This window comes from Candoia aspera, chromosome 1, assembly GCF_035149785.1.
Source record: "Candoia aspera isolate rCanAsp1 chromosome 1, rCanAsp1.hap2, whole genome shotgun sequence".
In the NCBI taxonomy this organism is placed as follows: Eukaryota; Metazoa; Chordata; class Lepidosauria; order Squamata; family Boidae; genus Candoia; species Candoia aspera.
In genome coordinates, this window is record NC_086153.1 from 48,082,599 (window position 1) to 48,370,956 (window position 288,358).

Genomic DNA, 288,358 nt, shown 5'->3' on the forward strand with positions numbered 1-288,358 from the left:
CTTGAGCACATCCAGCCAGGAAAAGCCACAATCTCTCTTAGCAATCGGTTTCATTGTCAAACTGTGTTCCTTAACTTAAATCCATCATTCCATGTTCTGAACTCTGGGATGATAGAGAATAGATCTTGGCATTCTTCTGTTACATACTTTCTAGAATAAAGAGCTATCATATGCCAATTTGCTCATCTTTTTTCATGACTAAATATACCCAGTTTTTTTCCCCCATTTTTCCTCATAAGATTTATTGTCTAGTCCCCTGATCATCCTCACGGTCTCCTTTGCTTGTTTTTGTGAATCCATGTAATGTGTGGTGCCCAGAACAGGTCTTGGTGGAGTCTAACAATGCAAAATGTAGTGGAACAATTATTTTCCATGATTTGGAAACTTTTTCCCTTTCTTTTTATTGGACTTCGAAGTCATCTGACTTCAAAAAGACTTTGAATTGCTTTCAATATCTTAAATAAATAAGTAAATTAAAATAAATTAAATAATTTCATTATTTAAACAAACATAATCTCCTGGACAAAACTACATAAATAACATCCTGGGGGAAAAAAAAACAGGGTGTAATGATTGCCTATTCCAATAAAAGGAGTCTCATCAGTAGTTACTAGAGAAAACTAATTTATTGAATGAATAGTATGCAAAGTACGAAGAAAGCTGAGAATGAGCAAAAGCGCGCCAATTACAAACTTAAAAAGGCAGGCACGCAACTGCAGATATGACATGTGAAACGTTACGAGGAACCATAAACATCGGAACGGGAACATGACACAGGGGCTCCACAAACACCCAAACCCAGGCCTGGGGACAGAGCCAGATCTTAACAGACTTCTGGAACACCTGAAGAGGGGAGCTGTACGTACGTATCTCCAAGCGGATGCTGTTCCAGAGGGTAGGAACAGTGACAGAGAAGTCATGCTTCCTCAGTCCTGTAAGATAACAACATTTAATTGAAGGGACCTGGAGCACACTCATTCTGCCCGATCATGCTGGACAGGCAGAAACAAGTGGAGACAGGTGGTCCCTCAAATATCCAGCCCTATGCAACAAAGGGCTTTACAGTTGACAACTAACACCCTGAATTGCACCCAGAAGCCAACTGCTAACCAATACAGCTCACAAAACAGTGATGATGCATGGCATAATGAGAACAGCCCATTACTGCCTGCTCTGCTGCATTTTGGATCAGCTATAGCTTCTAATTGTTCTTCAAGAGCAGCCCCATGTACAGCACATAGTACTAGCCCAATCATGAAGTGACTAGGGCATGAATGACCATCTGAAGGGCCTCCTGGTCAGGGAAAGGGTCAACTGGTACATAAAGTGAACCTGTGCAATAGTTTTATAGGTCTATTGATGCAGTCAACACTGCCAACTCATATAAAATTGTGATCAACTACAGTTCCAAGATCCTTTTCACGTACATTATCATCAAGCCAGGCATCTCACTCTGCATTTGATTTTTTTCTTCATAAGTGAAGAATTCTGCACTTATCTCTACTAGATTTCAGTCTGTTATTTTCAGCACTCTTATTTTACAGGACAATGTTTTTTTTTCATTTTTGTCTTTTAGTGTGTATAAGCTTTCCTAAACAATTTTGTGTCATTTGCAGATCTGAGGAACATTTCTTCCATCTCCACTTCTTTATCCAAGCCGTTAATTATAAATAGATAGATAGATAGATTATAATAGTTAAACATAATACAAAGTAAACTTAAAAAAAGAAAAGAGGATAAAAAGGAGTAAAAAGTGCAAGAAAAAAGAAAGAGAAAAGAATATAACAAAGAAAAAGAAATATATAAAGAAGTGACTTCCAACCTTCGTCACAAGTGTAATCAAATTTAGTGACTCTTCACCCCTTCTAAGGTTACAAACATTTATCTCTTCATCCCCTATCCCATCTATTAGGTAAAGGTAAAGGTTTCCCTTGACGTAAAGTCCAGTCGAATCCGACTCTAGGGGGCGGTGCTCATCTCCGTTTCTAAGCCTTGGAGCCGGCGTTGTCATAGACACTTCCGGGTCATGTGGCCAGCATGACGACTCGGAACGCCGTTACCTTCCCGCCGAAGCGGTACCTATTGACCTACTCACATTTGCATGTTTTCGAACTGCTAGGTGAGCAGGAGCTGGGACGAGCAACGGGAGCTCACCCCGCCGCGCGGTTTCGAACCGCCGACCTTCCGATCGACAGCTCAGCGGTTTAACCCGCAGCGCCACCGCGTCCCTTATCCCATCTATTAGCTATAAACAAATCCAGAAAACATCGTATTTTCAGTCCTGGTGTAAACAGAAAGTCTATAAAAGGTTTTTATTTATTTTATTTATTTATTAATCAAATTTATACACCACCCATCTCACTGTATACTGTAAGTGACTCTGGGCAGCTTACAAATAAAAGGTCATAAAAACTGTTATAAAAATATACAAAGTTAAAAGAGAGAAGCTAAAAGGTGGAGAGAGCATCCTCAAGCCACCAACCACACCCAGGGCTGCCTACCACTCTTGGATCCCCATGCTAATTGGCTGAGCCAGGTCTTAGGTTGCCAGAAAGTAACAACGTAAAGGGTTGCCAGAAGTAACAACATAACTTGTTTTAATCTTGATCAAATAAACCATTATATTCCTTCCTTTTACTTCTAACAGTCTTAATCTTCAGTTAATTCAAATATTGTCGTAGGTTTTGATTTCTCTTCATTTCTTCTTTGTCCCATCACACAGAGTTCTTCAAGGCTTTAACAAGCCTCTTTTGTAACTCTAATAGGAAACAATTATCCAGGTCACTCTCTTGGTTTGTCATGTGTATTCCCTTTTAAATTTTAAAACCTCAGCCAGGGTTTTGTTTTGTTTTTTGTAAATCCAGTGAAACAACCTCTTCTAAGTCATTCTCTTGGCCTGACAATTTCTAAATCCACTTTTGATACCATCTCTATCTTGTCAGGTAAAATTTGTTCTACATCTGTCATTTCTTCACTCACATCTTTTGGACATAATCTATCCATAGAAGCAGACATCATTATTGACATTGTTGATACTGTGGCCATTTTCTGATTCCATTCTTCAAAAGTGTCCTTCAGTATTTTCATTGTTATAACATTTTGCAACATTTTACAGGCTTGTAAATCTTTCTTCTACCTAAAAACTCTAGTCCCCTCTAATGTCCAGTTTTTGAAATCATGGAATTGCTTATCTTTATTTTGTCTTGTAAAAATCAAGACAGGATCTATTTCCCACAAGAAGCTGTTTGTTCTTTATAATGATTCCAAAATTTTATTGTTAAAGTTTCAATATTCCAATTTTATCTGGACCATTAGTTCATTTATAACTTTCTAAGATCAAAATCTTATTTAGCTTTTTGCTGTTTATTTCAGATTCTTTAAATTCTTAGGCTTATGATTAAAATGTTCTTTCATTCAGGATTGAAGGCAGACTCACCTGGCATTTTAAAAATTGTTGTTCTGAAGGCCTCTAACAGCTTAGAAGGGGTTAATGAAAATGATTAGAAAGTGAGGTTTGCGAAGTTAGTCTCCTTTAAAAGTCTCCACCACAGTTGTGAGCAAAATGGTTAATCTCGTCATCTCCCAATGCTCTACCTGCAGAAAACCACTGTCCTGCAGTCTCCTCAGGAGGAGGAGCCATCCAGAGCATATGTGAATGATTTCCCATCCTCTCCTTAGCCAGAGAGGTTCCAAGGAACTGTTCTACTCACAGATTCCTTGGTCTTTGCCGTGGTCGTCAACTTCACTTTCACAGAGCTGTCTTCAGTTTGCCATACCTCCCTTGGAAGTTGATACTTCACTTCAGTTTGATGAAGAACTGCTGATGAGCTGTCTATGAGTATTGTTGCATCCACATAATAGACACACCAACCAATCCCTGCATAACAAGCCAGGTATTCCAAATGCCCTGGAGTACATGCTGAAATTCAGAAAAAGTATGCTCAAAATGTTCTAAAGAAGGTACCCAATCCAAAGAAAAAAGTAATGATTTCTTATGAACATATGTAAAGATGTTCAAAAAGTAGAACATTTAGTGGTAGAATTTCACAAATTCTTGTTCAGTGTGTTGCCAAGAGAATCCACACGTGGACATTTTTTACACGAACCTGGTCAGGCAGGTTAAATTGAAGACACTTTCACATGGTCCCCAAGCTTTCAGAATCATTCCTGCACCATGCTATAAGTGTCCTCAGCACCACCAAATATCTCTCATGAGTTGACCAGCATTTTCCCACCTAAGGAGTATGGTGGTGCAGTGTTTCAAATTTGCTTCCAGAAAGATGCTTCAGGAAGTAGAAGTGGAGGTGAAGTAGGAATGCCTCTTAACTGGAAAGAGCCCATCCACATATCTAGCCTGGAGAAGTGTTCTCACATTCATTTCTTCAGCTGAAGCTTCAGCTGAAGCTCAGTTGCAAAAGGGTAAAAGAAGCAGAATGACTGATATAGCACCAATCCTAGACTGATGCAAAAGTCATGGGCTGGCCTCTGAGACAAATTTATCTAGTGCACTTTATAACCAAACAGAAATACTAGCTTGTCTAGATTTTGTCCAAACCTCAACTTCCTAACTTATACTGGCTAATTTAAAGGTATATTATTTTATACTTAATGGGTTTTAATGTCAGAATCCAAAAAAACAAAATGAAACAGAGTGACACGTTCCGAGATCTTGGTTGTTTCAAAGCTATACCTTTTTCTAAGAAAAACTCACCAGTTTCCCTCTTGAATACTGCTTCTTCCATACACAGAGACACAGTGAAACAGCTTCTGGCTTAGGACCCTCTTTATTCACTCCAGTTCAAAACTTGTCTCTTCCTATAGTTTGCATCATTTTCAAAGGTCTTTTTCTACAGCTTCTCGACAGCCCTACATCCACTAATTCCTGGTGTGCCTCCATAGACAGTGGCAGGTCGTCTTTAGTCGGTTTCAGATGCCACATACATGTTTGAATTTCAACAGTGGTATGCTTATGAAGTCAGAGGACAGTATTCTTTTATTAACTGCTGATAATATTTCCTTTGTCTCCGATGTTCCTTTCCCGAGTTAAAAAAAAAAAAGCACCTGGGATAAGATAACAGCAATTAGAATCCATTTTCTTTTCATTTAACTTGGTACCCTATATAATTTCCCCCTTCCCTATTTAGTCTTTCTAAGTAGCTTGAGATTAGAAGGGCTACAGTGACCTGTGACACATCTACAAAATACCCAGGAGTAATTCTTGGTGTTAACCTTCAATAAACGGATGGATTATATTACAAATAATAAGATGGCTAAATATAGGCACAGCCTATGAATTAAACATGGCCCCAACTTTGCATGATGCTAATTTATTCTGGCACATCTTGATCATTGTGATGCAGCTGTGTCCTTCCCACTGTTTTTTTTAATTGTCCAGTAGCTGTCCTTTATAAACTAGTTGTTGCCTGCCGCACACTGTACATCTTTGTTAACCCTTTTGCAACTTGCATGAGCCATTTCATAGGGTTACCCGTCCATTTCAACCACTGAAAATAACCAGGACAGGCTAGAAACTGTTCACAATCATGGCACTTGACTATGGTGGTCATCTAAGATGAGTCAAGGCTGCTCTATTAACAGTCCAGTTGGTGGACTATATTTACACAGAAAGAACATTGAGAATACTTCTCTGACTGACTGCAGAAGTGACACAGAACTCCAGTCCTGGTTTCAGCTGCCAGTTTTAACATAAAATGTGATGAATATTGCATCAGCTCATAGTCCATCTGATTCTGATGGACTTTGGTTCTGATGAAGCCATTCAGATTCACAGTGGCTCTCCAAGAAGTCAGGAATGGATGAGAAAAGCCATTTTCAGTCTTTCTACTTTAAACCATTTTAACTGGGAAAGTCAAGAGCTGATGCTGGGAGTCTCACACCCTACCCCAAGCTATGACCACTTCTCATAAATGGTACATATTTACTGACAGGTGAATTGCTTTTAAAAAAATAAAATAAAAGTAACATGGCAACAAACCCAACAGCTTCACTATTGCCAGTTTTTCACTCATGTCAAAAAGATATCAGAGCAACTGCCAGTGTCAGATTCTCAGATGAGTGTATCCCAAGTAGCAAGGCATCAGAAGAATTAAGGTCTCATTGCAATATCAGCATTTGAAAAAAAGATCAGTGAAAAAATAAAAAGCAACATTCCAGGTAGTTATGATCCATGCCATGAAGCCTGAACACCCATTTAAAACAGATAAGGCATGGTTTATATAAACATTCCTAGTTAACAGCCTGTTTTTTTTACTAACTAAAATTGCTGAAGATAGTATAAAGCCCTACACCATGACAGCTTGTTTATGAGACATGTTTTCAAGATTCCAAATGTATCCCCCATCCCCAAAATGCTGCTGCTATTGATTCAGGGTAGAAATCTAATGTTCAATTAAACCAACCGAGCAAAACAAAGTTGTATTAAATGATGCCCTCCTCTGGGCTTGGCAGCTAATTTGTTATGTATTGTGTGTCAACTTTTGCTCAGCTTAGTTGCTGTTGAAGATATTGGTCTACTGGGTTACATAAGGCAAATATCTATGTTGGGATTATGGAATAGTATTACTATCATACCGCATCAATCATAATATCCTGCTGGTTCAGATTACATTCCAAATCAACAAACCTCAAGGCTTTACTTGACTTCACACATGCATGACATTGGTGAATAGTGATATTTCACATGGAGGAGTGCATTGTCACAGTTCTCAGGCAAAACTTTTAATTTAATTTAATTTAATTTAATTTAATTTAATTTACATGCTGCACCAATCAAAAGACGCTGGGCAATTCACACTTAGAAAAATTTAGCCATGTCAGTTAAAATCATAGTAAAATCAAGCTTTTAAACAACTGGCAGAGAAACAGTAGCTCCAATGTTGTCCCTTGTTCTTCAAATGCTTGGTGAGAGAGCATTGTCTTATTGAACATACAAATCATTAAAACACAGGGAGCCAGTCTAACCTTGGGGGAAAGGGAAAGATTTCCATAGGCCTGGGGCAACCACTGATAAGACCTGTTTACAAACTCCCATCCCCTTCACTGCTCATGGGGAGTGATCTTCAGTATAGGATGGGCAGCATATGGGGGAGATGATCCCATAGGTAACTAGGAACCAAGCCATAACGGGCTTCATAGTTAATAACCAGCATCTTGAATTGCAGCTCACTGCAGCTCCTACAGTTGTTATTCTGCTGTAATGGATCTTATCTCCCTACCTTTAGCAGGCAGCTACATTTTCCATTAGGTGTAACTTCACAGTTGTCTTGAAGGGAAGCCCCAAGTAGTCCAAACACAAGATGACAAGGGCATGAGTTACCATTGCCAGAACCTTCTGTTCCAGAAAAAAACTTCAAATGATGTACCAGCGCAAGCTGGGGAAATGTCCATGCCTTCTACCTACTGTTCTAGCCGGAACCACAAGTCCAGGAGAACCCCTAGACTATGTAACTGTTCCTTCAGGGAAATGCAACCTTGTCTAGAGCCTGAGTTGGAACTAACATGGAAACAGAGGGCTTCTGTATAAACAGCAATCCTTTCTTGATGGAATTCAACCTGAGCCTGTTTCTTCCCATGCAGTCTGTCACAGCTACTAGTCATGGTCATGATTTATACTGCATCTCCTGCTGAGTCCAGAGTGGGGACATACAACTGGGTATCATCAGCAAATAGATGATATTGTGCCTTGAACCAATTCATGACCTCTCACAGCAATTTCGTGTAGAAATGGACAGAGTATGGTCACCTTGGTCCTGCTGGATCTTTCAGCAGCATTTGATACTATTTACCATAATAGCCTTCTAACTTGCTTGTGAAGATTAGGGGTCGGGGCACTGTTCTGTAGTGGTTTCAATTCTTCCTGAGCAGGGAGTCCCAGCTGGTGGTGATGGGGAAGGAAAAGTTGAGCCCTTGGCCACTCTATTGTGGAGGTCCCCCAGTACTCAGAACTCTTTCCCATTTAAAAAAAGGTATCTATATGAAATTGCTGTGAGAGGTCATGAATTGAGGGACATGTCTTCTCAGATTATGTTCCAACTACTTTGAAGCAAAAGCTGAGGAAGTGTATGTGAGTCAGACCATAAAATTCTGAGCTAAATCCAGCTCTACCATCAAAATACAGAGTTTGAAGTTTGTATGGATCACCAGTCTGGCAATATGGTCAAGCAGCTCAGACATCAGGGTGGGCAGTACATAGCATTATCCCCAGCAGTATCCCCTGCTTGTGGCTGGAGCCAAATTTCCACCAAACTGTAGAAAAGATCAGGGTTCCTCAACCTCAGCAACTCTAAGCTGGGTGGACTTCAACCCCCAGAGCAAAGCTGGCTGGGGAATTCTTGGAGTTGAAGTCCACCCAGCTTAGAGTTGCCGAGGTTGAGGAAGCCTGGAATAACTGATCTGGTCACCATCAAGCTCTCCAGGAGGATTTCCATCACCTCCCTTTCCTAGCCTTGAAGTTACAGCTGCTGGACACCTAAAATCTGGCTGGAGAGATCTTGGGCAGGGCAACCCTCCCTCTCTCAGCCAGATCTCAGAAATACATGCAGATTTTTGCTCCTCCCCAATTAAATCATGGAAGAGAAAAGTCTTAGTACAAATGGACCTGACATTAATAAAAGCAGCCTGAAGCCAAGGCTCCCAGTGATCCAGCATTTGGGATCACAGGAAAAGACCATCCACCATCCTGTCACCCTGGGGGTGGGGATGGTCCTGCTCTTCCCCTCTTTCCTCCCTCTACCACAGTCCTATTGGCAGGAGAGCAATGAGAAGGCACCATAGAGCCACATGTGTGTTAGAGAGCTAGATGTGCTAGTCCAGTTGTAGGTCATACAGTTTAATATAAAGTGCTAAATAGCTAACTGTTGAGTAATCAAGTGACCTTCATACATGGCTGAATTGTTAGCCCCCCTTTTCCCCCTATCAGCTAAGATTTCTTTTTAGAAGGGAAGTTTGCCACTTAAAAAAAAAATCAATTTGGAGGACTGTTAACATGCTGCCTAAATCTTTTTGGCTAAAATGGGGGCAATACATTGTTCTTTAATGTTCGCTTCATATTTATTTAGTCAATCTGAAGATTTCTACCAAGCTTCCCATTTTATTAAAAATAAAACAGAGAATGAACCCTAAGGTTTTTGAAATAATGAGTGCCATCAATTGTATATTTAATGGATAAAGGAAATTACCAGAGATTACTTGTTAAAGTAGCTCCAATGTCCTTAAAAAAAAATTCTTTAACTGAAGAAAACTTTTCTGACCTCTGGAGAGAATGCTTGCTTCTAGCTACATGTAGAAAGAGATTTCCTTCTTTCTCTGTTGTGTTAAGAATCTTTTCTTCCTATAAAGGAGGCACCACCAGTGGTTCATAACTGTCATGAAAGCCTGAGAGCTGTTTGAGGTTAAGCTACTCAGCAATTCAACTTTTACTACAGAAACTTTGAAATTCAAAAAATGAAAAAAATAATGTAAGTTTTTGAAGGACATGTGTTGCTGTAGGTGATCCTCTTAATTAAAAGTGATTGCCTGCTAGGAAATCATGCTTTTAAAAGTTTCATGAATTTATTAGAACCCTGAAGCTCTTTGTATGCACAGGACATTACATGCCGTTTATGCAATTTTTTGTTTCAGATCGGTTAAAAGCCTCACCAACACTCCCTGAGTAGGAACAGCATTGCTGGCATTTGTATGTATTTTGCCTAACTGAATTATGTGAAAATGCATACTAATGAAGCTTTACCAGTGGTATTTTCAGAGAACATACAACTAATTTCTTCTAAATTAGAGGAACACTTCTCCTGCCCCTTCTCTCTTTAGTAGGGAATTAACATGTCTGATAGAGAGAATTCTGCAGAATATATCTATAATGGATTAAATGCACACACACTTACCCATGCAAACACCCATACTAATGTGTGCATCTATTTAAACAACAAATAAAGCATACTCTACTAGGCAATGAGGACCATGTGTGTTTACGCAGATCTAAGGCTATTTATGGTAGTGGGACGCGGTGGCGCTGCGGGTTAAACCGCTGAGCTGTCGATCGGAAGGTCGGCGGTTCGAAACCGCGCGGCGGGGTGAGCTCCCGTTGCTCGTCCCAGCTTCTGCACACCAAGCAGTTCGAAAACATGCAAATGTGAGTAGATTAATTGGTACCGCTTCGGCGGGAAGGTAACGGCGTTCCGTGAGTCATGCTGGCCACATGACCCGGAAGTGTCCTATGGACAACGCCGGCTCCAAGGCTTTGAAACGGAGATGAGCACCGCCCCCTAGAGTCGGACACGACTGGACTTTACGTCAAGGGAAACCTTTACCTTTTAAGGCCCATATAAATAAGCGGAACTTAGTCTTAAATAAGTATACAGGGGTTTGCACAATATTACGTACATTTACATGAACCTCATTGAAGTGAACCCCATCATCTCCTATTTAGATAAATGGACTGGGTTGGTGCATGTATAGTGTAGGTGTAGGTACTATGTGATTGAAAATATATTACCTCTTTAAGGAAACTGTTGGGATGGATGAGAAAGATACCATGCAAGCCTCCAGATGCTGATTCCAGCCCACTGAGTTCAATTGTTATTGTAAAGGCATTATTGTATCTGTATAAAACTGGTTGTAGATCTTTATGGTTATTGTTTTAAAGCAAGGAGTAAAATAGAGCTGTTCTTAACTTTGGTTCCAAATTCAAATAACCAAGTAAAGGGGTGTTGTCTGATATGGAAGAGTGTTGGGACTTAGTGGGACTGGAGGGAAAATGCCCCTGCTGATTGGAGAGTTAACAGAAGGCTGGGTTGAAGGGGTTGGGTAGGAATGAAGTGAAATTGCTGGGACCTGTGGCTGGGGGATTTTCCCCTTGGTAACAGTTTCTTGAACTCAGGACCAGCCACTGTGGGAAACAAACTAGGGCTACCGAAAAGAGTGACAATAATATTTTGGTTCAATGTATGGTGTGAATCCAGAAAACAGCTTAATGAACTAACTAACTAATTAATTCAGGTTAAGCATGTTTCCAGATCACAGCCGGGGTGGACAGCCATGACTGGCAATCTCATTCAGTGTAAGGCACTGAATTCTTGAGTTGTTTAGAATTGCATGAGACAGCCCAGGTGTAAAATTCTGACTTTTCTGAGTAAAGAGTTGAAAAGCAAATTGAATGCAGATTCCTGGAAAAGAAACTGAAGAACTGCCCATTAAATTTAGGCCTCTTTCTTTTTGCATGTAATTAAAAAATAGAAATATAAAACTACTGCATGCAGGTATTTCACCACGAGAATATATTTCAGTGGGAATTTGAACATGAATGGCTTTAGGGGAGGAGGAGGAAGAGAAACAGCAGCAGCTTGGACTCGGATATACTGAAGAAGAGATACATTAAGGTCTTCATGCTGGGAACATGCTGAGTTTGAAATCCTTCGAGGCCCAAAATCCACTTGTAATACATTAGCATAACAAGAATAAGCCTCTACATTCAGATATAAAGATAAATAGATGGGTATGTCTTTTTAAATATCAGGTCATAGATACAGGATAAACTTCTTTGCTTTTCTATTTTAATGCTTGGTGCTTGTATTGTAAGAGCAGTGTGACGTATCAAGGAGATGAGCACAGAAAGGTGTCTTGCCCAATAGACGTTATCCACAGAGATACAGAACCAACTTGTACAGACCTAAAAGACAGCTTGAGTCAACAGTCCTTGTGCTACTGATTTAATTTGACTTTTAGCATAATCCATATCCACATAGCCATTTCAGGATTTGGTGGCAATAGGAAAATTCAGACTAAGGCAATGCTTTAGCAAAACTGATACTGCAGGGAATGTTGACATACCTATGATCTCACAACCAGCCACAACTGGTTCAGATGCAGAAACTGTCAGATATGTGAAAATCGGGCTTAAAAGGCAGTAAATAGATTCCGGTAGGTTTCAAAATGTTTTGTGGTCCTATCTTTGAACCATCAGAACCCACTAGGCCTGTCCTTAAGCCACCAGGATTCTAGCCCTGATCCAGCATAATTCCCTGAGCCATGGTTGACTCCACATCTGTTGGTTTCAGTGTGCTTTAGTCTCATGTCCTGGTCCAGCTGTAGGACCTGTCCTTTTCCTAGCAGACATAAGCCCCCAAAGCAGCAGCAAGGCTGTCCCTCTCTTATCTCATTGGCCCTTCAACCATCATTTTCAATTCTGCAGTGTCCTGGGAAATGCTATGATGGCACTTGGGGACATTGTGAGGATTTTAAAATGGGCAATAGCTTCCAAACCCTGTTATCAACAGCACAGGCATATATGGTAGTATAATGGTATGTGGGAAAGGCCTTGGGAGATGGGGCAAAGAGATGCTGCCAAGGGAGTGGTCAGATGAGAGACAGCATAGCCCACAGCTGGATAGTGGGTGGGGCAAGAGGCTCAGAAAAGACCCTCCCTAGTTTCTCAGGCTGTAAAGAAGACAGCGGGAGATCTGTACTTTCAGACTTGGAAATGTAGCTTCCCATAAAGTAGAATTAGTTTATCTGGTTGTATTTCCTGTCTGGTCTACCTGGTAAGGCTGACAGGTAGGTAGGGGCAAGGGGCAAAGCAGGCATTACAGTGCAACTCTGGATCTTTACATCTTGCATATGACATTGGGATGCAAATATGAAAGGGCAGACCTTGCAGCATTATGTGATGCCACATGTTCTGTCATTCTGATGGTTAGGAATGGATGCCTATAACCAACAGGGACTGAAACTGATGGTTAATTAAAAGTGTATAAAATGGCAAGAGTTGTAAAAAAAATACTTAAGCAAATGTCTATTAATTATATAGGCTTTAGAATTTAGTGGGTCCCCACAACAACAGAAAAGCAGAAGGTAGCAGCTGTCCACAAATCACACACACGCAAATACCCAACGAAGCCAAAATCTGTACTCAGGTCTCTTACATCTAAGTCTAGCTGGCAAGAGTCCTCAAGCTACATTTGAAAAGTGAGGGCTTTTCCACCCTGTAGTTTTCTGATGCTTGTCTCCTGCCTTCCACCTGTGTAAACCAACTGGAAATGGGAAATTAAGAAATTCCTTCTGGATTTTAACCCCTTCCTCCACTTTGGCCACAGTGATGGTTGGGTGAACTGCCTTGAACCGCCCAGAGTCCCTCTTTTGGGGGAGATGGGCAGTGACAAAATTTGATAAATAAAAACATGAATAACACAGCCCCCAATTGGTGGACTCCCCTGCTTCTTTTCCCCTCCCAGCCACACCAGAAAATCAAGAAGCAATTGCTTGTTCTTCTGTGGATACGTCTTTTGAGGACATGTAGGGGAAAAAATGACAACAGTTTTGCAGTTTTACAGTTTTTCCTGTCACTTGGGCTAGAAGGGAAAAGTTGGCGGAATTCTTCTCAATTTGATCCATTAAGAAAAAAGAAGAAGCAAAGAAATCGCCCTTCCACTACTGAAGCTGTTAAAAAAACAAACAAAAAAGAAGGTCCAGCCTTTCATGGCAGGCAGCCCAACAGACCTGTGCAAAATGGCCATCAGAGGCAGAGACCAACTGGAACAGAAACATTTATATAAGATGGGACGAAGCATAGTAGGTGGATGAGCTGACTGCCCTCTTTTCACCAAAAGCCCTAATTTTTATCTGGATCCAGAAAACCTGGGTGGAGGTCACTGAAGATGATGTCATCCATTCCAGCTCTCCAGAAACACAGGCGGCCTGTCCTTGTCCTAGGGCAAGCAGGAAGTGCAGATCTGCCTGAAGTGGTAGAATTATTAAGCAAGTACCATTTCTCAACAAAGCTAGAGGAGCCCAAAGATAATAAGTACCCAGCACAAACACAATGTTAAAGGAAACCTTGAAATCAAAACAAAGATTCACTTCTAGTAAAAAGGAAGTTAATTGAGATTATTTAACCTCTTTATGTTTCATTTTCTTTCCTTTGTTGTCGTGTTTGCACCTTAACTCGCTACTGTCTAATAGCTTTCAAGGAGAGTCAAAGCCACCTCAACAATAGGATCCCTGGCAATATTACTTGTTCAAATGCTCTCAAGCTGTTTTGTCTGGTTTATCAAATGCCATGACCATCTTTTGAGACGAAGGCAATGTCTCCTAGCTTGCATTATGCAGTGACGGTTATTTCTATTTTTTTTCAGTATCAGTATTGAAAAGTGACACGAAAGAAAGACAGACAGAAAAAAAGAAACCACAGAATGCACACTGCATATTAATAGGCTGGCAAGTTTTTTTATTCTTGAGGTATAAAATAATACACCCAAACAAACTATTTTTGGGAAGCACAAAATAAGTTTCTTTTATTTTGGTGGAAGGCAGAATCATTAATTAGTTAACAGAGAGCCAGTTTGGTGCCGTGGTTAAGGCATCAGGCTGGAAACTGAAAGACCATGAGTTCTAGTCCTGCCTTAGGCACGAATCCAGCCAGGTGACTTTGGGCCAGTCAATCTCTCTCAGCCCTAAGAGGCAGGCAATGGCAAACCACATCCAAAAATATTGCCAAGAAAACTGCAGGGACAAGTCCAGACAGTCACCAGGAGTCAACACTGGCTTGAAGGCACAGAATTTTTATTTTTTTTAAAATAATTACTATCTCATCTTCACACAAGAACTCTTTAAGCAGTGCTTCCTCCTATTTTGCCCCACAACAAACCTGGGAGATAGATTGTGCTGAGAGACTGGCCAAAATCACCCCATGAATTTCCATGGCTGAGGAAACTAGAACCTTGGTCTCCCCAGCCCTAACCTTACCACTCTGGTATAAAATCACTTTTGTGTATGCTTTAACATGTATTTAATTATTAATGTGGAATTGGCTCATAGAAAACCAGTTCATGTACTTCTTGGTCACCTTCTCAAGATTTACCAACCCTAATCTTAACTCTAACCTTAAATTTAACCCTAACCCAGCTTTAGTCCATTGATCTAAACAATCCCAGAACTTAACTGAAATTTCTGAACAAAAAAATTGACTTCTCACTTTCTGCACCTCTGATCTCTCTTAAGCCAGATATACGATGCTGAGAACATCTTTGGAGATGGTCCCAGCCAATATTTTTTCCTATATTTGTGTCAAAAATGAACACTAACTGGAACACTTACATGATTTAAATGCAAACACTTCTCCTCTTCCTCCCTCACCGCCACCACCACTACTATATCGTGATAATCTCCATTTTACTTCATGTATGAGCTAATAGTTTTGTTCTACAATTCAAAGGTTCCTTTTTTTCCTTTCCTGAAGCAGGCATGGGGAAGGTGAAAGAAGGAGCAAAAAATACTGCCCAAATCATTCAGGTCTGGGGAAGACAAGAAAATTATCAGTAACATTGATCTTATTGGGAGCAACAGTGGACCTTCCTCCCTTGCTGCCTCTCTGCCTCTATCTATTGCTTGCAAGCACTGGTAATAAAAGCAGAAGATCCCCTTCTTCCAAATTAATGTTTAGAGAATGAAGAGACTTCAAAGCAGAAATTTATTCCAAAGAGGTAATTAATTGGGAGGCAATAAAAATAATGCAACATTTGAAAATGTTCATTCATTCATTCAATGCTTTAAAAACAGCAGCAAAGTTATAGTGGTCAACAACTCAGACCTGTCTACCATATTCCGAAGAGTCATAATGAAAGCCATGAGTATGTATCTAATTGCAAATAAGACTCTGCTGATCTTAATGAAAGCTGGCACAGAGCTAAACATGACCATGGCCTCAGTGCCGCCATCACTGAAAATGGCAGCTGAGTTTCCCTTCTTCTCCAACGCAGCATGCAGTTATGTAAATGCATAGCATACTGTTATTGTGCTGTGCGTTTCTCTGCCATTTCTCAACCAGCAGCTAAAAATGTATTAAAGGAGCAGAAAAATGCCTGTCTTATTGATGTCCTATTATTTGTTTCAGTAACTACAGCAAGTTGCCAAAGGAAGGAGAAGTTAAAATAGTTCCCATGTTTTTTCATAGTAACCTTTTTCTTAGTGTCCAGTTGAGCTTTTTCAAGTAAGAGCAACAAAAAATACCAAGTATATTGACTATGGGTTCAAGTCCATCGGCATATACATGCCTGAAAGCACTGATGACACCCAAGCGTTTTTGAAGAGTTCAAACTTCCTCTCAAAGCAAGCAGGGAATGGTCTCCAAAGGACAACCACATGTTATCACTTATCACCTACAGTCTTATAGCCTATGGTCTCCAAGGCCTTAAGTGCTCTTCCTTCCCCAGCAAGCATGTTTAGAGAAACCGGATACCAACTGTGAATGAGGAAGTCAATTCAGTCTTTCCATTGCCCATCATCTCCCAAAGGTAGATGTAGTCTCTGACATAGCAGCCAGTCAGAAAGCTGGAGATTCTTCACTTATTGTTTATAATTTATCTATTCCTACAATTTGTCTATTCTTTATTTTAATATGTAGATACTGCTTTACCCTGTAGCATAAAGTATCAGAGTGGTTTACCGTACATTAAAACAATTACAAGGATAAAACAATAAGCTAAAATCCACAACATTAAAAATAGTATGGCTGACAGCCTTTTTAGGGTAGCTTACAATCAGGTAGACTGAGAAATCAAAGAAATGCTTAGGTAAACTCCCTTCACCCCAAAAAGGCAGAAATTACATGAGACTCCTTCCCATACCAGGAGTCCAGCTGATCCTTATGGGAAGACAGTTCTACACAATTGGCTTCACAATGAAAATTGTTCCCATCCTCTATACTGCTACTCTGTGAATATCACAGACCTTGGGGCAATCGGCAAAACATCCTCTCAAAATGCAAGGACCCGATTGGCCAAAAAAGAAGCAGAGAGTTTCAAAGATACAGCAAGTTATCCATAGCAAGTATATAAATCAGACTTCCCCAACATGGAGATGGAAGTTGAAGTCTCAGAACATCTAGAAGTATCATTGTTGGGCATATGGCAGAAACCAGAAAGCTGCACCACCTGTCATTAGGATTACTTTAAGTAGAGATGGTTACTATACAGTGCACCACATTCAATTTTTGGAAGATTCAGTATTGACCCACATCATCTCCATTTCAAGACTATGTCTTAGACTCTAACTTGGTGGAGCCTCCGAGCTTTAGAAGCAATGTTGCAACCTTTTCCACACTAAGAGGCATTAACTGCTTTTTACGAAGGTCTTCTGAAATTTCTTTTAAGCGGGGAATGGCATGCCTCTATAATCAACATGGTGAGAACATTGTGATAAGGAGCCAAAGATGTCCTATATGAATCCTGATTTTATAGAAGTGCTCCCACAGCTGGCTCCCTTTAGTTGAATTGACTGAACTAAGTGGATGATTACTGTTTCATACAATACTGGTTGGATGATGTTGTTTATAAAATAAATGAAGCAAACAGCAAATGTTGGTATTCCTTTATATATCAGTAAGACTGGGAAGAAGCTCTATAACATTCAGTGGAAAAGATATGCAAAACTTCAGAAAATCCAAAGGGAACATATCCTTTTTACAGAATGAAGGATTGCAGGTTAAAATCTGTTGCTGAAAACACAAGAAGTCTGAATATATATAAAACTCAGTTGGAATTTGGAAGATAAAGCCTACCATAATAGACAGCTGTATTTCTGTGCCTGGCTATACTGACATGTTCTGGGATTCTTAAAATCAAGCTCCTGGAACGCCTATTAAAGGCTCCTCCAATAATGCAGGAAGTAGCCAGTAGATGTCAGTACGTGATAATGAAAAACAGAATACATGAAACTTGGCCAAAATAAGTTTCATTTTCAGTTGTACCCAGCTGCTACCCATAACCATACTTTGTCATGTTTGCTCAGTGGCTCCTCAAAATGTTCCTTTCCTATATGAAATAGATGCTAAAGCTTCATCAACAGGAAAAGGACATGCTGACAATAGTGCAAGATTAGCTGGTGATGCTCACTGGTTTTTCAGAAGAAATTGCCAAAGGTATGACTTCATCCTGTACTTCCTGGTTTCTCACACAAAAAAATTGGTTCTAATTAAAAACTGTTTTTAAGAAAGACATTGCAGTTGAAGTGCCTGAGCAAACTGTGTTTCAGAGGCATCCTGAAATGTCCCTTTCTGAAGCACTACTTCAGAGTGGTTCAGCATGTATGATGTCTGTGAGAGAATATATAATGCAGATATGAGCTTTCAGGTTAGCAATCCTGGCTTGGGTTGTTGTGGCTGTAGCAAGTTCTCTGCTCTGTTTTAAGAGTTAAATGCCCTGTCTGTGTACTCTGACTTAATGAAAGTTTATCAAACCAGATACTATTCCAAAGCCTCCTTCCTACCATCTTACCAAGTTTTCTTTCCCATTTTCCTACTCCCTCCTAAAACTCTTGATACTTTTATGGCTGCTTCCCCAACTTGGACACACTCATTATATGAATTCAACTATGGGATTCCTTCCTAATGCACATCATTGCTGGAGGATTGGAAATGTTATTCTAGATCAAGACTCACTGAAAATGAAATTTAAGATCATCTGTCCTTCCTATCCGCTAATAGCAAAATCTATCTTTTGAGTGTGGACCCTCAGATAGGAAGTTAGTATCGGGACTCAGGGAAATTCAATGGTTTCAAAAGTATCAAACAACTTCAGGGGTAAAAACAGCTAAGCAATAAAAGACCACTTCATCTAGTAAAGACTGAGCACACTACAGACTTAGCAGCCACAAGTTTATGACCAATAAGGGGAAGTGTGATGGTTAGCTGGTTCAAATCCTGAACATTCTGTAAAAGTGGTTTGCTAAACCTGCATTGCTTGTATACATTAGACTACAACACCTATCATTCCTAACTAGCAGTGCAATGCACTGTGTCATGTGCGCCGTTTCAATGTATTTGATGCATCGTAACGTTTCGCATGTCATTAATTGGATGCGTGTTGCATTTGTCTAGGGAGGATGGGAACGATTATATTTTGGCTTTGCTTTGGAATGTGTTTGTGTTATCTACTGCGCTCAAGGTTACTTTCCCAGGCTAGCAACTCTGACGATTGCTAGCACCTGTGCCGGGCGGGGCTGTTATGAGGGAGGCGGGATACGTTTGAAGCAAGGGTTTAAGTTTGTATTTGGCGCGCTTTTGCTCATTCTCAGCTTTCTCTGTATTTGCTTTTAGTACTCTAATAAATCAGATTTCATTTAGCATCCTCTTGTGAGTCTGAGTATTTGGGGCTGGGGCAATCATTACATAAAGCTGAGAATCTCAGTTCCTAACTCCGCTGGCCCCTGTCCAAGGAAGACAAGCGTCTAACTTGTGAGGGAGAGAGCCCGCGATGACCGAGCCCGAAATCGTGATGATGGAGGAAGGGGAACCGGACTCGACCGTGAGGCCGTCCGGCCGACCGTCCCAAGGAGGGGAGCTGTCCGCCATCAGAGAGGAGGCGAGCTCCGGGTCGGAGAGCGAAGCCGGGGGGCTGAAAACGGCCCCGGAGACCACCGTGAATTCTCCGGGTGAGCTGCTCACCTGGGATGAGACCCGAGGAGATGCCACAGCAGCGGGGGGCCCATCCTGGAGGCAGAGATACCCTTTATCCCCCAACGTGGTGCAGGTGCAGCCAACGGAGGGCTCACCCACTCCGGATCGAATCAGAGTGCTGGAGTCGAAAATGGATTCGTTGGAGGCTATTCTGAAACAGCTGAGCTTGGATGTAACCTCGATGCGAGAGATCCGGGAAGAATCCAGCCAGAGGCATTCAACCCCTTCCTCCCAGGGGCTGACCCCGGAACGGCGACGGGTGGTGCGGAGGCGCGAAGGGGACCAGTCGGTCCAGATGGAAATCGCAGCAGCGCCCGGGCGATCGCCCCGGGGCCCCGTGCCGCTCCGAGTCAGGGAAGCACCAGCCGCTGCAGCCCCGGTGGTGGGGCGCAGCCCGGCGGGAGGCGGTATGCGAGACTTCCCTGTCAAGTTTGATGGGGACCCGACCAAACTCTCGTTCTTCCTGACTAATGCGAAAGCTTATATGGAAGAATGGGGGGGGGGGTTTTCCAATCGGAGAAGGCAAGAATCATCACCATTGCCACCAAACTGAAGGGGAGGGCGGCAGACTGGTATGTCCAGATGTGCCAGTCAGAAGCGCCTGAACTGGAAAATCTCGAGGAGTTCCTCTGGGCGTTGAAGCAACACTTCGAGGACCCCTTAGCAAAGGAAAGAGCAAAGCGAGCCCTGAAGGAACTCAAGCAGGGGTTCCGATCAGTGGCCGATTATGCTTTGGAGTTTAAAGCGCTAGCTGGGAAGGTGGATGACTGGTCCCAAGCAACCATTATCGAGCTCTTCAAAGATGGCTTGAATACCGAGGTGCTGCGCTGGTCCCTGGGGAGGGACGACCCATACACGCTGTATGAGTGGATCCTGCTAGCAGGAAGGGCTGAACATGCCCAAGAGGTCTTTGCCCAGCGGAAGACCGTCAAGTCGGGGCGGGAGATGAAGCCCAGCCGCACATCGACCACCGGGGGAAAACCGGGACAGCGACCCTGGGACGAGGAGCGTGAGAAGCGGTATGCCAAAGGATTGTGCCTGAGATGCGGTAAGGAGGGGCATCGAGTGGCAGCATGCCCGAAGGCAAAGGTGGAGGAACGGCCCGGAAAACCGCCGGCGAAGTCCCCTGCGTTGCCGAGGAAACAGAAAGCTGCGGTGGCTGAGACCGAGGGAGACGATGTGATGTTCTACGAAATTGAAGGGGAGACCGAAATCCCGCAACCGGCGGGAAACGCCAGCCACCTGCTCTAAAGGGCGCCGCTGGGCAGGTGGTAGAAGACGGGCGCGAGCCTCCAGCGGTGAGTGGCACTTACCGCATACTCATGGTGAAATTGAAATTGGGTTCACAAGTCAAGACGGTGGAAGTATGGGCCATGATTGATTCGGGGTGTTCCCGGTGTCTGATGCACCCCGACGTGGTGGCGGCTTTGGAGCTCCCCACTTTCCCCCTACAAAGACCCATCGCATTTACTCAATTGGATGGGTCCATGGCAGGGGGCAAACCGGTCACCCACTTTACAGGGCGGGTAGCCTTGCAACTGGGCAGCCACCAGGAAGGGTTGTCTTTTGTCGTGGCTCCCGTAGGGGGCCCATTGGTGGTGTTGGGGGTACCATGGTTGGTGCAGCAAAACCCCCAAATAAACTGGGTCTACCGGACCATCACATTTAGGGATGGGTTTTATCAAGCGGCAGAGGGGAAGGGTGCCCCAGAGGAGATGGTGGGGGTTGCGGCAGCTGCGACTCCGCCTTACCCGGCCTCTCCTCTGGAGGGCTTGCCGGCCGAGTACAGGATGTTTGCTGATGTATTCGGTGAAAAGGAAGCTGACCAGTTGCCCCCCCATCGAAAGACGGACTGTGCCATAGAACTGCTGCCCAACACTCAATTGCCTAAACCAAAAATTTATTCCATGACGCAAAAGGAACTGACTTTGTTGAGGGAATTTGTGGACAAAAATTTGGCGCGCGGATTCATTGAGCCGGCGAATTCACCCGTGGGGGCGCCGGTTCTTTTCCGCCCAAAAAAGGATGGGACATTGAGACTTTGTACGGATTTCCGCGGATTAAATGCCGTCTCAATTTCCAACAAATATCCCTTGCCATTGATAAAGGACATGTTGTCACATCTGGCCAAAGGCAAGATTTTCTCTAAACTGGATTTAAGAGAAGCCTACTATCGTGTACGAATCAAGGAGGGTGATGAGTGGAAAACTGCATTCAATTGCCCGTTGGGAGCCTTCCAGTATAAGGTGTTGCCATTTGGGTTGGCTGGGGCCCCTGGGGTATTTATGCAATTAATCAATGAAGTTTTGCATGAACATCTGTTTAAAGGTGTACTGGTGTATTTGGATGATGTATTGATTTATACGGAAACCATGAAAGAGCATGTAGCTCTGGTAAAGAAAGTCTTGTGTAAACTCAGATCTGCTGAATTGTATGCAAAGCTATCCAAATGTGCCTTTCATCAGACCCAAATTGACTACTTGGGGTATAGGATTTCTGATAAAGGTATAGAAATGGACCCTGCCAAGGTACAGGCTATCATAGACTGGGAGAGTCCCCGTACCCGCAGGCAACTTCAAAGTTTCTTGGGGTTCAGCAACTATTACAGATTATTCATAAGGGGGTTCGCTGAGATTGCCTTGCCCCTAACGGACCTGCTTCGAACGAAAGGGGTGGGAGATACTAGGCGAGTCAAGAATCCCGGAGCGTTGTTGAGGTGGACGCCTGCTTGTCAGACGGCGTTTGAGCGGCTGAAAGCAGCTTTCGTCAAAGAGCCCATTTTACAACACCCTGATCCTTCAAAGCCTTTTGTTGTACAGGCTGATGCCTCCGATTATTCTATTGGCGCATTGTTGATGCAAAAAGACGAGGCAGGATGCCTCAAGCCCTGTGCGTATTTATCCCGCAAGTTCTCCGAAACTGAGAGGCGTTGGCATGTTTGGGAAAAGGAGGCATTTGCAGTGAAAGCTGCATTAGAGGCTTGGCGGCATCTGTTGGAGGGGGCTAATCACCCCTTTGAGGTATGGACTGATCATAAAAACTTGGAGGCACTTAGTACCCCTCGAAAACTGAGCCCTAAACAGGTTCGTTGGGCTCAATTTTTCAATCGATTCAATTTTCAGTTCAAATTTATTCCAGGGAAAAAGAACTTCTTGGCTGATGCCTTGTCAAGGCAACCTCAAGACTCTGGGGCGGCGCCAGATGTGGTGAGCACCCTATGGTCGGCGCCCCAATTGGGCATGCAAGCTGTGACGCGTAGCCAAACGCGCGCGCAACAACCGCCCACCACAAGCGCTGCTCAGCCAAGCTCTTTGTCAATTCCCTCCCAATTGCAACAAAAGTTTTTAAAAGAATTAAAAACGGATACTTGGTTGCTTGCAAATAAAGACAATGTTACTTTTGACAGAGGCTTCGCTTGGAAGTCCGACCGCCTCTACGTTCCTGAAAGCCTCCGAAAAGACGTGTTAACACGCTCACACGATGACAAACTCGCGGGTCACTTCGGGTTTGTAAAAACCTTGCACCTCGTTCGGAGGCAATTCTGGTGGCCCACATTACGTAAAGATGTCAAAGACTACATTGCTTCCTGCACTGTTTGTGCAATGTCCAAACGCAAGGTGGGCAAGCCCCAGGGGCTGTTGCAGCCGGTAGCAGCCCCCTCTTCCCCTTGGGAAGAAATCTCCATGGATTTTATTGTAGAGCTACCACCCAGCCAACGCAAAACAGTCATTTGGGTGGTCAAAGATTATTTCTCCAAACAAGCCCACTTTATTCCCTGCGTGTCCATTCCGTCAGCGCGTCAATTAGCCCGCCTATTCCTTGTACACGTGTACAGGCTACACGGATGTCCCTCCCGCTTGATTTCAGACAGAGGTACACAATTTACCTCTCAGTTTTGGCGGGCGTTTCTCAAGCTGTTAGGCACGAAGCAAGCCCTCTCCACGGCTTGGCATCCTCAAACGGACGGGGCCACTGAGGCGGTTAACTCCACTCTAGAGCAGTACCTGCGCGCTTTTGTGAATTATCAGCAGGACAATTGGGTAGACCTTCTACCGTTTGCTGAAGTGGCTTACAACAATGCCGTGCATCAAAGCACTGGACAGACCCCGTTTCGGGTGGCTCTGGGTAAAGACTTTGTCCCTATCACTGATCTCCCACAACCTCCTGCAGGTGCGGTCACTACAGATGATTGGTCAACACAACTGGCTGACTCTTGGCCAATGATTCAAAATGCATTGGCTGATGCTCAAGCGGATTATAAATTGTATGCTGATCGGAAGCGGGCCCCCCAACCTGCATTCCAAGTTGGGGACTCAGTGTACCTTTCTACCAAGTTTATCAAGTCATCACAACCTTCCAAGAAACTTGCACCTAAGTTTGTGGGTCCTTTCCCGATTGTAGCTCAGATCAACCCTGTGACTTTTAAACTTGATTTGCCTCATAACCTGAAACGCTTACACCCTGTTTTTCATTGCAGCTTACTCAAACCGACTATTCCTTCTGATCGCTGGCATCGGCAACCTCCACCTCCCACCCCCATCATGATTGATGGTCAGCAACACTTTGAAGTTAAAGAAATTTTGGACTCTAGACGCCTACGCAATATTTTGCAATATTTAGTTCGTTGGAAGCATTTCCCTCATCCTGAGTGGGTCGCTGCATCAGATGTGGCTTCCCCGGTTCTAGTGGCCCGTTTCCACTCCGCTTATCCCTCGAAACCAGGTCCCTAGGGGTATTTTTGGAGGGCGGTATGTCATGTGCGCCGTTTCAATGTATTTGATGCATCGTAACGTTTCGCATGTCATTAATTGGATGCGTGTTGCATTTGTCTAGGGAGGATGGGAACGATTATATTTTGGCTTTGCTTTGGAATGTGTTTGTGTTATCTACTGCGCTCAAGGTTACTTTCCCAGGCTAGCAACTCTGACGATTGCTAGCACCTGTGCCGGGCGGGGCTGTTATGAGGGAGGCGGGATACGTTTGAAGCAAGGGTTTAAGTTTGTATTTGGCGCGCTTTTGCTCATTCTCAGCTTTCTCTGTATTTGCTTTTAGTACTCTAATAAATCAGATTTCATTTAGCATCCTCTTGTGAGTCTGAGTATTTGGGGCTGGGGCAATCATTACACACTGAAATGATGAGAGAAGTAGCTTAACACTTCTGAAGAGAATCAGATTTGAGAAGACAGGTATAGGAAAAAATTTAAAATTAGTCACTTTAATAATCTTAGTAACATATGAGGGACCTATCCATTTAAATACACACACACAGACACACACAGACACACATATACATACACACACACACACACAAATAAATAAATAAATGGATAGGGTTAGAGATATAGATGGATAGAGAAATTATTTATAGATAGATATAGATATATATGGATAGATCCCTCATATGTTACTAAGATTATTAAAGTGACTAACTTCAATTTTTTTCCTATACCTGTCTTCACAAATCTGATTCTCTTCAGACGTGTTAAGCTACTCCTTTCTTACACACACACACACACACACACACACACTAGTTTTTTTCACTTTGAGCAACCTGATAAACTAATGAAAGGAGCATGAATGAAATAAAATTGCAATAAAAGATACAGTATTAAACTACAATGGTTAGGTTAAAAGTATCAGCGAATCTAGCTTTTACTGAAGTGCATTTCTCAAAGATCTTTTACAATAAACTGCCAAATGGATCATAGAATGAATTAATCCAGAGCTTTCATTCGAGACACCAATGACCAGGCTCAAATTATATTTTGGACATATTAGGTGAAGATCAGCTTCCTTGTAAAGTCCATTATTCTGGGAAAGCTGAAAGAAAAGAGAATGGCCAGCAGCAAGGTGGGTGGACTCAGATACAGCAGTATTGGGTGCACCTATTGGATGACCTAAAGGACCAGATTAAGGACAGATCATCCTGGAGGAAAATCTATCTATGTGGTTGCTAAGAGTCAACACTGACTTGATGGCACAAAATCAATTAGTCAATCAATCTTAATTGCATAATTCCACTGTTCTGACTTGAATGTCCCCCAAAATTCCATTTTGGAAACTGAACTCATTGGTAAGCATGTGGAAAGATGACTTAACTTTTGCTAGGAATCCTGAATGACATATTTATGACAAAGCTTTGAGACATCTGCATCTGTTTGTATATTGTCCTCGATGAGCTTTCAGCTAAGCAGAGCACATTTCATGGCACAGAGCCCACAGCTGAACTTCCAAAGCCACCTCTGTACAGAAGCATCCTGGAGGAAAGCAGGTCAATGAACACAAAAGAACAAGCATCTGAGTGTGCCATTTCAGTCCACTGGAAAGATGTTGACATTATTTCACTTGACCCAGAGGAAATACTGTAATTGTGACCGATTTCCAATACAGAAGATGAACGAAGTGTTGCATTATGGATTTAAACCACTGTGGATGAGAAAGTGCAGGGAGGGAGAGGAGAGCTTGATTAAAAGGAAAGGAGAAAAAAGTGGGAGACCACACATATATTTTTGAGAGAGAAAGAGAAATGCAATTGGGGGTAGGAATGCAGCCAATCCCTAAATCATAGGTGCCACCCAGTGACCTCTTTTGGAGGTTGAATTTATATAGTTAAGACTGTATTCCAAATAATAGTTCCTCCTTAGCATGGAACCACTGAAAAGAATTAAACTGGAAAAGTGCTGAATAATATGGTGGAAATGAAGGAGGGTGAGATCACAAAGGAAACAGCTGAACGGTTTTCTCAGTCTGGTATCCTTCAGCTCTGTTGGGACAGCAGCTCCTAGAATCCCATCCGTAGTCTTTCCAGCACAGTTGAAGGCACCAGACTGGAGATGCCCAATAGCAAGTAAACAACAACCAAAAATTCGAAATTGGATGGAAGTCCTTCCTGAGAAGCCTGTCTCACTTACCCTTGTTGCCTTCCACCACAGTGTGAACATTTCCAACAGCCTACAGACATTTGATTTGCCAGCAGATTAGATTTTAAAATGTTTAGCTTATAATCCTTTGGGTTTGATTTAAATTTACATTCCCTGAAGCTTTATTTTTTAATTGAAACTCTGATTTGTATTTTCATATTCTGAATCATTTATTTTTATAAGCACTTAATGGAAAGATAAGAAGCACATGTTTAAAGTTCAATGTGAACTCGTTACATGATGCTGTCCCACTAAATCATCATCATCTACCTCCTTCTTTGTACCATGATTCTTAACCGTCTCAACAACCATCTGGAAGAGGCTGGGTTAGTGAAAGTTGTGCTAGAAATCTGTGCTTCTCTACCTTGTTGCTCCACTGCATTAGCTTTGCGCAAAATGTTTACAGTTTGAAATGTTCCGAGTTCAAAAATCCATTTTTTATGTTCTAAAGTCAGAACAAAATACCCTGTGTTCCAAAGTTTTGTCCCAAGCTCAGAATGATACACTCTGTACTTTTCTCAAGTTTAGAAAAAAAATAAGGACATTCCTTCCATACTGTTTTGAGCGTTCTAATATCCTGTGACTAGTTTGTTGTTGTTTTTTTAGATTCCTCCAAGCCATGGAGACACACTATCCAGTATAACAGCAAACACAGTTTCCATTCCGTTATCATTTGCTGGAGGGGTGATGGGATGAAAAAGTGTTAGTTTAAAACATATTAAGAGACTGTGAACAATTTGGGGCAAAGAAAAAGATAGCTTCCTACCTGGTAGGTGAGGTTACTACTGTATTCAAACTCCTTGCCATAAAGACATTGGAATTCATGGTTTGTAATATAATGTAGTTGGTCTGTGAGCTCTGTTTTTGAGCTTTGTGTGTATGTGTGTCAGGCAGATTGCCAAATGTAAAAGAATGCATTGAGCAATGTCTGGCATTACAGATATCTGTATGCTAAAAATATTACTGTTGGATTTTCAGACTGCAAATGCAAAAATTAAGTTGTGTTGTTTTTTGAGCTGGGCAGATGGAGAAGTGTCTTTTTGTCATTACGTTGTCTGTGGTGGGTTGAAGTGAACCAATTGCTGTGGCTTGCTTCTTTGCTAGGCTTTTGCAGCTGTTAGGGCAGGCTAGATTACTTTTGTTTGTTATGAGAATGTTTAAAAAAATAAATAAAATCTCCTCAGTCAGTTCTTCTGTTGGCTGGGTTTAGCTACCATTCTGGATGTACTAGGACCTTATCTACTTTTGCAGCCCTGGCATGAAACAGAAGGAAACAAGGGGGTTGTTTCAACTTCCCCTGTGCCATTCAAGACGTTCTGTGGGAACAGAGGAAACCTGAAATGTTCAGATGGAGTCTAACAAGTATGGCTGTTTTGTTCTGAGCATAGAACAAAACAGGCAGATGACACATATACAGTGACATCATCACACCAAGGCCATGACTGATGTACTTACACCAGACATTGTGACACAAGTACATCATTGTGACACAAGTACATCAGGCCTTTGAGTGATGACATCATCACACACATCATAATTTGGCTTCTCCTCGTCTTCTCTGTGGACTCCTGTACCCTATGGTACACTGTTGGTTGTTAATACTGTGTGCTTATGGACACAGTACTGGTTACGACAATAAAACCAATAAGAAAACAGTTGGTAAAAATCAGCAATTCTAATACCTTACACAGTCCAGCTGAATTTGATTTTGCTAACCCAAGGATAAATCTGAAGAAATTTTTTTTCCTAACAGTTATTTTCCAGATGAAACAGCTGTCTATTTTTCCACCACATTTAATAAATACGGTATCTCCAGCAGCTCTTACCAGCACATCCCTATGTCACATGCCTCCTTCTTCTCAAAGCAGGAAATGACCTCTGTTCCTCAGCAGGAATCTGCTCATGCCATTCTGCTTCCCTTTCCACAGGGAGACCCAGCAGAGTTATAAGAATTCCATTTAAGTGAAGAAAGCAGCTCCTGTTTAATTCCTGTTTTTTTTTCCTTTCATCACAGATAGATGTGAGTTTTTCTCATGGGATGTGGTTCTAGTTGTGGGCTATAGTTACAGTAATTTTAAGACCTTTTCTTCAGTTAGTCCAAATGTCTTTGAAAGCTTCTTGCTCCTCAGATACTCATCACCTACTGTGAAAAGCGACTATTTGGCTGTCAGGTCTATTAGAAACCATCCTAGAAATCTTTATTCTGACCTATTAAACTCAATTGCAAAAATTAGAAACAGACCTGGGAGTGAGGGTAGTAAAGAATAGACTGTCTAGATCTTCCCTTCTACTGCCTAGGACAGGATTCCTCAACCAGGATTCCATGGAACCCCGGGTTCCGTGAGAGGTCACTAGGGGTTCCCTGGGAGATCACAATTTATTTAAAAAATTATTTGAAATTCAGGCAACTTCACATTAAAGAAGTTAAGTTTCACTGTTAATGCATATATACAGGCCTACACATGAAACGAATATAATAATTTTGTAACTTCTGACCTATATTTGAGCCTGAATGTGCAGGGGTTCCCCAAGGCCTGAAAAATATTTCAAGGGTTCCTCCAGGGTCAAAAAATTGAGAAAGGCTGGTCTAGGATTTGAGGTTGTAAAATCTAAGATAGGCAACCAAACTTGCAAAGAATTGTTTCCCCTGTGGAATGGCTCCTGGGGAAGGAGAAATCAAAAGGCTATCAAGACGATCATAAACATGGAACTCAGGAGCTTCAACCTGCAATCTCTGCAAGAAAAGGCACTCATGCTGTCTGTTTCCTGTCATTACCACCAGCTAGATGACTTCATGTGCAAACCAAGCAACTCTGAATCATATTGAAAAGGAATAGGAAAGAAGTTTTGTATGCTGCATGATTCTGGACTCCAAGATGCCTTGTGCAGTCTTTATATCAGCTCCAGTTTGGAGAAAGGCCTGGGCAAAATAGCCTAAAGCAGCATCCCTTTCATTTACTTTTGTTTACTGTTTTGCATTGGGCCCAGTGAGAAAGAGGAGGGCAACTGCAGACTGGTGCTGTTTCTCCTTTTTCTTATCACTGTTCATTCATCTGGACAGGCCCAGTGGACAAGCAGTGGTCCAGAAAGAGACTGCAGCCAATGAGTACTAGGGATTGGCACTAGGTCCCTGATGGAGCTTGCTTAATAATGCCAATTCTTGCTACCACCCCAGCCTTGATGGGGAGATGCTATAACAGCTGGAATGACTTTTCTTCATATTGACAAAAGCTGGGATCCATAAATATGATGTATGCTGCAAGTGAGAATGAATAATGCAAGGATTCAGAAGTTATGATTACTTTTACAATGGTTCTGGTCTCTACTTCTGTAAGAACAGTTAGAGTTCAAAACATACCCATCATGATTTACTATTTAAAAAAAAATCAAGACATTTACACCCTTTCTTTCTGAGGCACAAATGTTGCTCAGGGCATCCTTCAGTGTTTCAAAATTATAGATCTGTAAAAAGAACCATAGAAAACAATCGACCAAGAATATGAGGTCAACAGTTTAAACAAACAACAAAAGCTTGCTAAAAGAAAATGATTTGTCAGGAGGTAAAGGAGTCAGCTGCACTCTGTAGGATGAGCCATCCATAATCAAGGCATTGCCTCTCTCCCTGATCTCAGTTAAATCCAGATTTCACACAGGGTTAGGTCAAAATAAGGTAACTATTAGAAGACAAGAGACAGTCTACAGCTCTCTAATGCACAGCCACAATTTTTGAAAAGCAAAATAAATATATGATAGGGGTAGAATATGACATTTGCCAAGGATGGATACAGATATAGTCAGTTGGAGTTCATGGGTTCTAAACAAGTGATGAACAGTATGATTCCACCTGACAAAATGATCTCTCTTGAATAACAGGGAAGTCATTCTCTTCCTGTCCTTAAAGGAGTTTCTTTATTTTTCTTCTGAAGTTTGAATTTCCATGTCAAAAGTGTGTTTGCTTAATTCATTTGGCTGGATAAAGAATGAAGAATCATCATCTCATGATCAAGAGGAAGAGAAACACTCTTGCCGTTCTGATATTATCTGAAAGTGTTATTGTTTCTGCTTCAAATAATGGGATTCTGGTAGGACAGCTATAAATCTTCAAAGCTTTGCATTGTCTTATGCTCAGATAAAGATCCTTGTTGCTGAATGTGTCATAAAAATGCATAAAAATTTCATTTGCCTGGCCAACCAACATACTTCAAGTGAAATAGGCAGAACTCCAGCCAATCTTCTCTCTTCCTTTAAAAGGACTTAGGCTTTGAGCGGTAAGATTACTCATACCATAGGAACTACTGTTGATTGAAAGCAAGAGTCATTATTTGGTTCAAGAATCATTTCCCTTTTCAGCAAATGGGAAAGGTGTTGAGTGCACTCCAGCTGAAAGGCTAGCTCACACAAAGAAGTGTCTTGTGCTGTTGAAATCAATCAGGAAAAATGATGGTACAGTAAAATTAGAATTAAGTTCTCAGTTATTTGCCCCACCCAGTACTGGATTCTTGTATTGTTCTGAAGACCTCCTAAACTGCCTCAAGAAAACTATTTTGCTCAAGAGCACCATTCTACCCCATGATGAAAGTTATAAATCAATGTTCACCTAGTGGATTCATTCTCCACTTCACCTCCTTCAAACTGAGTCTTCTTTACTGCAGGTTTTGTTTTTTGTTTTTTGTTTTTTTTGTTTTTGTTTTTGTTTTTGTTTTGTTTTGTTTTGTTTTGCAATGGGAGGTTCTCCTCCAAGGGCCCTTGGTGCATTTTGTTTCAACAAAGAAGACAAACTTCCCTGGTATGGTGAAAAACTCTTCCAACAGCAATTTGACTTCTGTCTGCATTACCATTTTTTCAGCACGTTTTTCAACATCTTTTTATTTGATCAGGCTTATTTAATTATGATCAGACTTGGTGAGATGCATTTGGTTGAAATGCATACTTTTGCACTTGGTTGAGATGCATACTTTTATTGTTTTTGAATGTGATGAATGTGATATTGTGGTTTCATTGTTGCTTTTTAAAAATTGTGCAAAGGCATTGGCTTTAGGATCCACAGCCATGAAGGGTGATTTTTAAATGGTTTTTAAAGTAAATGTGAACAAATTATGTTATTTAGCTTTAAAATAAATGGTAAGCCAGGCTGCAATTTTTTGAAATCGAGTGCTTCTTATTTGAGCACCAAACGAGGGATGGCACTAATTTTGTAACACAGTCCATCTGGGCTTTTTTATGTACATAAAGGCCTCTCCAGTACAGCATTTGGTGCAATTTTGTAAGATTTCAATATTCCCAAGGTTTGGGAATATTTTGAAAAACATTTTCATTTGGGGAAATACAGGAGCATCTATAACATTGCCAGCAAATGCTGCTTGGCTAATGCTAAATAATTATATTTGTTGTGAAAAAGCATTTCCTTTATCTGTCCTGGGTTTCTCATTATTCTGCATTACTGAATGACCCTACATTAGCTATATTGAGAGAGGGAAAAAAAGCTTTACTTTTTCCCACAACATAAATAATGCCATTTACTATCAAGTCCCTTATGTACATTTTTTGCCCTATTAAATCCCTAAAAATGGTAAGCTTTGCTCCAGCCTCTCAATTGTTTTGGTTGCAAAGAATCTTGAGCAATTTCCAGATTATTCCCCCCACCCAAAAAGCCACATATCATTGCCACCAGTGGAAACATTCTTTGAAATGCAAATCCCAGCTTTGGAAAGTTAATTTTCCAAAGGCTTCCCCATGGAAAGCGACAGGGTGGAGAGGAGAACAGGGAGGAGATGATATTAATTGCATCCTGTATCCCTTTAAATCAACATCTTTTTCCCCAACCAAACATTTTTATCACATCATGTGATACTACCCAGATTCTCATAATTTAGAACTGTGCTCTATACAGCTGCATTTTAATATTTAGGAAATCTTTTAAAACCATCTCAAATGTTTGAGAGGTTTTCTTATTTCAGAAAAATTAGGAGCTTGACCTTTCAGAAGCAGATATTTGCAACGACTTGACGGTGGCAAAGAACATGACTCTGTTGTCAATGGTACCAGGTGAGATAGCTGTCATTGACCAGGACAGGCAGTAACCAAGTTCTGGAGCAGATAAACAAGGACTAGCACAATGATGGCTACTGTGGTTTATAAAGCCTGATGATCTGTCTCTAGACTAGAACAAACTCACATATTCATTGTTCAGACTGAGGCATTAAGCTTAGAGCAGTTGCTCTATAGATCCAGTTAAGACCTTGTTGGTTCGTCAGATAACCAAGTCTGGTCATAGTACTGTTGATGGACAACATCAAAGTGCTTCTGTTGCCATATTCTAGATTGGGCCCCCAGGCACCTCACTCCATGTGCAATCAAATCCTTTCCTATGTCATCACCTAGCAACATCTCACAAAAACAATGTAAGCATGTTTTCTCATCATTTCACCCATGAGCCCAGAGACGCTTTATTTCCTCTTTCAACCTATGTTCCATCACATGGTTAAAAATCGGACTCCAGACAAGCAACTATGCAAGAACTCCACCCTTAGAAACTCCTTGGAGCTTCAAGCTGTAAGAAAGACACAGCCTGGCAGCAGACAAGCCGAGGAGCCTGCTCCCATCGAGATCTACTCATTGCTGTTAATACCTCTCCAGCTTCTGACAAATTCAGATGCTACTTATTGAAATTCTTCTCCTCCCATCTTAGTGGAATCCAGCTCAGCTGCTGTCAAATCTGCCAACAGTCACAGCAATGCTACTGTGATAAAATTGGTCCAGTTCTCTCCCAATCTTACATTCCTGGGGAAGGACAGAACTCATTAAATAATTATCAGCTGTGACAAGAAAGTAGCCAGCCAAACACTTGCTGCTAATCTAGGCATGACAGCAGGACTATACCTTTCAAAACGGTAATTAGCTAGATGAACAACAACATAAGTAGCAGACAATGACATGGAAAGGACTGTCCCTAAAGAACAGATTCATTATACGCAGGGTTTAGAGTTTGCATGACTTGTGAACGGCATTTTGCATTACACAGTGGCACTCTATCTTTTTTCTCTGCTGCTCTCCCTGCTCTGGGTAAGCAAAGGAAGAAAGGAAGTGTATGTATTACGTACCTAAAGGTGAGGCTGAACATCAGAAGAAGTAATTCTACTTTGGCACAGGTGTGGTGGGAGAAGGAGCCATCATCTATCATTAGAACGTGTACCCCATCATTCAAAGCACTGGACTGTTAACTCCCCCCCTCAGTAATGATTACAGCAACAAAGGGCTAAAGCAAATACACCCCCCTATGTGAACTGGCAAAAATCCATAAATGAAACTATGCTGAAATCCCAGCAGAAATATCACCTTAATCATTCATCTTTCATTTTGCAGGAAATGAATATCAATATTATAGGATCCCTTCTGCCCAAAAGGGATGTCCTCAGGAGATGGTAAAAAAAGTCAAGATGGCAACTGTGACAGAGTGATCAACCAAAGGAAATGAGATGGGCCTCTACAAGGGAGAAAACTTTTTCTGTGCTGGTATCTCCTTTGTGAGAGCCAGTTTGGTAGTATTGGTAGTATTGATTAAAACATCAGGCTCACCAGGAGACTGTGAGTTCTAGTCCTGCCTTAGGCATGAAACCAGCTGAGTGACCTTGGGCCAAACATTCTCTCTCAGTTCTAGGGTAAAGGCAATGGCAAAACACTTCCGAAATGTTGCCAGGAAAAGTGCAGGGACTAGTCCAGGCAGTCACCAGGGGTCTCAGGGGGTCTCAACAACAATCAACACTAGCTTGAAGGCACAAAAATAGATTTATGTATTTATTTATTATTCAAATTTTGTTACCGCCCATCTCCCTCAAAGAGGGACTCTGGGCGGATCCCCTTTATGGAATTCCCTCCCCAGGGAGGTTCAACTGGCATCCACAATAGCATCATTTTGACCCTGGATTACCTATTTTCCCAGGCTTTTTACTGTATTTTAATTTATATTGTTTTAGGTTTTGAATGACCACCATATGTAAGACATATGGCACCCTAGTGTAGTGTTTTTCAAACTCAGCAACTTTAAGATGTGTGGACTTTAGCTCCCAGAATTCCCCAGCCAGCGTAAAGTTGCCGAGTTTGAAAAACATGCCCTAGTGTATACAGTGTTTTCATTTTGTATTTTGATGTTATTGCATTTGTTTTTACTCAGATTATATTTTATACATGTGTATTTTATTGTAAACTGCCCAGGGAGCTTCTGCTATTGAGTGGTTTAACTTTTTTAATAAATAAAATAAAATAAATCGATGTACATTAAAAGGGGCAGGGCTTCAGTCATGCAGTTGAGGCCACCACCCTGACTTTTTTGACTCCTCCCCTGAGAACAGTCTTGGTCACCAATCACGTTTTCATGACTTCAAGTGAGAATTGAGCAACTGTCTCAAACTGCAAAGGTGACATATAGTGTTACTCTGGTGAAAAAATTAAAATCAGCAGGATTTCTTCTGGGACAGTCTACAGAAAACATATGTCTTAAAGAAATGTTAGAGTAAATGTAAGAAAGAAGAAAATGTAAATTCAGAAGGAAATTAGATTTTCATCAAGAAATTGTTGGCCTGGGTGATGTATTCCCTTCTTTTCTCCCTTTTTATTATGTTGTTATAAATCTTGATGCATTTTATTGTTTCAATACAGTGGTATTTATACAATATTAATTTAAGATAGTTGACATTCTATTATTTAGATAACTTAGAGGGTTGAAAATAGAGAAGAGAAAAAAAGTATTTTATCAATATTAGTTATAATTCAATGTATTCCTTTTATCCCCTCTTGGTCAACACATACTCACATGTTGAAGCCCTGTGCTCAATTTTCCATCTCTTGGCAAGCTTTTAGTTCCAAAATGCTGCTTTTCCACCTTACATTGTCCAATTTTGTCTTTTACAAAGTATTGTATACCTGAGCAGTTATTTAGCAACACTAGCACCTAGTGAGAAAATGATGTGGGATGGGAATGTGAAAGACATACATTTTCACTGATCTTTGATTTCATTGAATTGCTATTATGAAAGTCTACATCATCTGCTGATTCTAAAAATCTTCATCTGAGAAGAAGCCAATAAATAATTTCATTATTTATTGATTGATTTGCAAACATATGTATGTCACCTATTCTCACAATTTTAAGCACTTGCAATAAACCCAATAAAACATCTATAAATACCTATAAAACCACATCCATTAAAACAATAAATTGTAAAAACCATTGCTAGACTCAATCTGATCACCCTCCTGGAGAGGACTGTTGTCACCATTTTGCAAAATGCCATCAGGGTAGAAGTACATCTGACTTTGAGAGGCAAGCTGTACCAGAAAGCGGTTTACTACTGCTGAGAGATTATTCTCTGGGTCCCTGTTGTGATGGGTACCCAGAGCCTTCTCTCCCTTCTGTAGGGTGGGCAGATTCTACAGAAAGAAGAAGAATAACTATTTTAAAATAGAGTGTTAGGGTTTAAACACAGTGGCTTTATAACAAAGTACCTGGGCTTACACATCACCTTGAATTATAATGTAATTTGCTGACCTTTGGCTTAATAAATTGTATAAAATATCCACTATGTTTTATATCCTGCTGGTGATGATTCAGTGGTTAAGGCAAAACCAGCTAACTGTAGTATGGTTTCAAGCTCAGTGAAGCCAGGTTACATTAAACTATTCAATTTGTAGGCTAAACATAGTACTCTGTTTCTACGGGATGCCGTGTTAAATGAAATCCTAATTCAATGTTTATCCTATGTAGAAATCAAATTAACCACAGAAAGCAGAGCTTTTTAATGGCAGGCAGTCTTGAACTTTTGCAGCTTTTTGTTGGGTTCCTTTTTGGAACCAACAGAAAATAAATAGCAGCAGCAGCAGCATTATGCTGTTGTAGTTGATAACCATTATGGCTGCATTAAGTTTTTTAATGTTAATTATAATGTAAATGTTTTATTGCGGAATTATTTGTTTGTATGTTGATTGGGAATCAGTATTTGAAAAGTGATCTGGTAATCCTGCAAGCAAATACTGAAATCATCATCATCATCATCACAGTATCATGAGAAAATTATCTCATAGTAAAGCCTACAGCTTGAATCATGAGATGTGGACTTATTTAAACACTCCAAGGAAGGCCTCTTCCCCACCCCCACTTCAACCTGTTCATGAAATAAAAATTAAATGGTGCATTTAAATATTTGTCTACCAGGAAGCAGAGATAGGATTCATGTGAAGTGTTTCAATGAATCCAAACAAAGATGGATTAGCCAGTATGAGGGCCAAAAGAAGTATCCAGTTTATCACATGGTCTGGTTATTTATCACATGATTATTGGAAGGTAATATTTGGTAGGGGGATATAGATCTCCACAGGCATGCATGTTACAGCACAGCCAGTGTTCTGTTGGCACACGGGTCATGCCATCCTTGCAAATTGTGAGTCTGTGGCTGCACTGCTCTGGTTCCAAAATTGCTTCTTAGTTGCCAGCCTACTGAGGTGCCTCCGGCTTCAGCCTCATCCTTTGTTTGCTTGCCTATTCAAATTCTTATCCCACCCCACTTTTGGCAGATGATTCCATTATTTCTGCCTTATATTGGTCTAGCCTCCCTCCTGCCTCACTTTTCATTAACCTAAGCAGAGATAGCCAGGAGTAAACTGAAGCAGCTGGTTACAGATTCCCACTATCAGACTGTGCAACAGCTGCTTTGCAGAAGGGCCACACTGAAAACTGCCTACTGCAGATCTGCTCTTGTTCTAAATGCCAACCCGACAGAGAAGAGGAGACTGAAACAAATTCTTCATTTTTACCTATGCAATCACTGGGTTAGCTAGGTGAAAGGAAAGGGGTGGGGAAGGAAGGAAAATTGGAATTGTATATAATCTGTCTTCTTGGATGCTATGCCTGTACCAAATCAGGCTTTGCAGGTACATTCTTGGCACTGGAACACATTATTATCTATTTGTGCACCAGCATTTATTGGCTCCCTTTCATTGTTCAGTCTGAAAATGATTTCTGGATTTTCAGTAGAAATTAATATCCACTGGTTAGTTATTTTTGGCAACACGTTGTTTGACAGTATTTAATAAAAATGACAAACAGGGGAACCAGATTCCAGTCTGTGAACATTTACACTCAAATAACTTCATTCAGATGAGGGTAATTTGAGAGCAAAAGCAACCAGGCTCAGAGCATCATTGTCATTTTTTAAAAAAATGCTTTTGTAAAGCTCTCCTTTTTCATCCCTTAAGAATTACATCCATGACACTGACACATCCTTATGTTCCAGATTGCCTAATAAACAATTAAACAAAGCTTAAAAGTCATAAATATCCAATCAAGCCTAATTTTAAAACAATAAATAAAATCAGTGGACTGCATCCAGATTTAGCTGTGCTTCCAACAAACTCAGTGTGGCTCATATTCCTGACTAATATCTCCCATTTATTGCAATGGTCTAAGCAAGACTAAGTTTTGATTTAACCCAGTATATTTTAGAAATACAACATTAATGTAAAGGCCTTTTTCTATATAGACATTTCCAATCAGTGAATAAATCACCACAGATTCTCTTAAAAGTTAGCTTTCCTATAATCTATACGGGGAGAATACTCAATACAGAAAGTTAAAATAAAAGAATGCTTTCTTCAGTATTTCCTTTCATCACTTCCATTTCAGGCCACTGCTGATCATTTGTATGGTGTGGAGATTCCATTAAAATGATGAAGTCAGTGGCTCTTTTCTCCTGGAATTATTCAGTGACTAAGGAACTGTTTAGTCTTCTTTTAATCCTCAAGGGCTCAAACAAGTTATTATCACCTAGAAATGATCAGGTTCACTCCCTGGTTTTAAGTCCCAAATGCTTCCAAAGGAGATTCTACACAATATAATTGAAAGTTACATAATGGGCCTATAAAGAGTCAAGCACAAAAATTGTGGACCAACTAGCAGATCATCTGTTGCAGAGAATTAAATAGCAGGAATGTTAGGGAGGGACAAGATTTTTTCCTATTTTTTGCTCAGATTATTATGGTTCAAATTTTATACTATAAACACCACAGGCACATATCCTAATCTAATCTCAATTTGCCATTCAATAGTGCAGTGTTTCTCAACCTTGGCAACTTTAAGATGTGTGGACTTCAACTCCCAGCATTCCCCAGCCAGCACATCTTTAAGTTGCCAAGGTTGAGCATTGCTGCGATAGTGGCTACTGCTGTCACATTTCCACCTAAACCAGGTGAGTATCCTCTGGAACTAGAGGCCAAGTTAACATTCCTTGGGGCACCAAAAGTCATAAAAGATGGGGCAATGGCACAAAATCATCCATATAGGAAAGTTCAGGATTTTCCATTTTTCCTTGGATAGGAATCTTCCCTCCCTCCCTCCCTCCCTTCCGTCTTCAGTAAACATACTGCACTAATGAACAACAAAGTAGTAACAAAACCACCAACCAAAATAAAAATAATAGGAATATAGTATAACTACACAGATCTAACAGGGATGGTGTGCTCCAGGCTCCTTCTATTAAACTCTATCATATTGTTGGATCCAGGAGTTGTGCCTTCTCTTGCAGCCTCTCCTCTCTGGAGCAGCCTCCCCTCAGAGATTTGGATGGCTGTGCTCTCTTGGCCTTATATAAGGCCCTCAGAACCTGGCTGTTCCCTCAGGTATTTGGGTCAGGATGTCAAACGAGCTTGGTTGGTTGGTTGGTTTTATTACTGATTTTATGGTGAAATAGGATTTTTTTTTTATTCTGGACTTGAGTTATGTGGACTATTGGTTGCTCAATGTTATTGTGGTTTAGTTTTAGCTTCTTGTACAACACCCAGGGTCATTAGTATGAGATGGGCAGCCACAGAAATTGTATGTATGTATGTATGTATGTATGTATGTATGTATGTATGTATGTATAAATGTCTTTTGCAGGCTATGCTGGATTAATCCCTTAAGAAATACTTCAGTCATTTCTGAAAGGAACAGGAGGAGCAGGAGGAAACCATTGAGCAGAAATACTGTCTGGGGGTGAAGGGTTAGTCTAACATGAGGCATCAAAGATATTAATTGGTAACTTTCCTGAAATTTGTACTGTTTGTACATAAATTATACAATCTGGTTTAAAGTATAGTAGGCAGTTGAATAATAATAATGACTGAATCAGATCATCTGCCATTTGGATTTTATTTTTATTTATACTATTGTTTATTTGTAATTGTATTTTTATATATCGTATTTTATATATTGTAACTATATTGTATATTTATTGTTTTATTGATAACTTTGTTGTAAACCACCCAGAGTCCTTCTGGTGGGAGGAGATGGGTGGTGACAAATTTGATAAATAAATAAATAATTATTGTCAGGCTGTTACTGTTTGTTTGATTGTGTGGCAGGACCAACTTATTTAAAACAAACATACGTTTATTCCAGCCTTCAGGGTCCATTTGGATAGGCAGAACTACGAACCCCATAATCCCCAGATGGCTCGGCCAAGAGTCTTAGCTGCACTGGTGTGCACTCTTCTGTTGAAATAATACTTTGGGGGGGGGGAAGATTCTGTAGTTGCACGCACACTCTCCTAAGTCCATATGCAGCATCCTATGCCATGGAGCCTGGGGCCTCTTGTCCCAGTTTCCCATTAGTCATCTTCAAGGCAGAGAAATTTGGAAACTAAACTAAGGCTGCTGAGCTTCGCTCAGGGTGACACTGATAAATATTCAAGCCACTGTCTTTCAAATGTTATTGTGATTCACCTTCCCCTCCTTCCTTCCCCAGCTTCAGTCATCTTGCTGGCTCTGAATTTTTTACTTTTGTCTCAGACCTCAGCTGCCTTCAGTTTACTGCAGATGACTGTTATTGTCTTTCTCTTTTATCTGCTTCACTGTGTCTCATTTTCCTAAAGTACCTGGCACCCATTTTTCCGTAACATTGTTCCTTTGTTTCAGGAAAAGCATAATTTCAGGAGACAGCAGAAATAACAGTTCAGAAGGCCAGGAGGTGACATCCTCTCTCACCTGATCTTTATTCATATCTGGTTTTAATTGCATTCTTTTTTATTTTCCATTTCTCAAGCACCTTGCAACTCCCTTCCTCCCTGACAGGAAGATGCATTTTGTTTCTCATAAAATTGCTTTCCTATGGCATTTCTATTCTTCAGAAATGTAAGGCCCTCTTGGCCTCTGGTGGCTCTGTCCTGCTCATTGAACTGTTGGCCTTCATGTAGCTTATTCCTGTTACAACTTGACATTCTTCTCTTTCTTCAGCTGCATTCCCCTTACATCATAATGGACTTTAAAAAATGTTCCATGGCCATTGAGTTCAGAATGAATATTATCTGGGTATATGTTTAACACTACAGCTATGTTTTTTCCCTCCCTTTCTCACTGATGCATCTTTATCAAAGTGATTTTTCTCTGGTTCACTAATAATGCAGCCTGTCTGTCATGTTCACTGTTTCAATGTGCCTGGTACATCGTAACACTTCACATGTCATTTGCTAACCACGTATTTGATTTGTAACACTTCACGTGTCAGTTATTTGATTTGTAACACTTCACGTGTCAGTTGTTAATTGTGTGGTTGATTTGCAGGAAAGGGAGGCTGCCTTAGCCCGGACTGTTATCTCTTGGTTGAGGGAATGGAATTTGTTTGGGTTTTCTCAAATGCTCAAGGTTGCTTTCCCAGGACTGGTGAAGACAGTTACTGGCACCTGGGAGGGGGGGCGGTTAGAACGGCTGGGTGGGGGGAGGTCTTACGTTTTGAGCCGAGGGTTCTTAATTTGTATTTGGCGCGCTTTTGCTCATTCTCAGCTTTCTCTGTACTTGCATACTAATCCTTCAATAAACTGAATTTCCTAGAGCCCACTTGTGAGTCTGGCTTTGTTAGGTTAGGCAACCATTACATAAAGCTGAGAATCTTAGACCCTTACCGCTAACCTCTGTCCAGAGCAATCTGTGAGGAACTAGAGTTAGCGATGACTGAGCCCACTCCGTACTCGGGGGAGAGCAAGTACTCAGATGCTGGGGAGCCAGATTCCACGGCTAGAGGAGGTGGGAGAGAACCCACTCCAGAATCGGAGGATCTGTCGGGGGTGTCGAGTCCCAGTCCTGCGATCCAAAAGACTGTGAAGTCCAAGGTGGTGAAGAAGGCAGACGAGGCGCCGACCGAGCAGGTGATGTGGGATGAGGAGCAGGGACCTCTACCAGGGACGTCGAGGACATCTTGGAAGCTGAGGTACCCGCTGTCCCTGACTGTGACTGTGGCCGGTGAAAGAGGGTCGGAGGACTCTGCAACCCCTGTGAAGGCACAAGGGTGGGACGCCAGGTTGCAATCCCTAGAGGCAATGGTGCTGAAAATATCGTTGGCTTTGTGGGACTCAGTCAGGGAGAGAAGGGAGCACCATTCCCGCCAGTCGTCCCCCTCTCCTCCCTCCTCCCCGGGGGCGAGGATGAAAGGTCGGAGGAGACATCGGGCGGGTTCACCATCCAGCAGCCCCAGACGATCGTCCCCATCACCCCCACGGCGTTCGGACGACCGAGGAAGGAAAATGGAAAGGGGGGAGAAGAGACATCCCAAAGTCAGGATTTCGGATTCCCCCCCCCTCAGACGAAAAGTCAATGGGTGCCAAGCGAAAGACTGGGCAGAAGGAGAAGAAGAAGAGCCCGCTGGGCGCTAGATACCGGGAGTTTACGGTTAAGTTTGATGGGGACCCCACGAAGTTGTCGTTTTTCCTGACAAATGCAAAGAGCTATATGGAGGAGTTTGGGGCGCTGTTTTCTTCAGAGAGGGCTAAGGTAAATGCGGTGGCCACCAAGCTAGAAGGCAGGGCAGCTGATTGGTTTGTGCAATTGACTGAGATGGAGGCCCTAGAATTGACCGATTTCGAGGAGTTCTTGTGGGCGCTCAGGTTACATTTTGCTGACCCGTTGGCAAAAGAAAAAGCCAAAGTGACCCTGAGGGAGTTAATCCAGGGATCAAGGTCGGTGGCAGACTACGCCTTAGAGTTCCAAGCTTTAGCTGCCAAGGTGGATGATTGGTCGCAGACAACCCTGATAGAAATGTTCAAGGATGGTCTGCGACCCGAATTGTTGAGGTGGTCTTTGGGGAGGGCAGACCCAACCACTCTATATGATTGGATACAGCTAGCAGGGAATGTGGAGCAGGCCCACGCGAAGTTTGCGCAAAGCAAGAGGGGTCCCAAGCAAATGGCCATGATGAGAGCTGCCAAACCCATGGGCACCGCGGCCAGAGCAGGAAGAACGGCGTGGCAGGAGGAAAGGGAAAGCCGCTACGTGAAAGGGCAGTGCCTTCGATGTGGGAAGGAGGGCCACCGAGCGGCGGCATGCCCAAAAGGGAGGCCTGAGGAGCGCCAGGGGAGATCGTCGGGGAAGTCACCCACCTTCCCCAGAAAGATGAAGGCAGCTGTAGCTGAGGGCAAAGAAGAAGGAGTCCCGTATTTCGGAGAGGAGGGGGAGCCCGAACTGCTCCAGCCGGCGGGAAATGCCAGCCACCTGCTCTAAAGGGCGCCACTGGGCAGGTGGAAGAGGGAGGGCGCGACTACCCCTCGGTGAGTGGAAACTTTCCTACGTTGGCAGTGAAAGTTAAGCTGGGCTCCCGCACCCGAACTGTTGAAGCATGGGCGTTGGTCGATTCGGGGTGTTCCTGCTGCTTGATGCACCCGGATGTGGTGGATGCATTGGAATTACCCACGTTCCCCCTAAAACACCCTATGATTTTTACCCAGCTGGATGGTTCTACAGCGGGGGGGGGGGGGGGAAGCCAGTCACCCATTTTACAGATTTGGTGGCATTGCAGATGGGTAGCCACAGGGAAAGGCTGCCGTTTATTGTGGCACCGGTGGGAGGGCCGTTGGTTATTCTGGCCAGTCTCACTGGCACTGTTGAAAATTATACATTCTCCAACACTCCAATACTTCTGAGAGCAACTATAAAAAAAATTTATGAGAACTATCGTTTCCATAACTTTCCAATACTTAATGAAGAAGAGTTTCTGATATGCCAAGGTCTGTTTCATTGACCTGCTTCATAAAGGGGTACTGACCTATCTTATACTAACTTAAACAGCTGGTCCATCTAGCTTGGTGTTCTCTATGCCAGTTTTCTTCACCTTATTGCACTCCAGATATACTGTGATTTTAGCTCCCAGAATACTCAGATGATAGTCAATGATCAAGAATTCTAAAAGCCAGTTGTTAACCATCTGTAGGCATGAAGTTGACGAGAATGGTCTAAATGACTGGAAGGAGAAAGAAGCTGGTACTAAATTAAAAGCAAAGAGATACAGTGCTATACTAGAAAAATACAATTGTCCTACCACAATTGTAAGACAAAACTGTGAACTGAAAATGCTCTGCTGAAGTGATAAATGGAACTGACCTTCTAGCTCTATATTTGATCAGACTTGGAGCAACTGATTTAGCATCTAATCACCAGATGAGAACAATTCAAAAAGTTGGTTCTATGTTTGAAATCTTATCTGGTTTAAATCAATGCATCTCAAGGACTGTCACGCTCATTAACTTGTCAAGGCTCTTAAAATAATATCCTGAACCCCCTTTTCATGCTTCTTTAGATCAAGGGCAATTAACTTCTTTAGCCGCAAGGTCACCAGGTGGTGAGCTGCAGGGAGCACATACATGTAAATGCACACACAATTTGCATACACATAAACAGGCAGATACCTTATTGACTAGAGAAAGGCAGATCCCACTCCTGCTGCATGCTGTTTAGAATACTAGGAAGCATACAATAATCTTGATGATGCATTCTCTCTTGAGTAAGATGAAACTAAAGATAAAATGGTTATTTCTGATAGTAAGGAAACTTTTAACTTCTGTATGCAGTGGGGGACAATATTTGATCTAATTCTACTTTTAGTGGCAATAGAATATCTACTGGGGCTTTAGGAAAAAAGTTTACGCACACTGCACGTATGAGGTCCTGGAGTTCTAAGGACACTAGCACTTGAGACTTGGTAGTATAGAACTACCTACAGCTGAGCCTGTAGAACTGCATGTGTTCCTCAGTTTTGCTTTTCATGAATATGATAGGTATGCATTGCTCAAGCTTCAAATATTCCTCTTAATTGCTGCACTGAGAAGGAGATAGGAAGTTCAACCTTTAGCTCAACATTAACTTTCTAGGGATCCTTTACTAATCTGTGGCTCTCTCACATCATCCCATCTGTATTGTGGAGAAATTTCTGTGGACCATCTGCTTTGCAAGACTGTTTAATACAAGGATTATTGATACAAAGCAAGTAGAATACTATCAATACATTGAAGTATACTTTTGTGTGTGTGTGCCTTCAAGTCACATTTTTGACCCCTGGCAACTGCTTGGACTAGTCCCTGCAGTTCTCTTGGTAAGGTTTTTTTGGAAGTGGTTGGCCATTGCCTCCTTCCTAGGGCTGAGAGTGACTGGCTCAAGGTCACCCAGCTGGCCTCATGCCTAAGGCACCACTAGAACTCACAGCCTTTCAGGTTCTAGCCTGATGCTTAACCACTACACCAAACTGGCTCTCAGAGTACCATTTTTGTTGTTTATTCATTTAGTCGCTTCTGACTCTTCATGACCTCATGGATCAGCCCACGCCAGAGCTTCCTGTTGGTATTCAACACCCCCAGCTCCCCCAGGGACAAGTCTGTCACCTCTAGAATATCATCCATCCACCTTGCCCTTGGTCGCCCCTCTTCCTTTTGCCCTCCACTCTCCCTAGCATCAGCATCTTCTCCAGGGTGTCCTGTCTTCTCATTATGTGGCCAAAGTACTTCAGTTTTGCCTTTAATATCATTCCCTCAAGTGAGCAGTCTGGTTTTATTTCCTGAAGGATGGACTGGTTTGATCTTCTTGCAGTCCAAGGCACTCTCAGAATTTTCCGCCAACACCACAGTTCAAAAGCATCTATCTTCCTTCTCTCAGCCTTCCTTATGGTCCAGCTCTCGCAGCCATATGTTACTACGGGGAACACCATTGCTTTAACTATGCGGACCTTTGTTGTCAGTGTGATGTCTCTGCTCTTAATTATTTTATTGAGATTTGTCATTGCTCTTCTCCCAAGGATTAAGCATCTTCTGATTTCCTGACTGCAGTCAGCATCTGCAGTAATCTTGGCACCTAGAAATACAAAGTCTTTCACTGCCTCTACATTTTCTCCCTCTATTTGCCAGTTATCAATCAAGCTGGTTGCCATAATCTTGGTTTTTTTGAGGTTTAGCTGCAAGCCAGCTTTTGCACTTTCTTCTTTCACCTTCATCACAAGGCTCCTCAGTTCCTCTTCGCTTTCAGCCATCAAAGTGGCATCATCTGCATATCTGAGATTGTTAATGTTTCTTCCAGCGATTTTAACTCCAGCCTTGGATTTCTCAAGCCCAGCATGTCGCATGATGTGTTCTGCATACAAGTTGAATACAATTGTGTATAATTTCACTTAAGCCCTGCTCCAAGTCTGTGATTGTCTTGCAAGCATGTTAACATTGTGTTTACACAGAATATGGGTGCTGTGCATAAGTATATGGTGGCTGGAAAATCTGTCTCATTTGTGAACCCATGGAGTGCTTCTCAGTGAAACTATCTCTGTACTTTCTGTAATCAGAAAGCATTGTGCAAATGTTTGGTCTTTAATGGAGTTTCACTAGAAAGAAAAATGGCACAGGAAGTTAAGGGGAAACATGAAGAATTTCAAATGGAGGTGTGTGTGGTTGGAACACCTCTTTAAATTCCATGAATAAATAGGGCAATAGCACAATAAAAACTGGAAATACTTATGAATTACCCCTCTCTACAAAGCGATTGTACTCTTTCTTCCTTCCTTTCCTCAAATTTAACACAATGGATAGGAAAGTTTCTGAGTTCTGTTTTAAAGTCAAAATGCTGAGTGAATGAGCAAAAGAATCAGTGAATGTTGTACAGAGCATGTGAATATTGCAGAGAGCCAGAGGAGTATTTCCAAAAGTAAGAAAATAACAAATTAACTTGGCTTTGGTCAAGGCATTCAGTCAGACAACTCCCCTAATGACAGTAGCTGTATCTATACTGTGTCCTCCATTTTATATGTCTTTATTTTAGCTAAGAACATGTGGAGGATAGTGGCATCAGCTTTCTATTATGTGAAATTCGATGGGAAAGATGGAAGAATGTATAAGGTCAAGAAGATGAGAAGTCTCTTTAACCACCAATTCTTTAGACAAAAAGAACTAAGCTTTTATGGCTTTTATTTATGTATCATACAAAGCCACAATGTTGCTGAAGTCAAAAACAGCATGGAAATAACGCAAAGATGAACAAAACAAATGGTGACTTAACAGCTGCCCCTTTTGGAAGACAACTCAGTAAAGTGCTAAATACCCCTAGTGTGGTTGCTTTCAATAATCAACAGCTTATTTTTCTAATGGGGCTGTCCTTGACAGAGACAAAGAACTGTGTGTAAGGAATGACATATTAACCATGACCTACTCATTAGTATCCATTCAAATCTTTTCTAACAACTGTATGTACGGCTAAGCAAAATCTCCTTAGAGTATTACACAATTCAATTCTATATTCATCTCTTTTCTACATTTTTTTTTAAATGAAGATATCCTTTCAGTTGTACAGCATATGGAAATGTATAATACAGGTATAATGAGTGCACCTTTTTTTCCTTCCATGACATCCATGGCATTCCACTCCAAAACATAATATTGCAACAACTCTTAGAATTTAATGCGCACAGTTTAAAGCCAAGAAAGAATACCTTTCTTTTACCAGATGACCAAAGAATGTGATGCAGTCTACCAAATGAATATGTTATTGGTTTCCTAAGCCAAGGGTATGATCCAAGGGAAATTAAGCACTATTAGACTTCATTGATTCCAACGTACAATTAACATTGTATTTACTTCAATGAATGTGACTTAAAGGGTACTGGTGAGTTTGATCTAGATGTCACCTGGCAATATAATACTTCCTGTTATATAAAGAAATTAAATAATTATTCAATTGTTAATAACTGATCAATTATTCATTCCTTAAAGCTAAAAACCAGAAATACTGGACTAAAGGTCTCCAAATATGCAAGAGGTCAGAGAAAACTGGCTCTAATTCCAAAGTCCTTCTGCCTAGTTCGGGTTATTTTCCTTAAATCCATTTCATCTACAAGATAAATTTGCCCTGATATACTGTACATATGGAACATTCAAATCTATTCAACTGCAAGATGTACTTGCCTTTTGACAAGCCAAATCAACCCAGAGAGTCTACAATACTAGATTTCTGAAATCTATCCTTAAATATATCTGATATTAGGTCAAATCTTACATCTCAGCTGAGTTGCCAGCTCAGTTGTGAAGATCTGGAGATGTACTCCATATGCTTTTATTTACTTAATCCCTAGTAGGTCTGGTAGGGCAAGATGGATTTAATACAGCACAATTGAGAATCTGCTACTTCTGATAAAAGGCAATTATGAACTTCCAGCCATCTAAGTGCTGAATGTCATTTTCACACTTAACAGCTGCCCTTGCCTTTTCTTATCACTGTTTTCCTATTCTGCTGCTGAAGCCACATCTGTGTTGCTGTCATTCCTTGTCTTTGCAAATTTCCTGGAAGACTGATAGATTTAAAATGCATTCAGAAGTGCTGATACATTGAAAAGACCTTGCAAGCTTTATTTACAGCTTACTCAGGGGCACTAAATTGTATATCTGTGTGTCTATATCACACACAAACATATTTATTTCAAAAACCAAACAGGTACTGCGTCTGAACTTACACATAATTATAAGTATGGAGGATCAAGGCTGGGACCAAACAACAAGTTGCTTTTTAGAAACTGATTTAGCAATCTGTCAAGCAGCACAGTTTTTACACTTCTGTATGAAAAAGTTGTTTAATCATTCAAATTGTTTTGATGCTCAACTGTTTCCAGTGATATTAACCTTCAATCAAGTTTTACCGGTTTTATTAGGTTACAATGTTCAAAACGAGCCTACTTGAAGATCCATCTTGTGTGCTAGCTGCAGCCATTCCTGGATTGGGAGGCTCTGCTCACAGTCACTCATGCCTTAGTTACCTCCTGGTTAGACTACTGCAATGTGTTCTACCTGGAACTGCCCTTGAAGAGCATCCAGAAGCTGCAACTGGTCCAGAATGCAACAATACGTGCAGTTCTGGGTGCATGCTCATGTAATATCATTATTTTGTGAGCTGTACTAGCTCCCAGTAGGCTTCCAAGTGCAATTCAAAATGCTGGTTGTCACCTATAAAGCCCTGCATAGCAAAGGCCCAGGTTACTTGCAGGACTGCCTGTCTGCAATGATTTCCACCCATTTAATCAGATCCAGCAGGGTGGGAATCCTTTCGTCAAACATTATCAGTTGTTTAGGTTCAGTAGGTGTACTTTTGTGGCACCTGCCCTGTAACAGCCACCTCCCCATTGATTCAGATGGTCCCAACTCTATTAGCCTTCCATAAGACTTGGAAAACCTGGTAATTCCCCCAGGCATTTGGGGTCAGGATTTAAGGAGACTCTAGTATGTATACTTTACATACTACACTTGTGTTATGGGCAAATTTTGCTTGGAGCCTTGATCACACTGTATCGTACTGAGCTCATTTTATTTTACTCTATTTTATGGCTTTCATGTATTCTTAGCTACCCAGGGTCACTAGGTTGACATGGACAGCTGTTTGATTTTATAAAATAAATAAAATAAATTCTAACTTATGACACAGTAAGTGAATGGATGACATCCAATTCAAAATTATGCTAAAAAGCAAATCTAGATAGTTCACACTGGCATGAAAGTCTGTTGTGAGAATTTACCTGATTTCAATTTTCAATCTGCAAATCAAAAATGGAAAGTATTCAATGTCCTTGCATACTAAATAGTATGATTTTTAATGTTTTAAACCCTATGTACTTGGGATGCATAATTCATTTTTAAATATACAGAAGCCTCCTCTCAGGGGTGAACTTTGCATCCTGTGTTTCATAGCTGCCAAGACCATTTCTCCTAACTTCCAAAGCTCTACTGCTAATTTATTCCCTTCTTCCTATTAGCTAAAATTCTTGAGCCTTTAACCCAGCGTCTTCTTCAGCATCATCTCTCCACTATTCATTTGTCAAAATGCTGCTGTAAAGTTTGGACTGTCTAACAAACAAGATCCTATATATTGTTCCCTCGGTGTTGAAGAATGAGACACTCTGAATTTCAGGCCTGCTTCTGAATTCTTATACCTCCTATACAGTATGTGAGGGCACAGCAAGATTGCACCAAGTTGGGGGACTGCATGTTTGGTTGTACAAGGGGGCATGGTGCTTTTCTATGCAAGTAAAATCCAATTCTGTTAGAGAAATATATTAGAAAACGATACAGCACACAATCCCACCTTCACTACCATCACAGCACTATCTTTCTTAACTTGATACCCTTCAGAGATGTTAAGACTTCAACTCCAGCGTGCCTAGCCAACATGCTGAATGGGATTTATAGGAACTGAAGTCCAACCCATCTGGAATGCCTCATATTAGGGAAGAAATTTTGGAATGGCACTGCTGGAAAGCAAGACGGGTTATATATTAAATAATCTCACAATATGTTGAATTTAAATGGAATGTAGAACAGTTAAATGGAACATAAAAATGATAATGTTGAAGATTCTTTGTTACATCTATATCAAAGACATGATGTTCAAATCTCTTCATCTGTTGCATTCTCCGTGTTTTAAAAGCAATTTCTGCCTGTTAATTGTAGCCATGGCTAACTCATCAGACTAATGCCTTGGGAAATCTGACACGAGTAATATCATTAGTAGTATTTAAGTTGACTTAATAACATTAATGGAAATACTAAACATTACCAGAAAAGTAAATGATCCACTATATTCTGTTATGAATGAAGTGTTAGATTATTCTACTGTTCTACTAATGCAGCTTGACAAATCTAATTGGTTTCAGAAAAGCATTACTGACTGAGATGACAAGGAAGGAGGGAGGCTGCTATCATATTCCATATTCGAGAGATCCACACTATACAGGAAGCTGCAGATTTATGCCTTAAAATGATTGCCAGTCCTATTCTAAGCAGGGATCACCTATTTGCTAAGTTCACACATACCTTTCAAAAATGTTTTTTGAACAAACCATAGGTTGGATCCACATATGCTAAATTGTGATTTCAACCATGATTAAGCCATAATGGGCCCTGTTTGCAGTAACACAAAGCCACAACCATTCATTCATTCATTCATTCATTCATTCATTCATTCATTCATTCATTCATTCATTCAGTTTTAGCCTGCCACAGTGACTCTACTCGCTATGGAGTTACAGTTATTTGTAATAAAGCATTCACAGTATCCACAGTATCAATCAATAAAATGGTCCAAGGCTATAATCACAAAATCACATCAAAAATATAAATTCTAACAAGAACAGAAAAAACAGGAAAGCAAAAGTCCTCATGAACAGTTGTTGTTTTAATAATTTCCCTAAGCCTTATACGGTAGGGGCTACTTCAATTTCATAGGATAAAGTGTTCCAAAGTATTGATGCTGCAACAGAGAAATAATGCCTGAGTTGTCAGCCCCATACCTCCTGAAAGCGGGGATTTGCTAAGAGGGTAGGTCAAAAGCGTGGGCAGGCAAAGTCCTCGAAATACTTAGCACCAAGTCACACAGACCTTTAAATCAGCACTTTAAATTGCACATGCTATGCTAGGTACACACATTGTGCTATATAACCACCAAATAAATTCCATAATGGTGTGATGAATGTACTAAGGCATAGTGATCTGGTTTACACATCATGCTAGGCCATTCACACATCAGACTAAGTCAAAAACAAGCAGACCACAGCATTATGTGTGAACCAGGTCAACTTTTTGGTGTATCCCAGGCTTTCAAAACTTTACTCAGAAAGTCCACCCTGAAGTCAGTGGGGGCATATAATTTTATTATTGCCACTGAAAAGCACAGCAGTGGATTTAAGTCCATCAAACTCAGCATAAGCCCACATGGTTACTTCCTTCATTTAAGAGATTTTAAGACGGGGTAAACACTAATAAGACTCTGCTTCCCACCTCTCCTTTAAGCCTCTTAGCTATAAACTCTGACCACAAATAGTATAAATAAAAACTGTCAGAACTTCACTTTTGGTCTAAGTATGGTGGGAATTACAAGTAGGAGTGCTTTCCTAAACCCCCCGTTTGGCTACTATGGAAACGGAGTATCAGATCAGCTGGGAGTGATTCAGGATTGCTCTTCTTCTACAGATAATTATCAGGTTGCCTAAATTATTAGTCACAAAGCTAAATCTGGTTTGCATATCACTTGACTTCCAAGCTGAGTCATGAAACTCAGGATCAGCCCTTCAGGTCTCTGGAAAGGATTCCCATTGAGGGAGTGGGGACTTCTTGATTTGCTTTTAAAAAGACCTGAAATCACTGGATCATGATGGTGTCCAACTGAGTGTTTTTAAATACCACCTATATGAAATTGTTGTCCTGGCAAAATATGTAACTTACCACTCAAATCAGACTCAGGGACAGAGGACTGGAAGGTAACCAGTGTGACCCTAATTTTTGAAAAGACTTAAGGGAGATCCAGGAAATTATAGGGAATTTGCTTCCAGGCAAATTGGTAGAAATGGTGACCAAGGACATACTAACTAGGTACATAGAGGAATGAACCTTGCTGAAAGAAAATCAGCACAGACTTCCCAAAGGTAAATCCTGCCTCACTAGTCTTTCTTATATTTTTGTGAACATCAACAGGCATGCAGATGGAAGTACCCCTTGGATTTCAAAAAGCCTCTGTCATCATCAAAAGCTCTTGAGTAAACTTAAAGGCTATGGGATCAGAGGATCTGTCTTTTTATAGTGTGTTTGCTAGCAGGTTAAAAAAGCAGAAAGCAGTGAGTAAGAATAAACTGGTAACTTTCTTGATGCAGAAAAACAAGAAATGGTGTCCCACAAGGACCAGTGTTTTTTAGCATCTTGACTTAGAGATATGCAGGTAAGCTGCCCAGGTTTGTGGAAGACACTAAACTATTCAAAACAAAACGGTGAAGAGCTGCAGAGGAATCTTTTTAAAAGCAAATGGTATTCAGTTTAAGTAAGTGCAAAGTGATACACACTGGGACCAGCAACCCTAAGTTCACATGCATGTCAATGGGGTCTGAGCTTTCCCTAACTTATCAGGAAAAAGATCTTGGGATCATGCAAACAGCTCAATGAAGATGTCAACTCAGTGGGCAGCAGCCATGTAACATTAGGAAAGAGATTGAAGATAAAGTGCCAGAACTGTAATGTTCTTCTGAGATTTCTGCATCTGGAGTACTATGTACAGTTTTGGTCACTACGGTTGAAAAAAGATTTATTAGCACTGGAAAAATGCAGAAGAGGATACCCAAAAGGATTGGGGGCTCAAATATATGGAAGGTATTTGAGCCCCCAATCCTTTTGGGTATCCTCTTCTGCATTTTTCCAGTGCTAATAAATCTTTTTTCAACCGTAGTGACCAAAACCGTACATAGTACTCCAGATGAAGAAAGAAGAAAAGGCTAGGATGTTTGGGACTGTTGAACTTGGAAAAAAGGCAACTGTGGGAGAATATGAGTGGGATTCCAAAAATCATGCATGGTATGGAGAAAGTGAATAGGAGAGGTTTTTCTCTTCTCTCAAAATACATGGTCCAGGGCCATTGAATGAAACTGACTGGCAGGGGATTTAAAATAGACAAAAGAAAGCACTTCTTCATATAGCATTCATGGAGGACAGGTCTTGAAGGTTCAGTGTTAATTCTGAGTTGTGGGAGGCGTGCCTTCAAATACTAGTTGTAGAGGAACCACAATGGGAGAAGGTATGGCTCTATCTCATGCTTCCAAGCACCCCAGATGCAACTGGTTGACTACTTTAAGAATCAAAAGGCTAGCCCAGTCTCTCTCACCCTTGGCAACTTGAAGATGTGTGGACTTCCCCAGCTGGCTGGGGAATTCTGGGAGTTTAAGTCCTCATGTCTTCAAGTTGTCAAGGTTGAGAGACACTGGGCGAGACTAAGATGGGCCTTGGCCTGATCCAGCAGGGTGATTCTTATGAAAGTAAATACACAGAATTCTGATATGAAAGCTGAAGCTATAAAACGAAGAAATACACAAATGCAAATATAATTTTATTTATTTATTTATCAAATTTGTCACCGCCCATCTCCTCCGACTGGAGGGATAATCATGCTGAAGACCCACTGAAACCCATTAGTCTTATGTTAAGTCCTCTTTACCAATTCCAGTGATTTTGGGAAGGCAGTCTGCGTATTTTAATTCTCCTCAAACAGCTTTCTGTATACTCTGGGGGAGAAATATATATATGAACAATTTCATTCATGGCTGCACTTATATATCACATTAAGCTACAGTTTGTTATAATCATGGTTTGTTGGCTAAACCAAAGTCAAACCAAGTGACATCCCTGTAGTTTAATGCAAGGTGTTAACTAGGCTCAAATTATTTGCTTTTAATCCAATCCTATGCATACTTACTTAGATGTAAGCCCTACAGTGTTCAGTGGGGTTTATTCCCAGATTAGTATGTATAGGATTACCAGCTTCAGTTTAATATTAGTGTGTGATCCCATGGTCGAAGTGAGTTTATCAATGAGACAGATTTTTTTCTTCTCTCAGTGAATGGTTATTACCCACAGACTTGTGGATTTATGTGTAAAATAAATGTGTACGTCCTGAACTTTCATCCTCACCTAATTGTCCTCAATTGCTTGGAAGGGTGCTTATTTGAGCTCTAACAATTCCTGTAATAGAATTAGCAATAGCTATTCCCAAATTAGTAAACGAACAGGGTACAAACTTGCTGTGTATAGCAAACTTCCATGAACAAATCCATTATACAGCTTCTTTCTGAGTATCATATACATGTGAAATTATCCATGAATGTGAACAGAGGCTGCCTAGTCATTTGTATGGGTATAAACTGAAACTCAAACAGTATTATGTGACCCTAGCAACACTTGAAATGAGCAGTATACAGTAGATGCTAACAACAATGCTAATTAGCATACAAAGACCACATTTATATTCTTTGTCTTATTGTTCCAGTCATCTTTAGATGGCTGGTTTTATCCACATGAACTGCCAATGGTTTTATGAGTGGATTCTACAGTTAGAAGGGACATTAATTGTTTAATTAACTTTCAATAATTAATTAAACTTAATTAAACTCTATTAATTATTTGGCCATAAAATACCTACATTTCATCAACTGTAATCTCCCTTTGAGGGAAGCTTGTTATACTCTTTTTAAACATCGCACGAATAACTATTTTATCACTATCCCATTTTTCAATGTATTCTTTCCAGTTCTGGATCAAAACCCATTATTACTACCGCCACCAATCGCCTGCCCAGAATGTTTGTATTTCTACCGTAGGTAGGCCCAGACTCCTAGGCACCAAGAGTTCGCACACAGCGCAAAGCCGCGTGATTGGGGTTTGGCTCAATTCACGGCGCAAAAGCCCAGCCATTGTGTATGACTTAACAAATCAGTGGGAAGCAAAGGAGATGTTAGGGCGATATAGAAACCTGACTTGGGCTCCTGCAATCGCGCCGTCGAAACTTTGCTTCCGAGGGGGCTGGCTGGGGCCGGTCTAACCGGCACCCATTGCCTCTAGGACCCAGCGGGCTCCGGCGCCCTTTTTCCAGAGAGCCGGCGGCTGCCGCCGTTCATGCCCATGTATGTGCCGCGGTGGCTGGCTGGCTGGGGCCGGGCGCTGCGGGTGCGGGCGCTCCATTAATAGCCCCGGGACGCGCCACCATCCCGGCGCGGCACTGGCAAGGGCAGCGGCGCCCCTGCAGTCATGCGCTCGGCAGCCCCTTCCCCGTTAGAGGGGCTCGAGAAGTTCCAGAGCCGCGGGAAGGGCCGGGGCCTGCGGGCGCTGCGCCGTTTCGTCATCGGGGAGCTGCTCTTCTCTTGCCCGGCCTTCACTTGCGTGCTGACCGTCAACGAGAGGGGCAACCACTGCGAATGCTGCTTTGCCAGGTACCGCTCAGAGGCAGATGGGCTGCCGGACGCCCTGCGACAAAGGAGGCCGAGACCGAGCGAAGAGCTCCGAGCTGCCCCCGGGGCCCCAGCACGTTGCAGTTGGCCCCTCGCTTCCGGGTGGCTCCCGAGAGATGGGGCGGGAGGGGGGAGCCCAAGAGGCCTTCCTAGAACTTGCGCCTCTCGCGCTTGAAAACTCTCCTCCCCCCACGCCAAGCCCGGATGTTGGCAGTGGGCTGTGGCTAAGTGCCGCCAGCCTACTCTTCCCTCGAGCTCGTGCGCCTGCTGCGCTTTCAGAAAGATAGAAGCTCAACAGGTTGCTTGAGCTCTATCTGTGGGACATTTATGGTGCCCGCCCTGCATTGATGGCAGTCGCGCAGCTGTTTGGCACGCAGAAGCTCTGCTGGGGGCTGTAGAAATGCCGTTCTTGGTCGGCAGGGGAGGCACAGGTGCCCTGAACAGGTTCAGACTCACCTTCTGTAGTTGTTTCTATTATCCCGCAGCTGAATTGTGGCTTAAAAAGGGACCCAGGATGTAAATTCATTCGCCACCGGTTTGCTGTATTCTTCCTTCAGCCCATGCCATAAAGAGCATTCCATGTTGTCAAGTAGAACATATAAGTGGGTTCAGGATGGTTAAGATTTGACTTGATATTGTGCTTCAAGTTCGTGTCAACTTTTAGCAACCCCATAAATAGACCTTGTCCAGGATGATCTGTCCCCAACTTCAGGAATTCCCCTGGTTTACCCATCACCACTGTAATAGGGTCCATCCACTTTGCTGCCAGTCATCTTTTCTTCCACCTTTCCCAGTATTATGAACTTCTCAAGAGAACCAAGTCTTTGCATTATGTGTCCAAAATATAATTTAAGTCTGGTCATTTGTGCCTTGGGTGAGAATGCTGGATTGGTTTGTTCCGTGATTCATTTGTTTGTTTTTTGGCTGACCACAAAGGCTCTCCGCAGTCTTCTCCAACCCCAAAGTTCAGAAGCTTCGGTACTACTTCTGTCCTTCTTCTTCAAAGTCCAACTTTCAGTTCCATGCAGTGTCACAGGAAGAAACCATTGCGTGCACGATTGTGATCTCTGTAGGTATAGACATGTTACAGCATCTGAATAACTTTTCCAAGGCCTTCATTGCTACCTTACCAAGTGCTAGTCCTGGTGTATTTCTTAACTGCTGCTTCCTTTACTGTTTATGGTTGATCCTAAAAGACAGAATCTATCTACCACTTCTATATCTTCATTGTCAGTTCTAAGACTGATTGCTCTACCTGTTGTTATTAGTTTGGTTTTCTTTATATTTAATCTTAGTCCCATTTTTTCACTGTGTTCCTTGACTTTCATTAGTAGACCTTCAAGATCATCTGCATTTTCAGCTATCAGTGAGGTATATTTTAAACAGGCTCATCAGCTTTGATTCTCCAACCTCTTTTTGTGATTTACTTCAGTCCCAGACTGGCCAATTGTAAAAACTAGTACATTTCCGCATACAAAGTCTGCATTTATTTGATAGGGTGGGCACAAAGCAGTGCGCTGCTTGAGGACACAATGACAGTTCTCCTTAGTTCATAGATGGCAGCTGAATCTTATTTCAATGTGATTAAAGTGACAATAGCTTCTGCTGCATTTGAGAAGAGTAGACAAGTTTAGGGGGCTTACAGGTGGCTAGGTGGCACACACAGCATTGTCATAATTGTTGCCCACCCATCCACCTCTGCCATCTGAAGCAATGTTTATTTGTTTATTTTTGTAGCTTTGTATTCTGGTTTTGCTCTCCAAACTCCAAGCTGCTAACATCAGATATTAAAAACATAAAGTGATGATAACAATAATATCATGAAAATATAGTGCAATAATACAGGCTCAGAAATAACATCACATAAATAAAGGCTTAAAAAACAATCCCATGCAACACTCTTTGGCTCTAAATGCTCTTGCAAACAGCCACATCTCAGTTGTGGTGCAAAATTATAGGAATATTTGGGATTTAAAGATCTCAGGGACAGCATGTTCCACAGGGAGGGTGTAGTTATAGAAAAAGCCAGCTTCAAGGTCCCTTCCTCCCATAACCTGCTGAGGAGGGGGAACTGAGAAGACTGCTTCATAAGTTGATTGAACAAAGTGGGTAGATTTATTTCCAACCTTCAAATACTTGTTCGGAGCATCCATAGCATCTCATGTTTAGTTCAGGATGGAAATGTATAGCTGGGAGTCATTTACATATTAATGACAATTCACAAGAGTTTACCTCTCTCCTCCGTAATTAAATCATGGAGGACTTCAGTCTTACTGTATATGATTTTATTGCATAAGCTTTGGTCTAACTTTGCCCAATGGTAGAGCTAGCTCTGATATTACAAGACTAATCTAGGCTGAATTTTGAACTATAGAATACCTCATTATAGAAATTCACCATCAGTTAGCATTTCAGTCTTTTAGGGATAAAAATAGAGAAACTGAATAAATAAGGAGCAACGAAAAATACAAATGGTACCAACAGAAAATCTCTCTCTTTAACAGTGTGGTGCCTGCTCTTTTGTGCTCTTCTCTGTACACACTTTGATAATGATTTAGAAGAAGTACATTATACCTATGAGCATAGCACCTGTATTCCAGGCTTTAGGCGTGAATTGTTTCATCTTTTTTGGTCTTGCACAGAAACCGGGAAAAAAAAAGTAGGGCTGCTTTAATGAATAGCAGAGTGGTACTGTGCTCAGGACTGGCATGCCCATAAAAGAAATGTAGGCATTTGCTTACGATGGGTAGGGGTGGCATGGAGCAGCCTCTGTGTGTAGTTGTTTGCAGTAACATAAACTACTGGGGCCTTGATCTGAGGATGTGCAAGTTCTGCTCCACATCCTTTGGATCCATCAATGTTCCTGCAGAACTTTCTAAATCGGAACGATTTCTAGTACAATCCTAGAAGCATGCTCACTTAGGAGCAGGTCTCGTCCTGATAGGAACTTAACTTGAGTCCTAAGAGATGGGATTGTTGTTTATTCGTTTAGTCGCTTCCGACTCTTCGTGACTTCATGGACCAGCCCACGCCAGAGCTTCCTGTCAGTCGTCAACACCCCCAGCTCCCCCAGGGACGAGTCTGTCACCTCTAGAATATCATCAATCCATCTTGCCCTTGGTCGGCCCCTCTTCCTTTTGCCCTCCACTCTCCCTAGCATCAGCATCTTCTCCAGGGTATCCTGTCTTCTCATTATGTGGCCAAAGTATTTCAGTTTTGCCTTTAATATCGTTCCCTCAAGTGAGCAGTCTGGCTTTATTTCCTGGAGTATGGACTGCTTTGATCTTCTTGCAGTCCAAGGCACTCTCAGAATTTTCCTCCAGCACCACAGTTCAAAAGCATCTATCTTCCTTCTCTCAGCCTTCCTTATGGTCCAGCTCTCATAGCCATATGTTACTACGGGGAACACCATTGCTTTAACTATGCGGACCTTTGTTGTCAGTGTGATGTCTCTGCTCTTAACTATTTTATCGAGATTTGTCATTGCTCTTCTCCTAAGGATAAGAGATGGGATATCTTTTATATTTTCCTGCTGCCTCGTTTTCCCAATTATTTACATAGCCTCACTACTAATAAAGATAGGGGACATCAGCTCCGCATGATGGAATATACATTATGTATGTATTTATTATTTAATTTCTATAGTGCCCATCTTAGCAAGTGACTCTGGGCAGTTATATATTAGGGCTAATATATCATTAATGATATAAATTAACAGAAATAATATAAATATTTTAATATATGTTACTATAAATTATAATGAGATTAACCAATAAAAATAAACAGTGATAATAAAATTATATATACAATTTTCTCTAGTTGTCTCTGCCTGTCCAGTATGGTCCAGCTCCAGGTCCCATCAATTAAAGAATGTCATCTTGAGAGACCCAGGAAGTGTACCTATTCTGTTGCAATTCCTACTCTCTGGAGTTATCTGCCCCCAGAGATTTGTGTGTCCCCACCCTTTTTTCACTCAGGAAATTATTGAAGACCTGGTTGTCACCTGGTTGGAGACAGGGTGACTATGGAGCCCCTTTTTGTTTTTGTTTATGTTTTAGCTTTGTTTTATTTTGTTTAGTTTTAGTTTTTGGTTTTTGCTCTTCTAGTCTGTTGTGTTCTTTTTACATGTTGGTTTTTTAGTTGTAAGCCACCCAGAGTCATTTGGAAGTTGGGTGGCCTATAAACTAATAAATAAACTAATAAATAAACTAATGATTAAAATGAACTAACATTTTAAAAAAAATATCCAGGTAGTATTAAAATACAACTACCCTTTAACATATTATTAAATCTAGACCACACAGAAACATGCTTGTGCATCTTCTCATCTTTTCAAAACAAAGACATTTCATTAATCAACAAAGAACATTTGGAGTGTTATTTTCTTCCTACCTTTGTCAAAACCCAGGATCAGAGCTCTTCATAAAATATTAAATTCCACATTTTGGGAACGTAATTCAGAGATTCTACAGCCTAGTGAGGCTCATGGAGTTACTCCTGGGTGGGATGGTCCATTCTTCCTGAAGGAACACAAACTACACTTGTTGGAAGTGCAAACTTATGTCCTTATTAGAGGAAGAGATAAGAGGGGAGAGTTCCTGCAATGGAACACACAAGGGAAGGTGAGAAATTCCTGGAAAGACAAATGAAACTGCTTATGAGGGGCAGAGAAGTGAATACCAGAGAGCATCAGGAGAAACCAAGATGGGAGCAAATGACCCAGAGAAGCAAGAGGATCAAGAAGCAGTCAGTGGTGATGGAGCTCAGCAACCAGTATCAGACTGTCTGTCAGACTCAAGTGATTGCTGAATCGTCTGATTGTGTTTGTCTGCCATGATGAGTCGATGTGTGTCAAGAACAAGTTGGGAGGGGGGAATTGCAAGGAGTGTGAATCTTGTCTGTTTGGGCTAGAAGGGGGGAAAGTCAAGGTCGCACTGCCAGAGACATCTGTGCCTGGTATGGCTGACCATTAGAATTAGGTGGGAAAGAAATAGGAGGGGGGAGGGGGGTACTGGAAAATTTTAATTAGTTTAGGCGGGAAGCTTACAATCGCAGCTTTTCTTCTGTTCTGTACACTTGTTTCCAATAAATCTGAATTCTGCATAATTCAACTGTGCATGAGTCAGGTCATTATTGGAACTAATGTTGTCAGTTCTCACACTGTCATTCTTAAAGACAATCTACAGGCACCTGAGCAACCTTGCCAACCTTAACTTCATGGAATGGGACAGAAGACACTTGATACGATAGAATTCTTTGACCCTGGGAATGAAATGACATTTCCAAAATATTGAAGAACAAGAATAGATGGACATTTTTATAGTATCAAAGAAGTGATTAGTATCTTATTGATGAAACGAAAACTCAGAAAGAAGATCGAAGACGATAGGGAGACCCTGCCTTAACGTATATATGAGAACCAATATACACATACCAGTTTCCAAGAGTCTGTAACCTAGTGCCAATTTATTTATTCCTACTTACAACAGTAATGTAGGGCCGGATAGTTATTCATTTAAAAAGAACTACTGGTCAATGTATTATGCTGTACTATGATTACTTTGTTTTATTGTGAGCCACACAGGGTTATTATATAAAAGATGGGCAGCCGTGTAAGTCGTTCAAAACAAAGAAACATGCAAATCTATTGTTTATTATAATTAACGTGGTAGGAAATTTTACGGTGAGAAAAAGCTTGTAACCTAACCCCTTGCTCATTGCAACAAACCTGCTCTGAATCTGTTATATTTATTTATTTATTTATATAATTGCCTTATTGGCTGTCTCAGTTGCAACTGTGACTGGAGAAGTTCAGTCAAAGATAGGCCTGTGGAGGGCTTTAGAAGTGACAACCATCTCTTTGAATTGACTGGTAGCAGTGCAACTTCCGAAGTATAGAGTACATGGGGTAAAATTAGGGATGCCCTTATTTACCTGTGTCATTGCATTTTGGAGCAGCTGTAGCTTTCAAGTGGTCTTCAAGGGCAGCTCTACATAGAGCACCTAGGAATAGTCCAGACAGGATATAACTAAGGCATGGGTGTGAGATGAGCCTCCTGGAAAGGGTGCAGTTGGCATATCAGAAAAATCTGTGCAAAGGCTCCACTGGCCATGCCACTTGTTCATTGAGCATAAGCCAAGAGTTTGGGAAGACCCTTAAATAACATACTGTACAAGATTTGTTTGGGGAAGTGCAACCCGATCTCCAAATCTTGTTTTTTTTGGTTGTGATGCTTGAGCCCTCAAGGATTAAAAAAAAAACTAAGAACCATTTTGGGGAAGAAGAGGTGCATTGTGATGGTGGGGGAGAGGAATCCAGGCTAAAATAAATCTAGGTTTTGGTGTACAGGTCTGTGTGGGGATAATTTTGAATATGCAGATGACACAAAACTAGTGGGAGTAGCTAATGTTTTAGAAGAAAAATAGAAGGTTCAGAAAAATCTAGATGGGCTTGAACAAACAAGATAACAGGGAAAAATGTGAAGTCCTGTATCTGGAGGGAGAAGGGAAAAAAAGAAAAAAAGAAAGTCACAAATACAGGATTTTTGTGACTTTCACAAAGTCTAACTTGGCTATAGTATCTGTGGAAAGGATCAGGGTATTCTAGTACATCAGAAGTTCATGAGCCCAAGTTATAATGCATCTACCAAAAAATGTGCATGCTATTTGGGGTGGATTAACAGGAGCATAGAGAACAGATCAAGGGGAATCCAGATCCCACACTACTCTGCCTTGGTCAAGGTCTACTTAGAATACTGTGTCTGGTTTTAGACACCATGGTTTTAAAAGGACATCAACACACTGGAAGTTCAGACAACATCTACCAATATGGTGACGGGACTGGGAAACAAAATCCTTTGAGGAACTGGATACGTTTAGCCTGCAGAAGAGAAGATGGAGGGGAGGTACTATAGTTCTCAGATACCTTTGTATAGAATCTCAAACTGTGATCAAGTATTGCTTTTAAGCCATGGAAAGCAGTCTCACAGCAATATCTTAATTATGATACTACGTTAACTGTGAAGAGAAGGATGTTAGTTCTGGAGTATGTGTAGCTAAGATCATTGGGAAATCCGTGCTTTTGCACTAAGAGGCCATTTGTTGCACTGCAGATATTTTACATAGCATATAAATATACTGCAATGCAGTGTGCTTTGCAACCAAGTGTAAGAACATCCGTCTGGTGTGGAAGTGTTCTGCTGAGGGAGACCTTGCTTATAAAGATGGCATCAGGATTTATCATTTCTAGGGGGAAAAAAAGGCTGAAAAGGGATTGTGGATTGCATTTTTTTTGCCCAGACTTCAATATTAAAAAAAAAAAAGATACAGAAAGTGACCTTTTGGACTTTATAACAAACTAAATTAATAAAGGTGAACTGAGTTTGTAAGAGAAGTGGCATCATTTTTATTAAAATCAGTAACTAGATAATTGGACTCAGGATTTCTTGCTTTCATTGATCTTGCCCTCCCTCTGAAAAACAGGTGCATACTTTGAGGAAATTTCTAGATTTCTCAAAGTCCCTTACTACTTGCTGGGATTTGTAGTACAAAATAATTGAAGAACCCCAAGTTGCCTATCTCTGCTTAGTACTTTCAAGCAGTTCTGCGTGAGGCAAAATTGAAAACCTGTTAGGTGGGGATGAGGATGAAAAAGGAAAGGATATAGTTGCTAGTGTATATAGCACCTATATACACTAGCATCTGTCAATTACAATTAGCTGTGAGATCCAAAAGTGATAGTTATATTCAAATATCAGTAGCAGACAATAAGGGACAGCTGTGGCTTTTTGAAGGCATCTATCTAACCATTGCCAATAGGACTTTTCTTATGAATGAAGAAACAGTGGCCCTACCTTACTGATGAAGAGTTGCTATGGAGGGTGATGCAGTCTCTGGATTGTGACATGGCAAAGCAATCCAACTTGTTTTTTTGTGGGTCTGATTTTAAAAAAAAATGCTTTGGCTTTGCTGGACCTCACTGCTTCCCATATCTTCTGTGCATCATTTAAGTCCAAAGAAATGATCATGAGAACAGAGCTGGGTATCATGGAGCAAAATCATAAGATTTGGCAATGTTATGCTTAGGTGGTGAGACCAGAAAGCAATTCTTGAAAAGCAGTTAGAAATAAATGAAGACCTATAGCAGAAGTAGACAGTGTTTAGAGGCTGGTGACCTGTTTAAAAATTCAAAAGCCCATAGGCACTTTTACAGAATGGATCTAAGAAAAATGTCAAGTAGGCAAAGAACCTAGTAGCCATCAAGAGAAATGTCTGCAGGCAGAGTGGTGCCCATGGGCCCAGAGCTGCCTACCCTGGTCTAGAGAATAAAGCTCATCTTGGCATAGTTTTTTATAATAATGATAATTGTTATAGCTATGAGGCCGCCTTTGTCCTTATAGCTCCCAAGGGGCTATTCATTAATCACATCAATTTTTTTTGCATGCTGCAGTGCTAAAGGCTATTATTGTCATAAGGGAAGCATGACAATTTTATGTTTACCTCTGTTTAGGAAAGAAGGATTGTCCCGGTGTGGAAAATGCAAACAGGCTTTTTACTGCAATGTAGAGTGCCAGGTGAGTATCCCAATAAATATGGATTTTTTCCCCCTAATACTGTGTTTCTGAACATCTTTAAATCCATCTTTCAGTTACTAATTTCCAGGCACTGTAGTTTGTAGAGGGAAACAGGGACTGAGGACTCCAGTGTAGCACAGAGAAGGGCTGCAGGGGGAAGCAAGGGAATGCTGTCGGAGCTAAGTCATGGCCTGACCCATTCTAGGAATTTGGAAATTGCCATAATGAGTCACTGAGGATCAGGTGCGCTGGATCACAGGACTGCTGAGCCATTAGATTAGTTGACTGCTACATGGCCCTAATTGCTTCAAAAGCTTCTGCCTACTTTTAGGGAACCAGATGGTTTAACATTATTTCACTAAGCCGATGAGGAAGCTTGTGCCTATCTGAGCAATCAGAAATAAAGACTGGATTTAGCTTGGGGGGTGAGTGGGTGGGGAGAATCTGTTTGCAAATGTACTTCATTGCTGCTAATAATAATATTATATGTTTAGAAACCAACTGTGCCTCGCTAGGTAGTTATATACTTATATTACATGGGCAAAGGAAGTTACAAGTAGGCTAATTTAGAACATTTATTACCGCTCTGAAGGCTTTAATGCACAAAAACAAAGGTTTTTAAGCTTATGTTAAGAGTGTTTTTCAGTTTAGAGAGTTCCTACATATTGTTGTATGCGGATTTACACTGCCACATAGAAGATGGATGCTTATGTTCCAGATTTAAACTATTATGTGGAGCCATATTGGCATTAATTGATATTGGTAAGAGGTTATATATTAGGAAGGTGAGGTCGGTCTAAGAAATCGTTGTATGAAAATGGAAATTGAATGGGGCAAAATTATTTAATAATAGCCTGTTTACCCTAGAAAGATTGTTATATAAATTGATACTTTTGTTACCTTTGTTATTGATACACTAAGATGCCTCATCGCTACTTCTTATAGATGAATTAGAATCTGTATGCCTTTCTTCCTCTTGGACTAGCAGAGAATGAGAAAGAGAACAAAACTTTGCTATTCTTCATTTTGGGCTAGCACAATAGGATGTACAGAAGCAAAACTGACAGTAGAATATTTAAGAATAGAAATAAAATGATATAAATACCGTAACAATACAGTGTTGAGCTATAGAGCAACCACTCAGAAAGCTAAAGTATATTAATTACAGAGCAATTAATTTAAAGATACTGGGTACAGGTGTTACTGTGCAAATGCTTGGACGAATATATTATCTGTCTGTCTGTCTGTCTATTGTCTGAAATTAGACCATGTGGAGATCAGGAGACAGTATTATGTCTAAGGAACCACCACCAAGATGCCTTACCTCTGGTTACCACATTCCCAGACAACAATTTCAATTCTCTTTTTACCATTTCCTTTTTCTACTTTCCATTCTTTATACCATCTAATACAACTGTCAAGGGAGAGTGATACCATTCTTGCTGGAGTTTGAATGGGTAGCTTACAAAAGGCTTTTAAAATTAGTCCAAGGCCACATTAAATTAGACTTGCAGACTCCCTTCCTCTCCTTTAAAAGAACATTTTAAATCTTACCTTTTGATGATATTTGCCACTACAGGAAGCCCAATTCCCCCCTCCCCCTATAAATAATAAGCGAAATCTAACTGGCTATGCTAGACTGAGTCAGAATTAGGGATACATTTTATAGTTTATTGTATGAATAGACAGTGAATCCGAACTGAACTCTGAAAAGCTTCAAAGTTGACAAATACTGAGAATAATTTGTTATCCTTACCAGAATTGCTATTTGTACTTTAGTGAAAAGATATTTTTTTGTTTGTTTAATTACCAAAACTTTGAAGTAATTCTTTTTGGAGTTGTCTGTTTTTCAGTACTGCAGATAAGCTGACTTACTTTTGTGTTATCTGCATACCTCTTATTTATTTTACTATCTGGAAGCCTTCTGTGTATCTGTTTACTGAAACTGTCATTTACTGCAAATGACAAGTAGTGCTGCATTTATACCCTCTGAAAAAGTAATTCTGCTCTCATTGGTGGGTCTGAAACAGGGTTGTATGGATTGACCCAAGACACACTAGCAATCTGGAAGATTAAATCTATTTTGACCATCCATATTTTTCCTGTGCTTGGTGGTAGCTACAGTATATGCTCATTTATATCATGAATCACACTATAGGACATGAGGAAATCACCGAGATGTTTTTCTTGATGGCTTTATAGTATGGGGAACGGAATATAATTTCACAGTGGTTTACTGTGGTTGCTTCTATACATGCATGTATTTATATCTGGCTTCATTTTATATCTGGGAGGTGTTCAGCTGCTTTAGTGTTTGCATAGTTCTTGTTCCAAATAGTCAGAAATATACATTGTGGTTCATTTTGAGCTACTGTTGGTCTGTTCATCCTCCCATCCATTTGGGGGGGGGGGAGAGGAAAAATAGGAGAATTGTGTCCTCCTATGACTTTTCAATAGATTACTTTTTGTATATGTATTGTCACTTGGATTACAAGTCAGCTTGTAATTATTCTGAATACATTAGGTAGCTCTGGGGAACCTAGGTGAATCTTCAACAGCAATGTGAATGATTAATCACCCTGCTTCTGGTGTAGCGCCCTGACGTGTCCCACAAAGCCTGTAAAGCTGTTGTAAGAAAACCATTTTCCAAGAAGAAAGATTCCTCCACCAGGATCTTTGGACACTTGAGTTGAAGGGAGATTAAGATTTATATGAATCCTTAAGATGTGCAATCATATAGTAATTTCATAATGGCTTTCCTCCAGATATAATGGACATTGTACTGCTTTATTTATTATGATTTCAAAAATCTTGATTGTCTATATTTTGTGTTTAATTTATGTTTATTCCATATGAGCACGATGGATAATTATGAAGCAAAACATTGTGCTTTCCTTGTATCTGAGTCAGAGTGGAAACAGAGAAGGCATCTATTTAACTATTTTTTTAAAAAGCACTGTAAAATAGGCAATTTTTCCTGTTTTGGAGGATTAGCATCCATTTTATCCCCAGTTGTAAAAGTGGAAGAAATTGAGCCCAGTGGTTCAGCCCTGCCAAGTCGGATGGTATCTTGATGTCACTTGTCTTGTCCCTTACAATCCCAAGGAAAATGCCCCCAAATTAAATTGGTCCCCAGCTGCAAGGTGTTCCATTTCTAGTTTATATAGCTGTTTTAAATTAAAGGCATTAAATTAAATTAGGCCAAAAGGACCTTCATGTCTTGCATCTCCTCCTTCAGGACAGTGGCACTCCATTGGGAGGCAGCACTGGAATCAGCCAAAGACCTCAATGAGTAACCAGCAACAGTATCTCTCTTGGGTTCAGCTTCAGCCTGTTTCTTCCCATCCAGGCCCTAACTGCCTCCAGACACCACCCCCAACTTTGACTGTATCACCAATGTGACCTGGATTGGTGATGTTCACAGTGGGCAGTATGTGTAAGTGGTATGTGGGGATGACCTTGGGAGACAGGAGGAAGAGCCACAGACTAGATAACCATCACACAAAAGTTTTCTCAGCCCACAGAAGCAAAAGGGGCATGGGAAGTGTCTCAGAAGGGACTCTCCTTAGTTTTCTGGAAAGTAAAAGTAAAGGAGGGGAGAAATGCTTTCCGTCTTGCAAGATTCTGTTACTGTAACCTTACAATAAATTGTTAGTACTCATGGGTGGTGCTGCTTGCCTGGACTACCTCGAAGTGCTGACAGTATGTGAGTTTGCAGTATTGCTGAGACTAAAATGCTGACAACTTAGAGTAGTTAGTCACCCTTCTTACCAGATGTGGTCAGGAGGGAGAAGGAAGTATATGCATTAAGATGGAAAGGCTCTATGGCACAGGTCTCTTGTAGAAATAGACTCTCTAGACGTGATAGAATGTGTCTCCGAAGGGGAGATGATGTGATAGACTGCAGTAGCACAGCAGGTTCTCAGGAAGGAGGGAACACCTTCCAAGGAGGTGGGCGAGACAAGAGACAACGCAGTCCTGAGTTGGATCATGGGAAGAGGAAGAGATTTAGGATAGCCACTCCCTGGAATATCCCAGGGTAGATCCATTAGGTTAAAGCAGCCTTTCTCGACCATTTGACCCTGGAGGAACCCTTGAAATATTTTTCAGGCCTCAGGGAACCCCTGCACATTCAGGCTGAAATATAGGCCAGAAGTTACAAAGTTATATTTGTTTCATGTGTAGGCCTGTATGTATGTATGTGTATGTATGTATGTATGTATGTATATGTATATTATATTATTGTACAGTAATATATTATATTGTGGTTAATTGTTTTTTTTTTACTGTAAACTGCCCAGAGTCCCTCCTTGAGAGGGAGATTGGTGGTGATAAATTTGACAAATAAATAAATAAATAAAATACGCATTAACAGTGTTCTTAAATTAAAAATTAAAAAATGAAACTTACCTCTTTAATGTGAAGTTGCCTGAATTTGAAATAAATTTTTAAATAAATTGTGATCTCCCAGGGAACCTCTAGTGACCTCTCATGGGGTTCTATGGAACCCTGATTGAGAAACCCTGGGTTAGAGTAATGCAGGTTTAGTCTGGCAAGATTTTGTCTATATGGTGTAAGCAAATAAAGAACTGAACTTTGGCTGGATTGCTTCTATGTCATTCTTGGGCTGAGCCTGACATTAAAATAGTATAAAAATGCTGGACTGTTTAGAGCACCATACTGGGTTATTCCAGGACAAAAATCGTATGGCAGGAGTGGAAGAAATATAGTTCAGGAAAGAAAGTATATGTTACAGAAGTTAAGGCATTCATAGGCATGGACTTTGGAAGATCAGGTAGTCACTGAGGTGACAGGGAGTGAGAGCTTGTATGATAATTTTTCTCTGAAGGCATATATGAAAGCTTAGGGCAGGGCCTCTCATGGAGATAAATACTGGCCTTGCAGAGATAGAGATCCATGCCAGGATCTGAATCCTGACTAAAAAGGGTCCATATAATCTGCTTCCATTAGGGTCCTCTGTAGTTGCCTCCACATCATTGCCTCCACAACCTTTTCTAGAAAGGGGATGTTGGAGATAGGATAATCATCACTTAATTAATTTGATTGTGGTGCCACCCAACTCCAGAACGGGTAGCTCACAATGTAAAAACAAAATACAAATACCATAAAATACGTAATACAATAAGGGAAATAACAGAATGGCAGTCCAGACACTAACATCAGCACAGATACAACAGATATCAAAAACTTTTTACAAGGGGAGGTCCCTCAAATTACTGGTCCCCAAAAGCTGGACCAGGGGAAGGCCTCTTAAGAAGGGGATGAACTGCAACTTTTTTTTCAAGGCCACAGGAAGCCCTGTCTCCCAAAGTGAGCCATTGACCACCTTCAGCCATGCTCTTTCCTGTCCTGCATAAGAGCCAAGACAGGCATGGCACTAGCAATTCACCACCATGGACTGAAGGATCAGGACTTTGGTGAATCTGAGGAACTTTATCAACAAAATGCTGTTCAGCCACAATTGGCAAGGGAGGTCTGCCAGTGACTCTCTTCCCAGTAGGGAGTTCATCGCCTCAGCCTGCCAAAACAATAAGGGAATTGAAATACAGGTCATGTGAATGCTTTTGACATTTTCAGTTAACTATCACGTAGAACCAAATATGTCATATTCTCCATTGTAGGTTGGCATAAATTACAGGAATGTTGTTCTTTATGATGGTTGTTAGAATGAGTTTTTTAAAAAAAAATTCTCTCCCCTTCTTTTTGTGTATCTGTTTCAGTTTTTGGTTTTATCTCTAGCCTTGATACCCCTGAGTAACCTAAAATGCATAGGAGACTTGGAGAGGAGATACTGTCTTTTAGCCACGTTTTAGCTTTGGAGAACGTGGCTTTTTGGGATAACATCCCATAATGTTCTGTTCAGTACATCCTTAGCAGATGGGAGTCATTCTGAACAGCACAGCAGAGACAATTCATATTTCCCCTTCCATTTTAAAAGGCAGATGTCCTTTCCAGAAGTTTTCTGATTGTACTCCTTAAATCAGAGAGAAATGTTGGCTGCCCTGTTTTTTCCCCTCTTGAATCTAGAGTATTGTTAATGCAGCGCTAGAGAGTTGGCTAGAACAACGCTGCCTGCTATCAATCAAATGGCTTAGAGGAATGGTGGAAAAGAATGTTAAATGTGATCCTGCTGTGATCACTAAAAAGATCTCTGTCAGAATGTTTCCGTGCCAGGTATTATGCAGACATTGCTCCCGTATTCCTGCAATGTTCCTGCCTTTTATCTTGTTTTGCACAATTCAGCCATATCTTGTCCCTTTAACCACCTTACTCGTTCATATAACTCAGTTGGATTCAGCCTGAGGAAAAAATTCAATTAACTATGCTTAAAGAATAAAGGGGTCAGAAGGGGATGTTGGAAGGACATATTGGCATTGTCAGTTTTGCATCTGTCTTAACTGGGCATTTTCTATGTGTATGTGTGCTAGGAAGAGGAGGCTGCTGGTTAAATGTTTGAACATTATTTTCTACCTCATAAAAGTTGGCAACTCCTTCTCAACAGTGTGTTCTCTCCCATGTACAAACACACATATACATATTCAGCAGCTTTGAGTAGTTTTTTTAGCTTTAATTTCTTATGACTGCTTCTCTGGCAAATATAACTGGAGATCACTGGGAAATAGTTTCTGGAGAATAGGATTTTGGAAGATCACCCAAGATTTGCCTCAGTTCTTTGTTGTGTAATTTGTAGCAAACACATATACAGTATTGCATACAACCAGTGATGGTGATCATAACTTAGTTTCTGTTCATGGCAACGGAAGAAATGGATTAATTTGGTCAATACCATTGCCCACCCTAACCTAGCTGACAAGTTATTTCAATTGTCTTACTGAATGTAGACATTGCATTTTTTTAAGTATTACAAATCTTGCCAATGCATATGAATTATATGTCAGAATAGAGCTCTTTATCTCTACCTTTAAGCTTAATTTTTTCCAGTGCTGTCCTTTCATTGTAAGGAAAACAGATTTCATACATTTTCAAATCATATGTTTAATTTTCTAGAAACAGGATTGGCCATTGCACAAATTGGAGTGTTCTGCCATGTGTGTGTTTGGACAGAACTGGAATCCCTCCGAGACAGTCAGACTCACGGCAAGGATTCTTGCCAAACAGGTGAGCTGGTCTGAAATAATTGTTTTGCCTTCCTTTCTTTGTTGAAATGAATAAGTAAGAAGAAAAGAAGTCTGTCAATAACAGGTCTCTGGAACATTTATTTCCTAACTTCTTGACTGTAACTACTGATAGTTGTTTGCTGTGAACAACACATTACTTAAGAATGTTTTAAAATGTTGCATCTTGAAATAATCTGTGCCCTTCCTATGTGCCAAGCTGCCCCCTGTTGCCCCGTTATATGATTCCATAAAACATGAATCCGGGTTTGAGAATGCCTGCTTTAGGTCTTGAAGTTGAAATTTTGAGCCTGTTGTGGCCAGTTTCTCTACAAATCTAGTTGCTTGGAAGCTGGTGTTCTTTCTGAATCACTTAAAATACATGAGTTACTGAGAAACCTGTTCCCCAGGTAAAGATTACTATTTTCACTGGGAAATTTGGTCTCTGAAATGACCCCTGTGGCAACCTGTCGTTGCCAGCTGAGGCAGCACAGCTTGGTTTAAAACAGAACATAGAGAAGATTTAAGAAAATAAAATAAAAGGTAGATAGGAAGTACAGTCTTATTAGATCACTAAAAGTAATGGTCCAGCAGATGAATGAGTTTAATTCTAGAAGGAAAGGTACCTGCTTTATTTTTGAAAGAGAAGCAACAGGAAATAAACCCATAAACCTTTATACTAACTGTTTGCTAGATGATGTTTGCTTCTACATCCATAATATAATATTTTATATAACATTGAGATTCTCCTTTTCTTTATAGTTCAGACATTCAGTAAAACCTGCTGAATATTATACTTCCATTGATGGGTCACATCCTAAATCAAGGTGACTTAACAAAGATGAAACAATTGGAATGTATCTAGAGTAGACCCACTGACACCAGTGGGGTGTAAATTAGCTAACACAAGCTTAATGTGTCTTAATTGGAGTGGATCTGTTGCCATAGGGGTGGCCCAGTTTGGCTCTAGCCCACTGAAATTGGATCAAAAGCAAACAGTGCAGAAAAGCTTAATCTAATGTGAATAAAATATTATAGTATGTCAACATGTTCCTTGAATAGGTACCTGCTTCCCTGGTCTCCAGAAAACTGTAAGAATGGCCAAATCTTAGTCTGTTTCACCAAGCTGGGGTGGCAACTTAGTAGAAGATCGTGAGACAGTGCACAGAGAATAGAAATACCCCGCAGGCATCAAAATACCTGGACAGTCCTTCCTATGCAGTGCTTGGTTCGGTGAGAAGTGTGTCTCAGAATTTGTTTGCAGGGAGAATTTGCTTGCTTGCAAGTTTCTAAGACACCATATTGTACTGTTATTGTGCTTCTCCAGTTTGCCCTTCTTCTCAATTAAAAGAAAAATTAAATCTCCTATACCATGGCCTTTGAAGAAAATCTGTGTGTTTGAGAATTGCTTATCTGGCAAGAGCGATCCAGGTACTGTATAGAGAAAAGATGCTGAAGGCCGGCTGACAGGGTAGTCTGGCTGATTCCCCCTTCCCCTGCTTCTTTCTGTTCTCTTTCTCCCTTTTTCTTTTCTAAATTAAAGCACAGTCTAGTGGTGATCCACAAACAATTAGATGTTTAATGATGAAAAGTCATTGGAATAAATTTGGGCTTTTATAGCTTGCAGGGAAGTGGGAGGGAGCTCTACATGGAATATGAAAACTAAATATGCAAACTCAAGTCTCGAAACCTCAGCTGTTGGGCCACCTGCAAACTCGCATTTAATGGCCAAGATTACAAAGGAGTGGCCTTAGGCCAATGCGAAGCGTTGCTTTTGAACTCTGTCAACATTGAGATTATTCACTTTCCTCAAAGCAAAGTCTGCCTTCTGACTGCTTGCTACTGTTAGCTGCTTTCTGCAAATTTGCAACTAAAACAAGGGAGAGATTTTGAAACTGCTCATTCAATATGTACGTGTGCAAATGTCAGTACGAGCTCTGTGTCTCTTGGTGGTTCATGTGTTGTAGGAGGTCACAACAGGTAAACTTGAAAAACTGTTCCTCCCCTCCTCTGAAGTCTTTACAGGGCCAGATGATTGTTACAAGTAGCAACTGCAAATAGCCAAAGACATATTTTGGAGGTTTTTCAACAAGTCCTTTTCTCTCCCTCCTCCCTCTTTTCTTGCACCATTACCAGAAAACACACCCAGAAAGGACTGAGTCAGAGAAACTGCTTTCTATAAAAGAATTTGAATCCCGTAAGTAGAATTAAAGGAAACAATCTGTTGATTGTTGATAAGTTTTTCAGAAAAAAAGCTTTCTAATTTTTCAACAGATATACTCACTTTGTGTCTGTCATGGGTTGGATGGAGATGAAGAGCAGGGAATAATTGAATTCTAGTTCCATCCTCTTCTTGCCAATCTTTGCAAGAGGCTCCCTCCAGGCCCTACTGCCTTAGAATGGGGCACTGTGGGAAAAGGGCAACATTTGAAATATTGGGCAGAAGCATCTTCTGGACATGGAGCAGAAAATGATGGTATAAGTTGTGGCATTTGTGGGATTGGGTCCCCTCTTGCCCACTTTGAGGATGGCCATGCACTCAACCTCCCCTTCCACTTAGCAAGATTTCCTGATCCTTGGAGCATTTTAAAGCATCGCTGTGGGCTGAGGGGAGGATGCGGAGAAGGAAAGTCAGCTTCTCCTGACTCTCATCTACAGATGGGTATCTGGATCTGGTCCAATAGTTGGAGTAATCCAACAAGCAAAACTATATTGCTGATCGCTTTGATTTTGGCTTAGCATTAAATATAAAAACATCCGTTATAGATTGTTAACCACTGTTTAGAGTAAGCCCAAACCAACTGGAGCTTTTTAAACAAACTATAGTTAAACCATGACTTACTGGGATGGCTTGAACATAGCCTATGAATATAGTAGGAGCAGAATGGCAGAGGTCCCCCCCCCCCCAGATGATTCTGTTGTCTGTTTTAACTTTGGGAAAGATAATTAAAATTCCAGCTTATTAATTATGTCATTTCTGTTTGTCAAACAATGTTCCTGGCAGCAAGGGTAACTGCGGATACTACTGTTGTAAAATTTTAAACAGCCAGCTTTGTCACCAGGGGGCATAAAGTCAGAGATGGTGCAGTTTTTGATAGTGACAGTGACTCTGGGGCCAATTGTTGGCCCCTCTGGTATTTATTTGTATATCTATCATTGCCACTCAGACCTGACATGTCCTTCATGATTTCCACTTTCTGAATGTCCCTAAAGTAAACTAAGGAAGTAGACCGCTGCTAACTCTGTGTGTTTGTGTGGTGGTGTTGTTGGAGAAAAATCAGTCAGGGAACTTCTGAATGTATTTGTGTCCCATTTACGACTTACATTTCCCCTCCCTTCTCACTTGGCCTTGCAGGGACAAGATGAGGTTTGTTTTCTGTAGTACTTCAATCACAAACATTTTATTATGGGCTTGCAAAGCCAGGTCAAGGGTGCATGGACATGTTCAGTAGCATACAATGGGCAAGACCCTGAAACAAAGAAAATAGGGTGCATTTATTGTCAAGCAACAAGGACCTAGAAATGTGTGAAACCATGATTCATTACAAAGAAACTCAAAAACAAAAATTAACACACCATACTGTCCTTGTCAAATGCAAAACCACAACTTTCCACTAGTTCAATTTGTCTGACCAACTTCCTCTTGAACCCTTCTGAGTGCAATTCAAGGTTCTGGTGATGACCTATAAAGTCCTCCATGGCATGGGACTGGGTTAGTTGAGGGACTGCCTCTGCCCAGTTACAGTTACCCATCCCATTAGGTCTGGCAGGAGGGGCATGACATGTTAATTTCAGGTCTTGTCATCCGGGGGCGGCCAGGAAGAGAGGCATTTCTGTCGTGGCACTTGCCCTGTGGAACATCATCCTGCTGGAGATCAGATTGACCGCAATCTACTGGCCTTTCGTAAGGCCTGAAAGATGAGACTGTGCCACCAGGATTGGGGATCTGGACGTGCAGTAGAGCCTATACAGTGGTTGTGTTGAGTGTAGATCGTTTTTTAGACTTTGGCTGCAGATTCTGTTACTTTGTCTTTTAGAAGGTTTTATATGCTTTTTAAATGTTTTAAGATTGCACTTTGTTCTGTTGTAGTATTAATTGTTGTAAGCCACCCAGTCTCATGCATTTGAGATGGGTGGCTATATAGATTGAAATAATAAATACATAAATACATAACCACTAATACAGAGTTGAAGCTATTATGTGCTTGCTAATTAATGGCTGCTATACTTAAACCTCTGGCAATGCTCAGAAGCCCTATGCTAAAACACTGGTATTCAATTTGCATCTTCCACAGTTGTGTATGAGCGACAGAGAGAGAGAACACCCCCAGCCCCCCACATTGCCCCATGGCAGAGATAGAAATAGAGCGACTGTTAAGAGGACAAAGCAAGCTGGAAGAGTTGGCACAGGACTAGAGTGTGTTCTATTTTTGTTAGTGTTTACAATAGAGGAATCGGTCGCTAAACTGTTTATTTTATTTATTTATTTATACATTTATTCACCGCCCATCTCCCTCTCATGGGGGGACAAACTGTTGCCTGGTCTGGAGAATATGAAGTCCCACTCAGGGGTTCTAAGAGAGGGAGCTGCCTGGGCAGAGAGGGCTGTGAATTTAGCTCAGAGATGCAAAAGCATCTCAGGGGAACAGCTCATCCCTCAAACTCTTGCCTGTAGTCCTTAGAGCCCCTTGAAAAGTTGCTAATATAGTATAATTTTCAGTGCAATAGAAACGATTATCTCTCATTGAAGTGTTAAACAAATGGGAAGCAATCCTGTAATTAAATTACTACTAGTGTCACATATTACATTTATTTGCCACCATTAAGCTTAGATCCAGCTTTATCAAATGTAGCTTTACGCTTGGTCTTGTCTCTGGTGTGTCACCTAAAGGCCAAGGTTCCCTCCATCCCCTCCCACTTTGTCCGGGTGCCTTTGCTATTGCATGGCTTGTGCTGAACTCCCAGTGATTTATGGAACATGTGTATTTGGAGGCCCCCTGTGCATAGCCTGCAGGTGTGCAATTGCACAGCAGGCTTCCCCCAGGAGAGGTTGCGCTGAAGTGCAGGAAAGCTCTGAGGGCAGGGCTAAGAATGTGGCCGTACCCGTCCCTGCCCTGGGTCTTCCTTCACCAACTGAATGTCTGAATGGGCCCAAACAAAGCTTAAACCTGCCTTCCACCCAGTAGAAGCACTTTCAGTTTTGTATTAAATATAGGTGTCCCAGTGGAAAAAGGGAACCGTGCAAATACTTTAAATGTTTCTCAAGCATATGATAACATAATCTTGGCTTAACAAGTACTTATTTTTGTTTATTTATTAATCTAATTTATATGGCTGTCCATCTCATGAAAAGTGACTCTGGGCGGCATACAACAGTCCGATAAAACAGTAGATATATAAATGTAATAGTTCAAAATGAAATGTTTTCACTTCTAGCTTTAACCATTTAGTCATTTAGAATTATTTTAATAGGTGTCTTCTCAGATGGCACCTATCAGGCTGCTTTCTTCTTTAATCAGATTAAAAAAAATAGCAACAGGTTATCAGGGATATAACTTATTGTACGATTGAAGACATTTTTGACACGTGCTTTTCAATTACCTTCAGGTCTTGAATTTTAAAATCTGAGCAATGTTAAAATCTGTTTTCCTTCAGAATTATCTTGCCTTTGGTGAAACATGATTATTCAGCTAGAATTACCATGTCATTGGTATCAATTGTTAATTTTTGTTCATAATTGATGGTTGAGAGCCAGTTTGGTTAAGTCACCAGGCTAGAGACCATGAGGTCTAGTCCCGCCTTAGGCACAAAGCCAGCTGGGTGTCCTTGGACCAGTCACTCTCTCTCAGCCCTAGGAAGAAAAGCAATGGTAAACCATTTCTGAAATCTTGCCAGAAAGACTTGTCCAGGCAGTCGCCAGGAGTCAAGACTGATTCAAAGGTGCATGCACACACACACACACAAACATACACAGAGTTAAGAATGTTCTAGTTCTTAAATTTTTGCTGATACTATTCATGTTCAGTAATACCGGATAGGGGAAAGATCAGAGGAATGTGGTCTACTGCAGTTCAAGTAGATGTCCTTTCCATAAAAAACATAATATCTTGAGGTTGAGTTCACTGTTGAGAACAAGTAAAGTGGTCCTTGTGGTGTAAAAAATGTATTTTCCTTCATAGATCTTGATAAGCTTGACAATGAAAAGAAGGAGCTAATTCAGAATGACATCTCTGCTCTTCACCACTTTTATTCGAAGCACATAGAATACCCTGACAATGCAGCTCTGGTGGTTCTTTTTGGACAGGTAAAGTGGTTAAAGAAATTAGGGTTATGGACTTGCAGTTTTACGCTGAACCAGTGGTGCAGGAAGTAAGATTGCACAGGTGCAAAACTATGTTGTATTTTTTGCAGTGGCCTCTTGGCAGTTCTTCTGTGTGGACCGTGATTCCACTAATTCCTCAACACTGCATTTTGACTATGGAAGACACCTTTTTTTTACAGATTGCTTGCTCATGTATTGTATATATAAAATATGTGGGCATATTGATTCAAATTTCTTCTTTTGGAAGCATGCTATTGTTTTTGAAAACCACATCAGTTTCACATGTTATGTTTTGAGGAATTCTGCTGGGGAACTTTGGGATAAAATGCAACATACTTAGATGGCATCAAGTGAGGAGTTTGGCTAAATTTCTTTCCCAAAACAAATACAATACAATTTTGTTATTTCTTAAGCATTTTAAAGCAGGAATAACTTTCATGTTTTTCTGGACGGTTACCATTCCGATTCTATTTCTTTAGATTTAAATCAGATTTTTAAAAACTTCCTTCCAGCCTTCCAGCTTTTATGATACTTGTACGATCTGCTCTGGCCCAGCTAGGCTACCCAGTTCTTATTTTTTCAGACAAAATTAGATTATAAATAAACTTTGCATAAGCTCCCTTATGTAATCTTGGTAGTCCAACAGCAAGACTTAATTAAGAATAAGCAGTGTTGTAATCAGATTAATCAGCATGGTAGAGATGAATGGGGTCATCTCCATGCAGAGCTAAGTAAGCCAGTGATTTTTATTTCTAAGATCTGAAGTGTTTCTGTTCCTCTTTTCCTTCTGTCAGGTTAACTGTAATGGCTTCACAATTGAAGATGAAGAACTTTCACACTTGGGATCAGCAATATTTCCCAAGTAAGTTTTTGAGAAGTAGTACTATATTCTTTTTCCCATTTTACTAACGTATTTCCAATAGCAAATGTTCAAAAATCTCTAGTTTGTTTACAGATTTGGGCCATTGGTTCCCATTCCAACTTGTACCTCACACACTGTTTCCATCTACTTCATGTTCAGCCCAAGCACCTGATTTACCAGGTAGCATTTCTGCTGCTGGATTAGGGATTATTGCTGAACAGAATAAATTGGATTAGATTGGGTTGGGTAAAGTAAGGTAATTTACTGATCTAACTTATTACTGTCTACTTCTACTGGCAAAGGCTCCTTGGAGACCTTCACCTGGGAGATGTGAAGACAGGCAGATTGAATCTCTATATCAGGCTGGAAAATGAGCATGTTTGAAATGCTGGAGAAAATGTTAGCCTTCCTTAATTCTCCAGATATTTTGGATCCAGATGGTTTAGGTGACACTCATCAGCCCAAGGCAGAATGGCCAAAGGTCAGGAATGAGAACTCAGAGAGACTCAGTTTGCAAAAAACTGATACAAAGAATAAAGGGTTGAATGGTCTAATATGGTATATGACAACTTGTTATGGTAGTGGTTACTTACACAGAGAGAAAGCTGTGATGTAAAGACATAACATCTAATTTCTTTGGGCCTCTGAGAACCAACTCTTTAAACTTGCTAATAGATGCAAGAGAAGCATCAAACACTTCAAAGGCAAAACACATGTTTTGCATGCATAGGGATTCACTGAGGTCTCTGGCCTCTCTAGTTAAATTCCTCACCATTACTAAGAAGGCTTTTATATATTAGATTTGTGAGACCCACTGTAAATTAAGGTAGGTGATTCTGCCCTATAATATGACTGTTGAGAGACAGTTTTTTAATATTTATATGGTTGGGAGGTAATGGAGTTGACACATATGAACAGGAAAAGTAACTACACATAGGAAAGTGCATATGAATCTCGTTGAAAATGAAGTTGGTGAAATGTCAAGAAGAAACAGAGAAATAAGAGTTCCAGCTGGCCAACTGACCCATGGAGAAAATGCAATGTGACTTCCCTTTTATTTGTGTAGCTTATAGGGTATAGTGTTAAAGTCCATCAGAAATAGGCTAGATACTCTTGGACTACCTGTTGGTGCTTGGGACATATCTCAATTTTTAGCAGTTTGGAAGAAGGAATAGCAGGACATAGCAGACCATGTAAGGAGACTACAAATTAATGACTTGGCAAAAGGAACCTTGAAGGTGATCGTGTGCACCAAGGCTGGTATTGGTCTGTATGTTTTGAACCACTAAAATGGAAGACATCATCATTACCCTTTGGGAGTTGGAATATGGAGCATGTGGTTCAGTTCTGACTTAGACATTTAGCTACAGAATATGTTGCCATAAAATAATCACTTGTGTAATATATTAACGCCTGGATACTGTAGATGTGGTCAGTTGGGATGGGTAATATACTTGGGTAATATACTATATAACGCTTGTGTAATATATTAACACTTGGATACAGTCAGTTGGGATGGGTAGATACACCAAATGTAGAAAAGCATACAAATTCAGATTGCTTCCCAACCAAAACCAGGCACTGAAATTACTTTATTACAGTGGCTTCAGTGAGAAAGTTAAACACATGCTGAACTCCGCTTCATTAAAATAACTGATTTTTAAGGCATTTAACTACATTGTGTACTACATGTTCTGAAACAACCACTTGTGGCAACAAATTCTATAAACTGAGCAAATTGTTATCTCCGTTTCACACTGTGCTAACCTTTTCCAGTGTTAGAAATATATCTTACACCTTTGCATAAATCAGAGTATTGCTTGCTTCCTAACAATAATCTTCTGTTTTTCTCAGTGTGGCACTTATGAACCACAGTTGTTGCCCCAATGTGATTGTTACCTACAAAGGGACAGTGGCTGAAGTCAGAGCAGTTCAAGAGATTGAAGCAGGAGACGAGGTAACTGAATATACAATTCTTATGTGCTCATATGGGATGCATAAGGAATACTTCACACAGTGAAGGGCAAATGTTTTGTGCATGCAGGATTGCTGAAGTATGTATTGTCAAATTTATGGTGCCCCCCTCCCTCTACCTGTACCCCACTAACCTGGTTTCCAGCTGGAAGATAGTGACTCTAAATTTTGAGAAGCAAGAGTTTGTCTTTGGGGATTTGATCAACTGTGATTCTTTTCAGTGTGCTGCCCAAGATGGCAACCCCAGTTCTTTCTCCTCCTCCTCCTCAGTTCTTTCCCTGAATCTTAAATAAAAAATCAAAGCCAGTTTGGTCTAGCGGTTAAGGCAATGGGCTAGAAACCAGGAGGTTATGAGTTCTAGTCCCACCTTAGGCATGAAGCCGGCTGGGTGACCTTGGGCCAGTCACTCTCTCTCTCAGCCCAACTCACCTCACAGGGTTGGTGTTGTGGGGAAAAGAGGAGGAGGAAAGAGTATTAGGTATGTTTGCTGCCTTGAGTTATTTATAAAAATAATAAAGGCGGGATAGGAAATAAATAAATTGATAGATAGATAGATAGATAGATAGATAGATAGATAGATAGATAGATAGATAAATGTACTTTTTGTCTCCAATCTTCAATATGATTGGATGGCAACTGCTTAGAGTGGGACATTTTGGCTAAATGCAATTTAACCAAAAAGAGAAAGAAGACATTGTGGAGTTTCATTAGCAAAGAATGTGTGACTAAGGAGACTAAGTTGCACTCTAGCACCCTAATATGCTTGCAGAATTTTATTGCTGCAAAAACACTGCTGTATGTTAGTTCAGGCACCTATATGTAGAGACTGAGAAAAGTAACAGGATAAATAGACAAATAAGCACTTTCTCATGGTGAAGAACAAGGGTTTTAGGCATGTTAAGTTCTCACTTCCCCACATATTCATCCTCATCTGAGTTTGCCATGGCAATGGTGGTAGAACCTCTTTACTGCATTCCTGATCGCTATGGGGTTATTCAGGAAAACCATGATCTCTTTGGTTGCCTGACTTCATCATTTATATCTGTTTTGGACACAAAGTGCCATAGAGCAAACGCTTTAACAAACTGGGAAAACAGGTCAAATGGAGAGAATGTTAATTGAATTTCTGGAAAAAAGATTCTTGAGTAGAGTAGAACTGTCACTCATTAATCTTTGGTGGTATGGCCTATGCCTCCACCTTCTGGTTCAATTGGTTATTGCATGAGAAATCTGTCAAAAAATTCCCACTGTGTGCAGGGAAGGGAGCACGCATGTTTAAATTGGCTTTCATGTTTTGTGCCTGGAGAAAAACAATTGAGATGCACTAGCTATAGAATAAAAACAAGCAACTGTTAACTAACATCAAGTTGCCATAGGCATGTTGTGAGAAAATGAAGGACACAATGAAGAGCAGGCAGAGTGAACAATTTGCATCTCCTGTGGAGCAGTTAGATAGTTGGTTTTCCTTCTTGGTTTTATAACATTTTATTTTAGGTGAGAGATTCAAAATGGGAATAAGATCATTTTAATTTTGTTTTCCTTATGTGTGAATATATTTTTGATTATGAATTTTTAGAAAAAAAATAGGTACTTTATAACTGATTATGATGATGATGGAAATAACTATAAGCATCAGACCTTGACATCCTATTTTATATTTGGAAGGAACTGAAAAAAAAGGGGGTTGGTATTGAGGGCTAAATCAGGATGTACGGCCATGGTATCCTTTTGGGTCGGCTCAGGGAGTTGGGGGTGGGCAGCATAGTTTTACGCTGGTTCACCTCCTTCCTCCAGGGCCTGTCCCAATTGGTGGTGATAGGAGATGAGAGATCCGACCCTCGACCCCTCTTGTGTGAGGTGCTGCAGGGTTCAGTTCTCTCCCCTATCCTATTTAACATCTACATGAAACCGCTGGGTGAGATCATCCATCACCACGGGATGAGGTATCATCAAGATGCTGATGATACTCAATTATATATCTCTATCCCAGGAGAGTTAAGTGATGCAGTACCTGCCCTTCCTCAGTGCCTGGGGGCTGTGGGGGTCTGGATGGGGAACAACAGCTTCATCTGAACCCTGGTAAGACGGAGTGGCTGTGGGTTGAGGGCTCCTCGGTTTCCAGGAAGTTATCATATTTAGTTCTGGATGGGGTTGCACTGCCCCATTCAGACATGGTGCGTAATCTGGGGGTCCTTCTGGATTCATGACTCCTGCTGGAAGAGCAGGTGGCAGTCATGGCCAGAAGGGCCTTTGTGCAACTTTGTGTTGTGCACCAGTTATGCCCTTTCCTGGATCGAGATGCCCTCCAAACAGTCACTCATGCGCTCCCATATAGACTATTGCAATGCACTGTACATGGGGCTACCCTTGAAGAGTATCCGGAAGCTTCAGCTGGTCCAGAATGCAGCCACGAGGGCAATTAATGGTGCCTGAGGCACATGTGACATCACTGCTGCACAAGCTGCACTGGGTGTCAGTTTGCTTCCGGGTCCAATTCAAGGTGTTGGTTATGACCTTTAAAGCCCTACATGGCGTGGGGCCAGGTTACCTGAGGGACTGTCTCATCCTCATAACATCGACCTTTCCCACCTGATCATGCAGAGAGGGCATGCTATGGACCCCATCGGTAGGGAATTCCACCTGGTGGGGTCCAGGAGGTGGGCCTTCTCTGCAGTGGCCCCCGCCCTCTGGAACATTCTGCCCCTGGAGGTGAGGCAGGCCCCTTTGCTACCAGCCTTCCAGAAGACTTTGAAGACCTGGTTCTGCCACCTTGCCTGGGGTGGGAAAGGCAATAGTTCTTCCTGGGGGTGGCTGGCACCATAGAGTCCTCCCTAATGAATGAGATCTTCACTGCTTGGATTTTATATCTGTTTTATTCTCTATTTATATTGGTCATTTTTATTGTAATTTATATCTTTTATGGTTTTAATTGCTGATTTTATTGTAAACTGCCCAGAGTCCCCATTTTTGGAGGAGATAGAAATTGATTGATTAATAAATAAATAAATGCCATAGAATCAATGGGCAAGTTCTCGTGCATGAAACCTATTTCTTCCGCTTGTGCAGATAGATTAAAAAGCCAAGCTTTGATAACTTAGTGTGGCATCTATACCTGGGGTTATGTTTATTAAGCAAAACAAACCAGGATTCACAATCCAGTAACAAACTCTGGTTAGGCATTGTGATTTTCTTGGGTCTACTAAGTCTTCTTTTTGTTTATTTACTTATTTGCATGAAGGGAGGAGCAAATGAATTGCATACATTGGAATGCAGCTCACTATGCCGTGTAGTTTTCAAAAATAATTGCCATTTGAGGTTCATATGCATGGATCAGTATATATGTATGTAGAAGATGGGCTGTATTAAGATCTGTGTGCTGTTAGAAAATTATCATTTTTCCTTCCCCAGATTTTTACCAGTTACATTGACTTATTATATCCAACAGAAGATAGGAATGATCGATTAAGAGATTCCTATTTCTTTACCTGTGATTGTAGGGAATGCTTTACTAAAGAAAAGGTAAGCCGGTTTAACCATTTAATCACATGTTTTATTACTTAGATTGGTAAACTGACTGGGATCACACCACTATACTTCCTATATATAGCATTTTTATAGTGTCTGCAGTACTTGAGACCCCCAAAACAGACTTAGGGTATTTGAGGTCAGCTAGAGCTAAGGAGAGATTGGAACCCAGGTTCAGTTTTCATTTCACATTTCCTGCCTGCCTCCCTTCCTATTGTAGCTTAGCTACAGCATTTATTTCTATTACCGTGCAATGCCCTTTTCCAAAAGCATTCCATTGTTCAGGACAGGTGGGTGAAATGGCCAGAAGGTAGAGTCATAGAGCCCCCCCCAAACTGTGTAGGGATTTATGGATTAAAACCGAAAGCTACTCTCTAACTTCCTCAGCAACCATCTCCTTATAGATGAAATTGTAGCCTTCCAACCAAGACAGAACCTCATTTTGAAATTTAATGTTAAAGTTGTACTTAATTTTAACTCACTTCTTTGTCAGTTTTCTCTAATTTTGGGCCCTCCAGATCTCCTCATGACTAGTTAGCCCACGGTTGCTGAATTTGATAGAAATTAGCCAACATATCCAGAAGGAGCCAAGTTTTAAGATGCCTTAAGCATTATGATCAGTTTTTAGTTACCGCCAGTTTGTCTGTGGATCTGTTTTTTGTCTTTGGAATAGCCTTTGTAACTTTCTTTACTCTTCCCTCAGGACAAAGATAAATTGGAAATCTGTAAACTGAATGAGCCTCTGTCAGCGGAGGCTGTGCGAGATATGATCAGATATGCCAGAAATGTGATTGAGGAATTCAGGAGGGCCAAACATTACAAATATATCCTTTGGTGTTATATTTCTTGTGTCCATTTCTGCAAAGCTGAATTTTCAATTCAGTTTAGCAGTCCCATTTGTTGAGGCATGTCCAAAAATGAATTTCCACAAACATGGGTTACAGTTCTCAAATCTTTTTTTTTTCTTTTTCATTATTGAAGAAAAGAAATCTTTAATTTTTAAATTTTTAAAAAGAATATTTGACATAGTCATCATATGGTCCAAGCTCAGGGATTTACCACTCCATTGCATTAGAGAATCTTTTTCTAACTCATGAAATGAGGAAGTACTTCAATCAATAGTACCTTTGTCTTCTCAACATTAACTTTCAGGTACTTTGTCTACATCTAGTCTGTTATGATACATCACTGGTTTTGAACTAGGAACTCTTAAGAATTTCATTTGAACTGCATTGTTAAGCCATCCTAATTCCTGGACTAATGTACAGATTAGAAATCAGTTGTCCTTCTTTGAATGTTATAATATAGTTCTCAGCATAAAAAGGTATATGAATTTTTATTTATACATGCATGCATGCCTGCTGGTATCATAAACTGAACATTTAAGATAATATATGAAGTGTATTGTAAATATAAATACTGTAGATATAGTGAAAATAAATATCAAAATGTTCATACAGTTAAAAAAGATTTACAGATTGGTTTGGAAAGAGGATGGAACAGTCACATGAACAAACTCACATAAAACTGAGATGGATTGGAAATAGGTTGACATTTCCATCCATCTTTACTGAAGACATCCTCTGTCTCCCTAGGATGGAAATGAGAGAGAGAAAATATTTGGTATCATCAAAATCCTACTGTCAATCTACAATCAGCCTCACATTGTTTTGTGTAGATTTTAAACAACACGAAAAGATGATCTGAAATTGTGCAGCACCTCAAAGACCAAAATGTCGTGAGAATTAAGCCATCATCAGCACAATTCCTCTCAACCCTCAGGGAAGATTCTCCCTAACAGCCTGCATATTTACAATTAGTATCTCTTTAAATTCTAGTCCCTAAGAACAAAGAGCAAGACAGGGTAGAAATGCATCCTTGTGGTTTCAGCTGAGGAGGTAATGATGGGATATAATGCTCAGTAGCATAACCTGGGAAATGTAGCTTGATAGTTCTCATTCGTTATGTGCCTTGACTCTTGGCTTACCCCCAGGTGAACTGCTGGAGGTTTGTGAGCTCAGTCTGGACAAGATGGGTTCTGTATTTGCAGAGAGTAATGTTTACATGTTGCATATGATGTATCAGGCCATGGGAGTTTGTCTGTACATGCAAGACTGGGAGGGTGCTTTGCGCTACGGGCAGAAGATTATTAAGCCATACAGGTACCTCACTTTTCCTCTCGTGATTTATATAATATAATAAGTTGAAATATCTATAAAGGAATATACCTAACTAAACACACCTTTGGCTTCCATTTCAATGAACAAAGAAACAAATATCATCTGTAAATATATTGGTGTGCGTGCCAATATCAAATTATCTAAGACAACATAAGCCTGTTTATGGTGATGATCAGCTGTCTTGAGGTAACAACTTTTAATTACTTTACACATTTAGGAAGTTATACTGACATTTGGTTAAAGATGTATAACAGAAAGAAGAAACCTCTCTGGAAGATTAGATGAAAAGCTCTAGAGAAACATCGAGTAATGCAACTGGAAAGAGAAGCTCTGGATCTTGACTATCTAAACAAATCCAGTATGACTGAAATTTTATAAAGAACTTTATCCCCAGGGCCCATCAAGTGGTAGGCTCTCTGAGATCGATAATAAGCTTTTCTTGGATCTCTGGCCTCTTCTATCATTAGATATCTCAAGTTTTGTTGTTGTTCCTGTTCTCCTCTTCCTAGATATCATGAGCCAATCTGCCCAGTGTCTATGACTGTTTGGGGTTCTGACCTCTTGCTTTCAATGCCTTAGGAGTCATAGTATCAAGAACATTAATGGATCTATTTTGATGTCACGGAATATGAAGCAGATTTGACCCAGAAAACAGAATGCTAGGATAGATAGATGTTTTGACCTTAAGCACCATACAAGTTACTGATCTGGGAGATTTTCCTACACAATGCTGTTACATCCTTCATGAGGAGGACAATAACTCAGTCATACGGATGCTTTGCATGCAAAAGGTCATAGCTTCATTTGCCAGCATTTCCAGTTAGGGCTGGAAAAATTGCTGTGTGAACTGGATTGTTGCTGTAGTATCAGGACAGATCTGTAGGGACCAATGGTCTAGCTTCATATAAGGCGGCTTCCTACGCTCCCCACGTTTTCCTCCCCAATATGCCTGCTCATCCCTCTCTGCCTCCAGCAATGCTACTGCAAATGGTTGGTTTTCTATTTTGCCATATTATATTATTATATAATGGCGATTAGGAACCAACAAAGTTGAGCAGAGTTTTAGAAGAAGAGGGAGGCAGGTTCTTGCAGCCGGCTTCTGGCAGCTCTGCAGGAAGCACTTCAGCAGGCTCCTCTAGCTAAAGAGGCATTTGGTTTGGAAAGAGATTTGATCGGCCTGAGATTTTAAAGAGCCACTGAGGTGTGGGCACTTCTGTATGACACAGATAGGCAATCCGATTGCCTCCAGGTGCTTTGGAATATAGCTATCATAGTCTGCAGCCATCATGAACAAAAGGAAAGGATTGTGGGAGTCCTGGTCCAAAATCTAGAGGACCAGCTCATCTTCCATGTGGGAAGAACCAGTCTTTCTTTGAAATGGCAGACTTATAGTGCTTCTTTATACTTTGAGGTATTTTAGTGTTAAGGCTATAAACAAGATTGCTCTAAAAAGGCTACATTTCGTAGCCCGTTGGCAGAGAAGCACCACCACTAGCATTGTAAGCCTCAGGATTGTGTATATTGGTGCATGAGCCAGGAATCAGTAGGTTCCTCGATAAATTATCTTAGAGCATAATTTTCCCTCTAGCTGGGAGTACAGCTCTTTCCCTTTGCATCTGATGCCAGTATGAAGTCATAGATCAGCTGGCGGGGAGTGGCGATAGGGAAAGCACAACAGCACACTCTTCCCCTGAGGCTGAAATCAGATTTATCACCCCTGATCCTTGCCTAGTTTTTATGGGCTCAGAGCCTAATTTCCTAAGCTGGTTTAGGCTGGCTAAAAAATCACCATGGTCTGGTGTGCTAATACTTTAGCTCTTGGACTGCCTCCTCCCTGAATGGCTGTCTAAATGCATGTAAAAAATCATGATCTCTTGATTGAGCATCAGTTGACCAAAGTCCCTTCCATGAGAATACTGTGAAACATCCACTGTCTCTAAAGCAAAGGGAAATTCTGCCCTCATGGTCAAGTTAAGCTAAGGCAGAGCTGTTGTAGATACATCTTGGGTAACTAAAGTTCAAGCTCTTTTACAAGCAAATGTGTGTTTATATTTTGCAGTAAGCACTATCCTCCTTATTCCCTCAATGTGGCATCCATGTGGCTAAAACTGGGAAGACTTTACATGGGCTTGGAAAACAGACCAGCTGGTGTAAAGGCTCTCAAGAAGGTATACTTACTTTCTTTGCAGAATAGCAGTGTTAGTTTAAATTGAATCCTCATGTCATACATAGAAATGTTTTACGTAGGAATATCTGTTCTTTCCGAAGTGCTTTTGCACTAGAATGTTCTTTGCTGTGCATTCCTACTTGGAAGTAAGCCTCAATGGGATTTCCTCTCTGCTAAATATATATAGGATCGTACATGAAACTTCTGCACACTACTGAAAGAATTATCCTCCCCTATCAAAATAATTAATTTTAGAACTCAGAATTCTGTTCAAGTGTATTTCTCACAATTGCTCCAAATCTTCAATTAAGGTGGTGGAAAGAGAGAGTTGAGTTTAATTCATGCGTATGGGTTTTCCAAAAGATCCCTCACTGAAAAGTTGTTCTGAGTTTTTGTGGTTTTGTGTACAGTCAGGAGCTGTTCAGAAACTGAATGTTCTTGGCTGTGGTCAAAGCTGACATATGGCACCAAGCAGATTGCATTTCAGTAGCTAGTTTGAATGTTAGTGCATATGGTAGTCAAAATATTTTTTTCTCTGTGGCTTCACAAAAACCTGGGTGTTGGGAGGAAGGGTGTGCGAGCAATAGATGTGGAGACACAGATTGTGCTTCCTTTTTCTCATTTTGGGGGACAAAGCATTCTGTGGGGGACAATTGCTGGGGATGCCTTCTGAGTACTAGTGGATCAGCATCCAGACAGCGATGATAAATGCTCTCTAGAAACTAGAGCAAAGATGAAAAGAAAGCTGGATTTCTAAGGTGGTTCAGTATTCTAGGCTTAATGGAAGCAACTACCACAGAAAGAAGCTGACATAAATTATACATCAGTCTTAATTTTCCATTTGGTCTTAATTCAAGAGGACAATTTAGCTAAAACAAATCGATGATTCATGTAGGATAAAGGCTTTTTACTACTTGATTCTGGGTAGTTCGCACGATTCCATCAAAATTGAGTCATGGCTGATTTTGTTAATTTGCTTAGAACTGATTTCACTTTTGTGAATATTCTTGTATTCTCTGCCATGTTAGTTAATTCTGCGATCATTCCATATAAGATACATCTGTTGAACAGCACCCATATTCATTCAGAACCTTGGGAAAGGTGCTTTATGACAAACTGTCAGTTGTATCCTATCCTTGTTTCATTTTTATTATTAATGATTTCCAATGATGTGGAATTACATCAAAAAGATTTTTAAAATGTTGTACATCATATTGTAGTTGGCTGTGTTCTTCCAGTTGAAAACACCTTTAGAGAAGCATCTATAATACAAATTGCATTATTATTATTATTAAAATTTCCAGCACCTTGAATTGCACCTGGAAGCAGACTGGCAACCAGTGCAGCTTGTGAAGCAGAGGCGTTGACCATACTGAGGTGGGCCTGTCACTGCCTGCGCCATTGCACTCTGGACCAGTTGAAGCTTCTGGGTGGTCTTCGAGGGCAGCCTCATGTAGAGCACAATCTACATATATAATGACAGCAATCTGATCCTATTCAGTTTTGGGGGCTTATTAATTGCACAGAGCAACTTGAAGAGTCAGGGTGAATTAGTAATCCTTTTGAAACTGCTTGCAAAACTGTTAACTTAGATCTTTGCCTACAGAAACCTTTTCACTGATTGATTCATTCTAGAAAAAAGAAATCTTGAGAAAACTGCCCCAATTTATAAGTACAAATACTGCTGTACAACTTGATTTGCTGGTCAGCATTTATAGGAATTAAAAGTGCCATTTTTTTGTCTATAATGTTTGAATACGTTGGTCGTTCCCTCCTAATCGTGGCACAATTGATGACAAGAGTCTCAGCACAGATTAAAGCAGAGATACTTAGACGGTCACTTAAGTTATAGAGGAAGTATCACTCACTCCCATTGCCTACCCAAACTCCATCTTGTAATATAGTTTTCTAATATAAACAGGCCCAAATGTGGCTCAAAACAGCCCTGGGCAAAAGTCCTCTTCTGTTAAGTTTGCAACAGAAAAGTAGACATAATGTCATTTAACTTTTTGCTTGTCTGTGCCTTTCAAAAGAGCTCAGAGATCTCTTAGGATCAAAGGTGCTGTGTATAAAATACGGTTTGATACTTACAATCAAATGGACTGTTTTCAATGGGGTACATTTAAGAGACAAAAACCAGTCAGAGGTTTCTGACTCTTTGGAATCCCTGATGAGCACATTTCATAAACCAAGGCTGTCTGAATCAATTGTATTTTTCCCCCTTTTGCAGGCAATTGCTATCATGGAGATAGCGCATGGGAAAGATCATCCATACGTTATAGAGATCAAAAAGGAATTAGAGGCCCACTGAGTCTTTGAATCTATGTAATCCTTCAACCTTTCTTTAAAAGCCTTGCTATGGAAACTTCAGGAGTGCTTTGAAAATTGACGTGGAATGAAAGCTGTTCTGTAAAATAATTGGAATGACAAACATGTGGTGCATTTGGGCCTTGCCTCTTCCATTCTCTGAGGTTTATGTGAAATATCGTGAGCCTTGCTAAATTAATTCTGAATGCCTTTTCCTCCGTAAGAAAATGCCATGGTTTTACACAGCTAATGCCTTTGATTGATCATGTGCAAAAATGACCAGTTCTTTTCTCAACTAATTTTAATGTATTATGTATCTTATGCAAAACAACTAATTAAATTTGGACAACACTGCTTGACCCTGCTTGCTTGTTTGCCTCATTATTGTGATTTCGGTTTATAAAAAATTATTCTAGGTACCATTTTTGTAACTTTTAAATATAATTACACACCTTGCATCTCAAAAGTTAAAGTTCAGGAATATTATGTATACAATTTGATTGTTGCATATATTATGTCTAATTATCATATTCTGATTATACTTACCCAAGTTTGTGCTAATAATACATTTAGGGATAATGAAAACTTCATATAATTTTCTAAGCATCATAAATGGATGTATAACTTAACCTGCTTGATACCATATGGAAAAATGGAGGGTTGTTGATTATGTTCCTTCATAGGTAGGTGCTTTTTCATCTAGAAATGCATGTACTGTATTTTGTGGTTAAAAAAAAAGCATTAGCTGATACAAATCTACATGTATTTTAAGAAGCATACCTTTGTCAAGTGCCTTCTGCTCATTTGGCCATAAAGATACCAAATAAAATTCAATGCAGCTTGTCCACACAAAAGTTAAATCTTAAGAATGATCCTTTTCTGCCATGAACAGCAGCATTCAGTGCTTTGATGCAGCATGGGAAAGCTGCACATGGACTTTATTCAGCATAATTTTGCCTCTTCCAATTACAGCAATACATTCTCTTGAAACTTCAGAGATAAGGCTGATTGGTTAAACACTAAAAGTACATTCAGAGTAACTCTATGGCATATGTTTAATCGGGAACAAACTTGAGTGAATTGTAATTTCCAAACAGATGGGCTATTTCTTCATACTTGATGCTTTCTTATAGCACCACTTTAAACAAATGCTGATTATTGGGTTATGTTATGTTTCAACAACAGATGAAAAGCTTTTCTCAAATCTCATTGCAGCAAGTGGATGGACAGCATTAAAACTAAAACTGCCAAGACAATTAACAATACTAGTCCCAAATGGAACTCTCTTTGTTGAGTTGCTTGTAGTCACACACTGGCTTATTTGAGTGACAGAAATTATCAAGAGACCTTAAATTACCATGACTGAGCTTGAAAAAGTTAATCAGGGTCAGACCCAGCTTGTTCTTACTCAGGAGATGACCAAGAAGTCCCAGAACTGGAAACTACACTGGGAAGTCCAAAAATGGTTCTAGAACATTTTGGATTATCTTGAAGAAGATAATCATTATTCCTTTTGTATTGTTGCCGAAAATCTGCATGGTTGTAACAAGAAGTCAAGCCTGACTCAAGGGTGTTTCTATCATTTTAATAATGAATTAGCACCACAGAGGACATATTAGATAGTGTCTACATAACGTTCAAAAGTGCCTAAATAGTGGAGCATTTTCCCTTTTTAAAATTTTTAATCATAAGTTGTGAGACCAGAAGCTAGGACACCAGAGGGTATCTAGTGCCCATGGTATGTTTATATTTGTGATGAATTTAGGTGTGAAGGTCCTCCTATCTTGATTTGAAACAAGATAATTATTGCCACTTATATTCTTTTCTTTCTCTTGAAAGTGATGCATCTCACCGCTCCACCAGCCCACCATTTTCAGCAGTGTCTGTGGGTATGCGTAGTTATTCTATGGTGTCATTTCCATAATGCCTTCTCCCACTCCTTATTTGGAAATTGCTAACTACTCCCTTGCCATTTTAAAACTCTGCTTAGAAGGATTAGAAACAGCATACTGATTCATCTTTGAATAAGGTATATGAATCAAGATGCCTTTTCATTTTGTAATGTTGTGTATGCTTGTGTGTATGTTAAAAATAAAGTCTTATATCTTTGGACTTGATTGACTGCTATTCTTTGGAAGTAGTTATTTCCTACTTTGCTGAAACTCAGTGAATTTTCTGATCTCTCTGGATGCTAGTTCTCTGGAGAAGGTATGGGGACATCTGGCAAATAAGTCTCTCTAACCTTCCCTCTCTCCATACATACATACATGCATGCTGCCCTTTAAAATGGTTTTCCCTGGTTGACCTACATCATGGAAGGTTATAGCACATACCAGGATCTGGGAAAAGGTTGGCAGTACTTCCCAAGCAGTTGCAGACAAGTCATTGACACTGTTTTGCAGAGGGTTTATCTGCAGGTCATTTAAAATAAAGACAAGTTTAACAGGTGGAGATTTATAACCTTGGAGGATCATACTAAAAAGCAGGGCATTCAGCTACTTAACAAACTTAACTAGACAGATTTAACTGTCTTTTCTCATACAGCACACATCCTTGTGATTACACAGAGCAGTCTAACTGTAAGCTAATCCAAGTCTGATTCATGAGCCTGATTTTACAGTAGATATCTTTTAAGTTGTTTCAGAAGAACTGAAGAACTGTGTGTGTGTGTTCGTGTGTATACACATACATACACACACAAAACTAGTAGTTATAAATCTTCACATAACATTACACAAGCATGACAACATAATAAAAAACTAATTTAGTGTCACTAAAATACCAAAATCAATTAAGACATACGCAATAGCATACTGTCCAAAATCATCAGTAGAACAATTCAATTTAACTTTTAAAATTTACATATTATCTGCTTAAAGATCAGATTTACAGTATTGCTCAGACTGTGTTCAGCTTCTCCCACCACACTTGCAGCTGAAATAAATGTTTTAAAACCCTTCTCAAATATGTTAAACAGCATCCCCCCAGAGATTCAGATGGCTCCAACCCTGTTAGTTTTTCCACAAAGCATTGTGGCTGTTTTCCCATTGTGGGTCAGGGAGCAAATTAGCTCTGCTACTATTGATGGTAAGTGGGATTAACAGTTTATCCTTAGGCAGCATGGGGTTACGTTTGGTGAGTTTGTTTTAATCTTGTAAACTGCCCAGAGTCACTTATATGAGGTCCTTGGAGCTCCCTGAGCTTGGCTATTTGCTTGCAGACATTTCATTACCCCTCACACTCACTCGCAGTGATGATGTTACCTGCTGTATTTGGGTAATGAAATGTCTGTAAGCAAACAGCCAAGCTCAGAGAGCACCAGGGATTCCACACTTCAACCCTGAGCTACAGATATTCTCTTCTATTGGAATCACTTGTGTGAGATGGTCGGCTATATAAATCATAGATGATAGATAGATAGATAGATAGATAGATAGATAGATAGATAGATAGATAGATAGATAGATAGATGATAGATCGTAGAGGATTTTTCTTAGTGAGCCACCAGTTGTACGAATTGTGCCACAGAAAAGCTACAAAGTAGTCACACCCAATATTTTCAAATCAATACACTGATTGTTAGAAAGTTCAGAAAAAGTTTTATTGCATAATAGGAAGGCTAAGCATAATCTTTTACAAAATAAAGCTTCAATCAACATTTTCTTACATTGCAAATATTTACAAAAAGGCGTGTAAGGTGTAAAAAACATATTGCAATTATATGCAGAAGAAAATTTTATAAAAACCAAACGAAAGAGGAAAAAGTGCAAAATACTGTCAAAAGTCAATTGCTTCTATACAAAAGAAACCAACAAGCACAAGCTTATGTACTGATACAAGTATAAAATGGCATGCATAGATTTTTTTAAGGCTTTCAGTGGTACAAAACTGGGAGATGGGCTATGGCAGCCATAGTGAATTAATGAAATTACTGAACTTAATGGTTTAAAAAATGTATATATAAGAAATAATTTTTTTTTCAACAATGGCTCTGGACTTAAGTTCACAATTCAGTTCTCAATTGATGCATAAAAATACTGCAGTAAACCAGAATAAGAACAATCCAGTGATGCAAAATGTATTTAGTGTGTTAATTTCTGTAACACAAACCAGATATGATTATATTTGGTATAATTTAGGAACATCTGCATACATAGCCTGTTTGTGAAATATCCACTTAAGATACTCCTTTTTATATATAAAGAGAAAGTTCCCATTGGGAGTGATCTCAGCAGGCTATTAATTATTGTTGCTTTGCATCTTCTAGTGTAACTAATGCCTTTTAGGACTGAATAGCAGCGCACACACACACAATTCAGAAAAACAATGGCAGTGATGAATTAATTTCTAGATCCTATGCTGGCAAAGAAGAGATTCTGAATCTACTGCTGGAATGGAAGTTTACATGTAGTTTTTACTTTTCCCAAAAACAAATATTCCAGAATGGCATTCAAGGCAGCTTGCGAGCCTCTGTAATGTGCTTATAAAACAGACAAATCAGGACAAATGAAAGCCATTTGAAACATATGGATAAAGCAGGAGGAGTCTAACACACACAGCACAGAAATGTATTTTTAAAAGGTAATAGTCAACCAACCAACGTAATTACTCAGCGCTACCTTTAGTGCAGCAGGGCACTTTCCAACTGCTGCATGATTGCCCAGCGTTCAGCAGCTCCTCTCACCTTATTACTAAGCAATGGCCAAGGAGACACGCCACCTATCAGACGTAGTGCTTCTAGGACAGAGGTCTGAGCTAACTTTTAGCGGCTGGGAACCCCTCTCAACATTTTTTAGGAGTTTGAGTTTTCTTGTCTTCTTTTGGAAGGGTTTTTTTTTTTTTTTTAAAAGCCTTTCATACAATTTGCACTACTTTCCAAAATGTGAAATTTTGCCACCAATTTTCAACAGTGCTGGTTTTGCAGGGGGGGCAGCATAAACAAAGGGCTATTGGCATCTCTGGAGCTGCAAGTTGTCCATCTTTGTCCTGTGATGTCAAGCCTAAAGCTGAAACTCAGTGTGGTTCTTTCTGTGGTTTATTAACTGTACAGTGTAAAATTTCAATTTACTTGGGTTTTTCACTAAATAAAAATGACTTCAAACATACTAATGACTATGGGGTCTGTTGGTATATTGTTTTCTGCAAGAAATTTTAGCTGCAGAGAAGTTACTATGGTAACAAATCACTTTGGCAGGGTGAGAAGGTCAGACTTAATTGTCCTCAGGTTGGGGTGTGAAAAGGATGACCATGTAAGCTAAAGCTGCTGATTGCCTGGAGGAATTTGCCTGGACTTGCAGCAAGAAGTTTCAGTTTCATTTTTGCAGCCTCCCTTCCAGCAGCAGTTCTTTCTGTTCAGCAGCTTGTTCTGCTCAGAGCATCTGTGTGTGTGTATAAGCTTGTAAATACGTTTATGTAAAAAAACTTTTTGAGCCTATCCAGCTCTGGATATGGAACCTGTTTATGTTTTATGCTTTTTATAAATACACTTATTTTTATAGAAATGCCCGGTATGTGTTTTTTCTGATCTCTCGGGCCAAACGCTTTCCAGCATTCTGAACAGGGTCATCCTTTACAAGCTAGAAACATGGTTGGTAACTCTTTGACAGAACTTCCAATATTAAATTGTCTTGTCAATGAAATCTTTCTCAGCTGAAAACATGTTTTGGATTACAGGAGGTTTTGTCTCATTTTGCTGAAGAAATAGTGTGTGTTGTTATAAAAAAAAAATTGAATTAACTGAATTAGAGACTGACACAATTTTACACACCCTCTACAAGCTTAACAAAGATGACAAAGCTGTAATGATGTGAGCTAAAACATTTCCCTTACTATGGAACATGATTATAACCTAATTACTTAACAGAATTAATGTCAATTTCATTTGTATTTTACACAGCCAACACTAAAAAGCTGAAAGAATTCAGTGCAAGATCATAGCACCTACAAATTTAAAATGATGATTTGAGGACATGGTTTAGAAATTTGTTTCTTTTCACACTTCAGTACTACAATGGAACTTATGAATAGGCATTCTAAAAAGTATCTACACCAACGTAAGAATGGGTCTGGTGTTAAATAATCTGAAAATGTAATTCACAATGGAGTGCAGATGAGGGAGCCCCTTCCACCACTGTCTAAGCAAAATGCACTGTAACTCTAATTTTTAAAAAATTGAAAACATTTCTAGACACATCATTGTGGTAGCCTTTGTTCTGCTCCAAGATGTAGGCTTTACCCCACAAATTTCTGAAGCATTCTGGGCAGTGTAAATATAGTAGTGATTTAAAAGTAGCTTGACTATCATTTGATGCCAAGCACACAGCCATAATGAACTGCACTTATATGGAGGAATCCCAGTCTTGAAAATTGAGAAGAGTGAGCCTCTTCTATCCTGGAGTTGTAAAATCTTGACACCTCAGTAGAAAATGCTCACTCTCAGGAAGTTCTCCACAATATGACAGTTGGTAGAGGCTTTTCAGAAATAAGGGTTTTAAGCCTGAGTAGGCAATGCAGCCTTCAGCAAACGATCATTAGCTTGTCGTGGTGCTGGAGCTTGAGCACCTCAATGATGCCATGAGCTAAACCGTGAAGGGCCACCCAAGACGGGAAGTCATGACAGAGAGGTCAGACTAAATGCGATCCCTGGGGGAGGTAATGGCAACCCACCCCAGTATTCTTGCCGTGAAAACTAAATGGATCAGTACAACCAGAGATATGTCAGTATACCATCGGAAGATGAGACCCCCAGGTCGGAAGATGGTCAAAATGCTACTGGAGAGGAACAGAGGATGAGTTCAACTAGCCCCAGACGTGATGATGCAGCTAGCTCAAAGCCAAAAGGACGGCTAGCAGCCGATGGTGCTGGTGGTGAACGGCGAATCCGATGTTCTAAGGATCAACACGCCATTGGAACCTGGAATGTACGATCTATGAGCGAGGGCAAATTGGATGTGGTTATTGGTGAGATGTCAAGATTAAAGATAGACATTTTGGGCGTCAGTGAACTGAAATGGACTGGAATGGGCCACTTCACATCAAATAACCACCAGATCTACTACTGTGGACAAGAGGACCACAGAAGAAATGGAGTAGCCTTCATAATTAATAGTAAAGTGGCTAAAGCAGTGCTTGGATACAATCTCAAAAACGATAAAATGATCTCAATTTGAATTCAGGGCAAGCCATCTAACATCACAGTGATCCAAATATACGCCCCAACCACAGATGCTGAAGAAGCTGAAGTAGAGCAGTTCTATGAGGATCTGCAGCACCTACTGGACAACACGCCTAAAAGAGATGTTGTTTTCATCACGGGAGACTGGAATGCTAAGGTGGGCAGTCAAACGACACCTGGAATTACAGGTAAGCATGGCCTGGGAGAACAAAACGAAGCAGGACATAGGCTGATAGAATTTTGCCAAGACAACTCACTCTGCATAACAAACACTCTCTTCCAACAACCTAAGAGATGGCTTTATACATGGACTTCCCCAGATGGACAACACCGAAATCAGATTGACTACATCCTTTGCAGCCAAAGGTGGCGGACATCTATACAGTCGGTAAAAACAAGACCTGGAGCTGACTGTAGTTCAGATCACGAACTTCTTCTTGCACAATTTAGGATCAGACTAAAGAGATTAGGGAAGACCCACAGATCAGCTAGATATGAGCTCACTAATATTCCTAAGGAATATGCAGTGGAGGTGAAGAATCGATTTAAGGGACTGGACTTAGTAGATAGGGTCCCGGAAGAACTCTGGACAGAAGTTCGCAACGTTGTTCAGGAGGCGGCAACAAAATACATCCCAAAGAAAGAGAAAACCAAGAAGGCAAAATGGCTGTCTGCTGAGACACTAGAAGTAGCTGTCATGTTCACTGTTCCAATGTTCCTGGTACATCGTAACGTTTCGCATGTCATTTGCCTGATACGTGTTTGATCTCGGGAGGGAGGAGGATTCCTCTTCAGGGAGTTGTTATCTCTTGGCTGCTGGGTTGGAATGTATTTGGGTTATCTCATGTGTTCAAGGTTGCTTTCCCAGGATATGTGGAAAACGGTGAACAGCACCTGGGAGGGGGGTGGTTGCTATGGCTGGGCGGGGGGAGGGATTACGTTTGGAGCCGAGGGTTTTTAGTTTGTATTTGGCGCGCTTTTCGTCATTCTCAGCTTTCTCTGTATTTGCATACTATTCTTTCAATAAATCAGATATCATTAAGTACCTGCTTGTGAGTCTGAGTATATCAGGATAGGCAATCATTACAGTAGCCCAAGAAAGAAGGAAAGCAAAAAGCAACAGCGATAGGGGGAGATATTCCCAATTAAATGCAAAATTCCAGAGGTTAGCCAGAAGAGATAAGGAATTATTTTTAAACAAGCAATGCGCGGAAGTGGAAGATGACAATAGAATAGGAAGGGCAAGAGACCTCTTCCAGAAAATTAGAAACATTGGAGGTAAATTCCAGGCAAAAATGGGCATGATCAAAAACAAAGATGGCAAGGACCTAACAGAAGAAGAAGAGATCAAGAAAAGGTGGCAAGAATATACAGAAGACCTGTATAGGAAGGATAACAATATCGGGGATAGCTTTGATGGTGTGGTCAGTGAGCTAGAGCCAGACATCCTGAAGAGTGAGGTTGAATGGGCCTTAAGAAGCATTGCTAATAACAAGGCAGCAGGAGATGACGGCATCCCAGTTGAACTGTTCAAAATCTTGCGAGATGATGCTGTCAAGGTAATGCATGCTATATGCCAGCAAATTTGGAAAACACAAGAATGGCCATCAGATTGGAAAAAATCAACTTATATCCCCATACCAAAAGAGGGAAACACTAAAGAATGTTCAAACTATCGAACAGTGGCACTCATTTCACATGCCAGTAAGGTAATGCTCAAGATCCTGCAAAGTAGACTTCAGCAATTCATGGAGCGAGAATTGCCAGATGTACAAGCTGGGTTTAGAAAAGGCAGAGGAACTAGGGACCAAATTGCCAATATCCGCTGGATAATGGAAAAAGCCAGGGAGTTTCAGAAAAACGTCTATTTCTGTTTTATTGACTATTCTAAAGCCTTTGACTGTGTGGACCATAACAAATTGTGGCAAGTTCTTAGTGGTATGGGGATACCAAGTCATCTTGTATGCCTCCTGAAGAATCTGTATAACGACCAAGTAGCAACAGTAAGAACAGACCACGGAACAACGGACTGGTTTAAGATTGGGAAAGGAGTACGGCAGGGCTGTATCCTCTCACCCTACCTATTCAACTTGTACGCAGAACACATCATGAGACATGCTGGGCTTGAGGAATCCAAGGCTGGGGTTAAAATTGCTGGAAGAAACATTAACAATCTCAGATATGCAGATGATACCACTCTGATGGCTGAAAGCGAAGAGGAACTGAGGAGCCTTATGATGAAGGTGAAAGAAGAAAGTGCAAAAAAACCAAGATTATGGCAACCGTCTTGATTGATAACTGGCAAATAGAGGGAGAAAATGTAGAAGCAGTGAAAGACTTCGTATTTCTAGGTGTGAAGATTACTGCAGATGCTGACTGCAGTCAGGAAATCAGAAGGCACTTAATCCTTGGGAGAAAAGCAATGATAAATCTCGATAAAATAGTTAAGAGCAGAGACATCACACTGACAACAAAGGTCCGCATAGTTAAAGCAATGGTGTTCCCCGTAGTAACATATGGCTGCGAGAGCTGGACCATAAGGAAGGCTGAGAGAAGGAAGATCGATGCTTTTGAACTGTGGTGCTGGAGGAAAATTCTGAGAGTGCCTTGGACTGCAAGAAGATCAAACCAGTCCATCCTCCAGGAAATAAAGCCAGACTGCTCACTTGAGGGAATGATATTAAAGGCAAAACTGAAATACTTTGGCCACATAATGAGAAGACAGAACACCCTGGAGAAGATGCTGATGCTAGGGAGAGTGGAAGGCAAAAGGAAGAGGGGCCGACCAAGGGCAAGGTGGATGGATGGTATTCTAGAGGTGACGGACTTGTCCCTGGGGGAGCTGGGGGTGTTGACGACCGACAGGAAGCTCTGGCGTGGGCTGGCCCATGAAGTCACGAAGAGTCGGAAGCGACTAAACGAATAAACGACAACAGGCAATGCCGCAGGCATGGATCATACAATGCTTACTAAAGCTCTAGTAAAGAAATAATATGCACAATGAGAGTAATCTTGGGAAATCACTGAAATCTTGCAAGATTTCATTAATTTAGCATAAAACCTTAGCAATCTTGCATGAGTTCTCATCAAGAACTCAAGAGATCCCACTGAAGTCTCACAAGAACTTGACAATTATTTACCGGTGTCTGTGCCACTGTGCAAGATTATGCAATAGCACACAGCTATGCAAAGATATGCTGCCAGACCTGACTTACAAGTTCTGAGCAATTCATATAAAGAAAACACATTCTAGATACACTTGTCCAGATCATTTATAACTATATGGAAATCAAGTTGGCTTCAATGCCATTATTTCAAAAACTGCATTATATACACTTCATAATCTTTCTCAGTCATCACCCAAGCTACGTTATCTGTAAGAACTCTGCCATGTACAGAACATGTATAGAACATGTAATAGTAATTTAACGTGGATGACTCAAAAAAGTGAATCATTCTGGTTAGACCGGAACTATCCAAGGAGTGGCACTAACAAACCAATTGCCTCCATTGTACACATGCTTCCATGGTCCACAAGATACTTCTGTTATGTGATGCAACCTGTCCACAGTGCAGCTCTGCCAACATAGCTGGGGAGGAAGGTTAAGAAGTGTACATTGTCAGATACTGCCATTCTTGACAACATTAATTTGCTTGGGATAATATAAACCTTGCCTATTTGTCTATAAACCCATAGTTAATTACTATTTATATTAACCCACAAGTTAGACAAGAGGAACATTATAATTTTACTTAGCTTTTTCTGAAATTAACTAGCTTAATTTAAACCAGAATTTTGGTTCAACAGGTACACACCTGCTAATATTAAAGTTAATTTTGATTTATCCCAGAACCAGAGTGAATATTAGATTCAATGTAAACTCTAGGAAAGGAATTGTAGGGGCATTCTTCAACCTGATGCTGACTAATACATTTGAGTTCAGGTGTCTTAATCTAAACCCTGCTTGCAATTGAAGTCCCATTCATCTGTCTATAATATCCAGTTCAGGAACAGGGACTACAGAATTGCCCCCTGAAGCATTATGATACTCTGAGATCAGTGACAGTTGCTTTTTTTTTAAAGCTATCCTTGGATATATTCCTTAAAATAAGTTCTTTCTTGAAAGATTAATCATTAAGATCATGAATACAATCAGTTAAATTTTGTCTTTACTGGGTGAATTAACACTGAATTCTGCAAATATTAACAAAATAAAGCAAGCTTCTGATGCTGTTGTTACTGCTGAGAGTCATTAAATTTTGACCAAGACTTTTTTGAGTTAAGCTTATTAAGGTCAAAACTAATATGAAAATCACACTAAAATAATATGTGCTTTAACAGTCTTAAAAGGTCCCTTTGAACACCATCCCTCTTTTTAGTCATGGTGTGAAAATGATTCCTTATTATATTAGTAACTATGTGGCTTTGTCCTGAGCGTTGTTCTTCAATTGCAGAAAGCTCTCCCTTGCAATTTTGTGCACAAGATAGGTATACACTGACAAAAAACCTTGGCAATGTCTCATCAACACTTCCCTTTTAGCATCCATTATGCCTGCTTATTAAATAAGTTCTTTTTGTTTGCACACTTCCAGAACAGCCAAGACTATACCCATTACAACCTAAATCTCAGAGTAATCAGACCTTGGAGGGGATTATTTTCCCTATCTAACTCCCTACCTGTCAGGCCAAATAGAGCAATGGGACTTGACAGCTCTGCTTTCTAACTTAATTCATCATTAGGAAATTATTCAAAAAACTATAATGAGATAACTAATTTAATACACTTTGCTTCAAGGTTTATTCCTTGGCCAGCTTCCCAGATACAAAGCGTCTCTGTTCAATTATCACGCAGATGCCACTAAAAGACTTTAAATGGTTTCAGCTAATTTAACAAGAGATATGTTGGCACTGGCAAAGATATGCTGGACTGGAAACTACACACTAAAGAAGTAAGAGCCTCTAAAGGAACATCAGCAGAAGACATTCTCCACATATTCTTTCTCTAAACATTTAGGGTGGCTTGAATTCTGTCTTTTTCTTAGCAAGGTTGGTGTGAAGAACAATTGATCAGTGATTTAGATTAACATATGAAAACTGTAAAATAGGTTAAGCCTGTCCATATGTACTTGGAAGTAAATCCTTCTGAGTTCAATGGGACTTGATCCCCAGAACATATAAACAAGACTGCAGGCTTAATCCCTGAGAAGTAGCTACCCAATTAGACTTGCAGATTTTTTTTCTAGAAATATATAATATACTATGTAAAATATAGTATAATATAAATATAGATAAAATGCAGCTGTCAAACACTACTTTAACAGATACTCTGCCTGTCTAACATACAATAAGAATGCCTCTTCTATTCTAAGATATTGCCTGCCATGTCACTTTGGACATTTACCTAAAAGAAAGTGTGCTGTAGAAAGTTTGATTGGTGCTTTGATAACATTCTTTTTATATATATTCAAGTTTAATCCATAATTTAATCACAAAACCAACTATATATATATTTAAAATCCCTACTTTTTCTTACACTTTGGGGTAGTTAGGTATCTTAAATCTGGCTCAGCTCCACATAGCCTGTAGCCCATCCTCAGCACAACAGCACAACTATTGCCTAATTTACAAATTTGGGGGAAAAATCAAAAGCAAAAAATTTAAAAAAGCAACAGAGGATCATGATATATAAAAGCAATATGAAAAATGCTGTAATAACTCAGTGACAGAGAGATGTTTATGATGGGCAATCATATCGTTCAGTGAAAAAAATAAATAATTTCAATCAGGACCTTGGAGAGCGACAGCAAATCAGAGTAGGCACTGCTGGGATAAATGGGCCAGTGCTTATGAGCCACCAAGTAACTGTCGACTCCTAGCCACCAGACAGATTTTCTCCATGACAGTATGTCCCTAACTTGATCTTTCAGGGGCAATGGACCAACAGTCTAACTCAATATAAGGTAGCTTCTTGTATGGAGATGATTAAAAACTATTTGTGAATCCAAAGAACGGTTTGTAGCAACACAATAGAGCCTGCAGATACTTACGGCACAAACTACTAGAACATTCTCCTGCACAAGCAATACTAAATCAGTAACAGTTAGTATTCCCTATTCATTTAAATGGATGTTTTTAAAACACTTTCAACTGTCATGTCCTTAGACCTGCTGCCCTAGGCTACAGGTAGCTAATGGCTTATCAGTAATTGGATGCAGAATCAATTTCAAAAGCTCTTTGCATGTTACCTAGTAAGATCTCTAGAAAGAGCTACACAATATCTCCCCATATATACTCCTCCTTTAGAAGGAGAGAAAAGAGAGGAAGTCAGAGAATGGGTGACCATACCACTTTCAGCATGCACCAATAGAATATTCTATCAAAATGTGGCCACCACAGTAAAAAAAACCCCTCAGGTTTACTCTATATGACTTGAAAAACTCCCCTGATCTGGCTGTTTCACATTATGGATGTGCAGGGCTCTATTTCCAGACTCAAGATACAGCATTAACTGTAGGACTCAGGATTGATTAGATCTCGCTGGGACCCTACAAGAAAACTCCTAGAATGGATCTTATTCCAGTATTTCAGCTATTTTATAGCTTCAGAGATAAGAGTATCGCTACTATCCATCATCAAGGTACTATGATCATTCTTGCTTAGTACTGATCTCTTGAAATTTTGAGTTTATTGAAAATCCCACCGCTATTCTGTAAGGCACTGCATGTATGATAGAGGGCAACAGTTTGTTCCTTCTCAGTAATATTATGGACATATATCTGCTTTCAAATTTGAATGAAAGTCAAATACTTTTTTTAAGTTGGTTTTTCTTCTATGTGCACAGCCTGAAAACAGATTGCTAAATACTCTTTCCAAAAAAATAAAATAGAATAAAATAAAATAGCAAAGCTGCCTTGCATGTCATATAGAAATGCAATGGTCAAGAGAACATCTCCAGAGAGGATTATCTCCACTCCTAAAGTCAGATTACAATGAAGAGATGTGTCACATGTGGTTCGATCATTTTAAGGTCACCCCATTTCCCACAAATTAAGAAAGTTCACACATCATTAAAAAAAATAAATTATCTCATATAAAATCATCTGCAAGAAGAACAAAGTGTCCTTATTGATGAAGCAATTTTGATCAGGTGTCACAAAATGCTGCAAAACAAGAAGCTTTGTAGAAGGGGTAATTCTCAGCCAAACCTAAAAGGCTGTCTTGAACTGTGAACAAAAAGATGTTGTATTTCTTCTTGGATGTTAAATGAGCCTGGAATTTTGTAGAAATAGGATGAGGACTTGATAGACAAATTTATACTGTGCGATAGTTTGGATCATGAACATTCTCTGTTCCCTCAGATGTTGAAGCATCACTGGAACGTCTACTTTCTGCAAAGTGGAAGAGAAAATTCATAACAATATTCTCTATAGTAGAGCTAAACAAAACAACACAGGATTCATAAACCTTTTAGATTTGCTTTCTTCAAAATCTCTCATTTTTTAATTCCTACTTGGCACCATTTTATCCCATTTCTGTCAGTTAATGGCTTTTCTTTTCTCTTTTTTTTTTTCTGGACATCACAGCAATAGGAGAAATATGAATACTGAAGAACAACTGAGTCCAGGTTTGCATACTGACTTGAGAAGTATGAATCTAAAATGAAACTGGACAACATTCTTCTCCTTCCCTATGGATTAGAGATCCATTCAGTTTCATTTCTCTTGTGGTCTAAACTGCATCAGAGACATGTAAGATGCTTCTTTATTCATGGGAAGGGTTTCCAGGTGAAAGAGTAAACAAGAGTAGTGAATCATTGATAAAACGGGGGATTATTAGCAAATACTTGTTCTAGAGGATTTTTATTTTGGTCATAGCAAGAAAGGAAGTGGTTCAACTCCTGTCGAAGTAGTATTTCCTCTATGAATTTACTTTACTAAAATAGGCTTTACTATTTCCATCTCTAAACCTCTTCATCACGTTCTGAAATATAGAGGTATACACATAGCTGGAAAGGGGAAATCTGTCTGTATTTGTTTATTAATCTAGGCTGATTTCATTATGTTTCATTGTTTTGGTTTATTGATCTTACTGTCTGGATCCCTCTCTGAGATCTGTAAGTGTAAGGTGGGTTACAAACCAGTCAGTCAAACTTGTTTCTAATTATATTTTTGGTATCTACTCTAAGTAACTTTTGGTAGATGAGCAGAACAAAACTATTTTTTATATAAAGAATGAATGAATGAATGAAATGTAGCAAGCAGTATATACAGTGACTATTATGTTATTAATAGGGACCATTCGTAAAACACCATCACCCTCGAGTTTGGAAAATCAATGAGCAACTCTATCATGATCTAAACACAAGTGTAAACTTTGGCATCCCCATTTTTTTTTTTCTCTTGATAGAACTTCTTTCATTAGCAAAACCAGGATGGCACCACTCCCCTGTCTTCTGCAGCCCTCAGCCATCCTTAAAATTTGCTCTGGAAGTTTAAAACAAATGTGAGGCATACCAGGGGTTACAGGGAGATGAGAAAGTCTTACTGTGAGGCGGGAAAGTTCCTTATACAATGGTCTGTTTTATCTTAGGAGCAGTATTTAACCTGTTTTAATATTTGTATGTTTTGCATTTGTTTGCTTCCGAGGTCACTTTGTTTCCTTGATAAAGCTATTTCCCTATTTAATTTGTTCCAGTAAAGAACAAACTTCTAAAGTTGTTATTCTATCTAAATTGGACAATGTTTTACAACAGAGACATGAGATAGCTGTCTTCAAATATCTGAAGGGCTGTCCTATTGAAGACACGGTAGACTTGTTTGGTGTTGCTCCAGAAGACAAAAAAATGTGAGTTTAATGGACAGTGCAGATTTTGATTGAACATCAGAAAAATAACCTAATGGTAAGAGCTGTCCAACAATGAAACTGCATTAGCAGACTCCTGCACTGGAAAAAGGGTTGGAGTAGATGGTTTCAAGGTTCATTCCAACCCTAACTTTCTATGATTCTTGTAGGTAGCAGAGTTCTTTTCCAGCACTATTCCCATCATCTAGAGATTTCAGGGACCTAGACAAGTTCAGCATATACTTCAATGAATTTTACCCAATAATGCCAAGTCCTCTTTGTTCTTCCTTGTTGAAGTGAGGGGAATGGTGGCCACATACCTGAGTCCAAATGACATCAAGAGTTCTACCCCAAACATGAATAGGGTCATAAAATACTTTTAACCATTTTGGGGCCAAGAGCCACTTTGAGTGGCACACTGGAGCCTGATAATGCAAAACTTCAAATCTGACTTTGCTTAAACTTTCTGTAAATTAAACACATTTAATATGATTGCTCCCAATGGATTCCATAATTTTAGTTTTCTGTCATGCTACAAACAATTTAAGTGTTATAGTTCACAGGGACACTGGGGAACATGCAAGACTTTGAGAGGCTGATGTGGCTTTTAGGCTTTCAGATGAGCACCTTTGCTGTACCAGGTCGCCATATAATACATTTTATTTGAAGCATCATATTGATCTGCCTTCTTTCAAACACGTACAGGTAATGTCCTGATTACCAGGAAACACACTGAGACGATGACTTGGTCTCTAATATTTATTAGTAGTACTTAACAAGAATCCTAACAAACTGAGGAAGCGTGGGAAAAACCCAGCCATATAAACCCCAAAGGTTAAGGCGGTCCCGATCTGTGTCTCTTTGAATGGCTGAACAGTTCCTCAGTGCTACGCATGCGCTTGACAGTCTGGGTGGGAGCCCCCTGCTCGCCATCCTTACTCATGACAGGTAAGGATCTCAGCTTTCTTCTTCTCAACTCTGTTAACTTCCACAATTTACTAAAGAATGCCGTTGTGTGGAATTTGATTATCAGCAATCTAAATTGCTTTGCTAAGCTAGTTAGAACATAGTTCAATCTAAGCAGGAAAAAAAATGCAGGCTAGTATGGACTCGCAGGGCTCAGCCCATCTCTTAATAGCTGAGCATTTGACATTTAGTGTTCTTAATTTTCCAATTTGCTGCAAAAACAAATCAATGACAATATCCTTGTTTTCCAAGTAAAGCTTGAAAACCACTTAGAAGACTGGGAGAAATATTGGACAGTGTGCTTCCCACAACCATTTTAATGTAAATTCAAATCTGTTTTTTTAACCTTGAAAAAAGGCAAGTGGGGGATGGGACATGCAAAGTTATTCATGGAGAGAAGGAAACTTGTCTCTTTTTCTCATTGTACTAAAAGCTGGGATTTGGAGACTCCACCATGAAATTGCTGAACTGGAACTAATTAAGAAGTTTCCCTCCATTTAGACTTGAGTGGAGACATTTGTTTTCTGTTCCACTACAGATGTTAATTAGCATAGTTTACTGGGATGGCTGGATTATTACCAATGGCTGCTGTTCTAAACGGTCAATTTACTTATCTTGAGCTTTGCAAAGACCTTTCTTTTTCCTTTCTGCATTCCATCGCCAGGGCATTATTTCTTCTCTCTATCTCTGTGTGAGTTTGCAGATATGCAGGCCAGCTTGTATCAACTATGTTGATACCTTGATGGCTGACCGAGACTCCTGCCATAATAAGAAATGTATTCTGATTATACCATCCACTTACATAATCCACATTTATTAGTCTTTAAGGACCCACAAGAGTGTTGCTTTAGTGACACAACGTAATATGGTGACCCCTCTAGTATCGGTGGACCTTTCTCCGCATACCTTTATACTTACCCTGCACTCACTGGATTGCACCTCTTCTTAGGAAGAAATAAACAGGAGGACCCTTTCACTTACCTCATTGTGTTCCAAGCATCCAATCATAAGCTCTGTCAAAATAACCACACCTGTCCTCCCCACTCCAGCACTACAGTGCACAACAATTGGAGGGTTGCAGTTATTGCTGCTGTCCAGAATACTGTTGGTATGACGGCGCACTGACTGGATCTCTTCCAAATAGGCTGCGAGGTGGGAATAAATGAAAATTACATTTCCTAAATCTAATACAGCTTTACATAAACTATGGCAAATAAGTTGGGGGAGGGGGGAGCAAATTTTCTTTTAAATTATGATCATTTACAGTTCTTGGAAAACACTAATTATTTGGCCTCTGGACAGCAAACTGCACTGAATTCAGCTAGTGCCAGCAGGGTGTCAATTACTACTTGGGACTTTAAATTAATCAGCTCTTTAAAAAAATACACACACACACTCTTCCACCCTTTGCAAATCCCAAGGTCCCTGAAGCAGATGACTGTAGACATTACTTACAGCAATTCCTGAGATTAACAGGCTGGGATCAGAACAACAGCAAGTTTCCCCTGAAACATGCCTGCTGGAGCAGTAGCTAATGGGAAGGGGGCATCCATCTGGCCCTTTCCTTACCTTGCAAATTGTGTCTGAATTTCAAGTATTTCTGCCCTACCCTCAACTTCCAAGTATCATTTTTATACCTAGTGAAAAGTCTGAATAGCAAAACAAGCAAACATCAGGTTTGCCCTTAGCGGCACCATGCTTGGCTTTTTTTTTTTAAATGCCTTTGGGTATGACAGAGTCTTTAAAGACTATGTTGTGTGATGTTAAACATGGCACAAGACTGCTTAGTCCTGCTCAGGCATTCAGCTTTAAGGACTACTGAATGAACACGGGGAAGAGAGTAAGGATGTTATGCCCTTCAAACAATTGTTCCTGCTACTTCCAAGTTTCTGAGCCAAACTTCTCTAGTGGGGAGCCTTCGGTATCCAAATATGTTCTTAGAATGTTATATATGGAAGAGTATTTTACAGCAGGCCGATCATCGGCCCATCAAGTGCCATTGTATGCAATGCCTGGCAACTGTTCTCAGGAGACCAGTATTCATAATGATTCTGCACGTTATGCAGAGTCAGCATGGAAGGCCTCTCCCTCAGAACTTAACCATTTCTTTCTATGTTCAGCACCTTTGAGCAAGAAAAGTGCTTCAAAGTGACTTGTCTGCAACTCAATGATATCCTGTACTCTATGCTGGGATGTGGGATTTGGGTTTCTCCCTTCAGGAGAATCAGACTGGAAAACCAGCTGCTGGTCCTCATTATGTGTGCTTTTCCTCTAATCCAGAAGTTTCAAGTTGATCTAAGACCATGTTTTTCAAACTTGGCAACTTTAAGATTGTGGACTTCAACTCCCAGAATTCCTCAGCTAGCATGCTTATAGTTGCCAAGTTTGAAAAACGCCAACCTAAGAGTAGCCAAGCAAAGCCTTGAGAAACTGTGATAAGCACATAAGAATACTATTTAGGTATTCTGTGGTCATGTTTTCTTGGTGAAATGAATTCTGTTTTGTTATTGCATTTACTTTTGTAAAACATAATGGGATTCATTTCATCAAGAAAACACAATGGCCATCGATTTGTTATGTATTTCTCTCCTCAGAAAACATTTCTTACCAGTCCTCTTTTTGTTCTACCCACTTTTTCCTGCACTGCCCCACCCCACCCCTGCTCCCACAAATAAAGACAGTTGCCAGTACATTAACATGTAAGAAAGCTTACAAAGGAAGTCTTGTTCTCCTGGACAACCATGATCTGGCCAGTTGGTGTACTGTAGATGCCAAACGGTCTTCTCCTGTCCTAACAAGAGGTGCTTGACCTTCAGGCCTGTTGTGGCATAGCAACCAGAAACAGTCCGGAATTTGGTGGTCACTTTGAACTTTCCATAAGTGGCTGAGCTATGTTTTGAGCCAAGTTTGGGCCAGTAACGATGGCTTTTGGTCCTTCCTCTTTCCTACCCACCCCCAATGGAAACAGAAGCAAAATTAGCAACAATCATTGAAGAGAAAGAACAGATTTTGCTATAGAACAAGTAATAGGTTGGCATAATACAGGTGTTACAATGTCAGAATAGGACTGGAATCACCTGGATTCAATTTCCCGTACAGTTCATGGAATGGTTATATTCTTTTGGCCTGGCCTACCCTACAGCCTTGCTGTGCAAGTAACATGAGCGATGGAGAAAACAACATCTGCTGTTGAGAGTTTTTTGGAGGAAGGACAGGATGAATCAGTGAGTAAAATAGCTATTAAATTTTGTTCCCTGCCAAATACAAACACAAGACTTGTGCTTTAGTAATCATATTCAGTAAATGTAGAACTTGTGACTGTATATGCTAATTTAAAAGTAGGTTAACCTTAAGAAAGGTTAGCCAGTGATGAGACAAAAGTAATACAGTAGTGATACATGCAGCTCAGAAAGAACAATTGTGGCAGAGAGGTCACAGCCCTGGACTAAACCTGGAGAGATTCAGGTTTAAATACATGCTCAGTGCAAGACCTGGAAGCAATAACTCTCTTCCAACTCTTTCCTGTGACTGCTACTTATTGCAGAACTTTGGTATTAGAGAAGACTCCTGAGAATACCACGGATAGTCAAGAAAATGAACAAATGGATCATCAGACTGCTACTTATTGCAGAATAAGTAGCAGTCACAGGAAAAGGAGGATGCCTGTATACTCCAATAAGCTTTAGAACAGGGTTTTCAGGCTTTAAAGATCATGGACACCTTTTGGTAAACAACTGATTTGGCAGCATCCAACAACTACAGAACACATGTTCTCAGGCAAAGGATTACTGACATGCATCCCTCTACACACACCATCTGCCTTGTATGCAATAACTTGCCTGGTAATCAGAATTGTGGACTTTGAAGAAGCAGGATAGAAAAAGTATTGATGCTCTTGAACTTTGGTATTAGAGAAGACTCCTGAGAATACCACGGATAGTCAAGAAAATGAACAAATGGATCATCAGACAAATCAACCCAGAGTTCTCACTCAAGGCACAAATGACCAGGCTCAAATTATCCTACTTCAGACACATAATGCACAGACCCAGCTCTCTGGAAAAGGCTCTAATGCTGGGAAAGGTGGGAGGAAAGAGAAGAAGAGAGTGACCAGCAGCAAAGTGGATGGACTCAGATACAGTGGCAATGAGTGAACCACCGGAAAACCTGAAAGACCAGGTTAGGATGGAGAAAATCAAACTATGTAGTCGCTGAGAGTTGACACTGATGGCACATAATCAGAGATGACCAGGGTTCCATGCTGGTGAGCTCATGGAACTCTGTGCAAGCAAGAAAGGGGGCTGGGAGAGGAGGGACAGATTTCAGCCAATGCATGATCGTTACAATTATCCCTCCCTTTTCAGGGCTCAGTTTGTGTTAGCATTAGAAGACGCAAAGTCACAGAATTGCAGTAGGCTAGAAGAGAAGGAACAGACTGGTAGATACAGATATAAATGTATAGACAAGAGAGATATGTACACATACACACATGCATGCGCGCATGCACACACACAGTGTTTCTATGCTGCCAATGCAAAGGAGCCTCTCTGCTGCTACCACAGAAATACAAGTAATACAAGCATTAAAACAATTTCCAGACCAGTAATTTAAGAGTTTATTCCAACTGCCAGTACAGTTTACACCACAGAAACACTACACCAAGAAACAGCTCTAAAAACCCCCAGCAAAAATCTAGATAAAATTGCTTTAATGGCTAAATCAAGCACTCTAGATCAAATGCATTTAATGTAATTAATACAGAAGATATTCAGAGAGTGAAAAGTCAGCAATGCAAAAAGGTCCCCTGCCTGGGTGTCTTCTCAGACACCTACTGCCAACTGAATCATAAAATGAGGCACTAAAGGTCAGCCTTTCATTTTGCTCCTGGGAGGCTTCCTGAAGACGTCCATTCAGGAGACTGTCAGAAATATCTGGAGAGTTTTTCAGAAGGAGCTCAACAGAATTAAGAGATAGGTATAAGGATGTTGAGAGGATGATTCAAACCTCTCCTGGATTGCTCCCTATCCCCGAGATTACACTTCCGTATGTTCAGACTCTGTAACTATTACCACAAACAAAGTGTGTTGTTCAAGACTTTCTACCAGGAATTCACAGGACTATGGCACAGCTTGTGTTTACTTAGGAGAAAACAAAATCAGGAATTTTAGCATGGTATGAATTCCATTGCAATTATTATGTAGACATTTCTACTATCTTGGGGTTCCAAAGATTCCCTGCATCATTAAAAGAAGTCTTAATAGGCATGTATACACATAATCACAGTTCAGATCGTAAGATTGCCGTGTTCTCTGTGGTTGTTTAGGAAGCAACTTTTTCCATGGCCCAATTATTCTGTTAACAGTGCATTTAATGGACTCTTGCTCCCCCTTCTGAACAGCTGATAGCTGTAAATGTTTAAAATGGGAATGATCAGGCCACACTGCTTGAACAGAACGGCTGACCCTCTGTGCCTGTAAAGTCCATGTATCTGAACGGGATTCAGAGCTGCTGGTTGCTGGTGCGTGCCAGTTTTACAATGCAACGTACAGTTTGGGGATTATCTGTTTTGCTTGGCATAGAACAGCAGAGCCCCCCCCCCACTTGATACTTTTACAGGAACAACAGCTTCTGGTCTCTTTGCAGCTGATAAGGATTCTAGTGTGTAGAGGTGGCTGTGGATGAGCTGAGAATGTCATTCTTTTCAAATAAGAGCAGCTTTGTATTCTCAGAATTCACTGGAATTTTGTTTGCTTTGTTTGGCATGCCACAACCTTCTAATGGAGCTAGAATGTTACAAACAAGGTTGTAATGGTTGAGTCATCCCAGGCAGAAGTTCAAAGGATTTAAAACAAAACAAAACAAAACAAAACAGAAGGGTAAAGGGCCAGCAAAGACAAGCACATTATTTCAGAGAGGCCTCCCTATAGCACAAAAGACACACATGCATAACCATTTAGGCACCCCTCCCTCAACGGTATGCAGGATAAAACACAGGCCTGCCACAGAAGAGTTGTAACAGAGGACAAGCCGATCAAAAGGGAGAGAACAAATCCACAGAGGAAGGCATGTTTCAAGATTTGAAAAAATGAAAAGGGAATTAAATTCATGGCATAGGGGCTGGTTATTTGAAGAACCACCTGCTTCTGGTTGTTTTTGTCTGTCACATGAGACTGGGCAGAATCTTCTCTGTTTTCTAAGTTTAATTTGTATTAGTTATTAGTACTATGATTAAAATTCTTAATAAAAACTATATTAAAAAAAAAGAGAGATTGGGCACAATGGGAGCACTTTGGGTCAATCTTCAAACTTCACCAATCAAGCAGTGTCATCTTGTGGGTTGCAGGACTCAGGAAATCTGCCTTCTCCATCTGGGTGTCTGCTGGGATAGTTCCTGGCCTGATGATGTTCAGGAAGCTATTAAAGACCTGGCTATTTTCCCTGACTTTGGTTGAAGGTTGAACCGTAGTTGGATGGGATGGGGTTTTTTTTGGTTATGTGCTGTTTCTGGACTGCTCATGATTTCTTTTTGTCCTTTGTATTTTATTTTTATTTTTTAATTGCAAGCCACCGAGTCAATGGGAGCCTATAAACTGTATCTATAAGTAAATATCTGGACACAGTTGTTTTGAGAACCAATTTTGGGTAAAAAAATGCAAGGAGGGGAAATGTGTATTAAAGTGAAAAGAACTGTTTAATAGATGTATTAAAATCAGTTGGGTCAGTGGCAAGCTCACATGGATGAATCACCCTGCAAGATCACCCTCAGTTAGCAGTAAGCCATGTGGCCTCCAGTTGGTTTGTTCTTCAACAACCATCAGTCTAAGCTAGCACAGTCAATGGCAAGGCTGTAGTGGTTTTATTATTTTATACCCCAGTTTCTCTCCAGAAGCAAAAGGCACCTTATACTTATATAATCTTCCTTTATTTTATCCCCATAACAACAACTCCAAGAGGTAAGTGAGGCTGAGAGAAAATGAATCTCCAAGTTGCCTGATTTGGGAGGATTTATTTATTTAATTTATTAATCAAATTTATATGGCTGCCTGTCTCACCAGAAGTGACTCTGGGTGGCATACAATAAACAAGTAAAACAATACATATATAAAAACAATCATGTAAAAATATAAAAACTCAGTATTAAAAATTATTAAAATTAAAATATACAAACCCCAGGCATGGAGGGAGTGACTATATCCACCTCAGTAGTGGAGCCATCTAAGCATGTCTCTAGTTCCCTGGGATCCCCAAACCTGGTGGCGTAACCAGGTCTTGAGGGACTTCCGGAACATCAAGAGGGATGGAACCAGCCTAAACTCCAGGAGGAGAACGTTCCACAAGGTGGGCATCACAGCAGAGAAGGCCCACCTCCTGGGACCCACCAAATGCAAGTCCCTGGCAGATGGTACCTGCAGCAGCCCCACTGCCTCAGGTCCAACAAGTTCAAAAGGTTCCCAGATAACCGGGCAAGACTCCTCCCCAGGCATCTCCTCTGGACCTGCAACAAGGCCAGCATCCAAATGGGAACAAATTCAAGTGATTCTGTCTGCAGATGCTGAGCAAATTCCTCCTCACACCCTGTAAGAGGTTCCTTGAGCCTCTAGAGGGTTTGTGTCATCCAAAACAGGGCTGCGGGGCAGCAATCTGTGGATGCAATAAGGGCAGAGAATTACTGGCACTTCGCCGCCCTGCCACAAGGTAGGCCTTAATAGTGGCTCTAACCTGTGTTCAGTTGAGTTCGTCCTTTGTTGAGCACCAGCAATGCTCTAGATGGCTCTTCTTTCATTTCATCTCCCTCCTCTGTGAACCACAGGGGGTGATGGGATCCCAGAGAAGGGAGATGTCACATGGGCATGATCCGATCCACACCTCATCTGCCCCCTTATTCCAAGCAGCAACCAAGGCTTCAGATGGACCATGCAGCAGAACAATAGGAACAACCCTCAGCTCTCTCTGGAACCCATTTGGGTCCATCAGTCACCGGGGGTGGACCAATCTAATGGGTCCAGCCTCCCTGCAGTGGATAGTGGCACTAGAGAATCCCATGCTATTTGTGTAAGCTGCCATGAGTCTGAATAGATTCAGCAGCATAGAAATGAAATGAAACGAAACGAAAACGAAAACACTGTTTTAGCCTAAACAATGCATAGTTAGAATTTCTGCTTTTGATCAGCTGTGGTTTGTTGTGTTGTCCACAGTGTCACATTGCAGTTAACATTTTTCATTTAGTTAAAATACATACTGGAGAATTAAAAATTCTCCAGTATTTATTTAGAATTCTCTTCCTTCTGTCACATTCAAAATGACAATTTTATAACTACTTTGGAGGCCTCTGGATGGAGGAGGAGGAGCATGCCTAAGGCTTCTGTGGATCATCACAGTTCACCTACACCAGAGGAGAATTTTCCAAATGTTTCTTCCTGGCTGCATAAAAGGAAAAGAGGGGAGCAAATGAGCCTGGGAAATGGCCAGGGTTTTTAACACTTCACTTAGCCACAACAAAACCTGATGCTCAAGTGCAGCTAGTCCACCTCCCTTGAAAGATCTTTTTCCTGGCTGGGAAAGTTCTGCTGGTGCTCCACTGCAGATGTTTCCTGTCATGTTACATACCTCCTCTGCTGTCACCATGGCTATCACATTGACTCCTTCATCCCACACCATTTGCCAGAAATCATGGCATGTCTGTGGCAAAGGTCCTTGGGTAGCTATATAGTGCCATTCTTCTCCACCTACTGTCACCTAGGGAAAAGAGAGATTACTTTCATAACTGAGCCACCCCATAACTCTCCTATGAGTGCTTATAACATGCTGAACTATCCATTTTTGCTCTTCTTAATGCCAGATACCAAATCAAATTTATTTTCTATCTGCTAGCTCAAAGTAGTTCTGTATATGAACAATATTCAAGTAAGTGAATGGTCTCAGCCTAGCTTTGATGGAAATATACATTTAAAAACAAAACAAACAAAATACAACCTAGGGCTGGGAAAAAAAAGTGTCAGTCTAGGACTGAAGTCACTTATTTCTGGTTCTCTTGTGAAATGCTCTTTCCTTGTCATCCTTCTCCATTCTAATATTGTTCTGGATAAACTTCCTGATAAAAAATAGGTCTGCTTCTGTCACCCGTAGTGCCATTCTACAACTGTACTCTGTACTGTATCTATAACTGCTGTAAGGAGTTTCCAGCAGTCTATGTTCCATCTGATAATGCATGTTTCGTTCCTAGAGATGAAAAAATTCAGAGCTGACTAAAACCAATAAAAGTAACTCTGACAATTTTAGCAAGATTTAAATAAGGAGTTGTATGTCTTAGTTTAAAAGAAAGGAGAGAAAGGTGTATGTTGATGGTGGTAAAAAAGTAAACATGCTGACAACTGAGATTATTTAGTACTTGTGGATAGAACATCTGTAATTTCAGCAACCTGGACAAACATTAAACTATAAAAAATGCAAACAACCCAACCAAGACTGGCAGAGGAGTAGGGCAAGGTCTTATCAGAATATTAGGGGAGCTCAGCTTTGGTTATAATTCAAGGACCCATTTTCAACCTCCTGGCACAAGGCCTGAACAAAAATTCATAAATAGCCAAGAGTGAGAGTATGGCCTAGAACATGGAGGCATAATATTGTCCTGACTGCAGGATATTAAATATTGGTAACTGGGAGAAAACCACTTGCTGTGTGACTGGGGCCAAAAAAAAAAAAGAAAAAAAATTGCAGATGGAGTTTCACCTTCTGAGCAAAAGAACATCTGCTTGGCTTCTGCCTCAGCCACTTGGAGTGCAGAAAAGAAATGTACTGGCAACACACAGAGTTGTATATGACTACAGATCGGCACATGCCCCAACATGTGCTACAGAACAATGTGTGTATGTCCAATGCTGATACACCAGATGAAATATGAGGTTTTAAAACTGGCTAGGGAGAATTCTTTCTTGGCCCTTGCCACCCGATGGGGTGAAATTATGCCTTCCCAAACAATTTCTCCTCCCATAGATAGATGAAAAATGTTCCACTCAGTAATCAGTCATCCCAGCTAAGGCAGATAGTGCCAAAAGTACCCAATATCTTCTAGCCACCAGGTCTTTTGGCAGAAATCTGATAGGATTCTGATTTAGAAGGCTTTTAACTCAACAAGGGGTTTTAGTGTTGCAAATTATGACCAAACAGCTCTTGGAACTCAAGAGAAATGTCTTGCAGGAAGGTATAGTCAGAGCTAAAAATTATTTGGACCAACAATGAAAAGTTATCATTACAAATAGATGTATTCATTTAAAAAAAAAAGCAACACAACGAACTGTTAGATGGAAATATGAAATTATTTTCTTCTAAAACTCCTTTATTCTAGATATGATATTCAGTGTCACCATCAGTTAGACACATAAGGCCAAGAGCTTTACTTTGAAAATGTTGCCTTAAAAATTGCAGAGAATCCCTAGTCATCTCCTTAGGTTCCTTGCAGAGTTGTTTTGAAAATACAATAGGGTAGGAAAAGCCATATACACTGCCTTGAATCAACTTCATTTGCAAATAGTTCAGCTGTTTCAGATTCGGATTGCAGAATGAACCCAAGAATAAAGCCAGGTCAGGATCGAAGAATGATCAGGATTCTAATCTAAAATCAGGCTCTAACTAAAGATGCCAATGATGTTATCTATCCATGGATTTCTACACACAGGTGCACTGGTAGCTCACATAAAACTTATTAAAACAATATATTAAAAAGTTTAAAATTGACATAAAATAAGAACATGAAAATAGTCTTAAGGCTGAGTTTGCAAATGTAATAAATAAGACTTTTAAGTAACAAAAATGAAAATAGCATAAATACAATTAAAGAACTGCACTGGAGCCTGAAGAAATAAAAAGCTCTCTGTCTGGCAATGAAAAAAATAGAATAGGTTGCAGAAGAGAATCTTGGGGAAAGGACCATCACAGAAGCGATCTGCTCTGAAGCAGTCACCCACCATAACTCAAGCATGGGCAGTGGGGTCATGGGCATAAGAGCAGACTCCTAAAAGCAGAGGGCAGAAGCCTTCAAAAAGACTAAATCTACTGCATAGGCAATTTTTAGGCCTATTCCAAATAGAGATATGAACTTACATCAAGAAACCTCTCTGTAGTAGTGTACTTGCAGACATCCAGTGAAATCCAATCCAGACAACGCAACTGATTCTGGAATTTTCCCTACCACAGGCTCATTCACTGGCATTGTCTTCCCTACATAATTAGGGAAATAACAAAAACCCTGTGCCTATTTTACTCAGAAGTACATTTTGCTGATTCTAATAGGACAATCTTGAGTATCTAGGAGTGAAGTCCAAATGAAACTATTTGGTTACTATCAGATGGATAGATTTAGAATTTGAAATGCACTTTCCATATTCATTTTTAGGTGTAATGAATCCTGAGTAACAATTAGAGCCCAGCGACAATGGGATGGGTTACATATTAGCCACTGAGGCCAAGAGGATTGCCTTTGTAACCAGCCTATTTGGTCCACATTTCAGCAAGGACTGGAACTTTGCTCACCCAGGTTCATGTCAACTTCTTCAAGCCACAATTGTTTTGAACTATGCACTGCTTGTTTTCCCCATCACTACCTTTATGTGTGACGCATTGATATAGCCTGTATTGTTTTCTTTGGTGGGTACCAGCTCCACTCGGTTCTCTTCATATGGAATGACTTCTCTGACACGATTACGCTCAGTGTTCTCAGGAAGCACGGCGGTGGTAAAGATTCCGTCTGCCTTCTTCTTTGGAATCTGCTCATACTCCGTGAACACCATCCCCTCTTCCAGTTTCCTCCTCAAGGTTTTGCACTACCATTTTCCATTAAAGATATAAATGAAAAGAGAGTGTTTGTCTAAAAGGCAGTTTCAACTTGCAGTCCTTATTCTCAAATGGGATGATGTACTAAATGCCATCTGAGAAGATCTCTTTAAACTTCCAAAAAAAAAAAAGAATCTGTCACTGCTTACTGTTATCTTGTCTGAATTACCATTTCTCATAACTGTTTTTTCTTTAAAAATTATCTTTAAAATATATAGATTTACAAAATACTAGTTAGCTGGACCTTTTGACTTTAGCTTCACTCTCAGGAAGTATAGGGAAACATCCACATTGTTTTCTGGGCAACAATTACAGATGTTTTTGCCACTGCCTTCTTTGTTGTTTCCCCCCCCCCCAACTTTCCGGTCTACGCAGGCCCAAACGGGGTTGGATAGAATTTATAATTCAGCAGGTAATAGGAGCTCATTAGCGTGGTGTGTGAGCTATCACATTTAGGCATAACTTGGTTCAATATCCGTTATGTGAGCACAGCTACTGCTTTTTGTTAATCCTAGTTTGGACTGGTGTGCATACAATGGTTAAAATTTTGAATATGTTTGGACTAATATTGGTGAGATGCTGGAGACCAAGGTTTCAGGCTGATTTAGAGTGCAAGAATTCACTCTCTCAGTTTAATCCACCCTCATAGGGTTGTCAGAGGATATACAGGCAAAGGGAAAGAGCTATCTATGCTACCATTAGCAATTTAGAAGTAAGGAAGAATAGAAGTGCTCTATTGTTTTGAGATGAACAAACTGCTCAGGGACTAACTCATGGGCAAGACTTACACGATCCAGCATAGGTCCCAAAACATTTCTCCCCATGTTGCACTGGGGATCCCACACATACAATCCCAATTTTATAGTTGACAAGGGTATAGTGTACTATTGCCCAGGTTCTTAAAAATTCTTTAAGAATGACTGTTACTGACAGACCCCTCACCCCAAGTGTGCTTTGTTTTGCAAGTCCTATTCTTACCCGCTCATCCACTGGCACCTTGGCTCCTTCATCTTGGCTATCCTCAGGCACTGGAACTCGAGCAACTGAGAGACCATTGAGTGCTGCCAACATCAAGGGCCTCTTCTGGGCTTCCAGGCCTGCCATCTTCTGTTTCTCTAGATACTTTTGGCAAGAAAAGGCACGCTTTCATCTCAGGATGATTAGAAATAATGCCAGCAGAATGTTGGAATGTCATTTTAATTTCCCACAAAATCTACACCACCAACTGAGGAGTGCAGATGATCGCCATTAGCAGAACAAACCCAAATGCATCTCCTAAACTTCCTATTATTTCCTTGGGGAAGGAGATAATATTCTGACATGAATACCGAATTTTAATTTCAAAGGAACAGTCCCACAATACAGAGGACTTGCCATGCAAGACAGTCCTCTCTCTCTTTCATCCTCTCCCAGCCACAGAATGAGCAACACAAGCTAACCACAAGAATCATACATAACGCCGAGACTGTTGATATACTTTAAATGAAGTTGTTACGCTGAAATTAAAACAATGCGCTCCATCAAGCATATCCTGAATAAAAATACATCCCTCCTCACCCACCCCAATCCCACCAAAAAGGCCAACTGGAAAGGGTTCATACCAGGTGAGTACTGGACAAATGAGTGAAGCTGTGAAATGTAAAATGGGAACTCTTCCTCCCCCATGCTGTCTGGCCCATTTCTGTTTATTTCCAAATCTAGGTTCAAAAACTGTAAATGCCATCAACTCGCCATTTGTGATGCCCTCTCTCAGAATTCATGAATGCTCCTGCGCCTTTTTGAATTGCTCCCATTTGACAAAAGGAAGGACATTCTTCATGGGGGTGGAGGTGTCATGAAATGCCTCTCTTATCTTCTTTCAGCTTGGTAAGAGTCTGTTTCTACCTTTCAAATATATGATTCATAGGTTTATATGTAAGCTCTGAAAGAATTCTCAAATATTGTTCAGTGTTCAACTAGTCTCTTTATAAAGTTGTTATAATTAAAATTGTCTTACAATCTTGTAATAACTAGCTGCATTTCAGATCTAGGTGGTCTGGCTTGATGTTGAATACCTCAAGGGAAACTGTTCTTCTGATTCCCCCAAAGCCTTACTACTTCATAAACTTCTCTGGGGAGTTTCCAGATCTTCAAAAGACAACAAAAATATGTCTAGCTACTACTGGATGACCTGGAAACAACATAAGCCAAGGAATTATGAACTAGGGAGGGGCTGTGTAAAAAATGTACCCTGGCTTGAAGATCAAATTAATGTTCTTTCAACCTGAGCAGCCTGAGTAATCTAGATGTCGGATTTCTTGTTCAATCTGGAAATATACGAACATCAGCAATTCTACATTTCTGTTTCTATCGATGATTCTGCGTTCAGGTGAATAAATTAAACAGATTTCTTCATACAGCACAGGTTTAAACTATAGAACCAACTGTAACGATGGAACCAACTATAAGGATGAAGACAACTTTAAAAGGGGGGCAGATAGCTATCAATGGCTAGTAGGTATGATGGCTATTCAGTATTTCAACAGTCCGAAGCAAGATGTCCCTGGGTATCAGTTGCTGGAGAATATAAACAGGATGGTGCTGTTCACCCATGTCCTGCTTGTAGACTTCCCCATGACATCTGGATGGGTACTACAGCAACAGAATGTTGGCCTAGTCATGTCTTTAGTGCGATCCAGCAAGCCTCTTCCTACCTTCTCACTAGTTCAGCCTTCCCATCTGCTTAAGCACCAGTGAATTCTAGTGTATTCTAATTTAAGTATTCTGAAAATCAAACATGCTGACTCTAGGCATGATCCAGCCAAAAGTCATTTATCTATTTCAATTATTTTTATACTACCTTTCTGAAAGCCACAGTTAAGAACTTTTCCATTCTACTCATTTCAGTGAAAGACTTAAACTTTAAATTAAGTTTCTAGCTGATATGATTATAACTGCAGTTTAATAAGAGACATTCTTGGACCTGAATCTTTTCCCTCAATAGCCCATATGTTCAAACAGAGGCATATGCCCTTCATTTAAATTAGTTTTGAAAGAGGCTTTTTAATGGTGCAGATTTTTTTTTTTTCAAATGTAACATATGGTTACTGTTCAGAGATATCACTATACTAGATGAAAATATACTCACCCTCATTTCCCTTTCTATGATACTGTCTTCAATGGAGAACATTTCAGACACAGGCCTTTCCTTCACTGGCTCTTTCTTGACCCGTTCCTTGACACTTGTGAGGTCTGGCTCAGAGATTGATGGCCCAAGAGAAGATCCATTCATCATGCTTTGATCGGTCCGAGATATGCTAATTGTCCTGGCTGGCGCTGGCCTTAACACCTTGGCTCGGGACACCGCCAGGGAAACATTATTCATCTGGTCATTCCGCAGAGCTCCATTGCTAACACTTTTCCTGGGACCAGGATACTCAGGAGGAGGTTTGTTGGGTATTCGAGCCAAAGCAGCTTGCAACTGCGCGCTATATTCCATATTTTCATGTAGGGCTGCCATAGAAGGCACAGATGCTGTAGCTTCTTCCTCATCTTCACTTTCACTGCTGTGAATCAGCATTGTAGCATCTGAGAAGGTCTTCTTGTGATGGTAGTGAGGGAGCTGCTGAACTTCATGCCCTCTTTGCACCACTTCCTCTGGCTGCATCTCATTGAGTAATGTATTTCTGCGTGGCAAGGGAGCATTTAGACTTTTTAAAGCCATAGCTTCCATTCCACGCACCATATTACTTATAACTTCCAAACTGTGGCGTTTGTTAATGGCTGCATGATGTTTGGCTGCCATAAGAGGTTCACTAACCTCCTGGAGCGACTGATGGACAACAGGAGCACTATCCTCTTGAAAAGTCTTCACTGAAAGCTGCACTTTCCGAGGGACCAGATCAGGACTGCTGCCAGTGACATACTTGTGGCGGTGACTTGCTAGGTCAGGTGTGCTGGTAGCAGGACGTGGACGTGGATAGGGTGGTGGTGGCCTGAAAAGATAGTTCTTCAGTATGTGTGCAGGGCCACATCTTTGATTGTTGGGGAGCTGCATATTGGCCAGCTCTGGAGTGCTAACTGTATGGGAAATGGCACTAGCAGTTGGTTTTGCCTGCAAAGCATTCATGGGATTCACTTGCTCAGAAGGAGCGACATGTTTTTTATAAGTGCCTTGAGGCCCATATGAAATGGTATAAGAAGGCCTCTCCTGAATTTCTGGTTGACTGTATACAAGGTCTTTGGGTTGGCTGTAAACATGAGTGTTCCCAATGTTGAGGTTCCTCAAAGACTGGCTTTGGCTATCAGTGTGAATCACTCCTCTCTTCATTTGCCTCATTACAGTGTCATAATCTGGTGTTGGCCTATACGAAGGTACAATTATTGCACTATGTCTATGGCTTGGGATGTAATCTGCTCTCATAATGTCACTTCCAGGGATACTAAGGTTGGAGGACACTGGAGAAGCTTGAATGAAGTTCTGCGAGTGGTTAAGAGAGTTCATACTTTGGGCACTGCACACGCTGCCATTGGGGACATTGCCATTCAAATAGCTGAAGTCCATTGCACATCTGTCCAAGCTACTCTGAGATCTATAGTAAAACATGTCTTCATTTCCATGAAAAATGCTATCTGTGTGCAGAAGTGGAAAATGAATGGAAAATACAATGAATAGGCTAAAGAAATACGTTACAGATAGAAAAAGGGGTCTAGATACATTACTAGGGCTACATCTCAGCTTCAGCAATAGCAGCCCTACCTGCATAACCAAAGTCTCATCACTGATGCCTGTGGAAAAAGAAGTCCAAAGCAGTGTTGGAGTTCATCGCATTTTGCAATAGCAATGCCAGCAGGCACAGGGCCTCAGGATCATTGTCTTTTGCACTGAATAAACAGTTACTGTCACAATCCAATAGATTCTTATAAGTACAGAATTCTAATATGCATAACATGTCTGTCTGTCTGTCTGTCTAAACTGCCTTTTTTTCCTCCTTGTTAATAGGAAGTCTGCCTGCACAAACATTTTGTGCACTCATCCAAGTACATGCAGGGCTCTGGATTGAAAGCTCTAATCCTAGTGACCATGTATTGCTGACTGCAGCCCTATTCAGAAGCTGTGAAATCTGAAGTAAGGAGAAATGATGGGGGGTGTGCACTGCCCCGACCACTTACCTCCACCACGTTGATGGGTATAAGCTCAGAGGAATAAAGGCACTGACGTTCTGCTAGAAAGAGTTACAGTTCCATTTCAGATGTTCTCAACTCATTCAAGGAAATTGGAGGGGGACTGGCAAGGAAGGAACCTGTACTCTCTTGTTCCAAGAACTCTTGCTCTCAGAAGGCCAAATGTGAACAAGAAGCCTTCTCTGTGGTGGCTTCCAAATTCTGGAGCTCTCTACCACCAGAGGCCTATAAAGCTCCTCCCATGCAGTTTTTAGATCTTCAAAAACTAGCTAAGTTTCATTGGTGTCCAACTTGTGGGGAAAATTGATTTATAATTACTATTGCTTTTTAAAATTTTGATTTATTTCAATTGCTAATTTTATAATTTCAAGTGATATAGTCTGTCCAGAGTCTTTGACATAAAAACTGTAAAACAAACAAACAAACAAATAAATAAATGCTCCAACTTTCACTTGGACCCCTCTGAGGGGAGACAGGGATACTGTTTCTAAAGTGTGGCAAAAATAAAGCAACCATCTATTTCTGTAATTTAGGACAGAATCAGAGCTATTTAATTATTCCCACCAGCCTGTTCCCATTTCAGAGCATACTTTTTCTCTCTGCAGCTTTAGATTTTGACACGATAGAAATGGTATCCCTTTCTAATATTTATTAATGTACTATTTATTTGTTCCTTTGTTTATTTATCTGCTTACTTTGCTTTCTACGCTGTTCAGTTCCTGAAGCCAAGTACTAGCCAATGCACCAGGTCCCTCCCATGAGAACTCCATACAAGTTCAACAGAGAGCTATGACTGCACAGTAGTTAAGAACTATGGCTGTAAATCAGAAAACTCTGTTCCAAATCTGACAACTACCAAAAGCTTTGTCTCTGGCCAGTGGGCCAAATAAAAGTATTGAGACCTCTGAATCGAGATCTTTGGACTTTCTGCAGGCCATGATTCCTCACCAGCCTGGTTCTAGTTGTCTGAAATTATTTATTCTGTCCTGCATGAACTACCAAGCTGATAGAGTATGTTGAACAAACTTGGAAAGGCAAAACCTGGATGCAAACTTATTTTGGAAAGGGGACACATGTTCCGAGCAAAGATTAAATTCTGCCCATCTTTGGCCTACTGCAAGAATGTGGACTCCACAAATATTGATATGAGAAAGAAAATTGCATATCCTTATCATATCGCAAAAATTAGTTCAATATTGTGAACTGCTTTTTAAAAAGTATGTGCTATATCCAGAGTTGTTGCTATTATTACCATTATTCACATCCCCATCACTAACCTTGTGAGTTGTGAGTTTCAGTGTAGTGTTCTCCACATTGGACATGCACAGGAGGCATGATAAATGGGTGTTGCCTTGGCTAAAAAGTAAAGTAAAATAAAACATACATGTTGGACGTTTATTTATGGAACCAATGTAATAGCAACTCTTCTGTAATCTGTCTAGAAAACTGCTTATTAGAATCAAATGTTTGTAGTTGAAGCAGCTCTAGAATATTGTTTGTCTCTTGAGCTCATCACTCATGGCAAGATATTTACCAAAGATGATCTACTCCATGTAGGCCGCCGCCTGATAGGGGGAGGAGAATTTGATTGTCTGTGGGGAAGAATGGAAATGATCCTTAACAATTATAATTCTGTAAAATATAGAACACATATTCTTATGCAAGTGGTACGAAAAGACTGTTGCATACTGTAGTCATCTGTTTTGAAATGGATATGAAAATATGTAAACTAAAGAAATAGGAAGCATTATGTATAAAGGCGTTAACATTTTCCATCACGCATGCCTTAACAAAAAAAGAACAGATTTATTTTAACCTTAAATGCACAGAATAAATTCAATAGAAGAACTAAACCAAATAGTCAGAGGCAATTTGATATGGCTTAGGCCAGGTTACCTCCAATTAGAGCTCTCCAGATGTGTTTGACCACAACTTCTATCTCCTCCATTATTGAGGTGATGAGCATTATAGTCTAACAGATATGAAGGGCACCAGGTTGGAGAAGGCCAGTTTTGGAAAAGGAAGAAAAAAGATAACAGTAGGAGCATAAGAAATCACCCAACAAGATAAAGGCACACACAAGCCAAGAGAGAGACAAACAGGTGAATGGAATGTCATGTTAAAATAGTAAGATGCATGGAGATGGGAGAAAAAACAAAGCAGCAGAAAAGAAAAAAAATTCACAAGGCACAGTAGAAATAAAGTGCTTACGTGTAGAAAGGAAAGGTGGAATTCCTCATCTTAGAGTTTCTGATCTGGTAAATGACGTGATGTGCAATTAGAAAATACTCACACCCACATCTACCCAAACTGCAAACAGCAGAGCCAAAAGATACAGATCAGGGAAAAGTCTGCAGCTAGAAATCATAGGCCTTGGGGACTAATGCTATAAACCCAACCAACATACTGTTTTACTGAATTCTGAAGACACACGGACCACTTCTCAGACAAGACTCCAAAAGGCAGTTAACAACAAAAGTAGAATTTTAAAAAGTAAAAAAATAATTGTCAAACAATGTAACATCAACATGAATAAAACAAATGTCAAACCCATCTCACGTGGAAAACAATCTTCCAACTTGCCAAATATTCTCCAAACCATCATGTTTTCACCCCAAATCAAGAAAATTCTGAATGCTAAGAATTTCACATGTAAAAATGAAAGCCCTAGATTTCATACCCCTGTGTATGTCAGATGGCAGGGACACCTAGAATAAATGAATGGGAGAGCAGAGGGGCTGAAAATGGGGCTGATCCAGCTGCATTGCCTCTTTTTCCTTTTGCTCTTCCCCAATCACCCCATGCAAAATCTACTCCCACCCCATCTGTGGCAACTCCAGTCTGGATCAAGTCACCACACATTTTATATTACTTTTTATTAAAATTGCACAGAGATAAACCTCCAGGAGCTTTCAACCACTACAAAGACAGCCAAGATTTTAGCCAAGAAAACCCAAAAACTTGCTTTTGGACTACAGATTCAGATGCTTCTGCCTTCATTTAAATTCTGTGGATGAGCTGTGGCCTGGCCCTGCTCTTCTGATTGTCTGTGAGTTATTGGACTCTGTTTCTAACCTCATTAGGGCATTAGGTCTCCCTTTCATGGTGGCAACTTCTATGGAAATGAGGTCACTGTGTTGAACTATGTGACTGAAACTCATAAGTCATCCTTCCTTATCTTCTTGTGGGGGCAGATAGGAGAAGGGAGCGCTATGTAGGCAACTTTGTATCCTGTACAGAAGGCAGTATATAAATCTAATAAATAAATATTTAAGTTAGCATGCCAATACTGCAATGTGGGAAAGACCCTTTCTCCCAGTTATGGAAGCTCAACAGATGACAATGCTGGCAGGACAGGTGTGGATGTTCAGTTTGCAAGCCAGGCTGTAAAGTCAACCATGACTTCCTCTCAGCCATGCTTTTAACTATTTAGACCCTGGAATATTACTTGCAGAACACTCTTGAAATGCACAGGCTGCTGGGGCATTATAACCAATAAGGCACTGAGTAGCTTCTTCAGGGCAATTTTATGCAGGCTGACTCAGAAGGGAATCCTAAAACATATTCCCAGGTAAGTATGCAAAGCTTTAATGAATATGTGATTAACTGAGAACTGTGTATGGCAGGTACAGGTGACATGATGCCCTATGACACCCACAACTACTGCCATTATCCATATTGGCCTGGGATGATGGGAACTGAAGTCGAAGTATCTGAAGGGCATCTGGTTGCCTATCCTTGCTGATTTCCTCCACTGATTCAATCACTTAGATAAACAGTGAAAGATCATGACTTTGTAGTAGCTAAATACAGGAGTAGAATTTTGACCCGATGGGCACCTCAAAGATCCCTCTTCCAAACATATTACATGACCCCTAATCCAGTTCCAGTCTGTTGCAAAAAAAAAAGCAGCGAAGGATTAGAGTTTTCCGTTCCTCATTTCTGCCATCTAGAAATTATCCAGATGTATGCAGCCCTCATCAGCTAGACCTAATGAAAACCTTTCTGAATCCAATGAGTGTTTAAATGGCCCCATACTTCAGATTCCACATTATTATGCCAACACCAGTAGGAGAGGCTACTTGTATTCCTGAGAACAGAGTGACTTAACTACCTGCAAGAAAATGCAGCTTATGTACCCACACACACAAAAAAGTTGTAGTTCAACACAGAACACAAACTGGCAATAAGTTTTCCCTCTCCACTCCAACACAAAAGAATACCCTCCAATTTCCCTTGGCAAGTTAATATGAAAGGGAGATAGAAGACAGAAAGCAAAAAACCAAGGAGAGATGAATATGCACTATAGACAGATACCTGTAAAATAGGAAAAATCCAACAGAAAACCTATATATAATATTCTTTGGCACAAAATGCTGGCTGCTTATTCCACGAATGACAGCAACAGTGAAAAGCACCCAAAAGTGGAACAGGAGGAAGGCAAGGCAAGTTTTTGGAAACCAATTTTCTCATTCTGATTGCTTAACCAATTTCAAGTTGGAACTCATGAAGTCCTAGGGGGTTGCCAATAATTTATAAAGCCTTGTACAAATGTCTAAACCCAAGCTGTATGTTTTAGACTACAGTTGGAAACACCTGAATTTCATGCCGTTTCTTCTCGTTTGTTTCATTTAAAACATTCTTAGACTGCCTTTCAATGAAAGGTTTCCAAGATATTTACAAGGAAGAAGGTTTCCATTTTTTGTACCTCTAGAGTAACCATTACGAAAACCCACTGTGTCTAGAATCATAATCTTTGATTCTGCTGTATGGGCAATGAGCAGATGGAGGATGAATAATACAATGCCCTCACACAAACAAACAAACATATAAATAACCTAACCCAAAACAAGATTACTTGACATTTATTACAGCCAGCCAGAATTTTCCCAAAGCATGTACTTACTCTGTGCAGATTTTGTTTTGTTTGTAAAACTTGTGCTTCGCAGCAAAGAGCCGTGAAATATACTTGGCATTTTCAAGGTCATCCTTAAAAAGCAGAAAAAGGTGGGAGGGAGAGAACAGGGAGAAGGAGGGAAAGAACAACACTGAATTGTGCTGGGACAAGCATTACAAAGAGTTATGTAACACTGACCATGCTCCTCTAAAATATTCAGTAGGGAGAATGCTTTGCAGAAATATCTATGCAAAAAATCCCAAGTTAGCAGCATTCAAGTTATTGTGGATCGGGGATACTAGTGCAATCTTGCCATACCATCTGGCTCAGAGACTGGGCTAAAGAATAAATAAGGCTGTTGCATTATTAAACTTAAGCAGGTCTTTGCCAGTTCTGTGTCTGCATGGGAGATAGGCTGAGAATCCAATGTAACTGGCTTAAAGTTTCCCAAAGGCAGAGCAGTTTGAAAATGCATAAAGAAGTTTATCTGAACTAGGAAGTTAGTACATTGGGGAAGTCAGGTTCAATCAGCAAGTAGCCATTGGCCAGCTAAGTTTGGCCAGTTCTGACCAGCTGATGGTCACTGATCAATGGGAGGCCTCTAACAGTCGGCTGGCGCTGCCTGCTTCAGCTCTCATCTCCGTTCATTTACTGACAGTTAGCTGTCCAGACCAAAGCCCCCACCTCAATTAGTAAATACATGACCAATTCTGGATTACAGTTTTGGTGCTAAATTCAGTTTAGAAGGCCTTTTGAAATAGGAGGGATGGGAATACATACAGAAATGCCACTATTATCATTATTTTATATTCCAAAACATCATGAACTTCCAAGCTGTTAAAGCCTAACACAAAGGAAGGAAAGTGTTTGTTTAACTGAGTGGTCCCCACATTTTTCAAACTTTATTTGGTAGGGTTAGTACAATGCCAACCTAGCCAATTTGCATGGCAGCCTCTGTCCAAAAGTAAATTGGTTCAATAAGACAACATGACTTATTCAATCTAGCTACACCTGGTTAACATCCCTGGGAAGAAGGCTACTGCCCTCTATCAAATAGAATAGCTAGGTGATCTAAACATTCATCTGAACAGGGTGGAAATTCCCATTTGAGTGGCACATCTCTCTCTGAAAAAGAACCAACAAGACGCTTTGCTTTGCTCCTGTGGAACCATCCGTCTACTCAAGAGAAAGTTCTACAGCAAGCTAAGGAAAGAAGCCACATTTCCTGGTCTTCTTTAGCTACAGAAGCTTTATTGCAATCTGTCAGTGGGTTCAGGATACCCCACTTTTATCATTATTTAAGATTCTGAAGTTGATCTTTCTATCATTTTGCCTACCGTATGAAACAGCACAGTTTCTTCTTTGTTAACCAGTTCCACAACAATTGAAGACTTGTTGTGTGTTATATTTCCAATATCATTCCACCTATGGAAAAACAACTCTGCTTAAAACAGATAATGCCACTGCAAAAAAACTTTTCATTTGGCTATCCATTATACACACAAACACACATGCACATACACATGGAGTTTTGATCCTCCTGTTTGTCTTGTTGTTGTTTTGAAATTATTTTAATGTTCATTTTCCTTTTGTAGACAGATAGCATCATCTCACACCTACCTAATATACAAGAGCTACTCCTTTCCAGAATTCCCATCCAACATAGGCTAAGAGGGGTGATTTAGGGAAATTAGTGCTATAACTAAGTAAAGAAAGTTGACATAAGATACATGTTCAGAATTCCTGTATTTGTTTTATTACAAGAATATTCATAAATCATTTAGGTTAAATCAAATTGTTCTACATATAATTGTAAATCCAGATGGTTTTACTGCATGCACAGTGTAATCACAAATCCTGATCCTCACAGAAGCAAATAGAAATGTTGCTTCGCTTTGCTACAAATCAAGGTGTTTTGATGGTTCTGTTAGGCTTCTTGAAGGAGAAAAGTAACTGAAGGACAAAGGAAACATTAAGAAGATCTGGTTTATTCATTTTTAAAGGTTATCTTTTTTCTCTCAGTGTAAACTATAACTAATAACATGCTAATAATATACAAAGAACAGCAATACAATATCATCAGCAGCATTATGATAAATAAAGTACTTTGGATTTTCATTGATTGCAGCAGGTGAAATCTAAACCTTAATATGTAAGAATCCTGTTGGATCAGATAAATGGGCCATCTAGTCATGTATGCTGCATGCCCTGTTGACAGCATTAAGGAGAGTATAAGGTCAAAAAATATATTTTGATTCAGTTTTGGGTGGATCAAGTGCAAAATCCCTTCATCTTACTTTTACCTGTAGTTCACTGTGGGTCTTCCCATTGGGTTCTTTAGAAAAATCCCCATGCAGAAGATTCCAAGATGCAAGTCATTTCCTTGATTGTCCTGTCCAGAAAGTTACAAAAAAAATATAGATAGATATATCAAAGTAATTTTAGGGCAAATTTTGATCTCGGTAAATGTGAAGATTCCAATCTATGATTAAAATAGCTATGCACGTCTAGCTTTTATTAACAGTCACTTGGATCAGGTATTTCTTGGCTAGATTTGTCTCATAACACTGACAAAACAAATCAGTGGAAGAAGTCCTGGCTTTACACGTCATGTTAAAAATAAGTCTGGAAAGGTGCTTGCTTCTTTCTTTTAAAAGCATCCAAGAAACATTGCTGGAGCTATGGTGCATCAGAGGCCATATTAGTAAAAAGGTTATTGGTGATGACCTCAAAACATTATTTTTTCTCATTCCCCCAATATATTTAATTAGCCCACGCGCCTAGGTTTTGGCATCCCTCCCATTGGTCTTGTGTAGGTCTGCAAAGCCACTTGCTTTGGCACTTCCATAAATGTCTGTTCCTAATCACAATGACTAAAACGATGAAACATACAGTACGTCATGACTTCCCAATGCAAGCTCCACTCTTTTGCACTTATGGCACAACATTGTACAAGAGGGGTGGAGCTGCTGTTGTGATATAAGTTTGGCCACTTGCCCCCCTCCCCCTTTCTGGGTCCTTGCCAAACATAACTCATGTGAAGCAGAATACAAACTCTGTTACAGAATTTACTTGATAGAGAACAGAATTTTAAACATCCTACACACCTTTCATTTTGGTCAGTGGTCTAAAAGTTGAATGTGGAAGGAGGTGTTAATTTCTACCTTTCACTGCAAAAAGTCATTAACTTTGATGCAGACTGTCACAAGATCCAAAGCCAAATTGTTTATTTACTTCTATCCCTCCAGGCTATTTTGAGAATTGTCCTGATTCTTTCTATCAGCTGCAGCAGAGGCAGGATTGATCTTGAGCTGGGATGTGCCTTAGGGTAGAAATGGAATTGCCCATGGCACATAAAGCTATGGCATGGTTCCATAGCCAACACAAGGAGGGACAAAAAAAGTGTTTCCTAAAGCTACAAAATGCAATATTTTGAATTATTCGGCATGCACGCAATAATTATCATGGCTACCGGGTAAAACTGTGTGAATTATCAAAGGAAAAAAAATCATATGAAGAGGAAGATTAAAGGAAAAGAAAAAAGTACAAAGGGAAGATACTGATTGAATTTTTTTTTTAAAAAATGCAAGAATGTTACTTTTATTTCTTTTGGTTTCTACTTCATGGCATCCCTCTTTCAAAATGATTGATTTAAATAACATACTGAAATGTGCAACTCTAGAAGCTGTCCCATTAAACTGCCAAAGGGAATCCAGGGGTTGCCAAGCCAGACTTCTGCAGTATACACACACACAACAACAACAACAAATCTTTTCTTTTGTACAGCTGAAAAGAGTTATTAAATGTGCAGTTGTAATGCAGGGACTGTAGGTGAGTGCAGAGCTGTGCATTTTAAATGTGTGAATTACCAAAGGAAAAAAAAATCATACGAAGAGGAAAATTAAAGGAAAAAAAAGTACAAAGGGAAGACACTGATTGATTTTTTTTAAAAAAAATGCAAGAATGTTAATTTTATTTCCTTTGGTTTCTACTTCATGGCATCCCTCTTTCAAAATGATTGATTTAAATAACATACTGAAATGTGCAACTCTACACACACACGCCAAGTCTTTTCTTTTGTACAGCTGAAAAGAGTTATTAAATGTGCAGTTGTAATGGAGGGACTGTAGGTCAGCGCAGAGCTGTGCATTTTAAGGTTCCAGGCTCAAGGCCTCAATCCATGGGTGTCTGAAGCAGGGAGCAAAGGAGGGCAGGTGATATCCCATGTGTCATGATATCCTCACACAAATGATGTACCATGACCAGTCAACAAAATCAAAGGAACAAGAATGGGAGAAACAAATCTGGAGAGGTAAGGACACTTGCAGCTGGTCATTCTAATGCAGATAGACTGGCCGGCTGACTGGCATTGTATGAAATGTGACAAAAAGGCTGAGATTCAGGTAAGAGCATTGGATTGGCCCAGTTTACAACTGCAGAAGAACACAATGGAAGTACAACAACTGTAAATATTTTGAATATTCCTTATTTTTTTTTAAAAAGGGGCAAAATAATGAGCTAGAATTAAGGCTGCAAATAGTGATAGGAAGAAAAGTTTAAAATGCTGCTGGTTTTCTGTTTGTGAAGATTATTAGGATAGTAAAGGTAAAGGTTTCCCTTGACATTAAGTCCAGTCGTGTCTAGGGGGCAGTGCTCATCTCCGTTTCAAAGCCGAAGAGCCAGTGTTTGCCCGTAAACACTTCCGTGGACATGTGGCCAGCATGACTAAACGGAATGCCGTTACCTGCCCGCTGAAGCGGTACCTATTAACCTACTCACATTGGCATGTCTTTGAACTGCTAGGTTGGCAGGAGCTGGGACTAGCAACGGGAGCTCACCCCATCACGCGGATTCGAACCGCTGACCTTCCGATCAGCAAGCTCAGCAGCTCAGCGGTTTAACCCGCAGCGCCACCTAGCCAGATGCAAAAGAGAATGGGACTCTTGCTTTATTAACAGTAATGTAGAAAATATGTGAGCAACTGGGCTTCCATCTTCTCTTGAATGGTTAGAAGCGTAGAAGCCCCCTTCTTTCTGGCATCTGGCCTTAAATGTGAAACTAATTTGAGACTTCCCCCAGGTAATCTAAAGAGGCACATCTCATTCTACTCTCTACCATTTAACACTTCAGGGTGCTGTGTTTGTAATCCAGATCTGACATGTAATCTGGAGTTTGCATTTGATGTACTACCTTGTAGATGGAATAGTTTATGCTTTGCTGTGCAAAAAGCATTTGCTAAAATGCCACAACCCCATTTTAGTGGCATTTACATGCACATTTCCATAAGGGTCTTTAGCATTTTGGAAAATTCAGTTAACTCTTTTTGACCTCTTAGTTTATATTTAAGAACCTCTGCTTTACACCCTATCTTAGAGTCTACAGCTTCTTCCTCCTAGTCCTACATTTTTACTCTGTTCACGTTAAGACACCTATATCACTCCTAGCCTTTGATTACTAGAAAACACAAGACATGTTGTTTCCTACTTTAAAACTAATAAGGGTGTTTTTCACACCCTTTAATTGCTCAGAAGTGGGCAATATTTTTCTGTTGAGGGCCTCATTAGTGACACCTGTTGTGAATAGCATAGTAGCTGAGAATGAAGAAAGAAGTGAGTGGGTGTGCTTGTGTTAAAATTACGACAGCAACATTGCCTCATAAGTTCTGCCCCTTTCAGAATGCATGTGATGTCACAATGCATGCACAAAAGGGGTGGGGCTTGTATTGTGACACTGCTTTCATCAGAATGACTGGTTTGACACCCCTGCCGTAGATGCAGCTTGAATGGAGACAGTCAATGATGAATATAACTACCCATTCTCATTCTGACCCACTTCTTTTCCTATTTACAGGTAGTCCTTGCTTAATGACCATTTGTTCAGTGTTACAATGGCACTGAATGAATGGCAGTTATGGCGGGTCCTCGAAATTATGGCCGTTGCAGCAACCCCATGGTCACACGATCAAAATTTGGGCACTTGGAAGCCCACCCGCAGAGTCAACTCCTCCCACCGCCTATCTCCCCCATTTCTGCCCTTCTGGCCACTCTGTGATCTGCCACCTACCCCTGCCACCCCACCGCTCCCAGCTGACCTATGCCCTGTGATGCCACAGAAGCTTTGCGAATGGCCAGCAGCTGCCTTAGCTGGGCACATCTCACCAGCAGCGGGATGAAGATGGCAGGGGGGGCAGGGGTAGGTGGTGGCAATGGAGTGCAGGGCAGCCAAAAGGGAAGAGATGGGGAAAGATAGGCAGGTGGTGGGAGGTGAAGCAGAGGCGAGGGCAGCAGGAGAGGAGAAACATGAGGTCTTCACTTAACAACAGCGCGGTCCTCACCTAATGACTGCAACCAGGACTACCGGAACTGCCCTCACTAAGTGGTGCAGTCACATGTTTCACGTAATGACTGCTTTGCTTAGTGACAGAAATTCCGGTCCCAATTAGGGTTGTTAAGCAAGGACTACCTGTATGACACTTCCTGTCTCTCTCTTTCTCTCTTCCCTCCAGCAACACAGAAGGAACTCTTGCTGAGGCCCACATGTGACCCAAGGGCTGCATATTATCCACCTTGCTTTAATATATTCCATTATATTGCCTCTTCTGTATTTTAATGTAAAAGTGATGGTACAGTTTTAGGGCCATCCCTCAGTTCAATAGGACATATATCCTATTGAACTGTAGAGAACTGTAAGCAATAATAAATTTTCATATAAAAAAAAAAAAGCAATGCCTTTTTAAAATGATATGCCTAGTGTCTGTATCAAAGGCATCTCCAAACTACATTTATAACACACACTTGAACTAACATTACTGAAAAAAGAATTCAAAGGGTAGGTGTCTGGAAAGAGACACTGGAGACTAACAATTGAAAAGGACCACACACACACTTCCCCAGCATTTAAGGCTAAAAGAAATCTCTGGATTACTGAGAGGACTGTAAAAACCCTTCTGGATTGTATCTAGCCCCATCTTCCTTAACCTATTTTTAGAGAACTTCAACTACCATCATCACCAGCCAATAGGAGAGTTAAAATCCCACATATCTGGAATGGAGAAAGATGATCCATCCCATTATCTTATAGCCCACAGTGGGCAAAGAGGTTGCATAACATGAAAGCAGTAGTTTTCTCTCACTTTTGATATTCCATGATACATTACTTCTTTTAAAAAATCCACATTTATCTATTTATGAATGTATAAACGGCTTCAGTCAAGGCTACTCTAAGCAGTGTAGAAAAGCAATATTCACTGCCAATGCAATACTAACAAAAACATACAATAATATATAGCGACAGAAATACAATATAAAAATAGGATAAAAATTTTAATTAAGATAATATTCAGGGTAGTGAGAGCTTTACAGCATTCAAGTCTCAAAGACTTTCCAGAACAACCATGTTTTTATAAGCTTCTGGAAGGCCAGACAAGATGTTCCCCAAGAGAATGTTAAATAAATCATTATTTATTTCATTTAAATTTCATCCTTTTTTTAAGACAGCTTACATGGTAGGGGTAGGTGTCTTCTATCGTTTTATTCTAACAACCACCTTGTGATAGAGGTTAGACTGAGAGAATACCTTATCGAAAATCACTCACTGAGCTGCATCATTGAAAGATGATTTCAATCTGAGCTTCCCTGGACAAAGTCTGGTACCTTAATCACAACAACACATTAGTTCTCAGAGGTAATAGCCAAGACTGACTGCAGCAGGATGGGTCCCAATCCCTTAACACTGAACAGATAAAAGCTTTTTATCTCTTCTCTCAAATTAGCTTCTTCCCCCTCCTCCAACATCTGATACATCCAAGAGGCTTTAAAAAAATGGAAGCAGCAGCATTGCTGTAATTTCTAGCATTTATCTATTCAGATGTTTTACTTCACCAATATAGTATTATCATTGCTCTGTTGGAAATTAATTCACATTTCCTTTCTAACCCCTTACCTTCACAGGAAAACTTTCCTGCCCAAATCCATCTAGTCGTTCCACTTCCCTGATGTAAAGCAATTCTGCTTCTGCTGCAGAAAGGCCGCTATAAATAAAATTAACAAAAATATCATACAGGATTATTGAGAAGGCCAAAGATTTTAACATTTATTTATTGGTTGGTTGGTTTAATATGCCGCCCATCTCACTATAAAAGTAACGCTGGGCATCAGTGTCAAACATCCTCTCTGCTTGGGTTTATTTATTTATTTAATTGATTTACATGGCTGCTCATCTCGCAAGGGCGACTGAGACCAGCTAATATTTAAAAATACCCTCTTATAATATAAAACAAAGAGAATAAAAAACACATAATAGCTACTGAGGACAATACAATAATTATCCAATTATATTGGATAACTACAATATTCATGTGTCTTCTGTCCATCAGCTTATCCAAATACTGTAAACAGAAGCTAAATATGAACAAAAGCAAAGGAGATATTATAATGGTGCAGATGCATGCCACCCAGTTCCTAGATGTCATTGTGTTAATTTTTATTTCTGATTAAGCTAGAGAGGTTTTACAGTGTAGTATCTGCCATGCATTCAGCAAATAGCTATAGGCAATCTACCACTTCTTAACCCTAACACCCCATCAATAATACAAGGACAAAAATATGGACCTCTCTTATAATCCATGGAGTGTTTTCATGAAAACTGACAAAGTTCAGAAATATTCAGCAAAAACAGTGCCCTCATGTCACAGCAAAATTAATAAATGTTTGTCCCAAAGCGGCCAAACAAATGACTTTGAGAAACCTACAGGAAGGGCATCAGCTGTGTGCCCTCACTGTTTGTCCCCTAAATCTTTAACAAGTTTCATTTAACTAACATGGCTGACATGGGAACAGACATTCTTTTCCTGAGATATGGCATTCCAAGCAATATAAAGCTACTGCACGATTTAGAAAAAAAGCTGTTAAGAAATAGTCTATCAGCTGAATAGTGATTACTTAGAAAGGATAACAAAGACACACAGGTTTTGCATATTGACAACAATGTACATATTAATAGTTTGGAGACCAAACCTATGATTTTTGTGTTCCTGGACTACTTTCTGAATCAATTCCTCCAAAATTGCTTCATTTTGAATCAAATCCTGAAAAATAAATTAATAACAAAGAACTATGTTTATCGTGAATAAAGAATGGCATTAAAAGAATCAAGCCTTTAATTTGCTTTTATTTATTTGTTTATTTAGTTAACTTGTATGCCACCTTGATCACAGAGTGATTCTAAGTGGGGTTAAAATTTCAAGAAAATAATAGTTAAAAACAAAAACACTCATTAAAAGTATACATGGTGCACACCGGAGAGGATAGCCACACATACTACTCCTTACAAAACTATCATAATGGAGCAGGGCCCTCTATCCTATCTAGCCCTCTATCTTATCTTTAGAGAAGCCCAACAGAGTCAGGACCATAATTGATCTCAGGCAGTACAATGTTCGACAGGGCTGCTACAGAGAAAGCATGTCTCCTAGGACTCACAAGGTTAAAGTGCTTTACAGCTGGGACCTGCCACACCAATTCTTCTAGATCTTACTGATTGGACAGAAACAACAGGACAAAGGCAGCCCTGTAAGCAACCAGGACCCAAGCCATAAAGGGCTTTATAGGTGACAACGAACACCCAAAATTGCACCCAGAAGCCGACCAGTAGTCAACGCAGCTCATAGAGCAGTGGTATTAGGTGGACAAAATGAGAAAGGACAATAACTGCTCATGCAGCTGCATTTTGAACCAGTGTAGTTTCCAATTAGTCTTCAAGGACAGTCCCATGTGAAGCACATTACAATAGTCCAAGCAAGAGGTGACTAGGGCACAAGTGACTAGAGAAAGACCTCTCAATCTCGGAAGGGATATAATTGGCACACAAGATGGATATGTGCAAATGCCCTCCTGGTCCGGCTGCCACTTGCTAATTGAACAGGAGCTAGGAGTCCAGGAGGACCACCAATTCACTTAAGAGTTCTGCCTGGGACAGTTTCATCCCATCAAAAATTAAAGATGGTAAATAGCTATGATTAGCAGGCCCTTAAAATGAAAGCCACTCTGTTTTGCCAAGATTAAGATTAAGCCTGTTTCTCCCCATTCATCCTGACTCTTATAGTCTCCATGCATCAGGACAAAATCTCAGCAGCATCATTTATTCAGCTTGGGGTTGAGATGAAAGGCTGTAATGTGCTTCACATGGGACTGTCCTTGAAGACTAATTGGAAAGTACAGCTGGTTCAAAATGCAGCTGCATGAGCAGTTATTGTCCTTTCTCATTTTGTCCACCTAATACCACTGCTCTATGAGCTGCGTTGACTACATTCTCTAACACAAAGTTACATTGAACCAAACATTCTAATAAGTCAGGATCAGTTTGGGAATGGCAGAAGAGCGAAGAAAATACTGGAAAGTTAGGGGAGATAAAATTTAAACAGTTGGAACAGGCCTACAAACTGAGCAATCTTGAACTGTATCACTTTACCGCAAGGGGCATAAAGCTCTTCCTTGTACAAAGTCCAGAAGATAACTCATCTTTTCCAATCAACTTTTTAAGCATACCAACAGAAAATCTCCTGCCTCACAAATAGGAAAATAAGGCACCTTAAGTTTAGCCATAAATTTGGAAGCCATTTGGCTTAAAATACCTACATATTAACTTTAGCCCAAAACAAAGTCTAAAGCAGTGTTTTTCTTTAAACTTGGAAACTTTTAAGATAGGTGGACTTCAACTCCCAGAATTCCTAAACCAGCATGCTGGCTGGGGAATTCTGGGAGTTGAATACATCTTAAGGTTGCCAAGTTTGAAAAACACTGCTCTAAAGTGTGAAAATCAGGGAAAGGCAGAAGGAAACCAATGTGCTTCAAAACCAGCACTCTTAAGCAAGCTATGCTTGTTGCAAGGCAAACCAACACCTGCTATCCCAAGGCATTAACCATTTTATTGGGAAAACAGGAAATTGCTTTATGTCAACTCAGACGATTGGTCCAATAAGCTCAGCAGATCTGTACCCATCTTCTCCAACCTGGCATGCTCTAGTATAACTAGGAATCTTGGAAGATGTAGTCCTAACCATCTAAAATATACCAGATTGCGGAATGCTAATTTGCAGTTCTCCAGGATTTTGAAGAGGGTCTTTCTCAGCTGTACTTGGAGAGGCCAGGGAATGGACCTAGAAACTATTATCACTTGCCAGGTTATAAAAATTCCTCCTGAGCATAGAAATAATTTGTTTCTAAAGCTAAATACATCCTATAGCAAAAAAGCACAGAAAATTAGAACAGCTTATTAATACTGAAAAATAAAAGACTAGAACTTTCAAGATGGAAAAAAAAGAACGTAAAAGAGTAATTCCTTTTTTTATTTGCTGTCCACTTAGGACAGCTTAGCATTATGTGATCAAAAGTATTGCAACCCATGTTATTTGAAGGGTGTTACACATATTATATATAATATATATGTTTGTAATCTCATCATTAAGAAACATACACCTAGTTTTTAAACAAGGTCTTCGTATGCCGTATGTAAAATCACTGGGTGGACTGAATGATACAAATGGAATCTACACTTCTTTCTTTCTTTTTCTTTCTTTCTCAGTAGCTCTTTTAGTAATTACTGTCGTTGGAATGCCCCACGGGTGTGTATTTATACTTAAACCAAAATGCCTCACTTCTTGTTCACTGCGGCCTCCCTGTAATATTTGTCCCTGACACTGAAAAATGTGAAAGAGTGCTAATGAAAAATGGCATTGTACCGTGCCTGTACAGAGCTAGTCACCTGTGAGGCATTCTGTGTACATAACTTTGTTCTTTTCACTGCTGAAGAAATGTTGTTTCACACATACCAAAGCAGCACAAAATCAAACACAATATAAGTGCACAATACAATGCAAGCAAATCTCACCAGCATTCAAACACACTGTAATATTGTGCCCACTCAGCGGACTTGCTATTAATTAATTAACTAAAATAGTCCTTTTTTTTAATTCATTCAATTGTGTCTGATTCTCAGAGACTGCCTGGACAAGTCCCTACAGTTTTTGGCAAGGTTTTTCAGAAGTGGTTTGCCATTGCCTCCTTCCTAAGGCTGAGAGAGAGTGACTGGCCCAAGGTCACCCAGCTGGGTTTCATGCCTAAGGCGGAACTAGAACTCATGGTCTCCTGGTTTCTAGCCAGGTGCCTTAACCACTAGACCAAACTGGCTCTCAAAATAGTCCTTATAGATATTTAATTTACTACAGTGGATGAATCTTGCTAAAGAACAAGGCTAGCTAAAGTTACTGATAGAGCAGGCTGGATTAGCTACTTATTAATTGATTGCCAGCATGTACAAACAGCATCATTTTAGCTTCAGAAGATACCCATGAGTTTGCTGACATCGAGAGATTTACTTCAAATACCTGATGTGATAGACTGATTACATCCACTATCTGTTTCAGAGTACAGACACATGTTAAAGGCTAATATTCAGGTTTTGGCACCCATCCATTGCATAAGAAGCAAGTCACTTTTTTTTTTTTTAGATTCACAACCATTCTACAAAGTATATTCCATATCTCTCTGAACTTCGCTGGAGGTAGACACAATTTCAACGAATTGTGTAAGAAGTATCTTAAGGAAAATGGTAGATTCCTTTCAGAGGAATGTTTGCCCACTCTTATTTTTCATCTCTTACAAACAGTTCTCTGAAGGGTGAGCTCTACATTTCAAAGAAGGCTGTTTATTATCATTGGTGTAAATGATTGACTTGAAATTACTGAAAGCTGCTATGAGATAGGCAGCTTTGTAGGCCTGGGGCAAGGGATACATTTCTGTGGTGGTTTTTTGTTTTATACTAGAAAAACGGCCCAAATTTTGACGAAGCAACAGTACTGAAGTATAGTGCATATCCATGTAGATGTATATTGCAATTTCCATGCAGTTTTCTTTTTTCATGCAGGCTATGCAGTGGCTCACTTTCTCCTTTGTCTCGATGGCTAAGTACACTTTATTGCTTACAGCAAAGTATACAGCTATTCATTTTTTCCTCTGAAATTATTTATATGGAAATAGGAATGATTTTGGCAAAGAGATAGCAGTACTCAAAGCTAAGAGGACTGACTTTCCATTTCCAGACATGACCTTGGAAACACACTCTGTGTTTGCACAACTACAAACAACAACAGAAATGTCCCTTTGCCAATAATGTCTGCTTTTTAAAAAAACAAATGAATACCCATAGACATGCAAGGAGATTTTCAAGTAGGGGCATGATTATAATGGGTTAGACTTTTAATTAATTTAATTCTCCCTCCCCCTGCTTGTAATTCATTTAAGAAAGAAACGGCTCCAGAGGTACCTCAGTGCTGGCTGAGAAGTCTTGAGAATTGCAAACCTTAACACTCCTGGTGGGCACAACTCAGGAAGGCCTATTACAATGTTAAGAGCATAAGGTGGCATATACATCATTCCCTACACCTATTACAACAGCTCTGTGAGACAGGCAGGCTCAGAGGGAATGACTGGCCCAGAGTCGCCAAGTGAACTTCTATAAGTAACAGTGGATTAGAATCTGGGTCTCCCCAGTACTAGTCCAGCACCTTAACCACTATACCACATTGGCTCTCGGTTTATAATCCACCTTTCCTCCAGGACCTCAAGGAACCATACATAATTCTCCCTCTTGCCAGTGACTATGAACCAAGTCACCCAGCTAATTGACACAGGTATGGGTGGTCTTCAACCACTTCATCACTGCACTGCACTGCCTCCCTCAATATGAAAACTGAGATCCCGTCATTTGCATCAAATTTAAGATTAATCTGATTTCTGATCTCTGTTATGTGTAGCATTACTTTTAATATTTTTTAAAAAACTTTTTAAATGTTTTATGTAGCATAACTTTCTCCAAAAGAGATCAAAGCATCTGTGTAAATACCAAGTGATCTTGGGTGGAGGCATTACTGATACCATTTCATAAAGAAAGGACAACTGGAAGGATGAAAGTTTATGAAACTATCTTTGAAATAGAAAGCGATGGCTTGGGACTGGAATACTTTCTTGCCTTTTCCACCCACTTTTGACCCACCTCATTTAAATATCTCAGAAGAACCTGCTTGTCATCCCACACTTTTGTGAGGCAAGGTGGGTTGGATGGTCACAGGCATGCCTTCTCTCCAGAAAACTTATCTGCCCCCCCACTTTCTATAAGTTATTAAAAATGGAGTTACTTGGACAGCCTTGGAGGGATGAGTTGTGCCATCTGATTGAGTAATGGTGTGATACTGTTTTTAATCTTTTTACTGTGGATATTTTATTGTATTTTTATCCATATATGCGAACTGCCAACTGCAGTCTCTTTTGACTGCAGTGGAATACAAATTCAATAAATAAACACATGAAGAGGGGATGGGGGTTTAACTCACCATAGGAAATAAAACATACTGCCGGAGATCATGAGATTCAAAATGAGGGTAGTCTCCAAAGCCAACTGAATGGGAAAATGAAAGGAAGAGAAATGAGAAACTAATTGTTTCAACTTTTACTTCTTATGAAACTCTCCTTCCTAAAAAGTTCTTCAAAGGCTTAACATGGGGGAAGCAGGGGTGTTCAATATTCAGGCCAAAATCCTTGGATATGAAGAAAGAAAACTTTCTCACCTAAAAGAATGGTCATGAGATCATAGGGCTTGTATTCGTTTTTTTCTTGAAGTGAGTTTATATTGTTCAAACGGGGGGGGGGGGACAAAAATTCATACTTGAATTCCTTCCTACCCACATTTTACACTATTAATATATAAGAGTTATGGGGATTCCTTTTCATATTGTACACTGTTCCTATGTAAGATCTATGGGAATGCTGCTCATACTGCCTTCTTCTAGGAAAGTAAGGGTAGAAAATAAAATTCAGACTACAAAATTGTTTTCCCACTCATATCAACCAGTGTCTATATTTTTTGGAATATATGCAGGGCTTTTTTTCCTCTTTTGAGAAAACAACGTAGGAATTTGAATTTCAGATTCTGTGTATCTGATTGTCTTTTCAGATCAGGCATTTATATGACTCTTGTCTATACAAGAAGTCAAAAAAAATTAATTCAGCCAGTTATAACTTGTGGCTAGCCACCCAGATAATCCTCATATTTACAGGCCAAGCAAAGCAACAAAATCAGAACCAAAACAAAATATAACAAAAATATTGGGATTATTTTGTTTCTAATGGGCTTCTATACATGATTAGTCAACTGCTGGCTTAGTCACATACTACATGTTCATAAAAAAATAACATCAAAAGTAAACAAAGTTCAATGCAAGAATTAGGTGCATGCTTCCCCTGGTTAAAATAAGAAGAGCAGAAAGAGAAACAATTATCCAATACAACTGAATTTGTGAAAAAATCAACACAGCTTTCTCTCCTGGATCTTCCTCAAAATATTTTCCTTTCTCAAAATTTTGGAAGAACCACCATCTTGCTTTAAAAGTGGATTCAATATATTTATGAGTATCAGTGATTACTTCTCATGAAACCATATGTGCCAGAGAAGATCAGAATGAGAAAATTATTCTTTTTAGCTCTCTTACATGGTCGCATGGTTTTCAGAGGCATGTGACTGGGTAAAGTAGGGAAGCAGAGTGCTGGACTAGATGATTGTTATCTGATCCAGAATGGGTTTTCTCAAGTTTTCATAATAACTTTAATAGTTTATACTGTCTAAATAAACTCTCCTCTGCAGAAGTTCTTCAGAAGCATTAAGGACTGTTTGGAATCTAATCGTAATCCTGTGGCGACAGAAATAATCCCCACTGTACACTAGTGGAAGGACACATGCTTACACTAGAAGGTTTTCAAGGGTTCCAGAGAAATTTTTGATGTAAAATGGGCAAAAGTAAGGAGGGCAGAAAGAGGAAGTCTCACTAGTGGACTTCTTCTCCCTGGCCAATGGATTTCACCCTGTATTTCACTTGCATTCAACACTGAATGAAACTCCAGTAAAGGATTTTCTTTGTTTCATATAAGTTTTGGAATTGCAGAAAGAGAATGGAAATACTGCTTAAAAGTCTCTAATATTTTTGTGAAAGGTTCTCCATTTATCTCTTTTTAAACAGCTTCATGAGAGGGGGGGGGAATGCCCAAGAGCTTTTATTTTACTTCATTTGAATCAAAGTCTCCCAAAAAGTTTTTTAATACTGGAAATTCCCCTTACAAATTATTCCAGTCAAAATATTCCTGCAATCCCTTAAGGACAATTTGACATTATTACTGGATGCAATTTCATTTTGTTTCACATCATAAATGCACACTTTCTTTAAAACCAATCAATACAAACTTGTTGAATACAGTACGGTAGTATGCATACCAACAATAAAAATGGTACAGTACTAAAAAAAAACGTTTTGGAATTCTCTGTATCACCTATCAGTCATGAACAACAGCTTAAAATTAAAAATGTGAGCATATGGATTTCTCAGTGCTCATATCATTCTGATAATAAAGACATATTTCATTTCAATCCACAAACAAGCTTTTATAGATATGACCTGAGAAAACATAAACCTAGTTTAGTTGACACATGGAACAATGATTACTCCTACGATAAGCTGTAGCTAATTTTAGAGATGCAAACATCCTCTCCTATTTTATACTAAACATTCATTTATGACTTTGATATAATTACCAACCATGTTCAAAGTTGGTGAATTAGCTTAAATTCTGGTTAGTGAGAACAAGCCAGAATCAGAAACCACTTTGTTCCCAAGTTATTCTCCTTAACCATAGTTTCAGCAATTTATAGCTTTCCAAGTTTGATGTCATGGGTAATTATACTTAGTTTTCCTCTAATGTGCTAAAAGGAAACTAGGAACCTAGGTTGTTGTTACATTACATTTGTAAAATCCATTGCTTAAAGACATTATATTTGTAGAAATCCATTGCTTAAATACATAATAAATGAAAAATGGTAGAAGCAGAACAGATTTTATAGCTACAGTGGTGTATGACTAGCCTTCTTTTTAATTCACCTTCTAATGCAGCAGTGCTGGAGGAAAAAACATGAACCATGAATTCAAACCCTATCCCATTTATTTATAGCCCTAATCCACTATTTCTAATGTAGTTCACTATAAATTTGGATGGGTATCCCAATTATGGGACTAGAACTAATGCAATCATTTGCATGGTATGTTAGGATATTACAAGTTCTCACACTCAAATACACCCTAACCCTAACCATTAATTATGGTGTTCAGTTTCAGCCTCTTGCAAGAATCCTAAAAATTTTCACTTCAGTATGAGGAGAAAATGGCAATTCATTTCAGGAACTATTGCCATGTAATGCCACTGCTGTTTCCAAAATATACAGTATTAAGCTTTTAAGAATGCAGATTAGTGTCAATATTCTCCCTAAGGAGTTGCCGCCTCCATTTTAACAGGAATTTACCGTTATGGTTAAATAAGCAGGTAAGATGGGAAAGAATGGGCAGGTGTGGTCACTGTACCTTGAGCTGCCAATGTAGCTTGAACTGCCAGTGCAGCTAACCTTATCCCTTGTTCAAATGAAGATCGCAATCGTCCATCAATAACATCTTTTTTTACTTGTAGGTAATACTGGTACCTGCAAACAAGAGACAGAGCAGAATGAAACTGATAGCACCCAAACCATTTTTGTTCTCAATTGGCTGAAAGTATTGGTAGGGCTGGCCTGTTCTGTACACGTAAAGGGAATATTGAGAGGTGACATTTATGCCTAAACCAAGTAAGCATTCAATTCTGCATAAGTACAGAAGGATGGCTATTTCACCATGGCAGAAAAATTCTTATTTTATGTTTCTTTAATGGCACATCTGCATGGAAGTATTGAAAGGGTTTGAGCAATGCCATTTCTTAACTTTGGTGAACATGTATCCTGGCGTTGCCTTAGTCTTCCCTCCACTGATGTCAGTCAGACAGTAGCATCAGAAATTAAAAGCAAAACTGGGCATTTTGATACCCAATTAATTATTGAGAAGCATTTGTTAGGCATTAAAGTATTTCCCTGTGTGAGCAACGAAATATCTAGAAAAAGTTAAGGAAGATTGGATTGCTTATGTCCTTGATTACGATTGATACCCAATTAATTATTGAGAAGCATTTGTTAGGCATTAAAGTATTTCCCTGTGTGAGCAACGAAATATCTAGAAAAAGTTAAGGAAGATTGGATTGCTTATGTCCTTGATTACGATTAAAACAGAAAGAATCTGCCTTTACAATACTGTATCTGTATTTTGCAATTTTTGTTAACGTGGGAGGTGATCTTCCACACCTGAGATATTATTTTGCATATGTTACTTGCATATCCCCAAAGACTAAGGATACCCTCAGTCTAAAAAAACCCCATATCCTCCTATTAATTTTATTTCATTCAATTTAGACACCACCCAACTCCAACCAATTCTGGGCAGTTGACAAATAACATAAAAACCAATACAAACCAAACCCAAGATGGAATCCGGTCATACTATACAGAGAGAAATTCCTCCCTAAGAATTTCACTCTGTCCACATTTTTAATATTGCTGTTTTAAGTACAGTATGTTGCATCAGAAAAAGATACCATTCAGATGCTAGCCAAACTATCCTTTGCCACCTTTTTTTGGCATATTTTGCCACAACAAGAGCACAATCCCACAAACCCCTGCCCTGCATATTTACATGGTTAAGTTGAACATAATAGCACAATACACCAAAATGTATTGCAATAATCACTGGAATGTTTGACCACATTTTTGACAGAGTAATAGCTTATTATAAGAGGAATGTAACTTGACATCTGAAAACTCTACTGAAAAACAGCTTTTTGCTCCTTGTTTTAAAATCCAAAGTTATCTGTACAATCTCTGAAAGAGAGACATGCAAGCATCTGCCACTAGACAGCACTAAAGCTCCAACAAGCCTTGCTTCTCCAGGTTGCCGCAGTCACAGCATTATCGTGAAGAAACCACTCCAAATCATTACTATACACTGAAAGAGAAATCCTGGGTGCTTTCATGGAATGAGAGTTTTTCCCAGATATTTTATCCCAGACTTTTTGAAGAGTATCCAAATGACAGTGCCTGAAAAGAAAAACACCACCAAGCAGCATCTACAAACACACTTATTGTTTTGGAATAGGAGAATGATGCTGGGTTTAAAAATCATGCTAAGTTATAGATTGCTTTACTGTGGTTTATTGAACAAGCCACCATTGGGTATGTTAGACAAAGCCAAAAAATCTGGCTTACAAACCTAACTGGCCGAGTTGCACAAGATTACAGGGTCATGGCATCCCAGACTGAAAAAGAAAAAGGAACCGATTAGAGGCAAAGCTTTGCAGCCAGGCAGGCATTTGAACCCAGGTCCAGGACTCTATCTTCTGTACTATACAAGCTTCGTGGAGCTTCCTTGGTGTGTTACTTTTGTTGTTTCTTGAGTAGAATATGCCTGTTTTTATTATCAATAACATGATCGCAGATTGCCAATCTCATTTCATGGGATGTACATGGGAGTGGAAGACAAGTCCCGACAAAGGCATAATTACAAGATGGTTATTTCCCTTCAGCAGAAAACTTGAGTTGTAAACTTATGCATTATAAGATGAATATCACTGTATTTACAGTCAAATGACAGGACTGTACTAGAGAGGCAGAAGCAGGCAAACCATTTATCTAAGGCAATTTGGTGCCGCAAGGCTGAACCAGCCTGGATCAGAACTTCAGTGAGATCTTCGTTCCTGCTGTTTGTTTTCCCCCCAAATGAGCCTCGATGAGGAATGAATGGGTCTGTTGCTTACCAGCAGAGTCCCTGTGTAAAGCCAAGGTAGCTCACAAAGTAACCGCATTACAGATTGGTACAATTCTCAATATAAAAGTCAACCCAGAAGTAATGCAGAGGGAGTTCTACGTGCAAAAGAATATTCCTCGAGATTTGAGACAAAAAAGCCAATTCAAAGATGAGAAAAAGATCAGTTAAAACACACACAAAACAAAGTTTTCTGAGTTAGCATCCAAACAGAACATTAATTTCAGGGATTTAACTGCCATCATATTACTAGGCTACCTTTATGACAAAAGCAGATGGACTGACTGGCAAAATTCATTCTAATCCTCTGTTTAAACTGCAAGCAAAACCAAAGAGGTGGAGAACAGCAGGAAAGGCTTCCTAGGAACCATAAAAATATAGATCAGTGTTTCTCAACCTTGGCAACTTTCAGATGCATGGACTTCAACTCCCAGAATTCTTAAACCTGCCAAGGTTGAGAAACACTGATATAGAACACCACGTATTTGGGAGTAAGTCCCATTCAACTCAGTTACATTACTTCTGAGTAGAAACAGATAGCAGCCTTCATCACACTAGCCAGGACTGCTGATAATTCAGCAGAACCTGAAAAGCCACAGGTTTCTGATCCCTGATATCCAGGATTGCATTCTTAAGGGGAGGCCAGGGGAGACACAAAAGGAAGCTTAGAAATTTACCAAGATCAATATTATTTCACTGAATTTTTCCTGAATTAAGAAATCAAAACAAAGGATGAAGTTTTAGAGTTGTACTTCCTTCGAACTCAATCAAGGGGGTTAGGAAAGCAAATGTAACAAATGCAGTCACATGTTTGGCAATTCAAGTACCATGGAACCTAGGAACAGACTTCAGTGTACAACTAAAGAGTATTGTGTATGAGTAACGTAACACTGGAGTGTGTTATCTTTGGTATCCCAGCAGGAATCATTGCTGTACCTGAATAACAACAACAACAACACTTGGCACTCCACAATGTTGCTAGCTGTGCCTCATTGGTATATTGTATGAAATGAGTTCATTCATTCATTTATTCATTCATTCAATTTGTATGGCTGCCCACCTCAACAAGTGACTCTAGGCAGCGAACAAATTATGGCTGCCCCAACCAACAATGTACACGTATTACATTGTAGTACCTCCTTTATCTCAACATGGCTCATTTGTGCAAATAATATCTAAAGATGATCACCATTGGGGGAAATTATTATTATTTAAATTTATTGGCTGCCCAACTCGAAGACTCTGGGAAGCGGGGTCCAACAGATTGGAAGGGTGGGGCATAATCCCCTCAAGCTGATCAAATTGTTCCTGCTACCGTAGTGTGTGTAAGAAAAAGCATATAGGAAAGAAGCACAGATGTCTGGCTGAACTCACAATGATGTCGTATTTGTCACTAAATCCTCGCACAAATCATGCAAATTAGGTAAATTACAGCATTTGCATCATTTGCACAATAAAGTCATGACATCAGTTCTCTCTGCCCCCCACTATGGATGCCCATGGAAAGGAGCACTGCCTCTCCTACTTACTCCTGATAGGTACAATCTCCCTGCCCGATCCATCTAGTTTCCACTGATGTCAGACACCGAAGAGAAGAAAATTATGTTTCTCCTTAATTCCAGAAGATCATTCCTTTTGAGATCCAGTTTGTTCAGCTTCTTAGTGGCACTTCATGCCACAGAGGCAGGGTTCACACAATGCTTTGAACCACAGAGTAGCTGGCCCTGTTTTTGTCCAGCATGTTGAGCAAACCTAGTCTATATGGTTACACTTTGGTTCTGTTTTGTGAACCAAGATAATTAGGTTAATTCAGTAAATTATGCTTCCCTTAACCATAGGCAAGCATGTCATGCAAACCTACCCCCTTCATTATCTCCCCCCCGCCCCCCTGAATAGATGGACTTTGCATACTGGGCTGTAATTCTTCTGTTCTGATAAAAAGCCTTCTGACTGCCCAACAAGTTATTATTCATCTCTTGTCGCTCCCTTACCCTGAACCCTCCCCCCACCAAGACTTTTGTCCTGTTCTCCATTCCCTTTGGCTATGTGACTACAGAATTCTGGGAGTTCCAATGCCAACACACTGGGAAGTTGCCAGAATGGGAAAATCTGACATAAAAATAAAAAATTTCTGCCATCTAATATATGAATTGACAGGTGGCATCTGTCAATTGGTTTGGTAATCAATTCAACCCAACATCCTCTCACCTTTTAATTAACTAGCACAGTTGCATACTCTCAAAGCTTCAACATGCATTTTATTCATTGGATTTATAGCCCACCTTTGCTTCATTGAACACAGGAAGTCTGTGCAAGCATTCAAGGCTTAAGGCACCAACTGTACTCCTTTCAAAATGTTGAAATACCCAAAACTTTAAAAAAGTCTGGGAGATTTATTACATTTTCTTAGCCAGATTTGTCATGCTAAGAAAGTTGACTCCGTCTCCAAAAACAATTTTAAAAAATGCCTACAAGTATAAGCCCTGCCCACTCAGGGCTGAATTTAAGTTGCTTCTGAAAACAGTCCTGGTGCCCTCTCTTTTTCAGGGCCCTTGCCAACAAAAATAGCCATTCAGTCTGGGATGCAAGGGGCAGAGAGTTCTCCTGAGGCCATTTGTCCTAAATCTGCTTCTTCTAACTCATAAACGTAGGGCTTCTAAAAAAGCTATTCACTCCCATTGGTATCAGTGTGAATTGTACCTCCTCTAGTCTGGATTAAAAAAAAAAGACAGAATAAAGGAGGCATTTATTAAAATGTCTAAAGATAAAATGTAGAATTTTGAAAAGCATGTAGTTTTGCAACTAAAAGGGAAGATGAGTTTCAACTCAGTCCTTCCTTCTGCCCTTGGATGCTTGAATTAATTAGAGCAAATTACAAGGGAGACCAAGAACAATTTAGAAGCACACGGAGTTCCCTTTCTGAACCACTTATAATTTAACCCAAATACCAGAGAATATTCAGCATAATACCAGAAATGTATATTTTTAAATAACATTTCACACACCAATAACTATTGGTGACAATAGCAATATTAAATATTTCTGGAATGGTCTCATTTGACCCTTACTTCTGTCCTGTTTCTCAAAGGCTTTGTGGAAGAAACTTCAGCAGAACTGAAATGATAAATTGGTGGCAAGGTGACAGCATAAAAAACCACAGAGGCTCTCAGGATATTAATCCCATTGATTAGGCTTGCCCAAGACCCAGAAAAGAACAATTAAAGAGGAGAAAGGGAGGGCAGCTGGAATGAATTAAGAGAAATGAAAAAGCTCCTGGAAGAAGCTTGTCCCATCTCATATAGGAGAACAGGGCAGATGAATAGTTTGTTCTAGACTAAATTTATACTCAAAATAGGATTGTCTTGCTTTCTCATGCTATCCAAATTATTGCCAGTCTGCCTTGCCCTTTTATTTATATGCAGAATATGCATATCAATGTACAGATGTATATTTACATGTACAGATATTAACATATCCACAGTACATACGAACTCCCTCTCCCCCTTAGCATAACTAGATATTGCTACTCATGGTTGCTTTTTAGGAATTTATATTTATATTTTATTGCCGCTACCTCAACCATTCATCTCTTGATCTGCCGCTTTGTTTCCTGCAGTGGTTTTTGCTTTTGCTATATTTTATAGCTGTTATCTCTCCTCTAGTTTGAACTTTTGTAAGGAAAGGCATAGTGTACATTTCATTTTTTATATATACTGTATATATGTCTGTTCAAACGTGTCCAATTCTCAGACTGCCTGGACAAGTCCCTGCAGTTTCCTAGGCAAGGTTTTTCAAAAGTGGTTTGCCCTTGCCTCCTTCCTGGGGCTGAGAGAGTGACTGACCCAAAGTCAACCAGCTGCCTTTGTGCCTAAGGTGGGACTAGAACTCAAGGTCTCCCGGTTTCTAATCTGGTGCCTTAACCACTACACCAAACTGGCTCTCACGTTTCATAATAGGAACAAATTAATTTCAAAAACGTGTCTGTGTCTAGTTGTTTGTTAGATTTATAGCCCACCTTTCAATCAGGAACTCAAGGCGGTGTACATACTGTTCCCTCTTACGTGTCTCTACAACAACCCTGTGACGTAAGTTGGACTGAGAGAGAGTGTGTGGCCCAAAGTCATCCAGTGAGTTTCCATGGCTGAGGGTGGACTTGAACCCGATTCTCTCCAATCCACATCCAACAGTTTCACCGCTATATCATACTATTTAATTTTAATTTAATATTTCAGTTTTGAGGCTGCCTGACTCCACAATGACTCTGGGCAGCTTACAATTTAAAAATAATAAAAAAGAAAACACCATATATAAAAGAAAATGGAATATAACCAAACCCTAACACAGAAAGATCAAAAGGATACCAAAAAACCTAAAGGGGCTCAATCACTATCATGGTCCAAGGCCTGGGAGAACAACTCATTTTTTAACAACTTGTGAAAAATCAGTGAGGTGTAAGCAATATGGACCTCCAAGGAGATATCATTCCAGAGGGTGGGAGCCACTACCAAGAAAGCACACTTCCTGGGTCCTGCACAGTGACGTTGCTTAATTGATGGGACTCAGTGTGTGCTCACTCTAACTGACCTCATCAGATGGGCAGAAACACACAGACAGGTGACTCAAGTAGCCAGGCCCTATGCCATGAAGGACCCTGTAAGTAATAACCAGCACCATGAGTTGTACCCAGAAGCCTATTGGCAACCAGTGCAATTTGCAAGGCAGTAGGGCCATCTGTGTGTACCATGACATGCCCATCATTACCTGCACCACCACATTCTGGACCACCTGTAGCTTTTGAGTGGTCTTCAAGGGCAGCCTCACATACAGCATGTTACAGTAGTCCAGCTGAGAGGTGCTCAAGGCATGAATTACTGTCTAATGGGTTCCCAAGTCCAGAAATGGCCACAACTGGTGTACCAGGTGAACCTGCACAAAGGCTGCCACCTACTCTTCAAGCAGGATCTCTGAACCCAAGAAGGCCCCTACACTGCATACCAGTCTCACATGGGGAAGTGCAACTCCATTAAAGACTAAAAGTGGAATGTCCCCAGAACCCAAAGGAGCTCAACAAAGACATTTGGTCTTGGCAGGATTGACCCAGAGACTGTTCCTCCCCATCTAGGCCTGCATAGCCTCTAGGCACTAGGTCAGGACTTTGACAGTGTCACTTGGTTGGCCTGGGGTCAAGGTATATAATTGGGTAGCATCAGCATATTGACAATACCCAACCTCAAACTGATGGGTGACCCCACCAGCAGTTTCATGTAGATGTTAAAAGAAAAGGGGAGAGCGAGCACCCTGCAAGTGAGATGCCACAGGTGCAACCTCTCACGCTGTCAACACCAACTGAAACCAGCCACAGAGAAAGGAGATGAACCATTACAAAACAGTGCCTTCCACTCCCAGCCCCCGAAACTGGCCCCAAAGGGTACCATGGTTAATGCTATCAAAAGCTGCTGAGAAATCAAGGACCACTGAGGTGGCTGCACCACCCCCATCCCGGCTTCACCACTGTTCATCAACAAACACAACCACTATGCTGTATACTACCCAATGGTAGTTGCTGCTCATACAGTCACATCAATGTTATGTCAAAACAGAATTTTAAAGGAAAAGGAAGTGTTTCTGTTCACATATTAAAATGCATGTACACATATTCCTCCTCTTGGTAGCAGCCACAGAATCATTAACATGGTGGTGGGGGGGGCAGATTCAATGTGTGTTGTACTTATCTTAACAATTACAACATCAGCTCTTATTCCAAATATGTTCCTACAATCATATTGAGTATAACCATACTTGGAGGCTGGTTGGGATGTCAAAAAAGGTAACAATGCTCAGACCCAGGCCCTGGTCAGACGACTTGCTGGGGCCCTGGTCTCTGATGGCTGCTTCTTAACACCAGGTCGCTTAACAACAAGGCCCCCCTCATATGTGATTTGATCACGGAAGAAGGGGAAGACCTGGTGTGTATTACCGAAACCTGGCTGGGCCTGGAAGGAGGGGTGCCTCTGTCGGAGATGTACCCGGCCGGGTTTTGAGTATGGCAACAGCTGAGACCCCAGGGCAGAGGATTCTGGATGAAACGGATTATCTAGACCCCTTTCAGTCAGGTTTCAGGCCCGGTTATGGGACGGAAATGGAACTGGTCACACTTATGGATGATCACTGGTGGGATGGGGGCAGTGCATCCATCCTGGCTCTTCTTGACCTCTCAGTGGCTTTCGATACCATCGACCATGGTATCCTTTTGGGTCAGCTCAAGGAGTTGGGGGTGGGCAGTGTAGCTGCGCTGGTTCACCTCCTTCCTCCAGGGCCGGTCCCAATTGGTGTTGATAGGAGATGAGAGATCCAGCCCATGGTCCCTTCTTTGTGGGGTGCTGCAGGACTCAGTACTCTCCCTGCTCCTCTTTAACATCTACATGAAACCACTGGGTGAGATGGTCCATCACCACGGGATGATGTATCATCAGTATGCTGATGATACCCAGTTGTATATCTCCAACCTGGGTGAAGTAAGTGATGCCGTGATCACCCTCTCCAGGTGCCTGGGGGGAGGGCTGGATGGGGAACAACAGGCTTCAGCTGAACCCTGGTAAGACGGAGTGGCTGTAAATTAATGGCTCCTCAGCATCTGGGAAATTGTCATATTTGGTCCGGGATGGGGTTGCACTGCCCCAGACAGACCCAGTGCAAAATTTGGGGGTCCTCCTGGACTCACGACTCCTGCTTGATGAGCAGGTGGCAGTCGTGGCCAGGAGGGCCTTTGCTCAACTTTGTGTTGTGCGCCAATTATGCCCTTTCCTGGACCAAGTGGCCCTTTGAACAGTCACTCATGCCCTGATCATCTCCCATATAGACTACTGTAATGTGTTCTACATGGGGCTACCCTTGAAAAATATCTGGAAGCTTCAACTGGTCCAGAACACAGCCGTGCAAGCAATTTTAGGTGCCCCAAAGGTGGTACATATAACTCCTTTGCTATGCGAACTGCACTGGCTCCCAGTATGCTTCCGGATCCAATTCAAGGAGTTGGTTATCACCTTTAAAGCCCTACATGGCATGGGGCCAGGTTACCTGAAGGACCATCTCATCCCCATCACATCGACCCGTCCCACCTGGTCATGCAGAGAGGGCATGTTATGGACCCCATCTATAAAAGAATTCCATCTGGTGAGGTCCAGGAAGCGAGCCTTCTCTGCAGTAGCTCCCGCCCTCTGGAACATTCTTCCCCCAGAGGTGAGACAAGCCCCCTCGCTCCTGGACTTCCACAAAAAATTAAAAACCTGGTTGTGTCAGCATGTCTGGAGCGGGGAGAGGAATAGTCAATTGTGGAGATGGCTAGCACCTTAGAATGGCCCTTGATACTCACTGATTGAGGTACAATCTTAGCCATCTGGATTCTACCATATTTTATATCTTTTATCTGTTTATATTTATATTTGTTGTATTTATGGTGGTATTGTATTTTCAATTTTGTTTTTGTAAACCACCCAGAGTCCCGCCTCGGTGTGGGGGAGATGGGTGGTGATAAAATTCGATAAATAACATAAATAAATAAACAATATCAGGAACAAGTAAGAGTCCTAGTGCTCCTGTGTATCTCTTTCTATCACCCAGGAAAATTAAACAATCCAGGGAGAACCCTGGTGCTATCTTTTCTCTTAACAAGCCAGAATAATATCTCAGTGTGTGATATTTATTTATGACTCTGGCTTGTTAGAAAAGAAGTCAACACTCATTTTGGTTTTGATAGAATTCTATACAAACCAGGGACAGAGGGTCTGGATACATTCTGGCTTTTAAAAATCTCTGAATATGCTCCTTGTTACCAAGAAGAATTATTTCTTCACCTTCACTTGGAAAGGAGTTCTGAATAACTAAGGTTCACATAATGGAAGCTGAATATCCTGCTGACCCTTTCAGGCTGGTGACAGGTCAGTTTATGCACAATCAGGTTAAATGTAACTGCTATTAAATGAGTTGAAGTACTTATTATGCTCCAGCTTGGCAGTAGTAGATTAAGGGCCAGAATCTCTCACATGATTTGAAACGTAGCTCACCATAATAGAGTTTAATTGTTCTACCAGCACCAACTGAGTCATCTGAAAATATGCTTCTGCTTGCCCAGAAAGGGGCATGCTGCTAACTATTATAGTGTGGGGGAAAAGGAACTTGAATTACACATGGAAGCAATGGGAGTCAACAGTTTGAAGATTTCTCTGGTATTCAGCCAGGTTAATGGTCAAGCTGCATACTGTATGCCATGCTAAATGCATCTCGGGAGTTAGCTAGAACAAAACATTAGGTAGTCCAGAAGAACAGATTTCTATAAAATGGTTTACCTCTACAGTAGGGTTGACACCTTCTAAGCAGCAAAAGCTATATCATTACACAGAGCATGCAATCATCTCTGAAATGAAACAAGCCTGGAAGAATGACAAGTTTTCCACTCAAATCCAAAAGAGCTGGACAGGAAACAGAAGTTGCTTAAGCTGTAAGAGTGCCAGTGCAGCATGATGGTTAAGGTAGCAGATTGAAGTTTAAATCTACTCTCATCCACAGAAGCTCACAGGGTGAATTTAAGCTAGTTGCTATTCCTAAATGCAACCTATGTCACAGGATTAGTACTATGGGGAAAAAAATGAAGGAGAAAGTGGCATATTCCTATGCTATGCCCCTGGAGGAAAACTGGAACAGACATTTAACAAATAAATCAGGTTCCCAAAACAAGCATAGTTCATTATGTCAGTGGTTTTGCTATAGATACAGTGTTGAGCTTTTGATTCTTATTTACTAGAAATAAAGAAGTGTATTATGCTTCTCCATTTTTAATATGTCTACAGATTCTTTTCAGGGGAGGGAAGTCATAGCATTTTTCCTGTTAATTCCATTGTCTCCTCTGTTTTTTTTTCCACCAAGAAAGTTTCTGTAAACCAAGGTTTGGCACTGTGAGACCAAGGTGTTGAGGGGGCTTAGTCTTGCATTGCTCCCTTCATTCCCTCCCCTGCCAGCTTTCTCCAGTTTCAGTTGAATCATAGACATTTCATCCTGAGGAGCAAATGATGGTTTTTCACTTTCTCTGAAAAGCAGAAGCAATCCTAGTTTGCTAGGTGACCATGAACTGTACTTCTGGTACTTCAAAGGAAACACCAAATAAGAAGACCTGGAATCCCCATACATACTTGGAGAAAGAACATGAAAGGAGAAGGAAGCTTGAAAGACAGAGGTTCGTTCTCACTGTGCCAAGAGGCCACACCTTCATATTCTGACTAAGGCAACATAACAATATTCTATATTGGAGGAAGCTGTGGGGTACTTGGTCAACTGCCTTAATAAGCTTTTTTTTTTTTTTTGAAAAAAGAAAGTGGACCAACATTTCCCTCTTCATTACAATGTTAGAACTGTTTCTAAGCATGCTTACTTGAAAGAAAGTTTCACTGTGTTCATGATCCAGAGCTTAATACAGATGACCTTTAGCAAATGGTCAATACTCAGAAGGGGGTTACATAAAACATCTTTGTACCAGCTGCCCAGTTCAGGTATGTGTTTATAGCTCATTACAGCACCAATCTGAACAGAAATGCCACAGGTCTGGGCAAGTGAATGGAATTCTTTTGTTGCTTGCAGATCAACAGGCTGTTAACTAAATCTCAGTTCAGAGTCACCTGCACTACAACATTGTTTTTAAATTAGGAAATTGTTTTCAAATTAGGGACATCAGACTTATGTTTGGAGTTACATTGATTGGATTATTACAAATAAGCTATATAGGGGCAGGCAAAAAAGATGTCTCATGCAATGAGATAATAAATTGGTCTCCAGATAAAAAAGGCATTTTTTTTAAATGTTGAGGGAAGATTTATGAAAGAGGAATGAGATGCAAGGTAACTACAGCACACTTTTCAATATTTAGCCTCCTTTGCAATTTAAACACGGGATAACTGCTTCTAGAACTCTTGGGATCTATTCTAATTCCCTGGCAAATATTCAGGCAAAAGAGCATGCAGCACAACACTATTCCATAAGAAGGTAAGTTGTAACATATAGATGTTACAACTTAAACAATTAAGGGCTCCACTTTTATAGAACTCAGATAACATGGAATTATCTCTCATGGAATGAAACTACGAATTCGTATGTTATTCCTATATAAATGACAAAGCACTGGAAATTTGGGTAATTTGAGATATAAAAGTGAAATATAAATAATTGGATTCAATTCAACAAGTTCTTTGTCAAATGCTGGAATTCAGAAACCAAAGTCACATGCATCCTACTAACTAGCATTTCTTAACCCTTAGTATCTTCGTAATATTTAACATGTCTTCATTGTCAGCCTAGGCCAAGTAAATTAAATTTCTGAAAGTAGGAATCCAAAAGTAAGACTTCCTCCGATCCTTTTTCCACCAGATGTACCAAGCAAGACAACCAACGAGGAGAGAGATTTGCTTGCAATGAGGCTGCAAGTAAGCAACAAGGCCTGCATCAGACAGTGCCACTTCCTTGGCAGAACATGTTGCTATGATAACTTACTGTTGTGGCAGGAATACTGGGCTGCGAATTACTTTTTTTGCTCTAAATAAAGATGCACCCTACAGGTAAGTGTCAATCTTTTCCAATACAACTTGCTTGTGACCTCCCTAACTCATTCCTTGTTGTTTGTGATGGGTTCTGGTGGTCAGAGAAAGAAAATACAAGTAGTCCTCGCTTACTTTGTTGACCAACCGTTCAAAGTTTCAATGGCACTGAAAAAGGAGACTTATGACCAGTCCTTGAAGTTCAGGCTGTCCCAGCACCACTGTGGTCACATGATCACGATCTGGTCACTTGGCAACCAGCTCACACCTACGAGAGTTGCAGTGTCCCGCAGTCACATGATCACTATTTGCAACCTTCCCTGCTGGCTTCCCACAAGCAAAGTTAATGGGGAAGCCTGCAGGGAAGGTTGCAGGTCACTCGTAAAGTCACTTGCACCCTCCCCTGCCCAGCAGCAGCTACCCTCGGCCTGGCTGCACTCGTACTGCGCACTGCTCTTTACCCGCTGGCCTATGAGCCACCTGGGACTTGCTTAATGACCCACAATCCTTGCTTAATGATGGCAATGGGGAGTGCTGGGATTGCCCTTCCTAAACGATGGATTCATGAGACGTTGTGCTTTACAACTGCATTGCTTAGCAATGGAAATTCTGTTCCCAATTACTGTAGTTAACTGAGGACTGCCTTTAAAAACTTTCCCAGATAGGGATTAACAGCACTTCTCAGGAAGCTGGTCAAAGATCCATAAAATTCTTACTTTGATAACAATCTAGAGTTGATGTCAGCACAAGCTAAGGTGCACAATTTGGGAACTGGGTTCCTCTAATTTTGTTCAATGGAAAAAATCCACTATTTCAGTTTATGCAAAGAACCCACCAAGAAATCCCCCATCTCTATGGTCCAATTAAGATGTGATGCTACAATATAATTTAGTCTTTTAAGCAAGCTTGTTCAAGCCATCAGGACTCAATGTTCCCCTCCTATGACCAGCAGAGGAGCTGGGAATTACCTGCTTCTAACCATAAACTAGCCATAATTTGTTATGCCTGAAGAAAAAAAAATGCTAATTTAAACTACAGTTTATTTAAAAATCATGAGCAAATGTCTGATTACAATTTCTCCCAATAAGCCACAATTTATCTATCTATCTATTTATTTATTTTATAAATTTATTCACCGCCCATCTCTCCCCAACGGGGGGACTCTGGGCGGCTTACAATAAAACAAAATTAAAATATAAAACCATTACAGTTAAAAATACAATAAAAATATAAATATAATAAAATCCACATGGCAAAGCAATCTTAATCAGACCTTCAGTGTGGTAGGTCCCTCCGGATCACTTCATGGCGCTAGCCATCCCCAGGTGTAATTTGCCCTCCCATTCCAAGCCTGCCTACAAAACCAGGTCTTTAATCTTTTGTGGAAGTCCAGGAGCAAGGGGGCTTGTCTCACCTCTGGGGGAAGGATGTACCAAAGGGCGGGAGCTAATTATAGTTCTTAATTTGGATGTGACAAATTCAGTTACTTTAAACCTGGATGCAGAAGCTTCCAATCTTACTCTTTCAAACAGATCAGAAGGAGGACATGCTCAAAATTAGACCTCTAATGGGCATGTCATGTGGAGCACTAGGTTTGTATAAACTGAGTTATGCAACAATATAATGCAGATGTTAACTTTTGGGGCAGCATATGAAAACAAATCTTAAAAAGTGCCAAGTTATGTTTACCTTTAGGCAATTTAATGCTTAAAAATAACATACACACATATGCATACAAACTTGAATCAATCGATAGGATAAAGCAATCACACAAAGGAATTCGTTCATTCGTATGATATGTACTGATTTCATTTAGAAGGCTTCTGAAACCAAATGGTAAGAGCTATTGATTAAGTCGCAAGGAGACTCCATTGATTTAATTAATTGTTTGTATTTACACTCATTTGACTGCTGCCTACTTGCCAGACTCTTGAGCAGGAGAATGTGCTAAATGAACCACAGACAGAAGCCAAACTGCATCCATTTAATCCAAAACCTTTACTCTAAAGTTAGCCAAACAGAAGAATGAAGACAGAGGAGAAAGAAAACTGGAAATGCCATTTTTGGCAACATATAGTAGAAAGCTGAGGCCAGAATAAATAAGCAACCAATAGGGCAGTCTATGGTTATTAGACTATTGGATTAGGACAGGGGAGACACAAGTTCACATCCATCCTTTGCTATGGAAGCTCACTGGGTGATTCTGAGACTGTCAATATCTCTCACCCTAATCTACTCTTAGAAGGATGTAGTTATTGTAGCAAATTGGAAGATTATAGACATTTTGAAGCAGGATATATATTTCATGAATGAATAGATAAAAATCTTAGGATCAACAGAGAAAACATTCTTCCAAACTCTGGTCCTCTCACTAGCTGCTGGATCTTTAAGCAAGCCCCCTACAGGGAGAGCACTGAAATTTAGATGACAGATGCTTGGGAATTTCTGTAAACCCATTAGGGATCTAGATTGAGTCCTTGGCTCACCCAGGCAGGTCAATGAATACTTCATGGAAGGAATATATTTAAAGGATCTCCTGCTTGATCTGATCCTTGCTTGAGCAACACAGACTTTGGGAACTTGCTGTATGCCTATCTCCTTAATATCCTTCAGTCTTTCATACCTATTATCCTCCCACCATATCTCTTGGTTTACCTTCCTTTCTGTGATTTAGCCCATAGCTCTTGGCTACCTCCAAAGATTTCCTGCCTATGGAATCTTTAGTGTCCAAAAATCACCATGTCAGCTATCCCTATGTGTCTTGCTATCCAGTCCCCCATCACCACCGCAGACTCCCACCTACCTTCCTTCATCTGCCAAGTAAGGCCACTGGCAGAGTCCAATAAGCTGCTGCTTTTCTATGTTATTTCCCTTCTCCAAAACCATGAGAATCCTTCTGTGTCACACATCACTTGCCTCCTCCTGCTTCTCCTATTTGACACTTTCACATGAGACCCACAGAATTTGCAATTGTTGATCAGGACTTTGAGTTCAAAGCCTGCACACTTCACTCTTTCTGAGCCTATGTGGTCACCCCCATTTTAGTATTCTTTGAACTTCAGGGACAGATTAGGCTACAAATCTGATATATACACTATAGTATAAATCAAATCCTACAAACCTATGAATAGCGCATGCAACTGTAAAGTGCTTTATAAATACAGTCTATAGAATGAAGTTAGGCAGGCTTGGACATCCAGTGACTTCACAAGAAAATCAAAAGTGCAGGATATACATATATTAAATATAAATTCTCTACAAACAGATGCTGCAGAAAAGGAATTCTCTGCCTTTTGTAGGAGATGTGCAATTGAAAGGTTTCCAATATCCTGCCTGTATCTCTACAACATGCATTAAAAAGTCATTTTCCTTCAAGTCTGACAACCTAATAAAGTATTAATGGCATCTTAAAGTTTCTGGCATAAATAACTCATTTTTCAATCATCAACAATGAGAACAAGCTCTCCATTCACTGGAGGAAGTCAGCAGGGAGAAGAAGTTACAATCCTCAGCAAATTTATTTTATGAACATAGAATTGTGGCCTTGAAGGCGTTGTCATTCTGAAGGCCACGAGATAAATTTTTGACTCTCTAAAAGAATCCAAAATAATGAAAAGAATCTAAAAGCACAGCATTAAATCCAACATATCAGCACTCCCCAAAACACCACCCACTAAAAACAACCCAACTGCCCTATAGAGATTTCCATTGCAGCATGCATGCAGAAAACTCTTTCATCTTTGAGGGGGCATTTGTTTCAAGCAAGGCTCAATCAAAGCACACCCTTGATGCTATAGCCCCCTTCTAAAAGTAAAGCACTCGTGTTGCTTATACTTCATGCTGCTCCAAGGCCACCTTCATGTTTGACAGGCACTTCCAGTAGTTGAAGGAGCTTTCTGCACATCTGCCATCGAAATCTCTTCAATCTATTGCAAAAGCTGATTGAAGTTGCTTTTGAACATGAAGCATCTCTCTGTGGCACATCATGATGTCTCTTCACCCCAGTAAGGTGCACCACATCACCTTCAGTGCCTCACTGAAGTGAAAAAGCAGCCACACACAAGTCTACTGCAAGAAAGGAGATTGCCAGGTCTCGGCCTGACCATCCTTCCCACTTTCTATTGTGCCATCCCCATACTTGCCTCCGGGACTCCCAAATCACCCCTGCTTCCTCTACTTGCAGCCTTGGTTGATTGGTGATAGCTGACTTTCTGGGATTTTATTGATGTCACAGCGTCACTACTGGGCAGACTTTCATAGGAACCAGAAAGAGGAGACTGCCATGAATGTTTCACGCCTAGACTACACTCCTGGCAGGTGTTCCCAATTCCAATCTCCATCCCCTGATCATAGTTCAGAAGAGGGCCATTTGGGCTGTCCTAGACCTTGCACACTATCGTCATGTCACGTTACACTGCAGGGCTCCCCACTGGGTTATTTGAACCAGAGCCCAGTTTAAACTAATGGTGCTTATGTTTAGAGCCCTCCGGTCACAACCCCGCCAGTATCTGCCTGGTCTTATTTCTCCCTACAATCTTATTTGCTCTTACATTCTTTTGAGCTGGACTTTGTTTCTATTTCTCACTCCAGGGTAGCATTATCTAGGCTTTTAGAGACCTGGTTCAAAGACTCTGGAATCAGCTCCCCGTTTACTCTGTGAAAGTGTGGTGGCTTTTATAAGGGTCTGAAAAAACTTTCTTTTGAAAAGTTTGTTAGTTGATTAGTTTTGGTTAATATAGGGCCTAGTTATACCAACTAACCCTCATTAACCTTGACAGTACCTACATTCATACCTATTTTATTTTATTTTAATTATGGATGTATACCTGCTTGGTTGTATTGCAGGGCAACCTTTTAAATATGCATGCTTGCTGTGTTTAGCTGGTTTTCATTTTAATAATTGGCTGTTAATATTTGAACTAATTTTCCTGGATGAAATTTTGTTACTGCTGTGCTTTTTTTCTGATTTGTACTGCACCTTGGTAAATATTTATAGTAAATAAATTATAAACAATTTAAACAATATTATAAATAAATAATAGTAATAATTTCCTTTCCACATTACCCATATCAGAATCTGAGAATCTACTAGGCAGCTTCTATCAAAGCAGTATGAATGCTGTATTACACAAATTTGGTTGTTATTAAGAATACCCTACTGTTTTCTTGGCATGTTTCATAATGCAATGAAGATCCTTTTTTACTAACATGTTTAATGTAACATGAGCCCTACTTTCAGTTCTGAAAAATACAGCAGGATTCCTTTTCCTCCAACAAAAACAGAAAATTTATGAGAAAGTCTGAAAAGAAAAATACTTGGAACATATCATAATTTCACACCACTGATTTTTGTTTTCACAAAGGCAGACTGAAAAAGTAGGTTACCTAATTTTATCAGATATTCCTTTAGAAACAGTAGTTAGAATCACAGGGTTGGAAGGGAGCTTCACATGCTAGGGATGGGGAAAATTTCAACCTTTTTGGACCAGAGTCAATGTGTCAGGTCCAAGAGTGATGGTGTTTCTCCTCTTCCAAATCCCCCTCCATCTCCTTCCCTGTAGAGTTGCCTTGAGAGGATGATTCGCCAGACTTCTGCTTGACTTTCCTTACAGAAGAGTGAAACCAGTTCATTGGAAAGGTGCTCCTTCAAATCATTCTCCCTGAGTGTGTGTGTTTGTGTGTCTGTGAGAGAGAGAGAGAGAGTGTGTGTGTGTGTGAGAGAGAGAGAGAGAGAGAACCTGTGTGTTTAAGAGCCTATCGCTATCCAATAGAAGAGAATGTACATAGTTCAGGGTTGAACTGTGGAGTCCTTGGTGCTCTCTGAGCTTGGTTGTTTGCTGCCCACAGTCACTTTTATAGTGAGATGGGCAGTGTATAAATTTAATAATAAAGTAAAATAAAATAAACTATGTAACATCATCACTAGAAGTGCTAGTGAGTGTGGAGTTTGCTCCCTATTTATGTACAGTAGCTTGCCCAACGGGGAGCAAACAAAGAGCACCAAAGACTCCACAGTCTATCACTGTGTACAGAAGAGATGCTTATTGGAAGCATCAGATAGACATATCCACGGGACCACTTCCACAGTCAACACGCTCTCTCCTGTGGTCCTCTTCATAGCATGCAAGACATATTGCTGAACGAAAGAAATCTAGAACATCCCACTTGACCCCAGTGTAATATAGTGCTTAAGATCTCAAACTAAAAAGCAGGGAGTTCCATGGAAATTCACAGGGTGATATGGGGCCAACCACTCTCAGCCTAATGTACCTCACACAGCTGTTGTTGTGAGGAAAACTAGGAAGAGAGAGAGCTATGTGTACAACTTTGAGCTCCTGAAGAACAGATGGGCTACACTTCAGTAAATAAATAAGGGAAAGGGTCATCTCCTTCATCCACACAATCTTGAATGCATTAAAAACTATAACAACAATGATCAGCTGTTTGAAAGCATGTAAGAGGTATAAAAACCAAAGCAAAGGTGAGCTGAAATGTTTGAGGAAACCATGAGTGCCTTTTTCCTTGCAGGAAAAAGGGTGTGTGTGTGTGTGTGTGTGTGTGTTTTTCTTTTTTGATTTATATTCCCTGTTACCACTGCAAAACAGATCGTCATCCTGCATCACTTTTCAGGAAAGTTAGAATCACAGGATGAGAACCGGGTGCTGATATGTAAATAATGACAGAACATGGAGCACATTACGAATTCCTCACTTTATCTTGCTTTGCTTTGAATGTTCAGAGAGGAAATGATAATTCTGGGAAAATCAATCCTGATTAGAGACATGAACAATGAGGCTGGCAAGGAAAATGCAGACAAAATGGAATTCACAAGACAGATGAGTGAAATGTGCAATTTAGAGCCACTTCGAAATACTAAGAGACAAACAAGTTTGTGCAACTTCCAGACTGACAATTATAGCTCAGTGAAAAAATATTCACCCTCTTTCAGATTTTCTGAATGTTTGCATATCTGTGAATGTTATCAGAATGAAGTGAACGTTATCAGAGCTTACTGTAAACCCTGCAGATATAGAAAGGGAATCTGAGGCAACAAATAACACCAATTTTTTATCTTTGTTACATTACATGATGTGCCAATGTGAAAAAAGAAGTGTCCTTAGAGTCAGTAACTAGTTGTACCACCTTTAGTTGCAATGACTGCAACCTGATGCTTCCTGTAATTAGTGATCGGTCTCTCACATTGCTGTGTAAGAATCTTGGCTTATTCCTCCATGACAAATTGCTTTGGCTCAGAAATAATTGGGATTTTCTAGCAGAACTCCTTGTCTTAGGTCCTGTAACAATATTTTTAAAGGAATTAAGTCTGGACTTCAATTTGGTCATTTCAAAACATTGATATTATTATGGTTGGTCACAGAGTCAGCCACATGTTTAGACTGGATTTGGCATTTTTGTCCACCTATCAAGTCCTTCCCAAGGACCTGGGATAGGCAGATCTTGTTGTTTGATGGTGTTAAAGGTATCGTCACAGGATGCAAACTGTTCCAAGTAAAGCTGCCTTTCGCAACTGACTGATGGTGATTTTGTCAAAGCCGATGGTGTTAAAGCGGTGCCTAGGCAGAGTCCAAGGCAAAGCAAGTCTGGGTGATCTGAAATTATTCTTCTTTATCCATTTTCTTGTAAATGTATTTTTATGTTTGGGAGCACCATACAATGCAATTGCACTTCAGCTTCAGAAGGGCAGATTTGAGATGAGCATCCGTGTTCTTAGTAAGCAATGCCTTTTGCACTACTATTTCCCAATAATTTCATTTTTCCCTAGTGCTCTTTTGTGGTGAAATCATATCAAGATGAGCAAACCCATTCCTGGATAGTGTTCCGGGGTCTTCGTGACTTCTTGGATGATTTTAGGCTACATTCTTGGGCTGACGGTGACACGAGAGTCATTCTTGGGAGGATTCACTATTGGCCCAAATCATCTCCATTTCAACTTTGTCTCTGAATTTGGATTGGTGCAGTCCCAGAACTTTTGAAATAGTTCTGTAGCTTCTCCCAGACTGATGGGCACCGATTATTTTATTTACAAGCTCTACAATTTTTTAAGTGAGCTATGATATACCTCTACAATCTATGTAGCGAGAACTTTTGTGTGACAAATGAAGGCACAGTTTGTGAGGTTTACATAGGATAGGGCTGGCCCAAATCAATCTTTGTTGTTTAATGAAATATTCACACAACTGACCCTACCTGCCCTTTTAATTGAATGGACTGAAGTAGGAAAACTAATTTCTTTTTCATACTGGTACATCATGTGTTGGATAACTTTGTTTATAACATAAAGAAAACAAATACTAATCTGTAGTATTATTTGTTCACTCAGCCTGCCTTTATATATTAGTAGGTCCTACATGATGCTCTATTGCAAAGATATACAAAATTTCAGAAAATCCCAAAATGCTGCTACTTCTTCACAGAACTGTATAGTACACCATATTTTTCAGGAAAAGTCCTTTAAAAATGTGATTTAGAATATTTTAAAGTGATTATTAACGGTGCTGTTCCTGTCTCTCAAACTTGGAAGTTTCCCTCTCCTACAACAGATAGCAATATTTCCTCTCTCTGATAAAATCCTGGTACCATTACAAAAGCAACATCAAAGCCACAAAACATAAAGCATCAAAAGCAATAATCAATAACTGCAAAATGGGCAACAGCAGAATCCAATGCTTTTTAAAAAAGAAGTGCTTAAGTGCCAATGGAACACAGAGGCAATGGAAATAAATTAAGTGCCTCGGGGCATAGCCTTCCATATATGGGACACTGCACAAAGAGACATCTCAGCTTTATGTCGGCCTGACTAGCTTTATCAGGTCAGGGTTCCAAATCAAGTAACTATCAGAGCACATGGGACATTATATGGGGAAGAAAGGGGTCTTTAGGATACCTAGGTGCAAAGCTTTTTATACTGAAAAGTTAACAACTGCACTTTGAACTGATCATGGGAGCAAGTAACAGGTTTTGAATGCCAAAAACACTATTCAGTTTAGTATGCTTAGCTCATATCAGCAAGCAGAAAGTGCTGCTTTTTACACCAACTGCTTTTCAGGGATAGCTCCCTGTAAACACATGAAGATCCTCGGGCCAGGTAACTTGAGAATGAATGACTGGAACACTGGAGGACGGTGATGCGCCTCACAATTTCTCCATGTCCTAAGAGTCCAGCAGCAGTGCCATCTCATGCTAGACATCTGCTATTTCGAGAGGAGTGCAACTTCATCCAACAGAGGTGACACACTAAAGCCAAGTCATCTCACCCATCGACTAGCAGCATTTTCATCTTGTCAGGGCTACCTTTCACTTTGTTTTGCTCCACACAGTCTGTCACAGCTGTCAGTGAGCAATTGGATAAGGCTGTGCATGCTTCAAAAATTATTTCAGGCATAAGCTTAAAAAAAAAAAGTTTTTTTTCCGGGTTCGCACAGAAGACTGAAAAAGACCAGTTCTTTTAACGAACAGCCGAGGTGCTAGGTCCAAAGCACCTCTTCAGAATCACTGAAATGTGCACAGCCTACAGTAATATACCTATTCTCTTTCTAGAATCAGATAAAAACACAAGATAAGGCTGGATAATATCAGCATACTCTGCAAGCCAAATCTACCAGTGACTTCACCCAGCAGTTTCACATGGAAGATGACAGTCCAGGTCCTACTGAAGATGTTTTTAGACAAAGCCTTCCTATGCTAGAATTGTATAGGATTGCAATAGGGGTTATCAATACCGTTCTTACTGCACCAGTATATCCAACTGGATCTCAAAAAGGTACTGCCAGCATCTCATCACAAGATTTTGAAGAACCTGCATGCAGTATTAGGGCACATGAGTCTTTGCGCAAGTTCATTCAGTGGTGCCCTGGACCAGAATAGATTACTGACCCCTCCTGAGTCATATATGAATCCCGTACAGAATCGTAAGTGGCAGCAATGCCCCAAGTCCAGTCTCCCACCGCAGGACACAGTTTCAATTAAAGGATTCCACCAGAAGTTGCTGCAAGTGCAATAATGACATAGAAGTAACGGCATTCTTACTATCCTATACTTACTTACTAGAGCAGGCACCTATGATGCAATACCTCTCCAAAGCTGAGTGGCTGGCATGCTACTGCACAGACCTGAGATGATAGCAAGAGCGTGCAAGGGCAGGTTTCCTGGCAGGGAAAACAGAATCAGGCAGCTGCTTCCTTGCCAGGGACAGGATGTGAGGCTTGTCACCACTGCTGCATGCCTTACGCTGCTATCCTTACTAGAACTCAGTGGTGAGGGAGTTGCTCTTTTCAGGGCCACCATGCAACTTCAGTGTTCAGTGGCGATTCCGCTGAAAAGAACAGAGCCCCATGAAGAGAGTAGAAGACACTTGGAACAATTCGTCTGCAAAATTATTCATTTAGGGAACTTCTAGAGACAGGGAAGGGAGGAATTGTGTATGTGTCCTATTAAAAAGGCAGAAAAAACAAGGCAGTTTGAGTTATTATTCATAGGCAGATGTAAACAAAATCCTGGCAGATTTTCTCATTTAACCTTTTAGTTATTCTGTTAATTTATATTCATAACTGCAAAGGCATTCTCCTACATGGGCCTACAGGCTTCTACATTGGACTTTCTTAATTATATGCCCCAAATTCTTTATACTAATTCCAAGGAAATAAAAGCATTACTTAAATATAACATATAGTTCAATCCTGTATGTCAGTTTAGGATGGCATATGATAGCACAAGAACAAGTCGGACCATCACAATTTCTACCAGACAGAAACATGGAGAGTCTTCAGACCCAGTAGAATCATCTGTACTGCCATGCCCTATGCAGAGTTTGTTTGTTTGTTTATTTATTTATTTATTTATTTATTTATTTTTCAAATTTCTATCACCGCCCATCTCCCCTGAAAAGGGGACTCTGAGCAGTTTACAATAAAATCACAATTAAAACATATAAATTACAATATAAATAGATCAGTAAAAAATAAATAGGTATAAAATATAAAATCCAAGCAGCGCAGATCTTGTTCGTTGGGGAGAGATCTATGATACTAGCCACCCCCAAGATGAACTGGTGCCCCTCCCACCCCAAGCGAGGCGGCAGAACCAGGTTTTTAGGTTCTTCCGGAAGTCCAGGAGCGAATGGGCCTGTCTCACCTCCGGGGGCAGAATATTCCAGAGGCAGGTGCCACTGCAGAAAAGGCCTGCCTCCTGGACCCCAAAGAGTTGGCTTTCTTGCAAACCACGGTTTTCAAACCTGAGTTTGAAGAGAATCTGTAAATCCAGATTAGGTAGGAACCTGATTCACTTCTGCTATACAGGTAGTCCTGTTAAATGCTAACCTATGGGTAAAAGTTAACAAGAAAAGGGGAAATCCATATCAGAGAAGAGAGGAAATACATTACTAAGGCAAAATTCTGAATTGCAAATCATGGCTTCCAAGGGACATATTTTCAACAAGAAAATATCCACGGCTACAAAGAAAAGTGAAGAAACTTGGTTACAGATACCTTGTGACTTCGTGCTGCAGCAGGGCAACACTGGGTACATAAAACATGACCCCAAAGAAAAGCAGAGACTCGCTGGCAAACTTGTCCAGCTGCTTTTTCAAAGGCTTCTCCAGTTCCACCCATCGCACTTGCTGGCTCTTGTTGTGAAACCAAAGGCCAAAATAGTGTGTCTAGAGGGGAAAAAAAAGTTTAGAAACAAACAAAAAATTATTCTCTAGTCATGTTTATGTTTACAAAAAAACCCCTTTCTCTTTTTTCCCCCTCTCCCTTATATTTACACCTGAGTATATTAATATTGAAGCAGCTTGTAGCCCTGTGTTTCATTTTTCCACCCAATATGCTTTCCAATTGTTACTATACAAATTGGGGAATGGATTCACAGGTCTTTCTGGAGTAACCTAATGATGGTGTTTCATGGGGCATCTGGCCTTCGTAAGGGATTCAGTACATTTGGGGTTATAAAATAAGCTCTTTAAAATTATATTATGGAAGAGATGCAGCTGAAATCCCCTAATCCAGAAGCCATCCCAAACATCACATTTACCAACATTTAAATCAGGGCCAAGAATGGTCATGTACATCCTTTATCCAGTTTCTAAAACTTTAAGCAAAAGTCTCCTTCTCATTCCCTCAACCCACCTGCCTCACTCAGGGATAGGGAACCTTTCGCTGGCAGCTGAAGGCTGGGCAGTATGCAAGGCCATAAGGCAAAGAGAGGCTGGCAGGGAAAACACTTTCAAAAACCCAAGCACCCTAAAGGTATTTTTTTAAAAGACACCCAAACCATAGTTTTGTATGTTTAAATAAACATTAAAGTAAACACTTCAGCTCTTAAATAGCCATCTAAATGCCAATCTTCAGCAGTAAACTACAGAAGGACCAGTTTTCAATCCCTGGCATTGCCAATTAAAAGGTTCAGGCAGCAAATAATGGGAAAGACCTGTAGCTGTAATCTTGGACAGCCACTACCAGTTATCAGGCTCAATAACAGATTAACAATATTTTCCAGCCCCCGTCTCCCTCCCTAAATTACTGAAATCTTCCAAGCATGCCTCTCTCTACTGATCTGGGGAAAAGAATTCTCTTTGGGAAAACCACCAGCTCTTGGGGAAGGAGGTGCCTCGGGGGCCATGTTGCCACTTTCTGGCTTCATGTGGCTTTTGGGTCTTACCAATAACATCAATCATGTTTAAATCTAATCAGCAACATTAGCAGGATTTAAAGCTGGATTCCAGTTTTGGAGTTAGAAGTTGAGTTTTTTCTCAATGAATATGGTTTTTATTTATCACCAGAACAACAATTTAGCCTTAACTTGCACGTAGGATCAGCAGCTGAAATATTTAATGTCCTAAGGAAGGAGGAAAATATGGTTGCTACAAGAGATCTAGGAACAAAAGGAAATTATTTTTGTATCTCTTTTACAGTATGATTTCCATTTGTAATTTGGTAACATCATTGCTCACTGGTTTCCAATATTTGTTTACTGCTTTTTAGGGCAAACAGTCCCTAGGAAATTCACCTTACTTCAAAAAAAAAGTAAGAAAATTAAAACTATATAACAGCAAGACTAAAATAGACCATCATCACAAATCAGATAAAACTATATGAAATATACATTAAAAAGGTCAAATAATTAAAGCAGCCAGTCCAATGCCTTAATGTTAAAAAAAAAGGACTTTGAGGCCTCTTAGAGAGTTATTAAAAGGAAATTTCAGTTCCTAGGCTGAAAAGGTCTCGGTTTAGGGCTCTCCAATATAACTGATGTCAGATTTGAGAAATATTTCTGGGATGGATGTATAGAGAAAAATGCAAGATAAAACAATTGGTGGAACTCAGCAACTAATTTTACCAGATATGAAATCTGATACATTTTAAATATTCCTGGACCACTTTTAATTTAACTGTACTGGAGCTGCATTTCCTTTTCAACATCAAATGGCAAAGACCTCAGTAAAAATATGGTTCTGAAATTATTTGTGGGGGAAAGTGAAAACAAGCATAGTAATAAACATTATTACATGTATCAACCAGAATCCAAGTTTCCTGCATCAGCTGTGATGCCAATTATCCAAAATGACATGTGGTTTAAACTTACATCAGTTGGAAGAAAACTAGAACTATAGAGTAATTTAAAACAGCTTTTAAACAGCAGCAGGTTTTGATAGCTTTTTAAAAAATGTACTACAGTACAGTAATACAAAAGTCATCAGAAGAGATTCCAGAAGCAAACTAACAAAAACAAAATGTATTATCTGAAGCTCGTCCAGCATTCCAAGAAAGAATGAATGAGTATAAATTCTTGGTGCCTGGCAAGCAATAGTGGTTGTAAAGAAAGCTGCTCCTTATGTACCTTCAAACATTTTTGTGATGACTACACAGTTTGTGGTAGAGGATTTGACCTCCATGGAATGCAGGAATGCCATGTAGCTCATTCTACATTAACCCGTATCTTAACTAGCTAACTGAATTATCAGATCACAACTGCAAGAGCTTAGAGATAAAATGAGTTCCAGGAGCTGCATGCCAGCTATTTTACTGTGTTTTTAGTCATCACTCCTGGCTTATTATATATCATTCTGATTTTTCCTTTGGTCTTGCTCATTTTTAAAAAAGAAAAATCAGAATTATACATAGCAAGGAATGTTGACCAACCACTACCTGGATTAGCAAGTAGTCCATGACTTGATCGTAAATGATGTCAAAACCTTACCCCTTCCAAAAGCAGTATAGGCAGCAATCAACTGTCCATCTATGCTGCCTACAAAAATTTACAGGGTGGGAGACAGAGAAAGAGAGAAAGAGAAGGTCCTCATTGTCCTATTTGTCCCATAAGAACATTAGTGTTCACTTCCATTATCTTCCAAATAAAGGAATTTAAATAACAGGAGTCTCATTCTTTATACTTTGGCATCATCTATAAGGAGAACAGGGCCTCATGCAGGGCTATTGTTCAGCAAAGAAGAATCTTCTTTAGAATCACAGCAGCTTATGGCATACAGCTCCAAAAGCAACTTAGTGGAAACTTGTCATCAGCCAACCCCTCTGTGGTCAAAATGCAAGATCAAAATATTCTACTCTTAGCAGTTTCATACCATTGAAACCTCTTGACCCAACTCTGTGGAATAAAACACAGTGGCACTCCCACCTGCAGCGCTGGGTTCTGAAAGGCTAGCTTGGGGTGGGGACGGCATTTGCTTTGTCTACGGCAACTGCCTTTGCATGATTCTGTCTTTTCAGTATGTATATTAACATCCCAATTTTGGAGTGAGATGAATTTGGAGCCTGTATGCCACTCTTTCTCTTTGTCATTGAGTAGGGTGAGACTGAACAATGAACCTCTGCTTGGGTTCAGTCATGAGCTGAATTAGGGCTAATAAAATGAAAGTGAATTTTGAGGAAAAAGAGGCCCTGTGGGGCTGATCATCCTTTGTCCAGCATTCTTGTGTTTCAGTTATTATGGGTGGAGATGCACACCCATTCAAATAAATGCACACCCATTCAAATAGCAAGATTGTAACTTGAAGATTCAGCCTGGGCACTAGAACCTCAGGTAACCTCAATGGCCCAAAGCAGTTTTTAAGTTAAGTTTTCACTAGTTTACCAGTTGTAACTGGCCATGAAAATCAATCTTTCATACTTGTCTGGTAGTGCTATAATACAGGGCTGTGGGGCTGCCCCTGGAGGTCAAAAGCAGAACAGAACCACTGTGGAGTTAACTGATAGAATCAGCCTTATTCATGTAAAAACCATACTTGAAGGATTGTGTATGTCCTAACTCAAGGTAGAAATACAAGCTTTACATAACTGGAGATCCAAATGTTTGAAGGTGTCTCTCTCCCCATACCAAAGCGTCTTGTGGTATGAGAAGCTTTTCTCTATCAAAGGTGAAGGGAGCTATTTTGGCATTAGTGCTCTGCTTGATGAATGCACTACCTTCCCTAAAAAGATGCACCCAGCACCTATATAGTCATTCGTCTGGCAGCCATTTTGGTTGTTTTCATTTTCCTAGGCATTTGCATTTGAAAAACACACCTTAGCATTTAGTGCGATCATATTCATGCTACTATTATACGGTATTTTAGTATTTTACAATAGCAACAACTGATTATTTACCCTTGCTGCTCATCGCTTTGGAATCAGTTGGATGCAGGGTGTTACAAAATGTTTTTTTATAATAAATAAAATATAGACAATTCAAAGAGTAGCTATGATGTACGGAAATAGAGCCAGTCATGATGGAAATAGTGGTACTGCTGGTCCATGTTTTGCTGAGCTAGAGTTAGTATCCATCCAAATTCTATAGAATATACTTCCACATATATACTTCACAGGGGGAAAAACGGCCATTTAGCATAGAGACAAATCCATTAAGAGTAACATAAACTTTGTGCTTTGGTTTTAGTTAATGAATGAAAAATTTGCTTGCTCCCTTGGGGTATAATTTATACTATTCCTCAGAGTGGCCCAAATTTCACTCATATGAACATCTGCACACAATAGAAAGCTTCCAGGGTAATTGGGATATCCTTTAAAGCAGGTGCAGGCCATTTTTATTTTGTTTTGTTTTCAGTGAAGGGCACCTCCACAACTCCTGTGGAACTCACTGCTTTTGTCAGAAGGACAAGGCGCACTTTGGGGCATGCAACTGTGACTCAGCTAAAGGGGTGAGGCTGCCCCCCACCAATGCTGCTGGAACCACCTCTTGCGTAAAACAAAAGTAGATGGCTGACGGCTGCAGGGATGGGTGGAAGGTACTGTACTGCAATAAGGACATTACCAGAGAGCAGGAGCAGGATTTTCAGTCTGATTTTTCTCCTCCTTTATGATTATTTTTGAAATAAAGCCAACCGTAACATTCATACACCCTTGTTTAAAAACTTGGTGGGGAAATCACACCACTGTTATTCAGCAGGTTGTCACTAAATTTCAAACGGTGATTTCCAGTTCTGTGGCTGAAGTAAACAGCACCATTCTCCCATTTTGAGGAAATACAGTTATTGTGCTCCAGGCTTTGGGGCAATAAAATCTGACTTGTGAAGTAGTGAATTGAGATTCATGCTGAAACTCCAATATACTTCAGTGACAATTGGCTTTCTAAACACGCACTAGACTGTATTGCTAGAATCAGCCTTACCTATTGCAGACTGTTTAATGAAACAGAAGAAAAAAATAGACTTTAAGGCACTTCTTCCAGCAAAACAGACACACATTTCGTACGTACAGCCCCCCCCCCTTACATAAGTGGTCTGATGTCATGCGTGAATCAGGATGTATTGTTATCCTCTCCAAATGTAAAGCAGCCTTTTGCTTATGGGCAAAAAGGAAGATGTTCCCTTGCATATTAGTTATAGAGTTTTGTCCTGACAGGAAATAACACTGAATCACAATCCAAACTATAGGTAATTGACTGTCCTGTTGTTTGTGTAAGCAAGATACATTTGCCAAAGTTCCATTCAGTGATAAGATCGGACCAAATCCAAGAATAACATGATTCTAATAAACAGATTCCAAACAGCCTGAGCTAAAAATACACCAAGCGGCAAGCAACAGATGGTCTTTTCCTGGGTTCCCCTCACCTCTGGTAATTCCAGCCTCTGAGCCACGGCCTCCAAGCATTCTTGGCCAGTGCTCTCCACAGACAGGGTGCACTCAATCACGCTGTTGTCCAATAATCGAATCCGGGTCATGAAACAGTTCTTGCTCCGGACATTATAGCGCCGTGTCCTTCGCAACTTCAGCCCAAAAGGCATGACTGCTAGGCTAAAGAAGCTATCCCTCTCCTTCTCACACTTTGGGTCTTCTTAGTAAGAAAGCTTTGAATGCTGTTCCTCTACTTCCGGCTCTTCTCCTCCAGGTTTGCAAAAGGGTGCCCATGCCAAAGATAGATACCACAGCAATACCCTGAAAAACAGCAATGCAGAGTATGGTTAATTTCCATGGAATTGGTTGGGAAATGATTTTTCCCTTGGGGCAGTAACAGCTGTTGGCTCTCAAAGATAGTTCAGATCAATGGCCGTGGATCCCAAAAAATTCATCTGGCCAAACCCACACTAAGGCAAAGGATAGAAATTGAAAACAGGAGCAGAAAGACTGCCAGACTGTCTGCATCAATTGTGGTTTGCAAACAGAATTCCATTTTGGGGATGCAAGTATTCTCATAACCTGGCTGAATGCTCCTCGGCCTTTTCCACTGGACATTAACTAAAGTTAGTACAGTGTGAAGTAGAAAACATGGTACCAAAAGTAGCCTTGACCATAATTAGCACTGGTGCACATCTACAATAACTTTCAATTATTATTAACGCTGATAAAAGCAGGAATTAATTCTGAAGCATTTCCCAAGAGGTCTCCTTCTTGGGAACATTTAGTTGTGGAAAATCAAAAGGTTTTATCATACAGAAAGAGGATTCCAAAAGCTAATTCATTTCTTAAAATAAGAGTTCTAACACAATCACTGGGGTAGGATGAGGCCGGAAACAACCAAGATGGTATGTGGATGTATGGGAGAATGCTACATACCAGTGTGCCATGAGTTTTTATTGAGTATTTATAGAATTTCATTCTAATTGTTTGGGGCTGGTTGATGTTTTGACTGTTTTGTGTGCTGCCCAGGGTTGTTGTTACAGTATGAGTGGCTATATAAGTCTTTTTAAATCAATCAATCAATCAACCGACACAGGGTTACCACAGTTCAGCCCTAAGCAATCTCATCTGCGTATTATTGAAATTAACTTTACTATTTAGGCAAATCATGGGGAAGACAAGAAGTCTTCCTGCCCTTCCTGCTCTTGTCGTTTTCTGCTGCAAATTAATACCTTCAAAGTAGTTTCACTGGTGGGAAACAAAAGACTGGAGAGTTGTTGGCTCTCTTGTGGGGGGGAGATGGGTGGTGGCAAAATTTGAAAAAGAAATAAAAGAAATAAATCTGCACCTGCAAAGACTAAACAAAACTGAAGATAACTTTATATGCCAGTAAGTTATGGGTGTCACCCAAGACATGTTTCTAGCCTGCATTACTATAATAAACCCTACTTCTCAGGAAACATGAATAAGATTCCACTGGTAGTAGGGACTCTTGTTCCCTCAGCTGGAGTATACTGCTGTCAGGGGTTCCAATATTTCTAATGCTCTAGCATCAGACCAGCAGCTAAGAAAATAAGACATGATTGCATTTTCCCTCTCTGATTGCCAGAGCTGTTGTTTTTCTGATTGCCATCTATGGGAAAGAAATGACTGTTCTAAATTTTTCCCATAGTTGGAGCTATGGCAGAGAGGAGCCTAGCTCTGTTTAGATGGAGGGATCCAACTGGGTAGAGAATGGAGTTCTCACAAACAGTGCTGAACTCTATTCCCTCTGAGTGCCCTACATTCAGATGGAGGTCTGAGAAGGACATGCACTCGCATTAGCTTGAATGAGAATATGCCTCTCTTTGTGATCCAGAACCCTAATAAAAGAGGCCTCCAGATCACATGGAGGGCTGTACCGACATTCAGGATAATTAGAAATATAGCTCCTCTTCAGATCTCCATCTGATTATGTGGAAAGGAAGGATGGAAGGACAGAGCTGCAAGCACAGCCCATTCTTTACCCAGTTTGATCTCTACAAGTACTCAACTAGATATCTGAACAAATTTTCACATTCTACTTGCCCCTTTCTCTTGTTCTCCTAATGTCAAAGCCCTGACATTAGGGGAAAAAGGCTGCAGATATGTAGAATGACTAGAGATGTTTTTACAAAGAGACAGCCAGGTAGAATCCTAGTAAAACCTAGCAAATCAAGCAACAAGGCTGAGGAATTCTGGGATTGTAGTCAGAAACATCTGAAGGCATCAATTTGGAGAAGGCAACAGAAAGACAACACAATCCATTCTGTAATCTAAGACATCAGCTAGAAATGAAAAAGTAGGAAGAATGGGAGGAAACTAGACAAAGGTCATTAAGGGCAGGATTGGTTCATGTCTAAGTTTTTCTTTTGCAAATTGAAAATCAAAACTACTTGGCAATGTTATTTTCCTTATTGTTTTACTTAAATAGATTTCCTTTCATCAGACCAGGCACTCCCTTAGATTCATTTAATTTCAGAATAGTGTGCTATGAATAAAAATACATATTCTTTTGCATTTCAAGGCTTGCAGGACCAAGAAGACAACAACGGACAAAAGTAGCTTATAAAAAGTGTGGGGACAAATTTTGGATAAATATAATTCAGGTGTAATTCAAGGGGCTGGTTGTGATCAATTACAGCCTGGTTATTTGTGGGACTGCCTATCTCCTGTGTATCAGCCCAGCCAGTGCGATCCAACAGGTTCCGCAAGTTCCGGCTTCCTTTGATCAAATCATTTATCATTTATTGGGACCCCAGAGGCATGTCTCCTCTGTCATGGCGCCTGCCTGTCCTCTGGAATAAAGTTATCCTGAGATCTGAGTGGCTCCGACCCCGATGGGATTGCAGAGGGCCTTAAAGACCTGGCTCTCCTCCCAGGCTGTAACTAGGGTAGTTGGAGCCCCTTGAAGGGTGTATGTAAGTTGCTGTTGGCCAGATTCGCCATCTTGTTATTTGTTTTTTCTTAAGACTGTATATTGTTATTTGTTTTTATTCTATGAGCCACCCAGAGTTGAAATCGGATGGCGTCCAAATCAAATAATCAATAATTGTAGTAGTAGTAGTATCAATATTCATGTATCATGACTCCAGAAAGAGGAGGAATCAAGATATTTGTTGTTTATTCGTTTAGTCGCTTCCGACTCTTCGTGACTTCATGGACCAGCCCACGCCAAAGCTTCCTGTCGGTCGTCAACACCCCCAGCTCCCCCAGGGACGAGTCCGTCACCTCTAGAATATCATCCATCCATCTTGCCCTTGGTCGGCCCCTCTTCCTTTTGCCTTCCACTCTCCCTAGCATCAGCATCTTCTCCAGGGTGTCCTGTCTTCTCATTATGTGGCCAAAGTATTTCAGTTTTGCCTTTAATATCATTCCCTCAAGTGAGCAGTCTGGCTTTATTTCCTGGAGTATGGACTGGTTGGATCTTCTTGCAGTCCAAGGCACTCTCAGAATTTTCCTCCAACACCACAGTTCAAAAGCATCGATCTTCCTTCGCTCAGCCTTCCTTATGGTCCAGCTCTCGCAGCCATATGTTACTACAGGGAACACCATTGCTTTAACTATGCGGGCCTTTGTTGTCAGTGTGATGTCTCTGCTCTTAACTATTTTATCGAGATTTGTCATTGCTCTTCTTCCAAGGATTAAGCGTCTTCTGATTTCCTGACTGCAGTCAGCATCTGCAGTAATCTTTGCTCCTAGAAATACAAAGTCTTTCACTGCTTCTACATTTTCTCCCTCTATTTGCCAGTTATCAATCAAGCTGGTTGCCATAATCTTGGTTTTTTTGAGGTTTAGCTGCAAACCAGCTTTTGCACTTTCTTCTTTCACCTTCATCATAAGGCTCCTCAGTTCCTCTTCACTTTCAGCCATCAAAGTGGTATCATCTGCATATCTGAGATTGTTAATGTTTCTTCCAGAGATTTTAACTCCAGCCTTGGATTCCTCAAGGCCAGCTTGTCGCATGATGTGTTCTGCATACAAGTTGAATAGGTAGGGTGAGAGTATACAGCCCTGCCGTACTCCTTTCCCAATCTTAAACCAGTCTGTTGTTCCGTGGTCTGTTCTTACTGTTGCTACTTGGTCGTTATACAGATTCTTCAGGAGGCATACAAGATGACTTGGTATCCCCATACCACTAAGAACTTGCCACAATTTGTTATGGTCCACACAGTCAAAGGCTTTAGAATAGTCAATAAAACAGAAATAGATGTTTTTCTGAAAATCCCTGGCTTTTTCCATTATCCAGCGGATATTGGCAATTTGGTCTCTAGTTCCTCTACCTTTTCTAAACCCAGCTTGTACGTCTGGCAATTCTCGCTCCATGAACTGCTGAAGTCTACCTTGCAGGATCTTGAGCATTACCTTACTGGCATGTGAAATGAGTGCCACTGTTCGATAGTTTGAACATTCTTTAGTGTTTCCCTTTTTTGGTATGGGGATATAAGTTGATTTTTTCCAGTCTGATGGCCATTCTTGTGTTTTCCAAATTTGCTGGCATATAGCATGCATTACCTTGACAGCATCATCTTGCAAGATTTTGAACAGTTCAGCTGGGATGCCGTCGTCTCCTGTTGCCTTGTTATTAGCAATGCTTCTTAAGGCCCACTCAACCTCACTCTTCAGGATGTCTGGCTCTAGCTCACCGACCACACTGTCAAAGCTATCCCCGATATTGTTATCCTTCCTATACAGGTTTTCTGTATATTCTTGCCACCTTTTCTTGATCTCTTCTTCTTCTGTTAGGTCCTTGCCATCTTTGTTTTTGATCATACCCATTTTGGCCTGGAATTTACCTCCAATGTTTCTAATTTTCTGGAAGAGGTCTCTTGTCCTTCCTATTCTATTGTCTTCTTCCACTTCCGCGCATTGCTTGTTTAAAAATAATTCCTTATCTCTTCTGGCTAACCTCTGGAATTTTGCATTTAATTGGGCATATCTCCCCCTATCACTGTTGCCTTTTGCTTTCCTTCTTTCTTGGGCTACTTCTAGTGTCTCAGCAGACAGCCATTTTGCCTTCTTGGTTTTCTCTTTCTTTGGGATGTATTTTGTTGCCGCCTCCTGAACAATGCTGCCAACTTCTGTCCAGAGTTCTTCCGGGACCCTATCTACTAAGTCCAGTCCCTTAAATCGATTCTTCACCTCCACTGCATATTCCTTAGGAATATTAGTGAGCTCATATCTAGCTGATCTGTGGGTCTTCCCTAATCTCTTTAGTCTGATCCTAAATTGTGCAAGAAGAAGTTCGTGATCTGAACTACAGTCAGCTCCAGGCCTTGTTTTTACCGACTGTACAGATGTCCGCCACCTTTGGCTGCAAAGGATGTAATCAATCTGATTTCGGTGTTGTCCATCTGGTGAAGTCCATGTATAAAGCCGTCTCTTAGGTTGTTGGAAGAGAGTGTTTGTTATGCAGAGTGAATTGTCTTGGCAAAATTCTATCAGCCTGTGTCCTGCTTCGTTTTGTTCTCCTAGGCCATACTTACCTGTAATTCGAGGTGTCATTTGACTGCCCACCTTAGCATTCCAGTCTCCTGTGATGAAAATAACATCCCTTTTAGGCGTGTTGTCCAGTAGGTGCTGCAGATCCTCATAGAACTGCTCTACTTCAGCTTCTTCAGCATTTGTGGTTGGGGCGTATATTTGGATCACTGTGATGTTAGATGGCTTGCCCTGAATTCGAATTGAGATCATTCTGTCGTTTTTTGGGTTGTATCCAAGCACTGCTTTAGCCACTTTACTATTAATTATGAAGGCTACTCCATTTCTTCTGTGGTCCTCTTGTCCACAGTAGTAGATCTGGTGGTCATTTGATGTGAAGTGGCCCATTCCAGTCCATTTCAGTTCACTGACGCCCAGAATGTCTATCTTTAATCTTGACATCTCACCAATAACCACATCCAATTTGCCCTGGCTCATAGATCTTACATTCCAGGTTCCGATGGTGTGTTGATCCTTAGAACATCGGATTCGCCGTTCACCACCAGCACCGTCGGCCGCTAGCCGTCCTTTCGGCTTTGAGCTAGCTGCGTCATCACGTCTGGGGCTAGTTGAACTCATCCTCTGTTCCTCCCCAGTAGCATTTTGACCATCTTCCGACCTGGGGGTCTCATCTTCCGATGGTATACCGACATATCTCTGGTTGTACTGATCCATTTAGTTTTCACGGCAAGAATACTGAGGTGGGTTGCCATTACCTTCCCCAGGGATCGCATTTAGTCTGACCTCTCTGTCATGACCTTCCCGTCTTGGGTGGCCCTTCACGGTTTAGCTCATGGCATCATTGAGGTGCTCAAGCTCCAGCACCACGACAAGGTAACGATCCTTTGCTGAAGAATCAAGATATACTGTATGTATTTTGATCTTATTAAGACAGTAAGATCTCATCCTGTTTAAGTGGCCTGTTCCCTGCTGGGGAGGGATAAGTCACAAAAACATCTCTTGGGTGGCTGTGAGACTGCTATTTGGCAGTTAAAATCACTTGGATTTGTTCAGAGTTGAACAGTTTCAAAGGAGTGCCTGAGGCAGAGTTTTGTAGGGATATCTGGAGTTTGTGCCTGTGACTCCTAATGAAGTGGACATAGTCCTCTGGACTGTGAGCTCAGCCACCTGTTTGTTAGATTCAAGTCCTTTTTGGTCGGTCAAGACCACCTGGGAGATGACCTGTTCCTGGGTTCATGCAGTGACATCTGTTTCTTTGAGGGAGGGAGTTGTTCCCACCACCTTGAACAAGGCTGTGTTGTGCCCCCTCCTCCAGAGGCCATCAATGGACCCAAAGACCTGGACAATTTCCATCTACTCTCCAACCTTATCTTTTTAGGGAAGATTGTAAAGAAGGTAGTTGAGCTTCAGCTCCAGAGGATCCTGGAGAAGACAGCGTATCTGAATCCATTTCAGGCTGGGCTACAGTATGGAGACAGAATCAGTCACACTTTTCAATGACCTGTGGCAGAGCAGTCAGTGCTCACAGGTGTGAGAGACCAAGCTGATGGCCCCTCACTTGAGGCTTGACACTCTCACCTTTCCTGTTTAACATCAACATGAAATGCCGGGTAACGTTATTCATCAGATCAGGGTCAGGTATCATTAGTATAACCGAGCCAACCAAGCAATGCTGTTGAAATCCTGACCCAGTGCCTGGAGGTTGTACGGGCCTGAATGGGGAGGAACAGACTCAGGCTCAACCCTGACAAGACACATTGGCTTTGTTTGTTTGACTCCTTTAGTTCTGGGGATATTCCATCCTTGGTCTTGGATAGGACTGCACTTCCCCATTTGAGACTGATGCACGACTTGGGGATCATCTTTGACTAACAATTCCTGTTCAAAGAGTAGGTGGCAGCTGCAGCCAAGAGGGCCTTTGCACAGATACACCTAGTGTACCCGTTGTGACCATTCCTGGACTGGGAGGCCCTTCAGACAGTCACTCATACCCTAGTCACCTCATGCAAGGATTACTATAATGTGCTTCACATGGGGTTGCTCTTGAAGATCACTTGGAAGCTACAGCTGGTTCAGAATGTAGTGGTGCATGTAGTGTTGACCATGTCTCATTATACCCTTGTGACCCCACTGATACACAAGTTGCACTGATTACCATTTGGCTTCTGAGTATTCAAGGTGCTGGTTAGCACTTAGAAAATCTTTCATGGCATAGGGCCTGGCTATTTGAGGGACCTCCTGTCTCTAGTTGCTTTTGCCCATCCAGTAATATCAGGCAGTGGGTGTACTCTGGGTCCCATCACTTAAGCATTTTCATCTTATGGGGCACAGGAAACATGCCTTCTCTGTCAGGGCGCCTGCCCTCTGGATAGTAAGATCCAAATGGCTCCCCCCAGTGACTTTCAGGAAGCTATTAAAGACCTGGTTATTCCCCCAGGACAAAGGTAAAGAAGGTTGTTGGATAGACTTTCTCTGTTTTTATGTTGTTTCCTGGGCCCTTTTTTTTTTTTTTTGCATTTTGTACATTTAATTATAAGCTACCTAGAGTTCTTGAGAGTCAGGGAGCCTATAGATTGTATAAGTAACTAAAATAGTTTGCAAATATTCTATACATTTTATAATTAGACCCTTTCCCTGGATGCATATTTATCTGATGAAATATTCAAATTAGTCTCTGACTATATAAAAAGATAATGATTTTCTCAAGTTGAGCAAAATTCCTGGTAATTACTGTATATAGAAATGTCATTTTCTTGGCAGCAATATTAAGTAATATGTTGTTGTTGGGGGATGGAGGTTGCTCCCTAGTCTGATCTACAGCCTTCATATTACCTGGTGCTCTCCCATACAAGTGCCAGTCAGGTATGACTAACCTTAGTTGTTTTAATCATGCAAGGTCAGTTAGATTCTGTATCCAAGTTGCATAATAATTATCACATTCATGTAGCTCGTTTTTCTGAGATATTATAAGACTCAGGATGCCAGAGATGGAGCTGAAAGGAGAATTCCAATTTCTGATGGGGAACTCATATCTATAAGGCCCTCTGGCCCACCAGTCAGACTCCATAACTGGTTTATTCCAGAGTCAGGAAAACTCTTGACTTAGGGAATCTCCAAAAAGGACATTAAGTAGGAGAAAACCTGGATTGGTAAGTACCTATATTTCTTGGAAATCCAGCACATTTCCAACTGAAGAGTATATTAGACCAGCTTCAGAACTGGCCTAAATTTACTATTTTCCATTGCAAGCAATAAGAAGCAAGATTTTGGGGGCATGGGGATGGAATCAGAACTAAGATGCAAAGGTTTCACTACTGCCATGCCTAGTTACAGCCCATAGGGTCCAAAGCACTTTCCTGAAGACTTGAGTGCCATGTGGGCAGAAAGAAAGGAGCTGCCCAGAGTCATTGGGTACGAGATAGGCAGCAAAGAAATCTGATCAATAAATAAACTAAATAGTAAAAATAAATTGAAATAAATTAGGATCGTCCTATATAAAATTGAATTTTTTGAATTCACATGCACTTCTGAATAAATCTAACATATAGTGAGTGTGGGGTGGGGACGTGGTGGCGCTGCGGGTTAAACCGCCGAGCTGTCGATCGGAAGGTCGGCGGTTCGAAACCGCGCGGCGGGGTGAGCTCCCGTTGCTAGTCCCAGCTCCTGCTCACCTAGCAGTTCGAAAACATGCAAATGTGAGTAGATCAATAGGTACCGCTTCGGCGGGAAGGTAACAGCGTTCCGAGTCGTCATGCTGGCCACATGACCCGGAAGTGTCTATGACAACGCCGGCTCCAAGGCTTAGAAACGGAGATGAGCACCGCCCCCTAGAGTCGGATTCAACTGGACTTTACGTCAAGGGAAACCTTTACCTTTTATATTGAGTGTAAAGGGTTTAAAAAAAAGAACAAAAAAACAAAATATGGTTTTCTTTCAAATAGCTTTGCCCAAATGCTTCTTACATCTGTTCACAATGAAGAACGAGGAAATATTAAAAATGGCATGAGAAAAAAAATGTGTAAAAGCTGTGCTTAGAAGAATGGAATTCAATGTTGCAGAATCCAATGCATGTTTTCTCTTTACCATGTCCCACTGCATGAATGTGAACAGCCTCTCCTTGTTTATCCTTACGTAGGGTCGCCATGAGTCGTAACTCGACGGCAACTAACAACAACAACGATCCTCTTTCTTAACAATATGCTTGGTCAGCATAGAATGTTCACCACTGTCAGTGAGTGGGCTACCCCAGAAGAGGGGCAGAACACTCAGTCTCTGCTTTGCCAGCTCAAACAAAAAATAAGGCACATTGTTCTCCCACACACCCAAGTAGACTACTTGGTTCTTCCAGCAGCTCTTTCCTGACATTGGACTTAGGTTTTATGGCTGCAGGGTCTTTGCCATAGCACAATTTTGACCAGAGTTGGTAGTGTTTGGCTCTCCAGAAGTGGGGCTGAAACATATATAATTCTTCATTAATGCCCAGGCTAGGGCTGGCTAGGGCTGATGGAAGATGCGTAGACTCCACATTGGTGGTCAAGGCAGAGATCATGCTATCTCTTCTATGTATGCTGCATGTCCTGCATATTCAACAGAGAAACCAGACAGGAAGGGGATGTTCTGCCTTCTTCACAGTTGCTGCCTTTTTAGCCTACAAAATATTTTACTAGCCTGAACTTTACTCATAAGAGGAACTGGCCAAAATTGGGACAGAATGCTCTATCCATTCACCATTAAACCCTTTTTTCTAACTGTACGTAATCTGCTGCTTGAATTCTTACAGGCAATTTTTCAAGGAATTTTGCCTGGATGATTCCCTTCCTAGTTTCAGGTGTAGCAAAGCTCAAAATCTCAAAACTCCCGTGTACTCAGAAGTGAAGATCATAACTCACAGTTTAATTCTTTGAATTATCTACAATCCTGGCCAAACTGGTTCACCAAACACCATTTGTGAAGATATCTGCAGGCAAAGTTAGCACTGGTAACTTGATAGATTCTCTGACTGGAGATTGGGACAGATACTCCTGGCTGACCTAATTCATCCAGCACATATCTTAGCTATCTGGAAAAGGCTGGGCAAAATAGAGTTCTCTGTGGAGAAATGGCTGAAGTCAGAGGATAAACCTTAAATGACACAATAAAGTAGTATCAGGTAAACTTTGCTTCCGATATCATCTTGTACGGCAGATCAGCTTGCCTTTCTTCAACATAAACCAGTTCTTCACTCTTGATCTAGATTCTGAACTAACTAGAGCTAAGATGTAACAAGGAAGTTAGTTATTAGTTCATAACTGAGAGCAGACACTTTTAAACCTTAACAAAAATAGAGAAGGAGAGGGAAGACCAGAAGCCTGATACTAACGGCAGTGCCTGCAGAAAATGACAAACCCCTATGGCTTGTAGCAGTAAACGTCAGCAACAAACTGCTAAATTTTAGGGCTATGGTTTCTGACAATAAACTTATGATTTAGCCTAAGAACTGGTGAGTGCCTCAATGCCATCTACTGATCTCTGCCATCTCCATTTGTATTCCAACATTCTAATCAGTATCTCACAGTGCCTCTCAGTAAATTCAACACAATTTCCTCCCATGTAAAATGTGCAGCAGGATTGTCACTTTCAACAGGACCTTTGAACATGGAATTTTTCATTCTTCACATGCAAGCAAGACCTAAGAGTATTCCCAGATATCTGCTATCAACCTCCTTACAGGTAAACTATAAACTCAGCTTTAAATTAAACGCCTATTCTCTTATATTTGGAAGTTTCACTAACAGCTTCTGGAATTCTTCCAGCATTCCATATATTACAGAACTACAGCACACCTATCAGAACTATGCAATTCTGGGCTGGGCATGGATAAGGGGATAATTAGCCCAACTTGCTTGATGAGGTACAAGCCTGCATTTTTAGGAGAGGACATTAAAGAAGTGCCAAATACCAGAGACAGGTTTCATCTGGAAAGATTTGCCTACTTACCTGCTGCTGTACCTACTACTGTTCTGAGTACAAAAACAGGTTTTGAAAAGGAAGCCAACTTTTCAACAAACTAGCTAGAAACAAGAAAACAATGTTAGTGTTGTCAGCTAATTAAATTGTATTTACTACCATAGAGGTCTCCTGTTTATTAGAAATGGAAGAGTCTGCCTTTTTTATTTTCACTTATTTTCTTTAAAATAATATATAACTATTCAGTTAGATCATTTAATGTATGCACAAAAATGCATACAGATTTCATATGCATTTCTATAAGTGTATGCACTGTTGTCCACACATCATATGCAAAGTTTTAGCAAGTTATTCCCCCCCCCGCCCCAACACACACAGGGAAAATGAAATGAGGATATGCTTTTTTAATATCATATCGCTATTCTGTAGCTTCCTCGTGCAGGGTTCCTGAGTTGAGAAACACTTCACAGTACTTTCAAAGTATGTATTTTGACATACACAAATATGTACTGGAAATCAACCCACACTAACCAGGTGCTCCATTACCAAAGCAACAACCCAACCTCCCACAAGAGGAGCTGTGTAAGAATATTATTCAGATGAGCACAAACGCACTGCGGCAACCCAGAACACCAGAGCAAGGAAACAGACCACCTATACAATATCTTCCAACAAAATGGATACCCACACAACTTTACCAAAAAGTGCCTGACCACTCAACCCACTACAGCACAACCAACACAAGCTATGAAAAGGATAACACTGCCATACATCAGAAACATCTCCGAAACTACCAACAGACTGTTACAACCACATGGCATCACCATAGCACACAAACCAACCAAAGCCCTCCTGAACATCTTAAGCAAACCAAAAGACTCAGTAGCTCAAGAAGAAAAAACAGGAGTCATCTACAACGTACAGTGTAAGGACTGTAGTAGCCACTATGTAGAACAGACAGGTAGAAGACTAGCAGAGCACATCCACGAACAACAACTAGCAGTCAGAAGACACAATGAGAACTCCTTAATCTCACAACACATGGACAGACTCAACCATACTTTCAACTGGGAAACCATGAGCATCCTAGACCAAGCTAAATCCAAAAATGCTAGAGAATTCCTGGAAGCTTGGCACTCAGGCAAGTCAGCCATCAAAAGGCACATAGAGGTAAACAACATTTACATGCCATTCAAAAGGGACAGTAGAAAAGCTAAAAGACCAGAACACCTCCTCACCATCAATCAACATCCAGATATGCAAAGATTAGCACTAGGATTAACACCAGATGAACAGTGGAGTCCTCGGTGCTCTCTGAGCCTTGTTGTTTTCTTGCAGACGTTTCATTGCCAGACTAGGCAACATCTTCAGTGGCCTAGTCTGGCAATGAAATGACTGAAAGAAAACAACAAGGCTTAGAGAGCACCAAGGACTCCACAGTTCAACCCTGAGCTACAAATATTCTCTGATTGATACACATGCACTTCAAGTTCAAAAATGTATTGGAAGATCCACAATTATATTTTGCTCTGAAAAGTTCTCAACCCAAAAAAAATTCTCATGCCATGTCACCTTACTTGCATTTGCATCAAAATCAAGGTAAGTACTATTCTGGTATGCTAACACTGCTAAAGACCTACGTATTTCAAAATATAATGGCATCTGGAAGAAAATCAGGACTTAGGTGTAAAGCAAATGATACTTTCAATAAAACATTTTGAGATTACTGAATTTGCAGATTGAAAAAAATAAGGATCACGGCACTGGCTGAAATAAAAGTCTGGGCTACCATCATTCACCCGGCAACTGGGAAAATACTGTTCTAGATTCTAGAATGCTTTCTAGAATCTACCTTTCTAGGATCTACCTCTAGAGTGCTTTCTAGAATCTACTTTTCTAATGCTTCTTCAGCGTATGTTTTGTATAGTGTTCTGATGCACCCTAAACCTGACTTTTGCAAAATACTTCATCCCTAAAAACAGCTCTTCCTTTTGCCTGTTTCACAGCAAGGATAATCTTTGGGAGCTGGATGTCAAAGAAAACTCGTGGAGGATCTATGCGTTGTACTACCCTTATCAAGTCTACAAGGCAGTGGCACTTCTTGCAATGCCATTATGACATCCTAATAATGAAAGTGCTTCTGAAAGTTCCTAGTAGGAATGCACCACACCGCTATTAGAGCACTGACAATTTGGAAGTTAATAGATACATACATATCCACCCTCAGGAAGTTCAAACACTTATTATAATAATAATTTTAAAAAAGCCACTATCCCCAACAGCATTTTTTTCTGAAACAATTCCCCTTTCTAACATGGTTTATGTCCCTTCTTGCTTCAGTCCCAATTCAAAAGGCAGAAACCATGTGAAGATTATTTGGCATAACAGTAATTTTATGTATAACTACTACCTTCTCAGTTTTCACAAACATCATGGAAGGGACTTTCACATTTCTGCACTCTAACTAATGTCACCTCAATCCAATTCAGGTCTTACAGTAGCTGTAATTAGGCTTAGAAAAAGAGAAAAGATGCTTCAAGATTTAATTGAAGTCCCTACACATTAGGTACTTTAGCCCCAGATAACTCTCATTCTAACTGAAAGCACAAAAGATAGACTCACTCCGCAGTAACAATATGATCTCAGACACTTATTCAAAGTCCTGAATATATATCTCCTTGAAGTATCAATGATAAGAATAACAGTTTCCTCTTTTAATTTTCTTGCTTGTGCTACAGTGAAAGTCTTCTCTCAATGACTGCATTATGTAGTCACTTACCCCAGAAATGCATTGCTCCTAGTGACTCCATCTCCATTGCAAGAGTGAAGGAAAAGTCACAATTATGGATCTCTGATGGGCATTGCACAGTTAACCATCAAGTCAGTGGACCATGAAACAGTCAAGGAAAATAATGGAGAAAATGCACTGGCATTTTCGCACCAAATACACATGGTTTAGATTTGCTGCAGATGTACTCCAAGTGATACAAATGTTTCCTTTAGCAAATATAAAAAGTGGCATGTCTCTTCAAAATCTGTTTGCTTAATAGTCCCAAATATACTTCCATGTTCTAACTATGTAAGATGCACATAAAATGCAAAGTAGGCAGTAATAAATTCTCAGTGCTCCAGGTTTAATAGATGAGACCATTGGTCTTGAACTGCTAAAGCAGAACTTTGTAGTTCTATAAAAATGTTTGGGAAAACAGATATTTCTCAATACTTTCCAGATCTGGTTTTCTTGGTGAATAACAGTTAAAATGACAAAAGAATAAGTAAATAAATAAATAATGCATATTGGGGTTTAATTATTATTTGATTAAATAACTGGGAATAATTATTTCTTTTTCTATCCATGTATTGGAAAGACTGATCAATATTCTTTTGTGCAATCAAGGTTTAATGATCTGTTTAAAATTAGGCTGAAAGATTCCCCATATGCAATATAGTATGTTTTATTGCTTCCTTTTTTTCCCATTTTCCTCTGTGCTTTCTTCCTTTGTTATTTTTCTCCTCATTTTCTTCTCTTTTCTCTCCCTCTTTCAGTAGATTAAGGTGATAAAATACAATATTTTTCTACATATCGGCCTCTAATGTGACTTGTTCCCTACTTAGACTGTTTCCAGAAAGTGGGGAGTGGAGAGAGAGAGGTCATAGATCAAAAAAGAGAAATAGAATAGGGACTAAATAGAGGAGGAAAAAAATAAGAATTTCCATATTGTAGACTGAAATGGAAGCAAGTGTTAAGTTGGATTTAAAGATATCCTAGATCAAGCATCAGTTCAAAATAATAACTGTGTGATGCCTTGAAATGTATGAATCTATTATTAGGAAACCCATTTTTCTAACAAACTGCATAATCTTGTAAGACTGCTTCTCATAAAATCAGATATACTACACTGCAGTCTTCTGTATACATCTGCACATGTTAACCATGGCTAATAGTCATAAATGCAGACACTTTATCTGTGACCCATATGGCTCCTCAACTATTGAAAAGCCACAAAACATGATTAAGACTGATGTGCAAAACCACACTGGTTTCAAATCCCTGCTACGTTAAACAGAATTGGTGTTCTTTTCAGCATCACACATTACATTTAGCCAAAGAAGGCCATCAACTGTGGTAAGACTACCATTTTTGATTACCAAGAGTTTGCTAATTTACCTCATTGCTTTGGTTTAAACAAGTCAATATTAAGCCATAGCTTATGAAACTGGCTTGGTTCAATTAATTACCATGGGCTGATATGAAAAAGTTCAGTTAATCAAAAACAGAAGTCTTTGCAGTCCTATTAAAAGAAGAAAGAGAAATAGGATAAAAACTAAACCAGCTCAATCCAATTTCTGAAATATTACTGTTTCTGAAATAGGCAGACCTATGCTGCCCAGAGAGAATCTATTTATCTGGTTGCTCAGAATCAACACCAACTTGATGGTAATCAATCAATCAATCAATCAATCACCCTTCCTATGCTAAATATACACTGAACACTGATTTTAGAACTCATTTCATCAACTTCTTTTATTTAAATTCAGCTTTTTCCACCTGAAAAGCACCATTTCAGAACACTTGAAGCAAGTGAACTTTCAATATGTGAAAGATAGTTCAACTATGCACATGAGTGTATGATGGGAACACATTTCATTTCTGCTTTCCCCATCACATTTGCAGGAATACAGGCCTTGTTCCTTTTAGACTATGGCTTAAAAGCACAGGGGAAACTATTGCTAAGCCGTTTTCCAAGCCACTTTTCTTGCAGACCTGTATAAAATGATATTGTTAGCTTTAATTCACAGTAAGTATAAATCACACAACAATCCTGAATAGCTGTTCTTGTTTCAAAGACAACCCAAAATATCAGATTTTTTTTTTTGAGAAGCAACAACACTCATGAAATGCCAGATAATGACCTCCTGTTTCCCCCTAATTCCTAATACAAACTCACCCTTCCAGTCTGCTTCTTGCGGCCACACCAAAAAAGTGGAGGGGACATGTAAGCCCAAGACATCTTACATCCAAGTAAGGCTTGGAGTTAGCACTCCTCTTCTTAGGACTGAATGACTGATTGTCTGAATTAATGACGTTGCTCCAAATATGTTTTCTCTTTTTTAAGTTCAGTTCACTCAAACTTTTTTTTTAAAGGAAAAATAATAGCCAATTTCTAACTAAACCATGAAGATTTACAAATAATATTCCAGATATTGTAATTAGGGATTCCCATATATCACTTCCATCAAAAAGACACTGTCAACTTGCTGACCCATGAGATTTTATTTTAACCATTTAACATAAGTGGCATTTTATAGGAAAACAAAAACTGTTTGCAGCTGCTGTGTATCTGTACTTGACTTACACTTTTAGAAAGTTCATTTTCTTTTCTACCAATAGAGAACTCTTTGTAAACTGTTACTTTACTTTTCCTCTCTTAATCTGATCCAGTAGAGATAATTCTTTGCCTTTCTAAACAATGATAGCCATGAATATATACAGTATTTTTTCTTTATTTCGGTTTGGGGAAAATATACTTTATTATAGAAAATGACTTCAGCAAAGGATCGTTACCTTGTCATGGTGCTGGAGCTTGAGCACCTCAATGATGCCATGAGCTAAACCGTGAAGGGCCACCCAAGACGGGAAGGTCATGACAGAGAGGTCAGACTAAATGCGATCCCTGGGAAAGGTAATGGCAACCCACCCCAGTATTCTTGCTGTGAAAACTAAATGGATCAGTACAACCAGAGATATGTCGGTATACAATCAGAAGATGAGACCCCCAGGTCGGAAGATGGTCAAAATGCTACTGGGGAGGAACAGAGGATGAGCTCAACTAGCCCCAGACGTGATGACGCAGCTAGCTCAAAGCCGGAAGGACGGCTAGCGGCCGACGGTGCTGGTGGTGAACGGCGAATCCGATGTTCTAAGGATCAACACACCATTGGAACCTGGAATGTAAGGTCTATGAGCCAGGGCAAATTGGATCTGGTTATTGGTGAGATGTCAAGATTCAAGATAGACATTTTGGGCATCAGCGAACTGAAATGGACTGGAATGGGCCACTTCACATCAAATGACCACCAGATCTACTACTGTGGACAAGAGGACCACAGAAGAAATGGAGTAGCCTTCATAATTAATAGTCAAGTGGCTAAAGCAGTGCTTGGATACAATCCAAAAAACGATAGAATGATCTCAATTCGAATTCAGGGCACGCCATCTAACATCACATTGATCCAAATATATGCCCCAACCACAGATGCTGAAGAAGCTGAAGTAGAGCAGTTCTATGAGGATCTGCAGCACCTACTGGACAACATGCCTAAAAGAGACGTTATTTTCATCACAGGAGACTGGAATGCTAAGGTGGGCAGTCAAATGACACCTGGAATTACAGGTAAGCATGGCCTGGGAGAACAAAATGAAGCAGGACATAGGCTGATAGAATTTTGCCAAGACAACTCACTCTGCATAACGAACACTCTCTTCCAACAACCTAAGAGACGGCTTTATACATGGACTTCACCAGATGGACAACACCGAAATCAGATTGACTACATCCTTTGCAGCCAAAGGTGGCGGTCATCTATACAGTCGGTAAAAACAAGACCTGGAGCTGACTGTAGTTCTGATCACGAACTTCTTCTTGCACAATTTAGGATCAGACTAAAGAGATTAGGGAAGACCCACAGATCAGCTAGATATCAGCTCACTAATATCCCTCAGGAATATGCAGTGGAGGTAAAGAATCGATTTAAGGGACTGGACTTAGTAGATAGGGTCCCGGAAGAACTCTGGACAGAAGTTCGCAACATTGGTCAGGAGGCGGCAACAAAATACATCCCAAAGAAAGAGAAAACCAAGAAGGCAAAGTGGCTGTCTGCTGAGACACTAGAAGTAGCCCAAGAAAGAAGGAAAGCAAAAGGCAACAGTGATAGGGGGAGATATGCCCAATTAAATGCAAAATTCCAGAGGTTAGCCAGAAGAGATAAGGAATTATTTTTAAACAAGCAATGCGCGGAAGTGGAAGATGACAATAGAATAGGAAGGGCAAGAGACCTCTTCCAGAAAATTAGAAACATTGGAGGTAAATTCCAGGCAAAAATGGGTATGATCAAAAACAAAGATGGCAAGGACCTAACAGAAGAAGAAGAGATCAAGAAAAGGTGGCAAGAATATACGGAAGATCTGTATAGGAAGGATAACAATATCGGGGATAGCTTTGACGGTGTGGTCAGTGAGCTAGAGCCAGACATCCTGAAGAGTGAGGTTGAATGGGCCTTAAGAAGCATTGCTAATAACAAGGCAGCAGGAGACGATGGCATCCCAGCTGAACTGTTCAAAATCTTGCAAGATGATGCTGTCAAGGTAATGCATGCTATATGCCAGCAAATTTGGAAAACACAGGAATGGCCATCAGATTGGAAAAAATCAACTTACATCCCCATACCAAAAAAGGGAAACACTAAAGAATGTTCAAACTATCGAACAGTGGCACTCATTTCACATGCCAGTAAGGTAATGCTCAAGGTCCTGCAAGGTAGACTTCAGCAATTCATGGAGCGAGAATTGCCAGATGTACAAGCTGGGTTTAGAAAAGGCAGAGGAACTAGGGACCAAATTGCCAATATCCGCTGGATGATGGAAAAAGCCAGGGAGTTTCAGAAAAACATCTATTTCTGTTTTATTGACTATTCTAAAGCCTTTGACTGTGTGGACCATAACAAATTGTGGCAAGTTCTTAGTGGTATGGGGATACCAAGTCATCTTGTATGCCTCCTGAAGAATCTGTATAACGACCAAGTAGCAACAGTAAGAACAGACCACGGAACAACGGACTGGTTTAAGATTGGGAAAGGAGTACGGCAGGGCTGTATCCTCTCACCCTACCTATTCAACTTGTACGCAGAACACATCATGCGACAAGCTGGCCTTGAGGAATCCAAGGCTGGAGTTAAAATCTCTGAAAGAAACATTAACAATCTCAGATATGCAGATGATACCACTTTGATGGCTGAAAGCGAAGAGGAACTGAGGAGCCTTATGATGAAGGTGAAAGAAGAAAGTGCAAAAGCTGGCTTGCAACTAAACCTCAAAAAAACCAAGATTATGGCAACCAGCTTGATCGATAACTGGCAAATAGAGGGAGAAAATGTAGAAGCAGTGAAAGACTTTGTATTTCTAGGTGCGAAGATTACTGCAGATGCTGACTGCAGTCAGGAAATCAGAAGACGCTTAATCCTTGGGAGAAGAGCAATGACAAATCTCGATAAAATAGTTAAGAGCAGAGACATCACACTGACAACAAAGGTCCGCATTGTTAAAGCAATGGTGTTCCCCGTAGTAACATATGGCTGCGAGAGCTGGACCATAAGGAAGGCTGAGAGAAGGAAGATAGATGCTTTTGAACTGTGGTGTTGGAGGAAAATTCTGAGAGTGCCTTGGACTGCAAGAAGGTCAAACCAGTCCATCCTCCAGGAAATAAAACCAGACTGCTCACTTGAGGGAATGATATTCAAGGCAAAACTGAAATACTTTGGCCACACAATGAGAAGACAGGACACCCTGGAGAAGATGCTGATGCTAGGGAGAGTGGAGGGCAAAAGGAAGAGGGGCTGACCAAGGGCAAGGTGGATGGATGATATTCTAGAGGTGACGGACTCGTCCCTGGGGGAGCTGGGGGTGTTGACGACCGACAGGAAGCTCTGGCGTGGGCTGGTCCATGAAGTCACGAAGAGTCGGAAGCGACTGAATGAATAAACAACAATAGAAAATGAATTTGCGTCCTTAATTTATTCAAGAATACAACTATACATAATACTGCATTGTTTTAATTTTAGGAGGCACCAGTCCCAAAGAAAATATTTGAAAGGATTGCATGTGGCCTATTTAATTTTGTCCTTCCGCCCTTGAGTTTACTGAAAATCACACTTTTAATGAAGAGACCATATTTTAGGGGGGATGTTCAGGTTTTTTTGTTTTGTATTTTTTGCCATTATGTATACAGATGATGTTTTGGATTCTTCAAGGTTTAGATAATGGTAATACGTTATTGAAAGAATGGGAGAAGAAATAATGTATTTGACTTTAGTCACTGAAATGAGGATCAGAAAATAATTTATCTATTGATTAAACTGAGATAACTCACTATTTTGGCCAGCCACTCACTCTTAGCTCAACCTGCCTCACAGGGTTGTTGTAGGAAAAAAACATGGGAGGAGGGTGCTTTGTATCTTAAGCTCCTGAACAAAAGGCAGGATATAAATCTGACAAATCTTTCATTTTAACCTTAGCTCCTGAATCCTTAGTGCTATTTGAAAGCAGGAGACTAAATTACAGCACTTTTCACACAGGGTGGAAACAGATGATATCCAAGTATGGCATTTCCTGGAAAGCCCCCTCACCACAGGGCTGGTTTGAATAGAACATCTGAGGATCCAACCTCATGTGTGGTTTTTCTTCCATTATTATCTATATGTCACATCCTGAACGTTAAATTACCTCCCTTCCAGTCTTTCAGCAATCAGGATGTCCAGAATAAGTGTGTCTGATGTGTAGTTCAACATCCCCAATTTTGAGGGAGGATTATCTTTTTTTCATTTGACAAGTTTACATGTGTCATGTGCACATCCTGTTTCAACTTTCTCTGCTAGGGAGAAGAAATATACAACGTATTTTTTTAGTTCTTTGATTTGGGAAGGAATTAATAAATGTGCTTTTCATTTTTATTTTCCTTGCTAAGAGCTACCATATGTTGCACTTTATTGGTAATATATATGTAGAAAAAAACACTAGGTATTTTAGAGCCAAATATAATGATTAGAAAAGGAATATATAGCCATCAAATGGTTTTAATTTGAGGGCACAAAAAAAGGAAGACGTTTAGAAATAAAAATTGTATCCTGGTCTAAATGAAATCTTTTTTTTTTTACTGAAAAAATAGGAAAGTGGATTTTTAATATATTTTTAACATCTACAGTAAAATGCTTACAAAAAAGTTCATTTCCTGATACTCATCTTTTAGCCCCCCAAATAATTCCTAAAAGCTGGATGGTAAGAATTCAGATAAGACTGTTTCTAGTACCAGATCACTGTATTACAATTCTAGCACACAGAGGGCAACACAATAGGTGTTTCATTTTATACCCCTTTGATTGTTTCATCATAAGGCGTACTTCTGTGTTGAAAGAATGAACCGGTTGCCAGTTTTCCAAGCCTGGTTTAAGACTCACTTTTGTATGCAAAGCCATGCAGGATCTAAGCCCAAATTACCAATCCGACTCTTTGTTATAACTCCCAAATTCAAGGACAAGAACGTTGTTCTTCCTCCAGGAAGAAATTTAACTAAAAAGTGAAGGACAGATTCAGTCATTCTTCACTCACAGACTTGTTTCCACTTACTGACTTGTGATCTAAGGTTGAAAACCCTAACCCTATCCCTGTCACTGTCCCAGTAGTGCAGTACACATCTTACAAATACAAGTATTTATAAAGTGTGCTATAAAAAGTGTTGAACTGGTTTCACATTTTCCCAATATTTCCATTCCCCCATACCCTCAGCTGGACATTTTTCATTTTTTCTTTGCTTCAAAATTTCCAGAATAATAGGCATTGCTCAGGTTGATTATATTACAATATTATTATAGAGTGAGGTTAAAATTATGTCAGATAAGAAAACAGTAGAAGTGAGGCCTCTCAAACTTAGGGGCAGGAGTGGGGTACACAAATGTGACTAGTCTCCTACAAAGCAGCTTTGGGAGAATTAAAAAACAAACAAAACAGAAGATACTGTAGTCCCATTAATATCTGAGAAATATGGAGGGAAGGCTCAGCAATAGTTCTCATGCATTTTGATCAGCATATCATATGGTCATAAAACAGCCTTCTCCTTCCTGGTGCTGGATTGCAATGTTCAGAATTCCCAGCTGGACTGCCCTAAAATATACAGTATTTCACAACCCATAACAACGTGCTCATAGTTTCCAACATACATACAACATTCCAGTTTTGTTGCATATCCCCACAAATTGTTTTAAACAGACATATTTCTAGGTTCTCCTTCCAATATTTCACTGAAAGGGGAATCTAGAAATATGCCTGTTTATGATTACACCATACACAGCAGATTGAGGTTTCATGGCACAGTAGTAGTAGTTCTTTTAGGCTTCCAAAAAATACAGTTTTCAGTTCTAAGAGCACATTTCTAACCAATAAAGTTTGGAAAGAACAAAAATAGAAAATACATGGACGAACTGGGCTGTCAATTTAATTATTTCCCATTTTTTTAACTGGGCAATTTTAAGTTTTAATGGACCTGTTTCTGCATTCATGTATAACGTCTGCCAAAATTATTTGCATGAAAATACCTTCACATTTTTCTGAGTACTTCTCCTAAGATATACTTCCTTTGTATGCATTCTTCCTAGAATATCCCCTTTTTGTACGCGATTTTCCTTAATGGGCATTTTTTAATATAAGATGGTTGAAGGTATGGCTAAGCAGGGAAACAACAAAACAAAAATAATCCTATGGCATCATTCAGAACAGGGAGAAGATAGTTAAAGAGATAGATATTATTATTGTTAATAATAATGTTAGTTTATCCCACCTTTTTTCATATTCAATCAACTCAAGGCACCGAACATACAATACTTCTTCCTCCAATTTTCCACACAACCACCACCCTGTGAGGTGGGTTGGGCTGAGTGTGTGTGACTGGCCCAAGGTCACCCAGCCGGCTTTCATGCCTAAGGCGGGCCTAGAACTCCCAGTCTCCTGGTTTCTAGGCCAGCACCTTAACAACTACAGTACCCCAAGCTGGCTCTTTCTATATTGGAACAGAAGCTTTTGTGGATCCAGTCTAAAACAAATAAATAGTGCAGACATCACCACCATCACCATTATTATTATTTTCAGCATAAGAGTAAGGACATTTATGATGGCCATTTTCCTAATTGTAGTACTTAGCAGTTTTAGCACAGAATTCTAGGAGATGGATGGATGGATGGATGGATATAAAACATGGTTCTCATGGTTATCAGTGCAAAAAACTAAAGACGTTTTTAGCAAAAAGTTCTATCAATGGAACAGAAGGAAGACATTTCAGAATACTGTAATGGATAACATAAGGTAATGTTTTGACTTCAGGATGGCCAGCCTCTAACAATCATCCCAAACTAGAATCATATTCTCTCTACAGCAGAGATGACTAAATGTTCAAAATCTTGAGACCACAGAGTTCTGACACTAAAATTTACAAGACAACCACTTATTTGTCTTGGATCCCAGAAATGAATCTGTCAAATCCAGAACATGGCAAGCACAATGAAACTTTCCACTTCGGCACAGGGAAAGCCCTAAAATTCTCTGACTGGGAAAATCCCTTCTATGGAATTTACATTCCTTTAATTAAGGTAAGAATTTTCAGGCAATCCAACCAGACTGGCAACTAATGGATTATAATAATTATAGAAATACTATGTTAGGCTTTGATTACTCATTTTTACTTAAGTAAATAAGGCAACATAAGGCCCATCAATCATACACTTTCAGGTTTTCCTCAACCATTTTCAGCTTTTCCCACTCCCATCAGAAGCCAGGTCTAACAGGAAAATAGCAGCACCTCAGATTAAAATGTCTTTGCACTGCTTGACTTTTGGGTGGATTTAAAATTAGCAGTATGAAGATTCAGGTGACATTTTATTTTACTTTGCAAAATAAAACTTCCCCTCTAGTAACATAAAGGCCATGTGGGCATAAGAGGGACTATAACTTCACTTATTTCACCTTTTTCTTGTCTCATTTATTAAGAGTGCAGGTCTTTGGACTTAAGAAATGGGTTTGCACAATCACAGCTCCTGTTGCGACTCTTTCTGAGCCAGTCAGATTTGGTGATAGCGATTTGTGCTTTGGTTTCATCCAATGTTGATGATGTATTGAAGTAATGCCCTCTGTGTGGGGTTGCTTTTGAAAAGTGTCCAGAAACTGCAACTGATGTCAGTTTTGATTGCTAGATATTAACTGGTATAAGGAATAGAGATCTCATGATGCTTGTACTGAGACATCTAAACTGCTTGCCAGTTATTTACCAGACACAGTTTAAGGTGTTGGTTTAAATCCTGAAAGCTTTAAGTCATTTGTGGGCCTGACTAATTGAATGACTGCATCTCCCATTACAAACCATTCTAATGTTAAGATCTGCAGGACAGCCCCTTCTGAAGATACCCTGTTGTCCAAGAGCTGTCTTTGGTGGAAAGTGAAGGAGAGGATCTTCTCTTATGTGACTCTCAGGCTATGAATATATTCTTTCCAGAGCCATGTTTGAACCCCGTTCTCTCAGAGTTCAGAAAATTTCTAACGTTGTCTCTTTCCCCAGGCTTTTAATCTGTACCGCTTAACAGTACTCTTTTTGTGGTTTCGAATTCTGTTTTTATTATTGTTGTAGTTGTTGTTAGCCATCTTGAGAACTCAGTTCAGTAGAAAAGTGGAGTATAAATCAAATACGTACTAAAATACAGATATACAGTATATACAGTCTTATGGCATAGGTAAGTAGCTACCAGAGAGAGTGACTTTCCTGTTGTGTTGCCCAAGCTATTATTTTGTATTAAATTTACAGTATATGCTACCAAACTCTCAACAACTCTGGACGGTCAAATAAAAACAGTAGAAAGAAGAAAAAATACATTATGAAACTGGTTCCCAAAACGGTATGTTTATTACTATTTTTAATGTTTTTGATAACTGTTTGTGATGTCTGAGACTACAGTGTTAATTGCCTGCTGCCTGCTTCTTTTCATTTAGAAAAAAAATAAGAGTCCTTAAAACATTCTTGATTCCATTAAGACTTCATAACAAGGAAAATCTATCAAAGAAAGACACAGAAGAGTGAGCAATGCCAGGGCATCTCATAATTGAGGTACCTCAACTGAAAGGGCTTCTTATTACTAGAATTAAAGGAACACAATATCCAGTCAGGTACCATGGAAATGACCAGCCAGGTACCATGGAAATACATCTCCTTTTCCATGTTTACATGATAAGAACTTAGAATACCATAGTTCCATGAACGTCACTACAGACTTCACTACTGCCCCAGAGAACCTATTGGTGGATTATAATCACTACAGGCATATGCATGAGAGTACTATTTGTCCTGCCATTCACCTGAGAAAGCAGATGATGTCAGGCTCACTGACAGGAATTCAGCAGTGGTTCCACTTTCACAGGGTGGAGGTCTAAAGTTTCCTGAGCACAGAATGGAAGCGGGGAGAATTTTAAGCAAGGAATGTTCTGGTTTGCATGATCAGGCATTAGCCTGCTTTTCTGTATGCTTGGAATGTAAGGGATTTGAATGTTAAAACAAGGAAAACATTTGTAACTTCCTGACCTGGTATTTGTTAAGCTTGTGCTGAGTCTATAGAAGCTCCAGGTTCTTACAATCAGTTCTAACTTCTACAGGATAACACACCTTCAGGAAATGGCACCAGGTCTAAAAGGACTCTTTGATGGACAAAACGTCTTGATAAAAATATTAGTTTCGCTTGGCTTGTAACAGCTGTTGAGTAAAAAAAAGTTACAAGGGAGGAGGTTGCCTAGAAACTCTGAAGTGCACTCTAAAAGCACAGTTCCAAGGTGAGATCAGAGATATCAGTCACTACAACAGGAGGGCAGTAGGAACCCTATGATGGAAGATAAGTGAAGAAAGGCTTGCTAGGCTTTGAAATCCCACTTGAAGGGAACACATTTTTGAGAAATCAAGTCAGTGAGGTAGCCAGAGTTGCAAAGTTAAGAATATTTATGGTAAAAATCAGCAGATACCATGAAATGTTTTACTTCTCTAATAATGCAGAAGGAATGGAGCTCCCATAGTAAAACGGACTGTGCTTGAGATGGATCCAACTGAAATCCTTCAGAGGAAATATGGAATACAGTAGTCCAGACAGTCTAATACAAGAACATCAAAGGAACATTTCCCTAGTGTAACACAGAAACTGTTGTCATTGAGACACTGAAGAACCACTTGAACTCGTGGAGGACAGGATCCCAAGTAAATAAGCAAGTCATGTAAATAAACAATCAAGAGCTTGTTCAGAAATCATAGAAGATATGATTTATTCATTTCTGAGAGACTGAAAGACTATCTGCCAATCCACAGGGCTTTATTGTGTATTCAAACCTCCCATTATGACAACCAAAGGTGGTTAAATAAATACAGTATGTCTCTCTCTCTCATATATAAATCAGAGTGAAAGCTCCCCCAGATCCAGCTTGTTGAAGGTTCATGTGTTCTACAATGAGAGGAGGAGGATAGTAAACCCTCATGGTTAGGGAGTTCAAAGTAATATTATCATAGTCCCAATGAATATTTGGTTTGTGAGTCTATAGCCAGTCCATTCCCACAACTTCTGGAAAATGGAAGGAAAAGACTAAGTAAAGTTGCAGAATCTTTTGATGGCTGCCAGCATGAGCTATACTGCACTCTGAGATGGGACTGAGCATCAATGGCCTCAACCATAACAGGAGGATAAACAAGTTCAGTAGGGAAAGCATATCCATATGCAATGGATTTCCCAGCAAGCCAGAAATGAAGTATTTAGGGCATCTGCTGGCAAAGTATTTCCCCTTTTCCATGGTACTTTACTTATGTTTTTGACAGTACGAGGGAAGAGAAATTAGCAGAGCACTCTTGCTTGGAGTGACCAGGAATTCCACAATGCTCCATAGGCTTTGTGTAACTTCTCTTAGGTAGTAAGCAGAGCTCTGCTGACTCCCAGCTGTGTGGATTCAACTTCCAAAGTCTCTAAAGTGTGGGTGGGGGGCAAAGGAAGAGGGCATGGAAACATATGTGGTCCCTTCCAGCCCTTACTCACCTGCAGTCCCTTTGGTTTTTCATCAGTGTCCAAGCAGACCTGGATTACTGCAGTCATTATGCTTTGATGAATTAGCTTATCTTGAATCTGACTGAACCATCCCTCCCTGAATAGGCCAGTTAAGTCTCTCCCATTGCAGTGCACTTCCTGAGCCAACAATTGAAACTGTAGCATACTCCCATTCCAGACCCTTATCCTGTTGTAGGTGATAGATATGAGCCAATAGGCTTATCCTGAATGAGCTGGGTTGGCGGGAAGTCTTCTAGTGGCATGGAATTATACAATTCCCCCCCCCCAAATAACAATTACTTAATTATTCCCTTCATACTACTATTCTATACCTTCCTGTCTACTGTATTAAAGATTAAAAATAAAAAAGCATGTAAATTGTCTGCCATTATAATTAATAATACAAAAAACATGAATATTAATTTTAAAAAACCTTAATAATCCTAATCCCAATCATTAACGATAAGTAAAATCATCCAAACTCAAAAGACCATCCAGATAAGTATTTTTAGCCCCTTAACCCACTTCAAAATAGACCCAAACATTTACATATCCCCATAATAAATGCAGAGCTATTTTCTTAAATCAAACAGCCCAACTACTCCCCTCACAAACACAGACTTCTCTTCAAAAAAACCTCCCATACATAATGACCTCTTCTTTTCCATAGCATTCCATCAGACAGTCAAATTCACTCATGTCTTGCAACTCAATTTCTCCCTTAAACTTCAATTCAGCATTGTCAATTTCATCGGACATTTCAACAGAAGCCCCAATCTCCCTCTTAGAAAAGACATTTCCATTGCTGTTAAATTCTTCAACTTCGTCCACAGTATCCTCAACCACATGGCACATTGTAGACCACATATTTTCCACAACGCTCTGAATGTCTTGCATAATAACTTGGCAGGAATGAGAAAAAATCTGCTTAACATTTGCTTTAATATCTCGATGGAAGTCAGAGAAAGCCTCCATCTCCCCAAATACGTCTGAAAACTCACGATATTGATGAGGCAGCTCCTCCAGCAGTACAGGAAGTGCCTGGCTGACCCCCACCTTACAAACTCTGGCCCGTGTGGCCACTACTTCTGTGGGGCCATTGTAAAACCCATCTTTAAAAGTCACAGTCCTGTGCTCCCAATTGATATAAGGACTTCGATGTTTCAGCCAGGGCATGCCCAATATTACCAAAGGGCTTCCTGCTGGAGCTACAACAAACTTTAAAGTCTCTAGGTGGCTGCCCACTTGCATTGTCACAGCCCCAGTGAAATGAGTGGCCGGACCCGCCCCCCCCCCCAGCTTCCAGCCATCCAGCTGGGTGAATATTAATGGGTGTTTTAGAGGGAAGCTTGGAAGGTCCAATGCCGTGACTAGATCGGGATGAATCAAACACCTGGAACATCCAGAGTCAACCAAAGCCCAAACTTCGGTAGATCTTGTTTGGGATGCTAGTTTCACTTTCAACATCAAAGTGGGCCAATCATCACTCACCATGGAGTCCTCGTGCCCATCATCCTCCGCCTGCTCGCTGGTGCCCTTCACAGCAGGCGGCCAGAGTTTCCCGCCTGTTCCTTTATTTTGCCCTCTGACTCCCCCGAGAAATACACCAAATCCTCAGCCTCTATTGCTCCCTTTGCTGCTGTCATTTTATGTGTGGTTGGTGGTGACTTGGCTGGCGGTTTCCCCTGCATGGACTCAGCTCTTCCCCTCGGGCATTCAACTACGCAGTGCCCCTCCTTCCCACAACAAAGACACTATCCCTGGCGTAGCGGCGCTCCCTCTCTTCTTCCCAGGGCTTGGGGCTCCATTTAACAGCTGTAGGCTCACTCCTGGGGCCTCTGGCAGTCAGGTGAGCTCTCTCGGGTTTACAGGTTTGTAAAAAAGTATATCTGGCGTTCTCAGACTTCCCAGCCAAGCAAATCCAACCATATAGCAAGGTGGGGTCATCTCTACCCAACGCCCACCTCAGAATGTCTCTGTGAAGGCCCTCTTTAAAGTATTCAATCAGGGTTGACTCTGACCAATCAGTGATTTTGCCAGCTAGTGCCTTAAATTCTAACGCATAATCAGCCACCGACATCTGGCCTTGGGAGAGCTCCTTTAAAGCCTTCTTGGCCCGCTCCTTAGCCAGCGGGTCCTCAAAGTGCAGCTTCAGTGCCCACAGGAAATCATCGAAGCTATCTAGAGCAGGGGAGTCAGCATCATGTAGTTGGACGTACCAGTCTGCTGCTCCACCCTTGAGCTTGGTGGCAATTGCATTAATTTTGGATTCCTCTGTGGGGAAGCATGCACCAAATTCTCTCATATAACTCTTGGCATTGGTCAGAAAGAATGACAGCTTCATCAGGTCTCCATTAAATTTTACTGAAAAGTCTCGCTCCTGCAGCCGCCTGGGGGCTGTCACTCCAAGTGATGGAAGGTCTGGCCCTGCACGGTGGGGATACGGAAGACTGGGCTCGGCGCGGCAGGGACCCACCCCTGGTAGGCTTCCGTCCCCGATCAGCTGCTGGCCTCGGGAGAGGTATGGGAGAAGGCTGCTGATGGGTATCCTCCCCTCATCTCCCCTGGCTCTCCATCGACATGGACAGGTTCTTTAACAAACACTCCAGGGATTCCATTTTTGCTTCTAGCACTCACAGCCTCTGGGGGGTTGGGGAGTCCCCCCTCACCTGTCCTCCTGGTGTCCCATCCATTGACAGCATGGTGGATTCCTTCTCTGGTGTCAGCAGGAATCGGTACTTCCAGGATGTCCCTGATGTCCCCGGCTGCGGGTCATCCACCTCATCCAAGACAATTAGCTCGCTAATTGGCTCCACGGGTGCTGGTCCTCCTCTCAACACCCCACTGCTCTCTGACTCCCCCGAGTCCGATCCTGTATCCAACAACTCTTTTGCGGGGTTCAGGGCAGCAGACGGCTCTGAGGAAGTGTCTTGCCTTCCGCTCCCGGTTGCAGGTTCAGGAGCTGAGCTGGTAGGCTCCTCGGGTCCTTCGGCGCTCATTTGCAATTCAGCCATCGTTAGCTATAATCCCTCACAAGAAGTGGTTCTTGGTAGGAGCTAACCGTTTTATAGGATTCTCAGCTTTATGTAATGATTGCCTATTCAAAATCACCATCAGACGCACACAGGGCTTTCATGGATATCTGATTTAATAATGAATAGTATGCAGGATCACAAGCAAAGCTGAGAATAGTGAAAGTGTGGGATGTCTCCCAATAAAACCCCAAGCAACCCCCAGTCCCTCCCCAAAAAGTCAGTATAATTCCATACCCACAGGTGCCCCTAACGGTTCCTGCCGGTCTGCGGGAAACGTCCTTGACAGGGCGAGATAACCCAAACATGCATTCCTCATTCTTCACTCCTCGCATCGCAGCCTGGTACAAGGAACAGGAGCAGCCCCCTCCCGTACAGCAACTCGTGTCAGCCCCATGGCATGGGAACCCGTTATGATGTTTTCCAGGAACACTGGAACAGTAACCATGACAATCCATGTCTCACACGGTAAATTATGGCGCCCCCTAGGTAGTTAACCAGCAAAAGTGAAAGGTAATGGAAAATTTCCAAACTGAGTTAAGATAACAGACAGTTCCCCAGAGAAAGTAGCAGCAGGAAAGTAAAAGTTCAGAATGGCAGATTCAATGTGTAGAAAAATATTAAAATCTTCAAAATTAGCACAAAAATAATAACAGGGAGAGAATAATATAGACTCAACCCTCCTTAGTACACAATGGAAAGCAATATCCAAAGCTTTAAAAGATTTTTTTCAAAAAAAAATTAATCACAGAAACAATAAGCACCAAGAGAGATAGTTTCTCCTTAATGTAGAAAGCCTCTCTTAGGGGTACAAATACTTAAAAAAAATAAATTGGGCGCTTTAGAAATGGGGTGGCTGGACTTAATGTCTCGTTAAGGCTGCAGCGAAGCTTGGAAATGGTGACGTCCCAGGCTCCCAGGTTCCCTTACCTGTCAATCGCAAATGCTGTTTATGATCTCCTGGCTGCAATTCGCCATCAGGAAGACAAATGGGTCAATTCCAAGTGTTTTCCTTGATCTGGAAAAATGATCCTGGGCTTCAGGAGAAACAAGCTTGAGCCCGAAAAAACTGCCACGATGCCAGTTCTGCCTGCACAGCTCACAGGCACAGCTGTTCAGTCCGCCATGTTCCCACCGGAAGTCACCACTAAAACAATTGATTGCCCTCTGTCAACATGAAAGTGCAATCCCTTCTTAAACTCACTGTAGTTTAATTCTGGAATCCTCTTTTCCTGCTCTTTCCATAGTTTAACGGATTCTTTGCTTTGCATGCTTAAGCCTTGAAACAAAGCAACTGTTGGTTGTTGACATAATTGGCTTCTCTCCCCAAGTAACTCTGGCCCTCAGCCTGATTTCCACAGATGATCCGCTTAGTCCACCCCTCCATTTCTATAAATCTGACAGCACTGAGTTTCTTTTGAGAGTTTCTCTGAGCCTGATATCAACTAGCTTGTTGTGAATTCAAGGCAAAGAAGTGAAGGTGGTTGTTAGTTTTGCTCAAAAATAGAGAAAAGTAGAACGTGTCCTGGAGAAGTAAAGACAAGGTTAATCCTAGGGAGAAAGGAAATGACAAACTTAGCCAGGATCGCGAAGGATAAGTATATCTGTATGATAACAAAGATCAAAATAGACAAGCTAACGTATTTTTTTTCCTAGTGATAATGTATGCCTGTGAACGCTGGACATAAAGAAAGAGCAGGAGACAGAAGAGAGATGCCTTTTGAATTATGGATTTGGAGACTGTTACTAAGAGTTTCATGGGCTGCAAGCAGAACCAATCAATCAGTCCTGGATGAAATAAAGAGCGACTGCTCCCTTAAGGTGACGATTAGCAGGATGATTTACAGAAAGGCTGTCACAAAAGCTACTAGTATCTCTCTTTTATTTTCTTTATAAATACAGGGACTACTTTCGTTTTCTTTCCCTGGTTTTATTCTGTCTGCCTGTCAAGACTGGCTTCCTCTTAATTCCCTCTCTCTCTTCTACACATTCCCCAAGTTTTCCACCTGCCTGCTCTCCTAGAATAACAGTTTGTTTTCCACAAATGCAACAATCTAATGTTTCATCACAGCATATACATCAATAAAAAAGCTCATAAACTCAATAAGACTTCATCTAGAATAGACATATGCACAGTGAGCCACAAAATTCAAACAATCAGTTGGGATCTCATCCTTGCCATTGAGAAACCTGGGGGTCCTATAACACAGAATAGCACTATCTTGAGGAGCCCCCCTGAAAGAGGTGTTTGGAGTGGATTAAGGAGAGGCTCAGGTAGCTTACACCATAACAGAGATGCCCATTTCATCTTCTTCAGCCCACCAGATCCTGGGAACCTAAAAAAAATTAACACACAGTTCACAAGCACAAGAAAACTGCCCACACTGCCCAACAATTTGGCTACAAAGCCACCTGCAATACTGCAACAATATTATTTAATTCATGCACTCCCTTTTCTTGGATTAATCCAGAATTCTATATTCCATAAATAAGGCCAGATGATGCTAAGAACATAATACGCATTATTTCACCTGAGCAAACAGTATTCAAAAATTCCTGGGATATGTAAGTTTCATACAGGTGCTCTTTATATTAATAGTGAACTCATTCTCTGAATTCCTGTACTTTTGTACCAAAATCCACATTCAACATGTCCCACTGGTTAGCATTTTATGTTAAAATCTAACAATGATCACTATTCAAGTTTAGTGGACACAAAAGGCTGACTAGCTTCTGGGGCAGACAAAGAAAATTGGATTGGGTATGCACCAAATACATGCCCAGTCTATGCTTCTAGCAGTGTATAGCCACTGAACAGGACTATGTCCCCTTCAATGCGTGAGTGGTGTTCTTGTGAATACTCTTTGACAATCACCTAATGATGATAATAATATAATCATGGTTATTTGAATGTCATCTAAAATTAAAGTATTAAGGAGAGGTGGACTAGCACATATACATACACAAGCTACTTAATGGGAGGCAGAGTTCTTTAATGCTGCTTACATTTCTTCCAGGGAAGTAAAATATTCCAAAGGCTAGGTCAGACTGATAGTAAAGACTGACTATTGAAACCTGCTGCTTTCTTGGCCAGCTGCTTTGGGGTATTAGTACTTGAAAAGCGAGTTGATGGGACTGACCTTGCTTGGACCTCTTTACAGTGATGAAGTGGTGCCATTATAAACTTCTTTTTCCAAAGGACACTTGATTGATAAACTATGGTCAGTATCCCCATTCCTTAACATTTCCTCTTGGTATAGCAATGGCCACATCTGTCTCCACAGATGTGAACTTATGCAAATGGGACATATGGGCTTAGGCTGGCATTGATCTGCTCACAAGAAATGTTCCTGGCAGGGGAGCAGGAATATGAACTGTGTACAGCCTGCCCCTCTTAACCCACCATTGGTTGGCACTAGGGCACTGTTGGTAATGAGTAGTCTACTTTCTCAATGGGCCTGGATCCAACCTAACAGATGGCCAGCCAGGAAGGCATGCCAGAGAACCAGAATGTGCATCTAATTTGATAATTAAGGGCTGTATTCCCCTCCAGACACAGTGAAATGGAAGGCCACACATCACTTCTGGCTTATACTTAGGCAGAACCCTCTAGTTCAAAACCAAGCTAAATTTCAAAATTAAGGGGAAAAAAATAAGCAATTCATTGGCCACCGAGGAAGAATTATAAGATTACTGAACTTCAAGAAAAGGAGAATGTGCTGGGGCAGAGAACATTAAAATATAAAGATTTTTATCCACAAACTAATTTCCCATATGAGATATGAGTGGGTCTTCCCCAGGACAGTACTATGTCCTCCCTGAATTATCATGTCGGATAAAAACATAGGCAGTAAACAAAAGTTTTACAGGCACTGAAATTAAGGTTTCCTGTTCATGATGTTGGTTTATACATACCAAGAATGCTTGCAGTGAAAAATTGCATATCAGACATGTATTTTTTAAAAAGTGAATAAAAATACAGATTTGGCTTTGATTAATGGCCATACTGATTACTTAAGCACAATGGTTTAGCTAGAGCTTGATCCAAATCTCAAATACTGTACATTTGAACCATGTGAGTGATAGAATATTCCCTCCTACAGGTACGCTATTATAAAATCAGATGTTTTTAGGTATATACCTAAGATATACTTTGACAGAAAAACAGATTGTGCATTGTAATATAAATACAGCAACAAGATGTAGACTCACTCTATTATTTCCATAGACTTCGCCAAAGAAGCTGAGACCAGAAAATGCTGAACTTGCCCATTGTCCAGACACTAAATCTCCAGATCCAACAAATGAAATACACACCCCACCCTTGAGGTTTTTAAATGGAAAACATGAGGGTAAATCCCATGAAAGCCTTTGAACATTTCAATTAGGTTGTTTTCCTGAAATAGGCCTTTTGTCTGTAAAATTGGCTCTCTGTGATAGCTTGCCAGCTCTGGATGATCTTGTGGGCACAACATAAGGGCTTCTTTTTTTTGAAAAAGCAAGTGTTCAGAAGACTACAATGAAGGTAAGTGTGCCCAGGTGTGCAACAGACACTGGCAGGGATTCACCAAGTTGTCCATTAGAAAACAAGACAGCCTGTTTATTTGTAAATTAGTTCTTTTGGAGAGATAATTTACAAATCAGAAAACCATTTAAGAAGGAAGTGAAGCATCCCCCCCTCCCTTTCTTTCCTTCTTGTTTCATTTTTGGGGCTTTTCAAAAAACATGTTCATGTGAACACTTGATGCTGTTTTAAACAGAAAGTCAAAAGAACCATCTCAGTCGAAACCAAGCTCCTTCAACAAACTGTAAATTGCAGACAAGTTCAATCTTGCTCTCATCTGGCAAATTATCAATATGATCCACTCTTCTGTCCAAAAATGTCACAGAACACTCAATATTGTAGCTATATATGGAAATGAAACAACTTCCACTCACTATACCTCTCCATATCTTTCTGACTTGCATAGCTTCCATCCTTGCTTCCATCTTATCCACATATAAATTCTTATATTGTCCTTTGTTCTTTCAGCTTCTCACCTTTTCTTTTAAGGATCTCACCAACTGTATCTAACCATGGTCTTCTCTTCCCCTTTCCTCATTCCCTCATTCTTCATATATTTCATTTGCAATTTGATCCTCATTCATTCTCTCCATATCACAGAACCACTTCAATGTTTCTGTTCAGTCCACATCCATTCAGTACCTATTCATTCCTGATTTTAACTCGTATTATTATACCCCAGACAAGTTCAATTCCTACTGCATTGAACTTAGTTTTATACTTCTCCTGACATATCCAACTTATACATAGCTATTTTCTTTTGGTAAACTTTCATTCCTCAGAAGCAGACCTCATACTACCAAATGCCTTTCTATCAGCATTGCATATTTTAACATTTCTCTATCCATCTTCCCTTCCTTAGTAAACTTTTTATGAAGACATTTATACAAATTAATCTACTTGCTCTATTTTTTCATCAGCTGGTAATCATTTACTTTATTTTCTCTGTCAAATATAACTACTTTAATCTTCAGTATGTTAATTTTCAGATTCATACTCCTTGTTTTATCTTACAATCTACTAGTATTTCCTGCAAATCATTTGGGTTGTCCACCAACAACATGATGCTGTTTGCATACAAAAATATACACTTATTCATGTCTCCAACAAACATACTTCTGACATGCCACATGCATTCCTTGTACATGTATCCACAAATACATTAAACAACCAAGACGATATCATTCCAAAATTCAAGCTATCCCCTTTATATGTTTTTTCTAAATCAACAAATGTGCATTTCTGGATTTTAAAAATAAAATCAGAACCACGATTTAAATGATGGTAGAGAAGGGGTCAGTAACTTATTCCAGGTCTGAATGCTCCATTCCTTTCAGCCCAAATTCTTACCAAGAAAATTTTTTGTGAGATCTCACAAAATTTCAGCCATTTATGTCAGCAGCAGATTGATCAGCCCTGACCTTCAGCATTCATGCTTCATATGGTGCTTTGACAAATTTGTGAAGATAAGAATGTTAGTCACTTCTAGTTGTGATGACTATATGTTACTCCAGGAGCTGAAGACAATACACCCCTAAATACTATATTAATTAGTAGTATAATAGGAAAAAATTATATTTGTTTTCTGGTTTTAAGTTTTCCAGAGCCATCTGACTGATCACCATAAAAACAGAAAGCTACTCAACATGGTCAGGTTTTGATGCTGTGTTTAAAAACTGAGCTGTTTTCTATATGTATCATGTAATGCTTATAGAAAATACAGAAATATAGAAAGACACAGAGAGAGAGAGAGGTCTGTTTTCCTTCTCTGTACATCCTTTTTATTTATTTTGGTATATTAAAGCATTTAAAAAACAAACACGAAACTGAAATAAATGTATTAATGGTTTGTTATGGTAAAGCCATAAATATCTACAATTCTAACCCTTACGTGACTTAACCCTTGTGTGCACCAATGTAGCTTGTCTTAGGATCATGCACGAACCCAGCCATTAGAGTTAGCATTTTGTAGGAACCAAAATGGTTTATTTAAAAAAAGTGGTTTATTAAAAAAAATCATGGCCAACAAGTTTTGGCTCACTGCAGTGTGTGAACCCAGCATATTTGCCTTGATATGGAGCTGCTAAAATACAGTCCACATCGTAAAGCCATAGGTGGAAATAACAAGATGACTGATGCAAATTGACTCCAAAATGTATATTTTCTTATTACATTCCAAAAGGATGACAGAAAACAAGAGAAAAGAAAAAAGTCTCGTTGCACTACTGCAAATTTACTAGCTGAATACCAGATTTGGATTTCCCTTTCATTTCAGTGAGGTATGTATTTTTAAAGAAAGGAAAAGGAAAGGAATGCGTTTTCAAAAATTAAAGAACAACTGAAGGTCAACTTAAGAAATCTGCATCCCCAAGCAGCATCCAAAACAATGCTCTTAGAGCCATTTTTCATAAGTCTCCTGAGAGAAGAAAAGAGGTGTTGCAATCGCAGAGGACCCTGTCAGGCACCAATTCCTATTCTTAATACCTCACATAAGAGGAACTGAAATGTCCAATTTTGCAGTAAGTTTTGGAGAGCTAAGGTTAGTTGTCAAGAGACTTCAACACTCACAAAACACCAGGTGACTCTACTAGTTGTCCACTCCCTTGAATCACAATGTGAAAACCCAAAATTACCATTTATAAGCCTGGCAGAAAAAGTCCTATATATTCAGAATAATAGAGGTCAACATTAATGGCCAAAGAAACAAAGCAGCCTGAACTGCTCCACCCCTTGTCAGAGTAATTATCAGTTGGCTAACAACCTGAGATCATTTCTGATGTAAAACACAACCTACCTTCCAAAACAAAGCCTGGATAAGCTGTTTTGAATTCCTGAACATGTTGTCAGAAATATATTTACAGGAAGCTATTAATCAACATCATAATCATTGTGGTTCAACACTGCTAGCAAGCACTACAAAAAAATTTTTTTGCATCATATTATTAATCAAACTTGCTCTACTACAGCTGAAGTATGTATAAAGCAGAATTTTGAATGGCCTAAAGAAATAAAGAACAAAACAGCAAGCAGGTAACTGAATCCATGGGGAGAGAAAACCCAAAGGATTAATTAGAGAGGTGACAATTATTATTCTTTCAGGAATTCAGAGAAAGTTGATTATGTCTCTGTGTTTACATTTGAAAATACAGCACTCGTGCTTTGAAGATAAAAATTCTTAGCACTGTTGTTGGCATTCTGTGCCAAGGGTGTGCCAATTCTACAACCAGAACATAAAAGACTATAAATACGTAAAGTTATAAATGCATATAATTGCTGAAGTGATACTTTAACGTTCGTATATTCAACTTAGTGTCTGGGCACTTAAATGTTCCAAAATTATTGAAACTATGTAAGTGTAATGCTGGTTGAAGGTCATAGCAGAATTTGAGTGTAATAAATACTGATGATTCAATGTATCTGATCATCTATTCTTTGTATGCGAAGGAATCAGTGGTATGAACAACTACCTAATAATAAAAATGATCAAATGCTGATGACTTTAATTGTAGTAGATACAGCAGTTAATAGAGACACCACAGTTAGCTTGAATGTAACCAGAATTAATAGTTAGGGCAAGTTCCTCAACCTATTATTGGGAAGATCGACTGGGAATTTTGGACAGTCTGGAAAATTGTAATCCAAACACATCTAAAGAGTTTCAGATTAGAAAGAGCTATGTTAGGAGGATACAGTTTAGGCCTGACTTTACTTAGGCCTGTCCAGAGTCTTAGCGTAATAACCACAAACAGTAGAAAGTTGGGCAACTAAGTCACTAGGCTAGAAACCAAGAGACTGAGAGTTCTAGTTCTGCCTTAGGCATGAAAGCGGGCTGGGTGACCTTGGGCCAGTCCCTTTCTCTCAGATAAACTCACCTCACAGGATTGCTGTTGTGGGGAAAAGAGGAGGAGGAAGGAGTATTAGGTTTGTTCACCACCTTGAGTTATTTATAAAATAATAAAGGTGAGATAAAAAAATCCAAACCAAAAAACCCTTCTTTCTCAGCAATTACATGCATGCATCTGCATATAAAAGGAGTTATTTGATAAGAGCTAATCTAAAAAACCCAAAGAATGCTAAGTATTTTCTCTAATTACAAAACACACAGACGCAAGCAGAGAACAAAAATGATTTCTGCTGAACTTGCTTTCTTGTGAGAGACATGGGGATCATCACAGGTTAGAGCCCACCACTCAAAAGATAAGCTTATGCATTCCTTAGAGGAGACTAAGCGAAATGAAAACAAAATGCCTTTCATATTTTTACAAATACCTGTATCTCCTCCCATCTGGCCACTGCAGTAAATCCTTAACTTCTTGCATGAACAACTCTGTAATACTTAACAAAAAAGAAGCATTAAAAAGCATTAAGAACATTCTACCCATGCCAAGGTCAGGGCATATGTTATTTCTTTTTCCAGATATACAAATACTTCAGAAAACATATTGAAAATTACACATGGTTTTGGGACTACACATATGAATTTCATTGACCCATTATCTGCACATCTAGCTTCTACAAGCTGTAGTTCTCCAAATTCGTTGGACTACAGCTGTCTTTGCCAGCAAGCATGACCGTGACTGGCTTGGGATGATGGAGTCTGTTATGCAACAGTTATGAAGAGAACCCAATTGGAGAAGGTTGTTATAGGAGTTATCTGAATCAAATGCAACTAAAGTCTCCAGAGAAAATCTACAGTACTACACTGAGTATAATTTGCTTTAAAAAAAGCATGTTAGTTGCCTACATATCCAGGAACACATATAAAAAAGTTGTCTCTGTTGAAATAAAAAGGGAAGCCTAGGCCCATGAGAATTATGGGTACGTTCCAGTAATGTATGGACAGTCTTTGATCTAGCACAGTTTTGCATATTATGGTATTAAGCCCCAGGAGTTCCAATTGCCAAGAGTGTGACTTCTAACGGTAACAAACATTGGTATCGACCTCTTAGCTCAGATAGGCACTACAAAGATGTTGAAAAAAAATCATGTTAAGTAATTCAAATCTATTCCCGTTTCTGCTGCTGTACTAATACAGTTCTGACAAATAAAAATGATGGCTGCACCATTTGTAAGAAAATGGAGGTCAAACAAAACTCATTTCTCACCCTACAGAAAACCATATGCCCATGGCAAAAGGTAAACTTTAGTTTCATTGACTTATTTTATTGTCATACATCCTTTCCATACTAAATGAATTTCATAATTTAACAAATATATCTCTACATATATATTTCTACACACACACACACACACATTTTCCTAACCTTTCTTTTTTTCTGATAACAGTTTGCAACCAAATATCTCTCTGAAACAATTTAAATCACCCAAGAATAAACAATTAAAAGCAGCAGCCAAGGGAAACAAATCCACAAACTACTCAGCCTAAACTTGTGACACATGTTCATGCCTCACAAACCTGTCTGGGGTAAGTGTTCCACAAAGAAGCTCACACTTGGGGAAATAGCCTTGTCTTCCCTCCTTCCTACCCTCCTAACCTGTGTTGCCTGAGGGTCTTCAGACATACTGGTCCCAAGACATTTAGGGCTTTAATATCTACCAACAAATGGTACATAGTACAGCCATTCAGCCATTTTTCCTATACAGGAATCTGAAAAGAAGTGGTGTTTCCAGTCTGGAAGGGAACTACTTTTCATGAAGTTCAAAGTCATTATTTCTCCTATTTGTCACAGAAAGCTTAACCACAGTCACTTCCTCCTCACCTTCTAATAACTTCCAGTATTTACATTTTATCAACATTTGTCACCTCCTCAGATCTTCATTTCTCAACAAACTTTATCACACTTTTTAATTTCACACAAACATAATGCAGCATTTTTGTTGTAAAGATCTGCAAAATTTAGACAAGTCTTCTCTGCATAAAGTAAAGACACCCTCAAGTCTCAGCTCTTGGTGAAGGCATCCAAAGTTCTCTTGGCAGCAGGACAAAAGTAGTTTGTCATTCCTTTTTCTGAGATTTTTTTTTTATTCCCCAGTCTAGCCAACAGCCCTTGAATTCCTTGGGGGTTCCCTTTGCGAAATCTCTGCAGATATATTGGATGACATCATCCCGAACAGTAAGTTGGCTGGGAATTATAGGAGTTTTCATTCAAAGTATCTAAAGGACATCAGATGGAAGCAGGCTGGTCTAGATAATTCATAAGCCCAGTATAACAGATAAAAATCTTTCATTACTAAAAATATTACATGAATTTTAAAAATTATATTGAATATGGGGACTTACAAATATTGCAGGACAACAGATCCTCCCTTGGAAGAGGCATTGCCTCACAGAATAAAGGGAATGTCTCTTTTAGATGGAACTTTCTACAATAGCACGAAGTGTTCCTCTTTCCCTTCAGCTCTACTGTTCTGCTCATGGAAGGTCATCCTGATTCAATCTATCAATTAAGCAAAATTCAAGTTGATTAATAACTAAGATTTCTCTAAATATGTAATAACTTTATCAGTTTTGTTTAGTTACACTGATCAGTTTTGTGTTGCCACATAATAGGACAACCTGCTGAAACAAATCAGCTCTAGAAGTGTCTTAACCAAGTTAGTACATGCGACATCTTGTATGCTCTGCTCCCCGCTCCCCTTTCTTCTTCTCTTTTTTTCTGCAAAGAGAACTTTGGCAGCTTTTATTTTAACGTGATTTAACCATCTTGCATCAGGAACCATAATCAGAATTAGAAGTTAAATTACTGTCCTGGACCCAAACAACAAAACTGGGGAGGAGAATCCAGAATCTTCTCCTAAGTGTACATGGAATACATGACCCCAAACCTTACAGCAAACCTTTTGTTCTCATATATACCTTGCTAAACTAAGGTTTAGTGTGATATGTAAGTTCGGTTACTCTGTATATAACATCTGGAATTTCATTGTGAAAGAAAATGTGACATAAATGCAATTTAATGTTAGCACTGCATAGAACACCAATATGTACAAAACACTGCTATGTACATGACTGCATAATAATAAAAAATTAATGTGGGTGAAATTATGCATCAGGAACTGGCACTTATCTATGCTGAACAAACAACAGTTTGTAAGATGGCAGTTCCAATGGTTCAAAGCCAATATAATACAGTAGTTTATTAGTTAATTAAGTATTTATGCCATTCCCTTTTACCCTTCTCTGACTCCACTTTTATTATAAAAATTCTTGGCATAAAATTAGGTGAAGCAATCACAATTCCTCCACCTTAGTTTACTCCTTAGTCACATCTTGTTATGGTATGTGGGAATGACCTTGAGAGATGAGGGGAAGAGATGCTGCCTAGGGAACGATCAGATAAAAGCAGGAGGAGCCCGCAGCTGCATAACGGGCACAGAAAGAAAGTCAGAAAGGAACCTCCCTAACTTATCAGGCTGTAAAAAGAGACAGTGGGAGATTTGTATTTTCAGACTTGCAAGGTTCTGTTGACGTGGCCTTACAATAAAATAGAATTAGCTCATCTGGTCGTGTTTCCTGCCTGGTTTACCAGGGAGGGCTGACAGGTCTTCACCCTGTAGTATAACTAAACCTGATAACGAAACAGTTGGCTAGAGAAACAGACTAGACTGTAAAATTCATCAAGCAACATAATCTTTTCTGGAGGATAAATGGAGGTGAGCTGGAGGAAATTCTTGTACCCTGTCCTGAGCATCTCAGAGAAAAGTAAGGAGAAAATATTAAATAGATACAAAAAGAATAGTGGACACAAGATCCAATCTTTTTTATTTCCACTGCCATCTCTCATATGAGAATTTCCAACCTACAGTTGGGGGTGGGGGGGAGAAGCAAAAAAAGAAAAAAAAACCTCCACAGGTATGAAAAAGTAGGTGTGAAGAAAATAAAAATGGACACCCAAATCTTTTAAATATGAATCTGAAAAAGTTCCCACAATCGCAGGTCTCAAAACGCAGCAACAACAACAGGAAAGGAGAGGGGACCCAAAGATGATTCACCTTTTTGCTTCTTGCATTTTGTAACTATTTTACATTACATGAAAATTGCTTCTAAGGAATTTTTACTGCCAGTTTCTTCCCCTCTCTTTAAGCCACTAAAGATTTGGTTCTTCCCCTCTCTTTCAGCCACTATCACAAGCAACTTTAATTTCTGGCTGTCCCTCGCACCCATTTTACCAGTTACAGTTGTGACAGTATGAGCTGGTGCCAATTTCTCTTCCTTGGAAAACATTCTTCAAATTTCTCTTCCTTAGAAAATGTTGTCTAGATATCCCCAGCAATTGCAGCAGCCATTAAAAACAATCCTTCTTCATGCAAGTCTCAAACTGTGATCCTGGACATAGCCAAGACATGTTTATAAATAGCCACTCAATCACCTATGAGAATTAGGAATTGCCTCTAGGTGAGCAAGGAGGGATTACTGTATAAATCAAATGAGAAAGCATTATTCTTAATATGCTGCAGCAGTGTTTTTCAAACTTAGCAACTTTAAGATGTGTGGACTTCAACTCTCAGAATTCCCCAGCCAGCATGGCAGACTGGAGAATTCTGGGAGTTGAAGTCCACACTTCTTCAAGCTGCCAAGGTTGAGAAACACTGTGCTACAGGAACTTCTGGACCCGCATACGTTTGTCAGTAAAATAAACAGGGCTTTTAAAAGAATTGCAGCTTTATCACTTGCAGTGAAGTTAGGTATAGAAATATTCAAGTTTACTTTTTGAGAAACAGGTAAAGGCAGGACACATAATCTTGGCATTTCATGACCCCATAAAGCCTTTCGATGGCTCAGCGGCTTTTTCTGTGGAGTTGATGAACACTGAAAAAGTAAGATGTTGTAAAATAACAGGCAAGAACTTGCTGTTTCTGCAATTCTGTGATAGCAGGCATTTTTTCCCGGCATTTGGCAGCTGGGGCTGAAGATGCATGTAGCTCTCAGATTTCAAACACTCAGAACAGGCAGGTCAAGCAGTTGGGAATTAATTCATTCCCTTCTGAGCAAGCCAATAGAAGTCAGAAAATTTTGTTAGATTACATTTTTTTTTAAAAAAATTCACCTATCTCCTCTATTAAAAATTAGGCATTTGTTTTATAATACTTCCACACTTTCTCTTACAGCAACCCCACTTTGATCCAAAACTTATCCAGAGTTATTAGGGAATTAATGAACATAACATGGCAGCTAGCTCGGCATAACAAATGTGAATTGCCCTAAACAAGTAGTACGTTTATTATCTAATTCGCTCAGGCTAATAAGCATATGTTAACCCTTGGAACCTTGGCCATGAAGTGAAATGGATAGCCTCAGGGCAACCTACATATGAAACTGTTCCATGAACTAGAGGAGTGCATGGGAGACAATCCTTTACTTTTCTGAGCACGTCCCAAAAAGGACATAGGAGAAGGGAAAATAAGAGATTTGGTTCAGCTTTTACTTTTAAGATACCACAATGCAGGTATGCTTGAAGAAATACAGGTAGTCCTCATTTGGAGACAATTGGGACTGCCAACTTGGTTGTTAAGTGAAGTGGTCACTAAGTGAAACCACAACTGTGCTTATGATCTTACTTCAGCTTTCCTTTGCTTACTGACCTGCAATGGTCGTAAATGCGAGGATTAGTTGCAAAGTTACTTTTTTATCACTGTCGTAATTGCAAATAGTTGCTAAATGAGGCAGTCGCTAAACTGTATGCTTATCAGCTGAAGACAACAAAACTTTAATGCCATCAGTGTCAAATCCATACACACACCAATACATATACACATGTATTAATTTATCTACATCCTATCTTTTTATTCAATCAAACTTCCTTGGCATCCAACAAGAACAATAATGGAAGCTTTAAATTCATAATATATTATCCTAGATCTTGTGGTCCTTCAGCAGTCAACAATTTTATTTTCAGAGAGGTACAAAATTAAATGTACAGGAATAGTAGTCCTGAACACGGCACCCTTCAATTCCTAAAACAATGGCTTTTGAAAAACCTGGGAGCTGAAATCTAAAACATGACACAAGGTTCAGAGTCACTGTCTTAGATGGTCTTAAAGTACAAATGGAAGCATCAAAAGTACCATCCATTTCCTTTGTACAAAATACGAATTGTTGTAAACATGTCCAGCTGCAAAATCAAGGTCATTACTATGAAAATGGAATATATTTCAGCTCCAAGCTAGGCCTGAGAAAGAGCACAGCCAGTCATGTAGATGTAATACTGAAATAGATGGACCATTGGTCTAATTTGATGTAAGTCATTTTCCTTTGCTCCTAACCAGATGTTTGTCCTAAGGTCTTCAGATGCAGAACATCAAGCCAATAATAATAATACAATAATAACACTGGTACATATAGGTGGATGTACAGCCCCATTATGGAAAAGTCTGATGTATATTTTAAGCAGTTTGTTCCAAATTTCAATTCCATACAATTATATATTTTCTTCTGTCAGTTTGACAACAGATCTCATTTAATTCTCTGGGTCTTAAGCCAGTGAGCTAATCATTTCTGAAAAAAAACTGAGAGCATCTGTTGCATTTTTAGGTGAAAAAGTTTGACAACACATCTAAGAACATACAGGCTTAATAACAGACTAGTACACTTTTATTCTATTGACTGCCGAGAAACAAGGGAAGAAAATAGTCACTAATGTAAATAGGCCCATACTAGGTAGATAAAAAACGTGATCACAGAATCTGGGCTTCCAGTGGTCTCTGGAATCAACTCCAAAGATTTAAGTTTCTGTCAAATAACGAAGATGCAACCTCATGGAACACATTAACAGTGTCTTCCAAATAACACTAGTCTTTGGAGATGTTAGATTCAGCAGAGCACATTGGAAACAATTGGCTAGCCAAAATTTTATCTGAGCCAAGTATCTTTCACAATCCCACAAACCACACAAAGCCACTAAATCATTTTACAGCTCAATATGATGCACAGACAAGTTAATTTAATCAACTCCACTCTGACAGCAGAGGCACAGATAAGACAGATGATTGCTTCTGTATATGACTGTATACTGCAGATTTAATAGTGATCCTGTGCAAGCTGTGATTTACACCATCATCTTCATCATAATTTAGTCCACTCTTTAACTGCAAGGAGGCCAACATGGTACGGTTTACTCTCGTTCCATTTCTCCATTCCTTCCAAACCAAACTCCAATCTCCTTTCTCAATAATTCATGTTTTGTATTCAACCATGTTCCATCATGCAGGCAGGGATCTTGGCAGAGAGCCAGCAAGGGTGGCGGAGAGTGGGGACAGGCTGCTACCGTACTATCACCCTCCCTAGTGCCATAGGGAGCTGGTTGTTGATGAGAAACAATGGCTTTTTCAGAAGGTCATAATTTTAAAAATCCTCTGTTAGCATACATGTGAACCATGCCATTAAATGCCCTCAATGGCTAAGGCAAAACAGCTTCAATCTTTGCAAAACTACTTCAGACAGTATCGTCTACTGAAGAAAGAGCTTGTTTTGTACCGACTATGACTTGCAAATGTAATACAAACCCATAGTTAACATTGGAAGAGAAATAAGCTGCTACAAAGACGAGAAGCGGAAAGTATATTCATAAGGATATTGCCTGGTCTCCTAATCATTAGTCCAATGTATCACTTAACATCAAAACAGTATTCTAACAAAGTACCCGGTGTGCTGCAAAATAGAGTAGCTATAAAATCCCTAAGGGATCACATAAATCAATTGGCCATGACTTTAAAGGTCTAATATAAAATATTTGGACCAGTTGTGTTTGTGGTTGGGGAATGGTATAAAAATCAGCCAGATGGCAGATGAATGCTGCTACGCAAGCCCCGCTCCTCTGGAATGTGTGCTTGGGGGGTGGGGTTTGCAAAATAGCATGTCTGCTATTTTGCCAATTTTGAATACCACCCCACTCGCCTCCACGGACACAGCTGATTTGGATCTAACCCTAACCTGTAAGAAAATCTTAAGCTGGGGCAGCATCACTCTTTGTGTTCTGCAAAAAAGAGTAAGCACTGGAATCAGAGACTTTTTAGCAGTGGCACTATGGGATGCCCTCTCTTCTTTGCCTGTTCCCTATATAAAATTCAGCTGTATGTATGAACCTAGCGATTCTCCTTTATACTGTACATCGAATATTATTAAAACAAACCATTGCTTTGCAAGGTGTGCAAACTCCATCACTGTGTTTTCCCCCCCTCATTCAAAGAACTGTAAATGCACAGACCTACCAGATTGAATAGCCTTGTATAATCTATCCAATACCTTCTGCTCTAGCCAGTACAAGCAAGACTATGGAGGAAGTATTAGCTCCACTCTTCTAGTCCCATTCAAAATAATTATGTTTCTTACTTGGTTTTAGGCTAAATTCACATAATATGCTAAATTACTTCATTTTAACCATTGTTCAATGACTAAGAAACAATGCTTAGGTTTAAATAGCACACTCAGTCAAAAGCCATGGTTTATGATACATAAATGGCTGAATTCACACCCACTAAGCCAAACCAAGCTACCCTGCTGACATGTCTGAGTCCAGTTTTATAATACTGTATCTAGTTTATTTTACATTACCACTGTTAAGTAGCAGGCCTAGAAGAGAGTCAGAAGCAGTTCAGGTAAATGAGAGGGATGCAGATATCATTCACAATCTCTGGAATATTTATGGTAGCCAAATATGCAACCTTGCTTTATAATGGAAAACGGATTACAAGTTCACCAGGTGACTGGCTGTACTCTAGCCTAGCCATACATTAGCATGACTGTCTAAGATCAGTGATGGGCTCAGATACAAGTGCCAGCATTAAGTGATCATTAAAGCTTGAAGATCCAAGATTTCATCCCACAGGCCAGCCTTTCTCAACCTTTTGACCCTGGAAGAACCCTTGAGGTATTTTTCAGGCCTCCGGAAAGCCCTGCACATTCAGGCTCAAATACAAGCCAGAAGTTACAAAATTATTATATTCCTTTCATGTGCAGGCCTGTATATATGCATTAACAGTGTTCTTAAACTAAAAATAAAGAATGAAACTTACCTCTTTAATTTGCCCGAATTTAAAATAATTTTTAAAATAAATCATGATCTCCCAGGGAAACCCTAGTGACCTCTAGGAGAACTCTCAGGTTCCATGGAACCCTGGTTGAGAAAACCTGCCGCAGGCCAGTTTATATCTAAGCCTTAAAGAGAACTCAGGCCTGGGGGAAAAAAGGGTAATTTTCAGAAAAATAGCTCTTTCTTCACAATATGGCAGCCTACATGAAGAATATATGCTATAAATAAAATAAGAATATAGCAGTTCATTTTCCAACCTCAATTTAGAGTTTTTTTAAAATCAGTCTTCATATAGACTTGAGATACTTTAAATGTTTTCATTTTTGAACACTTAAATAACAGTAAAAGCATGTATTTTGTGCAATTTGTAATGGTTCCAACAACTTCTAACATTTCTCTTCTAGTACAGAGGATATAAGACATCTACAGATATGAACGCTATAGCATCATGCTATTCTCTTTCAACGTAGATAATGTTATACGAAGCACGGAAAGGGAGTAAGGAATGGTAAGCCAAAGAAATTAAGGGCAAGAGATAACTTAAGGAAATACAGCTAAGCCTAGTTTTTATCAACACAATTCACTATACCTTTTCACAGCTTTCTGTCCTTGCAAAGCATCCTTACTTTGCATCTGCCTATCCACCTCTTCTTACACTGCCTTTTGTTATTTAAACTTATCTCCTTCTCTGGATCTCATCAATTCCATCCAACCACAACTTCCTCAGTCTTCCCCTTCCTCTTGAGCATTTCACTCTTCCTTCGTGAATTGGTTTTGTGATTTGAACCTCATTATTCTTCGTATGATCAAACCACCACAAAATACTTATTTCATACAGGTCATTCACTTTTGTATTCCATCATTTTGGACCCTATCTCTTGTTTTACCACATACATTTCCTAAGTAAATCATTCCTACGGTGCTGCCGACCTAACTCTCACTTCCATATTACAAAGCCAGTAGAAGCATGTTCTTATACACATCCATTTTGCTTCTTTCAACAAACATTAATTCCCCACATCAGATCACATACTTATCTACTAACCTTCTACCAGCATTCACATGCCTTAAAATCTTTAGTAAGGTGCACAAGTTCATCTACTTGCTATACTTTTTCATCTTGACATGTACAGATGTGGCCAAAAGTATTGGCACCTCCTCCACTTCTTCCCAAAGTATGTATGTACGTATTAAACATATTTATATGGCCATCCATCTCACACAAAGCGACTCTGGGCAGCATACAGTAATGAGATAAAACAGCAAATAGATAAAAAACAATCATTATAAAAAGATAAAAAGTAATTATTAAAATAAAAATATCAAAATTTTTAAAATATACAAACCCCACAGAGAGAGCAAGAATATCAATCACAGTGGAGCCGTCTAAGAATCTCTCTGGTTCCCAGAGACTCCCAGGCCTGAAGACATAACCAGGTCTTGAGGGACTTCCTAAACAATAGCAGGGAAAGAGTGAGCATAACTTCAGGGGGGAGAATGTTCCACAAGGAGGGAGCCATGGCAGAGAAGGCCTGCCTCCCGAGACCTACCAAATGCAAGTCCCTGGCCAATGGAACCCGTAGCACACCTTCCCTGCCAGATCCAGTGGGATGGGCTGATGTAATCAGGGAGAGGCCATCCCTCAGAATCCCAGTTTAAGGTGAAATAAATTGAAACTGTCACAACTAAATGACATCCGCCCTTCTTATTCCATACTCCACAGAGCAGACACTTTGCTTTTGATCTACAACTTATTCTTGTAAATAATAAATACTTTTGGCCACACCTGTAATTTGAAATTGTTCGCTCCATTTTCCCTATCTGTCTTAGTGTAACGGTTGCCTAATCCCAAATACTCAGTCTCACAAGCTCGGGCTTAAAGATAACTGATTTATTAAAGGAATAGTATGCAAATACAGAGAAAGCTGAGAATGAGCAAAAGCGCGCCAAATACAAACTTAAGAGCCTTGCCTGTAAGCAAGTTCCGCCCCATCCCTCGTCAGGACGCTCCCCCTCCCAGGTGCTAGAAGCCGTTAGACGCGCCTGGGAAAGTAACCTTGAGCAGGAGCGCAAACCCAAACATACATTCCCAGCCCTCAAAACAACGGAGGGTGAAGGAATGGAAAAACCCCGGGTGAAAGAACACGGAACAGAAGAGGACATGTGAAACATTACAATGTTAACAGCACATTGAAATGAGAACATGACATATTGCCCCCTTAAAAAAAACTATGGAGCAGGTTTGGCAGGGTAGGCAGAGTGGAATTGAGCGACGAGTCGAGGGGAAAGGACGTCTGAAGCAGCAACCCATTCAGGATGAGGGAAATGTTTCCAGCGGACGAGGTATTGTAAAGTGGAGCGCTGGCGTCGGGAGTCGAGGATGGATGTCACCTCGAAGTGTTGCTGGTTGTCGATCATGAGTGGAGGTGGTGGAATGGGTTGTGGATGCCAGCGGTCCGACGACAGGCAGGGTTTGAGTAAACTACAATGGAAAACAGGATGTAAACGTTTAAGGTTGTGAGGCAAATCAAGTTTAAACGTAACAGGGTTGAGTTGAGCAATAATTGGAAAAGGTCCGACAAATTTAGGGCCAAGTTTCTTAGAGGGCTGTGGGGACTTGATAAACTTAGTGGATAAGTAGACTTTATCCCCGACAGCAAAGGATGGTTCTGGGGAACGCTTTGCATCGGCATGGCGTTTATAGGTAGCCTGGGCATGGAGGAGAGCCAGTTGAATATTAGACCATGAGTCTTGTAGAGAGTCCGCCCAGTCAGTAAGGGAGGCTGGTAGCGGTTGAGGATGAGGAAGTTCAGGAATAGGAACAAACTCACGTCCAAAAACTGTTTTAAAAGGAACTTGACCAGTGGTTTGATGAACGGCATTGTTGTAAGCGACCTCAGCAAATGGGAGTAAGTCGACCCAATTGTCCTGTTGGTAGTTAACAAAAGCCCTGAGGTACTGTTCCAGTGTGGAATTAACCGCCTCTGTAGATCCGTCCGTTTCTGGATGCCAGGCGGTGGAAAGTGACTGTTTTGTACCCAAAAGTTTCAAAAATGCCCGCCAGAATTGTGACGTAAATTGTGTGCCTCTGTCACTCACCAAACGGGCGGGGATACCGTGGAGGCGGTACACGTGGGTGAGGAAGAGGCGTGCCAGCTGTTGTGCGGTGGGGATAGACGCGCATGGGATAAAGTGGGCTTGTTTGGAGAAAAAGTCTTTGACCACCCAAATGACAGTTTTGCGTTGACTAGGGGGTAGATCAACGATAAAGTCCATGGAAATGTCCTGCCAAGGGACAGATGGGGTGGCAACGGGTTGAAGGAGACCTTGGGGTTTGCCTGGTTTGCGCTTTATCGCCGCACATACAGGGCACGCAGTCACATATGCCTTCAGGTCTTTGAGTAAAGTTGGCCACCAGAATTGCCGGCGCACAAGGTGCAAAGTTTTTACGTAGCCAAAATGTCCAGCCAGCTTGTCATCGTGGCAGCGCTGGAGTATGGTTTTTCTCATAGCATCGGGCACATAAAGGCGATCGTTGCGCCAGGCAAGATCGTCGGTGAAAGTTAAAATGTGTCTATTGGTTTGCAACCAAGTATCTGTTTTAAGGTGGGAAAGCAACTGTTGTTGCAAATCGGAGGGAATTGACAAGTGCGGCGAGCGGCTGGAAGGCAGAGCGGCTGGAGGTTGCGTTGATTGCGCTCGGGTCTGGCTGCGAGTCACTGCTGCCAAACTTAATTGTTTGTCGGTCCAGACGGTGCCTTGGACCGTTGGCCCTGGGCCAGCATCTTGGGGTCTGCGGGAGAGTGCATCAGCTAAAAAGTTTTTCTTGCCTGGTATAAATTTAAGGGTGAAGTCGAAGCGGCTGAAAAACTCAGCCCAGCGCAGCTGTTTGGGACTGAGTTTTCGACTGGTGCTTAGAGCTTCTAGATTTTTATGGTCGGTCCAGACTTCAAAAGGGCTTGAAGTGCCTTCCAATAGGTGTCACCATGTTTCTAAAGCCGTTTTTACAGCAAAAGCCTCTTTTTCCCAAACGTGCCATCTTCTCTCCGTTTCAGTGAATTTGCGAGAGAGGTAGGCACAGGGTTTTAAGACGCCAGATTGGTCAGATTGTAACAAAATTGCTCCTATGGAGAAATCAGAAGCATCAACTTGTACAACAAAGGGTTTAGAGGGGTTGGGATGCTGTAAAATTGGTTCTGTGGTAAATATTTGTTTGAGCGCTTCGAACGCTTGCTGACAGGCAGGAGTCCATTGAAGGAGCGCGCCTGGGTTCTTTGAACGTCACGTATCCCCCTGTCCTTTAGTTTTTAACAGTTCAGTAAGGGGGAGGGCGATTTCAGCGAAACTTTGGGCGAATGCCCGATAGAAATTGGCGAATCCAAGGAAACTTTGTAATTGTCTCCTGGTACGGGGAGGCTCCCATGCCACAATAGCCTCTACTTTTGCAGGGTCCATTTCAATGCCCTGAGATGAAATTCGATAGCCTAGGTAATCAATTTGTGACTGGTGAAATGCACATTTTGACAGTTTTGCGTACAACTCTGCTTTTTTCAATTTAGCCAGTACCTGACGCACCAAGTGGATATGTTCTGACATGGTTTCAGTATAAATCAATACATCATCCAAATATACCAGTATCCCCTTAAATAGGTGGTCATGCAAGACCTCATTGATTAGTTGCATAAAAACTCCAGGTGCTCCGGATAAACCAAATGGTAAGACTTTGTATTGGAAAGCCCCAAGAGGACAGTTAAATGCTGTTTTCCACTCATCCCCTTCCCTTATGCGAATACGAAAATAAGCTTCTCTCAAATCCAGTTTTGAGAAAATTTTGCCTCTGGCCAGATGTGATAACATATCTTTGATCAGGGGCAAAGGATATTTATTTAATATTGAGACCGCATTGAGCCCGCGGAAATCGGTACGAAGCCTTAATGACCCATCCTTTTTTGGCCTGAATAGGACAGGGGCTCCTACCGGGGAATTAGCCGGCTCATTGAAGCCCCTAGCCAGGTTTTTGTCAATGAACTCCCGTAGCGTAGTGAGCTCTTTGGGAGACATGGGGTATATTTTTGGGTGAGGCAATTTTACATTTGGTAAAAACTCAATGGCACAGTCCGTTTTTCGGTGGGGTGGCAAGCGATCCGCTTCCTTTTCCCCAAATACCTCCGCAAAATCCTGATACTGATTGGGTAGTCCCTCAAGAGGTTGAAGCGTTTGCACATTAGTATACGCTACCCCTCCACCCTCCTTGTCTTCAAGTAGGTCCTTTTCGGGTACTTTGTAAAATCCATCTGTAAAAGTCACAGTTCTATGCAGCCAGTTGATAAAAGGGTTCTGCTGTACAAACCAAGGCATCCCCAAGATTACCAGAGGACCCCCCACTGGAGCTACCACAAATGGCAGCTTTTCTTGGTGGGAGCCCATCTGCAAGGCGACCAGTCCCGTGGAATGATTGACTGCTTTCCCTCCCGCCATAGTTCCATCCAATTGGGTGAAAATCATAGGTCTTGGCAAAGGGAACGTGGGCAGTTCCAGAGCCGCTACGACATCAGGGTGCATAAGGGAACGGGAGCAACCCGAGTCTAGCATGGCCCACACTTCCACAGTTTTGGTTTTTGAGCTCAGTTTAACTTTAACAGTCAGTGTGGGGAAATTTCCACTCACCGAATCGTGGTTACGCCCGGTTTCTTCCACCTGCCCTAGGGCGCCCTTCAGGGCAGGTGGTAGGCTTTTCCCGCCGGCTGCTCGAATTGCAACTCTTCTTCCTCTTCTCCGAAGGGTAGTTCTGGGGGGTCCAGTTCCGCGACGGCTGCTTTCAGTTTCCGCGGTGGAGCAGGAGCAGGCGACTTTACCGTAGGTTTCGTCTGTCGTTCCTCTGGGCGGCGTCTCGGGCACGACGTGGCTCGATGCCCTTCTTTCCCACATCTGAGGCACTGACCCTTGGAGAACCGTCGCTCCCTCTCCTCTTCCCAGGTTTTCGGTTTGGGGCGGCTGGCAAGTCCAGATGTGCGCGCTCCTCTAGCAAGACGCGTTTGTCTAAGCTCTTTGGTATGGGCATAGGTTTGTAGGGCATTTTCTGCACTGCCCGCCAACTGAATCCACCCATATAGCGTTTTGGGATCATCTCTTCCTAGTGCCCATCGAAGGATTTCGGGTTCTAGCCCCTGTTTGAACAATTCAATTATTGTTGGCTCAGACCAGTCTTCCACTTTTCCTGCCAAAGCTTTAAATTCCAACGCATATTTGGCAACTGAGAGGGACCCTTGGTAGAGTTTCCGCAGGTCATTTTTAGCTGTTTCTTGAGCTAGGGGGTCTTCGAAATGCTGTTTAAGTGCCCACAAAAAGTCATCGAAGTCCTCTAACTCAGTTGCCTCAGCCTGGCATAGTTGCACATACCAATCCGCTGCCCTTCCTCTCAGCTTGTTGGCAATGAAATTGATCTTGCCATGTTCTGACCGAAAGTTCCGACCCCAATCTTCTATATAATGCTTGGCATTAGTGATAAAGAAGGAGAGCGTTGTGGGATCTCCATCGAATTTCACTCCAAATGGTGGGAAGGTTCTTGCCGGCTCAGCTGGCTGTGGCGGTGCCGCGAATGTCAGCGTACGCCGAGCCCCCATGGGTGGTCGATCCCTAGGAGGTCTTGCCTCTCGCTCCCCCCCTTGACGGCCTGATCGAGTCTTGCTTCTCCCCCGGGTTGATAGGGTACTGTGCCTGGGGTACTGTGACGGCTCTTCCTCCCAATCCTCCGGGGTGGGCTCTGCCTCTCTGGGTAGATCCTTAAGGATGGTCACTATTAAATCCATTTTATCCTCTAATGCCCTCATTCGGGCTGGAGTGACCGGCTCTTCCGGAGGTTGGTTGGTTACCACCACCCTCGGTGACAAGGGGACTTCGGGCTCCCAGGACAATTGTGGAGACCCCCTCCCCGGTGCTCTTTCCATAACAGTTCTATGTTCACTCCTGAGACTCTCCTGCATGGATATCAGCAGTTCGTCTAATTGGATATCTCGCAACTCCCGACGTGCTGCTCTTTGCGCTCTCGAGGTTAGCGCTGGCCGGATTCTGGCCGCCTCCCGTTCCTCCTCGCTTCCCTCACTTGCGCGAAGCTGAGGTTCTGTCATCGCTAGCGTTCCCTCTTATCCAACGATTGGATGGGGCTAGCGGAAAATGGATGAAATGATTCTCAGCTTTATGTAACGGTTGCCTAATCCCAAATACTCAGTCTCACAAGCTCGGGCTTAAAGATAACTGATTTATTAAAGGAATAGTATGCAAATACAGAGAAAGCTGAGAATGAGCAAAAGCGCGCCAAATACAAACTTAAGAGCCTTGCCTGTAAGCAAGTTCCGCCCCATCCCTCGTCAGGACGCTCCCCCTCCCAGGTGCTAGAAGCCGTTAGACGCGCCTGGGAAAGTAACCTTGAGCAGGAGCGCAAACCCAAACATACATTCCCAGCCCTCAAAACAACGGAGGGTGAAGGAATGGAAAAACCCCGGGTGAAAGAACACGGAACAGAAGAGGACATGTGAAACATTACAATGTTAACAGCACATTGAAATGAGAACATGACACTTAGCCTCTGATACATTAATTTTCAGATCCACACTCCTTGGTGCGTCATACAATCTAACTAACATTTACTGCAAGTCATTTGGGTTCTCAACCAACAAAACCACCATCTATCTATCCTGCCACCATCAAGGAGGTTCTTGGTGGTTTCCATCAATATAAGATAAAATATCCACTGTACAAACAAGAAAACACACGCATATAAGTAGTACATAACACTGTAACAGAAAATGTTAACTGAAGTATCAAATGCTTACTGAAAAACTCAGTATTGAAGGATTTCTAGAAAGTATGCAGAATCAGATCAAAATCCTAAGAGGATAATATTCAAAAATACAGGGACCTCCAACAGCAAACAGTTCCGGCAAGTCTCCACTTCCACCTCACATCAGAGAAATGAGGGATCACTAGCAGATTCTCCTGTGTCAAATGCACTGGGTAGTTCTTGACCGGTTGGAGGAGATGATCCTGCAAGTACCCTCTTGCCAAGCCAGGTAGAGCTTTAAGGTTAAAACCAGCCCTCTGAACTGTTTTTGGAGATCAAGAGAAAACAAGTGCAAGGGCCAGAGCAAAGGGCATTACAAGCTTAGACTGGCATATGCCAGTCAGCACCCATGCTGCTGCATTCTGGGTTAGCTGAAGCTCGCAAGTAGTCCTCAAAGTCAGTCCCATATAGAGCACATTGCAGTACTCAAGACAGGTGGTGATGGCAGCATGAGTTATTACTGCAAGGTCCTTGTACTACAGATAGGGTGACAAGTGGCACAACAGCCAAAGCCCCTGACCACAATTTCTACCTACCTATCCAACAGTAGGTGCAAGTCCAGAAAGACCCTGAAGTCCTGGACCTGCTCTTTCAGAGGCAGTGCCACCCAATCAAGAGACAACACTGGAAACATCAGAGTACTCCAATGAACAAACAACTCCATCTTGCTTGGTCTCAACTTTAGCCTGTTTTGTTTGTCCCATCCTTACCCTCACTACATCTTGACAATGGTCAAGATGTGAACAGCCTGTTCTGTACAGCCTGATTCAGCTGTATATTTGAGTATCAGCAGCATACTAATGGAACCATACCCCAAACTGATAGATGACTTCTCCCTGTGGCTTTATGTAGATGTTAAAAACAGGCTAAACCATGTGACATTCCACAAGAGAACAATTACTTGGCCAATCTCTCATCCACCAACACCAACTGTCAACAGAGAAAGAAGTAGAACCACAGTAGAACAATGCCTCCACTCCTCAACTCCTGCAGGTGACCCAGAAGGTTACAATGGTAATGGTATCAAAGACTGCCGAGAATTCTAACATGACCAGAAAGGGTACACTACCCCATCCAAATCATGACATAGGTCATCTACAAGACCAACCAAAGCTGTCTTCATTCCACGTCCAGATCTGAATTCTAACTAGAAAGGACCCAAGTAATCCACATCTTCTAAGGTACTCTGTAGGTGAACACCAACCTAGTAGCAGTAATCTTCCCCAGGAATGGAATATAAAAGACAGGGCAACAGCAGTCAAAAACAGACTGAGCAAGGGGAGAGAGCAACCAATCGCTTCTTTTAAGACTGCTGGTACCAGCTCCTCCCTAAGAGAGGTGTTAACCACTTTCTGAATCCAGTCAATCATGTCAACCAGATCCCTTAAAGAGTCAGCAGGGATGCGGATCAAGCCCACAAGCGGATGGGGACACCCAAGAGACACTCTATTTACTTCCTCTAAGTCTATAAGCCAAAAGAATCTCAGATAACATGGGAAGACATTGCCCACAATAGATTCTGCCCATGAGAATCATGACTTTAGCAAATCTGAATAATATTTTGGCAAAGTTATACTGGTTACAGCAGTCAAGCAGGAAGTTACCTATAGCTAGCCCCTCCCAAGAAGTGAGCTGATAACACTAAAGAAGACCACTGGCCAATAGCCTAATGATACAATAAGGGAGAACACTGTAGACTCACACTTGAGCTTGCAGCTAAGCTCAGATTCACTTTCTATTTTTAAATACATAATTTTTATTAAGAATTTTGATTATAATAGTAAAATCTAATTAAACTTAAAGAAAGAAAAGAGAATAAGGAGAAACACTAAAAATGCAAGGAAAAGGAAAGAAAAGAAAAGAAAAAGAGAAGAAAGAGAAAATAATATAATAGAGAAAAAAGAAATATATAAAGAAGTGATTTCCAACCTCTTCACCCCTCTAAGGCTACAAACATTTATCTCTTCATCCCATATCCCATCTCTTACGTATAAACAAATCCATAAAACATCATCTTTTCAGTCCTGGTGTCAGCAAAAAGTCCGTGAAGTGTTGCCAAAGGTAACAACGTAACTTGTTTTAATCTTGATCAAATAAACCAACATTATATTCCTTCCTTTTACTTCTAACAGTCTTAATCTTTAGTTCATTTAAATATTGTCATAGGATTTGATTTCTCTTCATTTCTTCTTTGTCCCATTACACAGAGATCTTCAAGATTTTAACAAGCCTCTTTTGTAAATCCAATAGGAAAAAATTATCCAGGTCACTCTCTTGGTTTGTCATTTGTATTTCCCTTTTAAATTTTAAAACCTCAGCCAGTTTCTTTTGTAGATCCAGTAAAACATCCTTTTCTAAGTCATTCTCTTGGCCTGTCAGTTGTAAATCCACTTTCCCTACCATCTCTATCTTGCCAGATAAAATTTGTTCTATATCTGACATTTCTTCAATAACATCTTTTGGATATAGTCTATCCATAGAATCATTACTGACATCGTTGATATTGTGGCTACTATTTTCTGATTCCATTCTTCAAAAGTCTCCTTCAATATTTTTATTGTCATAATGTTTTACATCATCTTACAGGCCTGTATATCTTTACCTAAAATCTTTAGTCTCCTCTAGTGTCCAGTTTTTGAAATCATAAAATCATTACATTGCAGCCCACCCTACCCCACAGGGTTGTTCCTGTGAGGATAAAATAAAGAGACAGCCATATAAAAGCCACTTTGAGCTCCTGGAGATAAAGTGAGATATAAATAAATACAAGTAAAAAATAGCATAAAACTAAAATGAAGGAAAATAAGGCTATAAGTTACACATATATGCTTATTCACTTACAGCATCAGAAGGACAAATGGTTGATAAGTCACTTAACTATTTCCAAAGGCCTACAGCATAAGCCAGATTGCACACAGAACCTGCACTTTTTGTAACATATTTATATGTCTGCACTTATTTATTTTCTATAACCACCCATCTCAACAAGTGACTCTGAGCAGCTTACGATCATAAAAACCATAAAACAGTTAAAATAATTAAACACAATTAAACAGTACAAAATAAATATATATTTTCACCAAGTAAACATGTGCTATAGCTAAGAAACATGGCCCTTAACACACTTGGGGCCCCAGGCCTGGGCACATAACCAGGTCTTCACAGCCTTACGGAAGGCCAACAGGGTCAGGGTCATCCTGATATCTGAAGGGAGAATGTTCCAGAGGGTAGGCACTATGGCAGAGAAGGCATGGCTCCTAGTTCCCGGCAGCCAACATTCCTTGGCTGACAGGACCAGTAACATGTCCAATCTACCAGACTGAAATGGACGGGTAGAAACAACTGGGAGAAAATGGTTCCTTAGGTAACCTGGTCCCAAGCCTTGAAGGGCTTTAAAGGTGACAACTAGCACCTTGAATTGCACCCAGAAGCACACCAGCAACCAAAGCAGTTCACATAGTAGTGGTGTTACATGTGTTGAATATCTGATGCAGTCGAATATCTGATGCAATACCATTTACTACCCATGCAGCTGCATTCTGCACCAGGTAAAGCTTCCGAATGCTCTTCAAGGACAGCCTCATGCAGAGCACATTGCAGCAATCCATATGGGAGGTCATGAGGGCATGAGTGGCTGTGAGCAAAGCCTCTCAATCCAGGAACAGGCGTAACTGTTGCATGACCTGAAGGTGTGCAAAGGCCATCCTAGCCATGGCTGCCACCTGCTCTTCAAGCAGGAGCCGTGAGTCCACAAGGACCCCCAGATCGCGCACTGGGTCCATCTGGGGCAGTGCCACCCCATCCAGATACCCACATACCCAAAGCCACTCAGTCTTGCTTGGATTGAGTCAAAGCACATTGCACCCCATCCAGGCCGTTACAGCCTCTAGGCACTGGGACAGGACATCCACAGCATCACTCAGGCGGCCCAGGGTGGAGATATAAAGCTGGGTATCATCAGCATATTGATGATGCCTCACTCCAAACCATTGGATCACCTCCCCCAGCAGCCTCATGTAGATGTTAAATAGGAGAGGGGAGAGAACCAAGCCCTGAAGCACCCCACAAAGTAGGGGGCGTGGTCTGGATCTCTCCCCCCATCAACACCGACTGGAACCGACCCAGGAGGAAGGAGGAGAACCAGCGTAACACTGTGCCACTCACCCCCAACTCCTGAAGCTGGTCCAGAAGGATACCATGATCGATGGTATTGAAGGCAGCTGAGGTCAAGAAGAGTGAGGATGGTCGCACTGCCCCCATACTGCTCCCACCAGAGGTCATCTAAGAGCATGATCAATGCTGTCTCAGTCCTGTAACCCAGTCTGAACCCTGATTGAAAGGAGTCCAGATAATCTGCTTCATCCAGGGTCCTCTGCAGCTTCCACGTGACCACTCTCTCCACAACCTTCCCTAAAAAGGGGAGGTTGGAGACCAGACGAAAACCACCCAGACTGGTTGGGTTGAGCAATGGTCCCTTGAGGAGAGGGCACACCACCATCTCCTTAAGAGCTGATGGAACCACCCCCTCCCTCAAGAAATTATTAACCACCGCCCAGACCCAATCACACGCCCCCTCCCAGACAGCCTTAACCAGCTAGGAGGGAGGGACATGGATCTAACACAGAGCTGGCCAAGCTAGCAGCTACAAGGGTGCTGCCTACTTCCTCAGGTGCAACAGGATCAAACTCCCCCCAGATAACCATGCAAGAGTTAGCTTCCATAGCCTCCACAGGTGCTGCCATAAAGGTGGAGTCCAACACAGAGCGGATGCAAGTGACTTTATCAGCTAGATGTGCAGCATATTCCTCACAGTGACTCTGTATGTGAAACCCAGTATTACTTCCTCCAAGGAGGAACCGGCTCATCCAAAATAGGGCTGCTGGGCGACAGTCTGCGGACACAATAAGAGTGGAGAAATAACCACATCTTGCCACACTTACCACCATGAGGTAGGCTCTAATAGTGGCTCTAGTTCGTGTTCTATTGTCTTCACTCCCCGTCTTCTGCCAGCAGCACTCTAGGCATGCCTGAGCCCTCTTAAGCTTCCTCAACTCTTCTGTATACCATGGGGAGCTACAGGAGCCATGGGCATGGAGAGGCTGCTCAGGCACGATCCGATCCAAAGCGATGGCCATTCTCTCATTCCATGTGGCCACCGAGGCTTCGGTCAAAACATGCAGCAGACTTCCCGGAACAACTTCAAGCTCCCTCTGAAACCCAATTGGGTCCATCAGTCACCTGGGGCGGGCCGATCTAATAGGCATTACTTCAGCAACGATCACAATCAAAATCTACCTAGTTCTAGCCAAAAACAAAAAGGAAGGGCCGTCTCAGTTCATGAAAAGTATATCCTGTTTGCTGAAGAGAATTAATATTGAATCCACTGATTAACAGCTGCACTGCTTTTCTCAAGGAATAAATCCTTCTAGATGAGTCTTCCTTCTATACATGTTCTTCCAAATAGGAATTCACATAATTTCCCCAAATGCTTATGGCAGCTAAGTGTTCTAGTTCTGTTGTGAAAAGCATCCAATATTTAACAGACAACAGAGAGCCAAAAGAGAAACGTTTAATTTTTATTTGATGCATCCAGTGATATTCAGGAAGAGTCATATAACTCAGTGGAAAAGCATAGACTTTGCATGCAGAAAATCCAAGGTTGAAATTCTTCACATCTCCAGATAAAGTAGAAAAAACTGCCGTTGGAGAGCTACTAACAATCTGTAAGATAATACAGAGCTAGATGGATAAAAATTGGAAGCTTCTGGAGATCAAATGAAACACTTCTTCGCTGCACAGAAATCTATGGCACTTGCTTCCGCAGAATCTGGTTCTGGCCATCAGTGTAGCTTTTAAGAGGAATAAATAAATTTGCAGAGCCTAAATCTATCATGGCTACTAATCACAACAGGTTTATATTACCACCAGAACTGCAAGCACGTTAAGAAGTTGACAGAAACCCAGTTAGGGGAAGGCCACTGATCTAATATCCTGCTTGTGGACTTCATAAGGGATTAGACAGCCATTTAGTTTGATCCATTTGTATTCTTCTTATACCCTGACTTGGGATAGGGCATCTTCCTATATCCCTTTGACTTAGCCACCTTCCAGCTAAGTCCAAGAATCTTACAAAGCGAAAGAGAGAAAAATCCAATTAAGTACATAAACTTACTCCACAGATACTATTTTACAACTCTAAAACACCCTCTGCACAAGCCAAAAGCAACATCAAAAGGAGACACCACAGCAAAATAGCTCCAGAGTAAACAAATCTATAAAGAATGGTCTCACACCAAGTGGCGTGTATTTGTATATCTAGCCCAAAACTCTTGACTCAGATTAAGAGAAGTTTTCGAGGGCCTCATATCTTTCCCACAGCTGTTAACAGCATTTTTAAACTGGAGATGGAAGAAATGCTCTATCATCGAGCAACTTCAACCCTACAGCACTAACAAGTCCAGCATCTTCCTGAAAGGACAATAATGGAAACTTCAGGCTGCTAGACATTCTAAATAAATACGGTCTTCTGTCAAGGAAATTCATCTACAAAATGTTTAAAATCCAATAATGCAATGTTGGTGGGATTACGCAGATCTGTCCACTACTTCAACAAACACATTAAACTCCAAAGAGATAAAAACAAAAAACAGGCAAAGGAGAACGGAGCATGCTGGGAGAGGGGGCAGATCTGAGCCTCAGGATTCAATAAACAGAAGTAGCTACTCTGAAAAACCTGGCAAAAAAAGCTATCTCCAATTAATTTTACACAACATAATTTCTATTTCTAGGGAAGCATCTTATCAGAATGCAGCTTGGAGGCCACCATCTTAGAAGAGCCATTCTCACTTCTTTTACACCGGGAGGAAACACTTCTGTGAAGATAAGACCTGCTGAACACAAATGTATAAAAAGAAATAACATCTGAATTTTTACTACTGTTTATCCATCTGAATGTTCAAGGAGACCAATTAAAAATAATATTAGTTGAAATGCAGCACGAGCCCATGCATTATTGCTCAAAAGTCCCTAATGATGTCTTTCCTTTTTTAATATCCTGCAAAAGTTTGGACTAAAGCTTCCATAACTTTAAGCTAACATGGTCACTGGCTATGCTGATTGGGAATAATAGGCCATGTAGTTCAATACATCAGAATATTCCCAGGCTTTACAAAGGTAGGTTCTATTATTTCTTTAATCCAGTGATAGGCCATTTAGAAGTAGGACTACCACTCAGTGGTAAAGCACATGATTCGCCCACAGAAGAACCCTGGTTTAATCATCAGCATTCCCAGATAGAGGTATGAAGAAACTCCAGCCTAATACCCTAAAAACCCAGGGCGTCACTGACCATAGTTAAGTGAGTAGAAACTAATTTCCTATGTTTCTACTTTCCTAGAACCTGAATATTTCAGCATGACTTGGACTGCCCATCTTTTAAGACATACTGGTTGGATACTACACGTGAGGCAGATCAATCCATGCTCCATTTTATGTCCCAGAGTAGAACAAGATTTTCCAATAGTAATCATGATAACATATATGAAGCAATATTCTAAATTTGTCAGTCAAGAATTTGTCATTCCTAATGCTGACTCTGTTAAGACTGTCAATGATTTTGTATGATTTACCAATACCCTTTCATTTGTATCCAGAATGCTAATGTCATCACCATCACCATATTTTTTTTATTTTATTTTTGCCATTCTGGTAACAGAGTCCAGAAGAACGGGTAACCCCCCCCCAAAAAAATACTTCTACAAATGGGATGGGGGTATACCAAACATACCCAGGTATTTATCCACCTTACGGAAAAATCTGTTACCATGATGCAATGATGGACAAAACACTCGGTTTTGTTCTAGAAGACTTCAAATTTGTGTAAACTACTTTGTTTCCTGGCCTCAACATAAGCTGTTTCAAACATGTCTGGCCCACAGCTTGAGGTCTACTCTGACTTCAACTGATATCACAAGATTCAACACGAAAAAGTTTTCTCATAGCCTGAAACACACTGCTGATTCCACTAGAATTGATTCACTTATTAGCCAGTCATTCAATTGCTATAGTTGTACTGTAAAAAAGAATCCACCAACACTTATAGATAGGTGAACAAGTTGAATAATAAAAGAAAATAAGAATTCTTGGGCTTTTAATATCCAGCAGCAATGAAGAATTTGTTCCTTTCCAGATGTTGCTGAACTACCACTGCCAACATCCTTCACCATTGCTATGCTGGCTGGGGCTGATGGTAGTTATGCTTAGTAACATCTGGAGGGCTACCCACACCTAGCACAGAGAAGAAAACCAGAAAAAGCATGTTTTCCATGCTATTGCTCCCATCTAAGCACATCCCAAACTGGAACCATCTTTTAGGAATTCTAGATGATGACAATTGTATTCTAAATTAACTATACACATAATTTGTGGAATACACTCACACAAGCAAATGTGTGAAACTTAGACGTTTGGGAAAGACAAAAAGGAGTTGGGTTGCCTCTTTCCTCTTAACTTTGGGGGCCTCTCTTGAGGCCACATTTGAATGCAGGATAACTACAGGGAACTTGTACTGCTACAGAATGACTTTTTTAGAGTCTTAAATTCTTGGCAGTGGCTTAAAACTTGTAAAACCCAATGCACTAAGAGGCTCTATAAAGTATACTAAAAAAAAAAAGCAGCTTTCATACAGGATGAACATTACGGTGCACATTTCACTGGAATAAAGCATCACAAGGGAGGAGAAAACATCCTTAGGCACAACTTCCCTCCTTCCCTTCATTCCTGCAGCACTTTCTCAGCAGACTTTCTTACAAGAAACTTGTAAACCAAAGGGCCCTTTTGCTCAGAGAGTTCAAAAACAGCAGTCTGCATCCTATTTATCATGTTTAAATATACACACCTCTTTTGCATATGTTGTAGATCAAAGGACTCATCCCCATCCCCCAAATCCCCTTGCCCAGGCTGGCTGGGGATGGTGAGAACCGTAGTCTAACACAGCCAAAAGACCTCAAGCTGGGAAAGGCCAGGCTAAGGTTTTGCCATGCAAGGAACAGCAACAGATGCTACCTTGTCACAGCATTTGCCCGAGATGGATGGCTAGCAGAGATCTGAGTGGTAGGGAACAAAGAGAAGAAGGTAAACCCACCCAGCGGAGAGTGGGAGGGAGGGTGGCTGGCTGAAAGTTGAAGGACAGAAGTCACTCTGCAATGCTGGGAAGTCAGCCATGCAGCAGGAAAGTTAAGCTATTTACAGGGTTTTTTTACGAACACCACAAACCGTAACCTAGGGAATTGAAGAGGGATTTGGTCCAGCCAGTCTCTTTCAAAACTCACTTTATTTCCAACACTCCCTCCTTCTGCATGCAAAGCTTACAACATAAGCTCTATTTAAACTTAGTCTTCAGAAAACAGAAGACCTATCAGGTCTCAGGAACTCCTTGTTAACTGACCCTACATTACAAGATTAAAAAAAAAAAAAAAATCGAAGCCCGGCCGATAAAAGCACCCGAAGACAAGATTACAGACCGGAGACCTGCTTACAAAGACAAGTGTGTTCTCGCACGCCAGACCCAGAAATTTTTCGCCCAGGCCGCCACCCCGACTCCAACTGTTGCATCTTCCGCTTACCTGTTTCACATGTCTTGGGATCACCCAAATGCAACTGCTTTTCTCAAAGAAGCCACGTTTACGAGGATCTCTTCTTTTCCCGCCCCGCCAAGGAAAAAATAATTAAGGGGGGAAAATCCCCGAGAAAATCTACCCACGATGGATGGACGAGGCGTCTGTCTAAACCAAAAGAATCCAATCAGGAGGGGAAGAAAGTTTCAGGCGAGAGAAGTCCGTTCGTTGCAAAAGTTAATCGGGGGAGGGGAGGGGAGGGGAGGGGGCGGAGTGAGAGGAAGGAGAAGCGGGATGCTGGTTGGGTGGGGGAGCGGCAAAAAGAGGGGAGAAAAACGGCTCCGCCTTTGGCTCCCCCTCCTAAGGCACAGTGGCGCTAGGGGAGTTTGGAGTTTGGGGAAGGAAAAAAATTCAGGGAAGACAGGCGAGCAGGGCAGCGAGGAATGGGAGAGCGGGGAGGGGAAGGGCCGGTTGCTGCCTTGCTCCTAAGGCAAGGAGGGCCGGGCGGGGGCTGCGGATGCTGCCACTGCGCTGGGGCGAGCGAGCGCGCGTGCCTGCCTGCGTTGCTCTCTTTCCTTTGTGAGCGGGGCCGTTCAGCGGAGCCGACGACGACGACGACCTCGGAGTCACAGCCTAGGAATGCTAAGAATGCGGGGCGGCCGCCGGCACTGGAAAGCAGGAAACGTCGGGGGTTTGAGTCGAGATCTCTCCTTTTTTTCTCTTTCTCCCCACCCCCGTCCTTTACACACACAGTAGCCCACCCCCAAAGTACAGGAATGAAGGGCCCCCAAAGGAGGCTCGGCCTCTTCACCACACCGAGCCGCGGAGGAGGTCCTTTTCAGCGCGGAGACCGGAGAGCAGATGCCAAGGGAGAGACTCCCTAGACGGCACCGTCTCTCGCTGCCCTTCCAGCTGCAGCAGCTGAGGCTGAGCGCAGCTTGCGGGCCTTCCTGGCAATTTTGCGGGAAGCGCGCCGGAGTCGTTTCAAATTTACACGTGTCGCTCTCGGGGGAGCGGGCCCCAACCGATCGCCCCCTCCCCTTGATGTGGCTGGACGAGCCAGGGGAGGGCCAGGGCCTCCGCGCGGAGGGCGGGGGAAGCTGGGAAAAAGGGATGTTTTGGGAGCCGGAAGGGTCCCGCCAAGCGGGTGCAAACGGAGGAGCCCAGAAAAATCGGATTGTGCCGGGAAGGAGGAGCTTTTGGGGAGGGAAGTGAGGTTGGAGAAGCAGGCCGGGCGAAGAAGCGGAACGAAGGCGGCTCTTCGCAAAGTTTGGGAAGGGCGGAGTGTAAGGAAGTCTTGCGAGCCCGGCGGCCGCTCAGGGCTTTGCGAGTAGCCGTCTTCCCGCCCCGCTGGGAAATAAGACTGCAGACCGCTTTCCCAGGCCCTGCTCGTTTTCCGAAGATCTGGGATGCGTGTTTTGTGGCCAGATACGGCCGTTGCTCATGAGTTTCCGCCAGTTCTTTTGTGTGACTCGGGAACTAGACGTGCGTGTGGGTATCTGCGTGATTCAAACCATCGGGAGGGGGGGGTGGCAGTCTGGAGGGAGAGTTAGCAAATCTCTCTCAAACGGTTTTTTTTCGAAGTTGCTTGAACTGTTGTGCTGTATTGATTCTGTAATTGCCAGTTTCTGGAACAGGTTACTGCCCGTGTTTATGTTTTCTTTAATTTGATCCAAAGCTGGGATAAAGTATGATTTGAATAAAATAGTGCAAGAATTTAAGAAGTTTTACTCCAGTTCCCAATATCAGCAAAGCATCATTTTGTTTCTAAGAAAATGTGTTTTGTTCTCCCACTTCACCAAGCTTACATAGGTGTTCAAGAAAACGAAAACTAAACAGACCAACCCAGCACTCTTGGATCATGTAAGAAATACAATAGTGGATAGAATTCATTTGTTTCCTAGCCATCTGAATCTGTATCCAACTAGGGGGAGTTGGATAAAGCACCAGCAAACGATTGGGGATGATGCATGACAAGATATTACCAGGGTTTCACCCTTGAAAACAAGAATGCAATCTTAATACTCCTAGTTTATCTGACTGCCTTTTATCAAGTCCTCTACCCTTAATTTTAGTCAAGACTCTACCTGGTTTGCTATGTGTATTTACAAAAACTATTCCAGTCACCTAAAACCTAAGCATAATGGTGTTGGTTGTTAAAGGTGCACCCCTGTATTACAAACTATCAAAAACTCAAAATATGTTTCTAGCTGTGGATGAGGATATTGAATCCATGCCTGCACTTACACTTTGTATATGACTGCACTGAAGAGGTGCCTGTCCTAAAGCCAGTGTAGTACAGTGGTGAAGATGTGGGACACTCAGGTTGTAGGTACCTACTGGGTGACTTTGGGCCATTCACTTTGTCTGCACACCCTGCTTCACAGGATTGTTGTAGGGAAGAAGTAGGAGGGACTCTACCACCTTGAGCTCCTGAAAAAGCAGCATATAAATCTAATAAATTGCATTTTCTGGCTATACAGATTTATAGTAAGTCTGTACTTATTTTCAGATGGGTACATTGTTTTGTTGCTTAGAAATTCTGAAAAAGTTGAAGTGGGACAATTGTTTCAAAGTGCAGCATTATAATGGAGCCAAGGTCATAAATCACGTGCAACTGAATTCCACTGAAAACACAGCTACCAAGCTAATAGGGGTAAGAGGAGTGGTTAAAATCAAGGACCACTGAGGACTAGATTGTTCCTGGAAGACATGGAACCTATGCTGAACTTTGGATATTGCACTGTGCATGTCTTTACCCACTCTAATCAATGGGAAGTTTTGTAACTTTTCAGCAACAAAGGAATACTCTGTTTTTCTTTTGAAAAAACCAAATGGTGCAGTACTGACATTGATGGAGTAAGGCAAGGCAAACTATCTGTCCGTCTGTCTGTCTTCCTCCCTTCCTTCCTTTTGGACAGTTAAAAAGTTTGCCAAGTCTGGCTTACCTGAATTTTAACATGCTGCTTACATGAAAATCATGCTGCAATTCTTTAATTTCAACAATAGGAACTCAGGGTGTGATTGGGGGATTGGCAGGGCAGTTTCAGGATTTCAAAACAATAATGGGTGGGGGTGGGCTGCCTACAATTTGTGGACACAGATTGCCCACATCTTCCACAAAATAGCTAATAAACTGAAGTCAGCTTAAGTCCAATAGACCTTGATTCAAAATCTGGCAACCGCAGGAAGGGCTGATAGAACGGCCTGATCCCCAGTCAGTATCCTTGGGTAAGCAGCCCATGGGCCATATGTTATGCCTCTTGAGCCCTATAGACAATGCCGAGAGGGACCATTAGCCTGTCTTCTGATGTTCATTTGACTGCGATGGGGGATAATAAGCCTGATTTGCAGGGTTATTCAAAAAGACTCCTGTGAAATGCTTTGAATATTTGAAAGCATTAAGTATTACTATCTCCCCCAAAGATTATCGTGTCCCAAAAATGGGTGCCGTGCCTGGGACATACAGCATTAACCTGAACATTGTCTATAAGTGAAATTTTACTCCAGAATTGCTTTTGAATGCTATGCACTCTCCTGTATGTGACATACTACTAGAAGGAACCACTTTTTAGTAGGTTCCCTGTAGGGAGGGACCTTCATGTTTAAACTGGCCCATAGTGCTTGCCTTTAGGACATTCAATTCTGGAAGCTCTCCAAAGAACCTAGGAGATTAAGAAAAAGGAATCACACTGAAAATCACTCCAGAGTGCCCATGGAATAGGCTAAAGCATTTGAAAATGCTGCTAGAGTAACATCCACCAGATTATCTTGTTTGCAATACTGTGCAACACAGTGCCCTGGGGCACACTGCATGTCACACCTTGAGTTGGTAAGAGGAAGGAAAAGGAGACACATTCCAGAGGTGGGCTGGAGCTCCTGCAAGGAGCTCAGATAAGTCCTGGATGAACAGGTCTAAGTATGGAGTAATGCAGTGGTTTTTCAAAATGCAGTGTTTTATATTGTGCATCCACATCCTCCAGGTTGGTTTGAATCCGTTGCAGAGAAAACACACAAGCTTAAGAATAAAAAAATGTGTTAGACTAGGCCATATATTAGTCTCGATAGTGCCCTAAAACTTCGGCTTTTGTTGTTCATACCAACATGTATTTTAAAATATCTGTGGGGGGGTATATACACATACATGCATACACATATACATGCCCATGCTCACACAAAATGACTCCACAATGTAAGACAACATATATACACATGGTCTTTTAATTCTGATAATCTCTCTTGATTAAAAATGATTGTTCACTTACTTTGGTTAAACAGAGTGATTGAAAGATGTTAGCATAACCATTTCATTTTTGTGTGAGGGGAACTTGAGAAAGTAAGGAAGAGTCACTTAATCTTTAAAATTCCCTTGGCATCAATCAAAGATGCCCACATTTTTGTAAGATGATGGTATGCTACTCTTTGCAAATTGTAATCAGATAAATGCTACATATTTACATATTTATCTTGTTCCTGAGGCAAAGATATGGAATAGGTGGGTTGCAAAAGCGAACCCTAAGGGGAAAAACTGGAGAGTTACAGTTGCAGCCACTCCATGAAGAATTGTGGTAGACATTGAAAAATTTGATGCACTGCACTGCCTTTTGTTAATTCTACTAAATTCAAAAATAATCAAAGATGGTTTTTAATTGACATTGAAAGTTGAAAGAATATATTCTTGTGATGCTGAATTCAATAGATGTCCAGTTCTTTTTATGCATTAATCCTACAGGGTACAGAATAGAATGTTCAAACTAAGAAATTAAGAGCTCTTTGAGAAATACTTTGCTAGTCCTTGATTTCAAGGAAAGTGAGTGATGGACTTTTCTACTGAAATCACAACTTTTTGGCAGGCAAGTGTTGAGGTTCAAGTAGCTCACTGAAAAGGCTAGTTGTTCACCGGCATTTTCCAAATGCCTCAGAATAATTATAAAGCCTCTCCAGAATTAACCTGCTGTCTTCCAAATGTGATGGATTTCAGCTCCTATACTTTCCAGTCATCTTGGCTGAGGAACGTTAGGTTAGCAGAAAGCCCTGAGTTTCCAACCAGGTCAACCCCAGGCATTTTGATGTTGTCCTTCCAACCGGCACATTCTGCAGGTATCTGAATAAGCCAGTTCTCAGTTTGTATGTTCCGTGCAGATATGAATACAGAGCCTAAACTATAATACAGGTGAATATGTACAGAGCTCACAGGGAAAATGGAAAAAGCTTCATACCAAGTTCAAATCCCTACTTTCTTTCTTTCTCTGTATTTTTTTTTAAGTATGAATGCTTTCAGTGTTCACTGTTTGTCAGAACTACTTTCTGCAAACAGCATTGGAAAGGGTGTTCAGCCTGAAAGGCTAAATCTCAAACTTTTAAATGAATAGCAACATACTAGATTAATATTTATTTATTTATGGTATAAATATACACATTTGTATAATACCTACATGCCATCTCCAGGTAGTCTATACACAATAAACAGACAGAATATAGCACACACAACAAAAACAGTGCTATGAAATGCGAGCAAGGGAAGTCAAGCTAATGATGATTACAAGTGGAGCCTTTGTATTTGATAGCTCCCTAACTGGGAAAGGGCAATTTCAACAAATACTTGTCTTAAAGACTTACCCAAGACTTACCTACAAAACAGCTGAAAGAGAAGAGCAAGAAGGCTTTGCTCATTCTACGGGGCCAGTTTAGCTCTGATGGAACACTAGCAGGACCCAGATATGTCCTAAGTGGAGGGATGGGTGGGGGTGTACATGCCCCTTATCAATTGAGTAAAAGTTTTCAAAGTTTCCTTGTGGGTGATCCATCTGCAAAACTAGACAATAATAATATGCCCAGTTGCTCTGAAGTCTACAGCCCACTCAGAATTCAGCCACTCTGTTCTGCTACATGGATAAACCTAGCTTCGGCATTTTTTTTAATCCGGACCCCCATTCTCACTTCGAAGAGTGAGGAAGACTACAAATATTCAGGTAGACAGGACAGCCCAAGGTGTACTCCCCATAGATACTCAGCATTCTGGGAGCAACATTCTTCACATATCAAAGACTTGCATAGACACAGTGCATTAAAAAAAAAACCAGATGCTGTGCGTTACAGCATATAGGAGGTCCTGTATGTTAGCTCATGCTATGAATGCTTTCTAAAAGTCTGCTTTACTATTTCATGGAGCTTACCGTCATTAAGTCAAAAGTTTATTTGCCTAATGTGTGGTGTGCACGCTAATCCTTGCACTTGCCAGCTTTCTGTCCTCCTCTCCTCTTTGGAAAAAGGAATTTGGATTACGCAATCCTGGAAAACAAACCTGTTGCCATGAAGCATGAGCTAACATGTTCTAATACTTTATGGCTTACAATTACTAAGGTGGAATCTAAGCCAAATAGCTTTCTTGGGGGTTATCATCCATAAATATGTTGAAAAAGAGAATAGGCTGAAGTTTGGGCCTTGCATTGGAAACAGCATTCTTTTTCTGAACACAAGATTTGTTTGGTTGCAGTTTGTCATGATGTGTGTTCACTCAGATGTTGCAGTTTATAAATGTTTCTAACCACCCAGAGTCCCTCTGGTGGGAGGAGATGGGCAGTGACAAATTTGATAAATAAATTAAATAAACAAACAAACAAACAAATAATTGTTTATGGCTTATCTGTATACCCAGCTAATTGAAGTTTATTCCACAATCAATAGTTAAAACAAAGCCTGGTTAATGCAATGTCTGAACCCATCAGTAGGGTTAAATGTAATAATCATATGGAATATATTTATGGAAATTGTTTGTCAAGAGAATAGGTGAAGAAATCATGCTGAGTTGTAGCTGCAACTCTAGTTACTTTATTGGTCTCGCCACATGCAGAATCTTGCCAGACTAAGGGTTCCTTAACTGAGCTAAAGGGAAAAATACTCTTGGGAATCTAGGACGGTGCTAGTCTAACTTTCTTCCTCACCCCCTCCCCCCAACCAACACTCTCCAAGCTATGCAAGCTGTGAGAACATTTATCTGCCTGGAATGCGCTCTCCACTCCCTCAGCTCTGAGCTCCGTCACATCATTCCAGATTGGCTTCTCAAATAGCGATAGGGCACTTTTTATTTTTGTTTTCAAAAAGATTCTATACTTTAATATTAATTTTGAATTAACATAATATTAATTTTGAATTAACATAATATTCCTTCCTTCCTTCCCTCCCTCCCTCCCTCTCTCTCTCTCTCTCTATATATATATACATATACACACACACGTACACACACATGCCTATGTCTCTAACATCATCATCACTTGTTATTCTTGCCACAGCAAGCCTACAAAATCCAGTCTTTCATTAATTTGTAGAAGTTGGCATTTAAGAGCTTGAAAATAAAGCAATCTGATTTTCAACAATGATAGAAAGCTTGAATTTCTATGAGTTGAAGCGTGTTACGTTCCACTTAATACAATTGAATATGATTCCAATATGGGCAGCAGAAAAAGGATCAGTTCTGAGCTAGCTTTCCTCAATAAGGCATCCTCCATATCTGTTGTACCACAATGCCCACCATTACAAGCCAGCCCAGCCTAAGAGAAGGCTCCTGGTTGTCGAAGTTTGATCCAAGTGGCCTAAGGACTGTTCACAAACAGAAAGATAAATATTTAATAATAATGTTCATATACTAAGTTAACTGTTCAAAAAAATAAGAGATGTGAAGCATGGAGCAATTATATAATTTAGTAATGGTAAAATGTTTCACTAGAAAGATTTCTTATATTTATGGTAGGGTCAGGAATGAAGAAAGGGAGGCTTCCAATTTAAGGCAGACCTACTGACTAAACATAATAGCATTTCCAGGGTCTGCAGAGGGACAGAGGATCCATAGTTATTGTTGTCTTTCCCCCTCCTCAATCAACAGAATTCCACTGAACACAAGTCTAGATTTTACCCATTCAATTTTTGGAGGAGCAAAAATACAGTAAAATACCGCTTACATAGTGGGGCTTTATGGAGAATCTCTTGACTCTAAAGCAGTGTTTTTCAAACTTGGCAGCTTTAAGATGGGTGGACTTCAACACCCAGGATTCCCTAGCCAGCAGGGAGTTGAAGTCCACCAATCTTAAAGTTGCCAAGTTTGAAAAACACTGCTCAAAAGTGAGTCACTAATTTTGACAGAGCATGCTGGAGCTCTAGTGTGTACAGATAGTCCTTGCTTACCAACTGTCTTGTGTAACAATCATTTGAAGTTTGGTAAGTGTAAAAAAAAAAAAAAAAACAGCTTTGCGACCAATCATCGTATTTATGACAATGTCCTGCAGTCATGTGATCACCATTTGCGTGCTTCCCAACCTGCTTGTGAGAAGCAGAGTTAATGGAGAATGTTGAAGTAAAATCACAAGTTGCGGTCACATGTTTCACTTAACGACTGCAGTGACTTGCTTAACGACTGAATGGGAAATTACATCTTAAGTCTGTTGCGGTCATGTGATTTTCCACTTAACAACCACGGCACTTAGCAACAGTTACCGGTCCCAATTGTGGTCGCTAAGTGAGGATTACTTGTATGTGTGTGTTTTAAAACAGAACTTCAATAAAACAAAGGATGGGTTCATTTACTGTGAAGGCTTTGGTTTGTTTAACCATGGTTGGTTGAATAAGCTACGATTGGCTGAGTTCATACAACCCAATCATATAAGCCAATTTTTGATTATTTAGCAAAACATGGTTAAACAAACCATGACGTGAGATGTGTGAAGCTGGGTTTTGTTTTACTGTATTACGTTCCCTTTTTTACCCACATTCCCACACACATGGAGTCCAGGCATTATCATGGCAGGATAAAGGAACTGAGCTTTTTCTTTATGGTTAAATCATTGAATCCTAGGTTTCTTCATGGTTCATTCTTTTAATAGTGGCTGTGGCATAAATCAGCAGCAATATTAACCGCAGTTGTGACTAACTAAATATATTACTTATTTACAAAATGTCTAACTTGCTTTTCACTGATAAACAATCCCAAAGTGAGTAGGCTTTAAAACTTAAGATTCTAGTTAAGTGGGGAACTTGGCTAGATTGTAGCACAGTCAATATCAGTGCCAATGGATTGCTTAAACGTCATCAGTCAGACCCCTTTCTAATTCTAGTTGTTTTAGGCCTATGAGTGGTTTTCTAATATGAATAAAACCAGGCAGCCTTTTCCAATTTTGGTGATTTCAACTCCCAGAATTCTCTGCAATGGCCATGTTGGTTGGGAAATTGGGAATGAAAATTCACACACCTAATGCACCTAAGATGGTGATATTTGCTCTAAGTGGATTGAAACAGAAAAGCAACAGCAGCTTCAACTTTAATCATGTATTTTTCTTGTAACTCATTGGTTCTTTCTTTAATTCAAAATTTAAAAAATTGCCAGTTAAGGCAGAATTAGAATTCTTACTTGCATTCACACATTGATCATAACATTGTTTTCTTTCTAACCTCACATTCTCAGTTTGTCTGTATTTGTTTGAAGTGCATCATTTACAATTCAATTTTGTGGCTACTTTAATCCATCATAAGTCTTTAACTATTATAAACAAAGTGTACTCCCCCTTACTTGGCTGTTTTTTACAATCTTTTGGTTCTGAGGATCACATCTGCTGTCACCTCAAGGATCAGAGGCCATATTTTCAGCAGTTTGCACATACACATGTCCAGGTACACAGATCATACCTATGGTTACTCATGCACAGTAACATAGCAGATAGCACACACATTCACCACAGGATTATGGGGAGCAGGGAGAAGTATTAACTACTTCTTTCAGAGCAGTCCTACAATAGATGGCTGCTTATCTGCTAATGGCGAGATCATTGGGAATGATAGATGCCTTGTCCCATTCTCTCTCCCTCCCTACCCCTGTTCAGTAGAGAGTTCCAGTCTGTCTCCCTCCCCCTACCCTACCAAGAGCAGATGGCCAACCTAGCAATGCAGAAAATGGGTAGGACACCCAGGTGTCAATTGGCACAAAGAGGGACACATGCAGCTTGCAGATTACAGATCACCTCTTTATCTGTGCCATATATAATGATATGCACATACAATTAATTCTTAATACATACAATTTACTGTTACATTTCCTTGGGAACACAACAGTCAATGAAGTAAGAAGTTTCAAGACAGAGATTACCTATATTATAGGTAAATTTAATTATCTGCATTGTCTGAGAGAAAGAAAAAGCCCACAAAATATATCATATTACATGTAAAAAATATAATGCAGCCTATTTTTTATTTTTTAAAATAAAACTTTAAACCTTGATCGTACAAAGCAATATTATTTGGTCTTTCCACTGCAATAGTAGAGTACCAGTTCATATATTTAACCCAACTATTTCTAAGAGATATTAAAAATCAGACTCTGCTGACAAGTCTAATATAATAATAACCAAGGTGGGGATATGTAGAATGCCAAATGTTTAAAAATTCTGAAAGGCCTTTGCTTAAAAAAACAACACACATATTAGTTTGAATTTTCCTGTGTAAAAGGGGATCACCTAGTGGCAAGAACAGAAAACTCTGAGCTTTCAAAAATTCAGAAGAAATTTACCACTCTGTTAATCAGTTACAGAATAATCAATATTTTTATAATTTGAACCACCAGCTGCACAATTCCATGCTTGTCTTTTCAGAGTACCTAAGGCCAATGTATTTATTTTGGCACCCAATTAAGGAAAACAAACAAATACTTGCATTCTTTCCGGCAGTAAAAATGCAATGATAACAAATCCAATAACTAGCAATTTATCTCCCTTTCATGGTACTGAAAGGTTTCTCATAGTAATATATTGTATTAAAAGTCTGAGTGTTGACAAAACTCACTCAGTATTGCCTGCAGTGATTTATGTATTTATTTGCAGCAGTTTTATACTGTTGAGTTTGTAAAGACTCTGCCATTTATAGCCATATGAAATTATAACCTCATAAAACAGCCCTCTACCCCGCCTCAAGGACACTACAGTATGGTGTCAGAGTGGCTATAACATTCTTCCCTTCTCAAACGCTCTGTGGAAGAGTTTTCACTGCCCTTTGGAAAACTGTAAGGCAAGTTGCCATGCAGATCCGATAAACAACCTACAGTAGCCTGGTTCTTCCTCCTCTGATCTCATTGTGGAAGAACTAGCAACATGTTCCTCAAGGCTAAATGAATTGGACTGGTTCTACCTGAATCAGTCAGTCCTTTAGATACCTAGATGCCAACGGATGCAGAGTTTACAACCAGCACTTTTAATTGGATTTGGAAGCCTACTGGAAGCCAGTGCAGTGCCCACAAAACTGGTGGTGTACGACACGGGCAGTAGACTTTTCCCCCCACAACAGCAAGTGCTGATCCTTAACTGATTATTTGCCATTCAGTTGTTGTCGAATCTTAGGGACTACACAGATCTTCTCCAGGATGGACCACGCAGATAGATTCTCTCTAGGAGGAACCCATTTACTTCGAGGTACCGTACTTAGGCTGCAAAACCCAGACGACCACTAGATGGGAGCAGTGAGTTAGGATTTTCTGTATTTTCTATTTCCTAGGGGTCAGTTGGATTTTGGCAGTCCAGATAAGGTAGCTCTAATTTATTTTTGTGGATTGTACAAGGCTGGATTTCCCTACCCCTGCTCCATAATAAATACATTGGCGCAGAACTTTTATTTCCCTCACGTTGTTGAGTTTTGTACCTTACGCCATAATGCAGAAAGGGAAACTTGGGCTCTTCAAATATGCTTGGCTTCTGCCTCCCACTCCGCCCTTCATTTGCGATATTTTTGAAATAATAATAGCTAGAGTCCCCAAAATCTATGGCAGTAATTTTGTCACAGTGCTATGCAAGACATTTCTTGCTCAAAAGTCAGCCTAACAGAACTCAGGCTATAAACTTCTCCTGTCTCCAAAGCGGTGCGCATTAACAGTCTTTGTTGAAAAAAGGTTGCGAGACTACGACGCGCACCCCAGCATTGTTTTGGCTTTAGCCAATCACCTCTCACGTCTTCGAATTCGTAGCCAATGAGATTTGAAAAACAATCCAGGCAGCAACACTTCGTGGATTCCTATTGGTTCAACTGAAGAACGCAAGGCAAGATTATTTTCAATTGCTAACCAATCGCTTCTTGGATGGCTCCAGTTTCCGACTGCTCGAGGGAGAAAGTGGCAAGTTTGAATATAGAGCGGCGCTCGAGGAAAAGCAGAGCGAAGAGGAGTTTGGAGCGTTACTGGAATCTTCCTGAGAAAGGTGTGGAATGAATTCAGTGTATTGCTTGTCAGCAGATAGAGATAGACGGAGGTTTAGTTGCATTGCGTGTTTGTATGGATAGAAAGAAAATAAAGAAATCGCTGTTCAGGAGACTATAGTATTGCAGTTTTTGCTTTTGTACTCGAGAATAAGTCCCACTCGGTCCAGGAGACTTGCTTCCGAGTAGTGCAGAGTAGTTCATTATAATTACTTGGCAGCATATGTTTTCCGTTGACACCCACCGGGTTTGAAGATTTAGCTTCAACCAGATCATATTTCTCATATAAATGCATATTTAAGTTAGAGTTGCTGTTTTTTCTGGACTTTCAAGAGAAGAGTGGTGTGTGGTAGGGAACTGAAAATTGATTAAGGGGATAGAGTACTGTATCTCTGTGTCAGCCCTTTGAGATAGGCCAGTTCAAGAAACAGGCAGGGCAGGGATTCCAGGAATTACCTTTATTGTGGTAATGTGGAATAACAGAATCTTGAAAGCCTGCCCAAATTTCTCTCTGTCCCATCTTATACTAAACAAAACAAGGGTTACTTTGAGTTTCCTTTTCATACTTTCCACTTTCTCAGGACTGAGTTGTCTGTTCTCCAAATCCCCACCTAAGGGCTCACTCCTTCTTTCCCCCAAATTCCTTTACACCATGATAGTTTGATACTCATGGAGACATGTAGATAGCTGTCAGACTTCTGCAATAACCCTAAAAGCTGGGAGATATTTGGGGATGTTAAGGTGGATCTTATGGTACATGATCCAAAGTTAATTTGGTGGGAGGCACGGGCCAAAGAAGCAGAGAAATGGCATCGGCCTGGTTGAAGGTCCCTAACACAGATATTTCAGCAGGCAATAACAGTGGAACCTGGTGTGGAGGAGTAGGTAAAACACATTTATTAGAAGAGGGTAGACAAGGTTGTTGATGGATTTGAAAGTAAGGGCTAGAAATGTGTAGAGAATCCAGGAATCCACAGAAAGTTAGTGAAGGATTTTAGGAGCCAAGACATACAGTATAGTCAGAATGGCAAGAAAAGTAATGTATACCCTGTATTTGGAGCACTACTATGATGTTTACCTTGTATACACACTTGATTGCTGAATAAAAATGTATTGCTATTTCTTGCATTTTATTGGTTTAGAAGTTCCACCATTAACGAAACTGGATCTGATTAAAATTGGGTTTCGAAATGGGCAAGAAGCTTACAGTCATTCTATTATTGCATTATCCTCTTTTGGGGGAGATAGGCGGTAATTAAATTTGAATAATAAATAAAATAAATAAATAAATGTTGTGGCAAACATGCCCAAGATGACCTGAGCAGAGAAGTACAGCTCCATGGACGTGCATGGTGACTTTTGCATTTTATTGCTTTACGTAGACCACTTCTGCAGGTGCTGAGGAATTCTAGAAGTGCAATGCTTCCCCAAGTTAAATTTTCTTAGGAGGAGGTCACTGGAGGTTTATTGCAGTGAGTTCTAGTCCCGCCTTATCCACAAAGCCAGCTGGGTAAAGTTGGGTCAGTCACTTTCTCTCAGCCCTAGGAAGGAGGCAATGACAAGCCACTTCTGAAAAACCCTGTCAAGAAAACTGCAGGGACTTGTGCAGGCAGTCTCTGAGAATCAGACATGATTGAATGGAATATACATACATGAGAATGTATGCAGGCAGGCAGGATTGATTTAAGATGCAGGCAGGAACAGCATACATTGAACGGCACAGCCAAATAGCTTGTATAGTGTACAGAAACTTCTGCTAGATCAGATGGGAGATTCCACAGAAGGTCATGGAGAATAACAGGGCTAAGATCCTGTGGCACTCCCAGATCCAGATGGACAGGCAGGATCTGGAAGTGCCTGTCCATCTGGATCTGGAAGTGCCACAGGATCTTAGCCCTGTTATTCTAAGGGTTATGGTCCTTAGACAAGGACCAGAAGACAGCGATGGTGATAGATGCAGCAGTACCAGCCGACAGCAACACCACGAAGAAGGAGTATGAGAAGCTGGAGAAGTACCAGGGCCTGAAGGAGGAACTAGCGAGGACATGGAAAGTGAAGGCCAAAGTGGTCCCAGTGGTGGTAGGGAACTTGGGGCTGTGACCCCCAAACTGGGAGAGTGACTCCAACAGATCCCAGGAACAACATCAGAGCTCTCTGTCCAGAAGAATGCAGTGCTAGGAACAGCTAAGATACTGTGCAGAACCCTCAAACTCCCAGGCCTCTGGCAGAGGACCCCAGGTTGAGGAAGACACGCACCACTCATAGGGATAAGAAGGGAATTTTATATAATATTAGTATTTATAAATGTGCAGGCGGAGCAGAATCGAAGTTGAAACAGTTCAGGGAAGCAGCTAGCAAAACTCTTAGGAATACTATTGCCCCAAAAGAAAACTGTTTCCTTAATCTAATGCAAGATAGTTGCAGTTCCCATAAGACAGGAAAAGGAAATAGGACAACAGTCAGAATGCTTGCTTACCTATTTCTAGCAAAAGGAAAAATTGTAGGGTGGAATTGCCTGTGTGCAGATGATACTCCAGTGATCCTGCCTGTTATGTGAGCCTGACTTCCCTTCCTACCTGGTCTCATACATTATGCAAATCTCAATCAAAAGGTAGCTAAAGAGAATGGGTGATCTGTCTGTCTGTCTGTCTGTCTGTCTTACTCAAAACTATATCCCATTCAGTTCAGTGAGACTAATTCTTATGTAAGCATGAATTCCTGTGTGGCTTGAAACATTTTTATTTATTTTGGCCATGCAAGTATAATTTTAGACATTGAAAAAGAATTTCTTCCTTCATTTTATGATGTCTCTGATGTATCAGGAGAGTGAAATCTGCTGACATGAGCTGGGCTGTGGAAGAGTGGAAAGAGGGTCTTTCCACTAGAGTCCTTCAGAAGATTCAAGAACTTGAAAGTCAAGTTGAGAAATTTAAAAAGGAACGTCAGCAAAGGCAATTTCAACTGGAATCTCTGGAGGCAGCTTTGGAGAAACAGAAGCAGAAGGTAGCATAATTACTATATAGCACAAGTTTAAGTGAAATCGTCCCCTTTAAAAAAAAAACATTACAGTATCACATTTCTCATAATGCCTGTATTGTTTTGATTAAAAGCTTGGATACTTGAAGGAGGCAGGTTGTTCTTGCTTTTAGCAGCTCTTTATTTTATGACTAGCTGTCATAAAATAAAGCATGGTGACCAGAACCACCCAGAATGCTGCACATTATTGTTGGAGGTTAAATAAAAGGATAAAATTTAATTCAGTATTTACAGGCCACAAATTGTTGGTATCTTAATGCAAGGGAACAACAGAACATAGTTCCAAATTCCTTATACATGGAACCATGTATTCTAGTATTACTGTCTGGAAAAAAATACCTTCTGTTAAAAGGAAGCCCTGTATAAGAAATGTGAGCCTCATGATGGTGTTTTGTGTAGCTCCATTTAAAGTCAACCTGGTGTCCACAGATGAACATGCAGTGTTTAAACTGGGCCAAAGGCAACACTTGGCTCATAAGTCATATGGGTGGGACCAGGATGAAAACTTTATTTGTTTGATTTACATTAATATAATAAAGGAAATAATTATCGTATTAAAATTACAATTTGGCTGCAGCGTTTGGAAGGCTTAAGGGCTAGAGTCAAAGGTTTATGGAGCCTTGAGATTGTGCCTAAATATCTAGGGCTGAAGTGAGCTTAACATAGTTTTGTATCTTTCATCTGTTTTTTTAAAAAACAAAGTGCCTAAGAAGACTCTGAGTTGACTCAGAGATTATGGAAGGGCAGTATACCTGCTCAGATTTCCTTTCAGTGTTGTTCATTTCTCATCCTACTGATCCTCCTCAAGCTGTTTTCTCTTAGTGGGGAAAAATACAAGGGTCTTATGTGATGGGAAAAGCAGCTTGGGAGCTGGAGGGATGTGAAGGAAAGTGTCTATTTTACTAAACTGTTCGGTCAATATTTCTTTTTTTCTTATTTTAATTTGGCAGAAAGAGAAAAGGAGCTCTGCTTCATGCCTGGTTTAGCTCTTGGGGACTGCAGCAGGCTATTTTTGTGCCCAATGTTGGTTATCTATGCCATGAAATAGGAAAATTAGATAGCTGTGTATTCTCTGTAACCATGTGAATCACACATTATAAGAACTGAAGCCTGCAGCTTTATAGTGTCACACATAGGCCTCATTCAAGCTATATTTGAGTAGAAGAATGTGAGGGCAAACCTTGAGCATATTATTCTGTCTCCTTTCATACATTCTATAAGCCCAAATATAAGAGAAAATGGAACTCCTTAACCCAACCCTCTGCTATTGAAGGAACTAGCCTTAGTTGGGTAGCGAAATTTATTGTGACCGTATATAACTTTTCTGTTTGAGAAACCTACCATAGTTTAATTTAAAACCTCAGTTAAAAATAGCTTGTAGACCATTTGGGTGTTGACCTCGCAATAGATTGTTATGGCTATATTATATTTTCAGTCTTTGTTGCAGTGTTAGCCAAACTGGCAGAGGATAGCTTTAGAGAAAAATCAGAAGTTTCTCACTAGAATGGGGCAATACAATTTTCATAAAATATAAGATTACCAGAACTGGGATGCAAAAGACTGGATAGCTACTAGTTGGCAACAAAGAGATGGAGGCAACTCTAGGTCTCCAATCAGCTGTGTTTTTGCAGCTCAGATCTGGTAGCCCTATCAAATAGCATCTTGAAGTCAGCCTATGTGGCTATGGATTCATGGATTCTTTATTGGTGCACTCTTTTATTAAGGTTGAAAAGGAAAAAAATGAGGGAGCAGCCTTGAAGAGAGAAAACCAGAACTTGATGGAACTCTGCGATAACCTAGAAAAAAACAGGCAGAAACTTTTTCATGAACTTCAGGTGAAAGAATCACAAATTAATTTTCAAGAAGGACAGCTTATTTCAAGCAAGAAACAAGTTGAAAGGCTAGAGCAAGACCTTAAAAGGTGAACGTCTTTATTTTAAGTAAGGGTGTTGGATAGGAGTGGGTTGTACAGTTGTGCTGGCTGGTCAGCACCAAAGCCCTTGCCAATTGTCTGTTTAGCAGTAGTGAGGAGTGAAGTTCCAAATCCAATCTTATTCCTTTGAAACTGCCCAGTTTGACTAGAATTGTATTTATTTAGAAGGGCAAAGCTCCTCATGCATCACAAAATGTTAAAATATTTGGAAGCTTTTACGTTAGAACCTACATGAAAAAAGGAACATTATAGCAGTGTTTCAAATTATACATAGTAAAAGGAAAGTGGAGAGAGAGACTTCTGCCTTTCTGATAATAAAATCTCTGCTTATACAATGGATCAAGACAAATAAAAGGAGACACCAAGCCCATCATTAATCTATTCAAACTGCTATAATAAGTTGGAATGATGGCCACCAATTTCCACTGCTTTAAGAAGTGGTTGGATAAATTGATGGAGGACAAAGCTATTGATGGATCCTGATTATGCTGGCTCTGTTTTTCTTCTCGTACCAGCGATAATGTGCCTCTCAAGATCATTTTTGGGAAAACCAAAGCTGGAGGGTGTTATGTCCAACCTGTGGGCATTTCATAAACATGTAGTTTACCACTTTGAACAGAATACTGATTAGATAGGTCTTTGTTCTGATGTAGCAAAGCCCTTCTGATGTTTTTTAGTTACTAATGAATTATATAAAACAATACCCATTTTGGCTTTGTTTTATTTCTACAAATAGGAACATTTTCCCTGGGAAATTGTAGCACCCAGATTGTCTAAAATTGGCGATGAAAAATTGGGACCTAGCATCCCAAACTGAGCATATTAATAGAAAAGAAGTTTTAATAATTTATATCTCTTGCTTTTTTACTTTTTGTTCCAGCAGAATAGGATAAAATGGGTCTGGGTCTATATTATATTGCAATGAAGGAAGGCAGTTTTAAATTGCAAGCCTGTAGTATTCTATATTTGAGGTAAAATAATACTGACTTTTTAATTGCTCCTGTTGAGAGTAATATCTTGCCGTTTCCTAGGTTTTACATAGTTTCTGATAAAAAGGTTACACTGTGTATATTCTGTACAAATGTAACCATGTTCTTCCCTTGAAGCAATAGGAATGATTTCTGAGTAAACATATGTAGAATAGCTCAATAAATTAAGCTGAAATTAATTCACACTGAATTCACTGGTACAAGTCATTCACTAACATATCCCCTGAAATTCAATCAGCTTAAATTCAGTCTTAAAATTTTTGTTGCTACCCTAAATTTACATCCCTTTCATTAAAAAAAATAGGTACAAATCTGAACTGGAAAGACAACCAAAGACCTTTGGCAGTGGAGATACATCTTTTGATAACACACCACAAAGAAGCCACACTGGTTCTCCAACACCAATCTACAATGGTATAAGATGTGTGTGTGTGTGTGTGTGTGTGTGTGTTTATTTATCCCCCCCACCCAGGGGAGCTTATGAATCAAATTCTTTCTTTACTGAAAAGCATCTCATTTCAGTATCTTCATCCTTTTTTATTGTAAAAAGTTTATTGTGACATTTCTGTTCAACATTGATAGATTCAAAAATCAAAGAACTTCAAAGAAAATCCTGCAAAGAAATCGAAGAAAGAAAACACCTAGAAGCAGAACCAAAGAGCATGAAGTCTCAAGTAAGAGTTTAATACACTGTATGGAATACATACGTACTAAGTGATTTGGAATAAGAAAGGAATTGTATGAATGACTGACTTTAAATAATAAATAAATAAATAAATAAATAAATAATTTTAAGGTGAAGATTACAGTTAATAATTGAATAGTAATATAAGCTTGTTTGTAGTAATGTAGTGTTTGTGATCAATCATCTGAGACAGCACTTCCCTGATTATACACTGTTCTGTAGTGTATAAGCACACAGTCATGAACTGATACGTGGTAAATGAGTAGAGCAGAGGTGGCCAGGTTTCTTGCAGCCAAGAAACTGTGTGACAGCGGTGATGTAATATCACTCAAGTGCTAGACGGAATTGAGAAGAATCTAATGGGCCAAATAGATGCAGGTATCAGTTTTATCCTTAGCATGCACACCCAAGTAGAAAATCAATTCAATTTATGAAGGAAGGTTGGATATTCTTTTTACATGCTGCAAGACTCAAAACATCTCCTTTCCATCTTAACTCCTCCAATTTCTTAAAACATGGATGAAAATGTTGGCCCCACTCACTCTGGGGGATGGAATAGGGTGATGGAGGACTAGGGGTGTCTGCGAGTTGCTCACATGTGAAAAACTGAAATCAAGTCCACAGTTGGTGGTTTCATTATCTTTTACTGAAGCGACTTCTTTATTAAAGCCATTTTCTCTCTTAATTTTAGAAGAAAATTAATCCCATGCATTCAGAACGTAATATAAGTTGCAGAGAAATTGCCCGGCACCAAGCTTCCTCATCTGTATTCTCATGGCAACAAGAGCAAACTCCAAGCTGTCCTTTATCCAGCCATCGAGAAACTCCTCATAGCAATGGGTCAACCAAGCCACAATTTCCTTGGGAATCTGCGGCAACTCCTAGTCACAATAGTATAAAATTAGCCAAGAAAGAATTCATCAGTTGCAGTGTCTCCAACAGCAGCCAGGGCTCTTCAATCACTGATCAACTGAAAACACAGAACCAAGGTATCTTAAAAATATTGTAAGCAACTTATTCTTCATACATTTGGCAATGCAGTCCTTTTTCTGTAATACCACCATAATATTATCCAGCTAACCTTTCTTTTGGCCCATTCAGAAAACAGCAGAAGAGAGTACCCAGCAGACTGTAGCCCCTTGAGCTCCATAGAACGAGCAGGACTCAAAATACCACAGTTTTTGAGGGGGAGGCATTTAAAGTGGTGGAGAATAAACCTTAAGAATTGTAGAAGTTACCAAGTCCTGTAACACCCTCTTTCAAAATCACCTCCAAAAATCAGGCCATATCTTCCCCCATTTTGAGTGGTGGTAAGGGGCAAAATGGGGACCTTAATCCTGTGCCCCTTAATTCCCCAGCTCCCAAAATAAATGGGTCCAGAAATGTCAGCCATGCCACTGTAGTGAAGTCCTAACATCATCCATTGATGCTCCCAGAAGGAGAAAATGTGGCTTCCAAGCTGAAATTGATTATTCACACCTAATTTGCTGCCACAAGATCAGAACATTAGAAGAAAATGCTATAATTTATACTGAATAATAATAGAATAATAGCCTCGGTCTAGGGAAAAGGAAAGGTTTCAAACAAGAATTTGTCATGGAAAATGTAATATCTGATGCATCAGAGTACTTTTCACAGACATAACTTGTGCAGGGTTTCCCTTCAGCAGGGTTACGCAGGTTTTTCTTGGCTGAGACTGTGCTTGGCTTTTGAATGGTACCTTTGGGAGAACATGCCACTAACTAGGGACCCCGGCTAGGACAAAAACTAAATTTGTTTTCATTTTCATTTAATTAAAACTAGATCTAGTTAATAGGATCACTTTCCAGTCATGGATTTAGTGATTTTCCCTTTTTGATACATTGTGGACAAATCTTGGCATAATTTGGTAAGGACATTCAGAGGTCTTCTGGATTTTGGGGGCCCTAGGTTGTGCACCTCTGCTCAGGAACTGTATAGATAGATTCATCCTGCCTGTAAGGAAGTCCAACATATATCAAGGTACACTGTACTGATATTTTTTAAATATATAATTCTTTATATATAGAATTAAGATCCAGAATTCAGGAACTGGAAAATAGGTTGCAAATTCAGGCACAAGATATTAAATCCAACCTAATGAAGCTTCAGGATACTCAGCTGCAAGTGGAAAACATAAAAATGGAATTAACTGAAAAAGAGAAAACTCTGAACAAGGCTAGAAATGAAGTAACTAAAATTACAATACAACTGGATCAAACAGCTGCTCAGGTAATGTGCTTTTAAAAATCTTACTTGGGACCTTTTAAATTCAAAGATCTGTTGTATGCATGCAGCACCAGTGCTATCTGGGTTTAATATAACACGATCATTTGTCTGCATGAGCTGGGTCTCTTAGAGAGGATTTGCATAACTACCCATGAGTTTACACAGTGAGCTAAATATCATCAAAAAGAAGTCATTTTATGAAAACAGATGTGATTCAGCTTGTATAAAGTAACCAACTTCTTGGAGACTCAGGACCCCAAAGAACCCAAAGAGGTCTTTGCACACACATACCAGCATGTATAATATACATATAATCTCTACAACATGCAACCTTTCTCACTATTAATATACAATCACAATCTCCTCCCCTGTAACCATAATCACAAAAGTGCACAAATACATGCACAACCTCTCCAAATGCACAGTGTTCCTCAGACAATCAGTGGATATTCAAAACATTATTGGAGGCCAAGCCAGCTCTATGTTTGCTGTGAGTGTCACAGAAAACGGGTTATTTTCTGCTGCTTTCTGCAACAGGAAAAGTAGTACAAAGCATTAAAAAAACCACAGTAGTGCAAAGCATTCTGCCATGGAAAGTTCTAATCCCAAAGCAATCTGTTCTGAGTGTTTTTGGAACTTGTTCAACATTGAAACAAGCCTGTTCTGAGTGCTTTGAAAGTAGATTGCGGTCTGAGCACATCTGGAACAAGCAGAAGGGCCTCTCCCAGGGTTGCAGAGTTCCACGATGGAACATTTTGGACAACTGTACTTACAACTGTTCTGTCTTGGTGCCATTGGTAACAAACCGCTGCATTTTTTTCCCAATGAAGGACAGAAAAAGGCTTTTCCTCCATAATCTCTTCCTCTGGATTCCAGCTTGGTTCCCTAACCCTAACCACTCGGGGAAGGGAGAGGACCATCTTTTATCCTGAAAACACTTAATGACCGAAGATTGCTGTTTTGGATAATACTTGCAGATCTCAACTGTTTCTCAAGGTGTTCTTACAGTGACAGGAAATGTAAATTTCAGTTTTCATTGCATTGGTCTTGCTTCCCCTCTCTAGCCATAAATATATATTCACTTCTAACCTCATTAACTGTAGGTCTTCTGTTTCGGGAGTTCAAAGTCTGCAGGGTATAGCATTTCCACCTACAATTTTGCCCCACAGCAACGGTGGTCTGAGATCTGATGACTGGTCAAAGTCATCCAGTGAGCTTCCATGGTAGATTAGATCTGGAGGCTCAGTGGTCCTTGTTCTGTGCCTTAGCCATCACATCGCTCTGGCTATTTCTTCTAAACTATCAGATGAGTACCAGAAACATTTCCCATCCTTGTTACCTTTACATTCTCTCTTTGTAGCTTTCAGCGAAAGAGGAAAAATTCAGGAAACTCTCAAATGAGCTGAACTGTCAGAAGCAAAATTTTGAAAGTGTGCAGTGTTCTTTACAACAGAAGATTAAAGACAAAGACAAAGAATACCAAGAGGTAAGGTGCTGCGTTGTAGCTAAACCAATGCAGGAAAGGTGGACATTTTCACAGGCACAATGAAGAGGCAAGTAGTATGCTGCAGTCCAAATTGTGTTTTACAGTGTACTATCATTGTGTTTCTGTTAGGCACTCATCTGTTTATACCCATTTGTTAGCAGCATGATTTAGAACTCTGTACGTGCCTACAGGTAATCCTCGCTTAACTACAACAACTGAGACTGGAATTTCGGTTGCTAAGCAAAGCAGTCATTAAGCGAACCCGACCCAATTTTACAACCTTTTTTGCAGTGGTCATTAAGTGAACCATATGGTCATTAAGTGAATCACACAGTTTCCCATTGATTTTGCTTGCCAGAAGCCAGCCAGGAAAGTTGAAAATGGCAATCATGTGACTGTGGGATGCTGCGATGGTCATAAATGCAAACTGGTTGCCAAGCGCCCAAATCGTGATCATGTGACCACAGGGACACTGTGATGGTCGTGTGAGCACCACCATAAGTCTGAACTGTCACTAAATGAATGGTCATTAAGTGAGGACTACCTGTACTTAATATGCACCATAAATTCAAGGGTTCTTAATCCTGGCTGAACATCTGTGAATATATTTCTTCAGATCTGAGGCTTCAGATTATATTGTCTGCAATTCTCACCGTCACTGACTATTGGCCATGATGACTGCTGACAGTGGGAGTTAGCTCTACAACATCTGGGTATAGAAGAATACAAGACTAGATGGGGTGGTTGCAGCTTTATTAGAGAAGACATTGAAAGAAACTTGTGCATCTTCAATCTAAAAAAACATACTTTAATAGCTAACAGAACTGAACCTGGGAAATGTTTGTAAAGTCTAATCTTTGCAGAATTTCTGGATTTAAGATTTCATGTTCCTTCATAAGAGAAAATATTCCAGGTTCAGTACATCTGCATCCTTCCCTTCCTGGCATCAGAGTGCCAGTGTTTAATGAGTAGACAGAAGTGTCCCAGCCACGAATGTGGTTTGAGAGCCCATCTGTACATGGAACTTGAGTCTTGGTTCAGGCAATGTAACAGGATAACTAGTAATTTTAAGTATGTTCAGTTTTGTGGCAGCTTCTGCCAGCTACACTTAGAAAAGTTACTAGATAGGTATGGTACAAAACATTGATGTTGGTGTTTGCAAGTGGTCTGCAGCATTAGCAGCAGCCACTAGGAAAATTTATTCAGTTCCAGAAATTTTATCAGTTTATGGCCTTATATACGTACAGCTTTTCTTATTAGGCATCTCTTGGGCCCATTTAATATCTTTGCATATCACATGCAAAAAGGAACTCCTGTGCACAATCCATATATTTGTTGACAGCGATCAACCTACATTGGAAAACAACCACACCTTTTGTATTCTTACTAGAATGTGATGTCTAATGTGCAGACTTTTGGTGGATATCAGGGACAAGATGGATGGTTTAGTCAGTCATTATATATTTCCTTAAGCTAATAAAAAACATTCTTGGATGGAAGGATAATTTTTCATTTTTTTCCCTCTAATACTGGAATTATTTTGAAATTTTTTGCTTACTTGCAAGCATTGAAATATTTTGATACCTTTTTAAATGACTAAAAGAAAAAGGAGTATTAGATTTTATGCACACTGCATTTAAGATCTTACTAATTTGGACAAGTATAAAATTATATATAGGAAAATATCCATAACTTCAGTATTTTAGTTTAATGTATAGCTACAGGTTAATTTCTGAAGAATTTATGATTGTCAGTTGTTCAAGAGAGAAATAATTTCTATTATGTGACTGCCTGTTCCATGGTTTCTAAATTTTGAACCCATAGTGAACACCCAACTTGGGCCTCCAGGTGTGTGAATCTTAACCCCAAAATTCTCATTCCATGCATCCGGTTGACATTTAGGCTGGAGAAAACCATAAGAGACCCAGCACAGTTTCTCTACCATTTATATCTTGAGATGTGATTCAGGTATAATCACAATACCCTGGGTAACACAAACACTTGATGGTGAAAGATTTATGTTTTTAGAAAACCAGTGTGATGAATGCCTACCCAAGTTTCCAACCAGACTCACACAAGAAGCTTATGGATATCTGATTTATTACTGTATAGTATGGAAGTTCAAGAGCAAAGCTGAGAATGGCAAAAGCGTGGGTCTTTCAAACAATTAAAGCTTAGATAGTTCTAATCCCTCCCCCCAGAGTCAGAAAGAGTCCAGTCCCCGCAGCCTGCAAGTGTTCCTAACAGTTCCTGCCGGTCTTCGGGAAAGTGTCCTTGAACAGGTGAGATAACCCAAGTAGACATTCCAAAGTCTCTACATCAGTGCCTGGTACAAAAGAACAAGAGCAGCACCCTCCCAAACAGTAACACGTGTCAGCACCAGCATGGCATGGGAACTGGTTATGATGTTCACAGGAACATTGGAACAGGAACCATGACAGCTGGACTTTTCCAACATCATTTTAAGAAAAAGTTGACTTTTTCTATGAGCTTCTATTATTAGCAAGAATATATCCACACTATTTACTGTTTGATATGACCACTAATTAAAGCTTTCCATCTTTTCTTCTACAGATTCTCACAACAAAACAGCAGTTAGAAAGAAATGCCAAGGACTGTGCACAGAAATTGAATCAACTTGAACAGGCTATGCAAACAATGCAGTTGAAGGAAAATGAATGGAAAGAAAACTATGAGGTAAATTAAAATTGTAAGAGTAATTATACACTTAGGGCAGAGATGAAACAAGATGGTGCATACAAACACTAACGTATCCTTAGACACCAATCTCTCTGTCCTCCTGGTGTTTTTACAACAATTCTTTGAATGAAAAATCTTTAAGAAGCTATCATGGTACAAAGCACAGCACTAACTTAGAGAATTATATTTATTTGCAGGAATGCCTTTGGGTTCCACAAAGATTTCTCTGAGATGTGGAGAACATCCTGGAGATTAATTTGCCTTTTGATTTGCCATACACTCTCAGAAAGATGCCCCTGACTTAACATGAGCTATCACCACCTCCCTCCAATAAACAGTTATATTTACAGGAGGAACAAAGCAGCTTCAGAGTTGTTTGTGATTGCTTTGAGTGGTCATTAAGAAAATTATTCCCGGCCATACCTTGGTTCTAAAGTAAGTCAAAGTAAGTAAAAGAAGGCAGTGTTGGTGATATTGGCTCAATCAGTCTTCCTCAACCTCAGCAGCTTGAAGAAGTGTGGATTTCAACTCCCAGAATTCCCCAGCTAGCATGGGAGTTGGTCCATACATCTTAAAGTAGCTGAGGTTGAGAAACACTGGGTTAGATAAAGGAGGCATTTTGACATGTAGTAGAAATCAGATAAAATAAAGAAATTTGGGGTAAAGACTCCATTTAAACAAAGTTTCCTACAAGAATAGCACAGGGCTTCTTGGTATGGCTTTTAAACAACAATTAACAAATGACAGGACCCAAAAAGAGTTGATCTTAAGATATTATAGGAAAAGTTGAAATTAATAATGCTAGCAACCTGGAGGGGAAGGATAATGAAATGTCAAGAAATGATATATTTTTGAGAACTAGGCATTAAATACATTAGCAAGATTTTTACTAGTTATGAACTTCCTGTATCTTATTCCTTTTCTCAGTGTTGATAAACATGCCAATATTTTTGTTTGTTTCTTGTCTGGAAACTGCAGTGACTCTTCAACCTCTACCAAAACACAGTAGGCCCAGCTTTTATAGAACCTTTTGGGACATTCAGCATCTCTGCTCTCAGATAGGGTGAAGTTTCCCAGATCTCAATTGTTTAAGCCCGCGGTTCCCAAGCTCTGCACCGTGGCACCCTGGGGCACTGCAGCAAACTCACAGGGCACCACAGGATATTTTAGATTGTTGCTACATCCATTTGTGAAGCTGTGTTTTGGGCAGTCTTTTGGCCTAGATCTCCATGAAAGAATTACTGAGGCACTAACCAAGGAAGCTGGGGAACCTCTAGTTCAGTGTTTCTCAACCTGAGCAACTTTAAGACATGTGGACTTCAACTCCCAGTTTTCTGGAAGTTTAAGTCCACGCGTCTTAAAGTTGCTCAGGTTGAGAAACGTTGCTCTAGTTTAAGCTGATGAGGAACAACAAGATCTCATTGTAGTGTAGGATATTTGTAGATCCACCCAATGGCACAGTTTCAAGCAGTTGCCTGTGACTCAGTGCCCTCCAGATGTGTTGGACTACAAATACTTGCTGGCTGGGGCAATGGGAGTTGTAGTCCATTACATCTGAATGGCAGCATATTGGAGAAGGTTGCTCCAGAATAATTTGGATCAGTTGCCTTGCAGTATCATATGCTTGCTGATGGCATGTATAAGAGAAATAGGGTAATTTGGGGAGAGTATAGTGCCTTGTTGCTTCTTTGCACATAGTCCAGTGCTGAAGGACTTGTACCTGGATCTTTAAAAATCCTGCAAACTTAATTGGCCGTACAGGTAGTCCTCGCTTAACGACCACAATCGAGACTCGAATTTTGGTTGCTAAGTGAAGTGGTCATTAAGCAAATCTGACCTGATTTATGACCTTTTTGTGGTGGTCATTAAGTGAATCACTGCGGGCGCTAAGTGAACTGCATGGTCGTTAAGCAAATCACACTGTTTCCTCATTGATTCTGCTTGCCAGAAGCCAGCGGGGAAGGTAAAAAATGGTGATCACATAACCACAGGATGCTGTGATGTTCATAAATGTGAACTGGTTGCCAAGCGCCCAAGTTGTGATCATGTGACCATGGGGACATTGCGATGGTCATAAGTGTGAGAACCAGTCATAAGTCATTTTTTTCAACCCAGTTGTAAGTCTGAACCATCACTAAACAAATGATTATTAAGTGAGGACTACCTGTATTTGTATTCTGGAAGCACTTAATGGTAACTGTTATAGGTTGCAATTCCCAATGCATGTTCCATCCACCTACTCTCTTTGACCTCAATCATACTTGGAGAGGTTTTTTTTTAAAAAAAAATAAAAAATAACTATCAGCTCAAGATCCTGCTTACTCTCAAAACTGTTAAAGAACAAGAGGCAATGTATGAAGTGTAGATGTGGCAACAAGTATGGTTTGTAAAGACAGAAAGGTATGAAGAGGTATGGTGAACAGTATAAACTACTGTATTTTTAGCCATGTATCCTTCCCTCCCTCCCCCATCTCACCCTTTGCTTTTATTTGGCTTCCTCTTACTCCTTTTCTACTCTCTGTATAATATTGCTTACCCTAAAAGGAAATAGCATAATTGCCAGAATACTTTTAAATGTGGCCCTCTGTGGAGAGCACTGGCACAACCCCCTGATTTTCTAACTATTTTGTTTGTTAGAGAGGGAGGCGAGGCGAGGTAGAGGTTGATCAACAGAAGCACCAAGAAGTTCAGCCTTGCTCTCAGGCTGATTTGCTTCAATAGCTGGAAATACCAACCTGCTTTGCCAGCAAATTTCCAGCTTATGCTTCCCATCCTGGTGGCCCCTTCCCTTACACTTGGCTTGGGTGCCTTGGTGCCCATCTGCTGGTAGCAACTCAATGGATAATTGAGGGCTCGAGACCAACAAAGCTGTGCCAATGCCATCTGTTATCTTAGCAGCTCAGGAGTGGGTGGTGCATGAATGTATGTGCCATTTTCTTTCGGAAAGATTCTTTATTTTATTCCCACGAGCAACAAAGTTATAAAGAATAGACCAGCGGGCTTTTTTTTTAATGCTTTGAGGTTGAGAACAAAGTGCCCCAAATCTTTCATATTCTCTGTTAGCATTAAAAAAAGGTGGCAGAAACAAACAAGCAAAAATGTCATGCTTTCCAGAATCTGTAATGGACAAAGATGCCTGGCATTTGACTTAGGGATTCTCAAGATAACTGGGTAACTGTCAAAAGGCTGTCCTCTAAGCTATCCTGATAACGAACCGTGTTTTAGATGCTGGTTCTACTCCAAGACCTTTGGCTGTAGTCTAGTTTCTCTCTTCTTTTTAAGCGCTAAAGATATGCATTTGGATTGTGGTTCTTCAGTATTTTTCTTTACCCTGTGGAGACCTCACCATGGCACAATTTATAACAGGCTAGAGGTTTCCTTCGTTAGCAACTGCACTTGGCAGCTGCTTGGAGTGCACGACTTTCAGTGTAGGTTGCCAGTGTGGCAGTATTTTTGCTGCTGTCCTCATAACATCTAAGAAAAATTAGGACACTTGGCTACTGGATTTCCACACCTGATAAAGAAAAGGATGTTTGGGTTGGGACCGCAGGTAGGTTATAGTTCCCTTTTGAAGAAAACCTTTCTCTTTTTTATTCATCCATCAGTTACTACCTTCTCAATTTCATAGGAAGTTAAGAAGCAAAATAGCCTTCTCAGCTGCCAGTCTGCTGAACAACTGCAAGAAAATTCTCAGCTAAAAGAGGAACTCTGCAGTACGAAACTCTTCCTACAGCAGAGTCAGCATTTTGCTGAAGACCTGAAAAGTAAGTCATGGGGTTTCTGTTGTGCTTAATAACAGACCTGATCTTCAATGGAAGATCCCCGTGTGTGATACATACTTGGTAAAATCTCATTGGAATACTGTGGTGCACCATTGTGGTTTTAAAAAAACCCAGCACAAATAGAATTTGCATTATGAATTCCATTCTGCAATGGAAACCTTACCAGCTATAGCCAGAAAGCCAAGAGCTCACAACTGATATCAGATTTATGAAATACTTATGCTTACTCTCCCTTCTTTAATTATGTATCAATCAGGTCATTTTGCCTTACAGCTTCAAAACCTCATCTGAGGAAAACTATTTGCGCTCTTTCTTCTAGACAAAACAAACCATAGTTCTATCTAAATTTCATAGGTGTGTGATTGCTCATATCATTTGCACGTTTCTCTCTAGCTGCTGGGCATAACGTGACATTTATTTTTTATTTTATTTATTTATGGTGTTTATGAACTGCCAGATTCTACAAAAATGACTCCCAACAGTTTACAACATAAAAACAATAAAAACGTAAAAGCTGATAAAAACACAAGCATAAAACAGCAAATGGTTACCATTCATTCCCCAAAGACCTTCTAGAACAACTCTGCCTTTAACGGTCTCCAGCAGGCCAACAAGGAAGATACAGATCTAATCTCATGGGGGCTGCAACAGAAAAACACTACTTGTGAGTGTAAGCACCCTTTACCTCCCCTATGTAGGGGAACTGTAAAAGATGTTGGTGGGAGGTCCAAACTGGGTGAGTTGTGAAGGGTTACCCTTATGTGAAGAAGGGGTCCTGTAAGTACCTTGACATAAAATGTTTCGATCCCAGAATCTAGTTCATTGTCATGGCTTCATTGTAAAGATAACTGGAATATTCAACAAACTGTTTTACATGTTATACAGTGTACCTTTGATATTTCAAAACATAGTGTGGAAAACTTGAAACCTGTACATCTGGTCCCTCTTCTCATGGGCAAGATTTAATAAGTACCTTCCTTCTTTGATCAAACAATAGTTTGACGCGGCATCCAGGTGAAGCTTGTAAACCATAATTTTTCCTGCTATGCAGTCTAAGTTGCCTGATTCAGATGTGATGGCAAATTGTAGTTTAATATTTCCCAGGAGCATGGAGATAGGAGTCATTATCACAGGAGCACAAAGTTTGTTTGTGGAATGTTAAGGCTTCATAGCCAGAATAGGAGCCTGTATTTTGTCAGTCTTAATCTTTGTAAATTAAGCCTTTTATATTTTTATGTCTTTTTAATGACTCTCCTTGCAGATAAAAATTGTTCACTGGAAAAAGAATTAAAATTGCTTGAAGAAAACCTGAACAAGCAAGATAATTCTGTCACTTTAGAAAAAACGAGACTTGCTGTTTCTGATGTTGAACATGAACAAGATTCTCTCCAGCAAATTCTGAAGGACAAAGAAAATATAATTGAAGAGCTCAGTGTGAACCTGGAAAACATGGAAACTCTGCAGAAAACTAGTGTAGAATGTGAAGGCCTTAAAAAAGAGTTCGTGATTCTTTCCCAGGGGAAAAGGAAAAGCAAAGAACTCTTGAATGAGCTAGATTTAGGAAAAGAAGAGTTAATGAGCAAAATACGTAGTTTGGAAAGTGCTTTAATGGCTGAACAACTTAAACATCAGGAGAAGGGAACTGCTATCAAAGATGAACATGAACGATTTAGTGAACAGCTGACCATTTTTGAGCAGGTGGTGAAAGAAAAAACAACTGAACTAGAGGCACAAAGAAAAGCCTATAGTGATCTCCAGCAAAAAACAGCAATGTCTGAGGAAAAACTTCAGAAAGAGAGAGAAAACAATTCAGTGAAATTATCTGAGTTCACCAAAGAGGTAGACATCTTACAGAAAAGGCTGCAATCTGCAGCAAAGGAAGCATTAGAAAAGGGGAAGTATATTGCCTCCCTTGAAGCATCATTAGCTTCTCACACACAGTTAAATGCATTCCTTCAGAAACAGGTTGAAGAGCTGGCCCAAACCAGAGATGAAATGGAAAGATTAGCTGGAACAGCAGAGCCAAGTCATCAAATCTTTATTCAGGAGATGGAGCAGCAGATCAGTGAATTACAAGAAGCTGCTTTCCAGAAGGAAGGCTTGCTTTCCAAAGCATTATTGGCTCTTGAAGGAAAAAACAAGAATCTACAAAAGTTGATTGAGGAATCAGATAGGCAACAAGCAGAGATTCAAGATTTAAAAGAGAGCAATGCGCTTCTTAAGGATTTGGTCCAGCAACTAAAAGTTATGGGCAAAAAGGAACCAGATGTATCTACAGAAATATCCTTAGAACAAGGTGAAACTGAGGAACTTCAGGATGAAAGTTCCAGGCGTAAGAATACGATCAATATTTTGGAAGAAGAAATCTTAGACATAAAGCAAGAAAACCAGTATCCTTCCAAAAGTTTCAGAGAAAGGAAGGAAAGCGTTTTGGAACTGTCACAAGGAAAGCAAGAGAAGAGCTTGTTACTGCCAGAAGCTGATGAAGAAGCAGAAAGAAAATGGACATTAGTTGAACCAAAGGAAGATTATTTAGAAAGTGCTCTAAGGAATCAAAAGGTACAAAAAGCCAGATTCGATACCCGAGAGAAACAGCTTGTGAACAAATGGGAGCGGTTGCCGAATAAGCTGATCTCTTTAGAGAAGAAAAAGAATACTTTGTTTTGGCAACTTGAAAAAAACCACTCAATATCCAAAGAAGCTACAAGTTTAAGACAGGAGGGGACAGGACAGAATAACAGGCACTCTTCTGTAAACATCTTGTTACAAAAACTGATCTCTGAAATGAAAATAAGTGAGCATGCAGTGCTTGACTTTATTTTAGATGGGACAACATTGGAACAGCTGAGGATATTTGTGGAAGAAAGAGAGGATGAACTTAATAAGTATCAAGTGCAGCTTGAGTTGCTTCGGATGGATCTTGAGGACAGAGAAATTTCTATAGAAATCTATGCTGATCAGGTAAAGCACTTGGAGATGATATTGAGAACTATGGAGATAAAAATGGAAGAAAGTGAAATGGAAAAAGAGCAATTGCTGCATAAATTACAAGCATGTAAAGATTTGCAAAATTCAGCCTTAAAGATGACAGAGATAAGTGGAAGTGACCAATCACGAATGTGTTTCAGTGCTGTTATCAAGGACAATTTTAACCTACAGAAAGATGCCAAGTGTTCATCAGTTCCTCATGATCTGATGCCCAGCCAAAATGATTATCTCCAATTAGTATCCTCCCTACACATGACAATGAGCAAGCTAAATGAATTGGAGAAAATGTGTGAACACCTGCAGAAAGAAGAGTCAACATTAGCATCACAGCTGAAAGACTCACAGTTGGAATGCATCATAAGCACAGATACCATGACAAAAGAATTAATGGAAAAAATGAATAGGCTAAAAGTAGAGACCATTTCTGTTTCTAATAAATTAATAGATGAGAGTAAAATGGAAGCACAATCTGATATGGAGGAAGTGCCCTTAATAACTCCAGAAGATTATGAGGGATTTGATTATGAACATTTGAAATTAATTAACAAAGAAATCAAAACACAGTTGAATGGAATCAAGGAAAAGGTCTTTTCTTTGAAAAATGAATATGAAATTTTAGATATTCAGAACCTGAATATGGTATTTGAATTGTCAGAGTTAGAATCCTGCAATGAGATGCTTAAAGAAAAAAATACCACATTGCCAATAAATCTCAACAAAGCCGAGGTTTCTTTTCAGATACAGACGACACCAAGTTCAGTCAATAAAGAATTTAAAGCACATGGAAAATTCTGTATGGAGAGTCTGTGTGGTACTGAAATCTTCCCCTGTACAAAAGTAATGCTTATGGAGCCTGATTTGGACAATGATGTGTCATCAACTGAAATGGGAGGACCACATCAAAACAAACAAATTGATCTGGAAGAAACACCTGAACAATGTAATATTGCTGGCAAATTATATAGCAGTGATGCCTGGGCGCCTCTCACTAAACAGGTGACCATCTTATCCAGAAGACATCTTAAAAATGGAGTCAAACATTTTCAATGCGAATGTTGTGAAAACTCCTTTAAGATGCTTAAGGAATCATTTAGATCTCATAAGATTCTGGAAGGTGAGGAAATAGAAAAGATTCAAGAGCTGCTCCTTTCTGCAAAGAAGGAAGTAGATGGCCTTCAAAAGCAAAATATATTTGGCAATGAGCACTGGCAACAAAAGCTTCATAAAGTGATCCTGCAAGTGGCATCTGAACTGCCAGCTGAGAAGAAACTTCCTCAGAAACAAGGAGAACTGCAAAACCTTGACTTAAGTTCTCATCCAATAATTTGTGCTGACACTGACCAGGTAAGTTTGTTTAATTTGACTGAATCTCTTTAGGCATATTCAAGGAAGTGACCTGTCCTGGGTTTCCTTCTTTTGCAGAGCAATGGGGGTTGGTTACTTTGGTGATTGAGAGCTTGCTAGTCAAGAATCTTAAGAAGCTGTAACATAGCCCTTTCCCAAAACACAAAACATAGAATTAATTGCACTTTGCTTTGGGGTCAGACATTTCAACAGCACCGATGACTGATAGATACCCTGTGATCAGAAGTAGTTGGAATTAAAGTACAGAATTGTTTTTATATCTGAATTTTAAAAGAGCAGCCACTCATTAACTTATTAGTCTGAGTTTGTGCCAATTAAATTAAATCCTTCCCTGGCTCCAGCCAATTTTTTTTATTGTACACTCAGACACAAAATAAGCCATTTTTGACGGCAAGAAAGCAGCCTTGTTACGCTTTCTGTTCCATGTGCCAAGATAATAAATATTAGTCCTTGTGTAGGTTCTTTCAGTCCTAGCAACACCTGTAGAATACTAGATTGGGGAAGACTGCCATAATGCACAATTTAATGCCAATTCTGGCTTTACAGAATTACACATATTTATATGAAGAGCAGCTCACAAAGCCTACTTCGAGCCTACTTCGGTAGTTAATGTAAGATAAAAGTACAGAGGATAGAACAGACACTTTGGAAGCACATCCACAGTGCTGACTCAGGAGGAAAATCAATATGCCTAAGCAATTAATAGGAACAACAATATTAGAACAGTAAATGTTTTCTTCATATCTTGGAACATGCCATTGTGATAACTATTCTGTTAGGGGGGAAAAACCAACTCTTTTGCTTCCTTGATTATGTTTTTCTTCCAGTTTAGATTTTTAACTACATTTATTTCTAAAGTCTTGTATTCTGTATCTTCATGAATTAATGGAATTCAATAAAATGTAACATAAACATGCAATAACTGAAAACAAAGCATTTGAACAAAATAAAATAGTGACATGTTCGTATAAATAACACTAAAATCCTTAAACAGAAAAGCTTGAGAGAGATTAATAGCACTGAGGAGCATGGGAAAACAAGGCTTTTTAAAAACCTAGGACTGCATATATATCTCAAGCTAATTTCAATACCTCCTCCTTTTCCTCACCACCCCAAAGTTCCATTTAAATTGCAGGCAAAGACAATCTATCTTCTACCAGATGCCTGCTAGAAAGAGGGGTCAGAAATAAAGATGATCCCACCAACAATGGGCTCAAGAGATTATTTCTCAGGATATAAAAAGGGTTTCTCATTCCTTTAATAATAATATTAATTTATTAAACTCGTATGCCACTCAACTCCCAACGACTCTGGGCGGCTCCCAACAATAAAAAAAATACAGTAAAGGGGGTAAAAGATGATAAGAACAACAGACTGGATGGAATGAAGTGCGGGGTCTTACTCTCCATCACCAAAGGCCTGGGCAAAGAACCACGTCTTCAGGGCCCCTTGAAATATCAGTAGGGTGGAGGCCATTTAAATCTCAGGGGTACCTTGTTCTGGAGGGCAGGCGCTGCTACAGATTAGTCTGTAACCCAGGCAAAATTGCTTCAGGCTGCTCAGGCTGCAGAGGATCAGTTATCAATTGAAAATGTGTGCTATATGTTGCAGTTCCAGAATCTGGACAGAGTTATGGGGGATCTCGTGTCGGAAAAAGAGGCAGCAGAAAATCAAATGAAATATCTAACTGAGGCAAGAGAAGTGAGCCTTAGAGAATATGAACACTTACACAGCAGGCTAAACATCTCTGAAGCCGAAAATGCCAAGATATCCAAGTCCTTGGAAGGTTCACTAGCAGAAAAAGCTGAACTTGCAGCACGGCTAACTTCTGCACAGGAAGAGGCAGATCAGTTGCGACAGGGCATTGAGAAGCTGAAAATAAAGATAGAATCTGATGAAAGGAGCAGGCATCATCTGGCTGAAAAGCTGAAAGAAAACAGACGAAAAGCTGACACTCTCACAGACAAATCTGAGTTTCTGGAAAGAGAACTGCATATGTCAGAGGAGAGTTTGGAAGATGCAATTCTTAGAATGGAGACAGCTGAAGCAGAGACAGAAATGATGAAGACTGAGATAGAACGGATGTGTGTAAGCCAACAACATTTAGAAGGTGAAGCCAAAGTCTTCAGGTTAGAGAAAGAGGCTCTAGAGAAAGAGCTGAAAGAAAAACAAGACAAAGTAACTAGTTTAGAAGTTACTAATTCTACATTGGTAAACCTACTAAAAGAAAATAAAAAAGAGAAGGTGCAAAGTAGAGGTGAATGTGAAAATGCAGTAAGATTGATGGAATCACAGCTAAAAACGGTCTGTGAAGAAATTAAACTCCTTTATTCTGAGAAAGAAACTTTCAAGTCAAAAGAACAGGATCTCATTCGTGAAATTGCTTCTCTCAAACTTGACAATATGCAGTTGGTTGGTTGCCTGGAAGAAGCAAAATCCAGTAACTCTAAAGAACAGCAGTTGGTGGAAGCTTTCATTCAGGAATTACAAAGTTTCAAGCAAAAACTGAATGAAAATGATTGTATTCTTGAGCCATTACTCAAAAATGAAGCTTTGCAAGCTATCCAAGATGACCTACAGGTGCCTTTCAAACAAACTGAAGAAAAGTTAGAAGTCACACCATGTGAAAAATACATCTTCCTTGGAAAGGTATTGTACAAACTATACAACATGGGTAGAATATCTTGGAGGTTAAAAATGTCTGTATAAAATTGGGTCTCTGTACTGAGGGAAACTTAGTAACGGTTACTAAACACAGTTTAGAAACACAGCTCTTGCTGTGTTCATTGGGGCTTGATTCTAGGTAACTATGCCAAAAATTGTAGCACCTGTCTATTTACGGCCCACTAGTTATACAGCAGTGTTTCCCATCCTGATGCCCTCAGCATGAGTTGGATGACAACTTCCAGCACTCCCAAGTAGTATGAGCCATGCTGGCTTGAAATTCTGAAAACACAGAGTCCAATCCATCCGGAAGATATCTTGTAGTTATCTAGTCTTAGTAGAAATGTGCTTAGTAGAGAGACGGTGAGCAGGATGGAATGCAAGCCAGATCATTTCATCTCAGAGACTGTAGTTTAGACAGATGTGGCCAGCCTCATGCAAACACTGATATCTATAGAATTCAGTAGCGACAGGCTCTGGAAGACGTTATGCTTAGTCCAGCAGTATGATGTTATAGAGGTCAAGGGAACTGAAGAGTTCCATTATCTGAAAATAACTAGCAGTCCCATAGTTGATCCCTTACCTGTAATTAGCTAGCAGTTTCACAGTGTTATTATTTATTACAGTTTGATGTAATTGGGTATTCCTTCTATGCATCTATTCACTAAAATGTTTCCACAGCCCTTTATCACATCAGATTTTAGGATGATGTGAAATAATGCCCACAATGGATTATTGACTGATGATGGGTAGTTGCAGTTTTCTTGTTTGTGTATTTCTCCAGCATGTTAGTATTTCTGTTATTTTGTATTCTTATGATGTTTTTAGTTTTGTACACCACCTTGAGTCTCTCTTGATTTGGCAGCCTTATAAATCTAGATGAAGATGATGATGGTGATATTACCTTACATGGTTAAAAGTTAACAGATAAAAATTACAAGATGAATATACAAATTAAAATATTGGACAAAATAAAAACATCTTGGCTCAGTGTAAAAACAGGAACAAAGTTAAGTGTCTGGCTTACTTTTTGGAGGGCATTCCAAAGGCCTGGTGCCATCACGGAGAAAGCCCTGAATCTGAGATGAAATTGCAAACATAAGGGGCCTGCAGTAAAATCCAATGGAAGATCAGCTGGCTGGGGCGGAAAGAGGTAATGCTTGAGATACAGATAGTCCTCAACTTATGACCAGAATTGGGACCAGAATTTCCATCGTTTGCAGTCATAAGTCAAGTCACCATGTGACCTAACCCAATTTTATGACCATTTTTACAGCGGACATTAAGTGAATCCAGCTTCTGTGATGGGCATTTTTTGCTAGAAAACAGCAAAAAAGTCGTCAAATGTGATCACGTGACTGCAGGATACTGTCACCAGTTGTAAATGTGAGCCAGTTGCCAAGTGCCTGAAATACAATCATGTGACCTCAAGGGGTGATGTGACATTTTGTGACCCTTTGAAGGGCTTTGCAGCCATAAAGCACCCATTCCAAGGCCGTCGTAACTTCAGACTATTGTTAATCAAACAGTCGTAAGTCAAGGACTACCTGTAATTTAGGTTCAAAGCCTGCTAAGATTTAATCAGAAGACACACTAGAACAGAATTGAATGCAGTTCATTTTACTTATATGAAGTTTCTGTTGTAGTAATTACAAATATGTTGTCGTGGTTTTAATTATGCAGGTAAACAGCCTAAATCAAATGTTGCAGCTCAAGGAAGAGTACGATTCTTTCTGTCATTCACTTCTATTGTGGCTGAATTATAGAATGCTAAAGCAGGAAAAAGCAGTAATGGAGAAGCAAATTCATGAACTTGAAACTCAGCTGAAGATGACAGCTCCATGTACGTAGCATGGTTTGAAAGAAAACAGTAGTTTTTTTTCTATCAGTAGCTTCAGGTGTCAATAGAATTCAAAGAAAAAAATTGTGCTGGGATTTTAGATAGATTATATCATATCAGCACAGTTTTTGCCTATAAATTGGACAGATATTTAAATTGGACAGATACTGGACCTTTTATTCCTGTCTCTGCTAAGCTACTTGTTTTCTCATCTCCAGGATGGCAACAAAAAGGAAGGCCTTCTCACACTTCTTTGGAAGTGAACAGGGGAAGGGCATATATAAATGCAAAGATATGTTTTTGCTATCCTTTGCTATCCAAAACAGGGCATTTCAAATTTATTTGTGTTCTATTTGGACAATTATTCCTGAAAACACACATACAGGTGTTCTTTTGTTTTGTTTTGTTTTTAGTAAACTTAGTAATTTCTAGTAATGACTCCTCTTGTTTTGCATAGGTTTTCAGGTGGATGTTGGTGCAGAAGAAATCAGATTGGAGCTGGAAGAACTGAAGGAATCAGTTGAGAAAACTAAAGAGGCACATCACAACTTGGAAAAGCATTGTACGCTGATAATGAATCACGATAAACTAGAAGAAGAAAATGAGATGCTAAGGACACAGGTCTCTCTTTTAAACACTTGTCTCAAGCAGTTATTAAATGACACCAGTTCCTCTCTCCGAAGTTCTCAAAGCCCAGTGGAAATTAATAGTGGGCTGCTTAACGAAAAAGCAATTGTGCCTAAGATCATCAAGAAGGGAGAAAAGGGTGAAGAAAACAGAAGCAATGGTAACAATTTACTTTTAAAATCTTAGCTTTTCTTAGTAGTTGTCTTGTTATAATTACTATAATTATTTCTGGTTTGGAATGTCACCATTTTTCCTCCCTCTTTTAAATATTAGTATAAGTGGTGGGAGATGTGGCACAAGTGAAAGTAAGTACTTCATCAAGCAATTGAAGGTGGTTATCGCTATAAAGCCCTTCATGATCCAAGCTGTCAGACCCACCAGGTAGACCAGATCAGAAAACCAACTCCACAGGAAGGTTAAAACTACTTTTTTGGGGAGTGGCTGTAATAACAGACTCATGCAAGTCTGAATACACTGTACCTCCTCTCCCTTGTGAATTAGGGAGGTGTCTGAGCTGCTTCTGCATATTTTCTGTCTGTTTTGGACTTAAAATATGTTTCACCTCTTGTCAGTTTGGTAACAGATCTTGCATATCTCCATCATCATCTTCCTTATCTCTACAAAGGGCCAGGTTACTGTCTCTGCTCAGCCTGTGAGATCCAGGAAAGTGGAAATGCTTTGGGTTTCTTCCATGAAAATGCCACCTGGTAGGACGCAAGGGGTGTGCCTTTTCTGTTGTAGCACCTGCTCTGTGGAACCTTCCCTCCAAGGTTTAGATGGCCCTTACCATTCTGTCCTTCCACAAATCCCTAAAAACCTGGCTTTTTCCCTGAGCATTGGGCCAGACCATTTCTTCTGCTTTAGAATGATGCTCATACAGTAGTTGGACTGGTGTGCATATGGGAGAAGTAAATTAGCAAACCTAGGGTAGGTTACTTTTGCTTATTTACTTAGAGACAAAAGGATAATTGAGGAATATAACCGTATCTTACATCACTTAATACAACTTCCTAGTGTATTGCATCCTACGCTTTCCCCCTTTCACCAGCAAGGAAGGGAAATATAGGTTAAATACAATTCAAAAAGCACAAATGGTAGAAATGCTGAGACCCACTAGGTTCAGTGGAATTTACTCAGAAAAGTATGGAGAGATCTGCAGCCTTCTGTATTCTAGTGGTATCCAGGTGTTTTGTCTAAATTGATAGTAGTTGGTGAATCTGGTAGTTCAGGCCTGGAGGTCTCCAGCTTGGTGAAGAAAGACCAAAGGAAACCATTTTTTCAAGTATCTTGTACTCATATGGAAGATTGCTTTTCCAACCCCAATCAAATTATAAAGATTTTACTCAGAGAGATAGAAATCCTTTGTATAGTGATGCGTGGTCTCCAGATTTATGATCTCTCGGAATTGGCATGATTGTCTACTAACACTGGTTTTCTGTTTTCCTTTTTTAAAAAGCCTATTAAGTGTAAATGAATGAGGAATTTCCTCAAGTGTTTCTGATATCCTTCCAGAATATGGCTGTCCTTGCATTTCTCCCCAAACATCCTTAGAGCCAAGAATGGATTCCCATCTTTTCAGTCCTAGCTTGAAGTCACCAACATTTATTGACAAGTCACAAATACCAGAGAAGAGTTGTTTCTTTGAGAACCTTAAAACAACAGCAGAGGGCAGCAGACTACAAAAGGTAACCAGCATTATTAAACATGAGTTTGAATGTACAGTATCAAATAAGAGAAATTCAATATTGTAAGTTAATATTTCCAAGAGTTCCTGAGTGTGTCTTATCCACAAATTGTAAACATATTTAGGATGAAGACAAAAAAGTGAATAAAGGCAGAAGAGATCTTCCATGATTTCCCTGACCCCACTCCATGATGAAATCTTAAAAACCATATCCTTCCCATGTAAGCCTATAATGGCACATCTTTAAACTATACATCGGATGTCTCATATTATTGCTTCTTTTTGCTTCTTGAATGCACCATGCCCAGAAAAATTATAATTTGCTTATCAAATTAAGGGATAAACAATAATAATAAACTGAGTGCCTGAAGTAGGTGTCTGCTACACAGCTTTGCTACCAGTTTGATAATGGACTTTCGATATGATGCCTATCAGATATATTGGACAGATATATGTAAATAAAATAAATAAAAAGCCAGGGGGTCTGGAATATACTAGATTGGTTTGGAATAGATTCTAAACTTGATGGTTTGGAAAAACTTAAAATCTAAGTAGGAAAACTATAAATCCTACATGAAACTGAGACTGGAAAAATAGAACTGTTTTTAAAAAAAATGTAAAAATGCTAGTAATGTTAGGTAGCATGTGTGTGAAAACAGTTTTCCACCACATGTTGCTTGCTAGTTTTGAAACTCCATGTGCAAAAGGTGTTCCGGATGCATAGTTCCTGAGTATGATAGACTAACTTACTGGCTTCATACTGACATATAGTATATTTCTATATTACCCATTTCCTGAGGCTCCAGGACATTTACACTGTCTAAGATTAAGCTCAATAAAATCCCAATACTGTAAACAAATACAGCAAACAAAAATACAACCACATAAAAAATTGGGTGCCCAACAACTCATAAATTTAGCAGTATAAAAAGATAAAAACAATAGCCCATATTGTTTCTGTGATTTTTATGCAACAATGCTGCATTCTGCTATGCCATATGAAATAAATAAATAGTCTCTGGGCCCATATCCCCTGATTCCTCTCAAGGATGGAATCCTAAACATCTCTCTGGAACCATGTACAGAACCCAGCATTTGGACATATTTGCATACATACCATCAAAGTAATGCTAATGGCATAACAGTGTCTCAGAAGGCAAAATCTGTGCTCTAAATCAGACACTTCCAAAATGTGGTGTTTTCTAGTTAATTTTGCCATCCCAAATTTTCCAGATTTATGAATATCTAGTATAGCCTATACTGTTTAAAAATGCAGTTACATCAAAAAAAGAACTTCATTGGTTCACCTCCTCTGGAAATACACATCTAAACTTCTGCTTCGGAACTGAAGAAGCCTGTTGTTGTTGTTTATTCGTTTAGTCGCTTCCGACTCTTCGTGACTTCATGGACCAGCCCACGCCAGAGCTTCCTGTCGGTCGTCAACACCCCCAGCTCCCCCAGGGACAAGTCCGTCACCTCTAGAATATCATCCATCCACCTTGCCCTTGGTCGGCCCCTCTTCCTTTTGCCTTCCACTCTCCCTAGCGTCAACATCTTCTCCAGGGTGTCCTGTCTTCTCATTATGTGGCCAAAGTATTTCAGTTTGGCCTTTAATATCATTCCCTCAAGTGAGCAGTCTGGCTTTATTTCCTGGAGGATGGACTGGTTGGATCTTCTTGCAGTCCAAGGCACTCTCAGAATTTTCCTCCAACACCAGAGTTCAAAAGCATCGATCTTCCTTCGCTCAGCGTTCCTTATGGTCCAGCTCTCATAGCCATATGTTACTACGGGGAACACCATTGCTTTAACTATGCGGGCCTTTGTTGTCAGTGAAGAAGCCTACCTCCCTCAACAACCGTAAGAGATAACAGGATTCACATAAACATAGATCAACAGGCCAGTGGGATTAATTTTTCTGCTACTTTTGTTTGAAATATAAAACTAGTGTTCACTGCTAGAATTAATTTGTATCTTCCTTGCATAGCTGAAATAACGTGTTTCTTGTGTATGTTTCAGATGAACTTTGCAACTGATCCAGTTGGTAGTTCAAGCCAGGATTTTACTCCCAGATCTCCCCTTTCTTCCTGTAACCTGTCATCCCAAGAGGTTGCCAGAAGATCTGCTGACCATCTTGATATGAGATACTCTCCAAGGACAGAAGAAAATGAGCTGGACAAAGCCTGCCATGTACAGTGAATCAGGAGCTGGTTTTAGATTTGAAATCCCAGCAGCAAAGAATTATTCAGAATGAATTTGTAAGTTTGTTTAAGTCCACATTGGATACAACGGGAGAAGCCTATTTACAATAGCATGTATAACAAAAGGGAGTCATTTATGTCTGATCCCAACTTTCTGGGACATGCATTTCATTTTTACAAGCTGTGAGGTCTCACATATTACAGTAAATTGTGGTTTGCTGCTATGTGTGACTGCACAAAGGAGCTTGAAGAAAGCCAATGGCTAACATACTCCATTTTACCAAAACATTCAGTTTCATTTTGCTCAATTCCTAGCTTGTATTTATTTATGTGCAAATCGTGAATGGTAACCTTCATTCATGAAAGGAACCTCATTTGCTGAAAAAATTGCTAATGTATACATACAGTTCAGAGAACTGTAGATATTAGACAATCCAGAAATAAAGGAATAAGCTACAAATCATAAACTGTAATTTAGCACAAATTACAGTGCCATTGTTCTGTAACCTTTTCAGAGTTAAAGACCCTTCCTGGAAAAGTAAAGCCAAAAATATACTGTGCCTTGGTTCCAAGCACTCTTTAAACAAAAATTTGTAGCCACCACTCAAATCAATTAGTCCCTTCCTTGGGTCTTTATTTGAGCATTTTGAAAAAGAAGGAAAAGGCAAGCACCAAGATAATTGTTAAGTGCAGCATATCTGGACTGACATTGTTTCAAGATAAATTTTCATATTGGAACGCTTTAAGGGAGGGCATGCATGTTTTCGTCAAGATTATAAATGTAAACTGCGACCCTCAGTCTTTGAATTGGCTCTAAATCAATGGAAAGGAAAAATTGGGAAGTGCAATGTGGTTATGATAATGGGCTTGAAACTGGGAGAGTCTGAATTCTAGTCTTCCCTTAGGCATGAAAACTGGCTAGGTGACTCTCTTTCAGGCAATCTACCTCACAGGGTTGTTGTGGGAAAAACAGAAGGCAGAAGCATTATGTCACCTCGTGTTGACCAAAAATAAAAGGTGGGATAAAAATCTAATGATCAAACTTGTTTAAAAACTTAGTGGTTTTAACTTGTAACTCATATTCTTGTACTATAGAAAAATATGTAAGTTCCTTATTACTGTAGTTTTTCTTTTATTCTGTTTATTTTAGCTCTTTTTTTGCATTGTTTTAATATATAGTTTAGTTCAATTTATTTGAATGGTATTTACAAGATTTGCTTTTCTGTTTTTTTTTTTTTTCTTCAAGGAAATAAAAGTGTTAACAACAGAAGGTTATAAATAACAAGGGGATGAGATAAGAGAAGCTTCAGGGAACAAAAATAGCTTATTGCTTATAGAGTCCTAGTAAATCCCACCCCCATATTCCCTACCAGGCAAACAATTTTTAAAACCAAGCAGTTCCTATCCCCCAAGCCTATGCAATGAATAATTTTTGAAATAGTTTATGTTTCCTTTTATTATAATACCACCTAAAGTGGACCTGTCTGAAGGACCAACTGGAAAACAGATCACCCTAGAGAAATCTATGTGGTGGTAAAAGTCAACACCAGTATGATGGCACATCATCACCATCAATCAAAGTACTGTAGTTCTTGGATGTAGGCATTTAAGAAAAATAAACACAAACCCTTACACCTAGGAGAAGGAAAGATGCAAATACCTGCTTCTAGTCTTATCTCATCCTAGATGAGCCAGGTTAGAAGTATGGTAATAGCCAAGCTGTGGTATATGCAGTTTAGCATATTGCCACATGGGGTTGCCATATTACAGACCCAGCATCAAATAAAACCTATTTGTAATTGCTCTAAATGTAAAGCTTGGCTGTTTGGATTAATTTACAATGATTCGAGAGCTGGGATGCAGAAACCCAAATGACCATTGGATGGCAGAAAACAGATAAACCTCTGGCTCCTGGCTGCCATCTGACGATCATCTGGATGTTTGCAGCCCAGATCTGGTAGTTCTATCATTTGTGATGCAGATACCATTGAACTAATATATTTGCTAGCAGAAGTCATTAGAAAATACAGTGCAGCGCTTCAGTTAGCAAAATGATAGGAATCACCAGGGAAATTTCTTTTTGAAATCTAAGTGTAACTTCTGAAACTTCTAGGTTGTCAGTAACAAGATGCTGAGAATTCAGATAAACAGTTTGCTTTAACTTGCAATTCTCTTGTCTTCAGTGGCAAAAACTCCAGTGGAGCTTCCTGCCTGAATCAGCAAAGAAGCAGAATATAAATTTAACAAATTTTCTGTCAGTAATTATACTGACAGGTATTTTAAATACACAGATTAGTTAAATTAGTGCAGATTAGTTAGCTTTTATAAGTGCTTTTATACTGCCTCAGTCATCTCACTCTTAAGTTGCTTAATTATGCACCTTACAAATTAATAGTTTAGTTTTGCCCAATGTTGAATATTTTCCTTTCAGTGATGCATGGAATTCTGCATAAAGAAAGAAAAATTAGTAAGAGAAATGTCACAAGAGTGACATCTTCTGGCAGATTTTATAAACCACAGTTCAGGTGGCATTTGAACAAGAAGATGGATGCTTCTAGGAAATCCCAGAATTGTTGTTGTTTGCTATCCTGTTCTTACAGTGTTCATGCAAAACCTGTTTACTGTATTTAAGTGTAGAAGTGGTTTAACTGTTGACTGACTCTATCATCTGAACCATAATCTCTCCACTTTCTGAAGCTTCTGTCAAGTGTATTCAATTTTCCATAAGGCAATTTGCCCTAGCGCAACTACCCATGAATGTTGATATGCACCTAATTTTGAGTGCTGGGACCAATTAATAACCTGGAATGTAGAATTATACCTCGTCTACAAATCTCAGAAGTTTCAGAAAAAGTTTTTCTTCCATTTTTATGAGCTTTCAAAACCTTTTTGAAGTTCTATGGCAGGGGTGGTGCTCCACAAGCATAAAAGCTCCTCTTGATTTGAGGCTATTAAAAGAATATGAAAAGTGGAGTAAGATTAAGTTCAGCAAGAGGTGATATAACTGTTAAGTCATCCTTTTATAACAGGGGCACAAGCCTGACTATGTTATGGCACCAGACTTAGATTTTGTTAACCTATATTAATGCTTATAATTGTAAAATGTATTACTGTTTGTGCTGCACTGGTATTGTTCCTGTTGCTTGTGTATACTACTTAATATCGTTTTAGTCTGAACAAGTTCACAAGTGAATAAATGTTATAAATAAATATACTGTCTAGCATTAAGCCATGATACTTCTCCTGTGATTTTAATGCAACAGTTTATTCTTTCTCTCATTAAACTGAGCGGAGCTGAAAAGAACGTATTTTCTCTAAACTGTGCTCATGCTATCCGATCCCTGCAGCAGCATCTGCAGAGGATTAGGGGGGGAAAGTCACTACTCCAGTTGCAGCAGGGCAATTGAAGCCCTGCCCCTTTTGTATATGCACTGACCCTGCTGCAGATGCTGCTGCATCCACAATAAGGCTATTAATACATGACCTTGGGCTGGCCTACTCAGTCTGTTTACAAGATCTCTGCGGAAGGTAACTATCTGCATCATCTGAACTTGCTTGGAGACAGTGCAAATGAAGTGAAAAGACATCTCTACACAGGCTTAGACTGAACAGCCATTGATTTTATTCCTGCAGTCCAGTATGATGTGCATATTGGGTGCAATCCAGTGAAAGCCAGGACACTTTGTCTTTGTTCCTCTTGGTTTATTTTCAGTAGGTGAAAATGCTATTCCATGCAAGCCCTGTATTTGCTGTTATTACCTATTAGCCTTGGCTAGAAATTTGCAGACACAT

At 40.3% G+C, this 288,358-nt stretch overlaps 3 protein-coding genes across 3 annotated transcripts; 2 read left to right on the top strand and 1 right to left on the bottom strand.

The window, feature by feature from the left end:
- Window positions 1-55,122: 55,122 nt before the first annotated feature.
- On the top strand, window positions 55,123-90,846 carry SMYD2 (SET and MYND domain containing 2). The gene is made up of 12 exons (XM_063303474.1): window positions 55,123-55,423; window positions 63,951-64,014; window positions 71,044-71,154; window positions 73,287-73,347; window positions 77,330-77,454; window positions 78,267-78,334; window positions 80,189-80,291; window positions 83,717-83,827; window positions 84,537-84,657; window positions 85,821-85,995; window positions 88,073-88,181; window positions 90,411-90,846. Exons 1-12 carry the CDS (start codon window positions 55,242-55,244, stop codon window positions 90,489-90,491), a joined length of 1,311 nt encoding a protein of 436 aa, XP_063159544.1. The 5' UTR covers window positions 55,123-55,241; the 3' UTR covers window positions 90,492-90,846.
- A 13,247-nt stretch (window positions 90,847-104,093) lies between these two features.
- Window positions 104,094-177,100, bottom strand: PTPN14 (protein tyrosine phosphatase non-receptor type 14). Its single transcript, XM_063303486.1, has 18 exons — window positions 176,790-177,100; window positions 171,214-171,383; window positions 146,814-146,929; window positions 143,745-143,809; window positions 138,373-138,443; window positions 137,300-137,387; window positions 131,662-131,750; window positions 130,696-130,783; window positions 129,368-129,450; window positions 125,996-126,053; window positions 125,739-125,817; window positions 122,426-123,909; window positions 120,277-120,420; window positions 119,070-119,288; window positions 116,077-116,205; window positions 110,183-110,414; window positions 108,451-108,614; window positions 104,094-105,050 (listed from the first exon to the last, which is right to left on the bottom strand). The coding sequence occupies exons 1-18, from the start codon at window positions 176,961-176,963 to the stop codon at window positions 104,922-104,924; spliced, it is 3,582 nt and encodes a 1,193-aa protein (XP_063159556.1). The 5' UTR covers window positions 176,964-177,100; the 3' UTR covers window positions 104,094-104,921.
- Window positions 177,101-257,183: 80,083 nt separating this feature from the next.
- CENPF (centromere protein F) lies at window positions 257,184-284,614 on the top strand. The gene is made up of 15 exons (XM_063318369.1): window positions 257,184-257,345; window positions 259,103-259,299; window positions 260,605-260,714; window positions 260,883-260,974; window positions 261,680-261,974; window positions 263,033-263,235; window positions 264,593-264,718; window positions 267,293-267,415; window positions 271,047-271,182; window positions 272,462-275,532; window positions 277,093-278,202; window positions 279,901-280,060; window positions 280,515-280,844; window positions 282,197-282,369; window positions 284,385-284,614. Exons 1-15 carry the CDS (start codon window positions 257,184-257,186, stop codon window positions 284,562-284,564), a joined length of 6,468 nt encoding a protein of 2,155 aa, XP_063174439.1. The 3' UTR covers window positions 284,565-284,614.
- The last annotated feature ends 3,744 nt before the right edge of the window (window positions 284,615-288,358 follow it).

What these genes read in the sequence shown, in the direction of transcription:
- SMYD2 (XM_063303474.1), top strand. Translation starts at nt 55,242, where the DNA reads ATGCGCTCGGCAGCCCCTTCCCCGTTAGAGGGGCTCGAGAAGTTCCAG. An exon ending in TATAAAAGAATTTGAATCCC is followed by an intron (nt 73,348 to 77,329) that starts GTAAGTAGAATT and finishes TTTCCTTCATAG; the next exon opens with ATCTTGATAAGCTTGACAAT. An exon ending in GAGGGCCAAACATTACAAAT is followed by an intron (nt 84,658 to 85,820) that starts ATATCCTTTGGT and finishes CTCTTGGCTTAC; the next exon opens with CCCCAGGTGAACTGCTGGAG.
- CENPF (XM_063318369.1), top strand. Translation starts at nt 257,184, where the DNA reads ATGAGCTGGGCTGTGGAAGAGTGGAAAGAGGGTCTTTCCACTAGAGTC. An exon ending in TGGAGAAACAGAAGCAGAAG is followed by an intron (nt 257,346 to 259,102) that starts GTAGCATAATTA and finishes TCTTTTATTAAG; the next exon opens with GTTGAAAAGGAAAAAAATGA. An exon ending in AAGACAAAGAATACCAAGAG is followed by an intron (nt 264,719 to 267,292) that starts GTAAGGTGCTGC and finishes TTTCTTCTACAG; the next exon opens with ATTCTCACAACAAAACAGCA.
- PTPN14 (XM_063303486.1), bottom strand. Translation starts at nt 176,963, where the DNA reads ATGCCTTTTGGGCTGAAGTTGCGAAGGACACGGCGCTATAATGTCCGG. An exon ending in AGTATGTTTTATTTCCTATG is followed by an intron (nt 138,444 to 143,744) that starts GTGAGTTAAACC and finishes TTTATTTTTCAG; the next exon opens with GATTTGATTCAAAATGAAGC. An exon ending in AGACCCACAGTGAACTACAG is followed by an intron (nt 130,784 to 131,661) that starts GTAAAAGTAAGA and finishes GTTTTTCCATAG; the next exon opens with GTGGAATGATATTGGAAATA.